The sequence below is a fragment of the Acomys minous genome (genome assembly GCF_964271855.1).
Source record: "Acomys minous genome assembly, chromosome: 12".
NCBI lineage: Eukaryota > Metazoa > Chordata > Mammalia > Rodentia > Muridae > Acomys > Acomys minous.
This window is the reverse complement of record NC_140493.1, coordinates 86139275-86427632: the sequence shown is the minus strand read 5'-3', so window position 1 is coordinate 86427632 and position 288358 is coordinate 86139275. Positions and strand designations below refer to the sequence as shown.

At 44.5% G+C, this 288358-nt stretch overlaps 6 protein-coding genes and 1 long non-coding RNA gene across 30 annotated transcripts in view; 5 read left to right on the top strand and 2 right to left on the bottom strand.

Moving 5' to 3' along the window:
• The window catches only part of SPAG9 (sperm associated antigen 9), a 133961-nt gene extending 104298 nt beyond the window's left edge, over positions 1-29663 (bottom strand). For 5 of the 6 annotated variants that reach the window (XM_084803315.1, XM_084803318.1, XM_084803317.1 and 2 more), the window contains exons 1-2: positions 29130-29663; positions 11397-11517 (exon numbers count right to left, since the gene is read on the bottom strand). In XM_084803315.1, coding sequence (XP_084659441.1) covers positions 11397-11517; positions 29130-29432 — 424 coding nt within the window. In that variant the 5' untranslated portion in view covers positions 29433-29663. The remainder of the gene's footprint in view (positions 1-11396; positions 11518-29129) is intronic. The other variant, XM_084803321.1, reaches the window with a different exon arrangement.
• A 23080-nt stretch (positions 29664-52743) lies between these two features.
• LOC311609894 (nucleoside diphosphate kinase A) lies at positions 52744-63761 on the top strand. Of its 3 annotated transcripts, none has more exons than XM_084803348.1 (5): positions 52744-52952; positions 55397-55526; positions 59439-59540; positions 62589-62701; positions 63480-63761. In XM_084803348.1, the coding sequence occupies exons 2-5, from the start codon at positions 55401-55403 to the stop codon at positions 63595-63597; spliced, it is 459 nt and encodes a 152-aa protein (XP_084659474.1). In that variant the 5' UTR covers positions 52744-52952; positions 55397-55400; the 3' UTR covers positions 63598-63761. The 3 variants fall into 3 exon arrangements, with proteins under 3 accessions (XP_084659474.1, XP_084659475.1, XP_084659476.1); XM_084803349.1 differs by lacking the exon at positions 52744-52952 and adding an exon at positions 52973-53093; XM_084803350.1 differs by lacking the exon at positions 52744-52952 and adding an exon at positions 53089-53220.
• Positions 63762-67163: 3402 nt separating this feature from the next.
• LOC311609893 (nucleoside diphosphate kinase B) lies at positions 67164-73773 on the top strand. Its single transcript, XM_084803347.1, has 5 exons — positions 67164-67310; positions 67521-67650; positions 69876-69977; positions 70996-71108; positions 73544-73773. Exons 2-5 carry the CDS (start codon positions 67525-67527, stop codon positions 73659-73661), a joined length of 459 nt encoding a protein of 152 aa, XP_084659473.1. The 5' UTR covers positions 67164-67310; positions 67521-67524; the 3' UTR covers positions 73662-73773.
• A 1251-nt stretch (positions 73774-75024) lies between these two features.
• Positions 75025-137336, bottom strand: MBTD1 (mbt domain containing 1). Of its 17 annotated transcripts, none has more exons than XM_084803326.1 (18): positions 135150-135291; positions 134125-134185; positions 118670-118869; positions 114370-114509; positions 112917-113040; positions 111710-111792; positions 100586-100703; positions 98240-98374; positions 97667-97755; positions 96665-96899; positions 95614-95669; positions 94890-94994; positions 90888-91035; positions 89248-89330; positions 88339-88573; positions 87070-87147; positions 82313-82504; positions 75025-78166 (listed from the first exon to the last, which is right to left on the bottom strand). In XM_084803326.1, exons 3-18 carry the CDS (start codon positions 118821-118823, stop codon positions 78048-78050), a joined length of 2094 nt encoding a protein of 697 aa, XP_084659452.1. In that variant the 5' UTR covers positions 118824-118869; positions 134125-134185; positions 135150-135291; the 3' UTR covers positions 75025-78047. The 17 variants fall into 17 exon arrangements, with proteins under 17 accessions (XP_084659452.1, XP_084659465.1, XP_084659467.1 ...); XM_084803339.1 differs by having other exon boundaries at positions 111710-111789; XM_084803341.1 differs by having other exon boundaries at positions 112926-113040.
• UTP18 (UTP18 small subunit processome component) lies at positions 135232-162977 on the top strand (the record flags this gene model as incomplete). The annotated part of the gene is made up of 14 exons (XM_084803344.1): positions 135232-135942; positions 137388-137500; positions 140084-140182; positions 140892-140962; positions 143551-143639; positions 145572-145697; positions 146001-146175; positions 150463-150563; positions 151145-151235; positions 152545-152668; positions 157138-157312; positions 159943-160085; positions 162178-162217; positions 162864-162977. 13 exons carry the CDS (start codon positions 135232-135234, stop codon positions 162200-162202), a joined length of 2043 nt encoding a protein of 680 aa, XP_084659470.1. The 3' UTR covers positions 162203-162217; positions 162864-162977.
• Positions 162978-166284: 3307 nt separating this feature from the next.
• On the top strand, positions 166285-167332 carry LOC311578963 (small ribosomal subunit protein eS10-like). Its single transcript, XM_084749094.1, has one exon. It carries the CDS (start codon positions 166673-166675, stop codon positions 167213-167215), a length of 543 nt encoding a protein of 180 aa, XP_084605220.1. The 5' UTR covers positions 166285-166672; the 3' UTR covers positions 167216-167332.
• A 2857-nt stretch (positions 167333-170189) lies between these two features.
• On the top strand, positions 170190-197510 carry LOC311578572. The gene is made up of 4 exons (XR_014772899.1): positions 170190-170359; positions 171823-171885; positions 178082-178154; positions 197055-197510. It is a non-coding gene; the product is annotated as an uncharacterized lncRNA (long non-coding RNA).
• Positions 197511-288358: the final 90848 nt, after the last annotated feature.

Genomic DNA, 288358 nt, shown 5'->3' with positions numbered 1-288358 from the left:
ACCACGCAGCAACATCCCTGGCCTTCTTTTCAGAATATTAACATTTACTGCAAATACCAGCGAAGGAACTGACAAAGGTTTCATCATTCTGAAGGTTCAGGCTACCTCAAACATTAACACAGGCTTGAAAACAGACCCAGTAAACTTAAAACTATGTCTCTTCCTTCTAAGGTGTGAAAATTCTCAACTTGGCTGTCCAGGACAGCCAAGCCTACACAAAGAAACCCTGTCTTTAAAAAACAAACAAACAAAAATAACAACAAAAAGACTAGTTTGTTCCATATGAGATCCTGTCTCAAAAATAGAGCTGGTTTAAGAACACTGGCCGTTCTTGTGAAGGACTCATGGCATCTCACAACCATCTTTAACTCCAGCTCCAGGAAATCTGATACTCTTTTCTAGCCTCCTGTGGCACTAGGCAGAGTGGTGCAGAGTCGTAATACAGGCAAGACATCCACCAACTCAAAGGTAAAATTAAACAAAACCAAAGGATTTTCACTCAAAGGAAGCAAGGCAAAGTTAGAGAAAAGTTTTCAAATAGCTTAAAAACCAATGCCATCTAAATCTCTGTTTTCATCATTGCACCGGACCTTCGGACAGTAATCTAAACTAGGAGCTGAGTGGAGGGCAATCAGTTCCACCAAGAGTAGCCTAAGAGGTAGTCTGTATCTGCTCTCAGTGCTACCGTGTTGTTAACAATTCCAAATTCAGAAACGAGGACGGCACATAAATATTATGAGGTACTAAACATGTTCATATTCCTTGGCCAGCTTTTTAATATATATTTTAAGAAAATCATAACAAGAGGGGAGACCTATAGATGTAAAACAGTATTTACTGTAACATGCTTCATTATATTAGAAAAAAATGGCTGTCCAACCAAGTAGTCGGGAAGCTTTCGGTCTTGTTTGTTTTGGCTTCCCTGTAAAGCTCCCCAACCACGGAACGACAATCCCTACCTGACAATCCCTACCTGGTTGACACTTTACCTTCACCTTGATTGTTGCATTTCCTTTCTCTTTTTCCTTTTCTTTCTTTTTTAAACAGGGTTTCATAGAGCCCAGATTTGAACTCATTATGTGGACCAGGCTAGTCCTGAACTCTTCCTTTTCCTGCCCCTGCTCTCCTGACTGCTAGGACTATAGGCATGCAGCATTATACCAGCCTATTTCTACCTTGATGCATACCTTCATCCAATGAAGGATTTTATGTAGTTTTCAACATTGTTATTAGATTTTTGTCTAGGATAAAAATTAAATGTGATAATCAAGTCCAAATGTTGCTACATGTTTGCCTCAAGTTTCTGAACAGCCAAGATTTAGGAAGGAAGGAAGGAAGGAAGGAAGGAAGGAAGGAAGGAAGGAAGGAAGGGAGAAGAGAGAACAAGCAAGCGGTGATAGCACTTGGGAAGCTAAGGCAGTAAAATTTCTGAGTCTGAGACCAGCCTGGACTACACACAAAACCATGTCTCAAAAAAAAGAAAAGAAAAAGAAAGAAAGAAAAGAAAAAAAAAGGGAAAAAAAAGATGGCATAGTTTCTCAGTGTTCAAAGTATTCACACATTTAAAAAATTGATTAGGAGGTTAAGTGAGATGGCTCAGTGGGTAAAGACATTTGTTTGGCCAAGCCTGATGACTTGAGTTAAATTCCTGGAACCCACAAGGTGTAAGGGAGAAGTACACATGCATGCGTGTGCCCACGCTAAATAGGTGTAACTTTAAAAGGGGGGGGGGGGCTGGAGTGATGTCTCAGAGGTTAAGACTGAGCTTCCAGAGGTCCTGAGTTCAACTCTCAGCAACCACATGGTGGCTCATAACCAACTATAATGAGATCTGATACCCTCTTCTGGCCTGCAGGTGTGCATACAGGCAGAGCACTGTATACATAATAAATAAATCCTTTTTAAAGAAAACTTTAAAATTGATCAGGGCTGCCAAAATATCTCAGAGGGTAAGGATACTTGTTTGAGCCAGACAGTGGTGATGCACACCTTTAGTCCCAGCTATTGGAGGCAGAGGCAGGCAGATCACTGTGTAGCCAAGGCTACACAGAAGAACCCTGTCTTGAAAAAAACAAAATCAAAACCAAATCCAAAACCAAGATGGCTGCTTGGTTACCTAGTCACCTGAGTTAGATCCCCAGGACCCACATAAAGTACAAGGAGAGAACTCATATAACAAGGTTGTCCTTCAGCCACTATATTATGCTGTTTGCCCAGTAACAAATAACAATTAAGTGTGTGTGATGATTATACAATGTATTTAAGATACAAAGCTGAGTGCTAAAAGTAAAAAAGGAATAACTAGACAGCTAGAACTCTAATCTCCTTCTCCTCTACCTCCTCAATACTATGATTTCTTAACTTGTTTGTTTGTTTGTTTTGGGGTTTTTTGTTGTTTTGCTTCTTTATTTTGTTTGAGATAGGGTTTTTCTGTGTACCCTTGGCTGTTGTGAACTCACTTTGTAGACCACGCTGGCCTCGAACTCACAAAGATCCACCTACTTCTGCCTCCCAGAGTGCTGGAATTACAGGCGCGTGCCTCTATGCCTGGCTCATATGTATCACACACCATATATATTTCAGATTTTTCTTAAAGAATCATGAGATGTCAATTATCAAGACTATCACTGTTACTCTTGGAAAAGATCATAAAGCATTTTTAAATGTTTTGCTTATGTTGGATAAATCCAAGATATATGTTAGTTCAAAGACTGAGAGAAGAACAAGAAATCACCAAACTCAAACATTACCACAAAATTGTGAAAAAAAATTTTCAGACTTGGATTCTCAATATAGTTAAGCCATAGCCCTATCTGACAAAGCCCACACTATCAAAAGCTAAAAGAGGGGCTGGTGATGTGGATCTGCTGGTAGATTTCAATTCCCAGGACCCCATGGTAAGATGAGAGAGCCAGTTCCACAGCTGCCCTCTTACCACCACATATGCACTGAGATAAACATGCACACCCCCTCAACCCAAATAACTGTAATAAAAAGATTTAAGCTGTGAAGAATACCCTTTAGTTCGGTTCCTATTTCTTTACCTTTTCTTGCTTTCATGTAGAAAACAACCACAGGCAAAATTTCCCCTTTTAAAACAGGAAATGGTCTTCACAGTAGAACTTGAACTTCCAACGACTACTTTAAAAAGAATACACATACTTTGAAATGCACCATCCAGGACTGATAAATTCACAATTCACAACTAGAGACTCCACTGTACAGACAAAAAAACCCAGAAATTGAAGCCAATGTGCTACCGCACATGTCTAATCTCAGCATTCAGGAGACTGAGGCTGGAGGGATGGAGAGTGTGAGGCCAGCATAGGCTATACCTCAAGAGCCTGCATAAATAAATACAGTGAAACACAGTATGACATACTCTACAGAAATTTATTTCATCTCTTAAATCGCTCTTATTCCACCAGTGGTGGCAACAAGAGGTAGAAGCAGGCAGATCTCTGTGAATTTGAGGACATCCTGGTCTACAGAGCTAGCTCCAGGACAGCCAAACCCTGTCTAGAAAACAAACAAAATCCAAAGACCTTGTCCCCCTCCAAAAACAAACAAACAAACAAACAAACAAACAAACACCAAACTAAACTAAAAACCAAGCATCACCAACAAAAATAAAACTCTTACTCCCAGAAGTTATCCCCGACTTCCACATGCATGCCATGGCACATGGGCATAGTCACATGCACACATACTTAAGTAAAATAAAATGTTGTTCAGCTAATGGATTGAATCACTGACATGGCATGGCTTGCACAGTGCTTGACACACACACCTGACACGCGAGTTTGATCTTCAGCATCTGTTGGTGGAAAATGGGAACTGACTTTCCTCTCTCTCTCTCTCTCTCCTTTTTTTAAATTAAGGAACTAAGTAAGGGCTTAAGAGACAGCTCAGTAAAGTTCTTGCCTTTCAAACTTTAACACCTGAGTTCAATTCCCAGAACTCAGGTGAAAAGGCTGGGTGAGCTCTAAGTTAATAACTATCTCTGCAGAGGAGAAGGATAGCATTTCTGAGCACGATGCCAACTGAGGTAGTCCTCCAGTCTCCAGCGACATGTGTGAGCACATTTTACAGCAACTCAGGGGAAGCTGGGCTACCTTGTAATCCCAGCACTCAGGAGGCAGAAAACTCTCTGTGAGTCCGAAGCCAGCTTGGTCTACAAAACAAGTCCAGGGCAGCCAAGGCTACACAGAAAAACCCTGTCCCAAAAACAAACAAACAAACAAATCAAAACAACAACCTGAGGGGCTTTGATTTATTCAGTAGATTTGGAGGAGGTAAAGCTAACGAAGCACTCCCAAAGGGTCAAAATATTTTTTTAAAAGAAAAAAACTAGCCTAGTGTGGTAGCCCATGCTTTTATTCCCAGCACCCAGGTGGCAGAGGCAGGAGGATCTCAGAGGGTTTGGGGCAAGCCTGGTCTACAAAGTGAGTTTTAGGACAGTCAGGGCTACACAGAGAAAGCCTGTCTCAAAAACAAACAAGCATATATGTAAAATAAATAAATGAAATAAAATATTTAATAAAAAAAAAGAGTCTCAATAAAATACTGGCAAACTAAAAAAACAAAAAAAAAAAAAACCTGGGAGCTGGGATGTAGTTCAGTTAGTAGAATACTAGTCTATCATGCCTCAGGCCCCAGAACCATACAAATTGGGGCTGGTGATCCCAGGCTAGGAGCCCAGCCCTCCAGAGGAAGTAACAGGAAAACCAAGAATGCAATGGTTTCGACCTATTCCTAGTCATCCTGGACTACACATAAGACCCTGTGCCAAAATACCAAAAGATCAAAAGGGGCGAGGTGTGGGGGGGCAGACTGATCACTTTCTATTGCTGTGATAAACAGGACAACTTGGAGAGGAAAGCGTTTATTTGGTTTAGTCATCACAGGCACAGTCTATCACAAAGGGAAGTCGGGGTAGGAACTGAAACAGAGACCATAGAGGAACGCTGCTTACTGACTTTCTCCAAGTTCACTCAGCCTGCTTTCTTATACAACAACCCAGGACAACCTGCCCAGGGCGGCACTGCCCACACCAATCATTCACCAAGAAAACGCCCTACAGACTTTGCCTACAGGCCAATTTGATAGCCGCATTTTTCTCACTTGAAGTTTCCTCTTCCCAGATGACTCCAACTTGTATCAAGTAGACAAAAAACTAGCCAACACATTTGACCCCTCATCAACTTGACATATATGTCACTATTAAATTATAACTTTTCCTTCCTTATTACCAAGATCTCATACTAATATCACAAATATAAAACATAACTTTCAAAATTCCACAGTCTTTAAAAAGTTAAAACACTTCTGCCGAGCGTGGTGGCGCACGCCTCTGATCCCAGCACTCGGGAGGCAGAGGCATGTGGATCACTGTGAGTCCGAGGGCAGCCTACTTTACAAGGCTACACAGAGAGAACCTGTTATCGAAAAACCAAAAAGGAAAAAAAAGTTGAAACATTTCTAAAAGGTCAGACTAAAATATCCAATGTCTCTTAAAACTCAAAGTCTCTCAACTGTTGGTTCCTATAAAAATAAATTACATGTAGGGCTGGAGAGACGAGTCAGCAGTTAAGGGCACCAACTGTTCTTCCAAGGACCTGGGTTCAAATCCCAGCATCCATATAGCAGCTAACAGCTGTCTGCAACCCTAAAATATGGCACCCTCACAAAGACATACATGCAGACCAACCACCAATGCACATAAAGTCAAAATAAATAACTAAAAATAAACATATAAACATGCTTCGTAATCCCTGAGGGAAGAACCAGGACACAATCAAATAAAAGTAAAATCAATATTCAGTAGTATAAATCAAATCCTGTGACTCAGTGATTGGCATCTAGGATTCACTCACAATCTTCTGGGCTCCACAGGTTTTGGGCAGATCCATTTCTCTGGCTTTGCCATCCTCAGCATACACAGCTTGTCTGGAAGGCTCAAGTTGCTCCACACTACACCTGCCACTGTCACTGATGGTTGTCCTTTGTCCTGGCATCTACGAATATGCACTAGAGCTGGCATTGCAGCTTCACTGATAGCCTCTTCTGGACTCTTTTCTGTCAGAGTGCCAAGCCTCAGCCTCTCTCTATGACCTCTGGGTTTTCACTGCAACTGAGGTGATATCTTCACCAACAGCCTCTGATAACCTCTTTTCTGCAACTCCAATACTGGCACACAGGGTCAAGTCTCAAAACCAGTACTCCGTGGAAGACTCTGACATTACCAGGTTCAGCTACCAATCAGAGATGCAGCCTTGCCCCCCATGGCTCTCGGCTCTGTGTGTTGATCCTGAGGAAATACTTCCCAGACTTCACCTCAGGGGTGCTGACTTTGTGTTAGTCACAGCAGTTTTCAATTGCTGCAGACAATTTCTTTTTCTTTTTTCCTTTTTGGTTTTTTGAGACAGGGTTCCTCCTCATTACCATTGGCTGTCCTGGACTCACTTTGTAGACCAGGCTGGCCTTGAACTCACATCAATTCTCCTGCCTCTGCCTCCAGAGTGCTGGGATTAAAGACATGCGCCACCATGCCTGGCACAGTGAAGCAGGTGTAGTGTCAGTGGCTCATCTTCTCACAGATGATTCTTTAGCCCCAGCTAATCCAAAACTATAGCTGCTGCTGCTGCTCTTCTCCTTCTCCTTCTTTTTACTGCATTAATGTTTTCCCTGGATGTATGTCTGTGTGAGGGTGTCAGATCCTGAAGTTCCAGACAGTTGTAAGTATAAGCTGGCACGTGAATGCTGGGACTTGAACCCAGATCTTCTGGAAGAAGAGCAATCAGTGCTCCTAACTACTAAGCCATCTCTTCAGCCCAAAACCAAAGATTCTTAATTCAAATATATCACAGAAGCAGCTTCCATAAGGAATATGTGGGACTTCCAAACTTTTATTGAAATATCACAAGCCAAGCCACTATTACCTGCATTGCTCTCTTATCTTCCAAATTCCCATAACAGATCATTAGGGTCTCAGCACTCACCAGTTCTCAAATTCCTATGTGCCTCCCCAACACAACATGGTAAAGTCTGCCACAGCCATACCCCACAATTCTGCTCCGAGTTTGTTTCTTATTGCTATGACAAAACATCATGATAAAAGCAACTTGGGTGGGAAAGGGCTGGTTTGAGTCACGCATTCTAATCACAGTTTACATGAAGGGAGTCAGGGCAGACACTCCAAGCAGAGGTCAGGGGAAAGTGCTGCTTCCTGGGCTGCTGTCCATGGCTTCATCAGCTCACTTTGTTATGTCAGGCAGGGATGGCAGAAATAGATGTGAACAGAAACAAGTCAGCAGCAGGCTGTAATACAGCCCTATAGTTCCAGCACCCAGGAAGCTGAAGCTAATGGTAGAACTGTTGAGTATGATGGCGGTAGCATATACCTGCATCCCAGCACTGGGGAGGGAATGAAAGGAGCAAGTAGGTTCCAAGTTCAGGGCCAGCTGGGGCTACAATAGTAAGCCCATGCCTCAAAGAAGAAACGAGTTTTCAATCCAAATTAAGCTCAAAACTATTTTCAATATTTGTAACGAATTTCCTCCTTCCTTCCATAGAGTATACTTAACACCTATTAACTTATTAACACTTAATTTCTATAAAATCTTGGAATTAAAATAAAAACATGATAATGAATACAGCTGAAGAGAGAAATGAGAATATATTCCATAAAACATGACAATTCCAAAACACTGAACGTGATTCACTAAGCTAGCAAACAAACCTAGCCCACTGAAAAGAACAAAATTAGATACTCAAAATAGTCTATACTGAAGTATGCTTTAGCTCAGCACAGTGGCACGCCTTTAATCCCTGCACTCAAAGGAGGCAGAGGCAAGTAGATCTCTGTGAGTTCAAGGCCAGCCTGGTCTACAGAATAAGTTCTAGGACAACCAGAGATACACAGAAAAACCCTGTCTTGACAAACTAAAATCAAAGTATGTTTTGTTTACATTCATTAGAGAGATGAAAAAAGTTATGTTTTGTGTTTTAGTAATAAAAATGCTAACGTACTTAGGGTAGGGGATTGGGAAAGTAATCCACTGCCTCTATCTTTTTGTGGGAAAGCAACAGAATCTCTTCTCAATGTGAGACAAATTATCAAATAAAAAATCTGACTTCAGGCTGGGCGAGGTGGCGCACGCCTTTAATCCCAGCACTTGGGAGGCAGAGGCAGGCGGATCGCTGTGAGTTTGAGGCCAGCCTGGTCTACAAAGCAAGTCCAGGACAGCCAAGGCTAACACAGAGAGACCCTGTCTCGAAAAAACAAAAACAAAAAACAAAACAAAACAAAAAAAATCTGACTTTCCAAGAAGAGACTTAATACCCTATGAGCATATAATGGGGGAAGAGATCCTCCTCATTCACAATCATAGGGGAGGGGAGGAAGGGGAAAATGGGAGGGAGTGAAGAATGGGAAGATACAAGGGATGGGATAACAATTGAGATATAATATGAATAAATTAATAAAATATATTTTTTTAAAAATCTGACTTCAGGAGCTGGAGAGACAGACAGTGCTGCTCTCACAGAGGACCAAGGCTAGTTTGCAGCATCCAGAGAGCTGCAGTTGTCTGGCAGACACCCTCTTCAGATGCCAGGAACAAAGGTGATGCACATGCATATATGCAGGCACTCACACATATACATAAAATATTTTTTAATTTAATGCAATTTTAAGTATGAAACAATTTTTGCTCTAATTTCTTTCCTACAACAGAAACAGATCATTTGATGTCTAAAAAGACTTTAGACAAGCGATTTTTTTTCAAGTCAAAAGAAAAGGTTCTACATCAAATAGTACTTTGTACAGATCAAGAAAGAGAATCATTAAAATAGTGAAAATTTTTGCCAGGAGGTTTCAAGACAGAAACCCTGTCCTGAAAAACCAAAAAATATTTTTTTGTTGGTTTTTTTTGTTGTTGTTTTTTGGTTTTTCGAGAAAAGGTTTCTTTGTGTAACAGCCCTGCTATCCTGGAACTCACTCTATAGACCAGGCTGGCCTTGAACTCACAGAGATCCATCTGCCTCTGCCTCCCGAGTGCTGAGATTAAAGGAGTATACCACCACCACTTAATCAAGTTGAAAAAAAATCTGTTTGGTTCAGCCATGTCTTTATTGTATAGCTCTAGAATACTATATAATTCCTGATACAAAGGCATAAACAATTTAGGATTAAAATATTATCTTTATAACCAAATTGTTTTGAGCATGGTTCTCACCTATATTCCCAGCACTTGGGAGGCTGAAAGGACTGCTGATGCATTCAAGGACAGCATGGACTACATGAGTTCCAGAAACCTGCACCTCAAAGAGCCAAATTTTCTTCTTTGAATATAGGATGTTCCACTCTTAAAGTGTACCAAGCCCTAGTGGCACAAACTGTTTCTCCAGATGAGTAGCACTCAGTGTTTCCAGTGTGTACTGCAGCCCATCACAAGCGCTCTGTAAATGCTCACATTTCTACAGAACCATAGAAAACACTGACTTCTTAACTAACCAAGGGAGGCTGCACAACTGCTGTGTATACTCCAGCCTGAAAACATGGGGTACCATGGGATATAGCTCATTGTTTTGCTCACCAGCTTCTGTAGCCAAATCTCTAATGGAGCTCCCTATCTGCTATACAGCTCTGTGAACTCCTGGATTCTAGTGCTGGAGCTCCACGTTCCTACTGTTTTGCTTTTAGCTCAGTCAGGCCCTTCTAGAGTTCGAGGGTGCACTAGGTCTGTTGTCACATGTACTTCACTTTCCAGTGTTGAAAGCTATCCATGATGACTGGCGGTTCCTTAACAGCAGCTACCACATCTGGGTATGGAGGCATACACCTATAATCTAGCACTATAAAGGAAGAAGTTTGAGTCCAGACTGGCTACATACATAATGAGACCCCATCTCAGAAAAACAAAATGCAACAGCAGATTGATATAAACCCCTAACACAGCGATGTGAGAACCAAAACATGACATGTTATTGTTATATATCATCATACACACACACATACACACACACACATATATATATACACACACACACACACACACACACACACACATATTGTTATGGCAATCTGGCTCACTAGTGCTTGCTACCAAGCCTGATGACCCAGGACCTGTGTGGTAGAAAAAGATAATGAATTCTTCCAAGTTGTCCTCTGACATCCACATGAACACCACACCACATGTGCCCTACCCCTCCCCAAAATAAATTTAATTTAAATTTTTAAAAAAAAAGGCACTGCCTTTTTTTTTTTTTTTTTGCTTTTGTTCTGTTTTTGCTTTTCAAGACAGGGTTTTTCTGTGTATCTTTGGCTGTCCTGGGCTGACTTTGTAGACCAGGCTGGCCTCAAACTCATAGAGATCCGCCTGCCTCTGCCTCCAGAATGCTGGGATTAAAGGTGTGCACCACCACTGCCCGGGTCTCACCATTTTTTATAAATTATATTTTCTTTAAAGTTGTCCCTTTTCATTAGCAAAAGGCAAAATTGTCCATGAGATTTGAAATAATTTTAAGTCAGAAACAACATTAAATTTTATTTAAAAATGAATCTGAGGGGTTGAAGAGACGGCTTGCATTAAGAGCACTTGTTGCTCTAGCCAGAGTTGGACTGCCGGGCCAGCACAGTAGCTACAACCTTCCCTAAGTCCAGCTCCAAGGGATCTGATGCCCTCTCCTAACCTGCAAGGGCACATGGCCTGTACACAGCACACATATATACATGTAGCAGGCAAATGCTCACACATAAAAAATAATAATAAACCTAATTTTTTTTTAATTTTTAAAAAAGTAACTTCTGTTACCTTAAATTACCTTTACTTTTTCATCAAAAGTAACAAAACAGTCACTTTTTATGCATACTTCAAGGCTAGTTGGTAAATGGCAAAGCACTACGGAAACAATGGGACTGTGTGCACTTCATCAATATTAGAACCGTACCACATGTGTGTATATGCAAACAAAGACGGCATCACTACAAACAGGCAGACAAATGAACCAGTCATTCTAAGAGTTATCTCTTAAGTCAGCCTTTTCTGCATATATGGGTGTCATGTGAAGTGAGACAAAAGGGAATTTTTGTTTGTTTTGTGTTTCGAGACAGGGTTTCTCTGTGTAGCCTTGGCTGTCCTGGACTCGCTTTGTAGACCAGGCTGGGCAGGAACTCACAGTGATCCCCCTGCCTCTGCCTCCTGAGTGCTGGGAGTAAAGGTGTGCGCCACCACGCCCAGCAAAAAGGAATTAATATTAACCGAGCACCCACATCGCACACGTGATTCTGTGATAACAATTCCAAGCACAAAATCGGAGCCTTTGTCAAATGTCAGGGCCGATCACTCCCCATAGGAGTCCACTCTTTAATGAGAGAAAAGCATTTTACTTACTCTGGTCAGCATAGTTTTTTGCTTTGAGTTCAAGTTGCCTTGTTTGAGATTCTAGAGACTCCACTCTTGTCTGTAAATCTTTTTTTTCCTGTTCTTGAGAGTCTTCAAATTCAATGAATTTCTAATGAAGAAGAAAAATATACATTTTCACTATTGAGATGAAAACTATTTTATATTTTCAACACCTGTATCTCAAAGGTAACAACCTGAGGCAGGAGAGGTGGCTCCCGGTTAAGAGCGCTGCTGTTCTTCCAGAGGACCACAGTTGTACTTCTAGTACCAACATGGCCGCTCACAGCCTTCCGTAGCTTCAGTCCCAAGGATCTGACACCCTCCTCTGGCCTCCAGAGGTACCAGGTGCAATGTGGTACACAGACATACATGCATGTAAAGTCCCAACACAAAAATAACAACAACAAACACGATCTGGCCGTACAGCTTAATAAAGGCGGCTGCCATCACGCCTGATGACCTGAATTTGATTACCTGGACTCACAAGGTAAGAAGAAAACACTAACCCCCAAAATTTGCCTTCTGAACTGTGCATGCATACCATCACACACAAAATAAATTTTTAAAAAACCAACGCATATAGAAAGTAGTATCTAAGAAATCTCAAAATCTACAGGACATGGTGGCGCACACCTTTAATGCCAGCACTCGGGAGGCAGAGGCAGGCCGATCTCTGTGAGTTCGAGGCCAGCCTGATCTACAAAGTCAGTCCAGGACAGCCAAGGATACACAGAGAAACCCTGTCTCAAACAAACAAACAACAACAACAACACACAAACAAAAGGAAATCTCAAATTGAGTTGATTTTATGCTTTTCTAATATTATTCCAAAAACCTCCAAATACAAAAGTAGAAGTGAAAAAATACCATTTACTTAGTACGGTGTTATTTCACACTCCCTAAGGGGATACCCATAAATAAGTCTTTTAGTATACAGGCATTTATTTTTTCTGTGACAGAGTTTCTCCCGAGTGTTGGGATTAAAGGTGTGCACCACAACACCTGACAAAAAAAGAAGTATTTGTTAAGTGGCTATTTAACAAGAGATACTGGGGTTTGGTGCAGTTCAATGGTATTGTGCTTGGCTAGCACATAGGAGGCAGGTGTTGTATTTCCAACACTGCAAAACAAACAAATAAGATCAGCAGTAAGTAATTTTGTGAATTTACCTAATGATGATGTAGGTTTAAATTAAAAAAAAATAATAACCTGGGCAGAAAAAAAATAACCTGGGCAGGGAATATCACTGCCAACCAAATATAATTTAAGAAAAGATTGGTTAAATGGAGTCACTAAATCTCAGACTCCACCCTAACTGCTACAGCAGCAGCATCTGGTTGCTCTTTCTTGATGCTCTTTACTAGTTACTTCTCAGTTTCTTCACAATGAAGTGTGAAGCTCCATCCTTGAACACATTTTTGGTTCCTCTTTTTTGTTTCTTTGTTAAAATTTTTAAAACTTTCTGTATAGAAGACAGGCTTGAGGAGTCAGTTCTCTCCTTCCTCCTTTAGATCTCCAGCTTGCACTGCTGGGAAACGCTGCCTTTAGCCACTTGGTATCATTCCCCCCCCTCAGCCCCCCCCACCTCTTTCTGAGACAGGGTTTCTCTGGGTAGCCTTGGCTGTCCTGGGCTTGCTTTGTAGACCAGGCTAGCCTCCAACTCAAAGCAATCCCCCTGCCTCTGCCTCCTGAGTGCTGGGATTAAAGGTGTGCACCACCACACCTGGCTCTTTTTTTTTTTTTTTTGCCCCCTAATGATTTACTTTTATTTCATGCACATTGGTGTTCTGCCTGCTTGTGTGTGGGGGCAAGAGGGGGGAGGATGTCAGATTCCCCTGGATCTGAAGTCACAGACAGTTGTGAACTGCCATGTAGGCACTGGGAATTGAACCTGTGTCCTTTTGAGGAGCAGCTGGTGCTCTTAACCACTGAATCATCTCTCCAGCACCCCACTTAGATATTTTAGTAGCACTGTACATTGTGGTTTTGTTGTTGTTGTTTTTCGAGACAGGTTTCTCTGTGTAGCCTTGGCTGTCCTAGACTCACCCTGTAGACCAGGCTGGGCTCAAACTCACATAGACCCTCCTGCCTCTGCCTCTCTGAGTGCTGGGATTACAGGTGTGCACCACCATGCCCACCTGTGTACATTAGTTTTTTGTTTTGTTTTGTTTTGTTTTTGAAGTGAGTCCTTACTATGTTACCAAAGTGGTCTAAAGCTCACAATCCCCCTGCCTCGGCCTCCCTCCCAAGCAGGTGGGATTATAGTGCCACAGCGACTGGCTTCCTCCTTGTTCATTCTGTAGGTAGGTAGGTAGGTAGGTAGGTAGGTGTGTGTGTGTGTGTGTGTGTGTGTGTGTGTGTGTGTGTGTGTGTGTGTGTGTGTCATATGTGAGGGCAGGTGCATCTGTGAAGTCAGAGGACAACTTGTGGTACTTGCTTAAGATGCTGTCTTTTTGCTGTCCACTACTGTTTGTGACAGGCTAGCTGGACCACAAGCCTCCAGGAATTCTCCTCTGTGGGAACCCATCCCACTATAGGAGAACTAGGATTACTAACCTGCACTATCTTGCCAGGATTTTATGTGGGTTGTCAGGATTCAAACTCAGGTCCTTACACTTGTATAGCAAGTTCTTTACCAGTCAGCTATCTCCCCGCCCCTCCTGGTTTACTCTTTTCTTTGGTGAGAGCATCTCAGTGACTGCATGCTGACCGCTTCCAAATTTCTATCTCTAGCCCAAACCTGAACTTCAAATGTGTATGTCCACGGCCTACTTACTGGGCAATATAATTTGTATTCTAATAAACACCTTAAACTTAGTACATTAAGTGACTGTATTCATGCCTAAAACTCAGGAGTCAGCTTTGACCCTTCCCTTTCTCTAATAGCTCTTATCAGAATCTGCCGGCAAACCTATCTTCTATCCGATCACTTTTATCTCTGTCACCACCCTGATCTGGCCACCATTATCACTTCTATGAATTACTGCTACAGCACCCACTTTCACCCTGATCCTCTACAATGCTGATACTTTAATTATTTGTCACAGCCCTTACAATGGGCCTCTTGGAACCCACACAATCCTTCCCCACCCTCCTACTTGGTATCAAGCTCTTCTGAGTGTCCCTAGTGCTCCGAGCCTTAAGGAATAAGCCTTTGCACTTGTTTCCTGCTATTTGGAATTCTCTTCTCCAGATAACCAATGACTTGCTCCCTATTGACTTGCCGTCACGCCTTTATTCATGCATTACCTTCTTAGTGAGACCTTCTTTATTTTCCTATCTCCCTGACTCTTTTTCAGAGCAATTTTTCCCATACCCCATACTGAATATATTAGTAATTTACCTTATTTACTATATGCCTGTCCTTGCCGCATTGCAGGCTTTATAAAGGCATTGTTTTATGTAACCCTAGTAAGAAAAGTGATAACAGCATATACCAGGTTCTAAAATGTTTTTAAAATGAGTAAATCAATAACAAAAGTCTCAGAATAAAAGTTCAATTTATATAAAAAAATTTTACAAATAACAAAGAGAAATCTTATGATTTACTAGCTGAAGAGTATAGTTCAATGGTAGAGCACTTTCCACAGAACTGACGAAAACAAAAGAAACAACCACAAAACTCAGGAGAAAAGAAAATGCAGTTTCACTAACTACACCTCCCTCCACCTCTCGCCTCGTCCCACTCCTGCACCTTCAAGTATTTACTTCCCTTCTGCTTTCATGCGCCTGAGTAGGTATGACGTTAAGTCCAAATTCTGCGGGAGAGAAAACCTGGTGTTCTAAGTTTCTTCTTCCCACTACCGACTCTTGTTTCCCCATCTCCTTTCCCTCTGAATCTCTTCCTCATCGCTCATAGTCCCCCTTATATATTCACATCATAGATATGTACATATAGACATACGTATACTTAAATCTACACTCTCCAAGGGAGAGAAAACATGAGATATTTGTCTCTGTGACCTAACATTATCTTCAGTTCCATACAATTTCCTGCACATGACATAATTTCATTCTTCTTTTCTTTTCTTTTTGTTTTTCGAGACAGGGTTTCTCTGTGTAGCCTTAGCTGTCCTGGATTCTCTTTGTAGACCAGGGCTGGCCTCGAACTCACAGTGATCCACCTGCCTCTGCCTCCTGATGAACCAGACTGCTCAGAGCCTTTCTGAGACATTGGCCAATTGCCAGGAAAAATACTACCTGCTTTGTTTGATTATTGTTGTTATTATTATTATTGGAGCATACCTGTGTGTATGTGTGTGTGCATACATGCATGCATATGTATATATGCATGCAAGTATGTATGATGTGTAGGAGAGGGAGCTCACATGTGTCACAGAACGCAGAGGCCAAAGAACTTTGTGGAATCAATTCTTTTCTTCTACCTTTTCTTAGATTACAGAGATCAAATTCAAGTTGCAATGTTTTTTTGTTTTTGTTTTTCAAGACAGGGTTTCTCTGTGTAGCCTTGGCTGTCCTGGAGTCTTTGTAGACTAGGCTGTCCTGGAACTCACAGAGATCTTCCTGCCTCTCTCTCCCTCCCTGAGTGCTGGGATTAAAGTGTGTGCTGCCACACCCAACTACCCTTCTCTATCTTAACAACTACCAGGCCAACAAGATATTGATACTTCAGACTGAAGTCTCCTGGGAGCAGCTAGATACTGCTTTAAAAAAAAAAAAAAGTAGTGGACAATACCAACTTATGTCAGGGTCTAAATAAGAATCAGCTTTGTGATGAAGCAAAACGCCTCTAAGTCCAGATGGCTTATAGGGACTGTTTTGCCCTACTGTTCTAGATAAAAACAAATGAATTCTTTGAAAAGGCAAGCTCCCGACGTTTAAAAAGAAAAATCCTCAGAGACTGCTGCTCTCTGGAGTAAGATGCAGGAAGGCAACAAAGATTGGAGTGCCCTTTAAATAGTACCTTGAGTACAGCGATTGTCTAAAAACTAGCACCACCAAATAACAGGCTCGCTTGCTGCCAGACATCCTGCAAGATAAACACCCCTACTTATTCTGTAGAGTAGGAAGAAGAAATTATTTCCATCATATAATCATTATTTATTTTTAGTTAAATGTGTTTATTTTTTTAATGCAATCTGTTTTATGAAATAAGAGAGGACACAGAAAAACCCTGTCTCAAAAAGCCAAAACAAGAAAAATAAATAAGAGGACTCAAAGCCCTATTAATTAACGTAAGAAGAACACTCCCAAATCTAAATGTAAAAAAATTTTAACACAGCCAAGCATGGTGGCACGCACCTTTAATCCCAGCACTAGAGAGGCAAAGGCAGGTGGATAGCTGTGAGTTTAAGGCCAGCCTGGTCTACAGAGTGAATCTAGGACAGCCAGAGCTACAAAGAAATCCTGTCTCCAAAAAACAAAACAAAACAAACAACAAAAATTTAGCACAACTTATTTTCCTCAAAAATTAATGTAAAAAAATTGAGGAGGGGACGGGGGAGAGGGTGGGGTCGCAAAAAAAAAATTGAGGTCGGGCTGGAGAAATGGCTCAGCAGTTAAGAGCACTGACTGCTCTTCTAGAGGTCCTGAGTTCAATTCCCAGCAACCACATGGTGGCTCACAACCATCTGTAATGTGACCAGATACCCTCTTCTGGTCTGAGGTGTACGTGCAGGCAAAACACTGTATACATAATAAATAAGTAAATAAATAAATCTTTTTTTAAAAAATGAGGTCTATGACTCTGACACTTCACTGCTGCACTTTCTCAAAGGTACCCTTTCCTCTCTCTTCTCTCCGCCCCCCCCCCCCCCCACTGTATCTCACACTCACAGCTCATTCAGGCCCTAACTCCGCTCCCCTTCCCTTCCTTCAAATAAATCTCAAAAAATCAGGCCTAAAGCCAGGTGTGGTGATGCACACCTTTAATCCCAGCACTTGGGAGACAGAGGCAGGTTGATCTCTGTGAGTTCAAGGCCAGCCTGGTCTACAAAGCGAGTCCAAGACAGCCAAGTCTACACAGAGAAAACCTGTCCAAAAAAAAAAAAAAAATCAGGTCTATAAAGCAGGCATGGTGGTTCGTGTCTATAATTCCTTTTGTTGTTGTTGTTGTTATTGTTGTTGTTTTGTTATGTTGTTTTTTCTAGACAAGAGTTGCTCTGTGTAGCCTTGGCTGGCCTGAACTCATTCTGTAGCCCAGGCTGGCCTTGAACACAGTGATCCGCCTGCCTCTGCCTCAGGAGTGCTGGGACTAAAGGTGTGCGCTGCCACAGCTGGCTCCATGTCTATAATTCTAACAGATTAGTCACTCTCAGCTACAAAGTCATTTCTAAGCCAAGCCATCCTATCTCTCTCTCTCTCACACACACACACACACACACACACACACACACACACTATTGAAATGGGTATGGTGCTGTACACTTGTAATCCCAGGATTTAGGAGGCAGAGATAGGAAGTAATTACCAGGCCAGGAATGTGGTCCTCTGACCTTCACATTCATGCTTGGCATATGCACACCCACACACATACACATGTAATAATAAATGCAATAGCAATTTTTTTAAAGCAGGTGGTGGTGGCATCTTTAATCCCAGAACTCAAGAGGCAGAGGCAGGTAGATTTCTGAGTTCCAGGCCAGCCTGGTCTACAGAGGAAGTTCCAGGACTGCCAGGGCTACACAGAGAAACGCTGTCTTGAAAAGCCAAAACTAAAAGAAAATTTAAAAATCTGGTGAAATTAGCCAGGCACGGTGGACATGCCTTTAATTCCAGCACTCTGGAGGCAAAGAGAAGTAGATCTCTGAGTTCAAGGACAACCTGATCTCCACAGTGAGATCTAGGACAGCTGAGACTATACAGTGAGGCTTGTCTAAAGAAAACAAACAAGGGGCTGGAGAGATGGCTCAGTGGTTAAGAGCACTGCCTGCTCTTCCAAAGGACCAGGGTTCAATTCCCAAGCACCCACACGGCAGCTCACAACTGTCTGTAACTCCAAGATCTGACACCCTCATGCCAATACACATAAATTAAAATTAAATAAAATATTTAAATTTTTAAAAAAGGAAAAAAAAAACAAAGACATAATTAATAGTTGTCAGACACTTGAAACTATAATCTGAAACAAGGAGATCAGAACCATTAGAAAGGTGTGAGGGGATCCTGAGGAAAAGACAAAGCAGGAATAAATGAAAACCATAATTAATATAGTCAGACAGAGAAAAGTCACTGCTCCCATGCAGCCAGAACAATAGGCTATTTTAAAGAGGAGGAGGGGAGGAGAAAACAAAAATAAGAACAGCTCTCAAAACTCTAAAGTATAATAGCCGGGCATGGTAGTACATGCCTTTAATGCCAGCACTTGGAAGGCAGAGGCAGAGGCAGGAGGATCTCTGTGGGTTCGAGACCAGCCTGGCCTACAAGAGTTCCAGGACAGCTAGGGCTGTTAGACAGAGAAACCTTGTCTAGAAAAAACAAAAAACAAAAAAAGAGAATCTCATTGCTGGGCAGTGGGGGTACACACCTTTAGTCCCAGGATAGTCAGGGCTACACAGGGAAACCCCATCTTGAAAAACAATCAAACAAACAACTCTAAGCTATAAAGAAGAACCAAACACCTTTTCTTTCTTAAAAACTATACTCTCAGCCAGGCATGGTAGTGCACATCTTTAATCCCAGCACTTAGGAGGCAGAGGCAGGTGGATCTCTATGAGTTTGAGGCCAGACTCATCTACAAAGCGATCCAGGACAGCCAAGGCTACACAGAGAAACCCTGTCTCAAAAAAACAAAAAACAAAGGCTGGAGAGATGGCTCAGAGGTTAAGAACACTGGTTGCTCTTTCAGAGATCCTGAGTTCAATTCCCAGCAACCACATGGTGGCTCACAACCATCTATAATGTGACCTGATGACCTCTTCTGGCCTGCAGAGCACTGTATACAAAAATAAATAAACCTTAAAATTTTTTTTAAGTTACAAAACAACAACAACAAAGAAAACAAAACGAAACAAAAAAATCTAGACTTTCCCAATTCTCAATAAAATAGAAGTATTTGGTTACTATTCAGATTTTGATGGTTATCTTATGAAAATTCTTATAGTCAGTCTTTTTAACCAGACTTTCCAATCCCTTTCACCTGAATGATGATCATAATGGACTACTATAAAGGCCATCAAAAATCTGTTCATCAAATGATGTTCACAAAGACACTCTCTGACACATATGCATGCACACAGAGAGAAGGAAAAAATAAAAGAACGTAAAAGTATATAAATGAAATAATCCTTGATTATTTGCCCACTTAAAAAAACAAGTCAGGGCTGAGCATGGTGGCACATGCCTTTAATCCCAGCACTCAGGAGGCAGAGGCAGGCAGATCACTGTGAGTTTGAGGCCAACGAGGTCTACAGAGTGATTTCCAGGACAGCCAAGGCTACACAGAGAAATCCTATCTCAAAAAACCAAAAACAAACAAAAAGGTCAGGAATGTCAGCATGCACCTTTAGTCCCAGCACTCAGAGGCAGGTGGATCTCTGTGAGTTCAAGATGATCCTGGTTTACATCACTAACTCCAAGCAAGCCTAGGCTACATAGAGAGACTGTCTCAACAGTCCCTTACCAAAAACAATCTCTGTATTTCAAACCTAGCCATGTACATTCAGGTATTGGTTGCTACCAAATAAGCATATAGAACTGAATAAGGAACGCACAGAAAAATAGAACTGATCAATAAATGTGAGAAAACATACTCAAAAAAAAAAAAAAAAGAGAAAACATACTCAACTAAACTTAGGGATTCAGAGAAAGCAAATCAATGCAAGAGGTAGCTTGCATACATCAGATTGCAACAGAAACCAAAAGTCTGATGGTGCCAAATATTGGCAAAGATGGAAGGAAATAAGAAATGTAATTAACTTCTTCTTCTTCTTCTTCTTCCTTTTTTTTTTTTTTTTTTTTTTTTTGGTTTTTCGAGACAAGGTTTCTCTGTGTAGCCCTGGCAGTCCTGTACTCACTTTGTAGACCAGGCTGGCCTTGGACTCAGTGATCCGCCTGCCTCTGCCTCCCGAGTGCGGGGATTAAAGGCGTGTGCCACCACACCCAACTTTAACTTCTTTTTCCAATCTGTATTTTATTTTATGTGTGTCAGTGTTTTTGTACCATGTGTGATGCCAGAAGGGTCTCAGAAACCCTTAGAACTGAAGTTACTGGGGGAGATAGTCAAAGACTAGGAAGAACTTTTTAGAAGTTTTAGCATAACTTGGCACCAATAGTAAGGGACAAAAAATTTGAATACACAAAGAGAACTATAACTACTTATGCTTAGCAATCTGAGCTTTAGATAGTTACCCTAACAACCACGTACTTACTAAGTGCCCACTGAATCCCCATCTGGTGGAAGAACAAAAGCAATAGGTTATCTGGTATCAATAGGCGAGGTGTGAAGAGAAGGGAGGAACACTTGGCTATGGAAAGATGCGAAACCACCATGGCCCATACCTGGGGAGTCATAAAAGGCAGCCCAGAATTGCGTCCTGAACAACAAACACACTCAGCCAGTTGAGAGGGAAACTTGGGTTGACAAGGTAACTGCTGCTAAGCTTGATGACTTGAGTTCCAGCCCAGAAGTCCATGGGGTGGAAGGAGAGAGCAGATTCCCAACAGGTGCTCTGATTGCCACACGCACACTGGTTGCATGTGCATGCCACCTCTCAACAATGAAAGGGGGCTGGAGAGATGGCTCTGAGGTTAAGAGCACTGACTATTCTTCCAGAGGTCCTGAGTTCAATTCCAACAACCATATGGTGGCTCACAACCATCTATAATGTGATCTAATGCCTTCTTCTGGCCTGCAAGTGTATATGCAGGCAGAGCACTGTATACATAAATAATAAATCTTTTTTTTTTTTAAGTTTAAAAAGGGGAGAAGACAGCTTTTATGAAGGCCAAGAGGGAATTAAAAATGTTTAGTGTGGCTCTAAATAGATGAAACTCACAAGGTAGGGACATCTAAATTCAAAGCCTTCTATTTAGGAACTTAAGTCATTTCAAGAAACTTCACTAGAAACACTAAGAGTTTTTAAGTGTGGAGATTATCTGTTCAGACTTCCTTGGCTTTCTTCTTTCAGTCCTGCAAACGAACCCAGTGTATGGCACATGACAGGCAAGTGCTCTACCTTGGAGCTACACACCAGTCCCAGACTTCCGTTTTAGAAAAATGGAAACTCTATAGGTTGCCCATACTGAAAACAAAAATCAGTCCTTCATTCAGAAATGCTCAGTACTTCCTGTGTGCCAGCTATGGACAGTAGCGGGTAACACAAAGTTTCTGTTCCGAGGAGGTAACAGCAGAGTGAGAGAGAGTGATAGCCTGTCCCATAATGGTGGAAACGGACTTGGAAAGGGAGACTCAAAACATAATGACAAAGGAAAGGCAAGCGCTGTACAAGCTTGTAGTCTCAGCTATTTGAAAGACTAAAATATGTAAATGAGCTCAAAGAATTTAAGAGCTTAGGCAATATGCCACCCCTCCGACTCCCCCCAAAAAACAGAAAAAAAAAGAACAGGGAAAAAAAGTAGAAATGCATGGAAAGTGAAGGCAGAGTTCCAGGTCTGGTACTACATGTAGACCTTGTCTGAAAAAAAGAATAATAAGCCAGATGTGGTGACGCGGACCTTTAATCCCAGCTGTTGGCAGGCAGAGGCAGGCAGATTGCTGTGAGTTTTTTGAGGCTATCCTGGTCTAGAAAGTGAGTCCAAGACATCCAGAGTGGCACAGAGAAACCCTGTCTCAAAAATCCAAAAATAAGCTGGGCGTGGTGGTGCACGCCTATAATCCCAGCACTCAGGAGGCAGAGGCAGGTGGATCGCTGTGAGTTCGAGGCCAGCCTGGTCTACAAAGCGGGTCCAGGACAGCCAAGGCTACACAGAGAAACCCTGTCTCGAAAAACAAACAAAAAAAACCAAAACAAAACAAAATCCAAAAAAAATTGATAATAATAGTAAAAATATACTAAATAATAATAATAATAATAACAACAACAACAACAATAGAAGTGAGGAAGAGTGGAAGTAAAAAATTAGCCAAGTAGCCTGGTGCAGTGGGTGGCGCACACCTGTAATCCCAGGGGCTCGGGAGGCAGAGGCCGGTGGATCTCTGAGTTCCAGGCCAGCCTGGTCTACTAAGCAAGTCCAGGACAACTAAGACTACACAGAGAGACCCTATCTTGAAAAAAACAAAAAAAAGGGGGGTGGGGTGGGGAGAAAACCAACTCCACCAAGTTGTCCTTTAACACACACACACACAAACACATACTAATAAGATATAGCAAATTGCATATATACATCAACACCATGACATTCACATAAACAGATGAATAAAAGTGCTGAATCTTCAGCACTCAGGAATTAATGTGTGTGTGTGTGTGTGTGTGTGTGTGTGTGTGTGTGTGTGTGAACTTTTTCCTAATAATAAACAATTGGGATAGTTGCCCATAACAGTTTGCTGATATGGGGCTGGAGAGATGGCTCAGCAGTTAAAGAACATGTACTGCAGCTCTTCTTCTCCCAACTTCTGTTCCCAATGGCCATGTCAGACAGCTCACAACAACTCACCTGTTCCCTCCAGCTCCAGGGGTTCAATACCTTCTTCTGGGCTCCAAGGCACCTGCACTCTCATGCACAGTCCCACATACACATACATAGTTAAAAATTAAATCTTAAAAAAAATAAAAAGTATAGGCTGGAGAGATGGTTCAATGAGTTAAGAGCACTTGCTGCTCTTGCAGAAAACCCAGGTTTTGTCCCAGAACCTACTACCCACAACTCCAGCACCAGGGGGATCACACACACTCTTCTGCCGCCTTTGGGCATCAAGCATCTAAAGTGGTACAAATACTACATGCAGACAATAAAGACATTTCAAAGAAGGTCTTTTTGAGGGAAAAGGAAATTACCAACATTGGCTTTTTTTTTTTCCCAACATTGGCTTTTAAAAATACTAATTCAGCTAGGCGTTGGTGGCGCTCACCTTTAACCTCAGCACTCAGGGAGGCAGAGGCAGGCAGATCGCTGAGTTCAAGGCCAGCTTAGTCTACAAAGTGAGTCTAAAACAGCCAGAACCTTTACAGAGAAGTTCTGTTTCGAAAAACCTAAATTAAAACAAACAAAAAAACCTCATTTAGCTAAGTATAGTGAGTGGCGCACACCTTTAGCCCCAGCACTCAGGAGGCAGAGGCAGGCAGATCGCTGTGAGTTTGAGACCAGCCTGGTCTACAAAGTTAATCCAAGACAGCCAAGGCTACACAGAGACACCCTGTCCCGGAAACACAAACAACAACAAACACAAACGACAATAGAAGTACTCATTCTAGCGATGGTGGTGGTTATGCACAGGGAGGCAGAGGCAAGTGCGTTCCTGTGGATCCAAAGACAGCCTGGTCTACAGAGCAAGACCCACCATAGCCAGGGCCACAGAGAAATACCCTGTCTCAAAAATTAAAAATTAAAAAAAGAAGATAGAGGACACCCACTACCTTCTTCTATAGCAGTCCCACATACACACACAGGTGCATGCACTCACACACACTGGCACACAAACAAACATCCATCAGTCCCTGGCACGCGCCTTTGACCCCAGCACTCAGGAGGCATGCCAGATGTATCTATGTGAGTTTGAGGCCAGCCTGGTCTACAGAGCAAGACTAGAACTGCCAAGGTAACACAGAGAAATCCTGTCTCAAAAATGGTAGCACATGTCTATAATCCTAGAATTTAAGAGGAAGGGACAGGAAGACCAGTAATTCAAGGTTATTCCTAACTACATGAGTTCCTAGGCTAGCCTGGACTACACAAAGCTGTTTTCAGAAGTGAAAGGAAGCATTCCAAAATTGCATTGACCTTTTTTCTAACAGAATAAATAAAGAAGTCAGCACCAAAGCTGGTTCTTGGAAAAGAGAGAACCCTTTGTTACACTGAAGATATAAAACATTTTATTATATGAAGCAGAACTCAGGTTTAAGAGAAAAAGAAATATCCGAGAAAGTAAGATACACCCAAGAGCACTCAGGTGTGGGCCTCTCTAAGAGCAAGTAATACATACCCAACTGTGTATACGGGCTCCTCAGGAAAGATTCACCCGGATACAGAGTTTCATATTTTTAATTTATGTATTTTATTTTTATGTGTATGTGGGTCTAAGTATATGTATGTACACCACATGCATGTATGAGCCTGAGGACATCAGAAGAGGTTGTCATACAGGCTGTTATAGGCTGTTGTAGGCTGCCTTGTGGGTGCCAGGAATCTCTCAAATCGACAGAACTTAAAATCGCCTGAGATGGGCCTCTGGGCATACCTATGTATGGGGCTTATTTAGACTACATTGTTAATTGATGTGGGAAGACCCATTTTACTGGCGGCAAGAACATCCCCTAGTCAAGGTTCCTAGAGAGGCTGGAACTTACAAGCATGTGTTCATCCTGTCTCTAGCTGTGAGTGCAATGTGACCAGCCTGCTTTCCGCTCCTACTGCCTTGACTTCCTTGCCACTGACAGACTGACTTTGAACTGTGAACTAAAATAAGCCCTTTCTCCTTTAGGTTGCTTTTTCTTTTAAAGATTTATTTTGTGTGTATGAATGTTTTGTGTGTGTGTATGTATGTATGTATGTATGTGTACTGTGGGCACCTGGTGCCCATGGAGGTGAAAAGGGGCATCAGATTACTTGGAAATGTAGTTACAGACTGCTGTAACCCCACCATGTGATGATGGGAAGCAAATTGGGGTCCCATGTGAGAGAAACAATTGCTCTTAAGTGCTAAGCTATCTTTCCAGTTCCCCTTAGGTTGTTTTTGTCAGAGTGTTTAATCACAGAAACAAGAAACATTCATGTTCATTGAAACTCTATCTCTAAATAAATAAGGTGAGAGCAATTGAAGATGACATCTGGCGTCAACCTCTGACCTCTCTGCATGCACACACATGAGTACATTCACTAATGAACATGAAAACCATACACATACAACATTTTTACAAATTAAAAACTTTTTTTTAAGTTTTGTTTTTGAAACAAGGACTTACTCTGTAGCTCTGGATGTCCTCCAGAGTGCTGGGATTACAGGTATACCCTACTCTTAACTGTTGCTGAACCATCTCTCCAGGCCCTGATAACCCGAGTTTAAACCCCAAAACCAACTTGGTAGAATGAAGGAACTGACCTCTCTGCTCGTGCGCACGCACGCACGCGCACACGCACACACACCACACACGGGATGGGAGAGAGAGAGAGAGAGAGAGAGAGAGAGAGAGAGAGAGAGAGAGAGAGAGAGAGAGAGAGAGAGAAATTTTTAGGGAATGAGCCAGGTATGGTAGCACACAAGTACAATACCAGCACCCAGAAAGCTGAGAAACAATTGTGGCCAGGAATCTGAGGCCAGTAACTTCTACTAGCCTTGGAAAGAGAATAAATCAGTCTCAGAGAGAATCATACAATACTTCAGTAAGTAACAGACAAAGTCTCATGAAAAAGTAAAATGTAAACTGAGCATAAAGTTGACAGGAACTAGCTAGGAGGACTGGTAGCGCAAGCCTGAAAGCTCCACACTTGGAAGGCTGAGGCAAGAGAATTCAAGATCAAGGCTAATGTGGGTACAGAGAAAGTTTATGTAGAAAGAAAGCACAGGCCAGGACAAAAGGACAAAGGAAGAGGGGAGGGAAGGAGGGAAGGAAAAAACAAAAGAAAAGGGAGGGAGAAAAGAAAAGGAGAGGAGCTAGCCAGGTTAAGCTCTGAGGGGAACATTGGATAGCAAGGGAGCAACATGAGCAAAGGCATCTGCCAGGCCTGGCTTAAAGAAGGAAAGACGTGCAGCAGGGCACCCAAAGGGAAGAGTGACAGGGGAAAGGGTTTATTAGCACTTGAAACTAGCCCCAATCTAAAACTCTGCCTTTCTTTACATATTTTATTTACTGTTGTTTGCTGCTGGTGGTAACTTTTTGCACGGCTGGGGTTGAACCCAGACCGAATGCTAGGCAGGCACTCTACTACTGAGCTATATTCCAGTTCCTAAGACAGTGCTAAAAGGAGTCACTAAAATAACAAACTAAACACACACACACACACACACACACACACACACACACACACACAAAGAGAGAGGGGGAGAAGAGAGACAGACAGAGACAGAGACACACAGAGACAGACAGACAGAGGCTCCACTGTGTGTGTGCACGCACACACAATTCAAATAAATGCAAGAAAAGTATAGTACATTCGAAGTAAGTACAACCATTATAATACAGATTACACTTCTGCCTCCTCCCTAGTAATTTGTGAAAGCAGAAGATTACAGCACCTCACAGGCTCTTTAACATCATCACTCCCATACCATCCTAAATGTCCACCAAGGTACCCAGAACTTACTTTAAGCTCTAGAGATGAACAATTATCATGCTTTCAAATTACTCTGGCTGTAAATGCCTCCCCTGGAGCACTTCTGCTCTAAGAGTATGCTCTTACTCTCTGGGTTAAAGGCACTGAGCATTCAGAGAGAGACAATTAAACAGAATCCACTCTGCACACTGGCCTGGAAGCCTAAACTTCCAGCTTATCGTCTTACTTGAGTGCTGATGATGCAGGAGTTTTGTTAGTGGTTTGGGAAGTGGATCACCTAGTATTTCATCAATATTCTCAATTCTCAGGTCAGGAGAAACCTGTTTCATTATGGAGATTTGACAGATGTAACTAAGAATGTTTAAACTTTTAAGAAACTCAGTGAATAGCTATTTTTAAAGTCATTTACTTAGAGCCAAGCATGGTGGCGCATGCTTTTAATCCCAGCACTCAGGGAGACTGAGGCAGCCAGATCACTGTCAGTCTGGTCTACAAATTGTGTCCCGCACACAGCCAAGGCTACACAGAGAAACCCTGTCTCAAAAAGAAGAAGAAGAAAAGAAACAAATATAAAACAGAGCCTAGCAGTTTTATTTTCTGACTCTGCAAACTGTGACAGATGGTTTCCTTGGAATGTGTGACCCTGAAGTTTAAGGCTGATGGGAGCCTGTCTCTTTAACAGAGGTGACAGGCCACACTGGGCCTGCTCCTAACCTCTGTGTATATATGGCCCACTCTCTTCCAACTGCATCCACATCATGGCAGTGGCCTGTATCAGCAGAAACAAGTGGCAAGCAGTCTCAAAGGACTTGATGTTTTATAAACAGCACCGAGAAACTAACAGAAATTGTTCTCATCTCTTTTTTTCCAAATCTTTCTCTCCATGCACATTTAAACACATACTCTTGAGATAAAGTCAGTTTTGCTTGGCAAATTCAATGCCATTCCTTTGAGACAGGTGGACTGCAAAAATCTCGGGCGGAAAGCACCACTATAATCAGGATAAAAAAAAAAAAGAATCGCCGGGTGTGGTGGCGCACGCCTTTAATCCCAGCACTCGGGAGGCAGAGGCAGGTGGATCGCTGTGAGTTCGAGGCCAGCCTGGTCTACAAAGTGAGTCCAGGATGGCCAAGGCTACACAGAGAAACCCTGTCTCGAAAAACCAAAAAAAAAAAAAAAAAGAAAAAAAAAAAAAAAAAGAATCATTTACTTGAATGCAGATGCACACATAACAAGATGCGGTGCTGCCTATTTAGTGCTAGGACATGAGTTGCCAAACAAATCTCACATTCTTCAACTATGTCGTGTATTTCTGAAAAACAACACGTGGTTCTTTCGATAATTAGTCTCTCTTAATCATCAAGTATTTAGCTAGGTGTACTAGATGTCTGGGAAGCAAAAACAAGGAGGGCATTTTGACTGCCAAAGAAGTTCTTCAGAAATAATGCCAAGGCACTCAGCCTGAAAGCTAAAATCCTTAACTCGCTCAAAAAGCCAGAGGATCATTTACAGCCCAGTGTTCCAAAAGGCTCACACGCTCAGGTGATAGTGCAAAGGTCACTGCTCAGGTGTTCGAGCTAAGAGCCAGCCAAGTGCACTTGCAAACTGCAGTATGCAAAGCAAACGCAGACAGGAAAAGTGTTGCAACACTCACCCACACCTACTCAACCCCGCCCCGCCCCCCAGTCGTCTTTATAAATAGAGGAGGCTGTAAGGGAACTGTCCAAGGTTACCACCTGATACGAAGGAATGCCTCGGTGAGGAACATTTAATAAACGAGTGTACTTTACGTACTTACTGGGCACTGATATTCGACATGTAAGTGGTTGACAACGTGTTAAAGCAAGGTATATGGGGCAGAAGACTTCCTTCTCAAAAGGATGTAAACGTCAAGAAGAAACTGACCGAAAGAGGGAGATCTCTAACTTGCCAAAGCAGCAGCAGCAGCCCCCTGGGAAGGTACCTACGCCAGCAGAACTCTTATGGGCAAGACAGTCCTGCCTCTCCCCCCGCCCCCCACTCCCGGATGCTAAAAGTTTGAACCCGCACCCGACTATCCTACGGTGGTCGGAAACTTCCCTAAACAAGAAGCAACCAGACACCCTCAAGTCTCCGCCCTCGGGCAGCCCCAGGTGCCCTCATGCCAAGGGTGTCGCTTCCTCCCGGGGCCTTCCCTCCCACTTCACCCCTCTCCTGGACACTCGCTGGGCCGGCCTAGGCTTCCAGAACCTGCCACGGTCCCGGGGTCCGGAGAGGATGTCAAGCATCGCCCGGAGCCCTGGCCTCAGGCCTGCCCTTCAGGAGGCCACCCCGGCGCGCCCAGCGTCCCCAGCCCGGCCGCGACCCCCGCCGCCCCCCCCCGCCGGTCCTCACCTCCTCGGCGTGCTTGCGCAGCGCCTTCTCCCGCTCGTACTGGGTGATGAGCTGCTCGTTGTCGTCCCGCAAGAGCTCCAGCTCCACCTGGTGCTCCTGGTCCTGCGCGAACACCGAGTCCAGGTTCTCCAGCACGGCCACCACCAGTGGCATCAGCTCCTTGACCACCTCCTCGTCGTAGCGCCCGATGAGCCGCTCGAACTCGCGGTAGATGGAGCCGGCCAGGCCGGACACCCGCTCTGACATCACGGCCCCGGAGCCTCCGGGTTCCTCCTGGTACACCACACCGTCCTCCAGCTCCATGGTGGCGGGCGGGCGGGCGGGCGAGCGGGTGGCCCCGGGTGTCTCTGGCTGAGGGGCGGCACGGGCCCGCACGGGACGTGCCCGGCAGAGGCTGGGGCTGGGACTGGGGCTGGGCCCCGCGGGGTGGGGGTCCGGGGCCCGGGCCGAGGAGGGGAGGGGTGGGGGTGAGCGCACTCGCCCCAACCGCTGCTGCACCAACTGCCGGGGCGGCCGGGCCGCGCGCGCTACGCGTCACCCGTGGGGCGGGGCCGGCGCCGCGTCGCCCCGGTGGGCGGGGTCCCCGCGGGAGGCCAGGCGCGGCCGGGGGCGGAGCCTTGCGGCTGTGTGCGCCGGCTGTGACGTCAACACTCAGCGCCGCGCGGGCTGAGAGGCGAGAGGTGGAGGAAGTGACAGCCCGAGGCTTGGGTTTGCGGTGCGATCCCAGAGGAATGGGAGGGGCTCTGGACTCTGACAGCCTTTTCCTGATGAGATAGCGAGCGTTCTCTTCGCCTTCCTACAAGCTCACGCAGCACCTTCGTGGTGCGCCAGACGTTTAGCTTCTGTTTTAACAGATTAAAAAAGAAAAACACTAGGCCCAGGGAAGTTGTCGGTTTAGTCAAGGTCACGGAGCTAGAACAGGAAAGAGACAGAGCCAAGACTTGAACCATTTCCTACAGAGAATTCATGACTCAGATTTCAATGGAAAAAAGAGGAAGAGGGAAGCAACCGTGACTCGGTGGCCTGTCTAAAGGATACGGTTGCCACGAGTGACTTAGTACTGTTTGGTGTTAAGGAAGAGTATGGAAAGCCCGAACCAGAAGAGCAAAGCATCTGGAGAAGTGAAAACGAGTGCTTCCTGCATTTTGCCAAACACTGGGTGCTCCCCGCCCACGGAAAGCATTTCTAGGATGTAGCCACCGCCCCGCCTCCCCTTTCTGATCTTAAGGGGGGGCGGGGCTGGTAAATGAGAGCCTGAGAAGCACTGGAGGATTTGGGGTGGAGTCTGTGGTGGGAATAAGTCCCATGATACGTGAGGTCACCCCGCCAGGGAGTGCGTCACCTGTGGGGAATGCCACTACACCCAAGCTCTGGGCGGCCTGAGTCAAAGATCATTTCCCTGAATTCTCATCTCCCATCTTCAAGTTTGGCGGAAGACACTCCCAAAAGCCCCTTCGCTTTGCCATGGGTGACTCACGAGTACACCGACTCCGACTCATCTAAAAATAAGAGGACTGGTTTTAAAATAGACATTTTATTAGCGAGAAAATCGGCCACCTCCTAGGGTCCTAAATAACCTGTTTAGTGCTTAGAAGTTCCAGATCGTCCTCAAAGTCCCCTACTTTTTTCTTCTCTCTGGAAGCCAAGAAAAGCACTACGAAGGTTGATCCTGTGCCAATTTATAAACGCGAAAGGACACAGATGAAAACTGTCATCAGAGCTGGGCAGTGGTGGCGCACGCCTTTAATCCCAGCACTCGGGAGGCTGAGGCAGGCACATCTCTGTGAGTTCGAGGCCAAGCCTAGTCTACAAAGTGAGTCCAGAGTAGCCAGGACTGCAAGAGAAACCCTGTCTTGAAAAACAAAACTAAACAAAAAGTTTAGAGGAAAATGCTTTGAGTATTTTGGATGATTTTGGTTTTTTATTTTAAAATGTTTATTCTTCTTCTTCTTCTCCTCCTCCTCCTCCTCCTCCTCCTCCTTCTTCGGGGAGGTTGTTCGGTTTGGTTTGGTTTGGTTTGGTTTTTCAAAGCAGGGTTTCTCTGTGTAGCCTTGGCTGTCCTGGACTCAAACTCACAGAGATCTATCTGCCTCCCCAGTGCTTGAGAATAAAGGCATGTGCCACTTACTTTTTTAGGTGTGTGTGTGTGTGTGTGTGTGTGTGTGTGTGTGTGCGTGCACGCACGTGTGCACATACGCCATAGACACACAAATGGAGGTCAGAGTCAGTTCTTTCCTTCCACCGTCTAAATCCCAAGCATTCAACCAGTCTAAGACAGGAAAATCATAAGCTCCCGGCCAACCTGGACCACAGAGCAAAACTTTGCTTCAAAACATAAAATTTAGGGGAAAAGTCAGTAAAATGGCTTAACAGGTAGGGGCGTCTGCCACCAAATCCGCCAACCTGAGTTCAATCCTGGGTCTCACATGATAGCTTACTTAGCATACACCAAGCCATAGGTGCAATTGCCAGCATTTCAAGAAATAAATGAAATAATACTATGAATTTAGGCACAAGTAGATCCAGTGGTACCACATAACCTGGTATAAGAGAGTTGAAAGAAAATGGTTTTGAAGCTGAGAACCTTGTAGTCTCATATGGACTATCATTATGATCAGCTTTGGTGCGGGGTGGGAACCAACTAATATTTACTAAGCACCTACTGGGTACAAGTTACCACAGTAAAGACTAGTGAGCCTTAAATTATTTATAGAATTTTGGGATTTGTAAAAGACTGGAGTTTTCCTTCCATTTGAGCATTCTGATGCTGGCGGCCAGCAAGATGGCTCTGTGAGTAAAGACTTTGCTGCAAAGCTTGATATTGCCCATTCAGTTCCCTGCACACACATGGAAGCAGTAAGGCTGCTCACATAAATTGTCTTCTGACCTCTGATACACACGCTGTGGCACTTTCCCACTCACATATATACACACACAACAAATGTAATTTAAAAATTATAAAACCAAGCATGGTGGTGCAGGACTTTAATCCCAGCACTCAGGAGGCAAATGCAGGTGGATCTCTGTGAGTTCCAGGACAGCCAGGGCTGTTAACATAAAGAAACCTTATTTTTTTGTTTGTCTGGTTGGTTAGTTTGGTTTGGTTTTCAAGACAGGATTTCTCTGCCTTGGCTGACCTAGACTCACTTTGTAGACCAGGCGGGCCCTGAACTCACAGAGATCCACCTGCCTCTGCCTCCCGAGTGCTGGGATTAAAGGTGTGCGCCACCACACCTGGCTGAGAAACCCTATCTTGAGAAGTGAAAAAAATCATAGTGCTGGCCAGTAGAGGAGTGTATTCCCAGCCCTTGGGAATTTGAGCCAGAAGGGTCAGAAGCTCAAGGCTAGCCTCAGGTACATAGTGAGTTCTGGGCCAGCTTGGACTACATGAAACTATACCAAAAATGAATGAATGAATAAGTGAGTGAATGAATGGTTTTCATTGGTCTGTGTTCATGTCAAAGAAGGACAAGTTTTGATGATGTGACTTTGACTATGTAGAAGAGGCTAGACGACTTGAAAAATTCTGAGGAAGAGAATCAGGAGAACATCACGACATGCCCCCTCCACTGCATACATGGCCAAATATGAGCGAGCTCATGTGCTGGGCATCCAAACACCCAGATTGTAACTTGTGTCCTTGTGATGGTGGAACTGGACCATTTCTTCATTGCCATGATAGAACCGCAGACCTGAAAGATCCCCATCACCATTTGTCAAAACCTGCCAGATGTGACCTTCATGGGCAGAGTGGATGAACCCATCATCGCCAACTGGGTGGAGCTGCTGGATTACAAAAAGTAGTTGCCCTTTTCTATGTCCACTTAATACCTGTATATATAAACTTCACCCTTTCATTTCCTCTATAGATAAGTAAGATAAATAGCTAGTTCTAGTGACACCTGTGTCAGTGCTCATGAGGCAGAGCCAGGAGGATCTTTGTCAGTTCAAGGCCAGACTGGACTATGAAGGAAAAATGAGGACACGATTGGTCCTAGGTATGATGGAGATGCTATGGATGTGAGGGAGAAAATAGCCAGAGGCATCTAGAAAAGTCCAGAGTGAGCGGGGCCATAAAAGGAGGGGGACAGGGAACAGGAGAGGACGAGAAAGGAGCAGGGGTGAGGATGGGCCAGGGGCAGGTGGACCAAGTAAGGACCAAGAGAAGAGCTGTAGACTAAGAGGCCAAGAGCAAGCCAGAACTAAAGGAGTGCAAAACCAACATGGAACTCACAGAAGCTGGGGGGAAGGGAAAAAGGGAACCGAAGCTCAGCCCTTGGATTGTAGATTTTATTAGAGAGGGAGGGGTTGAGAAGTGCTAGGAAGAGCAACAGGTGCTGAGGTTTTGGTTGTTTTTTGTTTTTGTTTTTGTTTTTTCCTTTCTTTCTTTCCTCCTTCTTCTTCTTCTTCTTCTTCTTCTTCTTCTTCTTCTTCTTCTTCTTCTTCTTCTTCTTCTTCTTTTCTTTTTTTTTTTTTAGACCTAACAGACTATTTATTGAGTACCTGGCCTGCCAGGACTACATAGTGAGAGTGTGTCTCAGAACAAACAAAATTTTTAAAATTTCAAAATAAAAATAAAATAGGCTGTTAATATGGTTCAGCACATAAAAGCTCTTGCCAAGCAAGCCTAGTGACTCCTGGAAACCATAGTGGATGGTTGACTTCAGAAAGTCGACCTCTGGAGCAAGGCGTGGTGGCACACATCTTTAATCCCAGCACTCGGGAGGCAGAGGCAGGAGGATTGCTGTGAGTTTGAGGCCAGCCTGGTCTACAAAGCGAGTCTAGGACAGCCAAGGCTACACAGAGAAACCCTGTCTCAGAAAAAAAAAAAAAGAGAAAAGGAAAAAAGTCAACCTCTGACCTCCAGATGTGCACAAGAGCACACACAAGCTGGTATTCACACATATTCACTGTACATTATATACAACACACACACACACACACACACACACACACACACACACACACATTAATAATAACTAAAGTCCTGACTCTACTTTTAGTAATAGTAACAGGAGCCTGATAGCCAGCTCCTAATTATGCAGGCAATAGAGGGCCCCTTATTCCCAGAACTCACATCTAAGGCCTAAGGCCTGAGCTTATCATGAAGACCAAGAATTATCAGGGAAAAACAGGTCACAGTGTCGACTTTGGAGTGTTTACTCTTGATTCCTAAAGGGAAGGAAATTCCATTCCAAGAGATTCCTTGCAAAACTAGTGGAGACAGTAAGGCAAGTAGTTGGGGGCGGGGAGCTGATGAAGGAAGGAAGGGAGGAGTTGCTTCCTAAACCCAAGACTTATAATCAGGGGAAGGCTGGAATTACCAGGCCAGTTGTGCAGTCAGCCTTATGGAACTGCTAGGGTTATTTCTATCTGGCTCTCTCTATATATCTATATTTTTTTTCCTTTGCTTCACACACTTGTTTTCCCACCTAGGGAGAGAGAGAAAGTTGCAGAAAGAGAAAGCGAGCTCCTAGGGCTCAGGTCTGCCAAGATGGCTGTGTGCAAAGCCAAGTGACTCATCACTCTATACCAACCTCAACATGTCTGGAGAGGCAGTTTGGTGATGGGAGGTTGGGCTCGTGAAGAATGCCAGTGTTTTTCAGAGTGCTCCATCGCTTTACCTTTGGAAAGTTTGGTTGTTGCTGTTGTTGGCAGTGCTATAACGCCAGCCCAGAGCCTTGGGTGTAAGCGCTGCCACTGAAGTGCACCTGTGTCCCCAAACAGCCTTTAAACAGACTTCATGGGATGGCCTTAGAGACCCATTCTTGTTAAGAACTTAGTTCTTGCCAGACACAGTTGCTCCCACCTGTAAGCCTAGCACTGCAGAGGCGCAGATCAAAAATTAACATAAGTAAGAGGCCAGCCTAGGCTATGCAGGGAATTCCAGACTAGCATGGGCTCAGAGGCACAGAGTAAGATCCTGCTTGGGGGAGGGGAGAAAACAAAAAACAAAAAACAGAACACTAGTAAACTAGCTAGAACCTGCCCTCATGTGGCCACATCCTGGCGGGGGGGGGGGGGGGGGGTGTGACTATATATGAAATCACTCTCAAACTGTAAAGTGCAGTTACAAAGGTTAGTGTCAACTTCTATTTCTCAAAAAAGTACAAATAAACGAATAATAATGAAATCAAAGACAAGGTTAACCTATAAGCAGAAACAGGATATGTCAGTAAACTGAGTCACAACACCTTGCTGTTGAAAACTTTCCCATTTAAGATATAGAGCTTATCTAAAAGAGAAAGAAAAACAACAGAAAAAGAGGGGCGGCTGGCTAGAACAGGGGTGGTGTCTGGTCAGAAGGGAAATAGTCCAACCGTGCCTTGGTGACCTTTGTCACTTTTCCTCCACCACAGTCATGTATGAAAGTGACTCAGCTTGTCTGACACCACTGGCTTATTTTTAGTAGGGACAACAGAGCCAGATGAAAACCTAAGTGTAGTATCCATTTGCCAGCCAAGAGCCTCACACATCAGAAGAGAGAACGAATACTCACCTATCCATTTCTCTTTAACAAGGGACAGCAGACAAGTCTCTGGCTTCCACATTTGCTCTTTTGTCTTCCCCAGAGGGCCAGACACTCCCAGCAGGACACTTGCTTCTTGCTAGCTGAGAGATTTCAGCCTTATGAGGTCTGTTTGTCAGCACCGAGTGACCCCAAACCCATCATTTTGCAATGAAGGGACCATCCACAAACGTTTATGGCCATGTTGAAACCAGTGTCCTGAATTAGTGACATCAGCTCAGGGCCTCATTACACTTCTGCCGCTTCAAGTTCCCAGTCAAAGACCAAGCCACGTGGTTCAGGGGGTAAAAGTGCTAGCCACGTCCTGCAGTGCTGGCGCATGCCTTTAATCCCAGCAGAGGGAAGCAGAGGCAAGCGGATCTCTGTGAGTTCAAGGCCAGCCTGGTCTATAGCTCGAGTTCCAGGACAGCCAGAGCGATTACACAGAGAAACCCTGTTTCAAACAAACAATCAAACAAACAAACTAAAAAAAGTGCTTGCCACACTGGGCACAATGGCAAGTATTTTGGCAGATGCCTTTAATCCCAGTACTCAGGAGGCAGAGATAGGTGATTCTCTGTGAGTTTGAGGCTAGCCTGGTCTACACAGCAACTTCCAGACCAGCAGGGTTATATAGAGAGAACTTATTCTAAATAAATAAATAAATATACTTATTGGGCAAGCCTGGCAACCTGAATTTAATATCCTCCCTCTCACAAGCACATGCATAAGCACACATGTGGGTGCACATACATCCACACACACTAACTTTCAATATCCTGTTGAACAGGAGACCATGGGTCAGAATGGGAAAGCTTCAGCCCTGCTGACATCCTTTTTTTTTCTTTTTCTTTTTTTTTTCATTTAGGTTTTTCGAGACAGGGTTTCTCTGTGTGTCTCAGCTTTGTAAACCAAACTGACCTCGAACTCACATTGATCCACCCGCCTCTGCCTCCCAAGTGCTGAGACTGAAGACATGCACCACACCACACACGGTTTGACATCCTTTCTTTTGGTTTTTTGAGACAGGGTTTCTCTGTGTAGCCTTGGCTGTCCTAGACTCACTTTGTAGACCAGGCTGGCCTCAAATTCACAGAGATCCACCTGTCTCTGCCTCCCAAGTGCTGGGATGTGTGTGTGTGTGTGTGTGTATACATACATATATATATATACACACACACACATATATACATACATACATACATGAACATGTTCGTCCTGTCATTTTAATCATGAGGGTGACTGAAGGAGGAGGATATTGACTTTGAGGTCAACTTGGACTAAGGAAGTGCATTCTAAACCAGCTCAAACTCTATAGCAAGACTGTGTCTCAAAACAATGAAGAAAAAGGAAAAAAAAAGTGGGGGGTGGTGCACACCTTTAATCCCAAGCGCTGGAGAGGCTGAAACAGGCAGACCTCTATGAATTTAAGGCCAGCCTGGTCTACACAGTGAGTGCCAAGCTAGCCAAGACTATATAATAAGACCCGGTTTCAAAAGACAAAATAAAGTCTTGAGTTTTCAATAGGTGCCAGCCACAAGCCCTGAGCTCTCTTTCAAAATACTTCAGAACGTTGAAGAACTTTCTGCACAGAGCCAGGCAAAATACTGCCAAATCCATGAAGATCAAGAAGAAGATGTGAAGTCCAAAGCCCACTGAGGCAGCTTCCGTCCCACCCTCATCAGCATAGACAAGAAGGAGGCAGAGACGCTAAGGCAGACCCTTCCCCTTCATCTGGCAATGAAGGAGCAGACTGAAAATCCTGAAAAACAAAAACAAAAACAAAAACAAAACAAAACAACAAAAATCTTATTCCATAAGTCTATTGTCTTTGAATTCTAAGGATGGTAATATTTGTTCTTCAAGCTGACCCCTTTTCTGCTATTTTCCCTAATTTTATTTATTTATATATTTTATTTTAGGGGGTGTTTGAAGACAGGGTTGCTCTGTGTAGCTCTGGCTGTCTTGAACTCACTCCGTAGACCACACATGCTTGGAACTTAAAGGCTTGCCTGCCTCTGCCTCCCAAGTGCTGGGTTTAAAGGCATGCACCACCATCACCTGGCATGCTTTTCCTAATTTTAATATTGTATTCTCATGGGCCCTTTATTCCCAAAGACTAAATGACTATTTCCTGCCATGAGAGACCACAAATCTTATATGGAGTCCCCATAAAACTGAATGTGACCTATGGGGCCCCCAACCTTGCCTCTCTGGGTACCTAATCCCAAGCTTTTAGTAATAAAAAGCAGGACTATCCACAAGCTAGTTCTTGCTATCGGCTTTATGTGTTCTCTTCTCAGGCACACACATGCTCAGAAGGAACTTCTTGTTTAGCTAATTGTATGTATGGTTACAATAATGAATCTAAAACTGATTACACGGTTACACATGCTTAAATCCCAGCGCTTTGGAGGTGGAGGCAAAAGGACTAATCTGAGTTCAAGGCTAGCCTAATCTGTATAGTAAGTTCCAGGCTAGCCTGAGCGAGATATTGAGTGTGTCAGTATGTGTGTGAGTGTGCAACACACACACACACACACACACACACACACACACACAAAGCAATTGTGGCAACACTTGCTTAAAATTCCAGCCTGGGTCATATACCAAGTACCCACCCAGCCAAGACTGTATAGAAAGATCCTGTCATGATAACCCAAACCACAAACAAACAAATAAACCCAAAAGCAAACAAACAAAAAATAATGACGGACAGCCAGGGTACCACTTAGGAAACGAAGACAAGAGGATCAGAAGCCCAGACTTAGATACACATTGAATCTGAAGTCATCCCGAGCTATATGAGACCTTATCTCAACAAAACAAAATAAAATAAATAAAAATAAAGCAAAACCCTGGAGGCTAAGGGTGTGGCGGAGTGACTGCCTAGCATCTACAGGCCCTAGGTTTCCCCAGTAATGCAAAATAATAAAAGGCACATTGCTGTTCGTTCAGATCAGAACGTATGTGTACTGTGAGTGAGCCATACCCACTTCTACCAGAGATCATGAGGTCAATTTGGGGTTTTGGGTTTTATTTGTTTGTTTGTTTTCTTTTTTTTCCCCAATAAGATATTTTTATTATTTGGGAATTTCACATAATGCACCCTGAGACACTTACTTCCCAATCTGCCCAAGTTGGCCTCCCCTTGTGTCCGCCCCTCCCCAGAGAAGAAGGAAGAGGAGGAGGAAGAGAAGTAGGAGGAGGAGGAGGAAGAGGAGGAGGAGAGAGGGAAAGAAAAGAAAAGAAAAGAAAAGAAAAGAAAAAACCCCACAAGTCCAGTTTGTGTTGCCCATATACTCACTGGTGCTGGCCTTCCTGCTCAGATGGAAGGGTATCATGGGACTCCAAAGCTTAGGAACCCCACAGCTCTGAGGTGGGACAGTGCTCCAATGGAAGAGCATCCTGAGACACAGGAGCCCAGGAACCCCACAGCTCTGAGCAGAATCCTGCTCAGCTGAGGCTGCAGCTCCCAGGGGAGGGTGTCCCCAGCTGAGCTGAGGCGCACAGGAGCTCCAGGCCCGCCTCACTCCACTTCCCATCTTCTCTTCTCATCATTGCTTCTTGGCTTCTTCTGACGAGAGAGTCCCACCAGGCAGCAAATCTCATAAGAGAGACTTATTGGGAAGGTCCAGGGTGTGGAGGGATGGATCCAGAGCAGGGCTTATATAGAATTTCTTAGCTGGGGGTGGGTGGGTGGGGAACAGAGATTTCCAGAGTGAGGATTGGTGAGATTTCAAGTCCTGAGTTTGAGGAGCTGAGTAATTGGTAGGTTTTCCTGCTCAGGTATTAGTGGCTTTTTTTTTTTCACCCTCTTTTTCCTGCAGCAAACCGATGGGAAAACCGTCCGGGCTGCAGTCCTGCTTGCTGAGAAGGGAGAGGAGATCTGTCACCCTGGATAGCTCCTATGGTGGCATCTCACAGCAGCAAACTGCTAAGGAGGTGCACTTTACAGTGGAGTAGGGTGGGACAGGAAGGAGGGGCCCCCACTTTGACAGATCTTGCAGTGTGCCACTCAGGAACTACAACTGGGAGCATGGTCAACTAAGTCCTTTTTTTTCTTCCCCCAAGACAGAATTTCTCTGTGTAGCCTTGGCTGTCCTGGACTGGCTTTGTTGATCAGGCTGGCCTTGAACTCACAGTGATCCGCCTGCCTCTGCCTCCAAGTGCTGGCATTCGTGCGCCACCATTGCCTGGTGTCAACTGAGTCCTTCCCTACCCACATCCCCACTAGAAGCCACCAATTGTAGAGAGCTACACTTCAGCATCCTTATCCTTTAAGGTTTTTCTCTGATGGCTACCTGCCTAGGCTATTGCTTTTCTGGGATGTGGGATGTGGGTATGGGTTGTCACAGAGGCTGTCTGTGAGTCTGGAGTCATTGACACCACTGCAAAAAGAAGCTTCCTTGCCCTTTACAGTCAGTGGGAGCTTAGCTCATGGATTTCCACATGGTTTCTGGCAACAGCATGAAGCCTGGACATCCACATGGCTTTCAGCATCAGCATGTGCCATGGACCTCAGCGTGGTCTCTAGAGGCAGGACAGACCACAAACATCAACATGGCCCTCTGATGCAGCATGGGCCATGGACACCAACATGGTCCCTGGTGGCATTCTGCCCACAGATATCAACATGGCCTCAGGTAGCTGCACAGGCCACTCATGCCAACATGGCTCCTGGCGGCAGCATGGCCCATGGACATCTCCATGAATTTGGGTGGTGGCAAGGGCCACAGACATCCACATGGCCTTCCATGGTAACACTGGTGACAGACATCAACATAGCCTTGGGTGGCCATACAGTCCACAAATAACCAACATGGCCTCCGGGCCAGCAAAGATCATGAAGGTCTTTTGTTTGTTTGTTTGTTTTTTGAGACAGGGTTTCTCTGTGTAGTCTTGGCTGTCCTGGACTCACTTTGTAGATCAGGCTGGCCTTGAACTCACAGTGATCCACCTGCCTCTGCCTCCTGAGTGCTGAGATTAAAGGCATGCACCACCACCTCCTGGCTTACATGAAGATCTTTTATGGAGGTCCAATTCTGAAAATGAACTATTCTTCATCTCGGACATGCTGGAATTGCTCAGTCAGAGCCAGGGTGATCATGAGGCTGGGCAGCATATTGGGGGTGGGGTTAGGTGGGCATAGGGGTGGGGGCTGAGTCTGCACAAACATCAGGCCGGCACTATTCAGCAACATGTGTGTGTCCGTCCCCCCCACCCCCCACCCCCATCCACTGCAGCCTTCTCTCACAACTGTTGCTGCCATTGTGTCTCTACTTCCACCTCTCTCCACTGTGCACACACTGATTCCTCCATTTTCCCTACCCCTCCATTGCACGCATTGGAGCATTGGAAACTGCAGTGTGTCACATAGTTTTTTGTTTGATTAGGTTTTTTTTCCCCCAAATAGCTTTACTTACAAATATTCATTGCAATGAGTTGGTGGTTTGGTTCAAAGCTCCTGGTTTCTGATGCACTGTAAATACTGGACCATCACTGAGAGTCATCTTGGATACCCTGCCAGAGTCAGGATGATCCTGGGGCTAGGCAAGGCGAGCAGGGGCAAGTTCTGTGAGAGCTCCAGGTAGCTGCACACCTCCCCACCCTTGATGCCAGTCGCCCAGGCTAGCCAGGCTCAACCCTTATGCTTAAACCCTGCAGGTGCCACCACTGCCACTTGCTTTCCACTTCCAAGCAGGGCAAACAGCCCAGGCTACAGCATGCTGGGGACTGGCTGGTGGGCCTAGTACTGGCCCTATTCAGTAATGACATCTTGTTCTGCGGGACCAGCTTCTCCAGGTGCTCTGGCAGCTCATAGAGTAGATGTTGAGATGTGTCGTCATAATGAATGAAAATCCCAAATCATCCTATGTTACTAGGCCAGACACAGCACCCAGATGGTAGGGTGAAAACCTGCTAGCTCAGAGAAGCAGGGAAAGCACCCAGCTGACCTTCCTACTCAGCTCACATCCCAAAGGAAAAAGCCAAAAACCAAACCCCCAAACCTAAAAGCTAAAACGCTAAAGAGGGTGTGGCGGCACACAGCTTTGATCCCAGCACTTGGGAAGCAGAGGCAGGCAGATCTCTGTGAGTTTTAGGCCAGCCTGGTCTACAAAGAGAGTCCAGGACAGCCAGGGCTCTGTGTAACAGTGAAACAATGTCTCAAAAAACCAACACCCAAGAAAGAAAGAAAGAAAGAAAGAAAGAAAGAAAGAAAGAAAGAAAGAAAGAAAGAAAGAAAAAGAAAAGGAAACAAGCCGGGCACTGGTGGCCCACGCCTTTCAACCCAGCACTTGGAAGGCAGAGGCAGGTGGATCACTGTGAGTTCGAGGCCAGCCTGGTCTACAAAGAGAGTCCAGGACAGCCAGGATACGCAGAGAAACCCTGTCTCAGGGAGAAAAAAAAAGAAAGAAAGAAAGAAAGAAAGAAAGAAAGAAAGAAAGAAAGAAAACAAAAAATTAGCTAAAAAGCCCAAAGCCAAAAGGCCAAAAAGCCCCTTTTCTCCTCTGTCTTAAATACCCTTCTCTCAAAGTTCCTCGTTTCAACTTACTCCCTGTCATCTGCTTACTTGCTCCACCTCCTGACCTAGGGTTAACTTTATTAGCTCTTGTGTACAGAAAGCTCTTGGATTAAAGGTGTGGGCTAGGGCTGACTACAATAAACATGAAGTTCTTGGATGAAAGGTATGTGTTAAGGCTGAACCACACCAAACAAGAAACAGTTTTTTTGTGGTTTTTTTGTTTTTGTTTTTTTTTTAGCTCACAATCTCAGGGTTCATAACGAGATCAAATATTCCAAAACAGAGGCAGACTGCCTCAAAGCGTTGGATCTGGCTCGGGATGGCACATGAGTTGGTCAGCCTGGGTCCACTTGGGCCCTCCTGGCAGCGTCTCTCCAAAAGCCTTTGTAGTTACTGTGTTTATAACTACCTCCAGAAATGTCAGAAGGACCCGACTCCCAGAGGAGTAACCTGCTTTCCTGCCTTCAGAGCTTCCCACGTCTCCCTTTCCTCGCCCTTTTCTTGAGAAAGGGTGTTGCTGGACATGGTGGTGCACGCCTGTAATCCGAGTGCTCGGGGAGGCAGAGGCAGGCAGATCTCTGTGAGTTCCAGGCCAGCCTGTGGACAGCCAGGGCTACACAGAGAAATCCTGTCTTGAGAAACCAAGAGAATGAGAGAGGGAAGTAAGGAGGGAGGGAGGGAGGGAAGGAGGGAGGGAGAGAGAGTGTGTTCTTGCTCTTACTGACTCTAATCGTAGGACGTCAGGAGTGTCTTTCCAGACCCCTCTCAGCTGAGTAGCTCCTGGAAACTGGATATAAAATGAAACATGGGGTGCGGTGGGGGGAGGGGCAAGAGGGAGAAAACAGTGCAAGCAAGAGTGAGGCATGTGAGGGGAAGAGCACTGGTCATCTGATGGGAGGCCAAGCATGGGAGACGAGGCAGGACGAAGAAAGAGGATGAAGCCGGGGCTAGTGGGTTTAGCGTTGGAAGGTTAAAGTCTGGTGTGTTCAGTGGATGGTTTGCAACTAGCCTGGGAGAGGCCAGTGTGTGACATATTCTACAGAAAACACAGATGTGTCCAGTTCCCAGAAGGCCCTGGGTCTCAATATGTAATTCTCTCAGTTTGACAGTAACGTTTGACTGGCTTTGCTTGTTGGGCTGGAAAGAACTGATAAGTGTCACCTGGAGGCCAAATCAATCAGATGTGACTTCCTCTCTCTGTGCTTCTATAGTGCACTGGGTCCTGTACCGAGCTAACACAGCCACTTATTAGAACCACCAGGCTCCCAGGGTCGCTGCGGGGAGAAAGGAGCTGGCCCCGAAGCCGGCTTGAGATGAGTGAAACAGTTTGGTTTTGTTTAGTCATAGACACTGGGGATTTCTTTTTGTTGTTGCTACATAACCTTGCCTGATATGACAAAGCAGGAGGTACTCTAGAGATTTTTCTAGAAATAATATATCACATGCCACTGAGCCCCCAAACTAGAGAGGCTAAGAGGGGGAAGACATAAATATCCTCCTCTAGAATTGTCCTTGGGGAAGATGAAAATTTTCAGAGACTCCAGTGGGCGTCCTAGGGACTTAAACCACATGAAAGCAAGGAGGACATTAATACCAAGTCACAGCCAGGAGCCTCTTCATCCCCATAATCCTTTTCCCCAGAGAGATTTAGCCTGAAAGCCAGAACCAAGGTCAAGGCATGGACAGAGACTGTCACAAGCCAAACATTTGTGGCTTTGCTAAAGGCTTTATGGAATCTAAGCTTAGAAAGTAGAAATAAACTTTGTGATGCATACCTGTAATCCCAGCACTGGGGAAACTGGGGGGTGAGGGTGGGGCAGGCAGGAATCAGAGTTCAAGGCCAGCCTGAGCTACATAATGAATTCAAAGCCAGCCAAGACTACCTGAGAGCCTGCCTCACTCATCCACCCTAGCATATCTCTGTCTCTGTCTCTCACACACACACACTCATTCTGGAGATAGAGTGAGAGAAACTCACAACCAGACTCTTGATCTAGAGAAGTTATTTAACCTTCTTACACCTTGGGTTTTTTTTCTATCTGTAAAATAGGATTAATAGTAGTGCCCTAAGCCTGGCATGGTGGCACATGCCTTTAATCCCAGCACTTAGGGAGGAAGAGGAAGGCAGATCGATGTGAGTTTGAGGCCAGCCTGGTCTGCAAACTGAGTCTAGGACAGCTAGGGCTACCCAGAGAAATCCTGTCTCCAAAAAAAAAGAGTAGATCCCAGAAGGCGGCCATTATGGGACATGTATGTAACAGCAGCACTCTGGAGCTCAGGGTGAGAGGGTTACTGTGGGATCTAGGCTGGCCAGGATTTCTTAGCAGACTATCTCAAATATCCCACACAGGCCAGATATGGTGAGCCATACCTGTATTAACACTCTAGATGCTAAGGCAGGAGGATTGCTTTGGTTTTTTATTTTTTATTTTTTTGTGCAGGGGGTGGAGGTGGTGTGGTTTTGAGCCAGGGTTTCTCTGTGTAATAGCCCTGGATATTCTGGAACTCTCTTTGTACACCAGACTGGCCTCGAGCTCACAGAGATCCAACTGCCTCTGTCTTCCAAGTGCTGGGATTAAAGCCGTTCACCACCACCTCCTGGTGTCAGGATTGTTGTGAGTTCAAGGCCAGCTTTGGTTACAAACTGAGTATCAAATCAACCAGGGGTAAGAAAGGAAAGAAGGAAGGAAGGAAGGAAGGAAGGAAGGAAGGAAGGAAGGGAGTTGTTTCAGAAGACTATGTAAACAGTCCCAGTCTTTCACATTTTTCTCCAATTGGCAAATACTGCAGAACTCCTCAAAAGCCACTTGCCTCCCTCTTTCAGGGGAGACTGTGGGTGGTGATGGTGCTGAGGGAACAAAGGCAGATGAACTCTGTGGCTCTTACGAACCTCAGGCAATCCCCTGAACTAGAAGATCTCGCTGTTTGATTTATAGTTTGCCCCTGGAGTCAAAGGTAGGCAGATTCATACTTTATTCTTGATTACTGGCAGTGAAAGTTCCCTCGGGGGCTCTCTCTCAATTAGTGTTATAAATGTCCTGTCTGTGCCCTGCCTCCCGGAGTACCATGCATGGGCATAATATATTAGTTGCTCTGATTCCTTAAATCATTAATAACCAGACCTCTGTGTCCTGGATCAATTCCATTCTGAGTACAATATTGCAGCTACTTGTCTCGTTCACCTCAAATTGCATTTTTAAAAAAAGCTATGTCATCTTCTCGTCATCTTGTTATGATTTATTTGCACACCGTGCTGGCCTTCTGCAGAAGTGAGACCCGGGAAGGACGCCTTGTTTAATTATGTAGCAGCACACACATGGTTAAGGGCCCAGGACCTGGCAGTACAGAGATTGGCTCAACACTCTGGCCTGACTCCTTCCAGGTATCTGAAAGTGACCCAGTAGTTTTCCCGTCCTGAGCCGCGTGAGGTTTTAGGCTCCCTCACTTGAAAAGTAAGGATATCAGTTGTTGGTGTTGCTCTTGTCTTTGCAGTGCTGCCGAGGAAGTTCAAGGCATCCCACAATCCTGTAGCATGTACTACTAGTGAGCCACACCCACGCTCAGTAATGATAAGTAGGTCATGAAGCCATGTGAGTCAATTAGATAACACAGGTGACACACACAGACAGGCATCATGGTGCATACAGGTAACCCCAGCACCTGGGAGGTGGGAAGATCAGGGGTTGGAGGCCAGTCTCAGCTGCACAGCAAGAACTCAAAGTAAGCTCGGGCTAGGAGCTCAGTAAGAACAAGAAAGAGGCTAGAAGCTTCCAGGACTAGGCCTAGGTTAGTTAGCAGGAAGCCTCCCAGACAACAGCTGAAACAGGCGAATACAAGTTCTTTTTACAGTTTTCGGAACTGGGTCACGGAACATTTACCTGGAGAAGGCCAGGTGTGCAGGCCAGGACTGGGGGGGGGGGGGGAAGAGTCATATAATTAGCTTGCTTCTAGGAAGCCAAGAGGCCTCCCTGTTCTTACCTCTCTTCCTTAGCATCTGCCCAGTGAGCCTCCCAACTCCTAACAAAGCTTAAATACTTCAAAAGAACCTGGCTGAAAAACAAAACAAGCCAGTGGGACTGCTCAGTAGGTACTGGCTCTTGTTGCCAAGCCTGATGACCTCAGCTTGACCCTAAAGCACATGGCCTAGAAGGGATCACATGGCTGCATCAACTTGTCCTTTGGTTACTACATATATGCCAACGTCCATGTCCGTCCACCCCACCCCAAACACATTTAAAGCTGTTTTTAAATAATTAAAAATAAAACCATATAAATTATAACAGCCACTCCAACACACACAAAGGTAAACAAAACAAGACTCACTCTGTAGACCAGGCTGGCCTCGAACTCACAGCGATCTACCTGCCTCTGCCTCCCCACAGCTGGGATTAAAGGCGTATGCCAACACCGCCTGGCCTGGTACTGGTATTTCACCTGTGCACAATCATGTAAATCCCCTTTCTAAAAATAGATAAAAAAAACACCATCTCAGCACTCAGGAGGCAGAGGCAGGTGGTGGATCTCTGTGAGTTCGAATCCAGCCTGGTCTACAAAGTGATTTCAGGACAGCCAGGGCTATTGCACAGAGAAACCCTGTCTCAAAAAACCAAAAACTAAAAACCAAAAACCAAAGCAAAGCAAAACAAACAAACAAAAAAAAAACAGAAAACCAAAATAAAACAAAAAACAAACAAACAAGGCAAACCACCATCCTTCTTCGACCATCAGAAAGACAAGGGCTCGATGTAAATGTCTACTCTGAAACTAACTACTTATATCTAGCTCTTCAATCAGCGCTGTTTGCAAACCATCTTTGTCACTTGGACTACTACTGCTTTAGTCTCAACTAAGTTTTCTTAATTCTGCCACTGGGACTCGCTGTTGGCTGGGTGGCAGCCTGAAGCATTCTCTGCTAAGATCTGGCCAGGATGTTTACTTACACCTTGGGAAATGTTTTTTTCTTTTTTCTAAAATTTTTATTTATTTTTATTTTATAGGCATTGTTGTTTGCTTGCATGTATATCTATCTGTGTGACAGTGTCAGATCCCCTGGAACTGGAGTTACAGACAGTTGTAAGCTGCCATGTGGGTGCTGGGAATTGAACTGGGGTCCTGGGGAAGAGCAGCCAATGAGTGTTCTTAACCGCTGAGTCATCTCTCCAGCCCCCGCCGCCAGGAAAGGTTTTCAAGACAAGGCACTGAAGAAAAGCTAGAGTATTTGGTTGTGCTGGTGACTGAACCTAGAGGCTTACACATGCTACACAAGTGCTTTACTACTGAGCTTACACACCTGGCAGTCTTTGTACTTTATAGTTTGAAACGGGCTCACAAAATTGCCTGCAGTGAGTGGCTTAAAGTCACCCCGTACCCCCACCCCCACCCCCCGGCAGGCCTTGAACTTGTGATCCTTTTGTCTCATCCTGCAGAGTACTTGGCACTAAAGGTCTGCTCTTTGAGACCTACCTTCCCTGCCACCCCTCCCCCCCCACCTCGAGTTTGGGCTTGCTAGGCAATGCTCTATCACTGAGCTAAATCCCCGAGAACTACCTTTTTGTTTCTGCTGTTGTGCAGCTGCTTTTGAGACCGTGGTGGTTTGAGTGAGATGGTCCTTCATAGGCTCAGACATGCTTGGTCCCCAAGTGGAACTATTTGGGAGGGACTAAGAGCTGTGGCCTTTTTGGAGGAGGTGTGTTGAAAGCAGGAAAGCACATGTCATTCCTAGTTAGCTCTCTCTCTCTCTCTTCCTTCTACTTGAAGGTCAGATGTGAGCTCTCAGGTGCTGTGCCATCACACACCTGCCTGCCCGCTGCCTTGCTGCCATCCTAACCCTCTGTACTAAGGAGCCCAAATGAACTATTTTGTTTGTTTGTTTTGTTTTGTTTTTTTGAGAGAGGGTTTCTCTGTGTAGCCTTGGCTGTCCTAGAGTCATTTTGTAGACCAGGCTGGCCTTGAACTCACAGTCGTCCACCTGCCTCTGCTTTAATCCCAGAGTGCTGGGATTAAAGGCGTGCTCCACCACCGCCCGACCTAAGTATTTTCTTCTATAAACTTTGGTCATGATGTCTTGTCTTGGCAATAGAAAGACAACTAAGACAGACAGGGTATATTCATTTTTGTTCCTGTTATTGTGATCAAATACCCTTAAAAAGCCAACTTAAAGCCAAGTGGTGGTGGCATGCCTGTAATCCCAGCACTCAGGAGGCAAAGGCAGGTAGATCTCTGAGTCCACATAGTGAGCTCCAGGCTAGCCAGGGCCTTGTGGAGAAAACCTGTCTGAAAAATCAAAAAGGAAAGGGAAAAAGAGAAGGAGGAGAAGGAGGAGGAAGAGGAGGAGGAGGAGGAGGAACATACAATTGCGTCCTTCCTTTACCCAGCTCACTTTCTCCATTTTACCTAGTGCGTGGTCCCTTTCTCTTACTTAGACCCTGCAGCATCACACAGACTAGGTGTGGGGACAAATATCTGGGAGGTGGATGTAGGAGGACTGAGGTTCAAGGCCACTTTGGTACTCTAGTGACTTTGAGGCCAACCTGGGCTACAAGAGAAACTGTCTCAAACAACAAAACCTAAGAACAGAAAATTAGGCTGAATACGATGGCTCACGCGTATAATCCCAGCACTTGGGAGGCTAAGGAAGGACTGCTGTAAATTAATTGGAGGCTAGCCTGGGCTACACACTGACTTAAACAGTACATAGAACCTCCATACAACAACAAAGAAAACCAAAACCAAAGCAAAACAAAACCAAAAACAAATCCAGAAAATTATCATTCCTGCTACCTACAAGAAATCTGCTCTCGTCAGTTTTCCCTGCCTCATTTGAGTCATGTGTTTACGATTTTTTTGTTTTCGTTTTTTTGAGACAGGATTTCTCTGTGTGTAGCCCTGGCTGTCCCAGAACTTACTTTGTAAACTAGGCTGGCCTCGAACTCACAGAGATCCGCCTACCTTTGCCTCCCAAGTGCTGGAATTAAAGGCATGCGCCACCAGCGCCTGCCCTGTGTTTATGATTTCCCTTTTTCTCTTTTGCTTTTCCAAGACAGGATTTCCCTGTGTAGCCCTGGCTGTCCTGGACTCATTTTGCTGACCAGGCTGGCCTGGAACTCACTGCGATCCACCTGCCTCTGCCTCCCACGCCCAGCTCCAGCTAGATTTCTTAAAGCTTTGTTATATGTATATAGTGAACAATTGCCATTATAGTCAAGATACAGAACTAGAGCAGTGACATAATAAATTTGAGGCCTACCTGAGCTACACAGGCCTTGTTTCCAAACAAACCATAAATAAACAAAACCAACAGTTAACTATTTAACTAACTAGCCAAAAACAAAAGCAACAACCAAAGTTTGCAGAAACAGGCTGGGCATGGTGGCTCACACTGGTTGTCCTAGCACTCAAGAGATTGTGGCAAAAGGTTAGCCTGGGCACCATAATCTCAGTCCCCTAATACAGAGTCATTTATTGCAGGATTTCCCCTATGGTACCTCTTTATGGACAATATTTGTACACTTTATCTACCCCTAACTCCTGTTAACCATTAATTCATTCTCCAGTTCTTGTTATTTATTTATTTAGTTAGTTAGTTTTTGAAGACAAGGTTTCTTGGTGTTATCTTAGCAGTCCTAGGCTCCCTTTGTAGACCAGGCTGGCTTTGAACTCACAACGATCTACTTGCCTCTGCCTTCCAAGTGCTGGGATTAAAGGCGTGCACCACCATGCCTGGTTTAGTTTTTGTTACTTACCAATGTTCTATACAGGCTGAAGATATACGTATCTCAGTGGTAACATATATGCTTAGCATTTGTGAAACCCTACATTTTATCTACCACACCAAAAGAGTATTATATAAAATGAATTCCTGAGCTATAGGCATATCCCAGCTACAGGTGAATTTTTTTTTTTTAACAGTGTAAGACTGAGCTCAGGGGCTAAGCAGTGATGGCACACACCTTTAATCCCAGCACTTGAGGCAGAGGCAGGTAGATTGCTGTGAGTTTGAGGGCAGCCTGGTCTACAAATCAGTTTGAGTCCAGGACAGCCAGGGCTATACAGAGAAACCCTGTCTGGGTGGAAAAAAAGAGGAGGGCAAGGAGGGCACATGCCTGTAATCCCAGCACTCTGGGAGGCAGAGGCAGGTGGATCTCTGTGAGTTCAAGGCCAGCCTGGTCTACAAAGTGAGTTCAAGACTGGCAAGGCTACACAGAGAATCCCTGTCTGGGGGCAGGGGCTAGGGAAATCTAGGGGCTGGAGAGATGGCTCGGAGGTTAAGAGCACAGTCTGCTCTTCCAAAGGTCCTGAGTTCAATTCCCAACAACCACATGGTGGCTCACAACCATCAATACTGAAATCTGGTGCCCTCTTCTGGTGTGCAGGTGTATATGTAGGTGAAACACTGTGTACATAATAAATAAAATCTTAAAAAAAAAGAATCTAGATCCTACTTTATCTTATCAATAATATTCTTTAGGGAATTTTTTAAAAAAAAGATAGGGTGTTGTGGAACCCAAGCTGATCTCAAATTTGATAAGTACAACAGAATGAATGCCTTGAGCTCTGATCTGCCTGCCTTATTATACCTAGCTCTAAGACAAGTTCTTGCTGTCCGGGCTGGCCTTGAACTTTCGGTCCTCTCCAGGTGGCTTTCCAAAAGCTGAGAGTAGTCACTCTATACTCTACTTCAGCATTTTTATAAATGTACTGAAATCTCATCATGGTTTTAATTATTATTTCTCTAATGGCTAATGGTTGATACAGTTGAACATCTCTCTTTCTCTCTGCTGGTCTGGAAATCTCTACATATACAAGACTGGCTTTGAATTCAAGGTTGATCCCTCTTTCCTCAGCCTTGAAGGTGCCGAGATTACAGGTATGAGCCACCGTGTCTGGTATTTGCTTTTTTTTTATTTTTTATTTTTTATTTTTAGTCAGTCTCAAGCAGTCTAGGCTGACTTCACACTCATTGTGTAGCTAAGGATGACCTTGAACTCTGATCTTCCTGCACCTACCTTAGAAGTGCTGGGATTACAGGCATGTATTCATATAGTGATCACTATACCCAGTTTAGGTGATGCTGGGAATTGAACCCAGGACCTTGTGCATGCTAAGCAAACACTCTACCTACTGAGCTATAACAGTAGCCCTTCTCTTTCCTCCCTCTCCCTCTGTACATTCGGCCGGTGAAATGTCTATTCTTGTCTTTTGCCCATTTTGTTACTGGACTCTGTGTGTGTGTGTGTGTGTGTGTGTGTGTGTGTGTTTGACTTCTTGTTTCTGTTTTTTGAGAAAAGCTTTTACTGCGTTGTGGTAAAAATAGATCAGGCTTGCCTGATATTCTGCCTGCCTTGTGCTCCCACGGGTTATTTATTGTTTGTTTTGTTTTTGTTTTTTTGAGACAGGGTTTCTCTGTGTAGCCTTGGCTGTCCTAGAGTCATTTTGTAGACCAGGCTGGTCTCGAACTCACAGACATCCACCTGCCTCTGTTTTTGTTTTTTAAGGGACACATTTTCTCTGTCACCTGGGTGGCCTGTAAGTCTTGATGCCACATTGTTCCCAGCACGGTGAATCCATCAAGGCAAGGCCTTTTTCATTGAGCAAAACCCCAGTCTCTACTTCATTAAAAAAAAAAAAAAGTATATATGTGTGTGTGTGTGTGTGTGTGTGTGTGTGTGTGTATGCACACACACATGATCTGGGCTGGAGAAATGGTCCAGTGGTTATGGAGCACATACTGTTCTTGCTGAGGACCCAAGTTGGATTCCTGGCATTCACATCAGACCATTCACAACTCTAGCTCCAGGGGATCTGACACCCCCCTGACCACCTCATACACAGAAACTGGTCTACGCATAAATATATAATAAAAATACCGGATGTGGTGGCTTATGCCATTAATTCCAGCACTCAGGAGGCAGAGGCAGGGGGAATCTCTGTGAAGTTGAGGCCAGGTGTATGCAGCTAGTTCCAGGACAGCCAGGACTACATAGTAAGACCTTGCAAACAACAACAACAACAACAACAACAACAACAAAAGTCCTCCTTGTGCGTTCCCTACTATCCAGTAATCACTATAATTCTCGGCTCTCAGGTAATAATAGGCTTGCTCCTTTATAACTAAACTTCATGTAGGTCTATTTGATTATCAGTTCTGCAGAGATTTCCCAACCGTATGCGCCTCTCCCCACTGCTGTTTTTTCTTCACAGCACTTACATAACACTGTGCATTTACTATAAATTTTCTTTCTTTTTTCTTTTTTGGTTCCAATTCTCAAACCTACATGAAGCCCCGAGTGGGCTTACTGCTTTATTCCTAGGTTCTAGGACATAATATTCAGTACACACAGTATTCAGTACGTTTGTTGCTTGACAGGACGAAGGCAGGCGGATCGGATCGACGCGGGTACTGAAGCTCTACTTGTGACTTCATGCAGTGTGAGCGCCACCTCTCGGGAAACCAAATTTTCTCGGGAACGAAGGAAGTGAGTCACACGGCGCTAGGAAAGGAACAAAAGATGGCCGCCAGCTGGAAAAAAAAAAAAAACACCCAAAACCAAAAACCAACACCCCTACCACCACACCCATCGTCGGAAGTTAAGCACTGAAAGGGTGCTCCCTAGAATAACATCCTACACACTGGAGGAAGCGGGAACGGGCGGCGTTCCGCCAAAAAGGCTCTCCTGAAACGAAACTCTACGAAAAGGTTCCGTGAGAGCAGCTGCGGGGAACCACGTGAGGCCGGGGGGCGCGTTTCCGGTGCGGGCAGCCGGAGTTAAAGACCTGGCTTCTGAAGGGGGTGAGAGGGGTTCGGGTGCTGAGGGGGGAAGGAAACAGGGTGAGGGCCTAAGGTGGGTGGAGGGGGAGGTGGGCGTTAAATAAATAAAGGGTGCAACGTTCGAGAGGTGTTGAGGAAGGTCGCAGGGTTGGCTGCGGACAGGTACGGACCTGTCAGCTTGACACGCCACGTGGGCTCGCCTTTGTCCGTGGCTGCAGTTCCTGTCAGCTTTTCTGGGCAGGGCTGTGCCATCTTCTCCTTCCAGTCCGGTGCTGGGGGCACAGAGCTGGTACACGGGCATTGCTTGCTGAATGAATGGCCGGGGTGGGGAGGGCGGGGTGGGGTTGGGGGTGGGTGTGGCGAGTGTGAGTGTGATCTGTGTGCAGGGGGCTTCATAGGGTCTGTTTGTGTCACGGTAGGCCGTTTCTGAGGGATCTATGCTTGCTCCACGTTCCTTCAGAGATTCTTCCGCCAGTCCGTGGGTTCTGTCTGTCTCCCTTTGGAAGGCGTGATTGCCGTGCGATCTTTGCTCTCACTGACTGCGGGGCTCTGTGGCTTGGTATCAAAGACAGGTGCTGGAGGAAATCAACTCTTTCTGCAGGAAAGGAGAGTAGGACACCAACAAAAATGATCATTAAAAGACTTTATTATTTGTGTGTTCTTGTGCATGCGTGCCTTGAGCACACACAGGAACCCCAGAAGACAGTTTTGTGGAGAGGGCTTAAGGGGTCAAACTCAGGTTTGTGGTACAAAAACCTCTGCCCACTGAACCGTCCAGCTGCCTCAGCCCCATTCTTAAGGTGTAAAATTAGAGGTTAAGCCAGGTTCAGAAAGGCAGAGCCAGGAGCCGGTGTTGGTGTCCTCTTAGGTATTGTCTTTCAAGGTGGAGCCTCCTTTCATCTTGTGAGACTGTGTTCCCCGGAAATGGATGCTCTCCTGGTGTCTTCCTTCCTGGATGATGGTCCACGCTGGTAGCATGCTATGGTCCTCTTATAGTCCACTTTTCACTGGTCAGTCACAATACTCACTGTATTTTCTCCCCTAGTACATTATTCTTACATAATGGACTTTTTTTTTTTTTGAGACAGGGTCTCTCTGTGTAGCCTTGGCTGACCTGGACTCACTTTGTAGATCAGGCTGGCCTCGAACTCACAGCGACCTGCTTGCCTCTGCCTTCCAGAGTGCTGGGATTAAAGGCCAGCTCGGATTTTTCAATTTTTTGTTTGTTTTGTTTTTGTTTTTCAAAACAGGGTCTTTCTGTGTTGCCCTGGCTGTCCTGAACTTGGTTTGTAGACCAGGCGGGCCTCGACTCTCAAATTTTTTATCCTTTTATTTCCTGTCAATTATATACATGTCTGTAATGTATTTAGTCATTTCACCCCTCCCTTTATACTCTCGTCTTGCTTGTTCCCACAAGCCGCCTCCTACCTATGTCTTTTATATTTTTTCCGTGTGTGTGTGTGTGTGTGTGTGTGTGTGTGTGTGTGTGTGTGTGTGTAATTAGAGTTGCTTGCTTGATGCATGGAGGAGTTAGGAGTTATTTGATGGAGCATGGACAGTTTGCCCACTGCTTAACTCTTGAAGAAACTGACACACCCACACCCACGCCCCCCACCTGTTAATTGCCAGTCTCTCCCCAGTCAGGATTAAGGCCTTGGGCCTTCCTAGTTCCTACCCCATCCATGATGGGTCAGAGTTAGTGGTTTGTTTGTTTATTTTTCTTGTTTTGGTTTTTGAGCCAGAGTCTTATATAGCTCAGTTCAGGTTGGGGTCATTGACATGTGCCCTACACTCAGCTCTGTTTTCTTGTTTATTTTATTTTGTTTTATTTTTTTCTTTTCTGTTTTGGAGTCAGACTCTTGCATTGCCCAGGCTGGCCTGCACTTCTCTGTCCTTTCGCCTTAGCCTTGCTAGTGGTGGGATTACTGGCATGCATCCTCAGGCTTGGTTTTTTTTTTTTTCTCACTAGGTCCTAAGATGGATCCCAAATTGCACAGGGCTGGGCAGCCTCATTTTTTGTAAAATGAAAATGACTGTCATGACATGTATTTTCTAAAGCTCTTGCTAGTTCTAATGTCGTAGGTCAAATTGTCTCGTACCAGATGCAGCTTTCACTAGGAAAAAAACACATCAGTGCAGTTTCCCCTAACTTGTATTACTAGAAAAAGTGGTGTCTTTTTACGTCCCCTCCCTTTGTCCCAATCACGGTATTAAGGACAGAGGCAAAGCTCAATAGGAGCTTAGTATTAAATCAAATAGAACAGACATTACAGTTTCTATGTTTGAGCCCTTCCCCACTTCAGGATGTTATTAATTCACTGGTGAGTGAGCTGGGCAGGGATTGGGATTTTACTAGAGAGACTTGGGGTAGACGTAATGGATTAAAGCCAGTTTTATGGGAGTAATCTTCCTGAGAGAAGGATGATCACAACGGTCCCTTTCATTTCCGTTTTGCCTGTCCCCAGGACCATGGCCACCAGTGAGCGTACCTTCATTGCCATCAAGCCTGATGGTGTCCAGCGGGGGCTCGTGGGGGAGATCATCAAGCGCTTCGAGCAGAAGGGGTTCCGCCTCGTTGGCTTGAAGTTTATACAGGTGAGTAGACCCTGCTCTTCCTGGTTCGAAGCTTTGGAGCTGAGTGGGACCCTGGAGAGCTTCTTCTGCTGTGTCTTGTCTCCTGTCTAGACGTCTCCATGGAGGGAAGGTGTCTTGGAGCCTAAAAACCTCTCAGTGACTAAGCATGGTGGCTGAGTCTTGGAACAAACCAAGTCATTTGGGGCTTTCAAAAATAGTCTATTTTGCCAGGCGGTGGTGGCGCACACGTTTAATCCCAGCCCTCGGGAGGCAGAGGCAGGTGGATTGCTGTGAGTTTGAGGCCAGCCTGGTCTACAAAGTGAGTCTAGGACAGCCAAGGCTACAACAGAGAAACCCTGTCTCAAAAAAAAAAAAGTTTCTCTTTCCTCCCTAACAACACGCAACCCCACGTACTACTGCAGAGCTGTAATTTCTGAGTCAGCTCTGGGTGTTGTGAGCGCTTGGTCTTTAGCCTCCTAAGCAGATAATTTTAGGGGCGATCTTCCCAAGCCCTCCACCCGACCCTTGGAACAGGTTGTCAGGAAGACCGTCTGCGCTTTAGTAATTACTACCTGATGGTGCCTCACATGAGTCAGGCGTGGTCCATGGGACTCTGCGGGAGAAAACTGCTTGTGGGGTACTCCTGACAGAACAGAGAACAGAAACAATTCTAATATACCTATAAAATAGATATTCCTATATTTGGCACAGCTGGTCTGGAACGCTCAGGATCCTCCCTTTCAATCATCCTAAGTGCTGGGATTATGTGCATGAGCCATGCACTCAAGTGACAATATTCCAATAAATACCAAGGACTGATTGGCCAAGAACCTTCTTCAGACAAATCTATGAAAGTGAATGCTAATTCCCAGTGCAACTATATTAGGGGGACAATATATTTTTTTCCATTAAAGCGATATAATTTTGGCTCCTAGTGCATTTCAAATTTAATTTGATTTGTCATTTTTTTTCTTTCTTTTTTTGGTTTTTCGAGACAGTTTTTCTGTGTAGCCTTGGCTGTCCTGGACTGACTTTGTAGACCAGGCTGGCCTCGAACTCACAGCGATCCGCCTGCCTCTGCCTCCCGAGTGCTGGGATTAAAGGTGTGCGCCACCACGCCCGGCCTAATTTTTTTTATTGTTATTATTTTGCTGTTTTTTTTGAGACAGGGTCTCACTGTGTACCCTTGGCTAGGCTGAAACCTGTGTGTGCAGGCACATGTGGAGGCAGAAGCTGGTATCAGAACCCATGGAACTGGGGTTACAAGTTGTGAGCCACCGGATATGGATGCTGGGAACCAAGCTCAGGACCTCTGCAAGGACAGTCCGCTGAGCCATCTCTTCAGTAACCAGTTTTATTATATATATGTATTTAGTATAAGGAATCAACTGTTGTTAATGCTGAGGGGAGGGCATGGTGGAATAATACGAGCCAGGCGTGGACTTGCACAGTCATTTCCACCCTAGAGATGCAATGAAATGAACCAGCCGTTCATCAAGCTCAATAGTATATGCTAAGAACATGGTTTCTTCTTTCATGACAGGTCTGAGAGATACTTAGATTTGTCCTCATAGTTGCTAGGAAAACTCAGACGTAAGGAGGTCAGATCAGGTGCCTGGTAACACATACAGTGAAGCGGCCGGCACTGTGGCTTGAGTCTCTCTGGCCCCCCGAGTACATTTTTCTCTCTTGCCCTGGCATTTCTGTTGAGGAAATAGGTTTGGTAAAGAACGGAGGAAGAGATACTGCCAAGACTCTGGAGGCCTGTTCATCTGCTATGGACTCAAGGGACAAAGGGAAGCCTAGGGCTTCCCTACCCCTGATGAAAAGCATGTGGTCGGTTTTGCAGGCTGAAGATCATTGGAACCAGTTAACAGCATTGAACGTGTGACACGGGAAGGGAGAGTGGAGTCCGCGTGTGTTAGCTGGACGTACCCGCTAACACACGCCCGGGCAGACTGCACTCTGGTTTGTCCAAGTTTGCTTTAGCAACTGACGACCAACCAGTGGCTGAAGGATAGGGTATTGTGAGTGTGCTTTTTGTTTGTTTTTGAGACAGGGTTTCTCTGTGTTTGTGTGTCCCTGGCTGTCCTGGAACTCGCTCTGTAGACCAGACTGGCCTCACAGAGATCTGCCTGCCTCTGCCTCCCTAGTGCTGGAATTAAAGGCGTGCAGCAGCCATCACCCAGATGAATGTGCTTTTTGTCAGCTAATCTTGGCCTATGCATATCCCTAAAGTGGCGGTTGTGCAGCTTTGTATGATGTAGTTGTGCGGAAGTATAAAAACCAAGGGGAAGCTGGGCGTGGTGGTGCACGCCTTTAATCCCAGCACTCGGGAGGCAGAGGCAGGCGGATCGCTGTGAGTTCGAGGCCAGCCTGGTCTACAAAGTGAGTCCAGGATGGCCAAGGCACCACAGAGAAACCGTCTCGAAAAACCAAAACCAAAACCAAACCAAACCAACCAAACAACAACAAAAAAAAACCCAAGGGGAACTGCTAGCCCCTTGCTGTGTAGATGCAGAGGCAAAGAGAGTGCCCAGCCAGGCTGAGTTGGAACTCCGAAGGTGGTTTGCTCTGTGGTTAACTCGATTTGTTCCCACACGCCAGCCTTGCAATGTGAGTGTTTAATTCTCTTCCTCTCTTTTTTTGTCCCTCCTCCTCCTTCTCCTCCAAGCCTCCTCACTGAGGTAGGACTTGATGTTGCTAAGGCTGGCCTCAAATTTTATTATGTGACTAAGATGGCTTGTGGATTTCTTGACCTTCCTGGTTCTGACTCTGAGTGCTGGGATTACAGGCCTGTGATAGCGCACCCAGCTCTCACTCATTCTTTAAAAAAGTATATATATATTTAGACATTTTTGTACTCATGAGTGTTTTGCCTGCATGTGTGTCTGTGCACCACTTTTGTGCCTGGTGCCTGTGGAGGTGGGAAGGCATTGGGTCCCTCTGAACTGCTTGCAGATGGTTGTAAAGTGTCGTGTGGATGTGCTGGGAATTGAACTTGGGTCCTCTCGATGGGCAGCTGATACTTTTAACCACTTTGGTTTTTTTTTTTTTGGTTTTTCGAGACAGGGTCTCTCTGTAGCCTTGGCTGTCCTGGACTCACTTTGTAGACCAGACTGGCCTCGAACTCACAGTGATCCGCCTGCCTCTGCCTCCCGAGTGCTGGGATTAAAGGCGTGTGCCACCACGCCCGGCTACTTTTAACCACTTGAGACATCTCTCCTGCACATCTCATCCATTCTTTAGCAATATTATTTATTGCTAGGTGTCATGTACTTTTAGGTAGTTTATAGGTAGGTACCTCTAGAAAGGACTCGGACATTGGATCTTAATCCTTTGAATAAGTCATGTTAGGTGTCCTTGGGAGATGGCCAGGTGCAGTCTACTGCTCATTTGATACGGAGACTCCCTTTGTTCCCATTTAACATTTAATTGAGGTGTTTACTGGGAACAAGAAGTCATGGTACTGTTACTTTTCCTTTCTAACCCTGGGTTGTTATTAGAGACAGGGTCTAGCTTTGTAGCCCAGGGTGGTCTTACAGTTGTGGTCTTCCTATTTTTGTCTTTCAAATGCTGGGAATTCAGGCTCAGTGTCACACTCAGATGGTTGGATTGGTTCTAAGTTTTTTATTCCGCGGCATTAGAAATTCAGAAGTAGGGAGGAATGGGAGGATACAAGGGATGGGATAACAATTGAGATGTAATATGAATAAATTAATAAAATATATTAAAAAACATTAAAAAAAAAAGAAATTCAGAAGTGCTTTGTGGCTGTCACTGCTGTCCTCTGGTGCTGTAGAGGATGAATCTGGTTATAACTGATCAGCTGGCTGTGAGCTGGGGTTTCGAGCGGCAGGAAGGATGGGGGAAGAAACTTGACTACAGGTTCTTAGGGGCCTGGGCTAGTTCTCACTGTCTGTTCTGTCCCAGGCTTCAGAGAACCTTCTCAAGGAGCACTACATTGACCTGAAGGACCGCCCCTTCTTCTCCGGCCTGGTGAAATACATGCACTCAGGACCAGTGGTTGCTATGGTGAGTGTGTCTGTGTGGGATATTGATGGGAATGACTCATTTGGGAGTTGAGCAGAGTGAATATGGCATTTCCTGTGTTGGGTGCCAGGTCTTCTTGGTTGCAGAGGAAGCAGGCTGGTGGGGTAGCCAGTTAGGAGGGGTACTGGCTCTCTGGTCCACTGAAGAAAATGCACATATGCTTGGCAAGCTGACCTGCATTGGGAGACCTGGAACACAGGGAACTTGGTTTATTGCAGTACCACATAATTCTTTGGTTCTCAACCTGTGGGATGCCCAAGATGACTAGAAAACACAGATATTTACACTATGATTCATAACCATAGAAAAATTACACTTATGAAAGAGCAATGAAGATAATTTTATGGTTGGGGGTCATGACAACATGAGGAACTGTATTAAAGGGTTGCAGCATTAGCAAGGTTGAGAACCACTGATTTATGCAAGAAGGAGCTTGCAGCCGGGCGGTGGTGGCACACGCCTTTAATCCCAGCACTTGGGAGGCAGAGGCAGGTGGATTTCCGTGAGTTCGAGGCCAGCCTGGTCTACAGAGTAAGTTTCAAGACAGCCAGAGCTGTTACACAGAGAAACCCTGTCTCTAAAACCAAACCAAAACAAACCCCTATAAAACAAAAAAAAAAAAAAAAGAAAAAAGAAAAAAGAAGGATCTTGCTATATCCATGCCAGGCTCCTTTATGAAACAAAATAGGTGTCTGTTTTCGTTCTTTTTAAAAATGGTTTATTGAGACAAGGTCTTAGTGTGTAGTAGAATTCACTGTGTTGCTCAGGCTGGCCTCAGGCAGCCTAGGCTCGCTGGAGCTTTTGACTCTTCTACTTACAGTGTATTAGGATCCCCATGCCAGACACAGAAGGCAGGTTGGGATGGATGGTGGTAAGAAGGAAGATAGGATGAGAAGTGATCAGGGACCACGTGATGTCAGGACTATGCAATTATGGCACCAGTGCTGGGAAGTTATGGGAGGTACCATATTTAGCATCTTATTTATTTTGTTTTTTTGAGACAGAGTCTGTCTTAGTTGATGTTCTATTACTATGATGAGACACCATGACCATGGCAACTCTTATGAAGAAAACATTTAATGAGGCCTTGCTTACAGTTTCAGTGGTTTAGTCCATAATCATGGCAGGCAAGCAGACACGGTGCTAGGGAAATAGCCGAGAGTTCCAGACCCAGATCTGAAGGCAACAGGGAGTCACTGGGCCTAGCTTAAGTTTTTAAACTTCAAAGCCCAGTCCCAGTGACACGTTTCCTCCTAAGGAGGCCACACCGACCCCAACAAGGTCACACTACTTTTTTTAATCAATTATTTATACAACATGGTGCCTCATTGTGTGCCTGCTTGCCAGAAGAGGGCACCAGATCTCATTATAGATGGTTGTGAACCTCCATGTGGTTGCTGGGAATTGAACTTAGGGCCTTAGGAAGAACAGCCAATGCTCTTAACCCCTGAGCCATCTCCCCAGCCCCAAGGCCACACCTCTTAATTCTTAAGAAGTGAGCCTAGGGCCTGGAGAGATGGCTCAGCGGTTAAGAGCACTGACTGCTCTTCCCGGGGTCCTGAGTTCAATTCCCAGCAACCACATGGTGGCTCACAACCATCTATAATGAGATCTGATGCATACTGTATACATAATAAATAAATCTTTAAAAAAAAAAAAGAAGTGAGCCTGTAGAGGCCATTCTTATTCAAACTACCACATTCCACTTCCTGGTCCCCATAGGCTTGTAGCCATAACATAATGCAGAAATGTATTTAGTCCAACTTTAGATATCACAGCCTCAACAGTGTTTAGAAGTCCACAGTCTCTTCTGAGACTCAAGGTAGTATCTTAACTGTCATCCCCTGCAAAATCAAAATCAAAAAGCAGATCACATACTTTCAACATACAATGACATAGCATATGTTGATGATAATTTATATTTGAGGGGGATTCTGTTCATTCACTCTAGCTCCCAAATAAAAGACACAGAGACTTAGTAGGTTTATTAATTTGCTTTAGGCTCAGTAACTGGGCAGATAGGCTTTATTCTAATCCTCTAAGCTAGTCTGGCTACTTCCCAGCCACATGCCCCCAGTTACTTGCCAATATTGGACCTGTCTTGGATGCATCTGCTCCATCAGGCCGTGCCCTTTCTCTCTCTCTCTTCCTTTCTTCTTCTCTGCCTCATGCTCCCTACCCGAGACCCCAAACCCAGGAATGGATGCTTTGCCTACCTCTCTTCTGCCCAACTACAGACTGCCCAGCTTCTTTTATTAACCAGAGATAATTGGGGAGCAAAGTTTACACAGCATTGTTCAGAGTACCTGACAATGCAACCAGGTCTTGGGGCCTAGAGTGCAGCATTTGTATATATAGAGCACCAGACCAACCCCCAAGAATATACATTACCATTCCAAAAGGAAGGAAAGGAGCCTAGTGGGGAAACACTGGACTAAAGCAAGACCTAGAACCAACAGGGCAAACTCCAAACTCTGCACCTCCGTGTCCGCTGTCAAAGTGCTCTTTAGATCTCCTGTTCCTTTTAGTTTTATTGACTGCAACACACTTCTGTTTGAGCCAGTTCCACACCCCATATGCAGCTTTCCTTGGCAGGTATCCTATGACTCTCATATCTTGGGGTCTCCAACACAGGCTCTTTCTAGGTAGCCCTGGCTGTACCTTGGAACTCTCTGTAGATCAGGGTGGCTTTGCCAGGATCCACCTGCCCGAACCTCTGGAGTGGTGAGATTACCTCAGTGGCAATATTTACCTTTTATTTTTTTATTTTTTTGGTTTTTCGAGACAGGGTAGCCTTGGCTGTGTAGCCTTGGCTGTCCTGGACTACCTTTTAAAAAGGTCGTGGCTGCCATGTGAACGGATCTGAATGGGCCTTGGGAAGATGGAAGGGGCAAGTGGTCTACATCCCTGGTACTGGAACAAGCAGGCACTGTCTGCCTCGGGAATGGGAGAGCTCTGTTCAGGAGCCTTTTCCTGTGAATCGTGAGATGCCAGGTTTTCTACTGTTGTTTTCTCCTCTTGTCGTTGGAGGTCTGGGAGGGGCTGAATGTTGTGAAGACGGGCCGGGTGATGCTGGGAGAGACCAACCCCGCAGACTCCAAGCCTGGGACCATCCGAGGAGACTTCTGCATCCAAGTTGGCAGGTGAGAACTGATGTTTTTCACCCTTTCCCCAAATCCAAGTTAGTTGCCACTAGAATTTGGGCCACTGAGGCTAGAAATACACACGATGCCATCTGCAGGTCAACTTATTTTATTTTGGCTTTTAAAGTATTTTATTTTTCACTTTTCCTTTATGTGGCTAGTTTGCCTGCATATGTGTTTGTGTACCACTTTCCTGTCTGGTGTCTCAGGAGGCTGGAACAGGGCATTGTGGAGTTACAGACACAGTGAGCCCCATGTGGGCGCTGGGAACTACACCCAGGTCCTCTGGTGGAGTAGTCAGTGTTCTTAACCACTGAGCCATCTCTTCTGCCCCAATTTAGTTGTTTTTTGAGATGATGTCTCAAGTAGGTTATGGAGCTGAGGTTATCCTTTAAAATCAACCAATCTCTCTCTCTCTCTCTCTCTCTCTCTCTCTCTCTCTCTTTCTTTCCCTCCCTCCTCTCCCTGTGCTGGCACTGTACCAGTTTCAGGTCACTTTTAAATGGGAATTCTGTCTTCCTGCCACTGAAGATGGAAGCTGACTTGGAGGGTCCCCGTGTTTGCTTGTCTTTATCTCTCTGAGGCTGACACTCTGGTGTCAGTGTTTCTGGGAGGGCCGCGCACAGGAAGTCATCCTTTCGCTGTTTCCTTTCACAGTGTCCTAAGGCACTCGGGACTCTGGCCTCTCCGCTGCCATGGTATTGACTATCAGCAGTGGGTGCTGCGGCCAGGGTCATCTTTCCCGGTTTGGTAACCATCCCGCCTCTCTCCCACCCAGGAACATCATCCACGGCAGTGATTCTGTGGAGAGTGCAGAGAAGGAGATCAGCTTGTGGTTTCAGCCGGAGGAGCTGGTGGATTACAAGAGCTGTGCTCAGAGCTGGATCTATGAGTGACAGGATGGCACCCGTTTTTCTGCCTACTTACCTCTGATCTCACAGGCCGGGGACCAGTAACTCTAGATATTTCTGGAACTTCCTTTGACCTGGAAGGAACCTCTGGGAGCAGTGACTCCCTGTGCAGTGTTAAGTGCTAGGTGGATTAAAATGTTTCACCTCCAGGGTTGGGTCACTTGACTTAGTTACTTTGTATTGCTATATTGCTTTGGACTCCTCACTTCCTCTTTTGGCTCCAGGATAACCTGAGGGACAGAATGTAAATGTTATGCAAATTACTTACTGGCTTCACATACACATATTCTTTTGGTTGTCCTCGTGGTTTGAGCTGCCACCCTGGGATACACTGGCATTTCTCTGCCTGTCTCCCTTCTCATCCCTGCGTCCTGTTCAGTCTTGGCACTGAATCAGAGAGCAACATCTATGGAGGATATGGGAGGTTGTTAAAAACTGTGCTGGGAGCCCGGCGCGGTGGCGCACACGCCTTTAATCCCAGCCCTCGGGAGGCAGAGGTAGTTGGATCGCTGTGAGTTCGAGGCCAGCCTGGTCTACAAAGTGAGTCCAGGATAGCCAAGGCTACACAGAGAAACCTTGTCTTGAAAAAAACAAAAACAACAACAACAACAACAACAAAAAACTGCTGGGAACAGAGAATTCATCAGAAATAAAGATGCCAACTCAAGCCTGTTGGCCCAGGCATGTCGTCCAACACTCAGGAGACAGAGGCAGGAGGATCATGAGTTCCAGGTCAGCCTGGGCTACATAGTGAGTGAAGCCTTGTCAAATCCAAACAGAATAGATGGGTGTGGTGTGGGGGGGCAGGCTTCCCAGCACTCAGGAGGCAGAGGTACTCAGATCTCTGAGTTCAAGTGCAGCCTAGTCTACATAGTGAGGCTCCTGTCTTAGGAAAACAAAAACAAGAAGAAAAACCCTGGCAAACTGGTGTGGTTTGCACACACCTGTAATCCCAGTACTCCGGAGGCAGATCTCTGAGTTGGAGGTCAACCTGGTCGACAAAGTGAGTCCAGGACAGCCAGGCCTATTACACAGAGAAACCCTGTCTTGAAAAACCAGCACCACCACCACCACCACCAAAAAATGAAAACAAAAAGAAAAAAAGAAAAAGAAGCATGAGAAATTGTAGCTACCCTCAGGTCAGAAAGCCTGTCTTCTGTAGGCCTGGGACCTTAGCTGGTGTGATAGGAAGGGGGCTATGTGACCTGACTGAGGGGTAAATGACTCTTCATGGGACAGATATGTCCAATGACATTCCCAGATTCTTAGGACAGTTGACATTTGGCAACTCAAAACCCAAAGCGAAATAGAGAGTGTGGTGTCACATGCCTATAACACCAGCACTTAGGAGGAGGAGGCCGGAGGGGTGCAGCAAGCTTGAGGCTGGACTGGTGCAGTCCAGTCAGGACTGTGCAGTGAGATCGACAGCCAACCAACCGGGCTTCAAACCAAGAGGGAAAGAAATGGCCCTAGAATGAGGAGGGGCGTGTGCCGTCCCTGGCCGTGTGTCCTAAGCTGATGCTCTCTGTTCTCTGAGGTTTGGCGTAATGATGAGGTATGACAGGCTGTTGCCCACCTGGTTACTTATAGGTGGCCACTTGGCCTGGAGCCACCACGGTGATAGCCTGAGTTTTGAGGTCGGCGGGCTCCTGAGGGAGACTCCCATCTCAGGCAGTGTCATCATGAAGAACAGAGAGAGCTTGGTTGGGTCCTTCAGGGTAGCCGGGAACCATTAAAGCAGGGTTTACCCTCTTGATTAAACCAGGGCTAGAGGCACTGGAAATGGAGGGGAAAAAAAAAAGGGCCAAGATGCCCAGTGTAAAGCCTGCATGAGGGAAGTGTAGAGTATAATTGCTTGTTCTGTTAGAGAGCAAAGACTTGTTCAGTCTGAGCAGGTCCTTAGCCAGGGGATGGAGTTGGAGGAGGGTTGTAGGCATTTTGACTCATCTGGGCCGGTCTCAGTGTTTTCGGCAACACCCTAAACCTCTTTAATGGGGATGTTCAGGGCCCTAGCTCAGGCTCTAAGTTACTGGGAGAAGCTGCTGCTGGTTCATAGAATGCTCAAGGCACTGTAAATGTCTTTTTTTTTTTTTATCTGAACACAACTGATAAGGACATTGGGGCAGGGACCTTTTGGGTATTGGTAGCTTGTGAAGAAGACAGGAGGTGAGGAATGTCTGTAAGGTGATAGGCCTGGCTTCTGAGAATATACAGTCTGGAATACTGGGTGCTGGACCTAACCTTGTGCATGCTACACAAGTGGGCCAACCACAGAGCTCCATCTCCAGTGCCCCTCCCCCTCACAGCCCAGGCTTGTGTCTAATTCCAAAGTAGGCAAGGATGAACCACCATACCCAGTGCTAAGGGTTAAACCCACTCCAGCCCCTCACTTTGTATATATTTCTTTTTCTTTTCTTTAAATGTAGAATTCTGCCTGTATGTGAGCCAGTAGGCCAGAAGAGGGCATCAGATCATATTATAGATGGTTGTGAGCCACCATGTGGTTGCTGGGAATTGAACTCAGTACCTCTGGGAGAACAGCTAGTGTTCTTAACCTCTGAGCCATCTCTTCAGTCTGTGTATTGTATTTATTTCTTCTTTCTTTCTTTCTTTCTTTCTTTTTTTTTTTTTCGAGATAGGGTTTCTCTTGTAGTCCTGGCTGTCTGTCCTGGACTCGCTTTGTAGACCAGGCTGGCCTTGAACTCACAGCGATCCACCTGCCTCTGCCTCCTGCTGTGTATATATTTCTTAAAGATTTATTTTTATCGTCTTAATTATGTGTGGGTTACGGTTAGCTACCTGAAGTGTGTGGGTGATGGGAACTGAACTCTGGCCTCTGGAAGAGCAGCAAGTGCTCTTAACTGCTAAGCCGAATCTTTCCAATATCTCATTTTGACCAGGCTGACTCTGAACCGTGTAGCAGTGGCTGCCCCTGAACTGCTGATCCTCCTGTCTCCCGTTAGAATCTTGCCAGGGAAGTCTTAGGTGACACCCGGAAGCGCTGTGTGGGCTTGAATTCAGTCTCTGGGTGGAAACAGGGTGGCTGGTGGAGGCTGGAAAGGTAGGTGAGGGGACAGACGGCAGGGAGCAGGTCCTGGTGTCAGAAGGCACGGCTTATTTTACGAGTTTGAAGGTCATTCTGAGACAGGTCAGAGATAAGAACAGATGGACTTCTGAGGAGGGGGCTGAGGACAGACATGGCTCCTTGGGAAGTGCAGTTTTGGATGAGGAAGGCTAAGAGGTGGAGGATGAGGAAGGCTAAGAGGTGGAGGGCTGGATTTCAGAGGTGGGAAGGATTCGGGGTACCCTAGGGTAGGGAGAGTCCAGCTGAGCGCCGGTGCCCCAGGGGAAAAGTGAACGCAGGCATCTCTTGGATTGAAGAAATCAGGACCAGGGCCCCGGTGTTGGAGCCTATAGCAGCAAAGTGCCTGAGGACTTGGGTGGGGAACAAATCACTTCCTGCCTCCCAACCCTCGGTAGCCCTGCAAGGAGAGGGCGTGCACCGCGGGTCGCTGGGCGGGGACAGAGACGACTGGCCGACCAGCAAGCTGAGCGTCCCGGGTTGGGCAGCGGGTCCTCCGGGGTGTGGCGTCCCGCGTCCCGCCCCACGTCCCTCCTTCCCTACCCGGCGCTGCTTGGTGGTCGCTCCAGTCTCTCCCGTCGCTCACCGCCGACTCCAGCCGACCTGCAGACTTTCGGTAAGGCTGGGATGCACTCTCCACCCCAACATCACCCCACCCCAGGCTCCCGCGGTCCCCTTCCTGGGTCTCCCGGGTGGGGCTGAAGCAGCTGGAAAGCCACGTGTCCTCCGCTGCGGCGGCGGCGGCGGCGGTGGAGGGAGCCCACGTGGCTTCCTGGGCCTGCTTGGGTCGCCCGGGCCTCATCGACTGGACTTCTTGCCCCCACAGGACTATGGCCAACCTCGAGCGTACCTTCATCGCCATCAAGCCAGATGGCGTGCAGCGCGGCCTGATGGGCGAGATCATCAAGCGCTTCGAGCAGAAGGGGTTCCGTCTGGTGGCCATGAAGTTCCTTCGGGTAATGTGACCCTCGCTCCCTACCCCTCTGCTGCTTGGGCCTCGGGAGTTTTGCCGTCCCGCTAGTGGTTTGTCCACGTCGCCATTTGGAGTCGGGGTCAGTCCTCTTGGTTGGTTTCGCTCCCTGGAGAAGACTCATTTTGACCTCCGCCCCTCACCAGACGTTGGTGACTTGCTGGCCCCCTTCCCAGGTCCGAGGAGGACAAACAGCCCTGGGAAGGTTAAACTGTGGTAACGTGACTGGTGCAGGTGGCCAGGCCTGGATTACCTCCGGCTGTGCTTCCTGGTCCTGGCCAGGTCCTGTCCGGCTCGCAAAGGGCCTCCACTCGACTTGTGTTTCTCCTGGGGCAGCAAGGAGTGGAGAGAGACTGGAACCCACACTGTACAGGGTTGGGGGGGGGGGGTGTCTTGCAATCCTTTTGTGCTTTAGCCGAAGCTTCTGAGATTGCCAAGAGTTAAGGCTGCATACCTCCTTGGCCACAGGATAGTAACCATTTTCCATGTTGTGCGGTAGTTCATTGTGTAAGGGTCCTGAGGGGGGGGGTCCCCAGCCCCTCATGAGCAGTAGGGTATGGTGGCACACTGTAATCTTAGCACTTGGAAGGTGGAGGTCGAGGATCACAGACGTTCAGGGTCATCACTGGCTATACCTGGAGGCCACCATGAGAGCCAGTCTAAAGAAAAAAGGTTAAAGTTAAGTATCCACTGAGTTTTAACAAAGGGCATCATTTTTGTTCTTGGGACTGGAGAGAAGGCCCAGTTACCAGTTCAATTCCCGTCACACACAAGGCAGCTCAGAACTGAAACTCCAGTCTTGGGGGATCCAATACCCTCTTCCGGCCTCTGGGCTCGAGGCGTGCACAGGATGCAGATATACATGCAGACAAAACAGCCCTAAACACAATTATTGAGGAACAACTACAAAAAACCAAAAAGCCAGGGAAGACTCAGGAGGCAGAGGCAGGCAGATCTCCCAGTTTGAGGCCAGCCTAGTCTACATAGCAAGTTCCTGGCCAACGAGGGCTACACAGACCCTGTCTCAGAATCAAAACAAAACAAAAAGATGTTCTTGGGGTTGGGGAGAGAAGTGTTTGTTGCTGAGGCTATGGGTTTGGTTCCCAGTACTCTACTGTGGCTCACCACCATCTTTAAGTTCAATCCCAACGGACTTGCTGTCTTCTGGCTTTCAGGGCACCGGGCACAAATGCAGGCAGAACACCCAGACACAAACATCCTAAAAGTTTGTTATCTGAAATGTTTAAAAGATTCAATTGACCAGGGGGACAGTTTCAGCCAACATTGCACTTTCTAAATCTTGCCTCAAATCCCTTGTTCAGTGCTAGAAATCCTTAACATCACTGACAAGAGAGCCTTGTCAGTGTAGCCCTGGCTGTCCTCTGGCTGGGACTAAAGACATGTTGTCACTACCACCCCAGCCTGACTGAGTTTTTTATTTTTTAAGATAAGGTGTCTATCCCAGGCTGGCCTTGAACTTGTGATTCCTCCGTCTCTGTCTCCTCAGTGCTGGGATTCCAGGCATGAGCTATTATGCTCAGTTATCGTGTAAACACTTGCTCTTTGTTTTGTGCTTGGCATTTATGTGAATTAGTCCTTCCACCTTGACATGGTCTCTTGTACATTACCTCATACTCCAGGCTAGCTGGCCAATGAGCTTCCAGGCCATCTGTCATCACCTCTGGGTGGGAGGTTCTGAGGGTTCGGATTCGGATCTGCATGCCCTGTACTTGATCCTGGCATGTTTCCTCAGGGAGCCATCCTCCTTTTAAAAACTGGTGCTGGAGACTGAACATAAGGCCTCTGACATGCTAGGCAAGCATTCCACCACCGAGCTACAGTCCCAGCTCAGGGGTGGTCTTCATGGGAAGTATAGGTTTTTTCTTTTTTGTTTGTTTTGGAGACAGTGTTTCTCTATGTAACCTTGGCTGGCCTAGACTCACTCTGTAGACCAGGCTGGCCTCGAACTCACAGAGATCCACCTACCTCTGCCTCCCGAGTGCTGGGATTAAAGGCATGCACCACTACGCCCAGCTATAGGTTTTTTCTTTGTCACAATGGTGTCAGTTTCATGGTGTGGATCCTTGTGAATGCCAAAGTTGGAATTAAGAATCTGCCGTGTTGGAAAACCTGAGTCCCCTTCCCGCCAGGGTGGGATCAGCCATGTTTAAGCCTTTGCAGTCTGTCCTGATGGGTTGCTCTGTCCGCCAGGCTTCTGAAGAGCACCTGAAACAGCACTACATTGACCTGAAGGACCGTCCTTTCTTCCCAGGGCTGGTGAAGTACATGAACTCAGGGCCTGTGCTGGCCATGGTGAGTGCTTATGAGGGACTAACAGGGGAATTAAGTCTGTCCTTTCTCTGTTGGAACTAGCTTTTACTCCAATCTTTCTTCCTCTTTAGAACTGGGATTATAGACAGGCAGGTGTTAGTTCAGGAGGGGAAAGGAAAGGAAATCAGTGGGCTGGAGAGAGCTCAGTAGTAAGACACAGGCTGCTTGTGAAAAGCACAGGAGTGGACTAGAGAAATGGCTCAGTGGTTAAGGGCACCGCCTGCTCTTCCAGAGGTCCTGAGTTCAATTCCTAACAACCACATGGTGGCTCCCAACCATCTATAATGTTATCTGATGCTCTTCTCTGCAGACAAAGCACTCATATACAATAACTAAATCTTAAAAAAAAAAAGAAAAGCACAGGAGTTAGGTTCTCAGCACTCACCCAAGCTGGCTCACACCACTTGCCCAGGGATCTGGTGCCTCTGGCCTCCACTGGCCCCGGTACTCTGCCATGTGCGTGTGCGTACACACACCGAGTGAAGAGCTTAAGGCAGATCTCTGTAGGACTAGTCTGCTTTCAAAGAACCACAGACCACAATGTATCCTAGGCTCAGAAAAGTATTTCTAAGTGTATAACAGGAGGTGCACAGTTCTCTGGACCTGAACCGCAGCTGTAGTTGCCATGGTGATGATGGTGGAGGGCAGGGAAAAGGCTTAGAGTGCTTGTCCTAGACTTCCCTTTTATAGTTAACCCTTGCCATCTCTTACCTTCCTAGTAGGCCCTGAGGCCCTTCCCTCTGATCCCTGATCTCTCCCTAGACTTTGTCCTCTCTCTCTCTCTCTCTCTCTCTCTCTCTTTCTCTCTCTTTGGTGAGTAGTCTTTTATATCCTACTTGTGAAGTGAATTTAAACCACGGGGGGTGGGGGGTGGGCTCCTGTGTTCTCTGCAGGGCTTATCTGACCACAATTCCATAAATGGATCTTACTGATTAATGAGTAGTTAGGAGTGATTGTCCTGACTGGGTCTGTCTCAGAAATTGTCTTTTCTCCTATCAAGGTCTGGGAGGGGCTCAATGTGGTGAAAACAGGCCGAGTGATGCTGGGAGAGACCAATCCAGCTGACTCTAAGCCAGGCACCATTCGGGGGGATTTCTGCATTCAAGTTGGCAGGTAAGTCTGTGTGTGCGTGCGTGAGTGCGTGCATAGGGGGGAGGGAGAGATGGACACACACACACACACACACACACACACACACACACAGAGACAGAGAGAGACAGACACAGGAGAGGCATAGACAGAGACAGAATAATAAACTTTTAACACTAAGTGGAGTATACAACATTTTGGATATATCCCAAGCTTAGAAAAATGTGAGCTTAATATAAGGTGGAAGTTAAAAATTGTAATTGAGTTGGGTGGTGGTGCACATGGCTTTAGTCCCAGCACTCAGGAGGCAGAGGCAGGCGGATCTCTTGAGTTTGAGGCCAGCCTGGTTGCAGAGTGAATTCTAAGACAGTCAGGGCTACACAGAGAAACCCTGTCTTAAAAGAACAAAACAAAGAAGCAAACGAACAAAAAAGGTAATTGACTACTGTACAGAGAGCTGCTGCATGTGATAGTTTGTGTGTGGGAAACAGGGTTTTAACCCCACCAGATTTGGTATTATATGTATGGATGTGATACCTAAGTCTGGATTCCCTCAGCCATAATTTGTACTCAAACTTTGTAGATTCAAATGGAATAAGGGGATTATTACTAATAAGCATAGATGGCATGGTTTGGTTTGCAAATCACTTTTAAGAGAATGCAAGCCTGGGACTGGAGAGATGGCTCAGAGGTTAAGAGGACTGATGGCTCCTCCAGAGGTACTGAGTTAATTCCCAGCAACCACATGATGGCTCACACCCATCTATAATGAGGTCTGGTGCCCTCTTCTGGTCTGCAGCTGTACTGACAGGCAGAGCACTGTATACGTAATAAATTAATCTTAAAAAAAAAAGAAAAAAGAAAAAGAAAATGCATGCCAGGCATGGTGACTCACATCCTTAATCTCAGCATTTGAAAGGCAGAGGCAGGTATGTAGTGAGTTTCTGGACAGTCAGAGCTACACAGTGAGAACTATCTTGTTTTGCTCTGTTTTGTTTCTTTGAGGCAGGGTTTTCCTATGTAGTCTTGGCTGTCCTGGACTCACTTTGTAGACCAGGCTGGCCTGGAACCCAGAGATCTGCCTGCCTCTTGACTCCCGAGTGCTGGGATTAAAGGCATGCGTCACCACACCTGGCAGAACTATCTTGAAAAACCAAACCAAAGGAAAAAATATAACAGCAACCCCTAGAAATTCTTCTAGGTGGTGGTGGTGTATGCCTTTAATCCCAGCACATCCCAGGTACCTCTGAGTTTGAGGCTAGCCTGCCTGGCCTACTTAGGGAATTACAGGACACCCAGGGGTATACAAAAACCTTGTCTCAAAAAGAAACTTGGGCTGGAGAGATGGCTCAGAGGTTAAGAGCACTGTCTGCTCTTCCAGAGGTCCTGAGTTCAATTCCCAGCAACCACATGGTGGCTCACAACCATCTATACTGGGATCTGATGCCCTCTGGCATACAGGTATACATGCAGACAGAGTACTCATCTATATTAAAATAAATCTTTAAAAAAAAAAAAAAGAGAGAAAGAGAACCTCCCTCTTCTCCCAAACAACAAACAAAACCAAACCAGACAGGGCTGCAAATACTGTTAGCCCAGCATTTGGGAAGTGGAGCAGGAGGATCAGAAAATTCTAGGTCAGTTTTAGCTACACAGGAAATTTAAAACTAGCCCTTGCACTGCAAAAGAAGCATGATTGGCTCTTGTCTGGTTTTTGGAGGCTTGCTCACTTTTGTTTTTCAAAAAATTGAGAAGGAAATTTTATTTTTTAAAAAAGTAGTAGCAATCTTGAGTCATAAATACTCTTGAAGGGAAAACTTGCAAGTTTTTCTTCTTGTTTTTTTCCCCAGATAGGGTCTCTCTGTGTAGCCTTGGCTAGTCTAGACTTGCTTTGTAGACCAGGCTGGCCTCGAACTCACAGCGACCCACCTTGCCTCTGCCTCCCGAGTGCTGAAGGCATAAGTCACCACTGCCAGGCAAAACTTACAAGTTGAGCTAAGCTCCTTTTACTCGAGCGTGTTTAGCTTTGTGCTTTTTTGGTATGGTTTTTAAAGGTTTTCAGAGTGTCTGTCTGCATGTATGGTGTGCCTGGTCTGTAGAGGTTATCAGATGCTCAGGAACTGGGGTTCTACATGGCTGGGAGCCACCACGTGGTCCCAAACCCGGGTCCTGTGCAAGAGCCACAAGCGCTCCTAACCCTTGAGCAGTCTCTCCGGTCGACCCATCTAATGGATTAAAAAAAAATTTTTTTAACTTCAATTTATGTGTTGTGCCGTGCGGTGGTGGCACGCCTGTAATTCCAGCACTTGGGGAGGCAGAGGCAGGTGGATCTCAGCGAGGTTTGAGTCCAGCCTGGTCTACACAGCGAGTTCCAGGACAGCCAGAGCTGTTATACAGAGAAAAAACCCTGTCTCGAAAAACCAAACCCAACCCCGCAATAAATGAGCTTCCTTTCTTAGGAACATCATTCATGGCAGCGATTCGGTGGAAAGCGCTGAGAAAGAGATCGGTCTGTGGTTTAAGCCTGAAGAACTGGTTGACTACAAGTCTTGTGCCCATGACTGGGTGTATGAGTAGAGGTGGGTCGACGGAGGGCCCTTCTCAGCGTTACTGGTCCCCGGACACAGCTCTTCATCCCACTGAGCGGATGGATCCTCTTTTCTAAGACAATAAAGACTTTGGAACTGGGTGCAGTGTCCTGTGCTCATCTGCTAGAACTGTCAGAAGTGTTTTGTTCCCAGGCTGTTTCTTGGGAAGAATCCCCTGATCTTCACAGAGAGGAGCTAGGAGATCAAGACACAAGGGAAGGGTAGCAGGGGGAAAGAGTCTGGATGTTTAAGGAAATAAGCATCCCAAATGGCATTAGCTAATAGAGATGGGTGCGTGAAAACTTAGTAACAAAGTCGAATTGGTCAGATTTATGTCTGTTGATTAGAAGGTCTACAGACAATTAAAAGGATGCCATTGGAATGAAGGATCAAAGAGGGAACCCTTCCTCTTTTTATCAACAGGGTTCACTAAATTGCTCGCCCTGAATTCTGGCAAGTTGCGAGCGGTCTAATGCCACCTTACAGGTGCAGCTGCCTCCCTCTTTATCCAAACTGATCTGAATTAGATCCAGATGATGTCTACTGGGGTTCTGCTTGGTGTGGGGACGACTCCACATATGTGGTGTTGAGTGTTCAAGTGGGAATGAGGACATAGCTCTAGTGTGCCTGGGGCCCCTGGCTGGAGCCATCCCCAGCACTTGACGCAAACACAGTCACCCACTGAGCATGGGCCCAAAAGTACAATGTTCTAGACAAAGTGACTATTTCTCCACAAACGCCACACACTTACCTTTGTCTCTGTTCTGCATTGTGGTCCTGTTCCTGCCTAGCCGTGAAATCTCGGCTCAAATGCGGCTTTCCCGGAGCCCCTCTGTCCCCGCTGGACAGTCTTTCCTCAGTGCCCGCTCCTGCTTTACTTCCCATTGTGACTTCCTTAAGCCGAGTAACTGCTCTCTTGGGGAGTTAAGCTGTGCCCTCTTGGAAAAGGATTATCCTAGACTGCAGCCTGCTTACACCCCTCGTGGAGGGGCGGGGAGGGGGTCACCTAAGCACCCAGCCACTCTCTACCACCTGTTGTCTAGCTGCCTTAACTGAACGTTGCCTCAGGGAGAGGTAAGAGTATATGAACGCCTGAGTAGTTAGTCCAGTTCTCCGTCCCACAGTGAAAGGAAAGAACCAGCTCCTCAAAGTTGTGTTTTTGATGAATGAATGGAATGAAGGAAAGAAAGGGCTGCTGCTGAATCTCACAACCTGAGCTCCACCCCAGGACCCCCACGGGGAAGAAAAAACTCATTTCTACAAACTGCCTGACTTCCACATACGTGCCATGTCACATCCACCTAATAAAATGCTGAAAAAAAAAATGGATAAAGTAAAGCTTAACTTTAACATTTTATTTTGTGTAAAAAAGGGCAAATTTAGTGAATTATTTTCATCTTGTACACAAAGTTATAATTTTAATGCTTTTCACATCCATGCTGAAAATTTGCATTCTGGTAAAAATGAAAGGAACATAAATTTCTCTGAAGGAATTTTTCACGCCATTATATACATTCCATGAGAAAGCTTCAAACACTTTCTCAATGATCACAAGTTACCAGAAAATAAAAGATTAAATTTGTCCAGATATTGATCTATATATCAAATGCACACAGAAATGATGTAAAAACCTTATGTACTTTACTTTGGCTTCTGTCCTTGAAAGGTCTGCCCAGGGACAGATGCATTTTTTTTTTTTTTTAATAAATGACTGTGGCTTTATTTAAAATATGAAAATCAAAGGAAGATACCCAGTTTAATCACAGTATTTTAAAAATCCCTCCCCAATATTAAAGGATCATTACCAAATATATAGCACCATAATACAAATATTGATGGGTGAGGGTATTCACATCACAAAATAATAAAAACAAACAAACACTGAAAACCCGTGTTAGTATCCGCAGATTAAGAAGTTGATAACAGCTTTAGCTTTCCTCATACACAGCAAGGAAAAGGTTAAACAGTTTAAACTACTAAAAGTTCCCAGGCTCCTAACAGGAAAACAAAAACAAACCCAAGGTCAGCAGTACACGTTGAGCTGAGTTGCATGACGTGGACAGGAAGCATGGCTAGGATGGAGGCCTCCTCTGGTTAACTGTGTTAGCAGCAGGAGTGAGGGTCTTAACAAAGAGGGCTCAGGGTTGACGTTCAGACTCTTAATGAGCCTTCACCAACCCTTCACTATTATTGAACACAAACACTACGAATGTAGGTGGGAAATCCTAAACACGCCAAGCCTGGTTTTGGTGTAAAATTGGAAGCTTGTAAAACCTGGCTACAAATGAGCATTTCACAGAACTAATTACCAGGACTGGCTGGCTTGAAATCACATCCTTCCTGGCTTACAGTTAGTTCCCCAGAGAGCTCCTACACACAAGGTGTGAGAGCACCCCCATCACAGGCTTCTTGTGCTGGTACCATGCATGGCAGCCCAGTCCTGGGCTAATCTGCAGAGCCTGAGAAGGAAGACTGCTCTGACCTTTGCGCTGGACCTCTTCTAGGCTTTAAGCTTCTGGGAAGATCCTTCAAAGTAAAGAGTTGGGAAGTGTGAGGATGCCACATTTACAGTAGGTCCCTCTCAGCAATGTTGCTTAAGATAAATATCCAGTAATCTTACAGTTGAATTCACATATATTTGACAAGAGAATCAACTTGCATTGATGTGATTTGCATTTAGCCCCCAGAGTCAGTATTAAGAAATGGTGACATGCAATTCCGTACATTTTTACATTAAAAAGTAACACATTTTACTTCCAGTAGCTACTACAAAACCTTATGTTATTAATCCCTCTTGCATAGAATGAGGTAAACCTGTGCATATTACCAATGTTATTATTCTCAAAAGTAGAGCAATATTTTAGAAAATAAACTGCTGGTTTTTAATGTTCTATGCATTTAAAAGTCAAACAAAATTCCTACCAAAAATGTCTCCTGGGGTTTTCCATTAGCTTTTTTTTTTTTCTTTTTTAAAGCATTCTGTAGGCTGAAGGGCTGCAGAGTTAATCATCTTCATTAACCTCTCACCAGCCCTGCCTACTTTCCAGAGGAGATGGGCAGTATTACCACTCTGAAGAGGCCAGGCTCAGACCCAGAAGCACTTCTAGAACAGGTGCAATGAATTCCTGAGAGTTTAGTTTATGAACCTCACTGGTAGATGCTAGAGCTCTCTCCTTCAGTCACAACTTGGGAGAAGGTTAGAAAACGCAGAGCAAACCTTTCACCAATTCACCCTTTTAAATCCTATCTCCTAAAGGAAGCTGTATGAATTTGAAAATAGGGAATGTTTAAAATGGTCCAAATCAGTTACTGTTAAAATAAATTCTGACTACAATTAAAGACAATTCATAATGTATGTACGTGTGTATATATATGGAATTTAAAGAAAACTAAGTTTACTTTCAAATCAGTTTCTAACAAATCCAGGACAGTTAAAAGTGGAGCTGGAATGATTCTGAAATCACTTATTTTCATTAGCAAAATTTTCATTTGATTTTCTTGGTAATACAGAACATCTGTTTTCAGGTGTGGTTGCTCTCTCACAGATGGAGGGAAATGGCAGAGGTCTGATACAAATTCCCTTTTGTGGGATGTTCACTAGCAAGGAAAACAGAATAAACTTAGGAAAATGAACTCATTTTCCCCAACCCCTTCTGTAGACTGAAATCCTGTCTGTCTTGTTAACCATTCCAGTTTAACACTTTAGTGTTAGAAAAACTTTAATCATTCTTACTTGAAGGAGAGCATATAAAAGTACCCAGAGTTCTCCTAGTTTCATATACAACTCCAAATACATTTTAGCAGAATGAAAACATTTCTGTACAAACATTTAAATGGGCTGCAATAAAATGTCAGCGAGCACAATTAATGACCCCTTCCGTGATCTACATGGTGATGAGCCCTCTGTGAGGGGTTCAGTTGCATATTTCCACAGCAAAAGAAGCTGGAGATGTGACTGGCCTAACTCTAAAATCCAAAAATCTCCCAACAGGTACCAAGAAGGTTCATTTGTAATGACAGTTCATTTGCATTTACAACTATATCCTTCTTAATCATCTCCTTCAGTCCTGCTACCTAAACTTTTATCTTACCAAAAAAGTTAGAATTTCAGTTCTTGTTAACAATGCACATAAATCCAAACTTGGAAAATATTACAAAATTCTTTCAAAAGCTTCAAAGACAACACAAAAATCGTCCATCTTTATAAATTGAAAAATTGCCCCCCCACCAAAATAGTTTCCCCCCACCTGAAAAATCTGGAACTGAACTTTTCTGTGTTTAGCAAAATGTCCCAGTAGAATAGCCTGCTATGCAGCCAGACGACTACAAGTCAGTCCTGTAAACAGCCCCTCCCACCCTTAGTTTCTGAGCCACCTCATGGCTCCTGTTTGATGTAGACGGTGGCAGAGCCATTGCTCTCTTGGTCAGATGCTCCTTGAAGGAAGCTATAATCCTCTCCATCTAGCAGCTCCTCCTTTAGCTGCGGCGTGGTCACTGTATGAGACAGACAGAAATGCACGGCTGTTACCAAGTCTTCTGGAATGCCCTGCTTGTTCATCTTCACGTTCTATCAACTTTACAGCTAAGACGACGTCATTTCTTCAATACCTATAAAGATGAAACCATGGAAGTCGAGGTGGAACTCAAGGGTAGAATGCTTGCCTAGCATGGGTGAGGTGATGGACCTGACCCCCAGCACTGTAAAACAGATGACAATGATAACAAAGTCCTGAAAAATATTAACTTTATTGGTGTGTGGTTCTTGGGCTTTGTGTATGCTAGGCAAGTACTTTACCACTGGGCTACACCTCTCAATCCTAATGTTAAATATTAAAGTATACTGTCAATTAAGGAATATTTAGAAAAGGAACAATGCTACAGCTCGACACCGCACAGTGGATAATCTCCAATAGAATGTTCAAATAGCAGGGTTCATGAATTCAGCTAAAACAACTGGGTTTTTTTCTTGGGATTAAATATTCACTTTTATGTCCATGCCTACAGAAATGAATTTATTTCTTGTACATTCTGAGGTATAATATTCAACACGACAGAGTCTACCTATGTAGATGGCCTTGAATTTGTGATCCTTCTACTTCTACATCCAGAGGGCTGGGAGTGTGTGTGTGTGTGTTTGTGTACATACACAGATCGTATAATATATATATGTACACACACACATACACGTAGCTTTTAGTACCATCTATGGTTTGAGGCATCCAAGGTGGGGCTTTGGAACACACAAATGTATGAAAGGGGGCTGTATGTGGAATACAAACCCCTGAAACCGTCACTTTATTTCCCTCCTTCCGTCTACCCCCAGGGCCTTGGCATACCAAGCAAATGCTCTACCCCTGAGCTATAGCTTTTTTTGTTTTGTTTTTTGTTCTTTTTTTCAAAACAGGGTTTCTCTATGTAGCCTTGGCTGTCCTGAACTCACTTGGCCTCGAACTCACAGCTATTGGCCTGCCTCTGCCTCCCGAGTGCTGGGGTTTAAGGCATACGCGACCACACCCGGCCTGAGCTATACCCTTTTAAAGTCTAAGTAAGACAGGGTCTTTCCTAGGATGCCTAGCATGTGATCTTCCTGCTTAGCCTTACAAGTAGTAAAATTACAGGTGCGTAACACCATCATGCCAGCATTATTTTTACTTTTTTTTCCATGGTGCTGAGGACCGAATTTAGTTTGCGGATGCTATGTCAGCACTCCACTGCTGGGCTACACTTCCAGTCTCTATGTACTGATTGTAGTTATGAAGATTTCTTTAAAAATCAACGACTCCTCTCCCAGTCCAAGCATGTTGGCTCACACCTATAGTCCCAGCAGTTTGGAGGCTGAAGCAAGAGGAACTTGAGTTGGAGGCCAACACAGACTACATACTATATAATAAGACTAACAAACAATAGAAAATCTAGTCTCAGGCTATCTGTTTTTGAGACAGGGTCTCAGTTTGTAGCTCTGTTGGTCCAGAGCTTGTTATTTAGATAGATTAAGCTAGCCTTGATCTCACAAAGATCTGACTCCTGAATGCTCAACCAGAACTTCCGACATCTTATTTACTAATTTCTATACCCCCTACCCTGAGACAGGGTTTCTCTGTGTAGCCTTGGCTGTCCTGGACTTGCTGTGTAGACCAGGCTGGCCTTGAACTCACAGCGATCCACCTGCCTCTGCCTCCCAAGTGCTGGGATTAAAGGCGTGTGCCACCACCGCCCGGCTATATTTACTAATTTTAATAAGTAATATTTTGAGAGATGGCAATTCATCTTACTTTGATTCATGTTTTAGCATCGATGTTGAAAACTCAATAGCCCAAAGACAAAAAAGTGAATATACTGGGTATAGTGAGAGCAGAAGAAACAACACACTGTTGAGAGGCAAAGCACATGCACTGGTATAGTTCTTCCTTGGCTTAACAAATGTCTTCTAACAAACAGCGGCAAATATGCAATAGCCATCCTTCAGATCTAACCAACATGCAGTAAGTATACTAAGGACATTTTTGCACTATCACAAGGATAAACATGGACCAAACCCCACATTTCATTAAAGGTGCAGTACCCACAATAAAAGGTTGAATGTTATCTTGTTCTACGATGATTAGATGGCTAAATGAATGGCAATCACCATGCTTCAAGATCAAAGATGTTTCACTCAAATGGATGTATTTTTATGTAAGAAAGATAAGCTGAGGTTCTAAAGCACATCCTAAAGATGTATGCAGTTGTACTCAAAACAAGTATCTAAAGAAGTCATGTTAAAATATGGAAATGATGTACTTAAAAAAAATCACTCAAGATAAAGGTGAAACATTCACTCAGGCATGAAATGTTTTAATGCAAACTTTCATTTTTCATAGAAACTAAAATATAGTCTGTCTGGTATCACCCTTTCTTCCTAGCCTTTATTCTCAACAAATAATAGATGAATGTAACAGATCAAGGCTCAATGTTACATTCTACACCAATGCACCTTCTAAGCTCTGCTTTTATAAGGAATTACTTTAGTGACACTAAGCATGAAAACTTCACAAGAGAAACAAACGGAAGTGACATCTTAGTAGGAACAAAGCCAATAATAACAAATTCTCCAAACAGTCAATCCAACCATGGCTTTCAGGCATGAAGGCAGTAGTAGAGTTCCCAAAGCATTTCACTGAGCATCTCATGCCACAGCCCACAGGACACACCCAGAGCTCAGAAGACACCACAGGCACTTGAGAAACAAGGAAGTCAGGAGTTTTTCCGTCTAGCATCTCACACGTCTAGTTCAGTTTACATGAACTAGAACCTCAAACAAAACATGAAATATACTTCCAAAATTAGTCTGTTTAAAGAAAATGCTCTGAAAACTTAATATAAATTTAAAAAGCGCAAGATGCTGTTTCATTCACAAGTAGTGCGTATGAAAAGAGAAAAGTTAGCAATGAACTGGAGTGCTCTCAGTTCTTAGAGGTTGATACATTAAAAGAGTAGCTAGTACTGTTGGTTTTCCTGACACAGGGTCTCTCAGGCGGCTGCCTGCAACTCCTGATCTTCCTGCTGGGTTTCATCACCATACCTGGCCATAGCAGCTGAAACTTGGATTTGTAGTCCTAATCTGCCTTTCGTATAAAATAAAACATGGAAATTTCCCCTTGATGTATGGTTATCAGAATGATCATAAGAAAACGGCCTGGTGGAAAGTTCAAGATGACCACACACACTGTCAGGGCTGTGAGAGCAAAGGTGCTCATCCTTAAATGGAGTTTTAAAAAAGGGCTGATGATGTCAGGTACAAACATCCTGGAAAACCGAAAAGAAGGAAACAACAAGGTACTTAAGTTCCACTTAGGTTTCCAAACTACAAAAGCACTCAGGAAATGCTGATCAGCTAGCTAGAGCAAGTCGGTTGAAAAGCAGCCCTTAAGCTGTGGTAATCAAACAGGCACGCTGTTCTGACGTGACAACATCAGGACTCTCATCTGAAGCAAGCTTCCTTCTTAGCAAGGTACAAGGGCCAACACCTTGAGCACTCTTCCTTGACTCTGCCACCCAAGTCTAACCAACTAAACACCAAGAAAAGTCACCTACACACGATGCATAATGAAACACAGAATTATGAAAATAAACTTCAATCTAATTTAACACCATGATAAATATGTAATGTGTTTTCAAATCTGTGATGATATTTGGCTAAGATTATGGCAAATGTTGTTACCAAACCCAAAATTACTTGAACTCAACACACATTTTCCACAAATGACCCATCATGGGATGCCATGAACAAAGTCTCACTTTTAGGTCTGATTATCAGATGAGTTCTTCAGCATCTCTCTCTCCCTTAAGTCAAGTCACATGGATGTCTACAATGTAATGGGCTCAGCCATTCCAATCAAAGAATATATTGCCTCATAATCCCCAAAACTAAAACGACAGCTTTCCCAGATGCTCCGTAATAACAAAACTCCTTTCCTGATGGCCCATCTTAGTGAGATGGCTGCCAAGAACCAGTGAAAATGAGTATTCTTAGTTAAAAAAAAAGAAAAAGAAAAACTTGGATGAGTCAGCACTTGTCATGCCAGACCATGCTTTGTCTCCCACCACCCTGCCCAGCACCTGACCCTCTGTAGTACCTGTGGTGCTGCTGTGACTAGTTACCTGTTTTGAGGCTGGGCCTGAACTCTCGGCTAGTGCTGGGAGGTGGGAAGGCCTCCAGTGCTGTCTGTGCTGGCAGGGTTCGATATGGAGGAGGAGTCAACTCTTCGTCCCCAGAGAAGCTCCTCCGCACCCCACCTGTCATGGGCAGGCTCGACAAACTGACAGGCTTCTTCCCAACTGGCATCTTCCTCTCTAAACATCAAGTCAGACTGAAGTAAGCTTTGACTTAAGTGTGTGGTAAGAAAAGTGCATTGTATTACTAAGGACACTGACTTGTATAGGACAATGAAAAGAACTGAGTGTGCAAGGCTTAACTTCTGCGAATATGTGTGTGCATGTGTGCGCATGCCTGTGTGCACACACGAGTGCAAGCACAGCGTATGAACATGCTGGGGGCAGATGGAGGGGAGGTTGCTTCTAGTCTCTCAGGCCTGATAATCCTGGTCTTGACTCTCAAATTTAAAATGAATTTGAGAGTAGTTAGTGTGGAGAACTGCTGGGTTAATTTACTTCAAGAAACCTGAGGTTGAATATTGGATAAAAAGCCAATAGAAGAAAGAGAAGGTCTTTAATTTCTTGACCCAGCAAACTCTCACGCACACTATGCAAAGCAATCTGCACACCTATCCCCCAAGAGAATGTCTCAGCATATTTAAGGCAGTGTTTCCCTAACAACAGAAGCCTAATCATGGCCCTTCAGAAATCAAACAAAAATACCTTCACATGTCCTAATCGGGTGGCACAATTTTGTTGTTATACAGTGTGCTCCCACAAGCTTTTGTCAGCAGTGCATTCAGACAGCAATTGTAATTCTCACCCAGAAAAGGACTCCTAGAACTCAAAGCTTATTATGTACTGCTTACAAAGTTCTTAATCTTATTAGGGCAGGGTGTCAGGTACTCCAGGCTGACTTTGAACTCACTATGTAGACAAGGCTGGAACTTGAACTCCTAATCATTCTGTCCTCATGTCCTAAGTGCTGGAATTGCAAGTGTGTGCCACTGTGCTCAGCTTTCATACTTAATTTGTTTTCAAGACAAGGTCTCACACAGACTCTTTGCTTTCAAACTCACTAGGTAGCTGAGAGTGACCTTGAAGTTTCCTCCTGTTTCTACCTCCTACGTGCTAGGATTAAAGGCACATACCACTTTTAAGTTATAGTTTCATAAGCAAAGCTAAACATCCCAGGACTCACAAAATGCCTTTTATCAAACTAAAATATACTTTGAGCTTTGCAAACATTAAACCACTAGGCATAGTGAAATAATAAGGGTGCAAGAAGAAAGATACTCACATCTTTATAAATGCACATTTTGCTTGTTTTCCTCCTACTTGTACAACAACTCAATAACCAGCTAAGCTTCTGATAATCAGAATAAAATGCATAAATCTAAGTCAACAGTATACCCATATAAACTGAATCTAAGTGGGCTCACATTCAGCTCTCAAATGCCAGGCCAACGTCATGTGTAGTGACTGCTTGACTTAGCACATTTACAAGTAAAATACCAGGCAAAACTACCAAGCCCTACATACAGTAGTTCCTGAAAGTGGTGAGATTACAAACTACTCCAGAGTTACTATGGCTTGAGAAAACAGTTGTTTGAGGCTGAGCATGTGTAAGGTCCTCCTGTTCAAACAGTACTCTTATTTTCCACCACAGCACAAACTTGGCTTATCGGCCACCATGCTACATATCGATACCAGACAACTCCCCATCCTGGTGCACAACAACAACTACCACCACCACTTGAGTACAGAGCAAACGGCAGAGCTGGGACACAACCATCTACTGGCCGACTTACAGACAAACACTACGTTTTGATGCTCATCTGCTATGGACAAAAGTACGCCTGCAATGGGTAACTTTAAGGTTTTTATTTGACTTATGAGTACGTGTGCGCGCCTGTGTGTCAGTATGCACACACACATGGGTGAGTACGTGTGCGCCTGTGTGTCAGTATGCACACACACATGGGTGAGTATGTGTGTGCGCCTGTGTGTCAGTATGCACACACACATGGGTGAGTACGTGTGTGCGCCTGTGTGTCAGTATGCACACACATGGGTGAGTACGTGTGTGCGCCTGTGTGTCAGTATGCACACACACATGGGTGAGTACGTGTGTGCGCCTGTGTGTCAGTATGCACACACATGGGTGAGTACGTGTGTGCGCCTGTGTGTCAGTATGCACACACATGGGTGAGTACGTGTGTGCGCCTGTGTGTCAGTATGCACACACACATGGGTGTCTTCAGAGGCCAAAGGCTGTTGGGTCCCCTGAGCTGGAGTTACAGGGAGTTATGAACCACCAGTGTGGGTGTTGGATTCCAACTTGGGCCCTGTTCCAGAGCAGCAAGTACTCACTCAAGCCCCCAGACAACTTACATTCTTAAACCTCAAAATCTTTAATATTTTGTAACAGGTTTTGTGGGAAGGATTTCTTTGTGTGTCTGTCTGTGTATATGTGTTTCTTAAGATTTATGTGTGGCTAGAGGTCCACTTTCACACACTTCTGGAACTTGCCAATTAGGCTAGGCTGGTTGGCTGGAGAGCCTGCAGGATCCTATCTCTGCTTTCTAGCACTGAGAGGACAAGCATGGACCACAGTGCTCTTTGATGTAGGTTCTGGGAATCAAGTTCTGGTCTTCATGACATGTACTAAGTGCTTTATAAATTGAGCTGGCTTCCCAGCACCCCTCTGCACCCTCATTTCCTCTGGAGACAGGCTGTGACTCTGGAATTTAGGTTGGCCTAGAACTCACTCTGTAGCTCAGGCCGGCCTTGAATTTGAAGCAACCATCCGGTCTCTGTCTGCTGAACAGTAGAGTTAAAGGCCTGATCTACCACACTTAGCCTCATGAGAAAGATTTGTAATAAAAGTTTGTGTAATAGGGAAAAAAGATAAAATCCTAAGCATCAGGAAGCAGACAGTACCTTACTACTGTAAAGCTACTGCTTATTACACTTCGATTTCTTCAACTCCAACACTCAAAAGGCATTTTTCTAAGATTTTGGCAATAAAACTATACTCACTTGATATACTCTCTTTACTTGGTCCACTTACTGTAAACATTCATATTTTGCTTCAGAAAATGCCTTAGAGTTTACGGAATGTTACACAGTATATGCCATAAAATTTATTTCTTTTCTGAAAAATTCCCAATTCCCAATACAAAACCATTGGGTTCCAGGAGTTTCTAGTAAGGACCCATGGATTTGTACTTCTTTTCCTTCTTATGTCCAAATAATTTCAAGGCACTAGAATGATGTCACAGTATTGTTAAGGTACACGTTCCACCTATAGTTACAGTTAATCTCTAGCTAATTCAGAAATCTGGCAATATAACGTGTATATCCCCCTCCACTCCCCTTAAGACAGGGTCTCGTGTAGCCCAGGTAAGCCTTGGAGCTGTTATGGAAGTGAGAATGACTCGGAAGTGATCTTCTCCTGACTGTTGAATGCTGGGATTAAAGCCATGTGTCTCCATGCCTGGCTAAAAACCACTGTTTGACTTCAATGTCTTAGAAACTTCTGAAACGCTGGACTTGCTCTGTAGATGAGGTTGGCCTCCAAACTACAGAGATCTGCCTGCCTCTACCTCCTGAGTGCTGGGATTACAGGAGAGTGTCACTGTGCCCAGTACCTTATTCAAATCTTTGTCCAACACAAAATGGTAAGACAGTTTAAAATGAGCTTGTTGAAGTCTCTTTAGAGAACTACAGTTACTTTAGGGACGCAAATTCACATGTGAGTTCTTCCCCTAAGCGCATGCCAATCAGCAGCCCTCACTCTGTGCATGGTTTGGCAATGCTCTCTAAACTCTTGTAGGTGAACAGTTGTACTACGAAGCTCCTGATGGGCAGAGTAATTCTGGGTCTATAGGAGGTTTTGCCCACAGAAGAAAGGGCAGGGGGCAAGCTTACTTTGTGGTGATGCCATGCAGGTCATCATTAGTTGAGGCTAGACTGGGTGGTGAAAAATATATTACTGTGGCTAATAATGACACCATTATTTAATGTTACAGGAAGCATTAGAAAATTGACTTTGCTAGTTGGATATCAACTCAGACTTTTTTCTCTTTCTTCTGGTGTGTATCTGTGATACACCCATGTACGTGGCAGTGTGTTCTTCACTGTGGAGACCTATCACTTTCTACCTTACTGGGTTTGAGACAGGGTATCATTGTGTAGCTCTGGCTGTCCTGGAATTTGCTCTGTAGATCAGGCAGCCTCAAGATTAAAAAGATGTCCTGGATATCCCTTTGAGTGCTGGGACCAAAGGTGTGCACCATCACATCAGGCCTCAACCTTTGCATTTTACCTACTGAGCTGTCTCCCTACCCCTTCCTAACAAATGTGGATTTATTAGGATTATCATTTTAGACAGAGCTGTTCTTTGTAGGAATGACAGTTACTATAAGCATCAAACAGTGCTTTTGGCTTCATTAAATAAAGTTTTAAAAGAGGGATTACCTTTGAGTAAGTTTATAATTATTTCAAGAACCATTCTAAGGGTTTATTCTTTATCAGTGAGCTTTAAACCCACAGATAAAGAATATCTGATTATTTCTCCTGTTAATTAAAAGTATCTTTTAATATCAGAAAGGTTTGCCTTTTATGTCATACTGCACCTTTAAGCATAGTACATAATGAACAAGCATCAGTTCTCACAGGGATATACTTTTCTGTGCAAGAATACTGTGACCTCAACTGCTTAACAATTAGAAAGTATATGCAAATACATGGTGACCCACTTTTCTTATGTCCTTTGTATTGCTGAGACTTAGCCTTTTTCTTCTGCTTTGATGAAGCTGACTGGCTTTCTCTTGATGCTGAAAAATAAAAGGGAAATCTGGTAATAGAGAATGGCTTATAATTCTAGACAACAAATGGATGAATTAGCTTTATGAAGATCATCATCCTTCAGAAGTGCACATTGTATTTTTATTTTTTCCTTTCTTTTTCAGTATTTTAAGACAGGATTCCTCTGTGTAACAGAGCCCTGGCTGTCCTTGAACTCACAAAGATTCACTTGTCTCAACCTCCCAATTGCTAGGATTAATGGCATGTACCACCATCCCCTTATTTGGTTTTACAAAACCATACGCTTCAGCTGGTGGTGGTGGTGCACGCCATTAATCCCAACATTTAGGAGGCAGAGGCAGGCAGACTTTTGAGTTCATGGCCAGCCTGGTCTACAGAGTGAGTTCCAGGACAGCCAGGGCCACACAGACAAACACTGTCTTGAAAAACCACAATAACAGATGGGCAGTGGTACACACCTTTAATCCCAGCACTCGGGAGGCAGAGGTAGGCGGATCACTGTGAGTTTGAGGCCAGCCTGGTCTACAAAGCAAGTCCAGGACAGCCAGGACTACACAGAGAAACCCTGTCTCCAAAAACAATATCATCATCAACAACAACAAAAATCCCACAAAAACACCAATCATAAAAACCAAAACCCACCAAAACCACGTGCCCCACTATTAGATAGAACCCATTAGAGTGATCCGCCTGACAAGAACCTAGTATCTACCACAGCGTTTGTAAGTAATGCATTTTTATTTTTAAAAATGATTTATTTATTTTTATGTACATTGGGGTTTTGCCTGCATGTGTGTCTGGGAGGATGTCATATCCCCTGGGACTAGAGTTAAAGATAGTTGTGAGCTGCTGTGTGTGTGTGTACTGGGAACTGAACCAGGGTCCTCTGAAGAGCTGCCAGTGTTCTCAACTGCTGAGCCATCTCTCCAGGCCCGAAAAATGCATTTTCAGCTTGTAATGTTCAATTAACCATAGTAGTTTAATTTGGTGACTTCTGGTTCTTTTTATTTACTATGTAACTGATATGGTGTTCACACTGCTATGGCATACATGATCCAATTTTGTAAAATTGTTGAGTCCTAGTATCTTACATTGATATATTCTTTGTCCTGTGAGCTTACAAAATAATTTACACGAGCTAGCCCTCTGGAGAATTAGCTGTTCTTATTAAAGGACGTGTGTTCTGTATAACAACTTACACTGTGATGCTGGAGGCTGTAGTTGATATCCAGTTAACTGACACCACCCTACAGGATAGAGGTCAGGGGACTCACAGTCTACCCATTGATCATACTCTTCTTCCCATCCATCAAAATGTATCCTCAAGAGACGATGAATAATTCGAGTAACTGTGGCTACACATATTAAACGTGGCTCCATGAGATCTACAGCTTCTAATTTCATTCCTACACGGAATCCATGATTTGGAACATCCTGACAGAGAGAACAAAGTATCAATACTGGTGCTCAGAAGGACAGCAAATAAAACATCTAAAATAAATTCCCAAAGCTCACAGTGGTTCTTTAATATTGCCACAGGGAGGCATTTAAGAACTAGTCAGAGCCAGCCCTGGTTTATTCCCAGCACTAGGGAGGCTGAGGCAGGTGGATCTCTCTGAGCTCAAGTCCAACCTGGTCTATAAAGTGAGTCTAGGACAGCCAGGGCTCTTATACAGAGAAACCCTATATCCAAAACAAACAAACAAACAAACAAACAAACAAGCAAGTCTAGTCAGAAACAGCACTCATTTCCCCCTGGTTAAAGATCAAATAGTTTAGGGCTGACAAAATGGCTCAGTGTGCAAAGGTGCAAGCCTGGTGATCTGAATGGATTTCAGATCCATGTAAAGGTAGAAAGAGCCCTGATTCCAAATATTTATCCTCTGACCTCCACACACGAGTCTTGGGCACAAAGCATTCTCCCTTACTCTAATTAAAAAAAGAAAAGAAAAGAACATAATGTTTATTATAAGCTTGCTTCTTTCTCTAAGAAAATACTATATTGCTTTTGTTAATTTTCATTAAGAAAATCTAATATAAGGCAAAGAACTTTTGCTCAAGAATAACTTCCATTCTTATGTCATGATCATGCCACCATTTAAACTTACCTTATTAAATAGTTTTACTGGTGCTGCAATGGAGCCGGTTTCCCTGAGGTAGTCAAACCATTTAAAAGGAAGTTTTGTGTAACCTAAAAAATACAACTAGTTTAGGTAACAGTACATTTAAAATTAGCAGAATCTTAAAATGTAGATAACTCAGTACATGAAATCTCAAATTTTAGGTGATACAAATTTCTTTTTATTTTATTTAAAAATTTTTACATTTTTATTTTTGAGATTGGGGGTCCCAAAAAGCTCAGGCTAACCTCTCAAATATGCTATGCATTAACTTTCTTCCTCCTCTTCTTTTTTTTTTTTTTGAGATAGGGTTTCTCTGGGTAGCCTTGGCTATCCTGGACTTGCTTTGTAGACCAGGGTGGCCTTGAACTCACAGTGATCCGCTTGCCCCTGACTCTAGAGTGCTGGGATTAAACGCCTGCGCCACCACACCAACTGTCTTTTACTTTTTATTTTTGGCTGCACTGGGGATCTAATCCAGGGCCTCAGGATGCTGGGCAAGGTGCTCCTACTACTAAGAGCTAAAACCCTTCCCAGCAACATCAGGCTTTAGAATAGCCTAACATTTAATACTCTGAATTATTTTTCTTTTTTGAAGGAAACTAAACTAGCAAATCTTTGTTTTGCTTTAGCCCCATCTTAGAAAAAACCCAAGGCAAAGGTACTGAAATTAGAAAGTCACTGGTTAAACCATGAGAGTTGTTAAAGACAGACTTTCTTTTAAAAGGTAGATAGCTGGGCGTGGTTGTGCACCTTTAATCCCAGTACTTAGGAGGAAGAGGTAGGAGAATGTCTTTGGTCTATATGGTAAATTCCAGACCAGCTAAGAATACAGAGACTATGTCTCAAAGAAACAAAAACAAAAGGCTTATGATAATCTGAAGAGAGAACCTTCTTTTCCTTGAGGACTTTTAATAGGCACTTAAAATGCTATTAAATATTTAAAATACTAAAGAGTAGATGCTCTTTCAGAAGACGAGGGCTCATTTCCCAGCACTTGCAGCTCCTGTCTGTCTGTCCCTAGAGTTCCCTCTTCTTGCCTCCTGAGGCACCAGGCACATGACCCATAGGTGGTGCAGGTAAAACACCCATACCAAAAACCAAACCAAACCAAAAAAGAAATATTTGAAAGGCTTATAAGTAAAAGCTTGTATGTACAGGAATATGTTGCTTTGAGATCACTATGTTAGAGGCTGTATAAATATTGACACACATTGTAATATGAACAGACTCAGGAAAAACTTCCACTGTAATTTATTAAAATAGGCTAGAATACAGAGGCTGTGTTTTAACTTTAATTAATGTATTAACCTTGGGACAGGGTGTTGTTGTACAGCTTGTGCTGGCTTGTACTCATTATGTAGAATAGGCAGGTAGATTTCCAACTTGCAGGAGATCCTCCAGCCTTTGCTCCCAAGTGCTGGGATTTCAAGCATGTACCACCAAGGCCCAGCTTCCAAATATCCCTAAGCTCTTGAATGTTTTAGTTTATCTATAAATACATACCCACACATATTGCGTATAAATACACACATAACAAGAAGATTAGGGCTGTGTTAAATGTAAGCAGATGACATACAGAAACAAAGCAAGGCTAAATACTGAGTGTTTATACCAGGCTGGAATACCTCTGGGTGGAGTCAGTTCTATCATGTTAATTTCACAGAAACCCACAGGGAAAATAGAAGGAGAGGTTGCATGGTAACAGAACCAGTCAGATCCGTCTGCTGCTTCTGAGCCATCGATCCCAATCATCAGGAATCCATCAGCCAGCACCTTTGAAATCAAGAGAATCCCAAGTACTTCAACATGTATCCCATTACTACAAAATTATTTAATGACATTCTGAAAGAAAGGGAAATCTGTTATATAAAGACGTTTTCAAATTGGATGTTAAATAAATAGATACAATAACAAGAAGCTGATGTAGACTGTTAATGTGCACCAGAAAACAGAAGTGATTTCAGACAAGCAAGTTTACACAGAAATGATATCAGATGCTTGGGAAAACCAATCTCTTTTGCTAATGACTGACTGAGAGACTCTTTTTACAGTTTAGCCATCTAGGGCCCAGTGTGTGAAATGCTTGGCTGCTAGGACTGATGACCAGCGTTCAAACCCTGGGACCCACATGGTAGAGAAATCCAACTTCCTCTAGTTGCTCTATGATTTCTACACATCAAACACAAAATGTAAATGTGATAAAAAAAAATTATGTCATGTTCTAAGTGTCAGGTTCTTAGTCCTAACATGGTAATGCTTTCTTTTTCTTCTGACTTTTAAAAAAATATTTATTTATTATGTATATGGTATTCAGCCTGCATGTACACCTGCTCAACAGAAGAGGGCACCAGATCTCATCATAGACAGTTGTGACCACCACGTGGTTGCCAGGAATTGACCTCAGGACCTTCAGAAGAACAGCCAGTGCTCTTAACCTCTGAGCCATCTCTCCAGCCCTCTCTTTTGGCTTTTTATATAGAAGACTCTTGCTAAACCTCTACCTTCTTCAAGCTTCAACTTGCCCTTTTTTCCCATGCTCTTCTAAGACACTATGGCTGCTTGGGCCCAACAAAGAATCCTTTGAACTCTATACTGTGTCTCAGAACGCAGTTAATAAATAGGTAGTGCCTTTGGATACTAGACCTTGAACTTGAGACCCTCTTGCTCCAAATTCTCAAGCCTTGTAGCACCATGTCTAGTTCCCTCCAAATTAAAAAAACAAAACACAAGTATTTACATCATGCCCAATTATTACAAGACGACCATGTGCAAACATATCATGTTTTACATTCTTAATATTTTTAATTTCCATTATACTGCAAATAATTTATACGCTGTAAAACACCCAAGAAAGAAAAAAAGCAAAAAAATTGAGACAGGTTCAAACGCAAAAAGGCTTAAGGATATTGCAGTGAGTTCATTAGATAGTACTTTGAGACCTAACTCAAGGCATATACTATGCAATTCGTTGCTGTCCCACTTCCATCTTGATCTAGCTTACAAAATTCACCAACAACTTTGTTTCCTCGTCAGAAGTCTGTTTTCCATAACACTAACCTCCCCAAATATAACCCTTATTAGTCAGACAAGGTTTTACTATGTGACCCATTGCTGGCTAGGAACTATGTAGACCAGGCTGGCTTTAAACTCAGATTTGCTGGCCTTGGCTTCCTGAAGGCTGGGATTAAAAGCATTCACCACTATTTTAAGTCTTATTTTATAGGACACTTGAATTTTACTTTTTGCTCCTCCACTCCCAGACTGTCATGTTCTGATCTAGTAATTAATATTCATCCCTCTATTATTTCTTTTATGAATCTTTTATTTTATTTCATTTTTTTGTTTTTTTTCGAGACAGGGTTTCTCTGTGTAGCCTTGGCTGTCCTAGACTCACTTTGTAGACCAGGCTGGGCTTCAACTCGGGAGATCCACCTGCCTCTGCCTCCCAAGTGCTGGGATTAGAGGCATGTGCCACCACTGCCTGGCTCTTTTATGATACTTTGTTTGGTATTTGGATTTTTACCTCTCAACCATTACATTTCTGATTTTAGTTGTTTTGTTTCAATGATCCCAGATACTATCAACTTGACGATCACTGGAGTGTGTCTCTCTTTCAGAGTCTCAGAATTTACTTTACCTCACGCTGAATATGCTCTCCGAGAGCTAGTCTGCCTCAAGCCAACACCTCCTTTTCTAGACATTCTAAAGTAATCACTTAGTTTACAACTCTTAGTGCAAACTTTCTGGTTCTGTTAAAAAAAAAAAGTTAAAGTACTTATTAACATTAAAAAAAATTAATGTATACAAGTGTTTTGCCTATATGTTTTGTCTGCGCAGCATGTGCCCCTGGTGCTCATGCCTGTCAGACAATGGCATCAAGATTGCCTGGAACTACTTACAGATGGCTGTGAGCCACTATGTGGGTGGTGGGAATGAAACTCGGGTCTTCTTGCTTGAGTATTAAGTTCTTTAACGGTGGAACCAACTCTGGAGACTGACACCCTCTTTTTGGGTACAGGATATTGGTCCTAGAGCATTGCACATGTTAAGCAGGCATTCTATCACCGAGCTACATCCATTGCCCCAACTTTTTGGATGCATACTCTCTGTATGTATGCCAAGCTCTTGCCATCATGAACGTGCTGATTAGTCTCTGTTAACTTGACTCAAACTAGAGTCACCAAGAAAAAGGGGACCTCAGCTAGGTGTGGTGGTGCACTTCCCTGAGGTGGTACCTTAATCTCAGCACTTGGGAGGCAGAGGCAGGTGGATCTTTGTGAGTTTGACTCTACAAAGCGAGTCTAGGTCAGCCAAGGCAACACAGAAAAACCTTGTCTCAAAAAATCCAAACCAAACCAAACCAAAAACAAACTAACAAAACAAAAAAGAAAACCCAAAGCCAACCAACCAATCAACAAAAAACAAAACAAAACAAAAACAAACAAACAAAAACAGAAAAGAAAAAAGAGAACTTCAATTAAAGAACTGTCTTTTATCAAATTGGCCTGTGGGCATGTCAGTAGGACATTTGCTTGATTATTAATTGGTGTAGTAAGGCCCAGCCCATTGTAGGTAGTACCAATCCTAGGGAGGTAGATCCCAGATGGCCAGGTGTGGTAGCATACACCTTTAATCCCAGCAAACAGGAGGCAGAGGCAGAGGCAGGGGCAGGTAGATCTCTATGAGTTCTTGACCAGCCAAGGCTAAATAGTGAGAATTTGGCTTAAAAAAAAAAAAAAAAAAAAAGGTAGCTGAGCAAGCCACTGAATAGCATTGCTCCGTGGTCTCTGTTCCTTCAATGATGAGGCAAGCTAAAACAAACTCTTTCTTTTCCACTTTGTGCTGTTACACGAGAAGCTTCCTGCAATCCCCTAGCTCATATCTGAATTTGAGACAACTTCTTACCTCATTCTTCAGCATGTAAATATTAAACTAGCTTATATTTGGATTGTCCTATTAGACAACAAACATACCGATTTCATTAGCATGTAAATTTGATTTTGCCTTTAATAAAGAGTAAAATTATACCTATACCAAAAATTATTAAAAAATTAAATTGTAGCCAGGCATAGTGGCACATGCCTTTAATACCAGCAGGCAGATCTCTGTAAATTCAGAGGCTAGCCTGATCTACAAAGGACAGCCAGGGCGACAAATAGAGAAACCCTGTCTTGAAAAACCAAAGGAAAAAACCATTAATTTGTGATGTATCTGTATGTGTTTGATCTGTTGTTGTTTTTTGGTTTTGAGACAGAGTTTCTGGACTCACTTTGTAGACCTGGCTGGCCTTGAACTCACAGCAATCTGCCTCCCTCTGCCTCCTGTGTGCTGAGGTTAAAGGCCTGCGCCACCATGCCTGGCTAAGTATTTGATTTGTATAAGTTTTCATAAGCCTGTATGTCATGGGCTACACTAAAGCTCTGGGTAAAAAGGGGTAAAGAAGTCCTGATCTTGACTAGAACCCACTACAGAACTCAAATTTATTTATAAAGTTCAGTAACTTTCTTCTCAATAAAGATCTAGACAAAAACATCTTTTTTTCTGAAAACATCTGCTCAAGGCCTCCTTCTGTCTTTAAATCTGGTTCCTCTAATCAGATTTCTCTAATTTAAAGCATACTCTCTTACCTTTCTAATGGTTGCAACACATATTGTAGAAAGATTTAATGGGTCTATAGCTTCCAATTTCATTCCTTCTTTGAACCACTCTCCACTCTGGTCTACTTCTTTTACCTATAGAAAGCAGACACACTATTATACATGTCCTTTACAATTAGCCATGTAGTGCATGTGGAGGCTAGAGGGTAACTTTTGGGAGTCAGTTCCTCCTTCTTCCCTTTGTGAGGCAAGGTCTCTGGGTCTGCGGCACTATGTACTGGATGCTGTACAAACTGTAAGCTTCCAGGCAGTTCTCCTTTCTCTGCCCCCCATTTTCTGTAGGAGTGCTGGGATCACACATGCACTGCATGGTATCTGCACCAGGCTTTTTACACATGTTCAGAACAACAGCTTGCTCCCTCAGACAGGGTTCCTCCTCTGCAGCACGGGCTGGCCTGAAACCTGCAGTCATCTTCTTGCTTTAGCTTCCTAAATGTTTTCACTTTTATTTCCAACTTGAAAACATTTACTAGACGCCTGTTCCTACCCAGGGTTATAACTCACATTTTCTTTAGGGAACAGGAAGATTATACAGCTCACATAGTTTAGGAATCAGTCTAATAAGGATTTATAACACCTGAGAACTACAGATTTTAATTTTAAGTGAGCATATGTGATATTCATAATTTTAGAAAACTGTACAACCCCCTTTCAATCTGACTTACAAATGAGTGCTTATATAGAGACTTCTTACCTTAGCAAATAAGTGTGGTGGTGTATCAAAATGCCCATCTTGTTTCTTTGTAATATCTACGAGGAAAAGTTATGTTATTAGTCTGTCAACATTTGTGAGATAACAAAAAACCCATACTTCTAGACTGGAAAAAACATGTTTTCTGCATTTATGATGGTAAATAAAATTAATAGCCTTTTCTGTCTTTAGAGCACATGTATGTATGATCTGTATATGTATACATGTACATAACAAAAATTAACATTTCTGTTCACTACAATGCTGTTAACTCTACAATAAGGGCATTACATTATTGGAGGCCTTTCCCCTTGGCATGGTTGAAGAGAGGGCTTCACACGTGCCAAGACTCTAACATCCAGTTACCTCGGCAGCTCTTCCCACTTTCTGTTTTGAGGCAGGGCTCACAAGCTGCTGAGGCTGTCCTTAAGTTTTACTATGATCATCGTGCCTAGCCTTCTGCACAGCTGAGGTTACAAGCCTGTACTATAGGCCTCTCTAAAATAATGCTTTTCTGTGTATTGTACCATGTCTAGTTAACTTTTTTGTTATTTAGATTACAATTAGGTGGAAGGGAGATCTCATAGCTTTCAAATGGTCTGAATAAGAAAAGAGCAGTAAGGGGGCTGGAGAGATGATGGCTCAGCAGTTACGAGCACTGTCTGCTCTTCTAGAAGTCCTGAGTTCAATTCCCAGCAACCACACGGTGGCTCACAACCCTCTATACTGGGTTCTGAGGCTCTTTCTGGCGTGCAGGTACACATGTAGATAGAGCACTCATATACATAAAATAAATCTTTAAAAAAAAGTAATAAGACAATTATACTTGTGAGAAAAAGTCATTAAATTTTTTTGGGGGGGAGGGGATGGTGCTAGAAATCAAACCCGTGGCCTCATGCATGAGTGCATATTATTTTAAATGGATAGGAAGTGGAAGGAACATACGGAATTAGTACCCTAATTAGAGTCATCAGGCTAGAATGCTATCTTGGATCTATACTTTATAGGAGAAACAACCAAGTACTTACTCAACCTCAGCGATACTTCTGCTTACCCGATCTTTTGAAGCGATGGCCTATGCTTCGAGACCATCCGATATGGTGGATTAAGGGGCTGTGCATGTGGCACCAGAAGTCATCCGTTCTGTCCTCACTCTCTTCATACACTAACCGTAGTCTTCCTCCAATTACACTTTCCACCACTGCTACTCGTGTTCGACATAAATGCCTCTTGTCAACTACTTCTACTCTCATACAAGGTTTGAAAGGATACTGCATACTCTCTGAAACCTTCAAACAAAAGCAGAAAAAAATCCTGTTGGAGACCCAAGACAAGCAGTTTTAACATGGCGCTGTCAATACATATATTTTTGAGATAGGGCAGCCCTGGCTGTCTTGGAACCTGCTATGTAGATAAGGTTGACCTTGATTTTACAGATATCCACCAACCTCTGCCTCAAAAGTGCAGGGAAGAAGTGTGCGTACTACCATGTCTGCCTCTTGTTTTGTTTTGGGGGACAGGGTTTCACTATTTAGCCTAGAAGTTAACTTCCAATTTTTGGCCAGCCTTTTACCTCAGTCTCCTGAGTCCTGATATTATAACAGTTGTAAGTCACCCTGTCTGAATATATATTTGATATATATATATATATATATATATATATATATATATCCCACCCCATAGGGTCTCTCTGCGTAGCCCTGGCTGTCCTGGACTCACTTTGTAGACCAGGTTGGCCTTCAACTCACATCGATCTACCTGCCTGTGCCTCCCTAGTACTGGGATTACAGGCGTGCACATATAGTTGATATTTAACAGTCCAGAAATTACTTTTTTTTTTTTTGAGACAGTGTTTCTCTCTGTAGCCTTGGCTGTCCTGGACTCATTTTGTAGGCCAGCCTGGCCTCAAATTCAGAGATCCACTTGCCTCTACCTCCTGAGTGCTGGGATCAAAGGTGTGTGCCACCATATCAGGCTGAAATTGTAATTTTAAAAAAGCCCTTCTAAGTAAATCTTTTAAAAGAGCTCTTCAATTCTTTAAGGATCCTAATTTTACCTTTTGTGAGAAGTCAGGAGGAAGTGTTTTGGCACCAGTAAGTCTTTTTACTAGAAAAGCTTTCCAGTTTGTGTATTTATGTTGAACAGCTGAAATAAAAGAAATAACTAGTTATCCTTTAGCAGATAGAACTGTTTCACAATTAAAACAAATAAGGTTAACAGTTTCTCTGGATGTCGTGAGTATTAAAGTGCTGAAAGGTAGTAAGATTGGAGAAAATAAGTATATGTATAAAATTTATTTATAAAAATTATTTGATAAAAACTATCATTTTAATTTCTGTATTACTTTAGGATATTAAGTATAAACATCACTTAGATATCTATTTAAAATGACTGTGGGCTGGAGAGATGGCTCAGATGTTACAGCACTTGTTGCTCCTCTTACAGGACTAGGGTTTGATTCCTAGCACCCAGATGGAGGCTCCCAACCACCTACAACTATAGCTCTGGGGCTCCAATGCCCTCCCTCTGTGGAGGCAGGCATGCATGCATACATACATACAGGTAAAACATTTATACATATAAAATAAATGAATCAGAAGTTTGAAATAAATGATCACATGCTACTCACTTCTAGGAGGAACAAGAGGTTTTCCACTGGCTGCACACCAACCAACTGGATGAATATCAGACCCACATATATTGCACCAGAAATCCAGAGAAGAATCATTTTCAAATCCTTCATATCTCAAAAGGGCATTATAACCTAAAACCAGCAAACCAATGATAACATAGTAAGAAAACAAAATCTAAATAATACAGGCGATGGCTGTGAGGCTTTGCTGTCCTCCTGTAGTAGAACACTTGCTGTTATTAGCCAGGTCTGTCCCATGCCAGGGATTGGGATTTAGACATGAGGTGGTGAGGAAAATCTATACTCCTACGTTCCTAGGTGGTACTGATCTTGTTGGACTATTGTCCAACTTTTGAGAATCTCTTGTTAATACAAACACAACTCTTCAGAGCATGCTTTTTATGCTGCGTTTCAATTTTATCTAGACTTTCTCAAATTCTTGGGAGGGGGAAGACCTCAGTGAAAATAAGTGGTACGATAGTCCCATGAGCTGTGTGGTTCTCTTTAAGATAGTCTCTCATGTAGATGAAGCTGGCATCAAGCTGGCTGTATAGCTGGAGATAACCTCCAACTTCTCACAGCTTCCTCCTCTACCTCCTAAGTGCTGGAATGGTAAGTGTAATTAACATGTTGGAAACTGGTCTTAGGAGCTCTGTTTTTGGTGTGTGTGCATGTGTGTATGTACAAATACATGCATGCAAGTCATGGGACAATCTCAGGTGTTGGTCTTCCCCTTCCAGTTTGTTTGAGACAGGGTCTCTTTTTGTTGCCTGCCATGGTGTATACCAGGCTAGCTGGTCCATGAGTTTTTGGGGGATTTTCTTGGCTTTGTCTCTTAATACTAGGCCCTGCCTCTCTGAGATTTACTACCAAAATAGTAAAGAATATACTTATAAGATATATAAGACAAAAAGAAGAAACAGAAATATAACACCAGAATCAGTAATTAGGAATAATTGTTTGCCAGGCATCACAAACCTTTAATCCCAGCATTCAGGGAGGCAGAGGCAAGCCTGATCTCTGAGTTTGAGACCAGCCTGGTATACAAAGCGCATCCAGGACAGCCAAGGCTACACAGAGAAGCCTTGTCTCAACCCCTTCTCCCCCCCCAAAAAGGAATACTTTTTGGACAATAATCACTTGCATGATCTATTTACATGCAAGTGACTTAAATCTGGGACATAACTGCTGTCTTTAATTAGAGTACAACAAACAAAAGCATTTGAAGAATAGTTACACAGACAGATGTCTCAAGGAAAAGGCATGGGTTTGAAGTGGGGAGGAGAACATGCAGAGCCTGGGACTCTTTGCACATTCATCAAAGGCACGGATGTGATGAAAAACGTTGGGTGAAAGAGAGAGACTAGCTTTATCTTAACAGATCAGTACTTTAGAGTGAAGTTCATTCACAGCTGCAAACTGTGACCACCTTAAAGGATAACGAGGCTGCTGTTGATGTTCCAGGGGAATTGTCATTAGAGGATTTTTAGGAGGTAGATACATAGCTTACTAGGAGAGGCCGTGCCCAGCACAAAAGGCATGAATTCATCTCACTCCTGCTGCACACTTTCTTGTTGTTGTTGTTTGTTTTTTTTAGGCAAAGTCTTTCTATTACAAAGGCATGGCTGATCTGAAACATACTACATAGACAAGGCTGGCCTTGAATCAGAGATTCACCTGCCTCTGCGCCTCCTGAGTGCTGGGATTAAGGTGCTGACACAATCGGCATCCAAGCCACTTTTAGTTAACTCTAGGCAGGGTACAGTAAAGCAATATTCAGTGTTACAGGGAGACGAGCTGAAGATGAATGCCTACCCCACTCAGCTGGCCTGTCTTGCTTAATTTTTTTTTCCCTTTCTTTTTTTTGAGACAGGGCTTCTCTGTGTAGCCGTGGCTGTCTTGGATGCGTTTTGTATACCAGGCTAGTCTCAAACTCAGAGATCAGGCTTGCCTCTGCCTCCCTGCGTGCTGAGATTACAGGTAAGCGCCACCATGCCCAGCTAACTTTTTTTTTTTAATGGCTAGAAAGAACTGAAAGAACAGAAAAAGATGTGACGGTTTTATGAGACTCAAATTTCATGAATTAAATTCTACAGCTATATCCATTTGTTTATATGCTACTATAGTTGTTCACATGTTAAAATGGTAGAGATGGGAATAGACTGCAAACCCTACAAATCCAAGAATATTTATTGTCTGGCTATTTATAAAAATAAAATTGCCAATGCCCACTATACATATATTATTTATTTGGTAATGCTTGCAAAATTTATACACCTTTTTAAAAAAACAAAAGTCTGTGTCACTGGCATGTTCTAGTAAATCATCATGTATGCTTTTCACCTGCTAATTTTATAATTCCAGCAATCCAGAAGACTTTGGTAGGTAGACTGCAGTCTGTATTGGGAACTTCTATCCTTACATTTTCTGAGATATCACCCCAGCAGGTCCCCATAGGTGCCTGTCATACAAAAATTATTAAATTATCATCTTAGTAACATAAGCATGAAACATCATTCAAAATTAAGAATCACCAGTAATGAAATATTCAAATAAAATTGTCATTTTAATACATTATTTTTTTTTCCTTGAACGCACAGTTTCTAGTCCTTGTTGTAAAGAACTCTATTTGGAGAAAGCCAGAGTTAGGATCAAATTCAAGATAGAAGAGTCTGTACCTCTTATATGCATGTTGACCTTAAAATTCAATAGACCAAATGCGACAGATACTTAAGTAACAATTATTCTAAAACCTGGATTCTAAACTTGGCCGACATCATAAGATCAAGCTGACTTGAGGAATTTAGTTTTTAATGTATACTATATAAAAGTTATTTAAATCTTAATTTTAAAGATCTTGTCCAAGAGTAGAAAAAAATACAATCTCTATTATAGGCTTCATTCAACATGATCTGGAGATATAGAACAGATACCTGTATTTGAGATACAAATTAAGTTCACAGAATATAAATACAGACAGGAAAAAGCAGTGGAAGAGTAATTAAAGAGGGAGTTGAAGAGATCTGGGAAAAGAAGCCCACAGTAAATATGTTAAATAACTGGTTATTTCCAATTTTCTTATGCAACAATTACTATGAAAAGAAAACCTCCAATGTTAGAGCTGCCAACTATTGGCCTCAACACCACTGGTTAAGATTGCAAATGAGAAAAGTACCTAAGAGTATAACAATTGCATTTCCCCAAAGCTAACATGTTCCCCGATCATTTCTATGAATTCCTAAACTGCAAAGCAACTACTTGGACTTTATACAATAGTAAATTAAATTAAATCAAGTACATGAGTTTATAATTATTAATGTTAATAATTCTAGTCTCCATGGCCCTGGATAATCAAGACTTTCATAAAATGTAGAACATTGGACATAAATAAAAGGATAAAGTAAAGTTCTAGAAGGCCTGATAATAGGGATAAATCAGGTGAAAATAAAGCAGTCTCAAAACTAAAAAATAAGCAAGCTAGCATGAGCTAGCAAATATGGACATTGAGAAAAGGTATTCTGTCAAAGGAAAGCAACATTTAACTCCTGCCCTCTAAAACAGTGTATAAATCTCTGAAGGAAAAAGAATGTCAAATAACAGTAAACTAAAATAGATCTAGAAGCCAAAGACATAAGCAGTTAATGGCTCTCTGAGTAGCAAGCAATGAATATTCTTCACTAACTTGGAGACCCATCCAATCTCAATTATTTGTAATTATCGAGAGGGGAAACATATATATCTTCCCAAGAGAGGAGAGAGAGAGAGAGAGAGAGAGAAAAAAAAAAAAAACTACCCTTCCCCCCTTTGACATAGGGTTTTGCTATGTAGCTCAGGCTGACCTGGAATTTGCCATGTCTATCACACTAGGCTCAAATTTGCAATCCTCCTGCCACAGCCCCCACCGAGTGCTAGGGTTATATGTGTGTGCCACCATGCCCAGTTTTCCTTTTTAAATAAGAAGAGTAGACCCTTCAGGTTCTGCTGCCTCCCCCTAAATCACTCGAGACCGTAGGGCCATCCCTATTGCCAGCAGAGATGATCAGAAAAGGAGAGGCTAGATGGAAGACAGGTAACAAACTAAGCTAACATGTATTAATGCAAAGGCCATCTATTTTTCCCTTGTGAGGATTAGCAATCAGAGTAGGTGCAGGTAAATGCATGCATAAAGCTGCATTAAACTCAAGTAGGGTAGCTAGTCTTTGCTTGACTGCAATCTGTGACTCTGGTTTTTGTTGAGAAGAGGCATGGTTATGCTGACAGGTTAGGTGGGCACATTGCTAAATTAAGTTTGCATATAGGACTCCTTTTTAGGCTGGTCTTATCAAGCTTTTGTGCTATTTTCTAAAGCTTCAGTATTATTTTTAGAGAAAATATTTTTTAGTGCTATTTATTAAAGAAAAGTGTCAATATTTACTTAAAAAAAAAGAGTAATGCTCATTTGAGAGGGAGATTTTGGTTTGGTCCCTATAGTCTGGATTGGTATAGGAGAAAGTAGCAGAAAGTGACATTTGTTCTTGCCTGTAAGGTTGTGGTTCTGCTAGGCCCTCTTAAACCAATCCATATAGTTCACTCTTTGAAAAAAAAAAAAAGAAAAGAAACATCAACAAGATAGAGCACTACAGTAATAACACAGTATGTGCTCGATGTGTTGAAACAGTGATTTCATAGATAAATCTGCCCTTTTGGTTTAAATGAATATTCTTTTAAGTGTGGAAGACGGAATGACCCAGGGCTTGACAGCCATCTTCATCCAAGTCATCTGCCTTCCCTTGCTGGCAGGAGGGACACCTCTGAAAGTCTGGATTGGCATAGCATGAACTAGCAGAACCATCATTTACAGGTAACAACAAATTTACCTTCCAGACTCAGGATGCGAGGTCTACCTCAGGCTCCTCCCAAACAAGGAAGATCTGCTCCACCACTTTCTGCTCCAGGGCCACTCGTGAGAGCTATCTGGGAGCGACTCTCCTTCCCTGCAAAGTAAGCTGTCATCAGGTCCCGTAGAGATGGCCAAATCCAAATGCTGAGGGTCCCCAACACAATGTAAGATAACCTCCACCTATCTATCTGAAAGAAAATAATCTGGCAGGAAGTCTTATCTCCTTTACTCCAAGAACATTCCCAGACAGTCCAATAGCCCAAATGACTGATACTCAGACTCTCAGAGCACAAATATGTTTGCAACAGAAACAAAGATTTCCTTCTATAGCACTGCTAACCTGTAACCTGATAAGCACACCCCACCTCCAGAGTGTTATCAGACAGAAGTTAGACCTGAAGTCACAAGTAAGAAACCAAGAATGGCTGGGCGGTGGTGGCGCACGCCTTTAATCCCAGCACTTGGGAGGCAGAGGCAGGCGGATCGCTGTGAGTTCGAGGCCTGCCTGGTCTACAAAGTGAGTCTAGGACAGCCAAGGCTACACAGAGAAACCCTGTCTCGAAAAACAGAACAAAAACCAAAAACCAAAAACCAAAAAAAAAAAAAAAAAAAAAAAAAAGAAACCAAGAATGAATTTATCCCCACAATAAAGCAAAATCCACAACTACAGTATCTCAGAACAACTACAAAAAGTATACATGATTACTAAAGTGAATCTATTAGAGAAAGATGAAATAATATTTGGTCAAAAAAGACAAGCTGGGCACAGTGGTGCACATCTGTAATAGAGTACTTGGGAGGCTGATGTAAGAACTCTTGTGGTTTGAAGCTAGTTTAGGAAACAGCAAGGCCCTCTCTCAATTTCCACCCTGACCCAAACAAAATAAAAATAAAACTTCATCATCATCCCATTCTCTCCAGAAAGTATACTCACCTTTAATCTATTGGAGGTGGGGTAAAGATGATGTTGGCATAGAGATGGTGGGTGTAAGAAAAATACAAAGGAAAACTCAATGCTTGAGAAAAATGCTACGTATATGTAAAAAAGGAAGCAGAGGCAATGAATTTAAAGGCCCTCTCCCTGCCTTTTGAGACAAGGCCTTCCTCTGTAGCCCAGGTTGGCCTGGAACTCACTAATTAGACCAGCCTTATACTTGCTGTGATTCTCCTGCCTCAGCTTACCTAACAAAGAAGCCTTCCAAGTGCTGAGATGACAGGTATGCACCACCACACTTGGGTTTAAACTACCTAACTAAAATAAGATACTGTTTATGCATTAGGAGATCTTCTCCCACCCCCTAAAACAAAAATCCACTCCGGGAAAGAGTACAAATTAAGACAATAATATAGATTTACTTAGGTTTCCTTTTAACTTAGGTTTTCCTAAAAACCCATAGCAAGTGACTTTTCAGTATGAGGACTTAATATCTTTGTAGAGAATGCATATTTCATGCTAGTGTTAGTGTGTGGGGGGGACACCAAGTACCAGAAACAACTCATTTTCTTTTCATTAGAAATAATTTTATAACCTAAGGTGACACATAGACGGTCTATCTTTAGTTATTATAACTGAGATGAAGTTATGTATTTTCCAGAGTTCTCTCTGCATGGGTCAAGGACAGAAAGGAAATGCCCTAAAAGGTAATTTTAGTTGGAAAAATATTTCTAATAAACATGTATCTGAGAAAGTGCATCATGAAAGGTACTATAAAACTAAACTATTGCAACTGCTCATAAACAAACAAGAGGGCTCCTGTTTTTCTATCATTAAAGTAAAATGATACACATTGAAAGTAAATAAAAATTTGATGAGGCCGGGCGTGGTGGCACACGCCTTTAATCCCAGCACTCGGGAGGAAGAGGCTGGTGGATTGCTGTGAGTTCGAGGCTAGCTTGGTCTACAAAGTGAGTCCAGGACAGCCAATGCTACACAAAGAGACCCTGTCTCGAACCTACCCCCCCCAAAATTGATGAGACCTCAATACCACCAAAAAGAGTCTGCAATGAAAATTGAACGTCTTTTGCATATTCTTTTTTTTTATTAAAGATTTTATTTATGTGCATATTATTTCTTACTTAATTAAATCTGACTCAGACCTCTGTCACAGTAACACATGTCTATAATCCCAGCACTCAGGGAGGCAGAGGCAGGCCTTTGAGTTTTGAGGTCAACCTTGTCCACAAAGCAAGTCCAGGACAGCCAAGGCTACACAGAGAAACCCAGTCTTGAAAAACAAACAAACAAACAAACAACAAATCCCCAAAAGCTGCACCCAGGCCAGTGACAAAAACAACATATAGATGTAAGTGATACAAGGTATACTCTTGGAGGCAGAAGGAAAAGGTCAAACAAACTCAGCTTTCAAGTTATAATATAAGCTAGGTGTGGTAGATCATGCCTCTAACACCACAAATAAGAAGTTATAATATAAGCTAGGTGTGGTAGATCATGCCTCTAACACCACACATAAGAAGTTATAATATAAGCTAGGTGTGGTAGATCATGCCTCTAACACCACACATAAGAAGTTATAATATAAGCTAGGTGTGGTAGATCATGCCTCTAACACCACACATAAGAAGTTATAATATAAGCTAGGTGTGGTAGATCATGCCTCTAACACCAACACATAAGAAGTTATAATATAAGCTAGGTGTGGTAGATCATGCCTCTAACACCACACATAAGAAGTTATAATACAAGCTAGGTGTGGTAGATCATGCCTCTAACACCACACATAAGAAGTTATAATACAAGCTAGGTGTGGTGGATCATGCCTCTAACACCACACATAAGAAGTTATAATACAAGCTAGGTGTGGTAGATCATGCCTCTAACACCACACATAAGAAGTTATAATATAACACCACACATAAGAAGTTATAATACAAGCTAGGTGTGGTGGATCATGCCTCTAACACCACACATAAGAAGTTATAATATAAGCTAGGTGTGGTGGATCATGCCTCTAACACCACACATAAGAAGTTATAATATAAGCTAGGTGTGGTGGATCATGCCTCTAACACCACACATAAGAAGTTATAATATAAGCTAGGTGTGGTGGATCATGCCTCTAACACCAACACATAAGAAGTTATAATATAAGCTAGGTGTGGTAGATCATGCCTCTAACACCACACATAAGAAGTTATAATACAAGCTAGGTGTGGTGGATCATGCCTCTAACACCACACGTAAGAAGTTATAATATAAGCTAGACACCACACATAAGAAGTTATAATATAAGCTAGGTGTGGTGGATCATGCCTCTAACACCAACACATAAGAAGTTATAATATAAGCTAGGTGTGGTAGATCATGCCTCTAGCACCACACATAAGAAGTTATAATATAAGCTAGGTGTGGTAGATCATGCCTCTAACACCACACATAAGAAGTTATAATATAAGCTAGGTGTGGTGGATCATGCCTCTAGCACCACACATAAGAAGTTATAATATAAGCTAGGTGTGGTAGATCATGCCTCTAACACCACACATAAGAAGTTATAATACAAGCTAGGTGTGGTGGATCATGCCTCTAACACCACACATAAGAAGTTATAATATAAGCTAGACACCACACATAAGAAGTTATAATATAAGCTAGGTGTGGTGGATCATGCCTCTAGCACCACACATAAGAAGTTATAATATAAGCTAGGTGTGGTGGATCATGCCTCTAACACCACACATAAGAAGTTATAATATAAGCTAGGTGTGGTAGATCATGCCTCTAACACCACACATAAGAAGTTATAATATAAGCTAGGTGTGGTGGATCATGCCTCTAGCACCACACATAAGAAGCTGGGGCAGGAGGACTGCTATGAGTTCTTGTGTCGTTTGCTTTGAAAGCCAACCCACCAACAAATAAATCCTCCCCCAACTCCTGTCACAAAACGCAGTACTACTCCCCCAATCCCAAGACATAGGGCAGCTACATACGATGGGACATCCTCATAATCCCTCTTAGGAAGCAGAGGCAAGAAGATTTTGAGTTCCAGGTCAGCCTGGGTTATGTAGTGAGACACCCCATCTCACTGCCTCACCCCCACCCCACCCTCACATAAATACCTATGAATCTGATGAACCTATACAACATACCCAAATGGTATATGGTTGTATATTAGTATTAGGTAGGTTTTTGCCTTGTTTGGATACTACTAACTCAGAATTTTAAAAGGGCTGAAGAGATGGCTCAGTGCATACTGCTCTTGCTGAGGACTTCAGTTTGTTTCTTGACACCCATGTCAGGTGGTTCACATCACCTATAATTCTTACTGCAGGGACTCTGATGTATTTGGCCTTCATGAGCATTTTCTGTAATAGGCGTATATACCCACATGCAGACATAGACGTACTTAAAAATAATAAAAACAAGTTTAAAATTACAATCCAGTTCCTCAAAAAGTAGTAAAAGCTTTATTGATGAGATGGTCTAGGTGACTTGAAGGATGGTTTTGAAGAAGCTGCCAGCTCCGTGACTACACGGTTAAAGCCCACTTCTTCCTTCTTTCCTCCTCCTCCTCCTCCAAGGTTTTTGATAGAGATCTCTGCAGCCAGGCTGGCCTAGAAGGAACCCAGCCTTAGCTTCCTGACTGCTGGGATAATAAGTATGTGCCACTATATTTGCTTTAAGTAAAACTGTCATTATCCACTTCAGTGATTTTCAACTCAGGACTGCCAAGGAAAGGGTGGCCAAGGGTTGAAGACCAAAGCCTTAACAGAATTTGCCCTGCCAAACCAATCAGTGTAGTTTCTTGCTATGACTGAGATCTACTCAGATTTAATTAGGTAAGAAACAATATGTCAAAGGACAAAAGGGGACTCAATTTTCTTTCTTTCTTTCTTTTTTTGGTTTTTTGAGATGGAGTTCCTCTGTGTTAGCCTTGGCTGTCCTGGACTTGCTTTGCACACCAGGCCGGCCTTGCCTCCTGCCGGCTGGGATTAAAGGTATGTACCACCATGCCCAGCGGGACTCAATTTTCATTGCAGACTATCTTTTTTTCTTTTTGGTGGTTTGAGGTCTCATCAAATTGCCAAGTTGGTCTTAAACTTGTGATCCTTTTGTGGCTGATATTGGTTACAGTGCCAGGATTAGTTCCAAAGATTATTTATTTATTAGTCAAAGTCATGGTATGTCACTCATTACATATCTAAGGCTGGTTGCCAACACAATAGGAGTCTAGTTGGTTTAGCCTCTTGAGTGCTAGGATTACAGTTGTTTACCACGATGCTTGACTCTAAGGTAGGTATCTTTATTTTTCTAAATTTTATTTTCATTTTAAATTATGTTTATGTATGTGTGCCTGTGGCTTTATGCATGTGTACTGATTCCCATAGAGGGCACAGGCATCAGTTCTCTATGAAGCTGGAGTTATAGGCAGTTCTGAACCACCTGACATGGGAGCTGGGAACAGAACTTGGATCCTGTCTAAGCACAGCCTATGTGTTTAACTGCTGAGCCCTATTTCTAGCCTTATAATGTAATTGGAAGAAACTTCATTTCTAGAAATTTAAAGAATTTCACACTTGAAAATGCCTGAGAATACAGCACCTGGACTCTTACTTAAGAAGAGATTGGTGAAGCTATCCTGTTTCAACCAGAACAGCTTTGCTTCTGCATCACACATTAGAGATTTGTATTTGTAATTAGGTTAAAAAAATTTATATATGAGGCAGGTGGTGGCGGTGCATGCCTTTAATCCCAGCACTCGGAGGCCGAGGCAGGTGGATTGCTGAGTTTGAGGCCAGCCTGGTCTACAAAGCAAGTCCAGGAAAGCCAAGGCTACAGAGAGAGACCCTGTCTCGAAAAACAAAAAAGAAAAACAAACAAACAAAACATATATATATACAGATACTAATGTGAAGGTTCCTATGTGGTACAGAAGTGGGCAAAAGGGCAGCTGTGGAGACTCTAAGAAAAAAAACTGCATTAGAGAACGTGTTAAGTCTTAGGAGGAAGATGGTGTGAGACAGGGTCTCCGCTTTCAACAATTCCTGGCAAGAGACTTCCTATAGTCCAAACCAGTAACTTTTCTTAGAGATAAAAGAGAAAATAACCTCAGGGGGAAGATTGGGAGAGTAATCTCTGAAGATTAAAACTGAGTTTAGCTTAAGGTCTACCTCTCATACCAAATGGCTTCAACTGAAAATATTGATTAAAGCAACAAAGCAAATTCATTGTACTAAGACAAAGTAGTAGTAAAGAAAGGTGAGTGGACCAGGAATGGCAGGCTCCACATAGCTGATAGACGCTTGCTTCTGTCAGGATAATGGGAAGGTGCCACGTTATCCTTATTAATAAGTTAACTGCTCCATTCTAGAATAGAATACCCCCCAAAGATTTATTTATTGCATAAACAATGTTCTGCCTGCATGTATTCCTGTATTTCAGAGGGCACCAGATCCCATTGTAGATGGTTGTGAGCCACTACGTGGTTGCTGGGAATTGAACTCAGGACCTCTGGAAGCATAGACAGTGCTCTTAACCTCTGAGCTACCTCTCCAGCCCAACAGAACATCCTTTATTGCTTGTCTTAAACTCACTTTGTAGCTGAGATTAGCTTTGAACTCTTTTTTTTTTTTTTTTTTTGGTCTTTAGATTTATTTATTATGTACACTGTTCTGCCTGCATGTGTGCCTGCACACAGAATAGAGTACCAGATTTCATTACAGATGGTTGTGAGCCATCATGTGGTTGCTGGGAACTGAACTCAGGACCTTTGGAAGAGCAGCCAGTGATCTTAACCTTTGAGCCATCTCTCCAGCCCCCAGCTTTGAACTCTTATCTTCCTGATTTCACCTTCCAAATGCTAAGATTACTGGTATCTGGTACCATACCCCAATCCTGAAACTACATTTTAAATTATAAAATATAGAAATATTCTTGGTTAAAAAAAAAGCAAACTGTTACAAGTCTAAAGGTCCTTTATTACCATCTCTATGTTCATCCCAACAGCTCCCCTTCACATAACTACAACTCTCAGCTCAGCACTCATTGTTCCAGTCCTTTCTGGAATCTTATTTCCAAGGTAGAATTACCTGCTCTGATACCAACCAACTGTACGAGATGTCTAACCATTCAAAGATATGGACAGGGAAAGAAATATACTTTTAGGACCTTGAAATGCTATTTAAAAGAATATCCTGGCTACTTATATAAAATGGCTTGATTTCGTTTATGACATAAACCATTAAAAAGATTTAAAGAAAGATGAAAGCCATTTAAAAAGAGAGAATAGACAAACATGCAGTGATTGGGATGAAGACTTACTATAGGATCTGGAGCACCTCAGTGCCACAGAGCAGCACCGTGGATTATGCTCTGGGTGCTGGGTGTGGGGCCTGCTGTGAGGGCCGCCTAGGTGTCCTGCCAGCAGGCGATACCCACATCTGTAGTTCTTGCTGTAGTTGTTGTACATACACAACAACAGACATTACATAGTTCCTAGTGGGACAGTACTACCAATAATATAGCATACGTCACCTACTTGACTCTGAGATAAGCACCTCAAGATTGCATTTTAGGTTTCTATAGATGGCATGTCACAAAGCAGTTAACATTTGTACATTAAAGGAAAAAACCCAACACATTAGTGTATCAGGCTTTAATATACATTTATACCAGCGAATTAAAATGCTTGAGTGTAAAAAAATCCTTTCTAAGTGACAGGTAAGTGAGACTCATTTAGACTGTACGGTAAGAAAGCATGTGCAGGTCTGTTCACATGCTATTTAATAAAGCCATTAGCAAAATGTTAAGTGTGAAAAAAACCCTTCAAACTTATTTTTTCCGGTTTACGTATGCACAGAAGCAGACAGTCTTTAAATATAAATCAATCATGTCAGGTTAAAAAGTATTAGAGCAAATTAGTTAAAAAAAAAAATAGAAATGATATCTGACAGTTTTTGTTTTTTTTAACATCAAATGCTCTGAAAAGTACATCTTCCAAGCTGTTTTTTAATGACATAATCACTTATTCCAGCTCAAACAAAACAAAACAAACCAACCAAACAAACAAACCCAAAGCATTCCTGCTGCTTCCTTGGGCTGTGATTTTACATTTGGAGGCAAAAACAGAACCAGAGGAAAGATACCTCTTTCAGAAATTACCTGCTCAAATAGCAAAGTTCTTGGGCTGCCCACATGACACTCCTAGCACCAACCATTTTTGCTACAGAAACCCCCACCTTTTCATGTCTCATATGCTTCAACATGGAAACTGTATGAGATAGTATTTTTTTTTACTGTTCAAAATCATTTCATATTGTGGCTAAGACTTTTTTTTTTTTTTGCAATGTTGGAGGCAGAACAGAGGACCTTGAATGTTCTAGGCAATTACCTTGTCACTGAGCTACTTCAAAAGCCCTCAAAAGGTCTCTTAAAAAAGATGTGAAGATTTTACTGGTAAAACACAAGAAATTATTTTTAGCTATTAAGTAAAATAATTAATAAAGGAGAAACATTTTCTTCTTTTGGTTTTGGCAAATACTTTCTAATGATAAGATGATGACATGTTGTTGTACCTTCAGATTTAAAGATCAAGCATTTCATTGTAAGGGAGAAATTCCATACTCACATGCTTAAAACAGGCTACTGGAGCGGCTATGAAGCTGTTGCTGTTGATGTAGTTACCCCAGCTGAAGCCCTCCACGGAGACTGCTGAAATAAAATAAACAGATATAATTCTCCAACATTTTATTCACAAGAAATTTTTATTCATTCATTCAATGTGTGTTAGGGAGCATGTGGGTGCAAACGCATGTGTGTGGAGGTCACAGGATAACTTCTGGGAGTTGGTTTTCTCTTTATTGCATGTGGGTCCCAGAAACTAAATTCAAGTTTCTAGGCTTGGTCTCAAGTACTCTTAACTGCTGAGCCATCTTGCTAGCCTGTACGCTGTTGTTATTATTATTTTGGTTTTTTGAGACAGGGTTTCTCTGTGTGGCCCTGGCTGTTTTGGAACTCATTCTGTAGACCAGGATGGCCTTGAACTAAGAGATTCGCCTGCCTCTGACTCTCAAGTACTGGAACTAAAGGAGTGCGCCACCATCACCTGGCTTCAAAAGTTATTCCTAAAACTTGAAAAGAAATAAAATTCATTTTTGAAAATGAAGTTTTTGGTGAAATGTGATGACACATGCCTGCACTCAAAATACTTGAGAGATGATAGCAGGGGAATCATGGTTATCTAGGGCTATATAATAAGATTCCCCCCCCAAAACTCACTTCATTCAAAGCTTTTGTTTTCCCATAAAGATTAAATAACGTTGGTAAGTAATACAAGCTTTTATTGGTTAAATCCCTGATCTAAGTACTTGCTCTCAAAAGTGTATCAGATTTCAGAGTTCCATGGATTTTCAGGCATTTACATGGACTTTACTGGTGCTTAAAACTGGCACATATCATTTCTCTTTTCTTTTCAAACAGGGTTGCCTGTTCTGGCACATATTTTGTTCTTTTTTTAATCACTTTATTTCCACATATTTCAACACAATTCCGAATGAGGTTCTATGTACTAGGTGAGCCACTAACAAGTGCCTCCCCCAGATCAAAGTCTGCATTTTCTGATTAAGAATGTCCCACTTGTATTCACAATCACACTGCCATAACCACTAGACCCACTTTGTGTGTCAACTACTCCCATCTACACTGGTTAACAACCAGGGAGCACACAGTCTTAATGTGCCAACAGAAAAGACACACAGCTCAAACACAGCCCAAGGTTAAAACGCTGCCACTTGGAACTAGTTGAATGAATAGCATTCCACTTTTATTACACTCACCAGAATTACCTGCTTTTGTCTTTGCTTGATTTTGCAAGGTAGCTTGATACTGAGCATAGGCAGCTAATTTAGCAACTAAAGGTTGTTTTTGAAGGACTTTTGCTTTCTTTGTTGGAGGCTTACCCTGAAACAAGAAAAGTTAAGTAAATAGGATTCTTTTTCATCCCCTCCACACCCCAAATGTAACATGGTTGTATACTATTCATTCTGCTTACATATTGAGAGTTTAGAAAATTATTAAAGCAGAGGAACATACAATGAATGAGTCTTAACATGAGAGGCTTTTTTTCTTTTTGAGTTCTGCTACAATGTAGTTATCTAATACGGGCAGCAGAGCTGGCGCAGACTAAAACAGAAATATGCAAATTAATATGTTAATAAAAATTATATACCATGTATGTTAAAATATAGGCGGTGGTGGCTACTCGGCTTTAGAGTAGACAGAGTCAGGGTTATCATTCATGCAGCTGCGAAGCACGGCTACTGATGTGGAAGAGAAGACAGCTCAATGTTCAGAGAGCAAGTGACTGAGGTTTATACCTTTAGTGCTAACGCAAAAGGTCAATGACATAATGATCATGGCCAAATTCAGTGTGACAAACTGCCATCCATTTGGGTACAGACCACTGCTCAGGATCTTTGGGAACTGTCTATCTGAAATATAGAAATACATCTAAGTGATGTATTTCCTTCATCTGGGGGATTTAAATAACTCAGTGCTATGTAATGATCACAATACGTTAAATGAGAGAGAAAAACTGTGACCATACAAGAGATAATTACAAAAATCAGTAGTATAATGCCTTAAGACATTTTGAGATGGTAGGGTAACAACTCAGGCAAGTAGTCAAGACTCCAGTATTTTGCAGGCACTAATATACACTTAAAATTGGATGGTTTTCTTTTTATTTCATATGTTTTTAAAAAGGTGAGTTATATTAACTAAAAATATTTGGTTAAGGTATCAAATTGGTTGTATTTAAAAGGAGTGTTAACAAGGCCGGGGGCACCCCCAGCAATAAAAACTCCAAGAACAAAGAACAAAAGCCAAAGTAGAGAGCGAAGTTGAGGGAAGAAAAAACCCCTGAAAAACCCAAAGAATAAATCATCTTCACCCACAAGGTGAGTCCACCTTGATATTAACTCAAGGAAAAATTGGGGAGGGAGCAGAAAATAGCTTTAATTTTTACATATAACAAGGTGTTTAACTGTATTTATATGGGAAAATATCCTTTAAATTCATTTAAACAGATAATTTATAGCTTATTTTGGATAGCATGTCTTCACTATGTAAGATGTTCCAGTTTATACTACTTGTGGCTCATACATTGCTAAAAGTATAGGCTGTAAATCACTGGCCCATTGGGCAGAGGTGGAGTGCAGTGAATCACAGTCAGATGACAGGTGAGTGAAAGCCATGGGAAACAGACAAAGAATAAGAAGGTTTCTGTACCGTTACCTGAAGTCTGGCCAGAATGCTTGCCTTCTTAGAGTTTGACGAGTAACTTCTTGAACAAGAAACACTGCAGAAACGTTTCGTTTTAGAGTAAAAAGCATCTCGTACACCGACCATCCCACACATCTCACAGGTAGCTAATTAATAAAGTAAAAATATTGGTATGAAGATCATATAATAAAACCAAATTTCTCTACCTGCTTAGTGGTTATTTATCTGGAAATCTGCAATGAATTTTTCCCTATCTCTTATATATGATAGAGAAAAGTTACAGACAAGACCTGTGTGATGTCACAGTGGTGGAATCTCCAAAGTCTGGCAATTTCCTGAAGTCCTAAAGGCTTTAAAAAGGTTGAGAGTGTGGTGACACATTGTTTGTAATCCTAGCACAGAGTGAGTGTGTGTAAACCCAGTTTCAACTAACATTCTGCTAATGTTTATCATGTGCTGGGAATTTTCATATATATATATATATATATATATATATATATATATATATATATATACACACACATATACATACACACGTACATATTTGATACACATTATGAATTTCAGCTTTTAAAGGGATTATGTGTAAAAAACAAAGAAGTGCAACACAATTAAAGTGTTAACAAAGTTACAGCAAAAGCCTTTAAAATACTGCAAAGGTTGAAATCAAAGAAGAAAAGTATTTTTTAAAAAACTAAGAGGAGGGGCTGGAGAGATGGCTCAGTGGTTAAGAGCACTGCCTGCTCTTCCAAAGGACCTGGGTTCAATTCCCAGCACCCACATGGCAGCTCACAACTGTCTATAACTCCAAGATCTGACACCCCTACACCAACGCATATAAATTAAAAATAAAATAAAATATTTTTAAAAAAATTAAGAGGATTCTTTAAAATGATGTCCAGGGGACATAGAAGGATGGGACAAGGTCCAAGTCTTAGGTAGAGATCTACTTGTAACTAGTCAGGGCAAGAGACAGCTCATTTGTTGGTATTACATAATGACCAATAGCATGAAAGGCAGAATTACATCAACAAATGTCACAAGAACCGAAATTCAAGAATGACAGAGAGAGCTGGGTCTGTCTATGCAGACAGGCTGGGGAAGAAGGGCTGAAAGTTCAAGGCTGCAGAGTGAATTTAAGGCCAGAGTAGGCAACAACATAGTTGAGTGGTAGAGCACTAGCATGCATGAAGCCCTAGGTTTAATCCTATGACCTGGACGGGTTGGGGGAGGGGGGAAAAGAAACTCAATAAATTAATGTCTCACTCAAATGGCTAAAGTAAAGACACCTGTAGCATAAGCAGCAATTACAAATCCACGAGAAATGGAAACATGACAGAATATCCAAAATCCAAAACATTAACAATGAATATAGTATGTCCATGAGAGAGAAAAAAACAGAACAGTTCCTTGTACAAATTCTAGATCATTAAAAGATTTCTAAGCTGGGTGTAGTGGCGCATGCCTTTAATCCCAGAAGAGGCAGGCAGTTTGCTGTGAGTTTGAGGCCAGCCTGGGCTACAAAGCAAGTCTAGGATAGCCAAGGCTACACAGAGAAGCCTTGTCTCTACCTATATTTAAAAAGAAGTCTGCCATGGTGGTACACAGTTTTAATCCTAGCACTTGAAAGGCGAGAGCAAGACTGGCATCCAGTGAGTTCCAGGACAGCCTGGTCTATACACTGAGACCCTGTCTCCAACAAACCAAAACCAGTCAAGTGGACAATGAATCCTTGACAAGAATTATACAATGTAAAACTGTAATGCTCTTTTGTGTTAAGATTTCCACACTGGCATGGCATCATCAAGCCACAGCAAGAATATGTATTGATAGGAATTAATGTTCTCTTTTTGTTTTGTTTTGAGACAGGGTCTCACTATATGTAGCCCTGGTTGGTCTAAAATTCTGGAATTTGCTATGTAGTATAGGCTGGCCTTGAACTCATAGAACTCTGCTTGCCTCTACTTTCCAGGTGCTGGGATCAAAGGTATGCACCATCACGCTAAGTTCAGTGTTTTGACAGAAGTTTTCATATAGCTTTGCCAACCAAATGTCAGTTGGAGTAGAAGACACCTAGGAAATTCTTCTTTTTCTGGTTTGTGGTGTCAGATTTAACACAGTATCTTTCCCTGCAAGGAAAAAACTCTACTGCTGAGCCACATATCTGTCTTTCCCTAGGTACATGTTTTGTTTTTGTTTGTTTTGTTTTTTTTGAGACATGGTCTCTCTATGAAGTCTTGACTGTTCTGGAACTTGCTATGTAGATTAAGGTGGACTCAAACTCAAGAGAGATCCTTCTGTCTCTGTCTCAGAAGTGCTGGGATTAAAGGAATGTGTCACCATGCCTGGTCTTAGGTGTATTTTAATTAGTTGGGCAATCTTTTTGTTTTCCTTTGTTCCCCAGACAAAGTCCCATTATATAGCCCAGGCTGGCCACAAATTCTTGATTCTGATGCTGGGATTGCTGGATACTCTACCACACGTGACTTTAGTGGGTTTTGATACATGACGTTCACATGTGTGTGAGCCGCCTGTGTGTGTGTGTGTGTGTAGGCCAAGAATCAACTTCAGCTGTTGTTCCTTAAGTGCCATCTACCTTGTTTTCTTCAGACAGTTTGCTTCAAAGCTTAGCAAGCAGGTGAGGTTGACTTGCCAGTCAGCTCCAGGGATTCCCCTGTCTCTACCACCCTAGTGTTGCCTGGGACTATGAGTGGATACTGCCATACTTGGCTTCTTATGTGCTATTTGGGGATTAAACACAGTTGACTTTTATTAAAAAACAGAAACAAAAAACAAAACTGCTTTCCTGTGCAGTCCACCCTGGCCTCCAAGTCATATCTTCCTGTTTTTGCCTCTTCAGTGTTGCCAGCACAGCCATTCTTGGCTAGTGAAACGTTTTATATACTTTACAGTACTCTGTACCAGGCTCTACCTTGTTCAGCTGCTTAGTTAAAAGGCAGTAGGACGCATAAAACAGGATTATCACGTATGTAAATGTGATATACAGCTGAAACACTAGATGACACAGCATCCAATACCAGGTAATAGAATTAAAAATTTCTAAAATCAAAAGTTTGTAAGAGGTTTCCAAGAGAGATTCAAAGCCTTACACCTTTGGCTTTAACCAAACTGCAAAGGCCCAAGATTGGTTGAGGTCAGTTTACATATGCCATAAAACCATAAACCGGCGGCTGAAGAGATGGCTCAGAGGCCAAGAGCACTGACTGCTCTTCCAGAGGTCCTGAGTTCAGTTCCCAGCAATCACATGGTGGCTCATAAAACCACAAACCAGTGATCTGGGTCTGTAATTAAAGATATTTGCTAAGAAAGTGTGACCACCTGAACTGGATCCCACAAGTAAAGTTGGAAGAAAAGAACTGAAGACACAAAATTGTCTTTCTGATGTCCCCTAGGGCACTATGGCATGTGCACCAACACATATACCCCCACTTCTTAATTTTAAAAAAAGAAAAAAAATTCTAAAAGAAGTATTTATTATTTGAAATTCAGTATTATTTTAGAAAAAGCCAGCGGCTAAGCTGCGCTGTTCTGAAGACAGCAAAGCTAAACCTACTTTGGCCAAATCACAGTGTAACCTGACATTTGCTGAAGTGTTCTGAGATGGGATGCTTTCAGTGGGAATGGCACTAGGCAAATCAGGCCCTATCAGCAAATAATATTACAAAAATGGAGAGCCAGGCAGTGGTGGTGCACACTTTTAATCCCAGCACTTGGGAGGCAGAGGCAGGTGGATCTCTGTGAGTTTGAGGCCAGCCTGGTCTACAAAGTGATTCCAGGACAGCCAAGGCTACACAGAGAATAAGAAAGAAGGAAAAAAAAAAGGGGGGGGGGGAAGGAAAAGGAGGCTGGAGAGATGGCTCAGAGGCTAAGAGAACTGACTGCTCTTCCAGAGGTCTTGAGTTTAATCCCCAGCAACCACATGGTGGCTCACAACTATCAATAATGTGATGTGATGCCCTCTTCTGGCGGGCAGGTGTACATGCAGGCAGGACACTGTATACATAATGAATAAATCTTAAAAAAGAAGAAAAAACAAAACAAAACAAACAAACAAACAAAAAACCAAAAAAACCAAAACTCTAAAGAAGAGGCCATGGTGCTACTGTTTATAATCCTAGTACTTCAGAGGCAAAGACAAGATATTTATGAATTCTAGATGCAGTCTGAGCTACAACGGCAAGACATGATCTCAGAATAAAATAAAATAAAACCAGCCCAATGGAAGTCAAATGAAAACACATCTCAAGCATAAAGTCATGCAACAGGTCAAAGTGTAGATACTCACCCATGCCAGATTTACCATCTGGGTATGTGTAGACTTGTCCATTATTTTTGATAATCGGGAGACTGGAAGGTAAAGGAGCAACTTCTTCTTCACTCTCCTCAGAGCTGGAGCTGCTACTTGTGTCCTCACTGCAGCTGTCATAGCCGTCAAACATCCCGAAAGAGTCTTCTTTTTCTTTTGGATTGTGAAGAATGTTCTGTCTTTGTAGAAGAAACCAGTGACATGTAACACAGTGCTCACATGTACCCCCTTGACAAATCTTTAACACAAATTATGCTAAGTGGGATTTGACAGGTGAGAATCTAGTGCTGAGAACTGGTAATTTTGTTTGTTTATTGGATAGGATCTCTCTTTTACAGCTCAGATTGGCTTCAAACTCAAGGGATCCTCCCACTTAAGTCTCCCAAGCTGCTAGGATTGTAGGTATAGGCTTAGCAGGCAGCATTATTATTATTATTTTTAAAAATTTTAATTTGCTCACTTTACATCCTGAAACTGTAGCCCCTTCCCTAACTGCCTCCCAATCCCACTGCCCCAGGCAGCATTTTTTTATGATACTAAACACTTGTGCAAAATGCACTTCTCTACGATGACACATGACCTAGTAGCTAACATGTTAGCTAGTTAGATTAATAATGATGACAGAACTGACTGATGTAATGAACTGTGTATTTAACTAGGAATGCACCTTCTTCCTAAGAAATTACACCAGATGTTTTATTTTAAACAATGAGATACAGATAATTTTACTAATTTCTTTTATTTCTAAAATTCTAAGTTAAAAAAATGTGTATGGGCATTTTTGCCTGCATGTATGTCAGTAGTACCACTTGTGTGCCTGGTACTCATAAAGGCCAGAAGAGGTCATCAGAGCCCCTGGAACTGGAATTATAGACAGCTGTGAGCTGCCATGTGGGTGATGGAAACTGAACCTGTATCCTCTGGAAAAGCATCAACCATTGAGGCATCTTTACAGCCCTCTTTCTTATTTTAAGACAAGGTTTATTTCTAAGGCTGGCTTCAATTCTTCTGACAGCTGAGTGGCTGAGATCCCACAGGTCTGTCCTACTGTGCCCAATTTGGTTTCTCAGAATATTGACTTAGGAGCTTTCCTTAGAACATTTTGCATTCGCCAATAATGTTGCCACAGCTCCTAGCCCCTTTCTTGTAGTTTGCATTAGGTACTATGTGGGTTCTTCTTCTACCGTTCTCCACCTCTTCAGCCCCCTAACATTAGATAAGAGAAAAAAGGATAGAGAAGAAAGGAAAGAGATTCCTGAATAAAGTCAGGGATCAGAAAGGGGGTGACATTATCGTTATACTACTTCCTGGTGATCGGGGCATCAAGCTCCTTGGGCCAAGTTTGATCTTTGCCAACAGGATATCAAATAATTTTTTTTCCTTTCTTCCTTCCTTTCTCGGTTTTTCAAGACAGGGTTTCTCTGTGTGTAGCTCTAGGCTGTCCTGGAATCGCTGTGTAGACCAGGCTGGCCTCCAACTCACAAGCGATCCACCTGCTTCTGTTTCCCAAGTGCTGGGATTAAAGGTGTGCACCGCCACTACTCAGCTGATAGCTAATTTCTTCTTCTTCCTGGTCTTTTTTTAACTTAACTACTTAACAAACTGCAACCAACAACCAACTAACAACTAACCAACAACTCCCACTCCTCTTGGGACCCTAGAATTTTTATACCCTCTGAAAAGTTCCAGAATTCCAAATATCACAACCAAAGAAATGATCTGCAGCTGGCAAAATCATGCCTCTGCTAGAGTATGAGGCACATCTGTGTGCTGCTGTGAAGCAGGCCCATATCCCCCACACATGGGATTAAAACAAAAACATATTTTTATAATATTTTTGTGCTTTTTCTGTTTTGTTTTGTTTTTCTTTTGTGTTTTGAGACAGGGTTTCTCTATGAGCCTTGGCTAGCCTCGCTTTGTAGACCAGGCCGGCCCTGAACTCACAGAGATCTGCCTGCCTCTGCCTCCCTGAGTACTGGGATTATAGGTATGCGCCACTGTGCCTAACCTTTTCTTGTCTTTTTAAAGAAACCAAAATTCCAAAAACAGTCACACCACTTTAGAATACTGAGCAACTTTTGGGTAATTTTTAATTTAAATCTACCTTTAAAGAGTTATATTTGATACTATTTGGATATTTAGAAAGAAGTAATCAGCAATTCCAAAAGAAAAGTTTTGCTATTTTACACTTAGGAGGTAGGTGGTAGAAAATGGGCTAATCTTCAATCGATACTGTGGTATTATAAATACAGAATTCTAACCAACCTGCTAATATTACCTGAGAGCTTGAGTTTTTTCTCTTAAGTCACTCAACATTTACTTATCAAATACCTGTGTACCTTACTGTAACGGAGGGCACAGAAAGAAGTCTATATAGCAGACACAGCTGTTAGTGGTATCAGGGACAGATAGACGGAGCAGTTATGGGGCAAGAGAATGACCAAGATGGGGCTGGCAGCATATTCAATGGTGAATCCACCCTCAGTGAAGTGTTGCACAATACTTTCTTCTGGAGATAAAGCCTTCCTCTTGGGATGAAGCTTGCCAAGACACAGGACATATTAAAGGGGAGGTGAAGTGTCATCTTTCAAGGAAACTCCTGAAGCTCAGGAAGCAAGCAACTCAAAGGCTACAGAATGTCCCTGAAACTGATCAGATACCTTAGCCACCTCCTCCCAAGCATCTTAAGTACTAAGGACTGCTGAGAGACACCGTCTGGAAGAGGCAGAGACCAGCTGAGCTACCTGCAGGCTGTGCAGTGAGCTTGAGGCTTTCAGCTTTTGTGAGCTGTCACCCATGCTGGGGTGGACTTTGGTAATAGAGCTGTCTTTGAGTCACTTCTACTCCTTCTAAGTAACCTTAATAAAACTTACTGACTCACCTAATTGGAATTTGGTAGTATCTTTACTTTGGTCTGACATCAGTTACCTATCTGAGGTGAACAGACACTTGTCCACGTTGCCCCAAAAATGGCATCACACACAAGGTAAGACCCTGAGGACACAAAGGGTGACCTTTGAGTACCTGCTGTTGGAACAGGCAGAGGAAGGATGAAGATGAGGAATTTTGGGCGGGGCATGGTGGCTAACGCTTTACTCTCAGCACTGGAGTAGGATAGGGTGTGCTGTGGTATGTGTGTGTGTAAGAATGGAGACACAGATGGATCTGGGAGTTTGAGGTCAGCCTTGTCTACACAGTGAGTTCCAGGGTAGCCAGGGCTACATAACAGAGAATTTATCTAAAACCAAACCCAAACCCAAAAGATACAGGATTTGGAGCTGTGATAATCTTGACCCACTGACAGAGTGGCTTATGCCTAGTCTGAGTGGAATACAGATGATATACAGGAGGATTTGTAGTCAGATCATAAGTGTTGTTTTGGGCTAACTTAGGTAAGATTTTTTAAATTTTCTGCCATAGGGTCAAGAGAAGACATATAAGACTATAGTATCTTATTTACAGTGTTAATTACACCAGCCAGACCAGGCTCTGAATCACTAATAAATTCATCCAGCCTACTTTCATGCAGAAATATCCATGGAGACACCACATGAGGGCCAGCGAGATGGACAGCTCAGTGCTGGCAGGACAAACATGACGGATTAACTTCAATCCCTGGTACCATGGTGGAGGAAAGAACCAACTATTGAAAAACTTTTCTGCAATCTCCATGTGTGCCACAGCATGTGCACACTGATGTGTACACACACACACACACATAACCCAACAATAGTAAGAGTCCATATAGCCTTTAAAACCAGCACTAGCAGAGTCCTGAGACTCTGAGGATAGCCAGGGCTACATAGAGATTCTTATCTCAAACAAACACTGTCAAAACCAAACCATAGCAATCCTCCCGAACAAAGATCAACTCTTCACCAAAAAAATAAAATAAAAATCAAAGTCCCCAAACAAAAAATTACCTCCCCAAATAAAGACTCTCAAAGTTTTCATTTAGCAAGTAATACATGCCAACTCAAGATAGCTTATTCTAACTCTACTTTCAGAAAGTATTATTTTGAAGTTTCGGAGGATTAATGACTACAAATGGCAATTTTCCAGGCATGGTAGAACACATCTTGTTTTAGTTTGCTTTATGTTGCTGTGATAAACACCACAACTAAAAGCGACTTGGAGTGGAAGGGTTTACTTCATCTTACACTTCAGGAAGCAGCCCATCACTGAGAGAAGTGAGGGTAGGAACGCAAGGCCAGAAGTGAAGCAGGGGCCAAGGAGCAATACTCCTCACTGGCTTGCTTTCTGGTGTGTTTCACTAGCTTTCTTACAGACCTTATGTATACCTGCCTATGAATGCCCATGGCTCTACTACACACAGAATAGATATTCTCTATAACATGTGGAGAATAAATGCCTAGACACACCCAGTATATACCAACCTACTGTATTGACATACTTATAACCTAAATTATTTTATTTTAGTTATTAAGTGTGAGGTTAAAGTAGGTACCCATGGAGCCCAGTAGATGGAATTACAGGTGGCTGTGACCTCAACTTGGGTCTTCTTTTCCAAGCATAGCAAGTATTCTTAATTGTTGAGCTATCTCTTTAGCCCAACATCATCATAATTTATGCCACGCTTCTTGGGAAGCTGTATTCTTAGGAAGAGCTGTTCTCTAAGTACCTTTTCCTCCATTAAAATAGCCTACTAGTAACAAACAAAACCAAACAGACATGCCAGGTACATGCCTTTAATCCCCAGCACCTGGGAGTCCAGGAAAGGGCACTGGAACCCCTGGATGCTGGGTTTGAACCTGGAGCCTGTGGAAGAGCAGCCAGTAGTCTTTAATCATTAAAAAGCCATCTCTCCACCCACAGAATTTCTGGGTTTATTTATCTACCCTCCCCCTCCCCCAGACAGAGTTTCTCTGTGTTATAGCCCTGGCTGTCCTGGACTTACTCTGTAGGCCAAGCTGGACTCTAACTCACAGAGATCCGCCTGCCTCTGCCTCCCAAGTGCTGGGATTACTGGCATATGTCACCACAACTGACTTAGAGTCCAATTATTTTTCTTTTGGATTTTTGACATGGGGGTGAGGGGAGATACCACACTTGGTAGCCTGGGAACTCATGACAATCCTCCTGCCTCCTGAGTGCTGGGACTTCAGGCAAAACCCCCATATTTTGCACTAAAATGGCAGTTCTTTCAAAACTCATGTACTGATTTAACACAATCTAATCATAATGTTACCAGACTGACAGAAACTTGACAGCCTGATTACATTATAATGTTATACTAGACAATGGGATTTTGCCCTGAACAGACTGAGAGATCAATAAATAAAATAGAATAATCTAGATAGACATGTAGTGAGTGAAAATCTATTACTTTTATCCACATTCCAAACCCAACCAAATGGTCATATAACAAATTAATCCAAAAGGCCATAGACATAAAGAGGAAGACCTTAAACTGTAAACTTCTGGGAGAAAATGCACTTCTGGTTAAATAAAAAGTATTAAGTACATACTAAAAGTATACATAAAAGAAAAATATAAAAAGACTGGATTTGATAAAAATTCACAGTATCTTCTCTTTGAAGATATTAATGGGGCTGACAAAATGGCTCAAGAGGATAAAGGCACAAGCTCAGGCCTGAAGACCTGAGCTTAATTCCTGGAACTTATAATGTTGGAAGCAGTAAACCAATTCTTGAATGCTGTGTTCATACAACATTAAAAAGGAAAAACAAAGATACTGTTAAGAGAGTAAGAGTAAGACAACACAGACTGGGAGGAAACATTTGCAAATCATGAACCTCAAAGGCCCAACAACAGCAACAAAAACGTATCAAAACCCAGAGAAGGCCTAGGCAGTAGTAACTTGACTGGTAGTGCATGTACAAGCCCTGGATCTGATTGCCCACAGTTCATGAAATCCAGATTGTCAATGTCATCCTGGGCTACAACCCAATCTAAGGCCATCCTGCACTAAATGAGACCCTATATCAAAACAAAACACCCCTGCCCACCGCCCTGGCATTTCTTCAATGATTACTTGGTGTGGTGATATAGATTTATAATGCCAAGTTACTTGAGAGACCAAGACAAAAACCAACCAATAAAAACAAGACTGATTTATAGCTAAGTGGTAGAGCACTTGCCTAGCATGTGCTAGGCCTGAGCACTGAAAAGCAAAAGAACAAATGGAAGCAGATCCCCGTATTTACGTTGGAGGCAGCAGGAGTTCAAGGTCACCTCTGCTACTTAATGTGCCCAAAATTACAAATAACCTTATCTCAATTTAAAAAAAAAAACCCACAAAAAACACACTCCCAAAACAATAAAAGAAAAAGCAAAATCACTTCAGTGATTAAAACAATTCCAATTTTTAAGATGAGGCAAAGATACTCAGATGGCAAATAAGGACATGGAAGTAGTTTAATATTTTTAGCTATTATAAAATGTAATTTAAAAATCATGAGATTGACTGGCTAGATGGTGTAAGCCTATAATCCCAGCATTTAGGCCTTTAAAACCAGTACTAAAAGAGTATATGAAGGAGGGGCCTGGAGAGATGGCCCAGTGGTTAAGAGCACCGTCTCCTCTTCCAAAGGTACTGAGTTCAATTCCCAGCAACCACATGGTGGCTCACAACCATCAATAATGAGATCTGGTGCCCTCTTCTGGTGTACAGGTGCACACGCAAGCACAACACTGTATAAACAATAAATACATCTTTAAAAAAAAAAGAGAGAGAGCATTGTCTGCTCTTTCAAAGGACTTGGGTTCAATTCCCAGCACCCACATGGCAGCTCACGCCTGTCTCTAAGTCCAACTTTAAAAAAAGAAAACGCAGAGGAAAAAATGTGTAATGCTCATCTGGACTTTACAGTGAGATTCTGTGTCAAAGCCTGGGAGATGGCCTTAGTGGTTAAGAGCACTGGCTACTCCTGAAGATGGCTTGATTCTTAACATCCAGGTTGTAGTTAATACCATTTCTAACTCCAAGAGCTTTATCTACACAGGTAGCTGTGCTGTGGCTCAGCCCCAGCACTCATCTTTGATCCAAGAGCTTTATCTACACAGGTAGCTGTGCTGTGGCTCAGCCCCAGCACTCATCTTTGATCCAAGAGCTTTATCTACACAGGTAGCTGTGCTGTGGCTCAGCCCTAGCACACATCTTTAATCCAAGAGCTTTCTGTAAAGAGGATTAAATAAAGTCAACCATAGGTTAAGAGGAAGAACAAGAAACAAACATTGGGGAGAGAGAAGTAGACAGGTGAACAGGAAGTAGAAAGCAGGGACATTCAGTTGGAGGGTTTTTAAGACAGGGCGGAGAAGGAGTGTTTTCCTTCTGGGATGTGGATGACGAGGAAGGTCAGCTGGGTGTTTTCTCTGCCACCCCAGTATCTGGCTCCTGGGTCTTTATTGGTAAAAATCAAACATTTGGAATTTTGTTTAAAAACAACAATGTTCTGTTAACAGAATGTTGCATGCATCTAGAGGCACAGGATGTGTACCTGTCCCCACTGTGACATTAGAGTTGATTTGTTGGTAAAGGTCTATTTTCTCATCCTTCTCCAGGACACTAATGTGTAGATATTGTTCTTCACAGTAATCCCACACTTAACTTGGCATGTGATAACTTTTGACAAACACAACTGTATGATGGCTGCAAAATTTATTTTCCAATTCTAGTCCATCACTAGCCAGCAATAAATCCTATCATTCTTTACCTATCATTTTTCGTTATCAATTTGAATTAATTTCCACCCTCATCTCTGTGCTCATTTTGGGGTCCACAACCTCTAATTTGCATGAAGTGGTTTCCACATCCATTTGACATGCTACCCCTAATATTTTGGGTAATTCTCTACTTTCTAGCATATTGGTATAACCCAGGCTCACTTTACACTGACACTGCACTTTTGCCCTGAAATTAATTCCTTTAGGGAGCTCCAATTCTCTTTAGTGGTCAGTATTAAAACTCAGCATCTCAGCATTGGATAGCTTCACAGTTTCTTTTTTCTTTCCCTTTTTTGAAAACAGGGTCTTTCTATGTAGCCCCGGGAACTCATTATGTAGGCTCAGGCTGGCTTTAAACTCGTCAAGATCTGCCTGTCTCAAGAGCTGCGATGGAAGGCATGCACCATCACGCCAGAACTTCAGGCTTTCTATCTTGTAGAACAGTGTTAATCCAGCAACAAGGCTACTCAGGCTGGAACACAGGCACACCTTCAATCCCAGGAGACAGAGAGAAGCAGATCTGACTTCAAGGCCAGCCTGGTGTAGAGCAAGTTTCAGGTAAAGAAAAGGTTAGGTCCAGGCATGGTGGTACACACCTTTAATTTCAGCACCTAACAGACAGGCATGAAGATCTCTGAGTTCTGGGGAGGTAGTTAGGTTGAGTCAGTGAGCTGAGAGGCAGTGCAGTGGAACTGAGTTTGTAGCAGTTCATTTTGTGAAATTTAAAAGCATTTTTACAAGGAGAGTTTTTACAGAGTCTGGTAGGAGAGAACAAGCTAGACACAGGTGAAAACAGAACGAATCAGAGTATGAGAAGCCAGGAGATTATAGAATAGATTGCTAGAGGTAGTGGGAGGCCAAGCAGAGCAATTCATTCAGAGGTCGAGAGAGAAGTCACACTGCTTGCAAAGGAGTTTGAGCCAGAAGCGCTGAACTGAACCAGCCAGCCAGAGAAAGAGCTGGGAAGGGTGACCTCCTATTTCAGCAGTAAGTCTCAGAGGCTGAAAACATTCTAGACCTACACTAGATTGTACAGAGGCTAGAAGCTTCCCAGACTAGGCCTAGCTTACCAGATGAAGGTAGTAAACCTCAGGGGCAATTGTATCAGGCAAATAAAAAGATACTTCTATATTATCTTTTGAATTTTTACTCAAAAACTTCTCTCCCCCACAGCTGTTTGTAGTTAGTATGGACCTATCTGCAAATTTGGCTTTTGCTTATGGAACTTTTTAGCATGCAATTAAAAAAAATATATCATGACTAACTCCTGCAGTCAGAAGGCAGAAGCAGGCAGATTTGTGTTAAGTTCAAGGCCAATCTGGTCTACATAGTGAGACCTTCTCTTGGTAGGTAGTATGATAAAATATACCAAGTTTTATTTTTTTAATGCTGGAGCTCAAACTTAGGGCCTTGGGAATGCTGAGCACACATTCTAGCAAACTATGTATGTACTTGCTAAGGACCAGCATTTCCTTCCATTCACCCTTATGGGTCAACATTAGAAAAGTTTCCCTAAATTGTGGTACTAAAAAAGCTCCTACATTTTTCTTCTAGTGTTTGTACAGTTATTTTCTTTAAATCTGAGCTATCTAGACTTTATTCTCATAAGTGGTGAGAAGGATCTAATGTCTACTTCTAAATGGCTACCTAATTGTTGTAATAACCATTATTAACTCCTATCTCTAAGTTCTAGGTTTCTGTCATGAACTTCCGTGCATTTCTGAACTTTACCCTGTAGCCGTCTGTCTCTAATGACATGGATAAGCTGGAAATTCCAACATAGGTGACCTTGTTGTTTACACAAACCTGGACCAGCTAACTCCTGTGTACCTCAGCCGTCTCACACAGACTGCTGGGGTGCTACATTAGTTCTTACCACTCACCTCCTTAGAGTTAACCTTAACTGTTAGTTCAACTCTGATCAAGTCCAGCCTTTTCAACATTAGAAATCTTTTTATTCAGCTTTCATCATCATGGTACCTAAGAACATGCCTTTCTGTCTCCTCTTCCACTGCAGTCACTGAGGTTGTCCACCCCTTATACCAGGTTTTCTTGAATTTGGTCTTGCTGCCTTCAATAGAAGAGATTCTTCAGCATCTTTGTTCTTGTTCCTCAAGCTTATAATACAGAACAGAACATTCCTGACTGGTGAGCTTAATACCCCACCACTCACTTTTCACTTTCATATTCCTTAATCACTTTTAATTTTATTTCCAGGTTCCAACACTCTTTTTAGAAAACAAAACAAGAGTCAGCGTCTCACTATGTTGTCTTGCTGGCTTAAAACTTGCTAAATACACCAGGATGGCCATGAACTCATACAGATCTGTTTGCTTCTCAAGTGTTAGGACTAAATTTGTGCATTGCTACACTGGGCCCAGATCCATTACTCCTCCTGGCATTATAGGCAGTGGATTCTGAATGTTTAGGGGTCATGAAAGGCAGAAAAACCCATTATTAAGTCAGATGCAGGAGAACATAACATAGCCCAAAGCTGGAGCAAACCTGCACACTCTTGAGGTTGCTGCTGCGGAACAGTGTTTTACAATAAGCTTTTACAAATAACTAGTCTAAAGTGATAACACCTCAAGAGATGCTATGTACTAATCAAAGTGACTAAAATTCCCCCACACCAATACTATACTATACTTCACATTCTATGCTCAGTGTGGGAAATGGAACTACCAATGCAATGCGCATGGGAATATAAAAGTTTCCTAAAAAGTTAAATCTATACCACATGCTATCCTCCCACTCATAGGTATTTAACACGCACAAGAAATGACATCAAATGTCCATAGAAAGACGCACAGAAATGGTCTAATAGTCCCACACTGCAAAGATTCTGGTTAGCAATCTCCAGTGTGCAAAAAGAGTACAAGCACACAAAACTGCAACCTTTAATTAACTATCAAGCACTATGTACTGTATAAACTGACATGTGCTACTTTGCTAGGACTAGCAGCATAGGTTTGTTGGTCCCAACATTACCAGAGGCACAGTATTGTGATATACTGTTTCAGCTAGTTACTAGGCAAGAGAAATTTTTCAGCGTATAGTAATCTCATGGGATTACTGTTGTACAAGTAGTTAACTGACTAATATATTATGGTACACATGGCTGTGTTTCGTGTGGCAAGGTTCTGCCTTTATAACCTTTAGAGGCTTTCTAGGGTATCTTGATATCTGGTAAGTCTAGATCTACTTTTGAGATTCTCAACATTTTGATATCCTTTTTTCTTCCCTTCACTGCCCAAGTCAGATTTATGCCAAATATTAGTGTTATTTTAACTGAGATCTCATTGAATTTATTAACTAAGGGCTGAGAATGCACAAAACCTAGGCTCTACTCCCAACACTTCAGAGACTCAGGGTGTTGACAACAGCCACTGCCATCCAGTCCTCTAGAGGAACTAGGAGGTTCAAGGCCACTGCTGGACGCCTAGCCAGTTTGAGGACAACTTGAGTTACATAAGACTCAAAAGCGACAATAAGAGTTTTTACTAACTTAGGCAGGACAGTTTGATGCTTTAAGTTTGCTTCCCATAGGTTTTACCCCATTTTTTTTCTTTCTTTAGAAACAGGGCCCCATTATTTAGATCAGGTTTAACTCAGAGACTTGCTTGTCTCTGACTCCTGAGTGCCTATGTGCCACCATCCTCAACAACAATTCTTTTTTAAAAACAGAATGTATTTTTATTACTTTTATTATGTGTAGTATGTGTGTATGTGTAGGTATGTGCATGTGAATACAGGTGCCACTGTAGCCTGGAGTCAGATCCCCTGGGAACTGGAGTTACAGGTGGTAGTGAGCCATCTGTTAGAACTGAAATTGGGTCCTCTGCAAGATTGAGCCATCTCTTCATTCTCGACAATTATTAAAACAAGTTTATTTAGTGTTTGGGAGGGAATGGGCACACACAGTACACATGCACAGGTCAATTCCTCCTTTTTAAAAGTTCTATCAGTTTTTATAAGTGTTTTATAAATACAGGCCGAGTATCCTTTATGTTTTTGTTTTTCTGAGACAGGGTTTCTCTGTGTAGCCCTGACTGTCCTGGAATTGATTCTGTAGACTAGGCTGGCCTTGAACTCAGAGATTCACCTGCCTCTGCCTCTTGAGTGCTGGGACTGAAGGCAAAGATGTGAATTACTTCATTAGATAAGAAATGTTTCAGTTCTTGAAAGGGAGTATGTTACATGGTACAGGTTAAGTATCTTTATGTAAAAGGCTTGGGAGTATAAGAATTTCAGATACAAAAGTGAGTTTTCTTGGGGCAGAGCCCCAAATTTATGTACATCCCTGTCTTAAAAAACTGGAGGGGAGGGGACTTTCTGGACACACACTAAACGTTAAACGGTTTCTTAGCAGGGCTTGGTACACACACCTAAAACTTTAGCAATTTGGAAGCTGAGGCAAACACAAGTTCAAAGCCAGCCGGGGCTTTGATACAAGACTGCCTCAAAAAACCAAAGTAGATCGGGAAGATGGTAGAGGCCCTGTTGCCTAAGCACTAGGACCAAGTTCAAATTCTCCTGCACCACATAAAAGATGGTCACAACAGCAGGTGTGTGATCCCACAGCTGCTCAGGGCAGACAGGCAGATAAATAACCTGGAGTCTCTGGTGAGAGACCCTGTCTTAGAAAGTAAGGAAGAGACAAACACCCAATGCCAACTTTTGGCTTCTATATTCATGCATGCCTGTGTAAGACACTCATGCACACAAGGGTAGGGTTGTGGGTCTACTGAATAATCACCTGCAGGAAAGGCATGTTTTAAAGTCGAGTCTTCAAGAGATGAACCTAGTGATTACATTGTTCTAATACCTGCATGTCCAATTTGGAAGAGATATGGCTGTTGAAATTGACATCAAGTAAAACCAATATAAAATATTGAACGTTTCTGTCCATTAGTTACATTTTAAGTGCTCAGTAGTCACTGTGGCAGGCGGCTCCCATACTGGCTAGTCTAGGTAACAGACATTTCCATTCCTGCAGAAAGTTCTATTAGACAACAATAACTGATTTTATACCACCCCCACCAACTATGGGCAGAGAACCAAGGCATCTGATGTCATCCAACAAGGCCATGGAGCTGGACAGTGGCCAAACTGCCGCTAAAGCCTCTTCTGACAGTGTCCCCTGACTATCACTGCACCCCTTTCTTACATCCAAGGTTTATCCAAGTGGATGTATAGCCTTTTCACCTTTCATTATGCTTTCTAGCAAATACAGAAAAGAAACAGAGAGCTAAGCCGGGTGTGGTGGCACGCGCCTTTAATCTCAGCACTCAGGAGGCAGAGGCAGGTGGATCGCTGTGAGTTCGAGGCCAGCCTGGTCTGCAAAGTGAGTCTAAGACAGCCAAGGCTACACAGAGAAATCCTGTCTCGAAAAACAAAAACAAACCAACCAACCAAACAACCTCTATTAAGACCTCTTAGAATAAATCTAAGTTTGTAACTACTCAAAATCTTTTGTCTTTATGCTTTTATCTGCCATGTATTTGAAATAAGAAGACTAAAGATGACTTACTGTCTTTGAATTTTTTGCTGTTTTTGTGGAATGGGCGTTTTTACAGCCCAAGCAAAGCTGTATATTCTGCCCCTTGGGTGGTAGGATTAGAGGCATGTACCATTATATCTGGCCTTGATAGACATGGAAACAATTTTAAAGATGAAAAGATGAGAAATAAGGAGCAATTCAAAAGAGCTGATTTCCCTAATTTTAGAATGTGGTTATTCAGATCACCTGAGCCCTCTTGGCTTTTAGTCCTTTAGTACTTTAATGGCTATGACATTAATATGCTATTTTTACTTATAAACTAATTCTGCCTTAGTTTGAATAGTGTTTTAACACAATTTAAATTAATTTGCTTTGTTTTTATTTACAAAAGTAACTAAGGTACAAGAAGGAGCACCTGAGTATCTGGGAAGACTAAGTAAGATTCATGTATAGCTAACCATAAAAAATACAGTAATACCCTCTTTAAAAACAAAACCAGTTGCTCCTGTTTAGTATGCTTAGAATACAAATGCTTCCAGAGTCAGTCAAATTATGTCATGATAGTTCACATTTAAAGTTAACAGGAAAAAACACCAACTGAAAATTTGAAGATGTGAGTAAAGAGCTCTGAAAATTGTCACAGCTACGACTCAAATCCAAGTTAAAACACTAGTGACCAGCTCTGAAAGAAAATGTATGCATAAAGTTACAAAATGCCTCACCAGAAAACACTATGAACAGACACGTATTTGAGATAGCTTTTTGCCCTATGCTGCCAGGCATCTGCAGTCTTTCAATATGGGGGTCTATGTAAATAGAAGCCACTTGTTATTCAGAGGAGGTGGTGCAAAAACCAGCTATTTTCTTTCTAAACACTCTTCAGTGTTGAGGCAAACAGGCTGAAGCACACAAGAGCAAAGCAACAGCCTCTACCATAGGGCGGGGAACAAGAAGAAGTTTGCTTTACCTGTACTGGTAGTTAGCACATCAGTGGGTGCCAACTTGTATTTGGAAGTGAATTGCTGAGAGACAAATCATGATGTATGTTAATGTAAGAAGGATTAAAAATACTGAAAATGCCAGGTATGGCAGTGCATGCTTTTAATCCCAGCAAAGGCAGGAGGATCTCTGTGAGGCCAGCCTGGTCTACAGAGTGAGTCCAGGACATTCAGGGCTACACAGAGAAACTCTGCCTCCAAAAACCCAAACCAAACAACAACAACAAAAACCAAAAACCCCACAAACACCACCATTACCATAAAAAAAGTCCCAAACAAGAAAACCAAACCCCTGAGAACTCTAAAGTAAACATTTAAGTGTTATAAACATTTCAAGTCTCATTTAAGATAGAAGTTTTAAAAGAAAGAGATTAGAGATGGCTTATTAGGTAAAGGCACCTGCTGCCAAACTTGATGGCCTGTTTTATTCCAGGGTCCCACAGGGCAGAAGGTAAGATGATTACCTCAACCTGTCCTCTGACCTACACACACACACACACACACACACACACAATGTAGCATGCCCCACCCTGTAAACAAACACACACACACTTTTTTTTTTAAACAAGGAAGGGCTTTCCCTTTCGGAGGGGGCCTGGATTTGCAAAGACCACAAGTCAAACCGATGGGAAGGCAATAGTTCAGGTCATTTTTCTTCCAGGTACTGCATTTATCAGCTTCAAGGCTCCTCCCCCCAGGCCCAGTTTTAGGCATTCTTAGAAGTGATTCAGGCGAAAGGTAAGTGCACACTGACAGCACGAAGCAGATAGTTAGAATAGAAGACATTCCTACTCTCAAAGAGGAATACTACTCAAACAGCCATGAAAGCCCCATACAGGATTTCTCTAGCTTCCCGGGGAACAGTATCAAGCATAATTAGTCGCATAAGCAGCAACACCTGCAACTGACCCAGCCAAGTTTTCAGTTGGCCTTCACTTATCTCTTAACTCTCCCCAACCCCCTTCCTCCACTTCCCTGCTGTTCTTTCCTAGCACACAAAATATAGGCCAATGAGCAGTGGGTGGGTGAGGAGGATGTGAGAACAAATTTGAGAAGTAAAAAAAAAAAAAAAAAAAAAAGGAGCAACTTAAGCAGGACGTGAATGAGACTGAGGGGTCTAATAAGGGCAGGCAAACGAGCATCAGAGAGACTGAAAAAGAGGCGTTCTCCTGGGCTGTAGCGCTTGTTTATAGTATGGAGGGTTAAGTAGAGGTCAGGCTACCTACCACTCGTCAGAAGCTGGGCAGGGGCAGCTGCTTTGGGTGACTTCTAGTGTCTCTTCCGACTCTGAAATGTTAGGATTTCTATTTCACAAAGGAGAACGTAAGGATGACGGAAGCCCACCGCCTTGGAACCCTTGGGAAGGAGCTGCCTTGGCGGGCCGACTCCCCGACACCACCGCTCCTACGTCTCCCTCCCACACGTGCCCACCCCGCCCCCTTTCAGGCTCAGCACCTCCACGTGCAAAACGCCACAGGGCATTAGCCCCCACTCGAGTGGGCTCCTTCCCCTGCAAACTCTGTGTGCCCCTGCCCCGGTCCCCCACCCCAGAGAAGCGAGGAACACCACTCTCCCACTCTGGGAAGCTAAAAAAAAAAAAAAAAAAAAAAAAGGAAAAGTCTCCGTTCTAGTCTTTCTCTTTAGCCAGAACAAGGCTGGGGAGGGACAGAGAAAAACTTTCTTCTCAATTTTTTTTTTCTCCTCCCTGAGAGTAAAGAGAACCTCAAGTCAGAGGTTGGGGGGGGGAGGGGAACCCCTGGACGTTTAACGGCCAGTAGGGGGAGGGGAGCTCCGGAGACGGAGGGGGCGTGGGATGAAGAAGCAGGCCCGCGAGCGGGGGTCCCGCAGCTGCGGGGTTCTTGGGGTCGGACAGCTGCAGGCGTCCCTCCCCTCTACCCACCCCCCGACCTGGCACACAAAGCGGCTGCTGCGCTCGGCTCTCACCAGATCCTTTGTGTTTTCCATCAGGGCCTCATGGGTAGGGGCCGGCCGTGCTCCCCAAGCCTGCGGCGCCCCCTCCCCCCCGCGAGCAAGGGGCGGGCGCCTCTCCCGGGGACTTGCGGCGACTACACGGGGGGAGGGGGTACCCCCAGCTGGGCCCCCGGGTCAGTGGCGGCAGTGGCAAGCCCCCGGATTTCCACCCCCCTTTAACTCGGGTGGCCCCAGGATATCAACAACATTAGCATAGCCCTCCTTCCCCAGCGCGCCTGCGCCGTGACCCGCGCCCCGATTGGCCCACTTCCCCACGTACCCTCCTCTCTCCCCTCCAGCGTGGGACCCTCGGCAGGCTCCGTACTCTAAGGACGGTACCAAGACCAGAAGACGATGAGGTAATGAGGGCTCGCGGCAAGGCGGCGCGGCTCAAGAGGCAGCAGGGAGAGAAGTTTCCTTCAGCCACTCTGATTTGTACTCCGGCCTTCTTGAGTCCCTTCCAATATGCTGCCTCCGAGAAGTTGTGTTGGGAAAAAAAATTTCCACTCCAGTCACGCCGCTTCCCCCTACACCCGGAAGATTGGTCTTCCCAGAGAGGAACTCCCACACGGGGAGGGGCTGCCGAACTGAGAGGGAGTGACGTAGCGCGTGAGTGTCGGTCACGTGGCTCGAGGCGGCGCAGGCTCCTTCCTGCTTCCCGGGGCAGGGCCGCGGCGCCCAGCCAGACGCTCTGGCACATGCGCAGTGGTGCTCCACGTGAACGTCTGCGTTTCTCCTCAGCCCAGAGGATGCCGCCCGAACGCAGGAGCCGGACGAAACGAGATCGGAGAGCCGACGCAGGGCCGGGGAGGAAAGCCAGACCCGGGAGCGGCGGGACGCCCCGAAATGCCGCCCGTTCATCCCAACGGACGCCGCTGGCCGGGCCGAGGGCGGCCCCTAGCGCGGTCACCGCGGCGGCGGCGGCGGCGGAGGAAGAGAGCCGGCTCCGGCAGCGGAACCGCTTGACGCTCGAGGACGACAAGCCGGCTGCCGAGCGGTGCCTGGAGCAGCTTGTCTTCGGCGACGTCGAGGACGACGAGGACGCGCTGCTGCGGCGGCTGGGGAGCTCGCGGGTGAGGGCGGCCTGCTTGCTGAGCCGGCGCACGTTCTCCGGAGCCCGGCGCGCGGCTGGTGGCGAGGCCCCGGGGGCGGAGCCTGGGGGGGGCGGGGGGGGAAAGACCTGTGGCGGCGGGCGCTATGGTGGGAGGGACCGGCGACCGCGGGCGCCGAGGGCCTCCCGGGCGCTCTCCGCCTTCGGCGCTGGGCTGCGAGCTGGCGAGGGCGGAGACGCCGCCTCTCCCCGCCCCAAAGGGGCCGGGGCGCTTCGCATCCAGCAGGCGCTCAACTGCTGGCTGGGTTTGCAGAAGGCTGTCTGCAAAGTCGGGCATCATTGGGTTTCTTGTACCCTCTGCTGGAGCCACAGGGGTGGCGGTTTGGCCACCTGTCGCGGTTCCGTTTCGTGGAGCGAACCCGCTACTTGGTCAGAAGGCGTAAAGCTCGCGTTTTAACAATACCTCCGTGTGATACGCACGCCCAACTTTAGAAAACGACTAGTTCGTTCATCTCTCAACATTGCTTTGGGGGCTTAATTTTCGTAGAAGCTGCAAATGCCTCGTGATTGTTCATTTTTGCATTGTCTTTACTTTTGTTCTATAGTTGATCCCTTGTCTTAAGGTAGAGAGACCTGCTCAGGCGTTGCTCTAGCCGGTGGAGGGAGACGCCCCTATGGGGAAAGCTTAACAAAATCCCCTGTTCTCTTGGAGCTTGTGTGGTAGTGGTGGAAAAACAAGATAGAGGAGACAGGACAATAGTTAAGTTCAAGTGTGTTGGTGGAGAGGAAAATAGCAACATTTGGGCAAGGGAATTAAACGTATGTGAAGGAAGCCTCAGTGAGAATGTCAGCATTTGCTGAATTAACCCTTTGTGTGGATGCTTCGATGGAAAACTTCAAGTCTTGCTTGGAGCAGAACAGCTACCCTCCAAGCTGTGGGACACTTCTGTATCTGAAGGAATTCTTTGGCGGGCTTTGAAAGATCAGTAGTGCAGGTGGATACGGTGGTTGACTCCTTGGGCACTGTGTGGGTTGGGGGGAAAAGCTTGGCTCATTTCAGGGGCTTTTTTGGAGGGAGGGGATTAGGTTTAGGTTTTAGTGTGCTATTAAGTTTTAAGACGGTTGACACCAAGAGGCTATGAGACACAGGTTATGTTGTGTGGGATTCTAGACGCCCTGGGTTTTGTAATTGTTGGAGTTTCGATGTTTGCTCTTCACCTGTCTGCTTACCTTTGACCCTTGTCTACTGTGGTCTGTGGCTTTCAGTGTGCGCGTTGTCACTCCTCGGCTGGTCCATCCTGCCTCTCCTGTCCCCGCTGGTGGTTCTGATCACCTTCCTTGCTTTGTGTGGTCATATTCCATGACATTATTTCATCAGCAGACCAGGAGAGCAAAGCGTTCTACCAGCCATCTAAGTGTTAGGGCTTGGTGCCTGCCTCATGACCTGAAGATGGTGTGTCTCTGTAGGGTCATCTTCATGGAAGTTCAGATGACTCAGAAGTGGAAAATGAAGCGAAAGATGCTCTTCCTCAGAAGAAGAAGCCAGTATGGGTGGATGAAGATGATGAAGATGAGGAAATGTAAGTTACCGGTTCCTTTCAGAGTCCCCTTGGACACTTTAAAAGTTAACTTGCAGAGTTGTACAGGTCACTGCCTTGGACAGTGTGAGTGTGTGGATAATGAAAACACGGGCGCACAGGAGCGTGTGGGGACTCCTCCTTACGGCGTAACCACCAGCCGCCTCATCTCCGCTCGTTCTTGTACAGTCAGATTGACCAGAAACTGTGTTTATGTTCAGTGGGAAACTATGGCCTGTTGGTCCTAGAAATTCCCCAGCTGTAGCACAGCTGGCCCAGGCGCCCTGCGCACTGTCAAGGTTAGCTAGAACTGCTTGTCTAGTTAGCAAAAGCAGCCTGAGTCCCGGCTGGCCGCCCTGTTCCACCATCCGCCCCCAGGTATGAGCTAATTGTGCTTTTTGTCTTTGTAAGTTAACTCTGAGAAACACTGTCACAGTTTGGCTCCCCAGTCCGCTGTGTCCCTGAAGTCTTGGGGTGTGCGGGTCAATAGCCCATCTCTATCTGACTGAGATCGGGGTCTGAACAGTTTGTGAGGCTTTCTTTAGACCTAGAGGTGGTTCGTGTTCTGTATCTGAGAGAAAGGTGCTGTTACGTTGCACGGGTCGTTCTCTGTCCTTCCTCCTCCCCTCTCTTTCGGCTTTTCGAGAAGGGTTTTTTCCTGTGTAGTCCTGGCTGGCCTTGAACTCACAGAGATTCCCCTGTCTCTGCCTCTGCCTCCTGAGTGTGGGGATTACAGGCGTGCGCCACTGCGCCTGGTGGTTCCCTGTATCTTCTATGCAGGATACACTGCTTAACTAATCATTGGAGTTAACTTCTTAGCTTGCTTCCTAACTGGACAGTTCCTGAGTGTCAGAATAGTAATTATAACTGAAGGCCATTGGATTAAATGATGCATATAGAATTTCTAGCATGGTGCCTGAAACTGAGTAAAGGCTTCAAATAAAACGACCATATTGTATCTAATATGAGCATATACTACATAGTTTTTCTTTTTCTATGTAGTTATATTGTAAACAAGGGAAGTTGTCTTTTATGAATCAAATTCAAATTTACTGAACAAATCAATTTTTCGTTTTAAGAATGTTGACATGAATCTTTTTAGGAAAAAACTTTATTTTTGCATTTTTTTTTAGGTAAGTTGTTTGTTTATTTTTATTTTATGTACATTGGTATTTTGCCTGCATTTGTGATAGAGTTGGATGACCTGAAACTGGAGTTACACACAGGTATCAGCTGCCATGTGAGCACTGGAAATTGAACCCAGGTTTTCTGGAAGAACAGCCAGTGCTCTTAACTTCTGAGCCATCTCTCCAGCCCACGTTTTTGCATTTCTAGTTAATTTCTTAAAGATTCTTTGGGGGGTTTTATTTATTTGACCAGAGAGTAAGAGTTTACCTTCCCCATGTAAAGTGTGGATTTCAGACTTTTAAAAATATAATCAGTAAGGGTTTTTGTTGTTTGCAGACTTTCTTTGATGATTGGAAAACAACCATTCTTAAACTGTGTTGAAGAAAATTAATAGAATTTAATATGTGCTCTTTATTATCTTTATTATCTTTGTTTATTAAAGATCTTACTGCCTCAGTTTTTTTTCCTTTCCTTTGGTTTTTCGAGACAGGGTTTCTCTGTGTAGCCTTGGCTGTCCTGGACTCACTTAGTAGACCAGGCTGGCCTTGAACTCACATCGATCTGCCTGCCTCTGCCGCCCGAGTGCTGGGATTAAAGGCGTGCGCCACCATGCCCGGCACTCAGATTTCTTACATACTAAGAATTTCAAACTTTTATTTGCTGTAGATTGAACCTAGGTCTGTATATGCCAAGCATAAACCTGTTACTGAGCTTGAAAATTCCTTCCTCTTGAACCTCCATGCCATATATATATATATATATATTTTTTTTTTTTTTTTTTTTTTTTCCTGTTTTATTTTTCAAGACAGTGTTTCTCTGGGTAGAGCAGCCTGGCTTCTAATTGCCTGCTCGTGCACTTGCCTTCCTGAGTGCTGGGGTTAAAGGCGAGCACCCCTGTACTTCTTTCAATTTACTGACTTTGTTTTTTTTTTTTTTTGAGAGAGGGTTTCACTGTGTTGCCCTGGCTATCCTAGACTCGATTTGTAGGCCAGGATAGTCTTGAATTCATAGAGACCCACCTGTCTCTGCTTCTGGGATCAAAGGAATGAGCTACCACACTCAGCTCTTTCACCTTTTTTATGCAGAGATTTTCAAGTTTTAGACAGTCAGATCTTTGAATCTTGGGATTCATTGTTTGAATTCTTGTGGGTTTTTTTTTTTAAAACAGAAAAACTGTCCTTTGTCTCAAAAATACAGGAAATATTTAATGGTTTGCTTTTTGAATATTTGATTTGCCTGTGATATTTTAGAGAAAGATTTGATAGGTGTTTAGGTAATTCTGGAAGAGGTTTCTCCACTATTTCTCCAGAATGTATGAGAGACTCTGGAGAAGGAATGGAAAATGCGTATATGAAGCACTCCACATCTTAACAGTCTTACAGATCATACAAATGTTTCTTTAGAATACTAAAGCAGCATTTTACAAATCATTTAAAATATGCTTGTTCATATTTTCAGAGTTGATATGGCGAACAATCGATTTCGGAAAGATATCATGAAAAATGCCAGTGAAAGTAAACTTTCAAAAGATAAGCTTCAGAAAAGACTTAAAGAAGAGTAAGTATCCTTTTTCCTGTAATAATACCAGGAGATAAACAGCCCAGCCATTTCTTCCTCTTTGCTTTGTTTTCGGCTGTAACAGCTTTTTGGATAGTCGTGTGTGTGTGTGTGTGTGTGTGTGTGTGTGTGTGTGTGTGTGTGTAAAGTAGGCCTTACTTGCCTGGTGGCTTCATGTAAGTATTTTGGTCAGGGAATATAGCAAAGATTATTTGGGGGGAAAAAACTTGAAATGCTACCACTGAAATATAGTCAGTACTACTGGTAACATAGTCATTTGTTTGTATATAGTCCATTAACTCTGTCAGACCCTTTGGGCCTGAGACAGACAGGCTCTCACTGTGTGACCTAGTCTCACCTCTGGATCCACCACTATGCTTGCCTTTTACCAGGACATGAAAAATTATAAAAATGTAAGTGCCCATTGTATGTGGGCTCAACTTAAAAAAGCAAAACAAGAAACATTTTACACTAGTAGCTGTATTTATTTGAGTATTTGTATTTTCACGGTTTGTGAGCGTAAGATGCGGATAATGTGACACTTAATGCCTGAATTTCTCAGTGTGCATCAGTCATCGTAAAAGTGAGATTTTCTTGCACATTCAGTGAAAGGTGTAATTTTGGAAGATGGTTTACATATATCCTAAAGTGTGTCAAAATCTATGTAGAGTCTGAACATCCACCACAACATTTTTGTTTTTCCTTTCAGATTCCAGCATGCCATGGGAGGAGTACCTGATTGGGCAGAGATTGGGAGCAAGCGGAGAACATCTTCAGATGGTGAGTATTGATGTCTTTAAGCTAGTAAGTTTCTTTCATTGTTACTGTTTTATTGGAGTTTTCCCAAGCTTTAAAACATGAAGTGTTTTAAATGAGCCTCACTCTTTTTATGTTGGCTTTAAAGTCTGACATTGCTCTGAGGGAAGTCCCTGTTTTTGATAGCCTGGGCTAATTTAACACAGGTTGGGCATCCCTAGTCTGATACTTGAAATGTTTTAGAATCTGAAACTTTTGGAGTACTGGCTTTTTGAAGCCAGGAGTGGGAAATTATGTACTATAAAACTGTTTCCTGCACAGATCTGAAGTATAATTAAAATCTTTAGGCAACATGTAATAAATAGTTATATATGAAACAAATGAGTTTCGTGTTTAGCGTTGGGTCATTCATAAGTTACCTTACGTATATACAGGTACTCAGAATCTGCTGCACCAATGCTTTTGGTCCTAAGCATTTCAGGCAATGCATAGTCATGAACCACACCTTTAATCCCAGCACTTGGGATGCAGAGGCAGGCAGATCTCAGTGAGTTCGAGGCCAGTCTGGTCTACAGAGTGATTTCAGGGCAGCCAGGGCTACACAGAGAAACCCTGTCTTGAAAAACAAACAACTGAAAAATCAGACAAGGCATAGTCAACCTGTAGTATCTTACTTATTGTAAGGAAAATAGGGGGTAAATAAATTTTGTCTTGACAGTACTGTTGTTTTATGGCACGTAAGTAAGGAAAAATGAGTGGTACTTGATTCAGAGCCCCTTCTGAAGATAGCTGCAACTAATGTAGCTGTCCATTCAAAATGGGACATGAGTCAATGGAGCAGATGTCAGACCAAGCGCAGATAATAACATAGAAACTGCAACTTTCAAGATTACCTTGTATTATCAAATATTTTTTAGTTTAAACTCTGAGTTAAGATACTATAAATAGATGTGGCTTGGGTCTGGAGAGATGGCTCAGTGGTTAAGAGCTTTGCCTATTCCTGAGGTCCTGAGTTCAATCCCAGTACCCACATGATGGCTGATCTGGTGCCCTCTGCAGGTGCAGGTGTACACGCAGGCAGAGCACTCATATACATTAAATAAATAAATTTTAAAAAATACGGGTGGCTTAGTGAAGATCTGATATGGGTGCAGTTATAAAGCTTTTCAGCTCTATTATACGTTCTCACACTTACATAGGAAGCTCTTAGCGTCTTTTTATTGGCTTCACTTGGAAGTGATGCATGATACTCACACATGCTTCAGACAGGATTCTGCCAGGAAACTGAGTGAGCTGTGTATGTCAAATGGGCCTTGAGCTTCCAGAGATCCTCCTCCCCCTGCCTCTGGAGGGCTGGGGTGGGCTCAGGCCGCCTGCGTTTCTGCCTCTGGAGTGCTGGGGTGGGCTCAGGCCGCCTGCGTTTCTGCCTCTGGAGGGCTGGGGTGGGCTCAGGCCGCCTGCGTTTCTGCCTCTGGAGGGCTGGGGTGGGCTCAGGCCGCCTGCGTTTCTGCCTCTGGAGGGCTGGGGTGGGCTCAGGCCGCCTGCGTTTCTGCCTCTGGAGGTTGGGGTGGGCTCAGGCCGCCTGCGTTTCTGCCTCTGGAGGGCTGGGGTGGGCTCAGGCCGCCTGTGTTTCTGCCTCTGGAGGGCTGGGGTGGGCTCAGGCCGCCTGCGTTTCTGCCTCTGGAGTGCTGGGGTGGGCTCAGGCCGCCTGCGTTTCTGCCTCTGGAGGGCTGGGGTGGGCTCAGGCCGCCTGCGTTTCTGCCTCTGGAGGGCTGGGGTGGGCTCAGGCCGCCTGCGTTTCTGCCTCTGGAGGGCTGGGGTGGGCTCAGGCCGCCTGCGTTTCTGCCTCTGGAGGGCTGGGGTGGGCTCAGGCCGCCTGCGTTTCTGCCTCTGGAGGGCTGGGGTGGGCTCAGGCCGCCTGTGTTTCTGCTATACTACAGTCTGGATATTTTTTGGATCTGTCAGCTAATTTTGGGACACTGTTAAAAACATTCATTGGAGACTAAATTTTAATTACTATGTTCTAGAATTTCCATTTGGCTATCTTTTTGTTTTTTTTGGCGTGGGGGGGCAGAGTCTCATGCAGCTTATGCTGGTCGTGATCTCAGATGGCTTGTGGCAGCCAGGTCTCTCCATCTGCCATGTGGGTCCTGGACATCAAAGTGGTTGTTAGGCTTGGTGGCAAGTGGCTTTCCCCACTTAGCCATCTTGTTATCCCTCTTTGAGGTGCTTATGTACTGTTGGCTGGCATTGATTCTTAAGCTATATCTCTGCCTACCCTGTTGCTAATTTTGCCATAATTATGAGTTGCTCTTTTTAAATGAAATGTTGGCTTTATTTAAACTTGATCTCTTTTCATCTTAGTAACCATCTGTGTGTGAGTCTTCCTGCCCAGTAAAGCTTTAATTTTACTATGTAAATATGTATATATATAAAATGTAGTGCCATCTCTTTCTTTTTTTAAATTATGTTTTGCTTTTACCATTTTCAACTCAAAAAGCAGGTGGAGGTTGGGAGCTAGGATGGGAGTTGGACTTGGAGAGAGAAGTTTGGGTTAGTGAAGGGGCCTCCTGACTGACTGTAAAGATCAGCCTTGGGCTTTTCTGCTTCAGATGAAAGTGAGGAGGATGAAGATGATTTGTTGCAAAGGACTGGGAATTTCATATCCACATCCACTTCTCTTCCAAGAGGAATCTTGAAGGTGAGAGTTTTGAAATTGGGACCTATCCAGTTACTGACCTGTGAAATCCAGTCTGCTTCCAACTTATCCTGTGTGGCGTGTGGGGTATGCTTGTGTGTGGGGTTAGTGTTTTGCTGTCATTTTGCTTTAATAGGTATGTTGGGTTTTTCTTTTCTTTTACAGAAATGATGGACCTACTTAAGTACTTACAGGGACCCTAGTTGGTGTCTTTTCATTTCCATCAGCTGTAGTCTCCTGCTGCTGCCTTCTCAGTCAGCCTGCTTCAGTGGTTATGTGACTGGGCTCTCCACGTCACTGTACCTCTCATCCTGGGAGCTATTTGTTGTTTTTAAACAAAATTCCAAACGGTTACTTTTTACCAGTAAGGACTCAGGAGCCAGATGCTGGGGTGAAAACCTACTAGCTCAGTGAGGCAGAGAAAGCACCCAGCTGACCTTCCTACCCAGCCGCCTTATCCCAGAAGGAAAAGGCCTGTTTTCCCACTCTGTGCTGTCTTAAAAACCCTTCAACTGAATGTCCTTCCTTTCTACTTCCTGCGCATCTCTCTCTCCATCCTCTGGACTTCCTCTCATTCTCTATGGTTTTTTCCTGTTTACTCCCTGTCAGCTGGTTGCTTGTTCTGCCTTTTGACCTATGGTTGACTTTACTTACTCTTGTTTACAGAAAGCTCTTGGATTAAAGATGTGTGCCAGGACTGAGCCACACCACAACTATCTGTTTGCAATAAATAGAAAGTTCTTTGATTAAAGGTGTGTGCTAGGGTTGAGCCACATCACAACTAGAAACAGTTTTTTCCAGTAAACAATCTTGGGGTTCATAATGTGATCAAATAATCCTGCAACAACTATTCTTAATAAAGTAATACTAGAGGGAACTTGTATTTATTTATCTGTGTATTTTGGGGAATATGCATGTGAGCAAAAAGGGGGCATTAGCCACTGAAGCTGGAGTGACAGGTGGCTCTGTGCTGTTGATAAGGGTGCTGGGAACTGAACTTGGGTCCTCTGCAAAAGTACTGTGAACTCTAAGCCACTGAGCCATTTCTCCAGGTCCCAGAGGGAGCTTTGAAAAATAGTTTCAGGTCATATCACTTTTACTTTTTGAAACCTTCTGTATCTCTGTCATAGTCTACAGGATCCTCATTGTCTTATGCCCACATTCACAGCTTCACCTCAGGCCTCTTTTTTCTTACTTGTTACTCAGGCCCACACAGTCCTTTGTGTTTCTTCAACATACTGGTTCCTTTCTTGCCTTTAAACCCTGTCTCTTGCTTTTTTCTGTCTGTGCCTTTCTTGGGCACTGCTATGGTCTGGTGTGTCCTTGCCTCCCAATAGCACTTTGGAAGGACATTGACCTCCAGTGCTTTGTTTCGCTGAGCCATGTCCAGCTATTAACTGTGTTGCCCAAGTGTTTCCCCAACACAGTGCTTGGACCAGGTGTCAAGTTAACAGACCTGTGTGAGAAACACTGTCCTTACTATAAAATGCTGTGTTTATGGAGATGGGGCAGTGGAAGTAGTCCTATGGTAACTTACAGTTAGACACGAATACCACTTGCTGCCCCTGCTCCTTCCCCATAGTCCTGCTCCTTGAAGTTGAAGCTCCTGTACTGTAAAGGCACTTATTGTGCCTTGGATGGACACACTGTGCTGTGGCACACGTGCCCATGCTAACACACCATTCACATGTACAGTAGAAATCATAAGTAAAAATGAGAAACGAATAAAGCTGCATTTTTAAAAAGCAACAATTTAACTTCAGTCATTCAGAACACAAGCAATACTTACTTTATTCCTACATCAAGTTTTAATGTGTGTGTACACCTGTAAAAATGGGAGTCAGCTGGGAATAGTCACTACCCTTAGGTTGAGAGTGCTGCTTTAAGTGATGCTAACCCACTTGACTTGATAAAATTCCAGCTCTGTTTCCACAGATGAAGAACTGCCGACCTGCCAATGCTGAACGGCCTACCAGTGCTCGGATCTCATCAGTGCAGTTCCATCCTGGTGCACAGGTGGTGATGGTCTCTGGGGTAGATAATGCTATCTCACTGTTTCAGGTACGGAAGTCTTTTTATTTTTTTAATTTTTTTTTAAAAGATTTATTTACTTTTATGTATACAGTGCTCTGCCTGCATGTACACCTGCATGCCAAAAGAGGCCGCCAAGTCTCATCATAGATGGTTATGAGCCATCATGTGGGTGCTGGGAATTGAACTCAGGACCTCTGGAAGAGCAGTCAGTTCTCTTAACCACTGAGCCATCTCTCTAACCTCCTAAATGAAGTCTTGTAGTGAAATGTTCATTACTAGAATATAGCGTCTATGGAAATAACTAAAAGAAACATTTGTGCTTTTTTACAGGTTGATGGCAAAACAAACCCTAAAATCCAGAGCATCTATTTGGAAAAGTTTCCAATCTTTAAGGCTTGCTTCAGTGCTAACGGCGAAGAAGTTTTAGCCACAAGTATGCACAGCAAGGTTCTTTATGTCTATGATATGCTAGCTGGAAAGCTAATTCCTGTACATCAAGTGAGAGGTAAGACTTCTGTGAGACACACAGTTTGTCGTCCCTATTTTATCCTTTCTCCCATCCTGAATTTATTGGTATTTATTTATAACTACTATTTTTGATCCCAGGTGTGTGTGTGGGGTGGGGGTGGGGAGGCGGGAGACAGACAGGGAGACTGACTCTCACTGTGCCTCCCAAGTCCTAAGATTAAGGCATGCGCTATCATTCCCAGCTCTCCATAGGATTCTTAAAAGTAAGAGTTTGTTTAGTTAGTTGACAGTTGTTTTGTGTTGAGGAAATATGCTTGAATGAAGCCAGCAAACTGGCTAATTAAACTTAGAATAAGGTCATAATTTATAAGTATACATTCCTTCTAGACCACTATTGGTAGGCTTTATTTGTACTTGTTAATTAATTGATTTTTTTTTTTTGCTTGTTATTTTTTAAAATAATTTATTTAATTTTAGTTTATGTGCATTGGTGTAAGGATGTCAGATCTCTTGGAACTAGAGTCACAGACAGTTGGGAGCTGCCATGTGGGTGCTGGGAATTGAACCTGGGTCCTTTGGAAGAGCAGACAGTGCTCTTAACCACCAGGCCATCTCTTTAGCCCCTTTGCTTGTTACTTTTATTTATTCTGTCTTGGAGCCCAAATCTGTTCCGTCTGTCTGTCTTTCTTTCTTTTTTTTCTTTTTCTTTCTTTCTTTCTTTCTTTTTCCCCCTTGCTTATAGTCTCGGCTTCTGCTGCTGGTGTAAGCCCTGGCCCCTGATTAAGAAACATTTTTTTAGATGACTTTATTTTATGTGTATGAGTGTTTCGTCTGCCTATATGTGTGAGCACCTTGTACATACCTGGTGCCTGCAGCGGTCAAAGATGATCTTGGATCCCCTGGAATTAGAGTGGTACAGATGGCTGTGATCTTCCCTATAGGTACTGGGAACTGGACTTGGGTCTTCTGCAAGAACAGGTGCTTCTAACAGCTGAACCTGCTCTCTAGTCCTGCCCCTCTATGTAAAATTCCTTCCTGGCCGGGCGTGGTGGCCCACGCCTTTAGTCCCAGCACTGGGAGGCAGAGGCAGGCGGATCACTGTGAGTTCCAGGATAGCCTGGTCTACAAAGCGAGTCCAGGACAGCCAAGGCTACACAGAGAAACCCTGTCTCAAGAAACCAAAGAAATAAAAGTAAGATTCCTTCCTTCCTTCCTTCTTTTCTTTCCTTCATTTCCTTCTTTCCTTCCCTCAATCTTATTTTCTTTGCCCTTCCTTCCCTCCCTCCCTCCCTCCCTCCCTTCCTTCCTTTTCAACCTTCTTTTCTCTTTCTCTCTTCCTTTCTTTGGATATTTTTTCCTTTGTACGCCACATATGTAGCCTGGTGGCTGCAGCTGCTAAAGAGAGATGTTATAGATTATTGTGGGCCTCTATGTGGGTACTGGGAACTGAACCCGGGGCCTTTGGAAGATCAGCCAGTGTTCTTAACTGCTGGGCCATCATCTCTTCAGCCCCCTGATACTTGGTCTTAAAGTTACTAGTTGAGGTGGTAGAATGAGCATTAGCTAGGGATATAGAAGAGCTGGCTTCTACCTCCTTGGACAGACAGTTCACTTTTCTGATAGGGCGTTGATTACTTTAATTCTAATGTTGTTTACTTTAAATATTGTTTTATACTTGAAATAAAGTACTGTTTTGAGAAGTACTTAGACAATACATTTTAAAGAATTGAACTAGATAAAAATCAAGTGTTTTCATCACGTGATTTATATACCATCTTGTTCATTTTTCTCTGTATTGTCATGCTCATGCTACCTGAAAATATAGGTGACACCTTCATGATTTCCTTTGGGAAACCAGAGCTATTGTAATGATGTTGGCAGGCTTAACATACATCTTGGGCCAATGTGTTAGCATCGGCCACATAGGCCACTAGCAGTCTTCCTATTGCGCTCGTGGCAGTATTACTGTTAGTGGGTGACAGTGAATAAGACCAAACTAAAGAGACATTTATGTTCATCTTCAGTGTTTTTAGTCTATTCTTTCCTCTTTCCTGACACCTTTAATCTTTCCAAGTTAGTTCTTTGTGAACTCCTAGCAGGGAGGAATCTCTTTAAGTTGTGGTTTGGATTTTATAGATGAGAAACTGCATTTCCAGCTTCATAGGTGAATTTCCTGTTAAGTGGATGCACTTTGTTGAAAAACCTAAACCAATTTATATTGAGCCAGAAAACTGTGTTCATAGCTGCTATATTTGAGTTCCCAGTATTGACAGCTCAAACCAGCTTTAAACCCAGCTTAAAGGATCCAACTCCCTTCTCTGGCCTCCAAGGGCACTGCACACACATGGTGCACAGACATACATGTAGGCAAAACACTCATACACTTAGAACAACCACAGCAAAACCCAAGCAGGCTCTGAGGAATTGCTTAACAAATACAGGTGCTGCTTGCTGCCCAAGGCTGATGACCAGAGTTCTATTTTCATAAGTCATGAGAGAGGAAAAACCAAAAGGAATCAAAACTTTTTTGCTGTGCTGATGATTTAGCCCAGGCTTCGATCCTGCCGGGCAGGTAGGTGCCTTACCACTGAGCTGTATCTCCTGCCCTTTGAAACTACTGTCTGAACAATCTCAAGACATTTAGGATATTTCAGTAAGGTGGAAGTTGCTGACTAGGGTATGTAAGCTTTTGTATGGAAACTCTAGTTGGCATTAATGCTTGTTTGAACAATGAAAACAGAATAGATTTAGATTTTATGTTCCATTAACCTGTCAGGGCTTATAACTTAAGCAGTTAAAGGTGGTCCAAAGGAGCCTCAACTTGCACTTTCTTGTAGTATAAAGATTTTTTGCCGCAATTTAAAAGATGTCCTTGTAGTCTGATCAGTAGTTGCACTTCAGCAGCTAAATTTGCTTTTTGACTAGGCAGCATGTTAGCATGGTGTAGTGGTGCGTGCCTGTACTCCCTGTACTTGAGGCAGGAAGATCCAGGAGACCGAAGTCACCCTTGGTTGCTACTGAGTTAAAGGCTGCCTTGGACTTGGGCCCCCTCCCCTAATATGTACAAATGAATGAATTATAGTGGGACGCCTAGTCTGCTCCTTCTCCCTGGCTTCCTCCTTCCTTTCCCTTGAGCCAGCCATTTGTACCTATGTTTATGTGTCCTTTCTAGTAGGCCACTTTATTTTATTTTTTGGTTTTTTGAGATAAGGTTTCTCTGTGTATCCCTGGCTGTCCTGGAATTCACTATGTAGACCAGTCTGGCCGCTAACTCAAGATCTGACTGCCTCTGTCTCCCAAGTGCTGGAATTACAGGCATGTGCACCATGCCCCTGTTCAGACTACTTTATGATGGGTAGCTTGGTTCTTAGCATTCTGATAGGGTCAATGTGAAGGGATGTGACCCTTCTTAAATTGATGAGCAGATTCTCAATTACGTTTATGCCATCACGAGAAGCTAATCAATACTTAAATACACTTAAAGTTAGGAGTTTGTGCTTTTTAAAAAAAAATTTATTATTTATACAATATTCTGCCCATATGTACACCTGCATGCCAGAAGAGGACACTAGATCTCATTATAGATGGTTGTGAGCCACCATGTGGTTGCTGGGAATTGAACTCATGACTTTTGGAAGAACAAGCAGTGTTCTTAACCTCTGAGCCATCTCTCCAGCCCAGGAGTTTGTGCTTTTAAAGTACAAAATCAAAGATTATTTTCCCATTCATCATGAGTGGCAACCAGATAGTTTGGCCATCTCTAATGACAGTGAATTTCCCTTCTGTTAATGAGCTGTGCAATAAGCAACTACAATTGTTCTTTTAAAGTATCACTGCTTATGTTTGGCAAATGAGTTGATCTGTTTACTGTTTGGAGAGCTGGCCTAAGTTGAACTGATGAATGCTAACCAAGATGAAGTTTGCCAGCCATTTTGAAATGGACTTCTGTTTTGGATCTTTTTGATGTTACATACAGTTAGATTTATGCAGAGCTTGGGTGTTGCTTAATTTGCAGCTTGTGGACATTTTAAAAGGTAAAGGAACTTAATTGTTATTAGAGGTTGACTTCTCCCCCCTCAACCCCCATTTTTCAAGACATGGTTTCTCTGTGTCGCCCTGGCTGTCTTGGAACTTGCTATGTAGACCAGGCTAGCTTCAAACTCAGAGATCCATCTGCCTCTGCTTCCCTGAGTTTTGGTGTTAAAGGCATGTGCTGCCACCCCCCCCCCCAAACCCCCACACACCCCTACCTTCCACCCCCCACCCCCTGGCTTAGGGTAGACTTCTTAAAAGTCATTAAATCTTATTTCATCTCTTTTCTTAGGGTTGAAAGAGAAAATAGTGAAGCGATTTGAAGTCTCCCCAGATGGCTCCTTCTTGCTCATAAGTGGCATTGCTGGGTTTTCTCATTTGCTGTCAATGAAGGTGAAACATTTAATTGCTTTTTTGTTCTTCCATTAGGAATTAAGGCTAGCATTAAGGACAGTCTTAACTGAGTGTGGTTTGGTTTTGTTTTTGTTATTTTTTGTTTTTTTAAAAACAGGGTTTTGCTGTAAAGCCCTGGCTGGCCTCCACCTCTTACAGATCCGCTTATCTGTGCCTCCAGAGTAATAGGACTAAAGGCTTGCGCTACAACAGCTGACATCCCATGTGTCCTCAAATCTACACCTCATGGAGAACTTTGGGAAAAGTTGTGGGCAGTTGGTGGGAAACTTTTGACAATGAGAAAAAAGAGAGATGGCTTAGTGGTTAAGAGCGCTGGCTGCTCTTCCAGAGTACCTGGGTTCAGTTTCCAGTACCCACGTGATGGTTTGCAGCCATCTGTAACTAATTCCAGAGGAGTTGTTGCCCTCTGTGGCTTCCATGGGCAACAGGCACAAATGTGCACAGACATTCGTGCAGACAAAACAGCTATACACATATAATTAATAAACAAATTAGAGTCCAATACTTTTTGGGAGATAGATAACAGCTTTCTAACATCTGGTAAATAATTACTCTTTTAGACCAAAGAACTGATTGGTAGCATGAAGATTAATGGAAGAATTTCAGCATCCACATTTTCCTCAGATAGTAAAAGGATATATACCTCTTCTGGTGAGTGCACATGCGTTTATGCTTCAAATTTTATTTTTTAAAAATGCATGGTTTTCTATTTCTTGTTTTAGTAAGAAAATCAGAGGTAGTTAGTATTCATTTTCTGTCATTGTCAGGTCAGTTAAGAACTACTAACACTGAAGGCTTAACCACCTGATATGCAGTATACATGTGCTTACATCACTGAGGGGACATTTCACTGAATTCTCTTCGGGAACATGAGGTTGGAAGGGAAAACCTTAGAACAGAATCTACAGAAAAGGAAGGAATGAGTGGGTGGGAGTGAAGCGCCATTGTGAGGTGAGTGTGAGATATTATAGGTGTAATAGAATGAGAAAGGATCGATCAGGGCTGGAGAGATGGCTCAGAGCTTAAGAGTACTGGTTGGTCTTCCACAGGTCCTGAGTTCAGTTCCCAGCAACCAGCCTGCTAGCATCTGTAATGAGATCTGGTGGATGAGAGGTGCTATGTCTCTTCTGGCGTGCAGGCATGCATTGTGTATGCATGCAGGATTATACATAATAAATGAACAGATGAAATCTTGAAACAAAATTGTTTTTCAAGACAGGGTTTCTCTGTGTAGCTTTGGCTGTTCTAGACTTAGTTTGTAGACCAGGCTGGCCTTGAACTCTCAGCGAGGCCTGCCTCTGCCTCCCACATGCTGGGATTAAAGGTGTGCACCACCACACCCAGCCCTAAAAATGTTTTTTAAAAAAGAAAAAGAATTGACTAATTTTGGGAATTAGATGTAGTATTTGTGGCCTCTTTGTATTTAATAATTTCTTTTTCCTGCTCACACTAATCCTCTAGGTTAATGTGTGCTCATTGCTTCACCTTTCATAGTCTTAATTTGTAAAGGGCTTGAAACAAGCTGTATACGACTTTGTAATTAAACTACTAATTTTTTTATGGACTGGGATAAATTTGGTTTCCCTACCATGATTATCATTAAAAGTTTGCTTATCTATATTCTGTAGCCTTATATAATAGACACTCTAATGCTTGCTGGTATTATTTTTCTTTTCATATATTTGCTCCATTAATTTATGTAAGTGGAGTATAGCACCTTTTCCTTAAAGCTCAACTCAAATTTGTCTTTTTTTTTTTTTTTTTTAAACTTTAAACCTAAGGATACTGGTTTGGTTTTTAAATGACTGATGAACTTTTGTATATATTCAAAATGTCTTTAGTTTCCTGGAAATAGAGTTCAGTTCCCTGTGCTTTTGAAGAGTGACTAAAAGTGGTAAGTTCACTTGCTTTTTGAGTTTAAAGCAAGATTAGCTGACCTTTCTTTGGCTTTTGCTTTCAGGGAGTGGAGAAGTCTATGTGTGGGATGTGAATTCAAGGAAGTGCATTAACAGATTCCTTGATGACGGCAGTTTATGTGGATTAAGCATTGCTACGTCGAAGAATGGGCAGTATGTGGCCTGTGGGTGAGTGAAGAGGATCTCACTGTGCTGATGGGAAAATGCTTGGCAGTTAAATACACTCGGTGGCACACTACAGCTTAGAAATAGGCGACCAGGACACTGAGCTGAGCCCTTTGTTTTGTGAAATTGTCGTCATGCATCATGTATGAATAATGGCAACTTGTCAGCTTTTAGCAAAGAAGAAACTGGACTGCCTTAAATCATTGTATATTTTCCTGAGTTTAGAATACTCAGTTAATCATGGCAAGGTTTCCTTCAGTGTATTTAGTTTTTTGCCATTGATGAGAAGGTACAGTAATTCAACTTTAGATTTAAGTCTCTTAAGGCCTTTAGATGTAGGATAAGTCCAAAACATACTCTTTGGAGTACCATTTGTTAGTATGGTAGGCGTCTTAGTTACTATTCTTTTGCTGTGAAGAGACACCATGATTGTGGCAACTCTTACCAAAAAAATCATAAATTGGGGCTTGCTATAGTTTGAGAAGTTTAGTCCATTATTGTGGTGGGGGGCATGGAGGCAAGGAGGCCGAGCATGGAGGCAGGCAGGTTGACGTGGTGCTGGAGAAGGAGCTGAGCGTTCCACATCCAGATCTGCAGCAAGGGGGAGCCATTGGGTCTGGCTTGGGCTTTTGGAACCTTAATGCCCACCCCCAGTGACTCACTTCCTCCAACTAAGGCCACACCTACTCCAAGAAAGCCACATCTTTTAATCTTTCTCAAGTAGTGCTACTCCCTGATGACGGGGTTTTAAAATATATGAGCCTGATATTTCCTAAAACATGATATTGGGTTATTAGTGGTTTATATTTGGAAAATGATGACTTTATCTTCCTATGTGGTTCTAAATATGTAGGTGGAAGTAGGAGGAATTGCGTAGCCGTGATATTCCAAACTAACTTACAGATCATGTTAGCATCTGGAATTTTGTTAGTTCAAGGTGTTACCTGTTTGACCTTTGACCAAACACACTGAGCTGTAAAGAAATTATAGTTAGGAATTCCCTACTCTGAAGTGGGAAGTTAAAGGGGTCTAGCTGACCATACCTTTTCATACTAACATAATTTTTCAACATGGGGAAACTGTTTGTAAATATCCCCAGCAAGTTTGGGGCCTGGGAAGGCAAGGAGAGCAGAGCTAGAGAACCTGGAGACAGACAGCTGCAGCATCGGGTGGATGGTGCTCCTTAGGTGGTAGGTGCTGACAGGCAGCTCTCCCCGTGATTGCCTGATGAAGGCTGCCTTTCCTTTGTTGCTAGTCAGCACATGCCATCCCTGTGGGGAGATGCATTTCAGCACAAGATAAGCTTTGCCAGACTAATACAAGTTACAGCAGCAGCTCCTGATTAATAGGTTGGAAAGAAAGTGCCTCCAGTGAGTGTTTTTAAGCAGAACTGCTCTTCCCCTGTGTCAGGCAAGGATAAGTGCGTAAAAATGACCTTGTTTCAAACTTGTAAAGGCAGTGCAGTTAGTATTTTCCTGGCTCTTGTCTTTTTTTTTGTTTCACTTTTTATTAGTCCCCTTTGAAGGGTCTGAGCAAAAAAATCTAATACTAGAACTTGAAACTCATTTTAATTGCTCTTTAGTGCAATTGAATTCTTATGTTGTCGGCCAAAGATCATTTTTATATTATAGCTAAATCTGTTAAGAAAAGCTGTTAGGCCCTGGTGGTAGAGTTCCTGATGCTGTCTGATAGGTGGGGCTGTAGACGCAGGGTGGAGCAGGGAGGAGCGGGAATCATGGCTGCCCGCTGTCTTTCTGGCCTCTGCTGCTGGCACTTGATTGTTTTGATCTCAGAACTGTTAGTGTCTGTCAATTCGATTTAGTTCTCGTTCTCATAAAGTTCATGCTTTCTGTTTTCAACTTTGCAGAGATAGAGTAGCTAAGAATACTGTAAAAAACTTTTACTTCACATTGTCATTTTGAATAGCTTTGGAGACAGGTGTGATATGACAGATGCCTGTAATCTCAGCATTTGGGAGGTGGAAGCAAGCGCATCTGAAGTTTAAGAGGCTCAATGTAGCAACTTTGAGGTCAGCCAGTGTCAAAACAAAAATGTAACCCCTCCCCACCTTTGGTTAATGTAGAGATTGTGTGCTCTCACTATGTATGCATGTGTATGTGTATGTATTTATGTATGTGTGTAGGTACATACATAAACATAACACAAAAGCATACATCAGATATTTTAAATTTTACTGACAGTTTTTATACAACTGTACAATGTATCTTAATCATGTCTAACCCAAATGACCTATTAGGTCCATTAGTGCTTGGGCTGGAGAGATGGCTCAGTGGTTACGAGCACTGACTGCTCTTCTAGAGGTCCTGAGTTCAATTCCCAGCAACCACATGGTGGCTCACAGCCATCTGTAATGTGATCAGAGGCTCTCTTCTCGTCTGCGGGTGTACATGCAGGCAGAACCACTATATACATAAATAAATAAATCTTTAAATCTATTAGTGCTGCCTATATGTCCATTGTATGGACAACCTATCAATGGCCACACCAATAAAGAGAAATCTCTTCCTCTATCAGCTGTCAATCAGTAACTTTAGTAAGGGTGGAGCCTCATGGGTGCTTCCCATCCGTGTTGGAATGTTGACTGGCTTGATCTTGTGCATCTGACTGTAGCTGCTCTCATGTAACAGCCATGTCATGTCTAGAAGATAACTTTCACAGCACTCCTTCCCATCCTCTGACTCTTAAATCCTTTCTGTCCTTTGCACCATGTTCCTTGAGCACTCCACAGTCACTTACTCAGTCATTAAATTGAGTGCAAAAAGCTTTTTTTCCCAAGTTGAGAGCAGATTGCTATATACTTTCAGAACACTCCCATTAATTCATTTGATACCAGTATTGGAACATACTTGCAAATCATTTCATACTTTGAATTTTATAGAGGGGCTTTGCTACTCTAGTCATTTTGTGACATCCAAAACTCTAGACAGGCTTCTCACCTTACTTTTTCTAGGTGTAGTGCACATCGTATTGGGCAGAGTCTGTAGGGCTGTACGTTAACTGTGTCTTCTGTCAAGTGTAGGATTGTGACTGGCCATGTGATCTAGAAGTAGGTCACTGGGGAATACTGAACACTCACTATACACAAAGTAGTACATGTTGAAGAATAGTAAAGAAGTGAGACTGGCGTCCTTCCCATGTGTGTGGCAGCCAGCTGTGTACATAGGCTCTTTTAAGGTTTATTTATTTATTGTATATGAATGCTCTATTTGCATGTACACCTGCACGCCAAAAGAGGGCAGTAAATCATAATTATAGATGGCTGTGAGCCACCATGTGGTTGCTGGGAATTGAACTCAGGTCCTCTGGAAGAGCAGACAGTGCTCTTAACCTCTGAGCCACCTCTCCAGCCCCCTACATAGGCTTTTAAAACCTCAGCCAGTAATACAGATTCAGGTGGCACTTGTAAAGAAAGTAACAAGAGAATCCTTGCCTGACTTTCTATGGCACAGATAGCTAGTTTTGGCTCTTGTCTTTACAAAGAGTTGGCAAACTAGAAATCACTTTGAAGTCTATATAGTTTGACAACTTTCAGGTCAAAGCCATCTTTTCATATATTTTTGTTTTGATTTGAGATAGGTTCTCAGGCATCCCAGGTTAGCCTCAGACTTGCTAGCTGAGGCTGGCCTTGAACTATTGATCCTCTTGCCTCAACCTCCTGAGTGTTGAGATTGCTGGAGTACATCACAGTTGTTTTATTTGTTCCATATGTTATGCTCAGTTTTCTATTAGTTGATTAGAGATTTGTTGACTTTAGTCACTAGCTTACAATAAATACAGAGGTTGTTTGTAGGGGACAATTGGTGTCTATAAGAGTAAAGTGGGTGAGATACTACAGGTAAGTTGGAAAAGCAACAGCTCTCAGTGGGCAATATCAGTTACCTTCCACATAGGCAATGTCCCAGGCCTGGTGTTGCTGCCTTTTAATCCCAGATACTCAGAAAGGTGAAGCAACATAGTGGGGGAAAAAAAAAAAAAAAAAAAAAAAAAATATATATATATATATATATATATATATATATATATATATATATATATATATATTAAAAGAAAGAAAGGCAAAGGGGATGGAGACGTGTTTGCTTAGCATGTATGTGAGGCCTCGGGTTCAGCCCCCAGTATTACAAAGGCAGTGAACACTGTGGGAGAGTAGTTGTCTCTGTTCCCTAGTTTACCATGTATCTCAAGAATTCAAATAGTGCCTGGCTTGGAGTGGACAGTTGACACTCTGAGCTTTCTTCAGATTCGTAGATAGACTTACAATTGCAAAGCTGCTAGAGTTGAGAGCTCAGCCAGACTGAAGCTGCACTGATAGGATGTCTTTTGTCTTGCCTTGAACTCTTCAGCCAATGTGCTCTTTGCAGCGTGTCATTTCCACAAATACCAGTTTGCATTTATCTAGGTTGCAGAGTCTTTTTGCTTTAAGTCTGTTTTATTTCATTTTCTTTTTGCAGTTCTAAGAGTGGAGTGGTAAACATATACAGTCAAGACTCTTGCCTCCAACAGACAAACCCAAAGCCAATAAAAGCCATAATGAACCTGGTCACTGGTGTTACTTCCTTGGCCTTCAATCCCACGACAGAAATCTTGGCAGTGGCTTCAAGAAAAATGAAAGAAGCTGTCAGATTGGTAATAACCCCTTTTACCCTTTTCTTTTATCTTGATAATTTAAAATTTCATGTTGAAACATTGAATGGTAACAGAAAAGTAGTATTGCTGATCTGGAGATGTGGTTTAGTTGGTAGTCCTTGCCCGGAATACATGAGGCTCTGGGTTCAGTCCCCAGTACCAAAACAGGTCGGGAAAATAAAGGTTATTCTTGGCTACATAGCAAGTTGAGAACTGGCTTGTATGCATGAAAACCCTGTCTTAAAAAGCCAAAACCAGCAGCAACAAGATGCTAGAGCTACAAAATTCAGTTTTGTAGAGAGATTATTATTGGGAGGACTGGGTTCAGGTGTCGTATTAGTGCACAGTAGCTGCCAAGTTTTGCATAGTGTCTGTTCTCTTGCAAATTCTGAGCTACCCGTGGTCAGCTTTACTTTTCTTTCTTTATTCACTTTACATCCTGGTTGTAGCCCCCTTCCTCCTCCCAGTCCCACCTCCTTACCCTATTCCCCACCCCTATTTCTTGGAAAAGGGGAGCCCCCCTCCGCACCCACCCCAGCTCATTAAGTTGCATGTCCTCTTCCCCTGTGGCCTGGCAAGGCAGCCCCATCAGGGGGAAGTGACTGAAAGGCGGGCACAGAGGCCATGTCAGAGAGCCCCCACACCCCTTAACTAGAGGACCCACATGAAGACTGAGCTGCCCATTGGCTACAGCTATGTAGAGGCCCTAGGTCTAGTCCATGTGTAGGCTTTGGTTGGTGCTTCAGACTCCACAGGCTCCTCTTGGTCCTGGTTGGTTGGCTCTGTTGGTCTTCTTGTGGAGCTCTTGTCACCTCTGTGTCCTTTTGTCCTTCCCCCCACTTTTGCACTGGAATCCTATGCTTTGCCCAATGTTTGGCTGTGAGTCTCAGCTTCTGGGTGGAGCCTCTCAGAGGACTTGTGAACATTTAAGTTGTGGTCCTCATTTCAGAGATTTCTTCAGGCATATAAATTAAGGAACATATTTAAGGCAAGCACTACATTTGCAGTTTTCTTTACACTTTCTGAAGGCCTGTAGCTGCAATGGAGTGGAGGCAATTTTTAAATTTTTGAAAGTAACTAAAGGTGCTGCAATTCAAATAGCTAGACAGGGATTGTGATTGCTTGTGTCAAGAGTGCCTTAGGCCACCCCCAGCTTTGATGATTTAGTGGAAAGATACAGGACCCAGTATTTGGCTGTATTTTTGGCTAAGGTTTATTACAGCCATAGGATACTAAGTACAGTCAGCAAAGGGAGGCCCTACACAGGTGAAATGTGGAGTAACCTGGGAGTCTCTTCCCCTATAGAGTTGCACAGGGTGCATGTCATACCTGCAGCAGTGAGGCGTGACTGTGCACACCAAGCGTTTCCTAACTGTGAGGCTCATTAGAGACTTAAAGCCCAGGGTTTTGGTTGAGGGTTCATGTGGGATCCTCTGCCCACCATTTGCTAAAGTCTAGATGTCCAGGAGTAAAGCCGGGTGTTAGGCATAAATCATTTATACAACTGATTTGGGCTACCTGGCCCAGGTGTACTATCCTTTTCATTCATAGAAAGTAGGGAACTGTTTATGTCGACATTGTCCAAGGACTGCTCATACAAGAAGGCCTTCCGGGGAATTCCGGCCTCAGGCCTCTTTGGTTCAACCTCAGTAGTCTAGTTTAAATCTCACTCTCATATCTGGAAGTCTCCTGCTCCTCAGAACCAATTTCTTCATTTAACAGCTATTTGCTCTTGGACTCAGGTGTACAGATTCTAGCTTTGAGTAGTAATTAGTGTTATGCTGCTGTAGACCAGGCTGGCCTGGAATTTAGAGATCCACCTGCCTTTGCCTCCCAGAGTGCTGGGATTATGGGTGTGTGGCACTGTGTCTGGCTGTCTCTTCCAGCTTTATTTAGGGATCTCTCAGAAGTGGAATGAGCAAGGCAAGGCCCTGATGTATATGTAGGTATTTTTTTTAATGTTTAAAAGTCAGATCTCATTGCTGGGTCTGGTGGCACACACGCTTTTAATCCCAGCACTTGGGAGGCAGAGGCAGGCGATCACTGTGAGTTCGAGGCCAGCCTGGTCTACAAAGCTACTCCAGAACAGCCAAGGCTACACAGAGAAACACTGTCAACAAAAACAAAAAGTCAGATCTCTATTAAACAGGCTATTGCTCATGACTTAAGAGTGCTGTCAAATTTTAAAAGTCAAAATAAAAAACATAAAAACAAAGATATCCCAGTGATGAAAAACTTAAGGGAACAAAGTTAAAGGTGACTCGGTGAAGACACAGAGATGACACGGTGGTAAAAGGTCTTTGCCATTCACTCAAGACTGAATTCAAATCCCCAGGTGTGAGGGGAAGTGAGTGCAGGAGAGCTGTGGGCTAAGAGACTGTCTCCAGCAAGGTGAAAGGCAAGGACGACACCTGCAACCTGCTCATCCACACTCGTACACGTGAACATGTGCGCACACAGGCACACACAGATTTAGTTAGGGACTACTTGGCCATGTTTGTGGAGCAGTGCTTCTTTGTATGCCACAGTCAAAGTGACCTCTGTTTTATATCAAGATAGAATGAAAAAAAAATGTAAGAAAGATGAGTTCCTAGTTTTTGTAATTTAAGGCTTTTTCTGATTTCCTGCAGGTTCATCTTCCTTCCTGTACAGTATTTTCTAATTTTCCAGTTTTTAAGAAGAGTGTTCTTTCTCGTGTTCAAACCATGGATTTTTCTCCCAGAAGTGGATACTTTGCCTTAGGAAACGAGCAAGGCAGGGCCCTGATGTATAGGTAGGTATTTTTTATGTTTAAAAGTAAAATCTCTGATAAACTGCTTTTGAAAATGTGAAGAGAAGCTGGGCGGTGGCGGCGCACGCTTCTAATCCCAGCACTCGGGAGGCACAGGCAGGTGGATCGCTGTGAGTTTGAGACCAGCCTGGTCTTCAAAGTGAGTCCAGAACAGTCAAGGCTACACAGAGAGACCCTGTCTCAAAAAAACAAAACAAAAAGATAAAAATAAGAAAATGTGAAGAGAATATATGCACTCCCAATTCTACAGTTACATAGTTTACTAGTTCTTTCATTATTGCTTGTTCAGCCTTACCCATCCTCATTATCTACGTGCACTTTTCTCTGATAACCATGGCACTGGCAGGAAAATTCACCCAAGGAATAGAAATTGTGTATGTGATTTGTAGTTTGTATTATAATAATTATTTTTCTCTAGTAAGCTTTGATTTTTAGAATGCCTTATCAAGGAAAAGTAGCCGCTTCCTTGGTAGTTCGAGATTGAGTTTTACTGCTTTGACAGTTTACTCCACTGGACTTAAGTGAATTTAAAAAAAAAAGAGAGAGTAGATGTTTCTGTCTGTAATCATTTAAATTGTCTAATATTCCAATAAAGACACGAGAGGCATAAACTGAGGTAAAAAACCTGCTAGCTCAACAAGGTAGCTTTATGTTTTGAACTATATGCAAAATATCTATTTAGAGACCTGGTTCTACAACTACACTACTAGCTCTTTAGAAATCTCTTTCTCTCTGTGCTATTCTGCATAGCTAGTCTGCCTTTCTCTTGACCTCATCCAAACCCAAGAGGGCTCCTGAGCTCTCTTTCCTAGAGTTCTGTTTTGCCTGTGTCCTGCCAGCTGCTTCTCTGTTGTTCCTGCAAGCCCAAAGAGAGGATCTATATCCCTCCTCTGGAGCTCCTCCAAAAAGGCTCTTCCAAGCCAAAAAAGAGAGCTCTATCAAAGGTCCAATTGCTTATCAAAGAGGTCTGCAGCTCCCCTTTATATACCGTTGGCAGGCTGAGCCATGTCACCATCGTGGGGGAGGGGCTCCAAGGCAAGTCACTAGGGCCTGGACCATTTCACACTTAAGGTGAGGTAGCGTGAGGCCACCCAGCTGTCTTTGCCTCAGGTCATAGTTGCTTATCCCAAGCAACTCTAAAATAGACAAGAGCTTTCCATTCTAATCTGTGGAGGCTTTTAGAGACACACCTAACTGCATGTGACAAACAGTACCTATTTAGGCATTTATATTTTGCTAACAATTAGGTTTTCGATGTACAATAATCAAATATCCTGTAACACTGTCCTTGAAGCTATAAGTTATAAATAAGGGTGTTAGCCACAAAGATATTTAAAAATTAGATTGTACATCTATTTTTCTTTTCTTTTTATTTATTTATTTTTTCTTCTGTATTTCTTTTCTTACCCAAATAATTGTCTTTAAAACTGGCACCAGCAAAATTTATTTGCATCATTGCTAAAAAATTCAGGTTGACAGGTGGGTCTTCAAGGAGAACTGAAACTTGGAGCAGGAGACTGCCCTAAAATGACAGTCCCTTTCCCTTGGGTTGGTTGTGAGTACTGCACAGAGCCCTAGTTTGTGTGGAATGCGCCGGGGATGCTGTGGCCTGAAGAAAAGGAGGAATGGAAACTGGTTTTAATGATAGTTGTGAATGAGAATATAGCGGACTGTGTGCCTGCTTTAAGGAAAAGGAGTTGTGTCAGGGCAGTTTTGTCAGCCTCATATCAGATTAGTTTGGGATCAAGTGCAGATTTTACTAAAAAGAGGAGCTCTTTGAGAGCTTTTTGGTTCTTTAGAACTGAAAGGTTTTTCAAGCCCCAGAAGCATATTTTTCACTTTGTGCTCTAAAATGAAACTGTCCTGGCTGTGCTTGTCATTTGGATTGAGAGCAATTCTTTTTAGAGTGGCTGAGGAGGAGCCAAACCCAGCCTGATGCCTGCAGCCGTCATAGCAGTTGCCTGTTGAGAATGACTGCAATCACCCCAGCCCCACCACGCTCTCTCCAGGTTCTGCTCTGTGATCAGATTTAACTATTCTGCGGGTAATTAAAAACTTATCTTTGCCTTTTCAGGTTGCACCATTACTCAGACTTCTAAAGATGTTTTTTTAAAGTAAGAAAATTCTCTTTTAAAATAAATACTATGGGTTTTAGGGTTGTACTGTTGATGTTGTTGGTAGAAGTTTCTCTGCCCTGGGTCAGCTTTATATCAGTTTAGGGGGGTGGGGTGCAGATAGATCAGGAGCTGCCCGTCTGACTTGAACCTTCCTTGGGAATTTCTAATCTCTAGTCACAATGGTGTGCCTCCTCTTCTGAGGTCATGGTTTTAATATTGCGTTCAGTAATTGTTACCAAAACTATAGTTCCTAAATGTGTAACCCACAAAAGAGAGAAGACTCGACAGAGCTACAGCTTTGTGAACTTAAACTTTTTGCTGGTCAGTGTTTAAAACAGTGTTTCTGGTATTGCTACATCCTTGGCCTGACAACAGGGCTGGTCCTGACACTGAGCTTTGCAATTAATCTTTTTTTCACAGCTCATTGTTTGGCCCTAGATTTATAATGTTAAAGAGGAGACTATAAAAGTTCAGATCTGATTTAAGTAGAGAGAAAGATTTTTAAAGATAGGATCTTGAGCAGTGTAACCAGAAGAAAGCATCCCAGCTGCCTTACTTCCCTAAAGTGTAAGGGCGGCACACGTTGCTTGTGATAGCTAGGAGTTATAAATGCGCTTGTATAACTTTTCCTATTCTTTTTCAGATCCAGTTGAAAAAGCCCATCTCAGTACGTCTTCCCAGAATTTTCCAAGTGTTTGTGATAACTTGTGAAGTCTACTTAAATTAGAGCAGTGTCTTAATAAATGTATGAAAATAAGTGTACATGATTCTTTCCAATCTACACACACAAACACGTGCATACATAGTCAGGCATGCAACTTGAATATAGTTTTACCTTCATTCATTATAGAAAATGGCAGAAATATATTTAGGGCTTTTTATCAGAAATTAGAAATTCTGTTCCAATCCTGAGCCAAACTTTATGTAGTTTTTAAAACCTTTTTATTGGTTTTAAAGAAACGTAAAAGCATGTTTTCATGGAATTCTTCCCCTCTCAGCTCACCGAGACCCACCCTCTTCCTTACCTACTCAGCCTTGTCAGCTTTTCTTCCTTCTCTGTAAAACAGCCCATCACGTCCCATCTGTGCTGCCCATGTTGTCCTGACCAGGGCCTACACTTGTAGTAAAACACACTCTAACAGGCTGCTCTAGGAGTGGAGCTTGGTGCCCACCTCCTCTCCATGTTGGCATTTGATTTGCCTTGAGCTTTTCCAGGTGGTGTCCATGCTCACAACTGCTGAGTTCATAATACCGGGGGGTGGGGGGGTCCCCTGGAGTCCCCTGTATCCAAGGATACATATGGCTTCTTTGTACTCATGCACTGCCTCGCCACTCTGCCCTGTCTTCTGCAACATCCCTCAAGCCCTGGAAGGAATGTATGTGGTATATATTCCTGTTGAGAGAGCACTCTGCATTCACTTGTCTGTTCCTTGTCTAGTTACTTGTAGCTTGTTCTTGTAAATTGCCATCTGCAACACATGGAAGCTTCTCTGGTGTGGGTTGGAGCATCAGTCGGTGGGTATAATGATCAGTCGTTAGGAGTCAGTTTAATGCAAAGTTCACTTAGCGTGCAGTGCGCTTACAACATAGTACACACGGCAGAAAAGAGCCCTTAATGGTGAAGGTAAAATGGATAGCTGCACATGGAACAAAATACTCTTGTCTCTCACTCTGCATTAAAATTCAACTCCAAATGAATCCAGAACTTCAGTGTAAGACAAGCCCGACGTGGTGGCGCACGCCTTTAATCCTGGCACTCGGGAGGCAGAGGCAGGCAGATCTGAGTTTGAGGACAAGTCCAGGACAGCCGGGATCACAAGAGAAACCCTGTCTCAAAAAACCAATTTTCTCAGCCTGTGGGTTGCAGGCTTTTTTTCAGGTAACCCTTTCACAGGGCTTGCATATCAGATATTTAAATCATGATTCATAACAAAGTTATAGTTAAGTGGCAAGGAAAGTAATTTTATGGTTGAGGTCACCATAACACAAGGAACTGGATTAAAGGGTCCTCGCGTTAGGAAAGCTGAGAATCACTGCCCTAGAGAATACTTTTGAATTCAGTGGCAAAAGACTTTCTGAAAAGGACCACTGTTAGCACACGCATTAAGATCAACTAGTGCACAAGCTCCAGCCAGATGAAGGACGTAAGACCTAATCCTCTAGGGAATGTATTTAGACTCAGTCAAGGAAAGGATTTTGAACAGTACCCCAGTAGTGCAGGCGTTAAGACCAACAGCGAATGGACCTCTTGAAACTAAAGCAGCCTACAGAATGGGAAAAATGCTCTAGCTATCCATCTGACAGTATTTAGAATATACAAAGAATCCAAAAACTAAATGTTAATAGGGTATGGGCCAGGTGTGGTGGTGCACGCCATTAATCCCAGCACTCGAGGTAGACAGGAGGATCTCTGAATTTGAGGCCAGCGTGGTCTGCAAAGTGAGTCCAGGACAGCCAAGGCTACACAGAGAAACCCTGTCTCAAGAAACAACAACAACAAAGGATGGAAAGCCAAAAAGCCTGTAAACCAGAAAATTAACAAAAATTCAACAGCTTTAGCCATAAGGAAAATGCAAATTGTTGAATGGTTTCCTTAGGAAATAAGTCAGCAATTTAGTTTTTAAAACACTCATTGTAAGTTGTACAATCCAAAGAGAGGAATAATTTGATTCATACTGGAAAATAATAGTTTTTTGTTTTCCCCAATTAAGCCATTGCATTTCTGTTAAGAGCAGAAAGATTTGTATATACAATAAAATCACTGAATGGATTGTGAGCCAGAATTTTGGGCAATATTACATGGAATGACACATAGTGACACTGAGCAAGGTGCACATGTGTTTGGGATTAAAACTTAAGGGAAGTTGTATTATCCAATAGAAATGAACACCAGCAGAAACACTGCCTGACTTGTTATATGTTGAATTAATACTATTTTTTGGTTGCTTTTACTCTTGCCAAATATTTTGCAACCTTAATCAGTTACATGATTCCATGTGGGGTCAGCATCCAGCTGAGATGTGTTTTAGTCCTAATTCTGCTGTGGAGTCAGCTTTTTCTTTTTTTTTAATAATTTAAATTGTTTTGACTGCATGTATGTCTATGTGAGAGTGTCAGATCCCCTAGACCGGGAGCCACTTGTGAGCCACCATGTGGGTGCTGGGATTTGAACCTGTGTCCTCTGGAAGAGCAGCCAGTGCTCTTAACTGCTGAGCCATCTCTCCTGTTCCTTTCTAGAGACTAATGCTAGGTTGTCTCATGCAGGCTAGGTAAGCAGTCAGCCTTTTCTTGCTAGCATCTTGTCTGGAATGCAGTATCCTGAATTACGTGTTCTGTGAAGAGTTGTTATCTGGTTGTGGTGAGCCTTCTTCCTACTTTTAGGGAAGAACTTCGTAGTGTGCTTGTCAATACTTTAAAAAAAATTTTTTTTTTCTTTAATACTTCAAATTCTTGAAGCCTGTGAGTGTTATCTTTTTTTTCAGCCACCAGAGGGCAGCAGTGCATTCTGTGCGCTTTGGAAGGCAAGGCGTTTTTATAGCTTTTCGCTGTCACCTTGTTCCTAGCTTTAGTTAAATTATAGTTTGTCTTAGACATGAGCACCAAACTATGTATGTGCTTATTCTGTGTGTTGTTTTCAGGTACCGGAGTTTTAAGATGTATGGGAATTTATTTTTATTGAGAAAACTATGGAAGCAGAGTTTAAATTTTAATTGTACTTCATTAAAACCTCTAGATCGATTTTATACTCTACTAGGAGAATTTTTCTAATCACTGTTTTAACCTCCAAGGCAGAGGTACTCTTTGCTCTCAGGCATACTACTGAGCCTCTTTAACAGTTTTTTTCTTCAGTGGACGTTAGGGAATTTGAGTTGGGCTCTCATTGCTTTTCCTTACCACCAGAACCAAGTTAGTTGTCCAAGGAGATTGGAGATGTAAGTAGGAATTCCTCCCCACTAGTCTCTATTTGAAGTGGCTATGCTACCGTGCATGCCACTCAGTCCCTGCTGGGGGCAACCATCTTTAGCCCTCCAGTGATGATTTGCCATGCAGAATTACTGGTCTTTTAAAGAGATGTCCTGCACTGAAATTGCAGGTGAAACTTGTGCACCTTACTAGAAATAAGTGTGAATGTTGAATGTGCTTCTGGTACATGAGGGTATGAAGCCTCTAAAAGCTGGGTAGAAGGAATGGAAGAGCTGCAGCGGCCCTGACTCGCATTTCTGTCCCTTTGTGGCTTCCGCTTGGGGCAGGGCAAGTATCAATGCTTGCACATACTTCCAAAGAACTCTCGGGCTACTTGTAAACCAACTCAAAAGCATCTCCTTATCTTCTTCAAACGAATAGAAACATTGTTACTTTAAACTGGAGGAAATGGATGCTGAGCAGATGTGGGGAAAAGGTGGAATGTGCAGGGGGAAGACTCGCTGGAGCCGTGCCAGCTGACATCAACGTATGGATTGGGTTTCATGTAAATCTCAGCAGTGTAAGAAGAGTAGCATTCTGGGCCTCGAACCCTGCAGCTGCGCGATGTTGATGCCCAAGAAGAACCAGAATGCCACTTATGAACTTTTTAAGGAAGGAATGATGGTTGCTAAGAAAGATGTCCATATGCCCAAACACGCTGAGCTGGCAGGCAAGAATGTGCCCAACCTTCAAGTAATGAAGGCCATGCAGTCTCGAGGCTCCGTGAAGGAGCAGTTTGCCTGGGGACATTTCTATTGGTACCTTACGAACGAGGGCATCCAGTATCTCCGAGATTACCTCCACCTACCTCCGGAGATCTTGCCCGCCACCCTGCGCTGCAGCCGTTGGCCCAGGGGTCCAGAAGGTGAGCGACCTGCAAGATTCACAAGAGGGGAGGCAGACAGAGACACCTACAGAAGGAGTGCAGTGCCTCCTAGTGCTGACAAGAAAGCCGAAGCCGAGGCTGGCTCAGCTACAGAATTCCAGTTTAGAGGCGGCTTCGGTTGTGGACGTGGTCAGCCACCACAGTGAAGTTGATTTTTTTTTTTTTTTTTTTTGGAGACAGGGTTTCTCTGTATCCTTGGCTGTCCTAAGCTCACTTTGGAGACCAGTCTGGCCTCGAACTGACAGCGATCTGCCTGCCTTTGCCTCCCAAGTGCTGGGATTAAAGGCGTGCGTCACCACGCCCAGATCAGCGCTCAGATTTTACAGGGTGGTTAGGAGGAGGTTTCCAGCAGTTGCATATCCAGTGCTATAGCCATCGTCTACACAGGCCAGCGAGTGGTCCTTACAGCAGGGCGTGCACACCCTGAGTGTGAGCTCCTGAAGCAGTAGAGGTTATGTGCTCTGCTAAAGTAGTTGGTTTCATAATGTGCTCATACTGCAAACTGTGTAATTTATGAACATATATGTTTGTACCGGAGTTGCGTTTAATGTGCTTTATACCTAAAAAGCAACCGTTGGTGGTGTATACCCACACCAAACACATTTCTTTGCCCTGCCCGCCTCTCTCAAACTCTCTGTATGCCTATTGTGTTAGCAGCTCTATTGCCCCAGTTGCTTCAGCTAGGTAGTAAGACTGACTCTAAACTTGAGATTTTTCTCTCTCTGTCACACCTGGTTACTGAGGTTTTTAACCCTCTTAGAATACCCTCTCTGGGCTGGAGAGATGGCTTAGAAGTTAAAAGTACTGGCTACTCTTCCAGAGGTCCTGAGTTCAATTCCCAGCAACCACATGGTGGGTCACAACCATCTTTAATGTGATCTGATGCCCTCTTCTGGCCTGGAGGTGTACATGCAGGCAGAGCACTGTATACATAATAATAAATAAATACATCTTTTAAAAAAGATAAAATACCCTCTCCAATCTATTGCCACCTTCTCAATTCTCATCTGCTCTCAAGCTGAACAGTTCCCTATTGCATCTTTTCTTATTTCACACCCTTCCATCAGCTCTCAACATTGCACCCAGAGATTTAAGAAAACGTTTATGTTAGAAAACTTGAAACGTACAAAAAAAGAAAAGGGACATGTGTATTCATTGCAGCTTCAGTAATTAACAGCTCATATCAATTGAGCTGGCAAATTTGAAGCAAAGGCAAACTTATCCGATCAGTAAATATTCAGTATGTGTAGAGATATGTTTTAAAAATATAAATCTTAAGTTGGATATGGTGGTGCATGCCTGTAATGTAACACTCAGGAGGCTGACTGAGGTAGGAGACTTGCCAATTTGGAGCCAACTTGGGCTACGTAGCCATATAGGGAGACTTTCAGGAAAATAATATTTATACTGTTATGCCCAAATCGCTAGATCCCCAAAGACCACCAGGAGCTCGAAGCCACATGCAAAAGCAAGGAGCCTTTATTCAAACTTGAGTCCAAGGGCCCTTGAACCTCACAGTATCAGTGGATCCGAGCCATCCTTAGGCAGGGCTTTTGTTTTGGTTGCAGCAAGGAATGGGAGTTTCTACTTTGGTAGTTATAGGATTGGTTGACATGTAGCAAGGCTGGGTTGGCACTAGGGGATTGGTCGAGCCTGACCATGAAATGCTTAAGCAATCTATCTGTAATATCTAAGGAATTAGGTACTTTGGCTCAGGCCTATGATGGTTCTTTTTCCTGGAACAGTTTATGGTTTTCCAGTAAAAGAAGTGAGGTTAAGGACAGGCTCAAGATGGTGCCTGCTGACAAAATGGAGTCACATTAGCTAGGGCTCTTCAATACATACATACACAGATAGATACATACATACATACATACACACACATACATACATACATACATACACACACACACATACATACATACATTACTCTAGCTCAAAATCCTTCAACAGCTCATCTCTTCCACAGCCTTTAGAAAACCATAAGCACAGTTCACAAGCTCTGCAGCGACTCTACGCTGTGTCAGCATTAGACCAGTCCCAGGAGCACAGCAAGCTCTCAGTGAGTGTTAGCCACCACCACTGTAATGACACTGGTACAAGATAACAGCCTGCTCCTTAGCTGGTGGAAGGCCATGTGACTCTGGTCCTTTCCTGTCTTGCTTTCTGTCTGGGTGCTCTGTGAGTCTTGAGCTATTTTGTAATCCCCCTGGAGAAGCCCAGCTGGGTTTCCCTCTGTGCCTTTGTTGTTGCTCACCTATTCTCACATTTTCTTTACCCGCTTAAAAAATACACATCTAGAAAGACTTAGTAAGGCTGGGTGTGGTGGCGCACGCCTTTAATCCCAGCACTTGGGAGGCAGAGGCAGGCGGATCTCTGTGAGTTCAAGGCCAGCCTGGTCTACAAAGCGAGTCCAGGACAGTCAAGGCTACACAGAGAAACCCTGTCTTGAAAAACAAAAACAAAAATGAAACAAAAGACCTAGTAGGAACGCCTCACCCACATAATTTTGTCCCAGTGATAATCTACATGGACATCTATTCTTTGTTTTATTTTTTGAGACATGGTTTCTCTGTATAGCCTTGGCTGTCCTGGACTCACTTTGTAGACCAGGCTGGCCTCGAACTCACAGCGATCTGTCTGCCTCTGTCTCCCAAGTGCTAGGATTAAAGGCGTGCGCCACCAACCCTGGCTGGGCATCTACCCTTTAGTACTCCTACCTTTTATTGTACTTATTGGTTACCACTAGATATTGTTCATAATTGAATGAGTGGGAATGATACCTAATCTTCTACTCTGAGCTGTGATTTTGATTCTTTTTGCTGAAAAAAGGACGAAAGTATGATTCATGTTTGTCTCTAAGAACTTTATACACAAGGCTGTTGGAGGATGGTCTTGTGTACTGTGTTTTCAGATGTTAATTTCTCTCTGACATCTGGTCACAGCCCTTCCACTGACATTGTTATGTATGTTGAACCATCTCCTGTACCTATGTGATGAAAGGAATGCTCCCCAATTATCCCTGATTGGTTAATAGTAAAGATTCTGAAGCCTGTGACTGGGCAGAAGAGAGGTGGGTGGGGCTGAGGTTCCTGGGCTGATTTCCTCTAGAGACCACAAGGCAGGAAGAGGAGGGAGGGAGGAGAGGATGTAGCTGGAGAGAGGCTGGGAACAAGAGGAGAGAGAAGGGAAGGAGGGAGGAGCCTGGTGGCTGGACAGGGTGGACTAGGTCAAGGGAAGTGCTCCACAAGGGCAGACTGTTGGAGCAGAAGCTGCCTGGAAGCCATCAGGTTGGCAAGTGGCTTTTATGTGGGGTTTATGGGTATTAGAATTAGAATAGCTCAGAATCTGCCCAGCATAGTGCCTACAGCTTAGTAATAAACCATAGTCTCTCTGTGTCAATCACTGGGGAACTGGCTGGTTAAAGAAACAAAAACAAAAAACAAAAACAAAAACAAAAACAAAACCAAACAACTGCTGCTGCCTGGTGTAATGCCAGCATTCAGGGAGGCAGAGGCAGGTGGATCATTGTAAGTTTGAGGCCAGATTGGTCTAAAAAATGAGTCTAGGACAGCCAAGGATACACAGAGAAACCCTGTCTCGAAAAACCAAAAGACAGAAAGCAAGCAAGAAAGCCAACAGCTGCCACAATAATTATCTGTCTTAATTAATGTATACAGAATATTTAATTCATTATACACAGAGCTGAAGAGATGGCTCAGCAATTGAGAGTATATACTGCTTTTGCAGAGGACCTAAATTCAGTTTCAACTACTGGTGGCTAGCCTCTATAATACCAGCTCCATGCATCTAACACCTGTGCCCTCCAAGGGCGCTTGCACCCAACCCCCTACCACATAATTAAAATAAAAATAAAGTTTAGGCAGATGGTGGTGGCGCACGCCTTTAATCCCAGCACTTAGGTGGCAGAGGCAGGCGGATCGCTGTGCGTTTGAGGCCAGCCTGGTCTACAAAGTGAGTCCAGGACAGTCAAAGCTACACAGAGAAACCCTCTTGAAAAAAAAAACCAAAAACAAAAAAAAATAAAGTTTATACTAGTTCCTTAGAGAAAGCAGAAACCTGTCTCCCATGTTGATATTGGGGTTTTAACTTATTTCTCTTTTGCTAGAATTTCATTTCAACCTTGCTTCTCAAACATCTAGCGCCACACTTGGTCCATGTGTTAAATGTGTAATTTTATGAGCTCAAAAATTGATTTTATTATATACAGAAGAAAAGGGCAGGCATAGGGGCACAAATGACTAAAGGGCGCATTTTCTGAACCTAGAGTCACGAATCTCGGCTCACATAGGAGCTTTGTGCTCCTTCCAGCTGTGAACGCCACCTTGGGGATGTGAGTGTGAAGCAATGAAGCTTCTGAGGTATTGTCGTGGTTTATACAGACAGCAGGATGGAGCGCTTGGAGCTGGCTAAGTGGCAGAAAGGAACTTAAGAAGGAATGCCGAGGCATGGGAAGAGATGGACCGTGTTGTAGGCAACCAGAGGCGAAACTCAAGTCAGTTTTAAAAATAGATGATAAGTTGAAAATAAACTATGAAACTCTGAGTCAGCCAGCAGCTGGCAAATGCCTTTTCTTATTGACACGCAGGCAGCAATAAAATTCCCTCATTGTTGGACCTGTCTCCTTTTCAGAAAGCTTAAGTGGGTTTGGCATAGTAAAACCAAATTCCCAGAAACTCCATCGAGGTTGTTTGCTGTTGTTTTTATTCATGCTGTGTTCTTCTTAACGCAGTACCTTCCATTCTGTGCTCTCGTGCGGATTTTCAGATCATCCATCCACCCACCCGTCCACCCAGTGAGTATCTATTGCACACCTGCTTATGTCAGGCGTTGCTTTCCTTGCACCAACCCAAGAGCTTGTAGGGGAACGGGTACAGCTGGGCAGGATATAGGCCAGACAAGCATGGCAACGAAACTTTTGACAGAAGCCTTTGAAAACGTTAAGCAAGGGAGCTTGATGGGACTCAGTGCCGCTGAAAGATTCCTCAAGCAAGATGCTTACGCCTGGCCCTCAAAAATGCCGTTTATTTCCAAAAGCATTTTTTAAAAAGATGTTGAATTATAACAAATCTCATCATTCTCTACAAAACAAAAACAAAACAAACAAAACCCACAATCACTACCACCATCAAAACCCAACCAAGTGCAACACTGGTTTCAACTGTAGCCTACGATGATGACCTACCTCATAAACAGATACGTGCCCATGTTAGACCTCACCACAAGGTTACGCCCTTGAGGGGGCCGAGGTAGTCTACGATCCTTAGCTCAACAGTCAATACATGTTTTTATGAATGAGAAAATAGAGTAACAAACATATCAAGTGAACAAAACGTTTTCTTGCACGATAGGACAAGTTTAGAAGTATGCATAGCATTGGCTTGAGGGTGGAGGGATGTGCAACCCTGTCCCTGTCACCGTTGTCCTCCCAGCAGCTTGCTCTCTGTGCTTTCGGGACTCCCCTTTGTGTAGTGTGAAACTTACCCGTGTTTATACTGTTGCCCTGTGCTCCTTGGTCTCCAAGGGACCCGTTTCATCTTTCATGGCATCCCCACCCCACCTCAGTTTGGTGACAGAGAATTCTATCTTGACTGGTTTTCTTGGATCTTGGGGATCAAGCAGAGGGGACTTGCCCACAAGCAAATGCCCTTCCACCCACCCAGCTGCATGCCCAGCCCCCTGTGCACTTTTTTTTTTTTTTTGGTTTTCCGAGACAAGGTTTCTCTGTGTAGCCCTGGCTGTCCTGGACTTGCTTTGTGGACCAGGCTGGCCTCGAACTCACAGTGATCCGCCTGCCTCTGCCTCCCGAGCGCTGAGATTAAAGGCGTGCGCCACCACGCCCGGCTTCCCCTGTGCACTCTTACACAGAGTTGTAATGAAGCTCTGAGAGGACATGGAGTAAGAATTGCTTTTTCCACCCCCAAGTTTGGAAAAACTGCTCTCATGTTAACGTTGGCACAGTTATAAGGTGGCAACCCATGAGCTCTGGGCCCAGCATCTAGTGAGCTCCTTGTGTTTGTTTTGCTATTGCTGATGATTTAGAAAGGACTCCGACGGCACATCACACATAATAGGCGCTGCACAAATGCCAGATTCCCTTCCTCCAACCCAGTGCCCTTCCTCCAGGTGGGGCAATGAAGGCGAGGTTAGAGCAGTGCGCCTAAGGACCTTGAGGGTCCTCTGGCCTGACCGCAGGAATGAACTCTTCAAGGTCACATAGCTTTTGAACACCAGGGCTATACCTGGGATCCAGGTCTTGACATTCAAACCCATGCAGGGGCCCTAGTAGAGAACCCAGCACTGCCCGTTCTCTTTGTGGGGAGCCTTGGTGTGGCCTCACTGTTTTTCATCGCCGGCCGGCAACAAATGCCCTGGGCCTGCGCTCTAAAACAGTTCCTCTTATTTCCCCTGCAAAAGTCCACTGTCTTCCCCAATCTTAGGAAGTTCTAGGACTCTCTTCTTTTTTTTAAAATATATTTTATTAATTTATTCATATTACATCTCAATTGTTAGCCCATCCCTTGTATCCTCCCATTCCTCCTTCCCTCCCATTTTCCCCTTACTCTCCTCCCCTATAACTGTGACTGAAGGGGACCTCCTCCCCCTGTGTATGCTCATAGGGTATCAAGTCTCTTCTTGGTAAGGACTCTCTTGTAAAGTCCTATTCCTGGTTGTCTCTCAGGGACTTGGGTGGGCAGAACATATGCTTCTGGCCTTTCCCAGAGTCTGTCCTGTCCTGAGGGTTTGGTCCTTGTGATGGCTAATCTTGGTTGTCAAGTTGTTTCTATCTAGAGTCAACTAAAACACAAGGTGCTGGGCACTCCTGCCTGGGGTTCTTCTCAATTGGGTCATTTAAAGCAAGAAGACCCACCGTAAACGTAGCTGGCACCTTCTGTTGGCAGCTGAGATAAAAGGACATGGGGAAAGAAACTGCTTTTGCCTGCTTGCTTTAACTCTTGCTGACAAGTTCATCTAGCCTGTTGCTGCCGTGTTCTTTCACTGATATTAGAAGCAGCTTCCAATATAGACTGAAGGACAGCAGCCTCCTGGAACTTCCAGGCCTTTAGCATCAGCATGGGATCATCCAGCTTTGCAGACTGAGCATCTACAAGATTCTTGGCCTCTCTAGACTGAGACATCCATCATTAGATTTCCAGACACATGTACTCTCTCTCTATAAACACACACACACACACACACACACACACACACACACACACACACACACACACACACACACACACATTCTGTCACTTCTGGTCCTTTAGAGAACCCTGACTAATACAGACCTATCTGTGGGTCTCCCTTCACTTCTCAGTCTTCAGAGGTGTTCTTGAAACATCGTATTTGCTTTGCCTATGGGAGAATTGTCCTCTATGTATCAGCTGGCACCCACTGCATGTGTAGTTTTTAGTACATAGATGGGCTTATTGTAGGGATGAGCTCCAGGAGGCATGCCAGAGCTGAGGACACAGAATCTGGAGACAATTGACTTGGGTTGCATATCAGCCTTAACTTGGGAAAAAAAATCATTTAACCTCTGCAAGCCCAGTTTCTCCCCCTAGAGAATGGGAGAACAATAAGGCGACTTCAACAGGTTGGTGGGGGCGTTACCAGGCAACACAGCCCACCGGTTGGCACATTTGGTGGCTGTCTGCTTTTATTATTTGTTCTTCCAATCCTTATTGCATCCTTGGGAGTAGATGCCATTAACCCTTTTATACTCCTGGGAGGTACGGATCCCACCAGTGTTAAATGACTTGATCTGAGGTCACAAAGCCGACAAATGGCTGTCAGGACCCCAGATGGCCTCCGAGTCCAGTGATTCTGCCCCACTCCCCTTCTCTGCAGCCTCTGAAATGAATGATATTTCCCTTGGGGGTCCTGCCTGTCTTTCATATTTGTGAATTCTTTCTCCTTCCAGCTGCAGCTCCTTTTGCCAGAATCCGGCCTGGTCTTAGTGTATAGGAACCCTCCACCTATGGCTGTGAGGCCAGCACTTGAACAGGCCACTCAGCTACCACAAACCTGGTGGGTCCCATCCATGCTGTGCTGAGGCTTTAGCTGGGAGTGAGCTTAGTTGTCTATTGAGCAGAACTGACTTTGAATCCCTTCAGCTTGAGTTAAAACCAGTCACATGTTTATGCATTTGAAAACTGAAGGATGATTTAATATACAATGTATATAATACTATTGAAAAGATATTAATGAGGTTTTGCACTATTGAACCCTATACAAAAGATAACTTCTCATGCATGGCCCCTGGGTTTCTTGCTTTTATATATTACCAAGAACAGTCCATTTTGTTCAGCAAAAACACTGAGCTTCATTTCTCTTTGCTGTCTAATGGACGGCAGGAAGTTGTCAGTTTCTTATTCTTTTTTTCCTCTGGAATATTAATTTCTTAAGTGAAGGGCTCTTTTGTCTGTTTGGCTGGGTGACTCTGGGTGTAATTCTGAGTCTCAGCCACTGCATCTGATATGATGCTAATTATCTCCTATGTATAAGGAGCTCACTGAGATGTGAAAGGCCTTGCATAATATGGTCCCCTGACCTTTGGTAAATGCTTTGCCAGCCTGACTTTATTTATTTCGAAGTGGTGGCAATCGAACCTTGGCCCTTGCATATGCTAAGTAAGAGTTGCTAGCTCTAGAAAAAGATTTAAATGCCACATTTCTAGAGTCTAGATTGGTAACTTCATAGTTATCCATCCATAGTCACATTTCTTATTATATCTGTTCTTTAACCTGTGTGACATATGGACCGGGTGTAACTCGAAACATAGTTAGATATGGCTAAATAGACTGGCATCAAGTCTTCCCAGTTTCTGTTCCCATCTACCCTGTGTGAAGTGTCCCTATGTGTCATAGCATTACTTATGCATTTTTCCTTCCTTCCTTCCTTCCTTCCTTCCTTCCTTCCTTCCTTCCTTCCTTTTTGTTGTTTTTTGAGGCAGGGTTTCTCTGTGTAACAAAGCCCTGGCTGTCCCGAACTTGCTCTGTAGTCCAGATTGGCCTCGATTTCACAAGGCCTGTGCCATCACACTAGGCTACAACATCTTACATTTTTAAGTTAAAAAAAATCAGATATAAAACTTCACACATGGCATGTGTATAGGTTACTGGATTGTCCTAAGATAAAAGGCTCAGCTGAGGAGCTGACTTTGCTATTCACTCCTGAAACTGGCTACATTCTCTGTCCCGGTCCAGTGCCTTTTAAAAGAGTCTCACTGGGTGTGTTTATCGTACACGGTACTCTGTTACATAAGGCCATTCTCAGACAAGTGTATGTTGTGCGTTGAGCATAGTACAATGCCTTCTCTTTCCCTGTGAGTCGTCACTCTCCAGACTCACTATAGTCTCTTTTCTGCTCATCAGAGTTTCTAAAGGCCAGGCATGCTTGCTCAGGCTTATAATCTCAGTGCTTGGGAGGTTGAGTTAGGGGAATTGCTGTAAATTCAAGGGCAGCCTGGACTACAGTGTGAGATTTTCTAAAAAACAAAACAAAACAATAAGAGAAAAACTACTCATCTATCCATCTAATCAACTAAATAAAAGCTAGTTTTTTAAAAAAATCCAAGTGGGTATCCAAAGATATAGTTTAATCTTACCAGTTTGAAAAAGAAGTTTTCTCTCTCTCTCTCTCTCTCTCTCTCTCTCTCTCTCTCTCTCTCTCTCTCTCCTCTGTGTCTGTCTGTCTGTCTTTCTCTCTGTGTGTCTCTCTCTGTTTCTGTGTCTCTGTCTGTCTGTCTGTCGGTCTCATGTAGCATGAGCTATCCTGAAATTCACTATATAGCTATTGATGACCTTGAACTTTGGATTCTCTTGTCTCTACTTCCCAAGTGCTAGGATTACAGGACCATGTTAACATTTATCTTACCTATAGGTCTCTTCTTTCAATTTGGAAGTTTCAGTATATATATTTTTAATTTCAGGGAAGTTTTTTATTTTTTGACAATTTCTTAGATGCATAGAATGTGTTGTGACCCCACTTGCCTCTATTCTGCTCTCTTACCCCCTCCTACTTGGCTGACTCCCTTCCTCCTGTGAAGTTCCCACCCTACACCCGTTTGCCCTCCCCCCCAACCCCCAGGTCTTATGGCAGGGAAATTTTCTTGACTCGCTACTGTTCTGTTCCCTTGCTTTGGTTTCTCTTTGCCGTGCTGTAGCTTGGACCGTGGTCCTTGCCTGGGCAAGGCAACCACTCCTACTCAGCCACACCCCAGCCCTGGCTTTCTTGAGGGGTTCCGTTGACCTTGTCCTCAAAGCATGCCTCTCCCTGTGTACATACGTGGGTCCCCTGTACCCCAGACTGAAAAACAGTGCTTTTCTCACCAGCTCAAACAGCAGCAGAGGTGCATCCTACTAGGACAACGTCACTAATGCCATTGGGGAAAATGTACAATTTCCTTTAATTGCGGTTTAAATTCTAGTTCCTCTTTGGTGCCAGGAATGTCTTTGAGGGTTGGAGAAGCATCTAGCACCTAGGTTTCCTCTTGAAACTTCACCAACTACAAGAACCTATCACAGAGCCATTGCTGCATGCATACTTTGCGTACATCCTTAGGCCTATCCACAACTTGTGTAGTTTGCATGCCGGCATCCATTGTAGCCATCACTCTACTGGATTCTCTTGGAGCCAGGCAGTCTGCTTTTTGTTTGTTTGGTTTGGTTTGGTTTATTGGTTTTTTGAGACAGAGTTTCTCTTTGTAGCCCTGGCTGTCCTGGAACTCGATCTGTAGACCAAGCTGGCCTCGAACTCACAGAGATCCACCTGCCTCTGCCTCCCAAGTGCTGGGATTAAAGGCGTGCGCCACCACAACTGGGCCAGACAGTCAGTTTAAAGGCCTCATTTTATCCCAGGGCCTTTCCATAATCTTCCCGGCCATGTGCATTTAATGATCATGTAAGGAAACTTTCGTTGAACACTTATTAACGCGTGTGCTAGGTTCTGTCCTGTGTTTGTCACAGATGCCATTTTGTCTCTCACAGCACAGGGAGCGGAGGAATTCTGCAGATGAGGCTCCTGAGAAGTTGAGCAGCTTTTGTCAAGGTCACAGCTGGAGTGAGTAGAAATGCTAGGACCCTCACTTAGGGGTCCTAAGTGTTAAGGATGTCCAAATGTATGTTTTTCCTTCCTTCCTTCCTGTTTATACTGGACTTTCTACCCTCCTCTGTTTCCACCAAGAGGAAGGAGTGCAGCTCTGGACTGAAGAAAAAAAGAGAGGGTGACATCTTTATCCCTAGAAGCCCAGAATATGAGTGTGTTTGGACATCAGGTCTTTTAAAAGACAGTTAAATGAGATTAAGTGTGTGGGGTACTAGTAACCAGCACTATATAAGAAGAGATTTGGACACAGACACACAGGCAGAGAGATGATCTTGTGAGACACAGCCATGAAGGCAGACCTTGGAAGAAATCAATCCCGCCATCACCTTGATTGACTTCCACCACCCAGAACTGTGAGAAAAGAAAATTCTGTTGTTTAGGCTGCTCAGTCTGGTATTTGATAGAGACAGCCGTAGCAAACTGCACACAAGTGGCCATTATTTTTTCTTTAAGTAGGTTTTAAACATGTATGTACGAGTGCTAGAAACGCCTACAGAGAACCACAAATAGCCAGAATCGGGCTGGGTTTGCAGCTCAGGGGGGGGGGGGGGCTTGCCTAGCACGTGCAGGGACCTGGGTTCAGCCCTCAGCACCGCAAAGCCCAGAACTCTTCCTGTCTTGTGAGAAACACAGCGACTGCGCAGGGGTTGTCTCATAGCGCACCTCACTGGATCCCCGCTGTTGTTCTGTGTAGGGCTCTGCGAGGGGCGGGAGCCTGGGCTTTGCCGGGTACTCTCCTGGGAAACATGGGCCCTGCGGAGCACGAAACTGCAAGTTCACGCTCTGGGTTAGAAAAGGGTGAAGTTCAGGGTCAAAGAAGCTCGGGGCTCCAAAACCTGAGTCAGGTGGCAACAAAGCCTTGTCCTGACTTGGGCAAGTTGGTGGCTGCTTCGTGAGTAGCTGGTAACGGAGGGTAGCGTGGCGCTCCAAAACTGAGAGAGGCAGAGGAGGGTAGCGTGGCGCTCCAAAACTGAGAGAGGCAGAGGAGGGTAGCTTGGAGCTCCAAAACTGAGAGAGGCAGAGGCGGGTACCCAGTTTTGGCTGGGCTGACAAAATGGCTACTTTGGGAGCAGCCATCTGCTTGCTCCCACAGATGGGCACTGCTGTGGGTGGAGCAGCTCTAGAGAGGCGGTGGTAGTGGGGTGGGGACATGGGGAGATGGGGGATTGGAGTGGGCAGTGGGAGGGGTTTTGAGGGTGAATGTGTTTGATCTGCTGGGCCTAAGGGCACCAGGGATACTTCAGTCCTATCTTAAGTAGGGGAGCACAGGGGTGGGGGAAGAACTCCAGGTAAGGTTAAAGGTTATTGATTGAAAGCTAAGACACCAAGGCATCTTATTAGCATAAGGTGGGCGTTTCCAGAAATCCCCAGGCGCTTGCTGAACCTGTTTCTTATCATAAAAGGGGTTGTGTTTGTAATTTCCCTGAGGACTATGTGACGCTCCTTAGAAGATCTGCAGTTTTCCAGATTTGGAGGAAAGGGAACTCAGCTGAGAAAGGGAGTCTGTCATCTTATACTGAGCTCAGATGCTATGCAGAAATGCCAGACTTTTTCAATTTTACAGCCAGGGTCCCACATCTCAGTACCTCTTCCCTTAGATTCAGAGGCTTGGATAATGAGGCAAGGAGAGGCAAGGTTTCACAGCAGAACAGAGAGACTTAGACGTTAGTTCCTGACTGCAAATCTCCATTGTCTCTGCTTAGTGTGTGAGCCCCTTCTGATGACATCTTCCAGCTTTGGCATCTCAGCCAATGGGAACAAATGTTTCCAGACCTTTTAAAGCTCTGACATCAAGTATTTACCACGAGAAGTCCCAGTCTTGTTCCTCAGGATGCTGTAAGTTACAGCATGCATCATCTTTAAAGTTTGAAAAAAAAAAAAAAGTAAGCAGCTTCTGGGTATTTTCAAAGTTGGAGAGAATTCATCTGAGGAGTTCTGAGGACCTCCCCTCCCTATTCCTCAGTTTCCAGGAAGCCCAGGTCTCCTCACTTCTTCTTGGGTCTCATTCTTCCCTTTTCTTCTCATGTCGAGGAGGGCAACTCAGCCAGTGGGACAGCTGAGTTTAGTGAAGGTGCTGTGATGAAGTTCGTGACTGATGAACCCTGGGGTGCTCGTGGGAGGGGGAGAGCAGGCGGCAGTTCTGAGAGAGATGCAATTTACTGACATTTACTGCCGCTCTAAATCCCCCCAAGAGATCCTGTCTCTAGTGAGACACCTTTGTGGGGAGATGGCGTCGAGCTTGGAGAATCAATTGTGGCTTCATTGCTCTCCTTGATATGTATAATTTCTGACTCCCAAGGCCTCCAGAAAGGCAGCTTAGGCTGGCTGCACTGAGAGGAGAAGGATCAGGCTTGGATGGTTCAAGCCGGAAGGGAATCAGGAGGGGAGCTGATTGTTTCTTCGGGAGCAGGTCCCTTCTCATGGGAAGAGTAAATAGGGAAAGAAGTAAGCAAGAACCCTGAGTGGTAAGGCAACTGGAAAGGAAGTGAAAGAAAGATGGTGTTGATAAAGCACTTGAATTTTTCCTGAATTTCGTCAGTCTGGAGTCTTTCAGAACTTCTTAGTGGATTCGGTGACTATCTTTCTTTTTGAGGAGTTGGCAGGGGTGGGGGTAGGGCTGTTGAGGCTAAGGATCTTGCCTGGCTCCTGGGATTAAGGGTTGTGGGAAGGGAAACTTGGTCTTTCTGCTCTTTGTTTCTATTTTATGTTCTTTCTACTCTCCTAACACCTACAAACCACATCACTCAAAAAATCGGTGAATTACGACCTACAGGCTAAGTCCACCCACGCCTGCTTCATGGCTTGCCACCTAGATTTGTGTTCCTCGCTGATTAAAGAACTACACCAACAATTAGATTGCATGGTTTGTGTCTATATGAAACTCAGACTTTGTTGTCTATCAGTAGAGTTTGATTGGGACACATGACTTGTTCATTTGCTCACTGGTTGTCTAAGGCTGATTAGTTGCAGCAAAGACACCATAGGCAAGAAAACCTAAACACTTATTTCCAGGCTGTTAGAGGAAAACTTTGCCAAGCTTATTCAAGCCAATACCTGGTTATTCTGAATGACAGGAAAAGATGGCCGAGTTCAGACATGGATGCACATTTTATCGACAAACAACTTAGTTAGATATAATTAAGTTTCCACAACTTTAGAAAAAGCAAACACTGTTCCACCACAAGTCAGAAGCAGCCCCATAGGATTCTGGCATTTATAAGCATTACTTGGTGCTGCAGGAGAGACTGCTCAGCCACATCAATGATTTGCCTCACAGGTTCTTAATATTTTCAAGAAAACACCAAGGATGGGATTTGGGGATATTCTTAGATAGCTTGCTAATTTCTTTTCTCTTGATTATCATGTGCAGAATTACCGGGGGTGGGGGTAGGGGGTGGGGAGAGAGAGAGAGAGAGAGAGAGAGAGAGAGAGAGAGAGAGAGAGAGAGAATGTTGACTATCCTTAGGGCTGCTCAGCTCAGAATTTGTGGACATGTGATTTATTGGTGCTAGAACAGATCATATTTCTTCATTCCAGGTAAACAGAGGCAAAGGAAGAAAAGAGACAGCCTGTGTAGGTAGATGGTGGCTAGGCTACTGGTCTTGTTGAAATGTGATTTTGATGGAACACACCAAACACTCGCGTGCGCGCGCTCACATGCATACACACACACACACACACACACACACACACACACACACATACACACACACACACACACACACACATGCTGCATTAATTTTCTGTGATGGAAATCCTCTGACCTCATGGGAAACTACTCAGAGAGCAGCAGAAGGGGGAGCATTTACTTCTCGGTGTTCTTCCTGATCCGGGAAAAGGCTCCTTGTCGTCAACAGCTTCTTTTGTTCGTGATCCCCGGGATGTCACGGATTCAGTGGATTTATCCCATATTCCCATCAAGCTTTGGTTTTTTTTCTCCTTCTTCTTCTGTGAACTTTGTGAACCCGTGGCTGAGTATTTCTCCTCACAGTCCTTCAGTTGAATTCGAGCACCTACCTAATCTTAAGGTGCGTGTTTTGGAAAGGGCACTTGTCTGTTTACATAGCTCTTCCCTCTGTCTATGGGTGCTCTCTTGGCGTTTAATGTCTATCTCTCCAGCATCCTCTTGCCTCACCTTTCAAGTGCTGGGATTATAAGCACTCTCACTCTTGGTTTGTATGATGCAGAAGATAAAATCCAGATCCTTATGTATGCTGGGTCGTGCCCAGCCACAAGAGGCTCTCTGTCTTGCCTTTTTCTTTCTATATCTTCAGTATTCAAAACTGCCCACACCAAAACTCATTATTTCTAAATAGTTATTGATGAATAAAGGTATGGGGCCTTTTCAAGGAAAACGCCCCTCCTCCTGAGCTAAGTGTGTCACCCCATTTCCCCCCCCCCCTCTGGTTTTTGAGACAGGGTTTTCCTGTGTAGCCTTGGCTGTCCTAGACTCACTTTATAGACCAGGCTGGCCTGGAACTCACCACAATCCCCCTGCTTATGCCTCCCAAGTGCTGGGATTAAAGGTGTGCTCCACCACCACCCGGACTTGCCCCCCTTCTCTTATGGATGCGTTAGGAGAGAGACAGTATCTTGGTGGCCCCTAGGGAAGTGGGCACAGTAAAGTGCTACACGCAGAGAAACATATTGAGAAAAGGTAAGTGTGAAAATCAGAGAGATATTTATGTATCCTACATATTTATTTTTGTTTTTCTGTGGATGGGTGTTTTGCCTGCCGGTCTGTGACTCCACCACCTGTGTGCAGTGCTGGCAGAGGCCAGAAGAAGGCATCTGACCTCCTGGAGCTGGAGTTACAGATGGTTGTGAGCTGCCGTGTGGGCGCTAAGAGTTGAACACAGGTCCTCTTTAGTGCTGAGCCGTCTTAAGTGCGGTGCCGTCTCTCCAGCCCTACTTGTATATTTTTGAGACAAGCTCTCCTTGCAGCCCAGAATGGTCTCGTGCTTGCAGTGTAGGCAAAGGCGATCTGGAACTCATGATCCTCCTGCCTCACCTTCCAAATGTTGGGATTACAAGAATATGTCGTTACCATTCATGGTTCCTACGATGCTGAAGATCAAAGCCGGTTCCCCGTGCATGGCCGGCGGGCACTCTACCAGCTGAGCGACATCCCCAGCTGCAGGGCTTGGAGCTTTAAGGGGAGTCAGAGCAGGTGGTTCATGCCTGTAACTGTAGCACTTGGAAGGCTGAGGCCAGAGAATTGCAAGTTTGAAGCCAGCCTGCCAAGAGGTGCCCACTGGTGCAGCAGTGGCATGGTTGTTACGATGGGGGTAGTTGGATGTGAGGCCCCTGCCTAGGAGAGAGCCTGGCGGAAGCCTGACCAAACTCTAATGGGTGAGAAGATCATACAGATCTTAGAGCGGAGTCCGTTACTGTCCATTTTGCTAAACGGATATGTTGTTAAACTGCCTTCTAATGCTTGTGTTGCTGCTACTGGCAGATTAGTGCTGTGCTCATCCCTTGTCAGAGAAGCTTCTTGTGGCACCTCATAAATAGTCAGTGTGCCAACAGGAAGTGATGGTTGAGTGCAAGGACCTAAACGGGATGTCTATGCTACCCTTCCCAAAGCTCAGGGAGCAACATGGAAAGGGGAGGGGGGGGAGGAGATGGGGGCTGGGCGCAGATAGGATGTAAGAGGTGGAGTTATGACGAGGAGGTGTGCTGAACGTGCTGAAGGAGGGCATCATCTGGGCTATGGACTCACGGCATCTGTGTTTACCTGTCCAAGGCCCGCACAGGACTGGGCCTGCCACCAATTCATCAGGGCCAGATAAGGACTCCACGAGGCCCCAACTCTCCCCGTGGGACTGTCAGCAGGTATAAGCTGCTGGGGAGACGGTGACATTTTCTTCAACGGTCTATAGCCCTTGCTCCAGTTAATGGCCAGTCACCTAGGCTCATATGAGCGACTAAGAAAAGCCAGTGTGCCACTCACAAAGAGATATAAAAGTAAGAGGAGGACACCTTGGGGACAAGAGTGACAGTGGAAGGAGGAGGGAAGAGAATAAAGGAACTGAGGGTACAAGTGACTGAAATTCACGACATACGCATGTGCAACTGCCAGAGAATGTAAAAAGGGGCCAGCTTGGGCTGTATGAGACCCTTTCTCAAAAAGAAAAGAAAAGAAAAGAACAGCAACAAAAGATAAAACAAACCATTTCTGCTGGGTGTGACAAGGGCTATCTCTTTATCAGGGGTCATGGAATAGTGGCTTCTGAGGAAGATGCCACTTCCATTTACACGGGTAATGAAACGCGTACAAGCTAACCTTTCTGATTCACTTGAATCAACGGCTGGGGCTTCAGACTTAGCCTTTTCTCCATCACCTTGTAAGTATTCTTCCAGGAGACAAATCTCCCGTGTTTAATGGTGGTGACTTCACAGAAATTTCAAATGCTTCCCATTCCTGTATTCTGGCAACTTCAAACTGTCCAGGAAATTATATTTTCACATACTTCGCATTCCCCCTTGGTGAAGCCAGAAACTAGTATCCTCAAGTTTTCTGCTATAGGACTTTCATTTATTTTACATTCTTATTGTTAATGTGTGTGTGTGTGTGTGTGTGTGTGTGTGTGTGTGTGTGTAAGAGAGAGCGAGTGAGCGAGAGTGCTAGTACATGTGAGGATTTATAATGTGTATGTGGAAATCAAAGGATGGCTTTGTGGAGGTGGTTTTTTCCTTCTACCTCTATGTCCATTCTGGGGACTGAACTCAAGCTGTCAGGCTTGTGTCTTTGGGCAATAAGAGCCTTTACCCACGGAGCCATCTCACTGGCTCATATTCACTTGTTTTAAAGTCTCTGTGGTGTAGGGAGTTGAACCCAGGGCCTTGCAAATACTTGAGGCACTTGGCGCTCCAATGTCAGCTCCCACTGGTCTTTCAATAGTTCTACTTACAGTCTGTAAACCACAGACTTTTCTCATGCAGGATGGAGGCAACAGAATGTTCTGACCTTGGAGTATGTAAGAGCTAAAGATGGAAGGGCCAAATCAGTTCCTTAGGTCCAGACACAAGGTGTGGCTGAGATGGGGCCATTTGTAGCACACGAGAAGCTTCTGAGATGGTGGGTGAAAGTGGACCTGTGGGTCAGGGTGGACCCTTGTTTGTGTTGGAGAGGAAGTCTGCTTTTTATATAACTGAATCTAGGATGGGGTGTGTCTAATTCTGGGTGTGGCACTCACTATCGCCAGTGTTTGGAGCACAGTCAGGGGAGCATCTATGACATCTTCGTGACGTAAAGCATTGGGTGGGGTTTTATGAGAGATTGTAGAAGGTGTGGCTTTTGTTTGACACGAACTCATAGGAAGGAGAGGAACCAGTGCTCTCTTTTGTGGCACGCCACTCACAAGATGAAACACTGCACTGGGCTGTCCATACAAGTGTCAAACATAGTGAATGACATCACCAGTCGTTTCCAGATGCAAAATCAAGAGTCAGTGCTGGCACCTGCTTCTGCTCTCTTCATGGCACCAAGGCTGTCCGTGATGCAACTGGAAGAGCTCTGCGTGTGGTTCACTCTTCGTGACCCCTACCCTGGACCAACACATCGGCCTTTTCCTGGCATCCTGTGACAGCCTCCTGTCTGCTTTGGCAAAATTCTCTGGCGTGCACACCTTCTCCCACTCCTACTGTGCCTGCCTGTTCTCCACATTGTATCCAGAGATCTTTTCAAGTGCAGACCTCCATATTTAAGGTACGTCCCCAAGCCTCAACTTCTGCCCCATCCTTTAGATCTCATCCTAAACATTTTTTCCCCCCTCAGTCATGCCAAGCCTTTCTGTTATTTGCTCTCAGAGCATCATGCACTATTCCTTCCAAGCAATTATTATGGTTTAAATCATGCGATTCTTGCATGTGATTAATAGATTAATTTCCTTCTGCTCACCAGGCTCCTCTAAATTCCATGAGGAAAAGGACAGTGTCTATTTTTTTTTTGCTCATCCATGAGCATGTCTCCTAAGCAACCAAGACTGTTTCTAACTTGGTATCTGGTAAATGAGTAAATAAATCAATCCATTTTAGTGAATGAAAGACTTAATGAGTAAATGCCAGGGAATAACAAATTACTGTTGGATATGGATTGAAAGAAATACAGAGCAAGAGAGAATACCAGGTTGAGACCTCTTGCCTCCTGTAAGAACATAAAGTTTTGAAACACAGCTCAGAAATACCTTGTAGTTGCTGGGCAGATGGCCCAGTGGGTATACTGGCTAGGTTTTGTTTTGTTTTGTTTTTTTCTCAACTTGACACAGACTAGAGTCATCTGGGAAAAAGGAACCTCAGTTGAGAAAATGTCCCCATCTGCTTGGCCTGTGGGCCAGTCTAGGGGATACATTTTCTTGATTAATGATTGATGTGGGAGGCTCAAAACCACTGTGGGAGAGGCTATCCCTGGACACGTGGTCCTGAGTTGTACAAGAAGGCAGAATGAGCAAGCCCTGACAAGAAAGCCAGTAAGTGGCCTTTCTCCATGGCTTCTGCTGTAGTTTGTGCCTCCAGGCTCCTGCCTTGAGTTCCTGCTCTGACTCGGTTTGTCATGAGCTGTGATCAGGGTATGAAATAAATCCTTTCCTCCCCACGTTGCTTCTGGTCATGGTGTTTTATTACAGCAGTGGGTAAGAGCACTTGTTCTGAAAACATGAGGACCTGGGTTCGAATTTCCAGTACACACATATAAAAGGCTAGAAATGGCTGCATCATACCTGTAACCCCAGTATCCAGTCAGGGGGAGACAGGCAGAGACAAGTGGCTCTCAAAAAGCTATCTGGCCAGTCCTCTTAGATGAAACGGTAAGAGTGTGGCTCATCTAGGGATGCTGTCTCAAGGAGACAAGGTGGAGAGTGGTTGAAGATGACATCTGGCATCTCCTCTGGCCTTCACACATGTGTGCACAGCTGTGAGAACTCTTACATGAATATGCACACACCGCACCTCACTTCCTCATGTTCTGTTAATCCCAAAATGTTTCCTTAAGCAGGTGTAGTGAACAAAAACTGGCATGCACACACCACACACACACACACACACACACACACACACACACACACACACCACGAGAGAGAGAGAGAGAGAGAGAGAGAGAGAGAGAGAGGGAGGGGCCAGGTAGCATTTGGGGAAAAGCAGGTGAATTTCTGTGACATGGCCAGCTTGGCCTACATAGCAAGTTCCAGGCCAGCAATGGCTACATAGCGAGACAACTTCTTCTAAATCCCATACCCAACAAAAGCAAACAAGAGCAACAACAAAAACGAATTGCCTCCTTTCCAGTCCCCCAAAAGAGCAAGCTAGACGTTACAACATTGATGGAGCTTTCTGAACAAAAAGGAGGAGAGCCATCCTGGGAAGAGCAAGCCTGTTGGATGGGCTGTGCTGTGGAAGGGGAGCTTCTCCGGTCTACTCAGTACTTTTGTGATTTTGAATCAAAGGTACTTGCCTCTGGGTGCTTTTTCTGGAAACTTCTCCCAGTACCTGTGAATTTGTAGGGTGTGGTACCCTCAGGGGCAGTAGAGTGGACCCTGCTTTATGGGGTGACACAAGCACACTAAGGAGGGAGAGACTGCACTCATGTCCTAGCACAGAGCCTTCTTCTACCCAGTGCACACATGTGCTCTGTATTCTGCTTTTCTTAGCTGTCACTTGAATCTGTCCTCACCCCCTTCATCACCATGGCAGGCTTAGACCAACATCAGGTCTCCTCCACACCCACTCTGTGCACTCCGTTCCTGAGCTAGCATCCCTGCCTTTGGTTCCACAGCAGGTTTGGGCAGATGAAGGGAAGGGTGTCACACTGCCCAGACCAGGTGGTGAAAGGCTTTGGAGTCAGGCATACTTGGGTTCCGACCACAGCTGACTGTAGTAATATCTTCCACTTCTCTGAGACACCATGGTCATATTTATGAGGAGGCATAGCAAGCTCTACCTGGAAGGATTGCTGTAAGGGCATGTGAGGTAGCCAGGACAGACGCTAGACATCTGTGTGGACTCATCATGAGTATTTGCTTCATTTGGTTTCCCATCTCTCCTTCAGGAAGTAGCATGGTACAGAAGAAGACAGGCATGTGATTTCCAGCCACACTGACCTGGTCAGATTCCTCTCAGTCATGGACCAGCTGCGGAGTCTCTTACAAGTAGCTTAACTTCTCAGACCTTCTTTTCTGCCAAACATACACTGGGGCTAGTGGTGGGGAAGAGCGCAGCTCAAAAGCTGGTAATCACACAGGATACTGTGGGTACAGTGAGTGCCCAGTGCAGAGTGGGGTGAATTCACCATAGGACTGATGGAGCTATTCAGTTATTTGTGTGTCAATGAGGAATTGAGTTTTACAAAGCATAGTCTCTCTCTCTCTCTCTCTCTCTCTCTCTCTCTCTCTCTCTCTCTCTCTCTCTCTCTCTCTCTCTTTCAGGAGAAAATGTGAGCCCAGGAGCAGCCCTGAAGAATATTAACTAAGACATCTGCTTTCACAGCCTGTCTGTATAGAAGGCTGCTTGGGCTCACGCCTGAGTTGGTATGCCAATGGTGTGTCAAACTGCAGCTTTGTACAAGGCAGAGTCTCTCTTGCCAAAAGACTCTCTGGCTTTGTCTGAGCCACGCAGATTCCCCAGACATCCTGCATGACAAAACACTCCCTCTGTTTTGTTAGGAAGGGGTAGCTCCTGGCACTTCATTTATATAGATGGCTACTAAAAAAACCAAGCCTCACACCCTGGGCTTCCCTGGAGGGTGTTCCTTATATTTGTCTCCATGGACAAGGTAATATGTTCTTGTTCGGCATTGTCCTTAGCACGTGGAGATATGGAAAGGGCCAAGCACACTGCCTGTGCTCTGGAAGTGCTCAGTGGACCCAACTTTCATTACCTTTATGTGAAAGGTAGAGAGAGTGGGAAGGCTCCTACCACACTCCAGCCCCCCCAAATTGAATTTAAATGAATCCCGGGCCTTGGAGTCAGACGCACATGGCTTTGACATTTACTCGCCTGGAAAAGACAACCTGTTCTTTTGAAATTTCTGTTCTAGTCATCTTCAAAGCGGGAGAGAAGTCGCTGCCCTAGAAGGTTGTTAGAACGGAGCGCTGTAGTGTTGGCTCAGCATCTGGCCTGGAACAGCTTAAGCCACTTGGCAATGTCCGTCCCTCCTTCCTGTTATTTTCTCAGAGGTCTGTTTAAAGGGCGAGTTAATTAGGCGTGGTAATGCTAAGCTGTCTCAAACGGAATCAGTGTAGATGGTCATCCGGAGTGACGACAGCAAGTCTCTAGGTCACTCGGAAGCTCCACTTGGGCAAGGACTTGGCAACTGCCTGTCTAAGCAAAGCAAAGGCATAAAGGAAGGGAGAGACTTGCAAACGTGCTGGACGTAGGTCTCAGGGTGGGCTTCCATTAGCTCGCCTGGCCACATCTTGAGACACTTCTCAGCTGTCATGTTGCAGTCAGTGACTTCTCTCCCAGTGTGTAGGTGACATCCTCTGATCTCCGAGAGCCTCCAGGCGTGGGGTTGGTGCCTTTCTGAGTGCCTGAAGCCTGAGGAATGTCAGGGGATTTTTGACTCTACTTTGCAGGTCACAGTGAGAGCAGATAAATGGGAGAAGCCTGAAGCGTGGGGTCTCGCAGATAGGCTGCAGTTTCGGGCTCAGCACTGTCCTGTGTGACTTTTCTGTTCTTTAGTGCTGGAGCTCCGAACACGGGGCCCCGTGCATGCCAGGCTAGTGCTCTACCTGTGTCATGGACTCCTTGTCTTGAAGGACTGGGAGTTGGACTGAGGGCGGTGGGCACGGTAGACAGGGGTACTGTAGAGTGAGGAGCCACACTGATGTTTGTTCTCCAACATGCCTTCTGTTGTGGGAGGCCTCACGGACGGTTACACGATGCTTGATAAGGCTAGGTAGCAGCAGGCTGGGCCAGGAGACTGGAAACTCCTGCTGGCGTGACACCAGAAGAGCTCGTCTGCGTCTTCATTTCAGTGTCTCTTAGAAGGCCTAAGAGTCCTCATCTGTAGTTTCTATCTAGCCAAGATCTGCTCTCGAGCCTACTAGAACATCAGTGTAAAGCAGCTCTCTGTGGGCCCTTGGCAGAACAGTCTTCGTTTCTGGCTAACACGGGCCTCTCCAGTGGCCCACTTTATTAAAACCAGCTGGCAAGACGGAAGGCACACTCTTCTATTCTTTTTTTTTTTTTTTTTAATTAAAAAGTTAGGTCACTTTAATCCTAGCACTCGGGAGGCAAAGGCAGGCGATTGCTGTGAGTTCGAGGCCAGCCTGGTCTACAAAGCGAGTCCAGGACAGCCAAGGCTAACACAGAGAGACCCTGTCTCGAAAAAACAAAAAAAACAAAACAAAACAAAAAGTTAGGTTATGAGTTCAATTCCCAGCAACCACATGGTGGCTCACAACCATCTATAATGTGATCCGATACCCTCCTCTGGCCTGCAGATGTACATGCAGGCAGAGCTCTGTATACATAATAATAAATAATACATCTTTTTAAAAAAGTTACACTTATGAATTCCTACTATTGGTGTCTTGTTTCTGATGTGCTATGTGCTCCTGGGCATTTCCTGGGTGTTCTCTTCACACACCCCATCTTCTTGTAGGAGGGTTGGGAATTACAGATGTGCACCTCTGCCTCTGGCCTTTTATGTGGGGGCTGACTTGAACTCGGGTCGTTAGGCTTGCTTGAAAGTACTTTTACCCGCTGAGCTCTTCTAACAGCCACGCTCTTAGGCAGCTTAATCACAGTGCGGCAAACTCTCACTTTCGTCATAGTCTACTGGCTAGAAGTGGTCACTAGGCCCAGCTCCCGCCCAAAGGGAAGAGACTATTTAGGGTGTAGCTACCAGGGCACAGGGATCAGAAGTGCTGTGGGCGTCACTTCACTTTTCTCAGCTGTAAACATTGTGATAGCACCTTATAAGGTTGTCATGAAATCAATGTACATCAAACAGTGTCTGGCAAACAGCGGGCTCCTGTTAATGCCTAGGTGAGTGTCTGGCACATAGAGACAGCACAGGAAGGACTGGCTGAGGAAACGCCCCGAGGAAAAGACTTGAGTTGCAGGGCTCTGGGAAAGCCTGCCATTCTTAGAGGTCTGGAGGACTAACATGGCTCCGAAACTTGCTGAGTTTCTGGTCAAGGTCAGTGCCCTCCCAGTTCCAGATTTGGGGATATGGGTGGAGATACGAACCCTCAGTAGGGGGGGTGGGGGTGGGAGGGGGCGCTCCATGCTCTGCTCTGTTCGTGCTCTCCCTGTCGGGGTGGGGGGTAGGGTGGGGGGAGGGGGGAAGGTGTCTCCCTTTATGCTCTCCCTGTCCCCCTTGTGCCCTTCCTCCCCCCCACCTCCCCGCCTTCCTTCTCTCCTCCACCAACAGTCATTTTCTCAGTATAATACCTGGGACGGTGCCAGGAGCCGTTAAACGCTTCATAGAGGTGCTGGATCAGGCTGGCCATGACAATTAAGTGCACTTCAGAGGCCAGAGTGACCAAGGAAATGAGGCAAATGGGGATGGGGGGGGGGGGGAAGAGGATGAAAGGGCTTGAAAGTGAAAAGCCGGACTCGGGAAGGACCACTTTGAAAAAAAACAATGATTTCCCCCCCCCCCCCTTTGTGGATCTAAGAGATTTGAGGGTGTTTTAACATCTATTCCTCACATCATTAAAAAACAAAGACTTTATGTTTATTTATATGTGTGTGGGTATGTGCCCAAGAGTGTAGATGCCCTCAAAGACCAAAAGAAGGCATCACATCTGGAGCTGGTGTTACAGGCATCTGTGAGCAGCTTTGACATAGGTGCTTGGAAGCGGACTTGGGTCCTCTACACCAGCAACAAATGCTCTTAACCACTGAGCCATCTCTCCAGCCCTGGCCACTTCCTACATCTTAAAAGCTGTCTATTTCTTCCTCCAACATAACCCCCACCCCTCTTTTTTCCCTCTCGAGACAGGTATTTATCTGTTTACAGAGTCCCAGCTGTTCTGGACTCTTTGTAGACCAGGCTGGCTTTGAACTCACAGAGATCCACCTGCCTCTGGGATTAAAGGCGTGCGCCACCACTCCCTGCTCTAACTTCTCTTTACCACCGTGTTCACAGCAGACAACCTTCCCTAGTCTGCTTCTCTGTAAATGGTTGCCTGGTGTCTTCTTTTAAGCAAATTAAAATTGATTTGCTTTTTGACTTTCATGATGCCTCTTGAGTTAATAAAAACAGCCGACAGCTGCCTGGTGCTCCGTATTTGCAAAGTGCTTTCACAGACATTCAATTTCTCATTTGAATCTTGCAAGGACTTGGTGAAGCGAGTGCTGCAGTTTTCTTCATGTTGGGAGTGGTCAAGCTCATTAGGTCCCCTGAAGTGAAGCCCAGCAGATCAGAGCCAGTGTGAGGGCTGGTCTCACTGGGCTGAGCCACTCCGCCTGTTGTCATCCTCAGATGGTGGCAGATATCAAGTGAAGCTTACTCATTAATTGGGGCACTTAGACTCAGGCGTTTGCATGTCTACACCCGGTGCTGGCTGCTACTGGAGAAACAGTAGCCGTTAATGTTGGTGAAAGAGTTCTCCTACCTGTAATCCCAGCACTCTGGGAGATAGAGGCAGGAGGATCTCTGTGAGTTCGAGGTCAGCTTGGTCTACAGAGAGAGTTCCAGGACAACTAGAGCTGTTGTACAGAGAAACCCAGTGCGGGGAGGGGGCGGGGGAAGCCAGGTGCTGGCCTGTAATCCCAGCACTCAGGGAGGCAGAGGCAGGTGGATCGCTGTGAGTTTGAGGCCAGCCTGGTCTACAAAGTGAGTTCAGGACAGCCAGGGCTGTGCAGAGAAACCCTGTCTCAAAAAACCAAACCGAAAAAATGTGGTGGTGGTGGTGGTGGGGGAAGAGTTCTCAAGCTCTCCTTCTTTGCTGGGACACTCTGAGCCTTGAATGATAGCCTCAAAATTTTACCCGCCTTTTACAAAGGACGTGGAAATGACAGGCAGGCAGTGGAAAGGGGAGTGGCTTCCTTGTTCCGGAGGAATGTTTTCTGGTGTCTACTGTCTCCAGGATCTTATGGTGGTTCCTCCACAGAGCAGTCTGGGGTGCTAGTTATGAGGTAGCTTGTCTGGGGACTCAGATAGGTTCTGATCCTGCAGTACTCTGCATATGAAAGGGCCCACACTTCTCAATACCTTCCCCTTGCTTTCTGAGAGAGGCCATTCTAAAATGGGTTTCTCTTGGAGACAGGATGGATCCGAGACCTGATGGGACCATTCCCCCACCCTCCACGTTGCTTCTGCCCAGTGGTCCTCAGGCAGGGGTGATTTCCCGCCTCCACTTCCTAGTGGCCGAGGACGTTCGGCAATGGCTGGCAACAGTTTGAATTGTTAAAACTTGGCAAGGAGGAAAGGTTTCCACTGTCATCCTGAGGGTATTAGGCAGGGTTGCTGCTAACTGTCCTGCAATGAACAGGATGTCCCTAACGACAAAGATTTGCCGGGAACATGATGTCGCTGTTGCTAAGGCTGGGCAGTCCCGCTGAGCCTTATTCTTTTAGGAGGTTCAACGGGTGCGGAGTCCAGATGGAAGAAGCCAGCTGGGTGTCGTCCCTGTTATTTCTTCGGGATACGCCTTAGCGATGGGTTTCCACTGATAAATAGGTTCTTGTCTCTGAGCACTTCATCCCTCTCCCCTGACTCCTCCCCATCTTGTCTAGCTTGTTTTAATTCTACGTTAAGTGAGTGCGGAAGCATCTTCCCCACAGGTCCTATGTCTGGCCTGCTCTTGGCCATGGGCTCATAGCTCTGGTTGGGAATTCATGTGCTACTGTTCGGAGGAAGTCATATTTTTTTTGACAGCAACATAACCCATTTTACCTTTATAGTAATTGTTTTGGAATAAGAGGTAATCATCCAGGACTGACCAACTTGCTCTACTAAGCGCCCCTTTCTCACTCCTGGCAAATTGCTTTGAGAGTTGAACAAAGCTCGGCTCAATCATGCAGGATATCCATTCCAAAGGATGCCCGGGAAGTAAATCTCTGCTAAGCCAGCCCCAGTCATGCCTCCTTCGCTTTTTTTTTCTTAGGGATCAAATGGTAAGCGTGTGCTTCATTCCACCTGCTCCTTGTCTTGGACGTGGTTGCTTTGACCCAGGGCTTAACCAGGGTGTTTGTGATGCTCATGGGACTGCAAGGAGCAAGTGTAACAATAGACTGTCATATCAGAGAGCTTTCACTGTCTGGGGTTGATGCTGGAGTTGGTGCTTGCCTCATAGACACCGAGCTTAATTTATGGGAGCCTTTCCCTGATGCATGTTCTGTCAAAGGCTAAGTAGATGCTGATTGAAAAAGTGGTTAAAAAAAAAAAGTTGGGAGACTCTTCCTGCTCTGTCCTGTAGGACTTCTCAAGGCCTTTGAGTTGTTAACTAGCTGTGTAAACTGCCAAAGGGGGGATATGGCATTCCCCGGATTTGTTTTTGTGAAGCATCTCCGAGGGTTGGTGATTTAGAGTAAAGGACATTAGAATAGTGGAAAATGGGAGAGTTGGAGCTCCCCCTCACCCCTTTCCATGCTGTCTCCTCTGTTCCTTGTCTTTCCCTCCCTCCTCTTGATTGACATGACCTATTCGTTGATGTGACCCCATAGCCTTGCTCTGTAGAGGTCCACTTTTCATGCATGAAAGGGGGTTTTGAGAGGCAGTGGGATTTGATGGAAATACTTTGGGTTCTCTCGTGTCAAGGACTTGGAAGTGTTGCTTTCTTTCCCCAAAGGGGCTTCCACTCACTCCTCTTCTCTGAACTAACTCCGTCTATTCATCTTTTTAGAGCTCAATTTCAACATCATATCCCTCAAGAGGCATTGCCCCAGCGCTTGGTCCTGAGGGACCACATGAAATGCAGTCAGGAGTGTACAGGTTACATGAACGCATTGGTTCCGTTTCCGGTCCGGCCTGGAGAGGATGATTACATGTGCCTTTGCGTGTGCTCCTGACATTTGCACCGGGAGAGGTTGACAGAACTGTTCACTCTGGCTGGAGCTGTGATCTCTGTGGAGTCCCATGCAGAACGAAGCTCCGCCTCCGTGGTCGCCTCTGCCCTATTCTATCATATGAGGAAGTGCCTCAGCATGAGGACCAGTAGCTCAGGTTACATGTCAAATATATTCCCAGGGACTGTGGTCTGTGAATATGCGGGACCGTAAGAAGCTGATCTCTTGAGTCATTTCTATTTCTATGACCTATTATAAAGGCTATTATAGAAGGTGCACCACCTTGGCTGTTAATTACGTGATTACAAGTCAAAGTGAATAAGCATAACATGAGCTAACATCCCTGACAAGTCTGGTGTTTGAGTCAAGCCTCAGAGCAGTCCTGGTACCCTGCTGTTTCAGGGTGATGCTGAGCCCCAAAGTTATCCTTGCATTCATTCAACAGATGTTGGTTGAGCCTGGCCTTGAGCTAGGCTCCCTTCTGTGCTGGGTGCCAGGGATACAAAATGAATAAGTCAGGGGCTGTATGGCAGGAAGCCATCCTCTGTTCCTCAAATAGAAACTGTGCAGGCACAGTCTATTCCCTTTCCATAGCTACAGCCGTTGCTTTCAGGGATGTCCAACTGTTTGACATTGTGGCATCATGCTGTCATCTACGGAGGTGCTGGATGTCATTCGTAGCTATCCTGGGATACACGTAGACTATGGCCACAGGACGGACTCCCCTGCTAGTTCTTCTGTGTTTCCTCTAGCTTCTTATCGAACAGGTGAAGGCCTTCAGGAGAATCCTTCTGTTCTTTTCTCCAGGGTTCCCCTTGACTTGGAGAAGGGTTGCTCTTGCTCCCATGTCTCCTGTTCAGAGAAGTGCTGTGGTACTCCCTGCCTGTCACTTGAGTCTGCTTCACCAGATGACTTGCTTAGTTGCTCTGTTCTTGTGGGATGTTGCTGTGGGTGGGATAAATGCCTCCTAGAAGGCCCACGTGTCAAAGACTTGCCACTGTTGAGAAATAGGGAAGCCTTTAGGAAGTATGGTCTAAGCAAAAGGAAGTTAGGACATTGCAGGTGTCCCCTCAAAGGAACTAATGGGACCCTGGCTTGTCTTCTTCCTCTCTCTCTCTCTCTCTCTCTCTCTCTCTCTCTCTCTCTGCATCCTGGCCATTATGAGATTAAACAGTCTCCTCTGTCATGTGTGGCCAGATGATATGCTTTGCTCTCATGGGTTCTCTATGTGTGGTCACATGGCATACTTTACTGTTATAGGTTCCAAAGGCCCAGGTCAATGGACGGTGGTTTGAAACTGTGAGCCAACATAAACAGTTCTTGTAGGTAGCTTAGGTATTTTTGTCACAACAGGAAGCTGACTACTAATACAGAAGGGTTCTTGATGCCTTGGAGGAGTTCTCTTCTCTCTCTGGAAGGTATTTACCTCATGTGCATAAACACACACCACACAGACACAGACACACACACAGACACACACATACACGTTTGTTTACTCCTGGACTCAAAGAACTGTCTTCACACCATGCTTGACCATGCAGCATTTTGTGGTCCTGTGGATGCTGGGGTTAGATTTGATGATGGTATTAGACTTTAGGGGCCTCTTTCTTTTTTTAGCCCCTGGCCAATCCTGATTTGAGAATACGTCCTTGTCAGGGTAATTGGGTATAAAACTGGCTGTTAATCAACGCCGTCTTCTAATTTCCTTGTGTTTGCCATGGGCTGGTCAGCTGGATCACAAGGGCAATGCTAGTATTCTGACTTCAAGCTTACAGTGACTTTTCAGCATCAAGGGGGAGAGGGTGAGGGGCTTGCTCCCATCATAAAGACTTGTGGGAGATGTCTCTTGCCTCTTGGTCTGGTACCTTTCTTCCTCATTGTTCTCTCTTCTTCAAGTGGGCAGAACTCACCGGTTGGAACCATGCCTGGGATGGACATAGTGATGAAGATATGGGGTTCTGCCAGAGACCAAACGGCCTGAGGCAGACCCCCACCCATTCAGCATCTGCAGCAAACATCCTGCTGGGCCACTCATTAGGCATGCAAGGCATCCGGCTTAGTCCTGAGAAGAGAGCGATCCGATCCTGAGATAACCACAGAGACATTCTGCTTTGTCTCACCTAGAAAGACCCCTCCCCTTGCAAATGTTCCCGGGGCTCAACCCCAGAAGATTTTGTACTTTTCCATTTACTCTCCCCGCTTACCCCGCCCTCCCTAAAGCAGGTTTTAAAAAGCCTGCCCCCACCCTCAATAAACGGCTCTTGACAAGCTACTGTTCGCTTGAGCCCTGCGTCTCTCTCGCCCATATCTTTAACCACAGGTTGCGACCCCCCTCGGCCCCCCAATAACTGACCAGCTGGACTGGTTGGTGGACTATTTACGTGGACTAGTTAGGGTTCTTGATCCAGGATGAAGAGAATGTCTATGTTGTGTGTGTGTGTGTGTGTGTGTGTGTGTGTGTGTGTGTGTGTTGGCGAAGTAGTGGAAGCCAGAGAACAACCTTTGGTGTTGGTTTTATTTTAACTTTTTATTGATTCTTTGTGAATTTCACATTATGCACCCCAATCCCTGTTCCTCCTGTCTCCCTGTCCCTCCATATCTTTCCTCGTCTTTGCAACTTCCCCCCAAAACAAACAAACAAATAAACAAAAGACCAAAAATATCTTGACATGAAAGCTGTAGTGTGTCACACACTATATCCTTTTGTCTACACATCTTTACTTGCAGTGTTCATTACAATGTGTCATTGGTCTGTTTCAGGGTCTCTGGCTTCTGCTACACGATCAGTCATGGATCCCCATCATGACTCCTCCAGGTTATCCCATTGTTTTCCTGTGTCATGGAGATCCTGCAGCTTTGGTTCTGCAGGACTGGCCTGTTCATGCACTCTAGAAATTAATGAATGGGGTAGATGTTGGGGTGAGCCTAGGTGGCAGCTGAGATGTTCAGCCCAACAGCTCTCTTTAACCTGCACTACTAAGGCCATCTCTACCATGCTGCCCAGATGAGGAGCCAGGCCAGCTCTCCAGCACCTATACCACCAGGCCAGCTCTCCCACACTATTCAGGTGGGATAGCGGGTGAGACCAACTTTCCTGCCCTCACACTCTTGGGGCTGGCTCACCCTTGACCACACCACCAGGGCCATCTCTATTGTGCTGCCTAAGCAAGGTTTGGAGCCTGGTTTCTCTAGCAGTGCAGCCGGTGAGGGGTGGGGCCAACTCTCCCACTCTCCTGCCCTGGGGCCAGCTCTCCTGCCTACTGCAGCAGGCCAGGGGCAGTGCTGGGGTGTTGGGGCATTTCTCCCTGGCCTTTTTAATGTTGGTTTTGGTGATTGGATTCAGGTCCCTCATGAGTGCAAGGAGAGCATTTTACTGATTGAACCATTTCCTTAGCCTCTTCCCACATTTTAAATCTCTTTCCATCTCACCCCTTTTATCTGGAACGAGGGCTGTCATGCTACTTCGTTCACTATGTCATGATCATTAAAGAAAACCATCCATGGAAAGTACACAGCCCGCTGCCCAGAACCAGGTAATTACTCACTGAATGCTACCTGCTTTCACTTCATACCAAATGAAAACAAACAAAAACAAAAGCCCCAAATGTCAAGTTAGAAGAATCTGCCCCCTAGGAGAGAACAGCAGACTCCAACTGATGCACAGCACCAGCCAAGGCCCTAATGAGCACTGCGCCAGCTTTTGAGGAGTGGCGATTCCCATCTGGAATCCACCTGGTTGTGGTAACTTTCCCCTGCTGACCACGTAGCCCAGGCCGAATGCTCTCCATCCATACGTCTACAGCTCCACAGGCGCTGATATCTGTAAATAGGAAGGAAGCCATAAATGAGAGCTCATTAAGTTCTTACTGACTGCTGAAAAGTAAATTAGAAAAAATAAACAGAGCTGAACATTTGTGTAAACCTCAATCTTTTTGATGTTTTTCAATTAGCAGAGCCATTTTTCATGTGAAAAATTAATGGCTGTCATGTGCCACCTGGCTATAGAACCAAGTGACAAATTTGTTTTAATGACCACTGTCATATCGCTGGATTCAGTTGTAAGCCATCTGGGCTGGGAGGAGGAGGAGGAGGCAAGGAGGTTGGGCTTTTTTGGGGGGTGGGGGTGGGGGATGGGGTTCTGATGTATGCCAGGCACGGTGCTAGGCTCACAGCACACGTCATCCCTTGAGATTCCCTTATGGGGATATCATTTTTGTGAGACGAGGCTCAGAGAGGTGAAGAAGCTCCCCCAGCGTCACACAAGCGATGTACGGCGAAAGTTGATTCTGTTATGACGCTCAGTCCACTAAACCATATTCTGCAGTGGGAGAAAGATTTGGCAGGAAGGCGGCGTGCGTCTGGGAACTTCTGACAGGCAGCCTACCACAGAGGTGGGGCTGGAAGGACATGGTAGGGGTTCAAAGTGGGCAGATTCCAGCAAGAGAGACCCTGGTGTAGGAGGGGGTGCTTGGAGTTAGGGGGGTATGGGGGGTCTCTCTTGAGATAACAGAACACCTGTCATCAAGGTGGGGTTTAGAGGTAGCCTCTAGTCTCTGGGAGGCAAGCCAGCAAGAGTCAGGCAGACTCAAGTTAGCAGGTACTTAGAAAATACTTAGGAAGGCTGCGGGGCTTTCTAAAAGCAAGGAATTAGCAGCAGGCACCAGGGAAAAGACCACGTGTGATGCTGGAGCAGCTCTGTTAGGGTAGGAACAGCAGCGGGGCAGGCAGATGCAAGGTCCACAAGTGCAGTTTGCAGCTGCCTCTGTTTTGGAGGGTCAAAGATGAAACGGAGCTTGCGTGCGGAGTCTAAGGTCTCAGCTGTGGGCAGAGGCAGAACAAGAACCAGGAGCCAGGAAGGGTCTGACAACCTAGAGCTAACCTTACTCTTTGCGGCCCAGACTCTTTCACGCTGGTCTTCAATCGCAAAACAGTATCTGAAGATAGGTGCGGCCATCCTTTTTAGGAGATGAGAGGGTGGGGAGTTCAAGGGCACACCTGAGCTTCTTCCTAGACGAAGGGCCGCTCTTACAGCTGTAGCTGATCTTCCTTTGGACAATGTTTAACGGGAAGTTAAAAGAATCACCAACGCCGACACCCAAATGCTAAGTTGTAGCAATTGGCCCCTAGGACCCGAGCCACGATGAGCCACCTACTTGGAAGGAGGTGGCTGTGAACAGCCCCACCTCTGGCAGGCCTGGCAGGGGCTCAGTGACCTAGGCAGGATTTGTTGCAGCCGCAGGCTCCTATCAAGAGTTTTGCTGATTGGTTTGAAGTTCACTTTGAACCTGGGAGCAGACAGAGGCGCTGAGGTTTCTCTCAGGTCTCTCTTTTCATTTTGTTTCCTGTCCTATTTCTCCTTACCGAAGCTCATAATGACTCTCTTTGCCCTTTGGTACATAGGTGACCGCTATGTTTGTCATTGCTTTTTCTTCTGGCAGCTCGAACATTCTTCACCGCACACACCCCGGGAGGCTAACAGAAGCCACGCTCTCGTCTTTAGGGCAGCGTTTGCTCAAGGGCTGACCTCACTGTTGACTGTTGAAAACCAGTCTTCGAGTCTCTGTCTATCTCTCTCCTTACAGCATTATGTGTTAACCAGTTCATCCACCCACTAGTTACCCTACTTACCTACCTACCTATACCTTCATGAGTGCCATGGCTATTAAGTGGCAAAGAGTCTGGTACTTGACTAAGAAGTGACCCCTGCAGGCCATCTGGCTTTCCTACACTAGAAACAGAAACAGAAAATGCTGGCAGTCTTAGACCTTGTCTAAGTCACTGTTTTCCTTTCTTCCTCTGAAGTGTTCTCTTCTTTGTGGGGGAGACAGAAGGAAAGTCAGGTTTATGGGATGGACTCTCTATGTGGAAGTTGGGCTTGGACCACTGAAGGAGGGAAGGTGGCTACCCAGGGTGGTGATTCCTGTGATTGACCTCTCCTGATATCAAAAAAGGAAGGTCCCTGAGTCTTGGGCTCTGGATGCCAGCAACAGGAAAAGAAACTAATTCACACTGTACTCTAGAGGTGACTTCTCAGGGAGGGAGGAATGTGTGAGCATCTTGGTGTTTTGCCTGATTCATTTTCCCAGCTCTACACCTAAGCCAGCATTTCCTACCTCTGCTGGCTGTTAGAATCATTAGGGAGTTAAAAAAAAAGCCCAATCTCCCTCCTCACCCTCCTGAATGCTAAGATTACAGGCATGTGACTTAAAAAATTGTGTGTGTGAACATGTGTGTCTGTGAGCATCTGTGTGTACACTTGATCTCCTTCCTTCCTCTCCTAGAGGATGCTAGAATTATAGGCATGTGACTTAAAAAATGTATGTGTATGTGTGCATCTGTGTGTATGTGTATCTGTGTGCACACCTGATCTCCTTCTTCACAGGCAAGTGACTTAAAAAATTGTGTGTGTGTGTGCATGCGTGCATCTGTGTGTGCATGTGCATATGTGTGTGTGCATGTGTGTGAGTGAGTGTGTGTGCATATGTGAGTGTGTGTGCATGTATGTGTGCATCTGTGTGTGTGTGTGCATCTGTATGTGTGCATATGTGTGTGTGCACGTGTGTGTGTGTGAGTGTGTGTATGTGCGTGAGCACATGTGCCTATGGAGACCAGAGGTCAACACCGGGCATCTTCCTCTATCACTTACTCCTCAGTTTGTTTTTTTGTGACAAGGTCTCTCACTGACCCTGGAGTTCACTGGTTTGGGGAAGCTGCTGGCCAGTGAGTTCCTGGGATCCTCTTATGTCTATCCCCTCTGCCTCGGTGTTTGAATTTCATATATGTGGCACTGTACTGGCTTTTAAGCAAGTGTTGGGGATTTGAACTCTGAACCTCATGCTTGTATAGCAAGCAATTGACTTACTGAGTTGTCCTCCTAGCCTTACAATTTTTTTTTGTTTTATTTTTTAATTGTGTGTGTATGTGAATGTTGTTCCCCATAGAGGCTGGGGATGAGAGTCATATCCCTTGGAGCAGGAGTGACAGGCAGCTGTGAGCCATTGACATGTATGCCAGGAACCGAACTCTCTCTCTCTCTCTTTTTTTTCTCGAACTCTCTTAACCAATGAGCCATCTTGCCAGTCCTTCCTATCCTTTTTCATTTTGTCTTGATATAGTATAGTGCCCAACTCTACACACTAAGTTGGCTTGAAACTCAGTATATAGGCCAGGTTACCCTCTAAGTTGTGGAGACTAACCTGTGTACTCCTGAAAACTGACATTACAGTGCTGGCTGTGTGTCACCTTGCCAGGCTTCTCAACAAATGCTTGGTTTAAAAAAAAAAAATGTAAAGAGATCTGGGCTGTGGCTCCATACACCTTTAATCCCAGCACTCAGGAAGCAGAGGCAGGTGGATCTCTGTGAGTTCAAGGCCAATCTGGTCTACAGAGGACAGCTAGGATTACACAGAGAAACCCTGTCTTGAAAAACACAAAACAAAGCCAGCCAATCAACCAACAACAACAACGAAAAGGAAAGGGACTTTTAGGTAGAAGGCACAGATGACCAAAGCTGTGGACTTATCCTAAGGAAGAGTGGCAGTCGCTATGTCAGGACCCTTATTCCCTCCTCTGCCACAGGGGTGCATGGGGTGGGGGGGGGAGGGGTAACCAGCCAAGGTTGGCTTTGTTTTAGAGGGGTCAGTCACTTCAAAGAAAGACTTGAGGGAAATCAAATTGAATAGAAGTTATTTGATCAAAGAACTACTCATGAATTGGACAGCACTCACAACCAGGAGCGACTCAGAGCTCTGCCCAGCAGTGTGAGCAGAGAGCTTTTACAAGCTAATTGCAGGAAGTACATTAGAGAAAGAATCTGATTGGCTACGCCAGGCCTAGTCTGATCAATTGGCTATCAGCGACTGACTAAAGCTAGCCTGTTTGTAATTGACGGAAACTTATCTATTTGTTGCAAGCAAGGTACTCCCCAGGTAGGATTCATTCTGTGTACAATTCTGACCTGCTTATTTAACTTCAGACTTTGGAGGCTGTGCTGATAACAGCACAGACGGACAGAGCCACTGTGCCCCTCTCACCGTCATGCACTTCCTGAGTGACCTGTGACAATGGTTTTGAAATATGACTCTTTGGAAAATTTGATTGCCTTTTTAGAGTCAAGGGACTAGCTGACCAATTGACTGACCCAGCAATCAACCCACCTACTGACCCCCTCAGTTTCCTGAGGATTCTAGATGGCCAAAAAGTTACTCTACTTGGTGCTTATTATAAGATGTAGACACTGTAAAGCAAACACCAGACTTCTTACTTTCTGTCTGGGACTTTTTGGCTAGAGTGAATGGGGGTTGCGGCTAGATGAGAAATTTTCTTGAAAGATTTTGGAAGTAACAAGCAGGTGACTAATTATTGCCTTGTGTTTTCTGCAAGGGCTTGAAGGAACTTTAGTTAGATTCCTGAAACTGGGATTGAAACCCTGGTTCAGATGCTTAGCAGCTAAATGCACTGAGGGAAGGCTTTGACTTTCTATGTCTCAGCTTATCTAACTGCAAAGTGGAGATGACAGCAACTGCTTAGAAGATGAGGTGCCAGGTGGTGGCGGCACGTGTCTTTAATCCCAGCACTCAGGAGGCAGAGACAGGCAGATCTCTGTGAGTTTGAGGCCAGCATAGGCTACAAAGTGACTCCAAGACAGCCAAGACTGTTACACAGAGAGTCCCTATCTTGAAAGACCAAAATACCAAACCAACCCCCCACCCCAGCAAACTCCCCAAACGACTACCACCACCACCACTACCAAAACCCAACCCAACCCAAACCAAACAAAAGCCACCCCTCCAAACCAAGAACAAAACAAAACAACCAAAAACAAAACAACAACAAAACCCACAAATAACAACAAAACAAAGCAAAACAAAAAGAAGAAGATGAGGTGCCAGGTTCATCTAAGGTGCTTCCAGTCAGCATGATCAAGGGAGCAAGTGCTTTACTGTGGGCCACATCTGTTGACACGCTTCTCAGTGTGGGCATCTGCTGGGAGTGGCTCTCTAGCTCTGGCCTTTAAACACATCCACTGTTCACTTCCTTCTTCCTCTTTCTCTTCCCTTTCTTCTTCTTCTTCTTCTTCTTCTTCTTCTTCTTCTTCTTCTTCTTCTTCTTCTTCTTCTTCTTCTTCTTTTTCTTCTTCTTCTTCTTCTTCTTCTTCTCCTCCTCCTCCTCCTCCTCCTCCTTCTTCTCCTCCATTTTCTTCTTCTTCTTCCTCTTCTGTATATGTGGTTCAGTATCTAGAGATGACAGATGAGAAAGAGGAGCTGGGGCAATGAGGTGTGAAAGCCACCGCCGTCTCTCAGAGTCATCTGTCCTCAGCAGGATGAGTTTTTTTTTTTTTTTCTGGAGCAAGAGCTGCGTTAGAACTACCACAGCTAGAGTTGGGTTCCTTGGGAGCATTCTGGTGGCAACGGGGAAACAGGGTCAGACCGTTCAGGAGACACACTACTGATCAACTGGGAATCCAGGAGGACCCACCCGCTGGATTCTGTGTCTCTACAACTATGAATTCCCTCTTCCTGTTCTTTTCACAAATACTTAAGAAAAAAAAAAACTTAACATGCGTAGTTAAATATCGGTTTTTCTAAAAATACCTATTTACCCATTCATTATCATGGTGAAATAAACATACATGGGGAGGGAACAAAGGGTTCTTATGTACTCAGCACTAGGCAGTCTTCCCCCCCTCTTCTCCCCTCCGAGACAAGGTTTCTCTGTGTAGCCTTGGCTGTCCTGGATCACTTTGTAGACCAGGCTGGCCTCGAACTCACAGTGATCCGCTTGCCTCTGCCTCCCAAATGCTGGGATTAAAGGCGTGCACCACCACGCCCGGCAGCACTAGGCAGTCTTTACAGATGATTTCTTCTTCATGACATCACAAGAGGAGGGATTTATTCTGTATTATTCTTGTCTGTATTTAGCCTGTACTATTCTTGTCTTTATCCCTGTTTCTATGATGAAAACCCCAGATACATGGAGCTGTACTGTGTCTCAGGTCAAGTAGGAAGTGCAGAGCCAGAAGACTCTTCCTAATGCCAGGCCACCAGAACCAACATTGCTTCTCAGATTGTGGGTGGCATGGAACGACTCCCCTCTACTACGGCAGTGACTTAGCACTCATGCTGGCTGGCTCAGAGTTCCTGTGTTTGAGATGATTTGTGGCTGACTTAAAGTGCTCAATGGCGTTTTAATTTTTAAACAGGTTACACGTATCATTTTTATAATGAAATAAAAGCACCACTTGCATATAATCCCCCGAAGCATATAATTTGCATCATGCAAAGCAGCAAGCAGGGACTTTTAATTACTTTGTTTTTCGGTGGGCAAAGGAAAGAGCTTTGAGAAGCAGTGGGAGGAAGCGATTAGGCTTTGACCTCCATCTTAGAGTGCGCTTCGGAGGCCGGTGGTCTCAGGTACAAGCTCTCACAGTACTTCTGATAACGTGTTGTGGAGTTCTCCAAGTGCCTATCAGACGTGCCTGATGCCTCGCACCATTTCTGCCACAAGATGGCAATCACACCACAATGATGAACCAGCCTGCACTCTCTGTGAAGGAACACTGAGCATTTGTCTCCCAGATACAGAGAGGGGTCTTCACTACTTCAGGGGAAGGGGAGGCACTTAGAGTACCCCTGAACCCACGTCCCCTTCCTGAACCAAAGCTCAGGCAGTCGCACCGTCATTTCCGGACCTTTGCATTTGGAGGACCCATGGCTCTTCGTCGAGTAGAGTGGCATTGTCCATATTTCTTTCTGAAAGGAAGATACACAGAGACAAAATGGTGTGAACGTTTCTAAGCAACGAATGAGTGTCAGAGACCTGGGATGTGGGTCGTTTGTGATCTGTGAGGTTGTTTATCCCGTGACTTGTGCCGATTTGTTTTGCTGCATGGGGAAAAAAATGAGTGTCAGCTTTCCAGGTGCAAGGCCTACAAGGCGAGTCCAGGATGGGCAACTGGTAGCATTCTTTGGGGTATTTGGGGCTGAGTTGCTGGGTAGGGAGGAAGGCCAATCAAGAGTAAGGCTTGGCCCTGGCTGTTTTGGTGAAATTGGGGAGGAACACTAGGGCTCCCTTACTGCATTTCTACCACATTCAGTGGTCAGCAGGGGACTGAGGGAGGGACTTCTGCACCACTTCTCATTGGCTGCTGTCCATCCAGAGGCTTAACGCCACAGCTCATTTGCTCCCTCTCTAGTGCTCAGACTAGGTGACCTGCTACAGCAAGAGGGAAGCTCGTTTTCATAGGGCAGCCAACTCACATAACAACACTTCAGTGTCTCCTCCATCTTTAAAATTTACAGCTCGGGAGGACTCTGAGAAAGAACACAGAAGTAGAAGCACACATGGCAATTTTGCTGAGCAAGGTCCACCCTGTCCCACTGGCCAGAGGTGAGTGGCATGGTCTCACCTCACTGCAAAGGAGGCTGGGAAATGTAGTTTAACATATGCCTAGAAGAGTAACACCTAGCTAGTCTCTCTTCCTAGACTCATCATTTAAGTGAACGATGGAACTTGTCTTAAAGAAATAATCAGATTTGCTTGTACATCTGTGCTCACTCACAAAGGTCTTCATTGCTGTTATTACAAAAGCCAATATTTAGAATAAAATGTTTAGGAATAATGGATTATGGGCTATATAGTCTATTTGCTCAAAGGCATACTATACAGCTACCAAAAATTGTGTGGTAGAAGAATATTTTGGCTCCACAGTCACTGTGGCACTTTAGTACGTCATTATGTTGCTTTATTAAGTCATCATTTGCCGGGCATGGTGGTGCACACCTTTAATCCCAGCACTCGGAAAGCAGAGGCAAGTGGATCACTGTGAGTTCGAGGCCAGCCTGGTCTACAAAGCCAGTTCATGATAGCCAGGGCTACACAGAGAAACTCTGTTTTGAAAAAAAAAAGTCATCACTGTACTTTATTGAGTCACCATGGTGTTTTATTAAGTCATCACTGTACTTTATTGAGTCACCATGGTGCTTGATTAAGTCATCACTGTGTTTTATTAATCCACCACGGTGCTTTATTAAGTCATCATGGTGCTCTATTGAGTCACCATGGTGCTTTATTGAGTCACCATGGTGCTTGATTAAGTCATCACTGTACTTTATTGAGTCATCACTGTACTTTATTGAGTCACCATGGATCTTGATTAAGTCACCACTGTGTTTTATTAAGCCACCATGGTGCTTTATTAAGTCATCATGGTGCTCTATTGAGTCATCATTATTGTCTTATTAAGTCACCATGCTTTATTAGGTCACCGTGATGCTTTAGTAAGTCACCACTGTGCTTTATTAAGTCACCATGGTGCTCTATTGAGTAGTCATGGTTGTCTTATTAAAATCACTACGCTTTATTAGATCACGGCGATGCTTTATTAAGTCACCATGGTGCTTTATTGAGTTATTGTTGTCATTTATCAAGTCACCATGGTGCTTTACTAAGTCACCATTAAGCCACCATAGTACTTTATTAAGGCATCTAGTGTTTTTTATTATTATTTATTAAAGTGCTTTATTAATTGAAATCACAGGCAGTTCCAGGGCTTATGTGAACTAAGAAAAAGAACGCACAGGCATTATCTATTTTCATTTAAACGTTCTGCCACCCAGCATCACGCACTACACACTTTCTTTAAGTAGAACCCCACAAAATAGTCTCTCTGTATTTCTAGGAACACATTTCCCCAAAAGCAAAGTCTATGATTGAATTATACTGCAGACTTTGCTGGTGACTGTTTAATTCACTTCTTATCTCCCTAGTTCAATGTCTGACTCCCACCCTGAACCACAGCATCACAGAACAGAGGCCATGTCAAGCTCTCTACTGTTCCATGTGCAGTGTGGGATCCAGAGTAGGCACTTGGTAAATATTTATTAACTCAAGTTGAATTGAGCCCAAATGGTGTCAAATGTAAAAATAAGAATGATAAAAGCAAGGGGGGGAAAACACACACACACACACACACACAGAGTCTTGGCCGCTATGTGAGAAATTCACATATGCCACTAAAATGGCAGTAAGGGAGCACCTTAGTACAATAGGCCCCTGTCATGCTCTTTTATTCAAAATTTCCTCCATTTTTCATTTCTTCTACAGTGAATCATTTGCATAATCATTTACAGCTATCCTGTGCAGTCAAGATTAAAAGAAAAAGTCATACTTAGACAAGGTTGTTGTAGAGACTAGAAAATGGTCCTGATCCTGCGCTTTGGGGAAGGAACTGGGGAAGAAGGGCAGTCCTTGGTAGTGATGGATGGGGCAGAGGGACTGCTGTACCCGACTGTGCTCAGACTATGCTGAGTATGGGGACAGACCAGATGCCGGAGGCTCAGGGGTCCATCAGGGAGGCTTTCTGACAGTGCTCATGGGATGTAAGCACGTCTCTGCTCCACGCAGATGGGCGTAGGGGTAGCCATTCCCTCTAATGGAAACGTTTCCTCTCAAGGCAGGAAGGTGGTCTCGTAAGACAGAGGAAACTGCATAGGTGTCCTGATGCACACCTTTAATCCCAGCACTAGAACGGCAAAGGTCCGGAACAACTTAGGCTATATAGTGAGATTCTGTCTACACACACACACACACACACACACACACACCCTACCACCACCCACCACCATTAACAAAGCAACAAAGAACACACAAACAAACAACACCCAAATGAACAAAAAAGATACAGGATGCTCAGAAAGTTTCTGGACTCATGAGGCCTCTCCCTAGAATATATCAGCAGTAGGCAGTGCTGGGGGAGAGAAGACTCTTTAGTGGAGCTGCCTGTGAGTTGGGCGTGGGGGATCCAGGGATGCAGATTTTTTTATTAGAAGGGTTGAGTTTTTTGATGCTACAGATGCACCAGTAATTTGTGCTCCCATAAGTATCAACCCTTTCGTCACGTTTACCAAGTGACACTTGGCTGTAATAATTTCTTTGCCTTATTCTTGCTGTCCTGTTTTGGAAGACAGGTTAGCTGTCGGCGCAGGCTGGGCAACTGGCTCTAACTCTTCTGGGAGCTTCTCCATCCTTCTAAGACTTGGCAATCCTAAATTGTAAGATGCTAGCTAAATTAAAATTTTAGACAAGCCACATGTAATAGTGTTAGGAGAAATAGGTCGCAGATACTGCACTGTATGTAATGCTAGCAAAAGGAAGGTCAGGAAGGGCTTGGCTTTGGTGAAGCACAGGGTGAGCAGTGGAAAGGTGCAGCCAGTAGGCTTGTGCCCGGACTTTGCCGTCAGCCTCTTCCCTCCGCCTCCCTCCCACCGGTCTGACCACAGAGCTCTCCTACCTGGGGCTGGTCTGCTAGTCTTAGCATTAGTTTCTCAAGGATTTTTTTCCTGCCCTGGAGAGTGGATCAGACCCTTTAAACTCATGTAAAGTGGCTTCTCAGGGTCTTTTGTTCCTGGGTAGCTTCCTCCTTTTTTTCCCTGGCTAATTCTGCTCTTACTGTGTTGTCTCTCAAGGTTTGTCCTGTCTTGTTCTGTTCACTTTCTGAGACTGGATTTCACACCGTAGCCAAGGTTGGCCCAGAACTCAGTATGTAGGCTAGGCTGCCCTAAAACTCATGATAATTCTCCTTGCCCCAGCCTCTTGAGGGCTGGTTCTACAGGCATGTGCCACCACATCTGACTTCTAGGCCTTTCTCTCCTCAGGTCCTCAACAAGGTCATTGGGCCTCTCTCTGGTACTATATTTTCTAGACATTAAAAAAAAAAAGACATATTCTGGGCTGGAGAGATGGCTCAGAGGTTAAGAGCACTGCCTGCTTTTCCAAAGGTCCTGAGTTCAATCCCCAGCAACCACATGGTGGCTCACAACTATCTATAATGAGATCTGGTGCCCTCTTCTGGTGTACATGCAGGCAAAACACTGTGTATCTATGATAAATAAATAAAAATCTTAAAAAAAAATATATATATTCTAAAGTCATTTGGCCTGGAGCGGAGGCTTAGTGGTAGCCTAGCAAGGGAGCTGGGGAGAGAAAAGGATCGTGGAACAGCAAGGAAAAAACATCTCCATCTGGGAAACTAGGGAGGGCGGGGCAGGCTGAGCCCCCAGTCTTCACGGTGGGAGGCAGAAGTGCTTCTTCAAGCCACCAGCAAACAGAAGCGGAAGTCCAGGGTCATCTTCTCAGGAGATGAGACAAACACGCTCAGAGGAGAGCACTAAGGGGTGACACAGTTCCAGCAGATGGCACCGTTGATAGTTGCAGGGTGAGCCCACCCTGCCGCAGGAGCTGCAGGAGCCCCCTGCAATCAGAGGAAGCCCCTTTCTCTCAGGCTCTGCTCTCTTCCACTTGCCGACTGATCCGAGCGCTTCTTCTGGGCAGCTTGTTGGCATTGAAAAGCACATTTTCAGCGAAGGTTGGTGAATAAATCTTTCATGAATATGGAATTTTCCAGTTTTCAAAACATTAGGTCGAATCAAATGATATGGCCAATACCTTGCTGCTTTGGGCTTAACAAAGCAGGAATATGCCCCAGCTGTAAAACTATGCACATACACTGAGAGACAAAGTTCAAGAAGGACACATGGTACTGTGCACAGACACTGTTATCAGGGCCTGGTGACCTGGCTTACTGTGGCCAGGCTTGTCACATGCACCTGCTGTGGCAGCCAAGCTGGTTGGAGAGCATTTTCTGGGATTTTCCTAAGGATTTAAAAACTGAACTGAAGAAGTTTCCACTGTCCCCTGCTTGCTCAGTCCCTTATTCTAGGGTCTTCCCTCTTCCCCATGCCTCTTTGCTCCAGAAGACTCCTCCTCACGTCTTGGTGGCACTCCAAGCATCCTTGGCACAACTCAGGAAGCCAGGGCAGAGCCCTACTGGGATCACATTCTCTCTGTTGCAAAGTGTAAATTAGTCTTGAAGACATCAGCTGCACCCTGATGTCTCTTGCATAAATATCACTATTGTCACCTCATATACTAGTTATAACCATGTGGGATACTTAAGCCTTCTGATTGTCAAGAGCCCTCTTGGGTTCAATGCTTTTAAACCACTGGTCTATGCCTATTACCCCATGTCTTAGTTTCATTACTGTTGCTGTGATAAAATACACGAACAAAAGCAACTTCAGGGAGAAGGGTTTATCTGGCTCACAGTTCTAGGTTCTAGGTTGCAGTCCATCAGTGGGGAAGTTAAGGAAGAAGGAAATCAAAGCACTTAGTCACATCAACTCCACAGCCAAAAGCAGAGAGAAAGAAATGTAAGCATGTTCCTTTACTTGGTAGTGCCCAGCTCATTTTTCTTCCTCTTATACAGTTGAGGGTCTCCTCAGCCTAGGGAATGGTGCTGCCCACAGTAGCATTCCCACCCAGACATTCTCTTAAGCCAACCCAATGCAGACAGTTTCTCTTTGGGACTCCTAGGTTTCGTCAAGTTGACAGTTAAGGTTAACCATCAAAACCACATGGTTTCCTGAGATGGGTGATAAGTAGATCAAGAGAGGCTAGTTGCCCTCAGGGGTGTGGGTTCCATGTAGAAGCTTCACCCAGGAAGGTGAAACAGAGTCAGATGTCACAACAGTTAAAACAGAAAGCACAGGGCTGGGGAGAGGGCTCAGCTGGTAAAGTGTTTGCTGTGCCAGCATGAGGGCATGACTTTAGATTCCCCCAGCACACATGCGAAAAGCTAAACCCGGAGGTGTATGCTGGTAACCCCAGAGCTCAGAAGGTAGAGACAGGAAGATCTCAGAGAATTGGTGGCTAGCCAGTCTAGCTGGGTTGCTGACTCCAGGTTCAGTGGGAGATCCTGTCTTAAAAGATAAGGTAGAGCCAGGCAGAGGTGTCGCACGCCTTTAATCCCAGCACTCAGGAGGCAGAGGCAGGGGATCTCTGTGAGTCTGAGACCAGCTTGGATTACAAAGCAATCCAGGACAGCCAGGGCTACACAGTGAGACCCTGTCTCAAAAAACCAAAATAAAAAAAAGAGATACGGTGGAGAGTGATTGAGGAAAACACCCATTGCCAACTTCTGGCCTTCACATGCATGATCTCTCTCTCTCTCTCTCTCTCTCTCTCTCTCTCTCTCTCTCTCTCTCTCTCTCTCTCTCTCTCTCCCACACACACACACCCTCTCACCAGTTCCTTCCCCCAATGGGCTACCACTACCTTAAACCTGCATCCTTTTGTTCACCTTTGATCATGTGTCCACTTTTGACCAATTAGGAGGCTGAAAACATCCCGATTGGCCTCTCAGAGGGAGGGAGTAGACTTGGCCTCCTTTCTGAACCACAGAGAGTATGGTCTTTGTCAGAAGATAGGCGCAGGTCTTGGCAAGCGGCAGCAATGGATACCCCTTGTAGTGTTTCAATGCTAGCTGTCCACTTTCAGCTTTCTAAGACAAGAACTGCCTTTCTTGTTCACCTACTAGCTTTAGCATAGTGCTTGGGACGCGTGCTTACACATGTGTATGTTCCCACGGATGAACAAGTACATTAGATAATCTAGCAAGTTAACTGGCAATTTCTGCACCTCTCTGGAGCTCTCTGGTCTTTACAGGGGTGGCAGTATTACCATTTTTAAAAATTGAGGTGAAATTCACACAACTAAAATGAGTTGTCTACAGGTACAGACTCAATAGTATTTGGTATCCACACTGTTTTGCAAATGGCACTTATTTCAATTCACAAAACAGTTTCATAATCTTCAAGATCCCCCTCCAAGCTTTCATGAAGTTGCTTTTATTTCTTTCTTCCTGATCTCCTGGCAACCATTTTCTGTCTTTGTGACTTACCTGTATTTCCTATAACCTACCAGTCCTTAATGAAAGCAATTAAATTCAGTGGATATATATATATATATATATATATATATATAGTCTTGTGCTTATCAACAAACAATAAAAACATGCAACAACCCTTTAATATTTGGTTGTAAACAGCACACACACCAGCTCCAGCTAGCTTGACAGAGAATAGAAGTGTTAGGGAACTACCTAAGTTCTTTCTAGAAGCCACGCCCAGTTACATAATTTGGTATCACGTTCTGAAGACTTAGCAGAATCCATTCAGCCTTCCGTCTCCACTTGTTTCTGCTGGCTGGCTGCTTCTTTCTCTGCTCAGATGGAGTTTTCTAGTGTTTGAGAACACATGGCCAGTGCTTTCCCTCTACCCAGTAGAGTAATGTCCTGTCTGTTCTTGCACATTCAGAGGCTGTCTGGCCCTGGGCCCCATGTCCCACCTTCTGAGAGAGTAAATCAATCAGTTCAGCTTGACGGGTGCCTGCCCCTCCACCCCCCCATGACGGCCCATACTGTGTGCTCAGGGCAGTGCTGGTGAAGGTGCTTTACAGAGAACACCAGAGGACGACATAGATCTAAGCCAGCAGGGTGTGGGACCAGCAGCAACTCCAAGCCTGGGGCTTGTCCTCTGGAGACCTGCCTGTTGCTCATAAGGCACAGGGCTGCTCCGGTCTCCCCGAGCATGGCTGTAATTGATTTTGCTTTAGAGGATTTCATGGCCCTTCTTGAGATAATAAAAAGGACTAACATAAAATTCTTCCAAACAAAATCAATTGCTTTCCTTTCTCTCAGCACACAGAGGCAATCCCCTGCGTGAGCAGTCTTCCGAAGCATTGGTGTCTGGGGTCTAGGGGAGGCAGGTGGTCTGGTTTTGGAGGGCATTTGTGCCAGTGGGAGTCACATGGATTTGAGTCTCATGCCCCTCTTAGATCTTTGCTCCATTTCCTGTCTCAGGAGTTTCCCCCTCTCACCTTCCCCACTTTCCACGCAAAAGTGTTTGAAAATGGCTGGCCTCTTAAAGGCAGAGAAAAGACGTGTAAGTATGGCAGTGACAGTTTAATGATGGAGACCTCCAGCTACACAATTTGAAAAAGGTCCCTTCTAAGAAAGGCTCAGGAGGATGCCTTTAGCATTTTAGACTGTCCATAATATCTGCTGCAGGCTCTGTTAACAGCTAAGCAGCAGAGATTTCCTGGGAGAGCATGGTCAGCCATTTTCCTCTGGGACCTCGGCATTCCTGCAGGTCTCTCGGACAATGGAATGGTTATATACTTACATGTGTGCTGAGCGACCTGCAATTACTGTTGGGTGCTAAGTGAGAAGGCTGGCAATGTGGAGAAGAGAGAACAGTGGATCTAGAGATGAGGGCTCAATCCTGGCACATCTCACTTAGAGCTGTGTGGGTTTGGACTACTTGTTTCTTTAGGGGGTGGTGGTGTTTCGAGAGAGGGTTTCTCTGTGTAGCCTTGACTATCCTGGACTCACTTTGTAGACCAGGCTGGCCTTGAACTCATAGCGATCTGCCTGTCTCTGCCTCCCGAGTGCTGGGATTAAAGGAGTGTGCCGCCACCACCCGGCTGGACTATTTGTTTTTATCCCCTCTGAGCGTCAACTTTTTGGTTTGCAACCTAGGGAAGCATCCCTGGGCTCTTTCTTTCCTACCCAAGACTACCAGGAAGAGGGTTGATACAAGTGCATTTATGCTTGTGAGCAGTGTAGCTGCCTGTCTGGATGTGAGGGTCATATGGTTATTGCCTCCATGTTTGCTAGTTGGTTATTATAGTTGATAATAAACAAGGATCAATGAAGACACACATACCATCAGTTATAGGGGGCACTAAGGGAAGGATCTTTTCTTTGTTATAAGTTTATGAAAATATTTATTAAAACATTAAGTGTGTGTGCATTTGCCTGTATGTAAGTATGTGTACCACGTGCAGGCCTGGATCCATGGCCTTGGGGATATGGGTGGTTGTGAAGCTAACGTGTAGTGCTGGGACCCGCATCTGAGTCCTCTGCAAGAGCAGTGAATATTCTAGACTGCTGAGCTGCCTCTCCAGCTCCTTGTTATACATTTTATATGTGTACATCCTCTAGAAGGTGGAGGGACAGGCTTTGACCCATCTCTACCTGTGTAAGCACATTCTCCAATGACCCTGAACTCCATTCTAAGCAACGTTAGATTGTGTGAAGTGACTACAGGGACTCAGCCGATGTCCAGTGGTTGCTATGAGGGTGCAGAGTGTATAGCTGTGGTACCCTAATTTGACAGTCTTATCCTACCTGGAGGAACTTGAATCCACCTCCACTTCTGGCTTAGTGCTGTCCTTGGTTATGCCCCCACACAAGAATCTAGAAATGTCCATAGTACCATGCCCGGGAGCAGATTCTAGGTCTCTCTCTTCTCCCTTTTGCTGACTCCGGTTGCTTGGGGAGTGTGGACGGTGCTTGTCCTTGCAAAGTTCAAGAGTAACTAACACGGTGGAGAGGAGGAGAGCAATTTGGATGTCATCATTTGGAGTTCTGCCCCTCATGACTTCCCTGTAGTTGGAGGAAATGACCCTTTAGGCTCACCATAGCATTTCCCTTTGAATAAATGACAAACATTCATCATGCGATACATCCCTTGCAACATTTCAGCCTGTCATTAATGACCTTATTGGAAAGAACATATGATTTAAGAGTAAAACCTTTCGTGTCAACCTCTTTTAGCTTGGATACATTCATTTGAAATAAAATTAATATGGTTTTAGCCTGCAGTCAAGCAGTAAATCCAAGACTTCTTTGGATTTAAGAAGCAGCAATCTCTATCCCCTGCTTTAAAAACAAGCAAATGTGCTTAGCCCAACTCCTAATAAGTCCTGGGTATATATTTGGATGCCTTCACTCATTTTTGACCAACTGATGGAATGTTCCCTGAGATGTCAGAAGAATTATTATCTTATTTTAGGGCTCAAGGTTGGAGTTGTGAGTGTCTGTTATTCTCTCTGATAGCTGTACGTCAGATTATGGACTTGTGGCAGAGGAAATGATTTAAGTCAGGAGAAAGGACAATGAATACTGCAATGACACATGACAACATGTAAAGCTTAGGCGGTGTTGCCACTGTATACCTCATCCACCTGCAGCTCTTTAGTATGCACTCATTTGACCTGGGACGGGAAGGATGCGGACCCCGACCTTCGCCTTGCCTTAGGGTGCTCAACTCTGTGTGCAGTACCCCCTACCTTGGCCTTGTTCAGGGGTATCAGACATAGGAACTGACTTCCTTTGCATTTACCCCAAGGCTTGCAGAGCCATGGAGACTGTATCTGCCTTTGAGTTCCTGCCAGTTTTTTCAATGAGGTCCCTGGCATTGGGAAACAGTGACTGGCAAAGGTGTCTTCCTTAAGAAAAGAACTTCGGTCCCTGACCCTCCGCCCCCCCCCCCCTTTAAAAAAAGAGACAGTTTCTCTTGTGACTCTGGCTGTCCTGGAACTGCAGGTCAGCCGGGACTTGAACTCCAGAGATCCGCCTTTCTCTGCTTCTCGAGTGCTGGGATTAAAGGTGTGTGCCACCACTGCTCAGCTTGAAAATAAGTTTTATTTTTATTTTTTTTAAATTTGAGATGGCTCAGGGGATAAAGACCCACAATGCCTATCCTGACCATGACTTTGATCCTTGAAACCCACATAGTGGGAGGAGAAAATTGACTCCTGACCAGAAGTTGCCTTCTGACTTCCACACACTTTCTGTGGCATGAATGTGCCTGCTACATGCAACGCCCCCACCTAAATAAAGAAAGATATGTAAATTGAAGAAAAAAAAAGAGGGCACTGTGCAGTGGAAGAGGGACAGTCTTATAAGGTGAGTATATTCCAAACTCTTTATTTTAAGTGGAAAAATTGGGGGTCGTCTTATATGCCCAGTCATCTTATACACTGGAAAATATGGTATATAGTCTACTTTTGCTTCCCAGAGGTCAAAGTCCATATGCTCTGTGAGTGATCATGGTGATTTTTCAGAATGTTTTTTTTTTTTTTTTTTTTTTTTTTTGGTTTTTCGAGTCAGGGTCTCTTTGTAGCCTTGGCTGTTCTGGACTCACTTTGTAGACCAGGCTGGCCTCGAACTCACAGCGATCCGCCCAACTCTGCCTCCCGAGTGCTGGGATTAAAGGCGTGCGCCACCACGCCCGGCTCAGAATGTTTTAAATTCTAGGGCTCCCTCAAGGGAGAACATAGCCGCCATGTTCTAAAAATAGCACCTTGAATACAGTAATCCAAGGTGGTATGAGGGAGACTCCGTTCTAGTTGGAGAGAGTATGTATACCCAAGAGACTCCACTGGTCCACTGGTTATGGGAAGAAGAAAAGGCCCATGTAACTTCATCAGAGGTTGAGGCTGGTCCCGTGGAGAGCCCAGGGCATTCTTTGGATCACAAGGGTGCCTGTGGACTGTCCGGACCTGAGAGATACAGCTGGGTGGGGATGATTATCCCAGGAGTCCCAGTCGTGCTAAACTCATTCGGGGTTCAGACGCCGAGACTATTTTGCCCATTGCAGGGAGGTTTTTAGGGATGCAATGTCTTTGTATACGTAGAACGCCCTGGCGTTATCAAGATAACCTGGACATGTTTTTGGTGTCTCTCTGCTCGGAGCTCTTCTGAGCTGTACACGTTCCACCAACTGAGGAGTCTGCCCAAGGACTCCTCCCAAGGGCTGCCGTGCCTGTGGCCTCTGCCCCATTTACTGGCACCTGGCTTTTGTTTTTTTTTAACACCGTCCTCTCTTCTGTGGACTCCAGGTTGATGGCTCTTCCTCATATAACCAGTCGTTCTCTCATGCTGGAAGCTGAGGTGGCCTCACTCTGAATTCAGCCCACTACGGGCCAGTACTTTACTCTGAGCCTCCTGCCCCATCTTGAGCATGGAGTCATTGTTTTGGAGGAAAGCACAGGACAGGCATATGCAGGAGGAAGGTGAGCTGTGAGGGGATACCATTGCTGGCTTTAAGGTATGGACCTCTGTGAAAACAGGCTGGAGTGAGGGTGGCAGCTGGGGGAGTTAGGGGAAGGGAAAGGAGGAGAGGAAGCCGCGCCTCCTGAGGTGCAGTTGTGGAGGAATGAGCTTGGAGCAGGCGCTGAGGCCCTTGAAAACCCATCAGGAGCTGAAAGAAATGAGCCCCACCTCTCTGATTCCTTCTGAGACTGGATGGAGAATGGAGCTCGGTTTTAAGAATGTGTCCCCTACAGAGGAAATCCCTAGAGGGATCAGCTCATCATCTTTCCCTATCACGTGGTCTCCTCGGCATTTGCCTTTGTTGCTTTTTAAAAAAATTATTAATATGTATATAGTTTTCTGCCTGCATGTACACCTGCCAGAAGAGGACACCAGATCTCATTATAGATGGTTATGAGCCACCATGTGGTTGCTGGGAATTGAACTCAGGACCTTTGGAAGCACAGCCAATGGTCTTAACTTCTGAGCCATCTCTCCAGCCCCTAAAGCGGCTTCTTCCTTCCTTCCTTCCTTCCTTCCTTCCTTCCTTCCTTCCTTCCTTCCTTCCTTCCCTCCTTCTTCTTCTTCTTCTTCTTCTTCTTCTTCTTCTTCTTCTTCTTCTTCTTCTTCTTCTTCTTCTTCTTCTTCTTCGTTTTATGGCTTTTTGAGACAGGGTTTCTCTGTATAGCCTTGGCTATCCTCGACTCACTTTGTAGACCAGGCTGGCCTTGAACTCACAGTGATCTACCTGCCTCTGCCTCCCAAGTGCTGGGATTCAAGGTGTGCGCCACCATGCATGCCTGCTTTTTCTATTTGCTTCCATATCCCATCCTCCACGGTGTTGTTTTGTTTTACCCAAACAACTGGGGCCCACTCACACACTCCACCTCTGGCAGCTTGGTGAGCGGTAAGCACCAGTGTCTCCTCCCCGTGTGGTAACCCCTGAAAATTTTCTCTTCACTTTGCTGCCTCTCAGTTGTCACTGCCTTGGACAGTGCAGAACATTTTGTCCATTCCAAGAAGTTATATGTGTGTGTGCATGGGCTCGCACTGTGGAGTGAGTGTGCAAATCAGAGGACAGCCTGCTGGTGGTGCTTCACTCCTCCCACCACGTGGGTCCTGGAGATCAAACCGGGCTTGTCAGGCTGGATGGCGAGCGCCTTACTCACTGTGCTCTCTCACTGGCTAATTGCAGGAAATTCCTGGCAGATGTGACTCAGGTGGTCAAGAAATACAAATTTCTTTTTTTTTAATAACATTTACCTCAAACTCATATTATTCTAGGTGAGAGATGTTTTACTGCCTCAGGGAGGGTTGGGGATGGGGACTGGGGGGGGGGTAGGGAGAAACCTCCTCTCTTCCTGTGGTGGTGCAGCTTCTAGGAGCCTTACGTTATGTGAAGGTTTTTGCCATGGGAGGACTTGGTACCATCCTTACCGTTGTTCCTGAGAGTCCTTCTCCTCATTGGAGCATTGGTCCATGAAGGACAAATAGTACTTGAAGTCTTATAGTAAAAATGAGCAACCAGGCCACCCTTCCCCCTGTTTCACTCCTTCTCCTCTCAGAACCATCTCTTTCCATTTTTAAAAAGCTCATTCCCCAGGCTCATAAATAATATGTGCACACAGCTCTCTCTCTCTCTCTCTCCCTCTCCCTCCCTCCCTCTCTCCCTCTCCCTCTCCCCCGCCCTCGACTTCTTTGCTTCAGACATTTTCTGTTTAACTCTTAGGTTGGAAGATGAAGATTTTTGCCTTTTGTTCAGCCCTTTCCACTCTCATATCTTTCCAATCTGGTTGTATCACATGTTTTGGTCAATGTAAAGTGTCTCATTATCACAGTTGTCCTACTGTTGGTCACTTTTGAATACATTATGATGTTTTTTGGACCAACTCCACCTAAAATGTTATTAGTTGTGACATTTTATTAGCTTCTCTCTCTCTCTCTCTCTCTCTCTCTCTCTCTCTCTCTCTCTCTGTCTCTCTCTCTCTCTGTCTCTCTCTGTTTTCTAAGTCTCCTCCTATCTGACAGCTGTGCTATGGTACAGATTTCCATGTAGGCAGATCTTTCTTTTCCCTGCCCTGGAGCTCTTTCGCATAGGACCCTCACTGTGGGTTCCTTTCTCCAGGAGGCTGGGCTGAGAACCTGGAGCCTCCCGGAGCCATTATATTTTTTATGGCACTGCTCTGCTTTTATAAGTAGGTGATGGCTTTTGGTAATTATCTATTCAACTATTGCTGGGGAGTGAGAACATGATTTTTCCTGATATCCAGCGGCCTGCTCTGTGTGCTCAGTTTTCACGCTGGCATCTCTGGGCATGATGTAGAGCTTGGGATTGTAGTATAAAGGCAGTAGTCACCTGTGCAGTGGGACCTCACAGATCCATCCTCTTGCCAGTGTCATGGTGGTGCTTGATTGAGTCCTCATGGTCAGTGTTCGAGCCATATTGGGTAGCATCAAAATATACCATTGGGCTGGGAAGTGGCTCAAGTGGAGAAAGTACTTACTCTGCAAGTTTGGTGACCAAGTTCAGGTCCCTAAAACCCATATAAAAGCCAGGTGGGTGTGGAGGCCTGCCTGTAATCTCAACGCTCAGGGCATGGAGACTGGGGACTCTCAAGGCAAGCTGGCTAGCTGGACTAGCTGAATTGCTAAACTCCGTCTTCAGCAAGAGATCATGACTCAGCAAATACATCAGAGAGTGACTGAAGGAGACACCTATTGCCGACTTCTGGCCTCCACACACACGTGTGCCTACACATGCCCACCATATACGTGAAACACATATTCATATACACCTATGCATGAAAAAAAGTTTCTACATACTGGAAGGCTCAACTAACACACATTAATTTTTCCCACAGTTCTGGAGGCTGGAATGAGACCAGGGCTCTGGAAAGGTTGGTGTTTACTTGACCTGCCTCATGTCATCAGAGATGGCCATCTTTCTCCCACGCTTGCATGATCTTTCCTCTCTGCGTAGGCATCCTTGATGTCTATCTGAGTGTTCACATTTCTTCTTAAAAGGATGCTTGTCAGATTCCCAATGGACCCATTTTAACTTTACACATCTTAAAGGTCCTATATCCGAGTACGATCACATTCAGCTCCAGGGAGTTAGGACTTCAGTGTATGAATTACAGAGGGACATAATTTAGCCCATAAATAATAGTGTTGGTGAGACCCTTTAAAGTATTGAGGCATTAGTCGTTTAGGAAATAGTGTTTGGCAAACAGTGGAAAAAGCTCACAGCTGTGAAGAGATACTGACTTATATCAAGGACCACAGACTATCCATCACCATGGAGTGATGTCATGCTGGAAATCCAAAGTGTATAATGAGACCCAGTCACTACGTCTCTGTCTCAGTCTTTTTCCATCTTTTCTACTTCCCTCTGTTGTAGCTTCTTCTTCTTCTTCTTCTTCTTCTTCTTCTTCTTCTTCTTCTTCTTCTTCTTCTTCTTCTTCTTTTGGTTTCATTTCCCATCAAGCTCACTGGCTTTCTTTATGACTCTCAGAGCAGGAGAGGAAAGACATATGGCTTAAGCCCACGGGCGTGCACAGCTGCTGCAGAAGGGCAGGCTGTCCTAGTATCCGTGTCTTATCTGTCCTTTTGTATGATGGTCAATCAAGTGTGGCTATGAGGGGAGCCACAGTAGAAATAGAACGCGCAGCCCACACTCTACAGGGCCACATGAGAAAACAACAGAGTGCTCAGGTAGCAGGAGAGGCAGGCAGGCAGGGAGTACCCAAATCATGCCTTTATTGGCATTTCCATAGACAGGCAAGGCAAGGTAAGGCAGTGCAGGGGATAAATCCAGGGCTTGGCTAGTTTTGAGTAATTACAAAGGTACAGGGTGGTCCCTGTCTATCTGGTACACGGCCCAGGGATGTCTAAGGTAGATCAATGTTACCTCTGGGGTCTGTGGATCAGATAGACACTAGGCACTGTTCTGGACTGGTTAATTTGGTGTCAGAGATGTGCTTAGGGTTGATCATTTTGCTATCTCTAAGAAATGACTAACACCAGGAGAAACAAGCCCCATCTAGCCAGGTGTCTTAAGATGTCAAAGAGTTATCATACACAGCAAACGAAAAGCACAAGCCACACAGGGCTCCATCAGAGACCCAGAGGCCTTGGAGCTGCCCATAAAGCTTCAGGACTCAACTTCTCATAATTGTGCAAGCGGCTTTATGATCAATGAATCAGGCTGTTTCCTTTTTGGTTTAATGTCACACGCTGGAGCTTGACGTTTTCATGGCAAGAAGTCAGGAGAGCATAAGCTTTGTGGGTGGGGACAGTAAAGGCCATCTGGAACCTGCGAGCCTGCATTAGAACTCAGGACAGATTAGACCCCATTCCAGCCCTCATAGCCTCCAACCTTGGTGACGTGGGTATCTTGTAGGAGAAGCAGGGCTCTGCCTCACACACCTAGACACATGCTGGCCAGGGGTAAAGTGATGTGCCGGGGGATCCAGGGAAAAGTGAGAGCAGTTGCAGATCCAAGAGCTGCCCCTATGCCGGGTAAGAGGCAGTTTGCTGAGATACTTAAAAATAAAACACAACCGGTGACTGCCTCAGCCTTCCAGGTGTAGAGACACACCGTTGATGGCTGCTTCCCTCATCCCAAATCATTTGTAAGAGTCTCCCCTTGACGAGAAGCATGTGGGGAGTGAGAGCTTGCAAAATCATGTTCAGCCTGGATACGTTGAAACACCACAGAGCTGACATACCAACTCCTCTTCAGCTGGGGTTCACACTGGAAGGAGCTTCTAAGAGCCAATGGCATGTGCATATGCGTGTACATGTGCATACCTATGTGGATGTGCATGTGTGTGTGCATATGCATGTACATGTGCATGTGTGTACATGTGTGTGCATGTACATCTGTGCATGTATGTGTGTGTGTGTGTGTACACTTGCACCGCAGCATCAGTTGTGGAGAGAATGTGTAGACATTGCAGACTGGGGAGCTGGGAAGCGAACCACAGGAGGCGGGGAGCTGTTCTGAGGGCTGAACTGTGGGGACTCTCATTTTCAGCTCACTTCCCCAAGAACCTCCCTGGGTGCATGGAAGCGGTGGATGCCAATGTTCTTTCCTTCTTGTTTTTTTTTTTTTTTTTTTTTTTTTTTTTAATATTTTAAGTCCTTAAAATTTCTTCCAAGGACTGAACGTTGGTGTCCTAGAGTCTAGGGCTCAGCCAGAGATACCTAGAATTGAAGGTCGTACATGGCTACTCACCAATACCTGGGTACGTTTCAATGGTAAAGTCAAGAACCCATGTTTTTAAATAGAGTTTAATGGTGCAAATGTCAACTGTATTAGTTGGTGTATTTGGATGTAGTTGCTTTAGGTGCATTTTAAAAAACTTTTTATTGATTCTCTGTGAGTTTCACATCACGTACCCCCATCCTACTCACCTCCTTGTCTGTTTGTATTTCCCTTCCTCCCTTGCAACCTCCCTCCCCAAGGAAAACAAGCCGAAACAACAACAACCCAGTTCCATAGCCGACAAGGGGCAAGGCCAGCTCTCCTGTCCTCAGGCTCACCCGCGCCCATGCCACCAGGACCAGCTCTGCTACTGTTATGAGTTGTAATGTAGATAGATATCTATACATGACCCCAACGGGGTCATAGCCCACAGGTTGAGAACCACTGCCTTATACAGGCTTGCTGGCAGCCCCATCTTTTTTAACCCTTTCTTCTTCTATATTATTTATTTATTTATATCCTGATCACAGCTTCTCTTCCCTCCTTTCCTCCCAGTCCTTCCCACTTCCCTACCCTTCTCCATCCTCCCATCCTCCCATCCTCCCTTTCTCCTCAAAATAGGGGCGGCCTCCCACGGATATCAAATCACCTTGGCACATCAAGTTGCAGTAGGACTAGTGCGTTTACTCATATTGTGGCTGGACAAAGTAGCTTGGTTAGGGCAAAGGGATCCAAAGGTAGGCAACAGGGTCAGAGACAGCCCCTGCTCCTGCTGTTAGGAGTCCCGCATGAAGACTCAGCTGCACAACTGTTACCTAAGTGCAGAGGGCCCAGGTGTAGTTCCATGCATGCTCTCTGGCGGTTGGGTCCCTGATGGCCCTATTGGCCCAGGTTAGTTGATTCTGTAGGTTTTCTTGTGGTGTCCTTGACCTCCCTGGTCCCTTTCAATCCTTCTTCCCCATCTTCCACAGGACTCTCCCAGCTCTGCCTAATGTTTGCCTGGGTATCTCTGAATCTGTTTCTATCATTTGTTGGGTGAAGCCTCTAAGATGACAGTTATGCTAGGCCCCTATCTGCAAGTATAGCAGAATATCATTCATAATGTCAGGGGTAGGCTCTCTCTCATGGCATGGGCCGTAAGATGGGCTAGTCATTGGTTGGCCCTTCCTTCAACATCTGCTTCATCTTTACCCTATGCCTGCAGCTCAATCTTTTTTGTTTGTTTGTTTGTTTATTTTTTGAGACAGGGTCTCTCTGTGTAGCCTTGGCTATTCTGGACTCCCTTTGTAGACCAGGCTGGCCTCAAACTCACAGCAATCCGCCTGCCTCTGCCTCCCAGGTGCTGGGATTAAAGGCATGCACCACCACACCCGGCTTCCTGCGGCTCAATCTTACGAAGGCATTTTCTGAGTTGACATTCTCTGCTTTCAGATGACTGACTGTAGCTTGCATCAAGTTTATATAAAGCTAGCCAACATACAGAGCAAGGAGGAGCTTGAATATATATCGTTGACACGTTAGACTTCTGGGCGTGGCTGTCAGTTTCTTTGTGTCCACTGAGATTATCCATGCAGTCCAGCGCTGCGCCCTGCTTCCCATCCCCTTTGAGAATCTACCTTTCTTAGCTTTCTCAGTCTATTTGGTCCAGCAGAATCTCCCAATGACTCTGTTTATAGCAAATCTTGTCCTTGAAGGCAAGAAAGAAAGACATCAGTGAACTTCAGAGGTGCATTTAGCATTGAGCCCGACTTAAAGTGGGAAAATGTACAAAGAGTCTGTGTGCAAATGGGACTCCTTTCTACAATTCTGTTTACATAAATGGCTCATGGCCAGATTTTTACTCCACAGGAGGGTTTTATTTATTTTTTGGTTACCAGTCCCAGAGGAAGTATAACAGATATGGGAATTGTATATTCACCCATGACATTACCAAACTGGAACTTAAAAAAAAAAAAAAAGCAGGGGCTGAGGTACGCAAAGCACCATTGGTAGAATACCTTCTTACTGTGTAGTAAGTTCTCTGTGGTTTGATCCTCAACGCCATACAAACTGGTGGCACATGCCTATAATTCCAGAAGGTTCATAAGCCCAAGATCACCCTCAGCTATATAGCGAGTTCAAGTCCAGCTTTGGGCTAGTTACCCTGCTTCAACCCTTGCAACCAACCAACCAACAACCACCGTCACTGCCGCCGCCACCACCACCACCACCACCACCACCACCACCACCACCAGCACCAGCACCAACACCAACACAAGATGCATTTTTAAGCCTCAGGCTGATGTCACAGGGACATCTCCAACAGAGCCAGGGATGGGCAAAGATAGATGGCATTGGCTTCTGTAGAATCAAGTAAAAAAAAAGTTATCTCAATTTAATTTTCTTTGTATCTGCAATTTAAACAGGATTAGATCCTCATCAGCCATTCATCCTGCACTTGTCAAATACGTACACTTATACTTGGATGAGCGTCAAGTTGGGCCTCAGGTGCTCTGGTTTACAGAAAGCCTTTGGGGTGTATAACGTGCAAGACTGCAGACCATGGCCAAAGACGTTAGGATGGGCAAAAGGAATCCCTAACTTCAAACTATCTAAAAGCAATGGCCACTCAACAAAGTTCTAGTATTTTATTTTCTGATGATCACTTTTGACTTTCATTGCAATTTTGAGACATCATAGAATGAATGTTTGGTGTCTTTTTGCCACCATGGAGGAAAAAAAAATTTTTTTTGAAAGCTAGCAATCATTTTCATGGTGGCCCAACTCCAGCGATAAAGTCCTTTCCTAACCGTCACCGGGGGCTGAGATGTCAGAGTAGATGAGCGTTTAAGAGAGGAAATGAGACTTCATCAGCTCCCCCGTGGCCCCCAGAGCTCTGTCAGATGGTCTTATTGGATGGAAATAAACATGCTTCTATTTTTTTGGCACGAGAATTTTGGCTAAGACAAGACCATCAGGACTGCTCTGCTGAGGCTGCTGGCAAAGGAGAGCGCCCAGGATAAGCATGTGTACCGAGCCCGGCTCACCAATGCCTGGAGCTAGTTCTCTGTATTCATAACCTGTGACTGCCCTTAAGGGACAGATTAAAATTCAAAGCATGCTGATCCTTGCCTGTTTGATTCCAGACACAAAATTGGAAACGGGCTGATAAACATACGCAGCACGAATCTCACTCCTCCCATCCCCCCTGCGTTCTGCTACGCTGGGCTGGGTGGTGATGTGGAACTGAACCAATTGTGGCCTAGATGGGTCTTCTCCCCCCCCCCCCGCACCCCCCCCCAATCTGGCCTAGGTAGGAGTCCCACTATCCCAGTGAAGACTCTCCTAAAGTACCCACTTTATTTATTTTTATTTTTATTTTTTTTATGAAGGGCATCCTGAGGGTTCCTGATGTGAATACGCTCACAGTCACTTGGCTCCTTTCCCCTGGGGCCCCCGGGGTATTGAAAAGGCTCACCCACACAGGGATGTCCTCATCTTTTCATGAGGACAGCCAAGATGTCACACTGTTCACGAGATCTAAGTTATAGCAATAGACCTGATAACCCTGCCCCGCCCCCATAGTTCTAGGTTGTGGCAGAAATCTTTCATTATTCAGATTCTTTTTCTGCCTGCCTTCTAAGAATTGCATTTTTGGGGATTAAAAATTTCAGTAATCTTTGAAAGCCTTAGACAACAGGGCTTGTGTCACTTGCCTTGAACAGTTGTATTTGTTTGTTTTGTTTGGTTTTTCGAGACAGTGTTTTTCTGCGTAACAGCCCTGGATGTCCTGGACCTACTCTGTAGACCAGGCTGGCCTAGAATTCACAGTGATCCACCTGCCTCTGTCTCCCTGAGTGCTGGGATTCAAGGTGCGTGCCATACCCCCAGCTCCATAGTTGTCTTAGACATTACAGTTATAAATACACCTGAAAAGTTTGACTCAAGCATTCTCACATATACTACCTGAGCCCTTATAACAGGCCCCTAGACCTTAGTACAACTGAGGCCACGCTAGAGGCACCAAGGTATCATCCTGACCTAAATTCCCAGCATGCAGCTCCCCTTGCCTGCCAAAACAAGAACAAAGACCTAATCCATCACAGTCCACAGTCACTAAGTGTGCTAACCTTGCCTTTTGGCTTCTGTAAGCTCCTCTGCTTCTTGCTAATTCAAGTGTGTCAACCAGCATCTTGCTTTTGTGTGTTAAAGCTGAGAATGGTACGGCTTGTGACTACATGATTTGGGCAAGTTCCCTGTGTAGCCCCCTGGCTGGGGAATAAAGATGTTCTATTAGCTTTAAGAGTGTGCATGTGTTCTCTGAAGGAGTTACCTTGCCATACCCTTAGAGGAAATGGTCATTTTTTTTTGCTCCTAGTCGTCCAGCAGCTGCTAACATCAGATTCTGGACCTGTCTGGTATCTTTTGCCATATGAGGTCTCTAGCTGTCGGACAAGGCAAAGGGAATTAGTGAGGTGATGTGATGGCTACTATACTTTCCAAACCAGACGAAAGTCAGAATGCATGATTATCAATGCATGGAATTCTTATTCTTAATGACCAGGTAGTTTGCTATTAATGATTGCTGGGTATTGCAAGCACCGGTGAAACTGATTATTGCTTTTGAATATCAATAGATCTCTGGGTCCTTTTAGAGATAATGGTTGGAAATTCACACAGAGTGACTGCCCACTTGCAGTTGCTTTTTTGGATATTATTCTTCCTCCCAGGTGTGGACCTAAGAGCCTAGGTCTATGCCGTGAGAGCTCAGCCCTTAAAACTCACACACGGCAGATTGAATCAGCTTGGAGACCTAGCCCAGGAGTATTTTTGATGTGCTGAATGAATTTATTCTATTTACTGATAAACTAAACTATAGGCAGACTGGCTGTCTGGGATGGGATTGGACAAGGGACAGTCATGAAATTTGAGGCTGGCAGTAGTGCAAAGGGCAGCCAGTCACGTGGCCAAGCAGAAGGTATGTGTAAACCAGAGCCTTACCCAGAAGTTGCTCTTCAAGAGAAAGAGTAGTGAGAAGCAGAGGTGAAGGAGGCATGTTGCAGTGAGAGTTGTAAGACTATACGCCATCTACGACTGGGCTTTCTACCTTCGAATGCTTTGTTGCTTCCTGTGAAATGACTCCATCTAGCCTGGAAGGGTTTCTTTGTGCTTGCAAGCATTTCTGAACACGAGGAATGGCCCATGAAACTGGAGAGGATTCACCACAGAGTCAAGAACAGGTCCAAATGAGAAGATTTTCTGAGCTAGGTTCAAATGCGTCTTCCCTGAAGCCAGAGCATGTCACTTAGGCCACAAAAGCCAAGCCACTCAAATAGTCCCTCTGGAAGCTTGAGGAACAAAGAAGAATGGAAAACCATGACCAGGAATTAGAGGCCAGGCAGCATGCCAGCTGCTCTACACGCACATCTTACTGTCATTTGGTAGCTCGTGTCGGGGGTTGGATGGTGAACCCCCAAATATGTTCATATCTATGATGGTGACAGCTTGCTGGATTTGAAATCACTAAGGAGCCACAAATCTCTCTCTCTCTCTCTCTCTCTCTCTCTCTCTCTCTCTCTGTCTCTCTGTCTGTCTCTCTCTCTGTCAGTCTGTCTCTCTCTGTCTGTCTCTGTCTGTCTGTCTGTCTGTCTGTCTGACTGTCTGTCTCTCTCTCTCTCTCTCCCTGTGCATGAGTGTGCGTGGTTTTACTGAGGAGGGAGGACTCACCCTGAGGACCTAGGGAGCTAGTTCAAGTAGATGAGATCACATTCCACTGTATACTTGTATTAAATTGCTAAAGAATAACTAAAAGATAAAAAGATCCACCCTGAAAGTGAGTGGCATCATGCCATAGAGAATTAAAAAGGCGGCGGAGGAAGCCAACAGTGCTCACTGTTCATCTCTCTCTGCTTCCTGACTTTGGACACAAGCTCACATGGCTTACCTACAGCCATGTTTCTCTGCTGTGACGCCAGGAGTCGAAACAAAGCCTTCTTCCCTTTAGTTGCTTTAATCAGATTTATTTGCTGATTTTTTTTTTTTTTGCCACAGGGACGAGAAAAGTGACTAGTATAACATCCTAATCTCTAGCATCTTATAATGTCACCTTACATGACAGAGGAGACTTTGTCTCTCTCCTTGGAAAAACTCGATCAAGAGGATCACTCAGGTTGGGCCAGGTGGAGTCACAGGGGCTCTTCTAGGAGAGCTGGATTCATGGAAAAAGCTAGCTTGACGAAGAGGAAGGTGGAGTGATGCACTTTGGGAATGGAAGCAGGGGCAAGAAGTATAGGCATCCACTAACAGCAGTGGGAAACAGGCAGATGGGCTCTTGGATTCTCCCCCTAGAACCTCCAGCAGAAAAAAAAATCCTTGATGACCTTAACTAACTCAGCGTAGCTGGCTTCAGACTACTGAGCTCCAGAACTGCAAGAGAATTAATTAATCCTGCTATGTAATATCAAGCTAGCAATTTGTAGCATTTGTTACAGCAGCCAACGGAAACTGATACGCTGTTCTCTTAGTTCCCATTTTCACAAAAGAGGAAACTCAGTGAGATTGAGTAACTTGTCCAAGGCCACAGAGATAAGAAATGGACCAAAGATTTTGCCCAGTAGCGTCAGATTCAGAACTTCTGCTTTTTTTTCCTTGACTGTGTCTGCCTTAGGCTCCTGCTTCCGAAGCTCATCTTTGAACACATCAAAGACTTGGTGTGAACGTAGAGGGTTATCTGGAGCCTCGAGGATACGTGGGATGACCTTTCAATATCCTTCCCGTCAACAGCTGTGTAGAAGTGCATGTAGAGCCCGAGGGTGGAGGCAGCTCGCCCTTCCCAGCTGGCACTGGCTTCAGGAGCATGTAGGGCCCCCTGCTTATCTCAGGATGGAGAAGTGGGCTTGATTTATTATGGAGAATTCCCCAATTTCATGCCAAAATGATTCAATTACAGTCACCCTCAGCACTCAAGAGAGGCTTCCTGCTGGCTCACAAAGATGAGATCAGGCGTGGCCTGGAGCATGTATGGAAATCTCACCTTATTATTTATTGGAGAGAGTGCGGCATTGCTCTCGCTTTAGAGGTTAGTTAATCATAATATATGGGAGAAGAGGGAGGAAAATGCTTCCTGTCTCCAAAGCAAAGTCAAGCTTTAATGAGGAAATAGGGCAATGTTTTGACTGTATTTTCCCAGGCTGCATTGTGTTGTGTTGCTGAAATGGACTGATTTTTCTACTGGCATCAAACTATAGCTTTTGTGGAATAAGGTGCTTTGTGCCAGGCACCTTACAAGTTACCTTAAGCTGAGCATGGAAAGCAAAGGCTGCTAGGCTTGCCTCACTCACAAGTCTGTTGGCTAACCCAGGCTCATGGAGACAAACACAACCCATGCCCTAGGGTTTATTTAAAGAGAGGATTTTCTGACCTTGGAGATTTTATTCCTTCTAGAAGTGGTATTAGGTCTCTCTCTCCCTCTCTCTCTCTCTCTCTCTCTCTCTCTCTCTCTCTCTCTCTCCTGCCTCTCTTCTCTCTCTCTTTCTCTTTCTCTCTTTTTTATTTATACAGCGGTCATGTATGCCTGCAGGCCAGAAGATGACACCAGATCACATTACAAATGGTTATGAACCATCTTGTGGTTGCTGGGAATTGAACTCAGGACTTTTGGAAGAGCAATCAGTGCTCTTAACCTCTAAGCCATCTCTCCAGCCCCCTATTCTTCTCTCTTTCCCCTCTTTCCCCTCGAGATGCTGAGGATTAAACCTAGAGCCTTGCACATGCTATGCAAGGCCTCTATCTCTGAGCTCTTTTATTTTTATTTTTTATGTTTAATTTTTAATTTGTTCACTTTACATCCTGATTGTAGACCTCTTCCTTCATCGACTCCCAATCCTACTCTTCCCTCCTCACCCCTCCTTCTCCCTTCCCCTAGTCCTCAGAAAGGGAGAGCCCTCCTTCCCTAACATCTGACCTCAGCCTATCAAGTCTCACCTGGACTGCTTATATCCTCTTCCTCTGGCCTGGCAAGACTGCCCAACATGTGGCCACCAGAGTCCAGGTCAGAAGTAGCCCCTACTCCCCATATCATGGGACCCACAAGGAGACTGTGCTGCCTATCTATTACTCTGAGCAGAAGGTCTAGGTCCTCACCACGTATGGTCCTTGGTTGGTGAGTCTGTCTCTGCAGCATCCCCCCACCCCGGCGCCCAGATTTGTTGGCTCCACTGGTCTCCTTGTGGAGTTCCTGTTCCCTCCAGGCCTTTCTAACCCCCCCACTCTTCCATAAGACTCCCTGCACTCCACCCGAAGTTTGGCTCTGAGTCTCAGCATCTGCTTCGATCCCCTGCTGGGTGGAGTCTTTCAGAGGACCTCTATGGTAAACTCTTGTCCTATTCCTTATTTTCAACTGCTTCTGGTGTTTATTCTATTTGCCCTTCTGAATGAGAATTAAGGATTCTCTCTAGGGTCCTCCTTGTTATTTAGCTTCTTTAGGTCTCTGTATTGTAGTGTGGTCATCCTGTGTTATGTGGCTAATATCTGCTTATAAGTGAGTACATACCATACATGTCTTACTGGGTCTGAGTTACCTCACTTAGTATGATCATCTCTAATTCCATCCATTTGTCTGCACATTTCAAGATTTCCTTGTTTTATAATAGCTGTGCAGTATTCCATTTGTAAATGTACCATAGTTTTTTTTTTTAAATTCATTCTTTGGTTGAGGGACATCTAGCTTGTTTTCATATTCTAGCTATTACAAATAAGGCTGCTATGAACATAGTTGAGCAAATGTCCTTGTTGTATGGTGGAGCATCTTTCAGGTATGTGCCCAGCAGCGGTATAGCTGGGTCTTGAGGTAGAACTGTTCCCAATTTTCTGAGAAAGTGCCAGATTAATTTCTAAAGTGGGTGTACAAGTTTGCACTACCACCAGCAATAGAGCAGTGTTCCCTTCTTTCCACATACTTGCCAGCATGTGCTGTCACTTGAGTTTTTGATCTTAGCCATTGTGATGAGAATAAGATGGAATATTGATTTGCATTTCCCTGATGACCTTGACAACGAACATTTCTTTAGGTGTTTCTTGGCCATTTGATATTCCTTTGTTAAGAATTCTCTGTTTAGTTCTGTATCCCATTTTAAAATTGGATTATTTGGTTTGGTGATGTTTAATTTCTTGAGTTCTTTATATATTTTGGACATTAGTCCTCAATCAGATGTAGGGTTGGTGAAAATCTTTTCCCAGTCTGTAGGCTGTTGTTTTGTTCCAATACCCTTCACAATAGGCACAAAAACATAAAGTATCTGACTAAACAATTAAAAGACTTGTATGAAAAAAAAACCTTCAAGTCTCTGAAGAAAGAAATTGAAGAAGATATCAGAAGATGGAAAGATCTCCCATGCTCATGGATCAGTAGGATTAATATAGTAAAAATTACCATCTTACCAAAAGCAATCTATAAATTAAATGCAATTCCCATCAAAATGCCAACACAGTTCTTTACAGACCTTGAAAAAGCAATTCTCACTTCATATGGAAAAACATAAAACCCTGAATTTCCAAGACAATCCTCTATAATAAAAGATCTCCTGGAGGTATCAGGGAGATCCATCCCTGATCTCAAGCTGTACTATAGAGCAACACTAACAAAAATGGCGTAGTAATGACATAGAAGCAGACATAGAAGCAGGTGTATCAATAGAATCAAATAAAAGACCTAGAAATAAGCCCTCACATCCATGGAGACTTCATTTTGGACAAAGAAACCAAAACTATACCATGGAAAAAAGATAGCATCTTCAACAAATGGTGCTGATCTAACTGGATATATCTACTTGTAGAAAAATGGAAATAGATCCTTATTTATCACCCTGCACAAAACTAAAGTCCAAGTGGGTTAAAGATCTCAACATAAAACCAGAGACACTAAATCTGTTAGAAGAAAAAGTGGGGAAGGGCCTGGAACACATTGGCAAAGGAGACAACTTCCTGAACAGAACACCAATAGCTCAGGCTTTAAGATCAATAATTAATAAATGGGACCATATGAAACTGAAAAGCTTCTGTAAGGCAAAGGACACTGTCAGCAGAACAGATTGACAGCCTACAGACTGGGAAAAGATATTTTTAATTTTTTATTGAGATAAAGTCTTAATATGTATGTCTAATTTGTCTCAAACTTATGATCCTCCTGCCTCTGCTTTGCCAATGCTGGGGTTATAAGTGCACCTCACCATACTTGGTGGTACCATGCACAGTAGTTAACACTGATTCTTTTTTTAAAAACTTTTTTTAAAATTGAAAAATAAAATCATTTATATTACATCTCAATTGCTATTCCGTCACGTGCATCCTCCCATTCCTCCCTCCCTTTCGCTTTCACCCCATTCCCCTCCCCTATGACTGTGACTGAGGGGGACCTCCTCCCCCTGAATATGATGCTAGGGTATCAAGTCTCTTCTTGATAGTCTGCTATTCTTCCTCTGAGTGCCACTGGGTCTCCCTATCAAGGGGACATGGTCAAATACGGGGCACCAGAGTTCGTGTGAAAGTCAGTCCCCATTCTCCACTTAACTGTGGAGAATGTCCTGTCCCTTGGCTAGATCTGGGTAGGGGCTTGATGCTGACTGCATGTATTGTCCTTGGTTGGTGCTATAGTTCGAGCAGAACCCCTGGGCCCAGATCCACCCATCATAGTGTTCTTCTTGTAGGATTCTAGGACCCTCTGGATCCTTCTATTTCCCCTACTCCTATATTTTTCTCACCTAGAGTCCCAATAGGATGTTTTCACCTCTATCCCACTTTCCTGGTAAGTGAAGACTTTCGTGGGACATGCCCCTTGGGCTAGTGTTCAGAAATAAGTGAGTATATACCATTTGAGTCTCTCTGCTTCTGGGTTAGCTTACTCATTATGATCATTTCTAGTTCAATCCATTTGTCCACAAAAGTAGGAAATTCCTTGTTTTTAATAGCTGAGTAGTATTCCATAGTGTAAATGTACCACAGTTTCTTTATCCATTCTTCTACTGAGGGACACTTAGGCTGTTTCCATGTTCTGGCTATTATGAATAAGGCCGCTATGAGCATAGGTCCCTGTTGTGTGGTGGAGCATCTTCTGGGTATATTCCAAGGAGTGGAATAGCTGGGTCTTGTTAACACTGATTCTTACCTTGACAAGACTTAAAAGCACCCAAGAGACAGACTTCTCAGAATACCTGTCTAGATTATTTAAATTAGGTTTGTTGAGGTGTGAAGACCGATCCAAATGCATTGTCTCATGGATGGGGTTGGCGGGCTGCAAAAGAACGAGAATGCTAGCACGAGCATTTATCTCTGTGTTCTGACTGTGGATGCAATTTAATCAGCGCCTCAAGCTCCTGCAGTCACGATTTCCCCACCATAACGGACTATGCCCCAAACTATGTGTTAAATTATGCCCTGTCTTCCTTAGCTTGCTTTTTTGCTGGTTATTTTTTTTTATCACAACAGTGAGAAAAATAGTCGGCTGTATTTTTTTTATTTGGGTGTTGGATCTTCATACATCCTCTAGGCATCAAGCTCTTTATGGAGTCTTTTCCTACCTCATATGTCTAGGTTTTCTCTCACACTTGGTGCTCATCCTACTCAGAGCCAAGCATATATCGCGTGATGGTATTATTGTCTGCTCCTCTGTGCCATGGCTTTTTGAGAACAAACTGCGTGATGAGTGTCCAGCACCAAGCAAGCCCTCCGTAATTGCTTACTGAGTGTGTCAGTGAACGAATGGCACACACACAAATATCGTCATGAGAATGACTATGAACTTTAGATACCACTGAGGACAGCGCTGTAATTCACAAAACATATCCAAATATCACTTACAAAATCTGTAGAACATCAGAAAACAAAGAGCCAGAGTTCAAGGTCGTTTCTGCTATGTTGCCACCATCTTTTCATCTACACCCCAAGAAACATCAAGAATGCCGTCTACTTCCAGGTGTTGGGAATTTAACCTTGGGACAGGGCAGCCAATGGTGTACACATCTGTGTGAGTCTCTGGGCGTCTGTGTGCCTGTTTGGTTGATACTGTTGACTATGGAGGGATGGAGTGGCCCCAAGCTATCACATCTAACATGTATATGTTGTGGTGTCATTTTCATGTCCTTAATCCCAAGTGGTGGGCTTAATATTTTCAATCTCACATATAAAGGTTAAATGGGAAAAATGTAGACTGCATGAAGGATGTTACAAATGATTGGTTAGGATGAGTTTATTGAGAGAAACTATTGGTATTCAGCAAAACTTCAATTAGATCCATATTTATTACCATGCACAAAACTCAAGTCCAACTGGATTAAAGACCTCAACATAAAACCAGAGACACTAAATCGGTTAGAAGATAAAGTGGGGAAGAGTCTGGAACACATTGGCACAAGAGACAACTTCCTGAACAGAACACCAACAGCCCAGACCTTAACGTCAACAATCAATAAATGGGACCTCATGAGGCTGAGAAGCTTCTGTAAGGCAGAAGACACTGTCAACAGAACAAAGTGACAACCCACAGCCTGGGAAAAGATCTTCACCAACCCTACATCTGACAAAGGTCTAATATCCAAAATATATAAAGAACTCAAGAAACTAAACACCACCAAACCCAATAACCCAATTAAGAAATGGGACTCAGAACTAAATAGATATTTCTTGACAGAGGAATATCAAATGGCTGAGAAACACTTAAAGAAATGCTCAACGGCTTTAGTCATCAAAGAAATGCAAATCAAAATGACTCTGAGATTCCATCTTACTCCCATAAGAATGGCTAAGATCAAAAACTCAAGTGACAGCACATGCTGGGGAGGATGTGGAGAAAGGGGAACACTCCTTCATTGCTGGTGGGAATGCAAACTTGTACAACCACTTTGGAAATCTATCTGGCATTATCTCAGAAAACCAGGAATAGGAATTCCTCAAGACCCAGCTATTCCACTCCTTGGAATATACCCAGAATATGCTCCAGCACCCAAGGACATATACTCAAGAAAACTTCAAAAGACTCACTTTACTATATGCAAGAAAATTCAAATTGGTTTTCTTAATGCTAACACTCCCTGCAACCTACTGAGAAGGGATGTATAATGTTGCTTTGTTTCTAGATAGTATTTGAACTTTATCTTTCAAAACATAACTATAATGGGTTTGCTTATTAACTCACTCATTTTCATGTCTAAAACTGATTCCCCTAGGTCCATTTGGATGCAGGAAGATGAAGGGGACAGAAGTGATACCTTGTCCTAAGCTATGTGCCACATATATCTGGGACAGTGTGTAGCTTTATAGGAGACTCTTGTTTAATATATGATGACCCATTGATAGGATTCTCTTATTCATCATATAGGAAGGGAGAATGGTACAGGTGGGAATGTAGGAGCCGATAACATCTAATGCTGAGGGAGTAGATTCTGCCTGCATAGTTTGTCGACCACACCCAGCATACCAGGTAAAACCATCCATATGCCATGCTCTATCATAGGAGGCATGTAGATCCGCCATGCTCTATCATAGGAGGCATGTAGATCCGCCATGCTCTATCATAGGAGACATGTAGATCTGCCATGCTCTATCATAGGAGACATGTAGATCTGCCATGCTCTATCATAGGAGACATGTAGATCTGCCATGCTCTATCATAGGAGACATGTAGATCCGCCATGCTCTATCATAGGAGGCATGTAGATCCGCCATGCTCTATCATAGAAGACATGTAGATCTGCCATGCTCTATCATAGGAGACATATAGATCCTCCATGCTCTATCATAGGAGACACGTAGATCTGCCATGCTCTATCATAGGAGACATATAGATCCTTGTACTCACAGATAAATTCTGGAAGAGCCAGGCATGTTAAACACACAGGGCTGTCTCTTCAAAGGGAGAGCTGCGTGGCCTGTTTTGTGCCCAGAAGGCTGGGAAGAGACATGATTAATAGCCTGCTGACCTTTGCACTATCTGTGTGGCCAGGTCACACCCGATCCTCCCGTAGACCTTTAACTTGAAGTTGTTTGTTTCAGTCAGTTTATAGCACTGTCTTCCCCTAGACCCTTATCTTGAGCTTGTTTTTTTTTTCTGTTAGTCTATAGAACCTACCTTAACGGAAGATGGCACTTGTACTTTACAAAGAGTTTTGGAGTAGTCATGTCCTAAACTTTGTTGTACACGTGGGATCAAGTTAATATTCACCAGAAGTTCTTTTCACCAAATTGCACTTAAATATACCTAAAATAAATGACCCAGAGTCCGATTCTTCAAGTTTGAACCAACACCAGATACTGAGTTGTGTTGAACTAAACTGCCTTCACGCCTCTTCTAGATTGGCACTCTGATGGCCGTGCTGATTTCTGAGACTCCCACACTCCATATTTTTTTAAAAAATATCCCCCAAACAGAATTGTTAAGCTGCTCAAGGGTGTTCTAGAGTTCCTTATCACTCTCTGCATTGCACCTTACATCTCCTTTTTCTCTTCTTTCCGGCCCCAGCCAAGGTCCTTGACTTGCCCACAAGCCCCCTTCCTATGCTTTAACCATGGCCATGGTCTTCCCTCAAACGCCTGGATCTGGATCCCAGTCTCATCCACATATGACTTTATGGTCTTTGGCAGATTCTTATCAGCTTCCTCATTTGCAAAATGAGGGCAAGAGCTGTGTTTGTGAGAAGACCACTGAGAAGAGTAGAAGGATCAATAGAGTCTTCAGAGCAGACTAAACACCTATGTGCCCAGTTGTGATTATGAATCCGAGTGTGACTATGCTCTCCCTGGGCTCTTGGGGCAGTGAGGGAAAGGCAGGCAATCTCAGAACAGCACAGACCCCTGCAAGGCTCATGACATTTTCAGTAGTGTGGTAACTTAGGCTACCAGGCAAGAACACCGACCTCAGCCAACCAGGAAGAGCACACAGAGGCCAGAGGGATCAAAACACGTCTCTGCTGTTTCACCTGGCCACCCCTCAGTGTGCTGTGCATCCTTCCTGTTAGGAAGACCCTGTCCAGCTCTCCTCTCCTCTGTCCATCTAGGAGCCCCTTGATCTTTCAAGGCTTTCTTTTCTCCTAGATTCATGGATCCACCCTGAAGGACTGCACAGCACGTATTTTGGGCATTCTATGTGTGCCTAGACTTTGCTATAAAAACTCTTTATGATACCCACACCTGACCTTGTTAATATTGTCAACCTCTTAAAAGATAACTTGGGATGTTTCTATCTTCAGTGCCTCTCCTTCTGTCTTCCCTAAGATCTTCACTTAGGAAAGAGTGAGTGTGGGAAGAAGGGGGCGAGGGAGCTGGTAAGGACACCACTTCCATCTTGTAGAACCCGGGACGAGCAAGCTTACTGGCAATGTGGTGGCTAGTGTGATGTCATTTGGAGCAAGCAAACAGCTTGGGAATCCAGCTGCACCCCAGAGTGCGATTTCAGAGCGTGTAGCCAGAGCCTGACTTAAAAACCACCTGCTCTCATCAGCATGCAGACCCCGATGAAAAGAGGCACTAATTTACAACAAAGGTGCCAAGTAGCAGACATGTGTCAATATGGGACTTTCAACTCGAGTGAGGAAATAAATCTCTTTTTGGAATTAACGTCGTGATTGACTGTGGAGCACATGAACTTGCTGTGCAATTGATTCCGAAGCCGAGCAAGAATGGGACGAAGAGATACAGGTTGCACATCTCACCTCCTGCTCACTGCCTTCTCTCCCTCATCTCCCCCTCCCCCACCCCTTCTCTGTTCTGCTCCCAACCTAACTCTCACCTGCTGTGCTGTGCTTAGGTTTTCTTTTGTGCATTCTCATCACTGTGAAGATGGATCACAACGGGTCTGAACCTTCTACAGGTTGTGATAGTGGCTGCCTTATGATCGATCTATCCTCGGACACATGTACCACCACCAACGCCATCGCCTCACTCCTTTTTGTATTCTCCTGTTTCCATCCTGATCCCTTTCCATCTCCTCTTGGGATTAAACCTGTGCGTGATGGTGGGATATGGAAATTTAGGCCATGTCACTCTGCCTCCGGAAAGAGGGTATATCCTGAGGTGAGAACACAAGGCTGAGTTTTAAGAGTCTGAGTGCTGTGGCTTTGAGGCTTGGTCTGATGTATTTATGGGCTGGCCTCTGTCACCCTGAGTCTAGCATTTATCAGCCAGTGTGTTGAAGGTGCCCCCAGTGGTTTATGGCTGTGATAATGGAGTTGTTATGGGCCCCGGTGAGCTGGAATTTATCACGGCTCAGGTTCCTCTTTGAGTAGATGGCACAAACAACAGGACTACTGATGATGATGATGATGATGATGATGATGATGATGAAGAAGAAGAAGAAGAAGAAAATGATGAAATAGCTTGTGCTTGCTTAACTTTTACTATGTTCCTCGCTCATATGTTAACACTTACCATACATTATTTTATGCTATTTATTAGTCTGGTAAGGTGGGTATCATTTTATCATACATTTATGGCTAGGGAAACAGGCAGGACAAAGTTAAATGGTGTTCTGGAGGCCACACACGTGGTAGGATTTGAGCTGGGAGTACAAATCTGGACAGTCAGAATCCAGAAGAAGAGGGTACCTTCATTTTGACATTGGCAGACCCAACAGACTCTGCTGTGTGTGCACATGAGTGTAAGTCCCTGTACACACGGGTGTCCAAGGCAGTTGCTATGGGGACGGGAGCACTGTGGTAGTGCAGTTGCCAGTCTGGATTCTGAGTAACCTTGGTCTTGGCTTTCCCAGCCCCACTGTTTGCTCTCTAATGTGTGTTTCTGGAGCCATTTTGGAAGGGAAGGTGAAGGATAAAAGACTGAAGGTCACTTTTCTTTTTTTTCTTTTTGTTTCATTTTGTTTGTTTGTTTGTTTGAGACAAGGTTTTTCTGTGTAGCCTTGGCTGTCCTGGACTCGCTTTGTAGACCAGGCTGGCCTCGAACTCACAGCGATCTGCCTGCCTCTGCCCCCCGAGTGCTGGGATTAAAGGCGTGCGCCACCACAATGGGTTTAAGGTCACTTTTCCGCACCACAACTCTTCCACCTTTCATCTGAGATGCTAATTTCAGGCTCTCTCTTAGGCTCTTTGACATGCAGACTACATAGGTCCTTTCTTGGGGACCGCGGTGTGCATCATAGAGACAGCTCTAATGCTCATACCTCATTTAGACTATAGAAGACGCTGTGAGGGAAGAACGGGCTCAGACAGGGGAGGCAGGGAGCATGACTAATAAAAAGAAGCCAAGGGACTAAGAGGCTCAATGGTTCCCAAGCCAAGCTGTAGTCTAATTGGTAGATGTTAATGCAGGGAAAGAAAGAATGAGTCTTACAACAGGGGAACGGGCTAAATGAATTATAGCGGCCACTTATAACAGGCCACCATGCAACCATTAATTAATGATAGAGAAGAACATCTAGTAACACGAAAAGTTAGTAGCTTATATATTATTTAGTATGACTTACCAGGTATGCACAATGTAATGCCATTCTTATAAAAGTACATAAATACATATATGCATAGTACTTATTTGTGTTGTTCATGCACTATTATGTATGTATGGATATTCATATTTCAAAATAATCATTATGCTTATCTTAGAATTGTTAATAGTTTAGATTTTTAAACCACATTTACTTTTGAAAAGTTTCCGCAGTAAATCTGAATTTGAAATCAGATAAACACATATTAAAGAAAAAAAAAACTGAACAAACTATTAAAGAGGAAGCACTTAATACCAATTCCAGGAAACTGGAGAAATAAGAGATAGATAGATAGATAGATAGAGAGAGAGAGAGAGAGAGACAGACAGACAGACAGACAGACAGACAGACAGACAGAGACAGACAGAGAACAGAAGATAGCTATTTACTGCACTGTCCACCATTAGGATTTGAATTTGGAGCCAGGGGAATTCTAGTCCTTGCTGTGTCTAGTGATGGATCCTGATCTAGGCTTCACTGTGGCTTCCTGGATGTAAGTCCATGCTTACTGAGATTTTATTTTGACCTTTATGTGTATTTACATTGGGAAAACACTTGTGCTGCTTTAGGGACAGGGATAGTCTAGTTACATAAAGGACAATAGGTACTTCTATTCTGGAACAGTCTTGGTGTAGGAGTGGCCTCATGGTGCCTTGAGACAGCAGAAGGACAAGCAGATAGATTTAGCGCTGGACAGAGTGTAGTTTGTTAGAGCACTTACTGGTGGAATTCTGGTCCTGGGCAGCAGCTATACCAGTGGCTTAGGTCAGGAAGCGAGGCATGCATAATCCTTAACCCTCGGTAGGCTTTAAACTAGTATCAAAGAATTAAGCACATGCTCAGAGCCAGGGGTTATGTACTACTCTGTTTCATACATTTATGATTTGTTGGGAAACTATGCAAGAAAACTAGCTAGGGTTGTTGTTGGGTAATCATAGTGGACCTACTCAACATGGATGCAGTTATCTCAAGGCAAAAATCCATTTGGCTACCTGTGAGAAATAGTCACGTTGGCGTTCATGTATAATGCGTTCCTTATGAACTTGGTTAATGGGAGTCGGCTCCAAAGTGACTGATGAATGACCTTACATGACAGGACCCAGGGATGTGGTGACGAGGCTGAGGGAGTCTCCAGCTTTTCCCTCCAGACAGCTGTCCTCTGGAGACAGTGTGATAGGCTGGAAAGGGTTTGCATTTGGAAGTCAGAAGATGCATCTTCAGATCCTATCTCTGGCATGTCTTAGCAAATGGGCACTGAGCTGCGCACTTAACATCCTTGAAACTCGTTGTTCTCATCTGTAAAGTGGGCACAATAGATCGTCATATAAGGCATGAAGTTGCTGCCTCGTGCATCCAATAGCAGCTCCCTCTTGCCTGTACACTATCCGAACAAAGGCAAGAATAACACAATCCAGGGAGGGAGGCTATAGTCCTTGTCTGTGGGGACACAGCAAAACTACTCTGCTCTTCTTGCCCGCTTTCTCCAATAAGCCGTTGCGTCTGTGTAGAGCAGGGCTTGAGATGCGTGACCCAGGGGACAAATCTGGCCCGCTGCCCGTAAGTTTTAAGTAAAGTTTTATTGGCAGACAGCCATATCCTTCCACTGACGTATCTATTACCTAGGGCAACAAAGCTTAGTAGTTGCGGAAGTCTGCCTGGCTTATGAAGCCTAAAGAGTGGCTCCCTGGACCTTTATAGAAAAAGCTTAGTGATCCCTGGTGTAGAACATTAATTCCCACTCAGATGGGAGGAATTCCAGAGTGGGGAATCACAGACTCATAAAAGCAAGGCAACTAACTACCAAGAGGTTAGAAGAGAGAAGTTCTGAGAGGAAACGGCGCTGTTTCAGAGAAAGGAAGGAGGGGAACTGAAGGAAGAATATAGACTTCCACAGACCTGGAAGTAGGCCCCCAAGATGAGCCAGGAAGTATTAGGAAATCGATAAATCTGCTTCCTTTAATTGTTTTGTCTCTGTGGGGGACGCAAAGCCGTTTGCAGAGATTATGAGGAAATATGTGTTGAGCAGCTGGCAAAAGGCCAGGTCTCAAGATGGTCCTTCTGAAAGCTGGCTGGCGACAAGGCTTTCACCCACTATTTGTCTTCCGTGCCTCCGGGCTCCGACTTTAAGGTCTGGAACTTGGTGTTGCTTGCAAATCTATCATCCTCTATGGCCAATTGGTCCCTAAGCTTTGCCTACTCCCGCTTCTGAAATACACTTCCAGTCTGTCTCTTTCACCTCTACTACCTTGATCCTCGTTTGTACTTTATCACCTCACTAGGATTATCATAATAATCAGTGCTCATCCACCTGTCCATGCACCCGTCCATCTGCCTACTTATCTACCCACTTACTCATCACCTCAACCACCCAGCACTCCACCCATCCATTCATCACCCACTTGAACTGTATCTCTGACATGTGTCATGTATTGGCCTAAGAGACACTAAGCTGAGCATGACATGGCCTTTGCCTCTAAGGCAAACTCACTAACTAAAGCCTTTATAACTGAATTCCACTTTGAACAGGGTTGAAATTCTTTAGTGAGAGTGTGTATACATACATACATACATACATACATACATACATACATACACACACACACACACACACACACACACACACACACACACACATATATATATATATATATATATATATATATATATATATATATATATAAATTCTTCTCTCATACCAGACACCCCAACCACAGTTCTCCCTCTCCCAGTTTCCTTCTACCTCCTCTTTTCCCCAGATTCACCCCTCCTCTGTTTCCCTTCAGAGAAGAGCAGGCCTCCCAGGACTATCAATTGAACACAGCACAAGTTACAATAAGACTAGGCACAAGCCTTCATGTCAAGGCTGGAGGAAGCAACCCTGTAGGACGAAAAGGGGCCCTAAAATCAAAGACCATCCCCCACCTCCCCACTCCCACTGTTAGGAGTCTCACAAAATATCAACCTAATGACCATAACGTATTTGCAGAGGACCTAGCACAGACCTAGCACAGCAGACTCTGTGATTGCTGCTTCAGTCTCTGTGAGCCTCAGTGAGCCCAGTTTAGTTGCTTCTATGGGTCCTGTTTAATTGATTTTGTGTGGGCCATGTTCTCCTGGTTACTAGACCCCTCTGGCTCCTACAGTTCTGACCCCTCTTCTTCCATAGGGTTCCTCAAGCTCTGTTAGTGAGAAATTTAAGTACCTTTGTAAGTTCATTTCCATTTTTCCTTCCTTGCCTTTTCCCTCACTTGTCTACATTTTAGTGAGAAAAAAAGAATCCTTGTTGTTGTTCAAGCTAAACCTGAGATTTCACACTGTGTTAGGGTAAGTGACAGTAGGCTATGCTACAGTAACATATAAACGATGAAATTTCAGGACTTCAATGCAATGACATTTTGTATCCTGTTTTTGCTCAGTCCAGTGTGATGTTTCTGGTTGGGTGCCTTTCCTGGGTATCTCTCTCTCCTCTGTGTGATGACTCAGAGAGCTCAGGTTCATCTCACCCAGTGGATGAAGGGGCAAAGGAGTCAGATCTGATGTCACTCTGGACCACTTCATTCACTCAAGTTCATTATGTGATGCAGCCAACTGGAGGGAAGGCCAGGGAATGTTTAGCTGTTTGCCCAGGAGAACAAAAATTAGGGTTGACGGACAAATGGCGTCTTTATCCCTCATACCTTTATGCTTTTGTCTTAGCTTTTTTCTCTGCATACGCTCTCTTTCCTCAGCTTTTCTGGGCATGTGAACTGTCCCTCATCATTCCAGGCTATGCCTAGGAAAGCATTTTGTAGCCACAGGCGAGCCCATGCCCCCTCCTGTGCTGCCACAGCGCTTTGTCTATTGTTAGCATCGGCCAGATTTTTCCATGCACCAGATGTGATTCTAATCTCTTCTCAGGCACTGACTCTTTATGAGGTCAGTACTCCCCAACTCAAAGATGGGGAACCCGAGGCTTCTGAGATAAAGCAAATGTCCAAGGACTTTATTATTGTGTGGCAGCCCATTGTACCGATTTTTTTTCCAGTCTGTTGTTCGATGGACCCCTGAGTTCCTCTCAGGCAGGAGCCTGGCTTGATTCATCTTCTATGACTGAAATAGGGACATATTCTCAGGGAATGTTTATTATATGGGGCTATGTAGCCATGGGATATGTTAATATGTTTATTGGTTCGGTGAATTTACTTAATATTAATTCACAATGGCATATACCCAACCAATATATTTATTCCACAGTTGGTTTAAAAACCGAGTCACCCGCTAGGGATGGATGGCTCATTCTTTCAGACCGAGTACAGGACCAGCTGGACATCCAGTGGTACTTGCTGCTGCTGCTGCAGCGGGAGCCTGTTTCTGACACAGCACTTGCCTTGCAAGCTGTTCTCTCTTGATCACTGCGAACTCTGCATGATTCCCCCCCTTAACAGCTGGGCTGCATTGTGAGCCGTCACCAGCCAAACTCGGACCCCCGAGACTGGAGACCGATCAGAAGTCACATGCCTCTAGTTTAACCTTTGGGAAAAACCTTTGAGCCATCACTTTAAGGTGTAGCCAAATAGCACACTTGTGTGTTTTGGCTCAGAGGGACCAACAGTGCAATTAGATTGATTCAAATGAACTGAGCCTGAGACATGGGAGGGGCCTAGAGCGAGGTGGGAGCAATGTGAGATGGACAAGACACAGAGGGTTTGTATACTGTAAGGGATCATAAGCTGGGGATGGAGAAATATGGGTGACCGGCGAGACTTACCTGATAGGGCTGCCGTGGGGAGTGAGAGACATATCCAGGCAAAGCATGCAATGCTGGGAGTGTTAGTGAGTGCCGGTTAGGCTTGACTGTCATGAGTACAGTGTAGCGCAATGCGTGTTGTCCTTGTGTCATGAGTCAAGTACTAGAGAGCACAGTGTCTAGGTTTGCTTGGGGGTCAGCAGACAGGCATGTTCACAGAAGCGGTGTGATTTGAGGAAGACATCAGTCTACTAGAAATGCACTAGAGAGATATGACAATGGTGAGGGTGGAAATAGGACGCCGAGGTAGAGCAAAATAAGAACATAAAAATACCTGTTACTCTGAGGGTAACAGGTATCTTTGGTGGGGATTGTAGGGCAGGTACCACGGCAGGAAGGAGATGGAAAAGATGCCGTGACAGTCAGAATATGTTCCCCACATTCCAAAATGTCCATATCCTAGTCTCTGTCACGTGTGGCTGTGTTGCCTTACATTCTAGGGGATTTTAATTGTAGAGGGGGGTGAGAGGAGGTGGAGGAAACTTGGGGGGGAGGGGAAAGTGTGGTTGGGATATATTGTATGAGAGAAGAATAAAAAAAATCCCTCACTAAAGACTTTGGACCCTGTTCTGTCAATGATGGAAGTTATTAAAGGGCTTTAGCCAGGAGACCAGCAGAATCATGTGTATGCTATTGAAAGATTACACTTGCTTACCACGTGTACATCTGCACACACACTAACACACACATACACACTAGGAGGTGTAATGTGATCACCCTGCACAAACAGGAAGGAGGAAGGTCTGGGCAGAGTGAGGCTGAAGTGGACTTCAGTTATAAAGACTTTAGTTAGTGGGTTTGCCTTGGAGGCAAAGCCTGTGTCCTGCTCAGCTTTGTGTCTCTTAGTTCAAATACGTGGCATGTGTCAGAGATACCGTTCCAGTGGGCGATGAATGGATGGGTGGAGAGGTCGGTAGATGGGTTGGTGGGTAAATGGGTAGATAGCTAGGCAGATGGATGAGTGGATGGGTGGATGAGCACAGATTGTTATAATAATCCTAGTGAGATGATAAAGTACAAGCCAGGATCAAGGTAGTAGAGGTGAAAAGAAAGAGCCAGAGCCAGGCATGGTGGCACATGCCTTTAATCCCAGCATTCAGGAGGCAGAGGGAGGAGGATCGCTGTGAGTTCAAGGCCAACCTGGTCTACAAAGTGAGTCCAGGACAGCCAGGACTACACAGAGAAACCCTGTCTCAAAAAAAAAAAAAAAAAAAAAAGAAAGAAAGAAAGAAGAGAAAAGAAAGGAAAGAGACAGACTGAAAGTATATTTAAGGAGTGGGAGTAGGCAAAGCTTAGGGACCAGTTGACCATAGAGGATGATAGATTTGCAATAACATCATGTTCCAGATTTTAAAGTTAGAGTCCAAAGGCATGGAAGAGTGAGGGATAAATTGTCAAAGAAACACCATTTCTTTGGTAAGAACCATTTAGCTTGCTTTGAATCAATTAGATTTGGAGATGGAAAAAGGAGCCAGGAGCCAAGGACTGTAGTGATGCCCAGAAACAGTATAAGACAAGGAAATAGATTCCCTACAAGATTGCCTTTTGTATGTCTAAACTCCAGAACTGAAAGGTAGACCAAGGCTGTGGTTGTTAGTGTCCAGGCCCGCCGGACAATCAACTGAGACCCTCGGACCCCTAGGGAGAGAATGGGGGACAAGAGATGCAAAGAACGGACAGCAAGTCAAGGAGTCTGATCAAGCTGACAAAATTTTATTTTCTCAGGCTGCTTATATACTTTAAAGGCAGGATGTAGGGGGGGTGTGAGGAGGTGAGAAGCGATTGATCTTGGCTGCAGCTGTGAAGGATATCAATTATATCAATTAGGGTCAAGGGGAGGCGGGTAGGGGAATTGAGCTCATGGCCAGCCACATTCTGAGAAACCACTTCAGAAACCTGGTTGACTGAGAGAGCCAGGCCAGGTGGGTGTCTAGGCGACTGTGCCTATAGATCTATATCTGGTTCATGAGAAGCCGAGAACAATAAGGTTCCAGGGTGATTGTGGAACAGTCTTTGGGAAGAAGGAGGAAGTGAAGGAAGAAGGCCTGAGAGGACCTAAGTTTGTGGAGCCAAAGTAGTTTGAGCTGAGCAGAAGTACAAAGCTGCCCCTGGCAGTTTGTTATAGGACTGTCTCAGTCTGTTTTCTGTTGCTATGACAGAATACCTGAGTCTGAGTAACTTGTAAAGATGAGAGGTTTATTATGAGTAAATAATATAGAGTCTAGAAGTCCAACCTTGGGTGGGGTATCTGTTAAACTTCTGGTGGGAGATTCATGGTTTATCAACTTGCAATGGGAAAATGGAGGACAGATGGTATCAGAAAGAAGTGGGAAGAGGAATAGACACTTTATAACCTACTCTTGTGGTAATGGTTTAGAACTAAGAGAGGGAGAACTCACTCCTGTGAGAGGAAATTAGTTCACTCATGAATTATTGCCGTTATAATTGTTGTGGTTTGGGTGTAAAATGTTGCCTCACAGGCTCATGGTTTTGAATATTTTGTCTCCAGCTGTTGGGACTATTTTAGGAAGTTGTGGAAACTCTTGAGAGGTGGGGCCCATTTGGAGGAAGTGAATCCTTTTAGGCTAACCCATGCTACATAGGTGTCTGTCTTAAACAAAAACAGAGAAAGGAATTTCTTGTGTAAACTTAAACAAAGAGGAACACTTAAAGAATATGCTTTCAGAAACCGACTCAGAAAAAGGTTTGAGATCCAAGAAGGAATGGTGAGTAAATGAATCGGTGAAGAACAGTAACAGGCTGGATAAGTCTGCGTGCATGCTGCAAAGGACTTATTAGAAATGAAGTGTTCTAAGGTCTTTGTCTTAGTCAATGATGGATGAATTTAATATTCTGAATAAAGGCTAGACTTTTTATGCTGATAAGGAAACAGGACGTGGGTCTCCCATTGACAGAGCAGAGTAGAAAGTCAGAGGCTGGTGACTCGGAACTGACTAGGGCTATGATTGGTTAGTGACCATCTTCCAGGAACAAGAGCCACACAAAGGGCCTTTAAACCAGGGGTGGGGGAAGGGCTGATTCTTTGTCTTTGGCCCTAAGTGCTGAAGCGTAGCACTCGTTTTTCAGACAGTGAGGGCTTTGTGTTGACATACCGGAGTCTGAGGATGAGGTCAGTAGATGGAGTGACAGCAAACTGGACGCATAAAGACTTCATCTAGTCAAAGACCCTTTTAATGAGGGGGCAGCTGAAATGTTTCTTTCTCTCTCAGTAGCAACAATTATTGTTTTTTTTTTAAGGGGCAAACTATTATTGCTGCTTCTACTGTCACTACTCCAAGTACTGAGCACCTTCTTCGGGGGGCGTGGGGTGGGGTGGGGAAGGAGCGAGATGATATTGACAAAGGATCAGCCTCGGTGTTGAACAGCAGCACCCTGTGGTTGAGAAAGGGCTGGGCACAACGTGTGTATCAGCACTCAGCCAACCTGTCCTTACAGCTGCCAGGAGGTGCCACCTGGAAAGCTGTCCTTTACTCTCTCACCCAGCCTCCAGCAGCACACCTGAAGGTCCCAGTGTGGTTGCCCTTGGCGTACCCGTCTCTGTGCTGTCTCCTGGGGATGGTGACGGGTGAGTCGGCCTTGCAAGGGTGTCTGTAGCAATAGCTAGAAAACCCACAGAATGAAGGAAGAGCTTTCCCTGACATGCCCTTTGCTTCCCAGAATGATGAGGCAGGGACATGGAAGGTGCAGCCTAGGAGTGGTTGGGAAGGGGGTTGGGGTTAGTGCCAGGACTGTTTCGAATAACGTGGAGGCATCGGCCCAATGAAGAAGAATGACACTGGACCAACAAGGAGGACAGTGAGCATTAGTTGAAAGCAGTGCTGAGGGGAATATAAGGGAGCAGCAAACGAGAGCCTTGCCTGTCCGTGGGGCAGGTGCCAGGGGTGGTGCCCAGTGATGGGGGTCCTGACCGCTGTGCTGAGGGACCAGGGCCACCTTTAGCCCAGGATTAGATTTGGCAAAGTTCCAACCCCCATCGTCTTTCCATCACGACTGTTGCAGTGGTGGTTGGAAGTCCAGACTGCACCTGAACTTTAGAAGGAGGCACCCAGAAACCTGCATCTTAAATAAGGCCTCCAGGGTCTTCTGCTGGTGCCTGAACCACTACAGAAGAAAACAAGAGTCATTGAAGAGTTTGAAGTGACTGAATCTGTGCTTTAGACAATTCTTCCTGCAGCGGAAAATAGGGTAGAAAAGATAAAGGCAGGAGACGGCTTGAGAGTCTCTTGAAATAATACCGATGGGTGGTTGAGGACGATCTGACCACAGAAGGAGGAGGCAGGATGCCGAGAGGCGGGTATGGGCTCGGAAGCAGCAGTCTGCGAGAGAACACTGAGGCAGCTGTCTGAGAGCCAGCCGTCAGGATGTCCGCGCACGCAGTGCACACGGTGTCTGCATATACTGTGCACACGTGCTCATATGGAGAGCAAGACACTGCTGTCAGTTGTAAAAGGAATGCTCGATTTTTGTGAAGAAGGCAAGAGACTGTTAGAGACTCTGAGTGATATGTTTATATATGGGAGAGGGTCTTAGGTTACCAGACTAGCCTTGAATGTAGTTTGAAGATGACTTTCAACTTTTGGTCCTCCTGCCTCTACTTTCCAAGTGCAGGAATTTCAGATGAGTGTGACCACTCTTGGTTTTTTTATGTGGTATTGGAGATTGAAACTGTGGCTTTGATTTTCCTTATTTATTTATTTATTTATTTATTTATTTATTTATTTATTTATTGTTTATTTATTACCCTGATTCTATCCCTCCCTCTTCTCCTTCCAGTCCCACCCTCACGCCCCTCCCCCATTCCTCTCTCTCCTTTGGAGGTCCCTAAGTGGTACCAAGCCACCCTGGCACCTCAAGTCACAGCAGGACTAAGCACATCCTCTGTCACTGAGGCCAGACAAGGCAGTCCAGCCAGGGGAGAAGGATCCAGAGGTAGGCAAAAGAGTCAGAGGCAGCCCCTACTCCCATTGTTGGGGGACTCACCTGTTGACCAAGTTGCACATCTGCTACATATGTGTTGGGGGTCTAGGTCCAGCCTGTGTATGCTCTTTGGCTGGTCAACCTGGGCCTTTGTACATGCTAGGCAAATGCTTTCCTGAGTCATGTTTCTAGCCCACCCTGAGCAATTAAAAATTATTTTAAGGAACTTTTATGGCATCCATGCATTTATTTATTTTGTGTGTGCGTGCATGCGTGGATGTGTGCAGACACATGTGCCATGGCATGAATTGGTTCTCTCTTTCTACTATGTGGGTCCCAAGGAGAGAATTCAGGTTATCATTAGCATGAACCCGATGCCCATGTTTGAGGTGGTGGGATCTGAGTTCTTTTCTCCTATATCCAAATCTAGTTTTCTCTCAGGACGTCATTGCTAACAGTTTGTGTTTAACACTCCAGACCTTCCCCCGTACACAGGACATTTCTGTGGATGCATATTTCATATGCATATATTTCATATATTCATGCATTCTTGCTTGCCTTTTGTTCATGCATGGCATACTGCTCATGAGTTATAACTGAAGCTGGGGGTGATGACTTCCATTTGTAATCAGCCTTCTGGCTTCTGGGATGAAAGGCGCATGTCGCAGTGCCTGCTCTGATTGGTGCGTGTCACAATGCTTGCTCTGATTGGTGCATGGCACAGTGCCTGCTCTGATTGGTGCACAGCACAATGCCTGCTCTGATTGGTGCACGGCACAGTGCCTGCTCTGATTGGTGCATGGCACTGTGCCTGCTCTGATTGGTGCACAGCACAGTGCCTGCTCTGATTGGGGCACAACACAGTGCCTGCTCTGATTGGTGCACGTCACAGTGCCTGCTCTGATTGGTGCGTGTCACAATGCTTGCTCTGATTGGTGCACCGCACAGTGCCTGCTCTGATTGGTGCACAGCACAGTGCCTGCTCTGATTGGTGCACGGCACAATGCCTGCTCTGGTGCATGGCACAGTGCCTGCTCTGATTCGTGCACGGCACAGTGCCTGCTCTGATTGGTGCACAGCACAGTGCTTGCTCTGATTCAGTCTTTTTAAAGGGCAGCAGTGTCCTCCCTCAGGCACTAGTTTCTTCTACCTCATAGGCAAAGGTTCTGAATCCAAATGCAGACCCATTTCTCTCTAGGCTCTCACTGATTCTCAAGCCAGCGGTTTCCCCTCTTACCAGCGCCTGCATTCCATGTAGGTTAACTTCCTCCCTTCAGCCAGCATGTTTAAAAATTTTTTTCTTTTTTTTTTTTCGAGACAGGGTTTCTCTGTGTTAGCCTTGGCTGTCCTGGACTTGCTTTGTAGACCAGGCTTGCGTTGAACTCATAGAGATTCGCCTGCCTCTTCTGGCATTAAAGGTGCACGCCACCATGCCCGGCCTTAAAAAAAAATTGAGACAGGGTCTCCTTACGTAGCCCCCACTGGCCTAGAATTTATGATTCTCTTTCTTCAACCTCCTGGATGCTGCGATTGCAGGAACCCATGTCTCATGGGAACAGACAGTTTGGAAAGGAAGCCTCCATCGGGAAGGCTTTGCGGCTCCCATCAAGGGCACATTGATATTTGGCGCCCCCCTCCACCAGCCTCTGGGACCCCGAGTGTACTTCTTACTTTGGGAACACTCCTTTAAGCTGAGCTTCCTCACTCATTTGCTGCTCAGTCTACTCGCAGAAAACACCGGAGAAGGCTCACTGGAAGGAAAAAGAAAAGTACTTGAAAAAGGATTTTGCAAAACATACTTTTCACTTCAGCATTTGAAAGAGATGTGAAGGTGACAGATTCGCCCCAACTGCATCTCTTCATGAGGACCTCGCGGAGGTGACTTGTAAACCACACCAGCCAAGGCGATGATTTATTGGCTGAAAATAATTGGAAGGTCCTTGTGAACCAAGGAACGAGGGTCGCTGTGCCACCGCCGGCTTCTCCACCCACATGCTAATGGAAGAGCCGCGTGGGCTTACTTAATTGAAACAGCCAGAGTGGAAACCGCAGAAAACCTGCTGCTTCTATTTATGCTCTGGGTTTCTATGGAGAGAGGAGCTCTGAGCGGCGATTCTTTAAAGGAGGATGCATGAAGGAAACAGCCCCCTGGTGGTCAGGGAGGTACCTGGGCTTGGTGGAGTTGGAGGCTGGGTTGAGGAGTGTCCGTCCTGTGGTTATGCGAAAGGGAGAAAAAGTAACATACATCTGCTGGGTTGAGCGAACAGTGGTTCTAGCTGTAAAATAACGAAAGCTTACACTTTTTTTTTTTGAGAGCCTGTTGTGTTCTGTTCACTGTCTTACTCCTCAGGAATCCATAGGTGGAGAGAGCACGGTTGTATTTATCCTTGGTTTACCACCGAGTCTCAGAGAGGTTAAAGGAGTTAGCTGCCTTAGGGCAGCGAGGAGCGAGGGCAGAAAGACAACAGACTGGCCAGGGGGAGGTCCTGATTTAATTCATTATGAGGTTATCAATTTTAGACACCCTGATGGAGCCGATGGAGCTAGGAGCTGGCGTCTCAAGGTCAAGGGCTTCTCTTTAGGAGTTGCAGCGCCCCCTGTATTCCCATTATGTGACATCTTGAGTAATCTGGAAAATAGCCATTGTTCTCCCGTGCCCACTTGACTTTCTTGGTGTTTCTCTTGGTGTGTGTCATGTCGTCGCCACTCCCCTTATTCTCCCCTGTACCCCACCATTTCTTTTCTCTTGCAGCCCATGCTGGCCTCAAACTCACTATGAAACCTATGCTACCCTTGAATATCTTGATTCTCCCCTGTCTACCTTGTAAGTGCTGCGATTATAGACACGTCTATCTGTGTTCCCTTTCTTTTCTTTCTTTTTCTTAAAATTTTTTTTATTTATTATGTATTCAATATCCCTCCTGCATGTGTGCCTGCCCACCAGAAGAGGGCACCAGATCTCACTATAGATGGTTATGAGGCACCATGTGGTTGCTGGGAATTGAACTCAAGATCTCTAGAAGAGCAGCCAGTGCTCTTGACCTCTGAGCCATCTCTCCAGCCCATGGTTCTTAAGGGTTGGGAGGACATAGAACTAACAGATTATTTTTATTTTTGGAATGGACTTTCACTATGTTGCCCAGGCTAGTCTTAAGACTCTGGAGCTCAAGTGATCCTCTTGACTCAGCCTTCTAAATGTGGAGATTAGACTCCCTGACTCCAAAAAAAATGCATCTTAAAAGGGAGTATTTGGCTGTCCTGAGGCAGAGGGAACTCTCTTTGAAGTGGTGTGATATGCTGAAGCCAGGGGAGTCTTGAAAACCATCCCAGCACTGAGGAGGGAGAGGCAGGTGGATCAATGAGTTTGAGGCCAGCTTGGTCTACAGAGTGTGTTCCAAGACAGCCAAGGTTACATAGAGAAGCCTTGTCTTGAAAAACAAAGAAAATGCTGCAGGATAGGAGACAAGGTCCTGACCAGAAGACTCTGGAGAGGCAACAAGAGTGCCAACACCACCAGGCCTTCTTGCAGCAGGCTTGGATGTGGTCAGTATGGAGCACGGCAGCTCTGATATTATGAGTGGAGAATAGATGTAAAACCTTGGTCTATGGTGGTACTGGCTTCGTGGCACACGGACAAAATCACATTCTTAAAGGGCCCATCACATGCCTTGAATATGTCCTCATGATGTCCTCAGTGGTCATGGTGCATCTCAGTTTATGAGGGCTTCAGAGTTCACTTATTTAGAAGGGGGGGGGAATTCCATCTATGACAGTGTCTTACTTGGAGGTTCCCACATGCCCGTGTGCACTATGGTATTCTGGAAAAATTCATTTGCTCTGCTCAAGTTTTGGATGTAATTCAGCCTTAACTTTTGGTTTAGCTTATGTCCCTTTTTTACTTTAAGAATATTCATTTTTTTCACAATTTCATATGTACATAAAATGTACTGTGATCATAATCTTCCCATTATCCTTTTTTATTCTCTTCTCTCTCTCACCAAACTCCTTCTTTATCCCAACAAGTTTCCCTCCTACTTTGTCTTTATTTTTTTTTAATCATCGGCTCACTGCATTTAACTAGGGCTGCCTGCATAAGCAGGGTGAGGGGTTATTTACTGGAGCTAGGGTAACTCACTAGCGGCTAATTCTTCCCCAACCACCATTAACTTGCCTATAGCCTCTGAGGGAAGAGGAGAGCCCCATGAGCCTGTCCCCTTTCACGGTGGAACGCTGACTCACCTAGTCCTGGGCAGGTTGCATTCAGCTGCTGTGAACTCGTAAGTGTAACCAAGCTCCGTTCCACATCTGAAAGTCCAGCAGATGGTCTTGAAACAGAATGGCGGCAGGCATTTCCTTGTAAACAGCTCTGAGAGAAGTCTACAGAGGATAACAGAGGACCATGGGCTGGGCTCTGTCGTGGTGAGCATGAATACCTGAGAATTCCCCTTGAAGTGAAAGGGGAAAACAATAATTCTCTGGGGAAGATAGCCAATGGGGAGGCAACCTGCCATGGGTGGCATCTCTCCTGTCTAACCCTATTAGCCTCTCATTTGTTTCTCTCTCTTGCAGACAGTCTGTGTTTGGAAGCCACACAGATCCGTAGCTATTTCCTTTGCTAAGAGGAAGGATGCAGGATTCCCTTTGGATTGCTATCCTCCTAGTTTGCTTGAGCTGTAAGATTTGGATGAGGAGCGGGATATGTCGTAAGTGGCCAACTAGACTCATTGACTTTAGTGCTAGCAATTGACTCATCGGTAGAATGTGCCTGGGATTTTTGTCAGGGCTCTAGAGAAAGGCCTCTCCCTCCCTTCTTCCCTCCCTCCTTCCCTCCCTTCTTCCCTCCCTCCCTCCCTCCTTCTCTCCTTCCCTTCCTCCCTCTCTCTATGTCTCTCCCTGCTTCTGGTTTTGACACTGGGACAATGAGAGGCCCTCACCAGCATGGCTCTGTTTGGGAGCCATGAGGAGGGAACTTCTTAGAGAAGGGGGCCAACAGATGTCTCACAACCAGGAGAAAGAGACTAGTTTCTGATGTCATCAATGGAGCCCTGCACCAAGCTTATGCCAGGATCCCCTTAGGAAACAGATGTGCTTTCAGACTTTCCTGGGGGAGATGTAAAAGAATACTCTATTCACTCCAAATAGGGAAGGGGATAACAGCACAAAGAAAGGTTGGGTGAAGTCTGGCTATGTGAACAAATGAGTTAATTTGGCTTATTTTTACAGGGCATGGGTGACTCGTGGCAGCCACACTGCAGAGGAGTTCTGTCTTCCCCAGTTAAGTTTTTAACCTTTATACCATTTTGGTTCCGCTTACCCAGGGCAGGAAAGAGTGCTGAACGGAGCCTCAGGGGAAGGTCTTGAGAAGGTTCTGTGACTCACTCTCTCCTTCTTCTAGAAGGAATGCTAACAGCTAGACTTAGCCCCTCCCCTCTCTAGTTATGTTTGTTTTGTTGGCGTGTGTGTGGGCAAAGGTCTCGGCTTTGGGATGATGTTGTTCATCCATTAACCTAAAGGAAACAAGACGGAATAGTCAGAAGTGCACACTCAAAGAAAGGACAGTGTGGGGACCATTCACAGAGGAGGAAGGCATGAGAGAGCCCAGGGAAGCACCTAGTGACCAACAACAGTGGGGAGCCATTTACATCCTCAGACCTGCAAGGGGAGAGAGCGGTGTTACTAGACACAGACAGGAGTCCAGCCATGGCGCGGTCTATCAGCTCTCTCAGAACGCAGGCAGCCAGGTTCAAGGCAAGGAGGAAATGGAATGGGCTTGCGGGAAGTCAGTACTCCAATCTTCCCTCTGTGTGTCTTCCCGTGTCCTGCTGGTGCCTGACATGGATGGACAAAGTCAAAGCTAGAGATGAAGGTCAGTCTGTAGTGTATGTAAACAGGTTTTTTTTTTTTTTGATCCCAAGTGTGGAGTGTGAAACAGACTCGTGAGTGGGAGCATTGATGTTTGTCTGCTAGAAAGGGAAACTGCCTCTTGCAGGGGCATGGTCTTTGCCAGTTGACAGACATCCTGTTATGAGTCTGAGAGGAGATAAATATAGCTCCCCAAAACCCAGAGGTTTGGCTTTAAAAAAAATTTATTTTTGAGGTTTGGCTTTTGCATTGCTTCACCTCGCTTCACATCTCTGTGCTTCAAGACGCTCCTAGAGAGAAACCTCCAGAGAACGTTTCAAGGTTCCCGGTTCCGGCTGCTGCTCTGGGTTCCGGCTGCTGCGGTTGCAGTCACCTTTGCTGAATTTCTGGCTTGCTGTTTAATGGGTCGGCTGGACTCCTGCTGACAAAGGGTGGGATTGGCCCAAAGAACTGAGTCTAAAAAGACCTACTTCTACTCTTCCCATTAACCTCTTTTCTCTTCTGTCAAGGGTAGGTGGGTTAGAAGGGAAATAGAGTCATTGAAGAACCCCAAGTAAAGTAGGTTTTTTTTTAAAAAGATCAAAACTTACAGTCTGTTGCATGTGAAGCAGGGTAGAGAAAGACAGAAAGTCTGAGGCGGAGTAGACAAACGGATAAGAACATCACAAAGATGCTCTTAATGTTCTGTAAGAATGGCTAGTTTAAAAAGCCAATGGTGGGGCTGGAGAGATGGCTGCTCTTCCAGAGGTCCTGAGTTCAATTCCCACCAACCACATGGTGGCTCACAACCATCTATAATGTGATCTGATCATACTGTATACATAATAAATAAAATCTTTTTTTAAAAAGCCAGTGGTGTTCCCTTTTGTTCAAGCCAGTATTGGGTTCTGTCATTCAGGCTGCACGACTCCTACAGGATCCTGGGATTAGACAGTGTGAGAGTCCTGCCATAAAGTTATGTTAAATCCTTGACAGAGACAAGGAGAGGGAATTCACATTTTTTTTCCTGCTTGCATCTTCATGTCTAGTGTTCTGCCTTAATACTGAGGCCGTGTTGAGTGAGAGGGCTTACCCCCTGGAGATCTCCATGGAGACCTGAGAACCTGTTGTGATGAGCAGATAGATCATGCATGGACTTTGGCTGTATGGTCCTGTCTTTAACTTCCCTTACTGTTTCTGAGCAACCGTTTCTCATGGGTAAAACGAGGATGTCAGTAGTGACCATCTCTCTGAAATTCTATAGAGTAAATGAGGTGACTATAAAAACACCGAGCCCAGCACCATATCTACAACAGGTGCTTCCCTTGCCTCAGTCCCTTTCCCTGCCTTCTTGGTTGTGTAAGGATCAGGCTCTGCAGATTCTCTAGAGAGAGAGTTCTTGTGGGCGGAGTTCACAGACGTCCTTCATCCCAGACTTTGGCTCTTCTTTCTTTCTTTCTTTCTTTCTTTCTTTCTTTCTTTCTTTCTTTCTTTCTTTCATATTTATTTATTTTATGTATATGAGCATACTGTCTTCATGCACACCGGAACAGGGCACCAGATCTCATTATAGATGGTTGTGAGCCACCATGTGGTTGCTGGGAATTGAACTCAGGACCTCTGGAAGAGCAGGCAGTGCTCTTAACCGCTGAGCCATCTCTCCAGCCCCTCTTTGTTTGTTTGTTTGTTTTTTTTAACCATGTCATTTGCTCTTAAAGAACCAGTTTTCTGGCTTGTGGAACCCCTTCTTTACAATCCTGTTAACACTGGTTTACATGTCCTGTATTTTCATTTTAAAGAAGCCACCGCCTCGTCTCTCTGTGTGACATCTGTGCACACATTTGTGCATGTGACAGATACACGCGCCACGGTGGCTTATCTCTGTGGGTGTTAGTTCAACCTTGTTTGAGACAAAGTCTCTTGTTGGCTTTTTTTTTGTGTGAAGATGCCAAGCCAGCTGGTTTATGAGCTTTCTGACATTCTCCTATCTCTCCGTGGGGGTGGTGGTGGTGGTGGTGCTGAGATTACAGACCCTCATGCGACCAAGCCTGGTATTTTGTGGATTGTAGAGGTTTGAATTTTGGTCCTATCTGTGGGGAAAGCACTTTGTCTATCAAAGTAGCTCTCTAACACATCTCCTTTTCTAACTCTTTGTAAATGTAGGGAAATCACCAGAAAGGAAGCGTTAGATATAGATATATCTTCAATGGAGTTTTCACAACTATCTTGTCCTCATTCCTTTGGGATCAGAAACAGCTTGGAGGAGATGGAGCAAATTGTTTTGTTTTGTTTTTGTTTGTTGGCTTGCTTGCTTTTCCTGGTTGTCCTAGAACTCACTATACAGACCAGACTTGTTTCATGCTCATGGATTCTACCCACTTCTGCTTTTCCATTGCTTAGATTAGCTATTTTGTTATTGTTGCTTATTTTTCCTTTGAGAGTTGTCTATTGGAACAGGTGAAATCTACTAACTGGATTAATACAGAGTATGGCTGGAGGGAGTATCCTAGCAACCAGCTCTCCTGGACCTCAGCATACATTTTGGTTGACCCTATCCTTGCTGCCTTGCAAAGGGTTTCCTCCAAGTTCGCTTACTCATGGAATATCTGTATCCAAATTACGATAGTTTCCCTCTCTGTTGTATCTCCCTTTCTTCCTTTCACTCTTTTAAAATTCCAACCAGCAAAGCAGGCAGGTAAGAGAGAGCTGGATTTTCTGTGAGAGAGCAAGATCTACTTGAAAGACCACGAGTTCTGCAGCCAACCAGAGCCGAGTTTCCAAACCACTCTGCCACAAAGAGCTAAGTAATTTACCTCACTTTAGAGTCCCGTTCTTCAGTCATGAGCTAGAAGACAGATCAGAGGTAGAATATGGTCACATGTTCCTGTCATTAACGTCTCGTTCCTCTAAACAAGTCATCGTCATTACTTATGACTTTGGAGCTGCAGCTTCTCTTCAGTAAAATGTACATGTTAGCAGCTACCATCCCACTGGGGGGTGGGCTCAGAAGGTTACTATGGTGTTAAAATGAAACGAGACTCAACGTGCTTGGTGTATGGTGATTCTCACTGGCATTTCTTCTCATGGACCCAATCACACATACTAACACAAAATACAAATATTATCACAGAAGAGTATGTGGTGGTGGATAATAATAATTTTATATTTTAGATTTCCTGATCCATTGATATATGCACAAGTAGCCTCACATTCCTACCACCATAGCCGTATGCCAGACTTGCTGCCATGCCTTTTCCACCATGATGGACTATGCCCTTCAACTATAAGACAAGATAAATCCCTGCTCCCTTAAGTTGCCCTTTATTAGGTCTTGGTTCATAGCAACAAGAAAGGTAACTGATAAGTAAAATTAGTATTGAGTAGTTGGGTTGTTGTTGCAACCAGCCTGATCATGTGCTTCATAGGCATTTAGAGCTGGTTTGCAGGAGGCTTGTGGAAGTATTTGGAACCGTAGGCTAGAGAAGCCCTACAATGCTCCAAGTAGAGCTTGACTAGGTATTCTTGTGGAAGTGTGGAGAGCCAGAGTGCTATTGGAAACGTGGACAGTTATTAAAGTCTATGCTCACAGGGTTCCAGAGGAGAAAGAGGGAGGGCTTCCCTGGAAATTGGAATAGAGGCTATCTGTGTTAAATTCTGGCAAAGCATCTGGCTGTGTTATTCCTGTATTATAATAAATTGAGTGAGGATGGATTCAGAGGTAATGGACTAATTCATTTGGCATGACTATTACTCATTTATGGAGAAAGAGAGAGAGTGAGAGAGAGAGAGAGTGAGAGAGAGAGAGAGAGAGAGAGAGAGAGAGAGAGAGAGAGAGAGAGGAAAAGAGAATTGGAGATGTGTGCAAGCTTGGCAAGGCAAGGAACCAGAGTTAAGTTTAAAGTTCCTGAAGTTGCGGATAGATTGGAACAAAACCTATCTAATTGTTAGAGACTAGTGTTATTAAAAAGAAACCGTGAACGTCTCACTGAAACAGTAGGAAAGGTGTGCCCAAGTCAAGACACCAACAACTGGGTGCTCTAGGATGTAACAATGCAAATTCATCTGAGAGGAGATGGTCTAAGAAAGACAGAGCGTTCACAGCACCCTACAAGGAAACTGGTAATCATTTTCCCACCGAGGCCAGTGTAAAGAACAGTCCAAGGGGACCAGATCATATCGCAGGCTGGCACCAGAATTTGGTATCGCCCACATGGGTTTGGTTTCATGGGCATGCAAGATATGAGAGTGGGTCATGGAATTTTACACCAAGGTTTCAGAAAGCGGTTGAGGTCAGGGAATGCATAGTTAGATCAGATTCCCTATATGGAACTCCTGAGTGGAGTAGACACAAAGCTGTGATGGTAACACCCAAGTGTCAATGGAGACCCCCAGGACACTGAAACTATTCAGAATGTGGGCTGCCAGCTAAACAGATGTGACCCAAAAAGAGGCACATGTGCCTCAAGCAACAGAGCTGGATGGGCCTGGAAGCCAGACACGCTCAGGACACACAGCTTCAGGGTTTGGTGATTGCTGGATCTTGGTCTTGTTTTGGTCCAGTATTTCCTTCACATCCTCCCACGCCCCCTTCCTTTTAGAAATATTTATTTGTTTATGTATATGGGTATTTTGTCTAGTGTCTGGATGTACATCAGCATACCAGAAGACAACATCAGACATTTGTGAGTTGCCATGTGGGTGCTGGGAATTGAACCCAGGACCTTCAGAAGAAAAGCAGTGAGTGTTCTTACCCACTGAACCATCTCTCCAGCGTCATCACTCTTCGTAATGGCAATCTTTACTCTGTACCCCTGTACGGTAGAATGCATTTATTTATTTATTTTTACATTGACTTATTTAAGAACGTGACATAGGTCTCAGTAGAGATTTTAGACTTCAGCCTTTTCAACAGTGTTGGAAGTATTGACTCTATAGGGACTTCTAGAGCTGCCGTAAGCACATTCTGAGCATGAGGTGGCCGTGAGCCTACAGGCCTGAGGGCAGAGTGCTGGGATTTAGACAGAATTCCCTCACAAGCTCATGTGCTTGAATGGTTGGCCTCTGCTGGTGCTGGTGGTGCAGCTTCCGGGAGGTTGTATAAACTAGGAGGTGGGGCTTAGCTGGAGGAAGTGGATTCCTCGGGGGTGGACCTTGTCCTACTTCCTATCCCCTCTCAGCTTCCTGATCCTCTGAGATGTGAGCAAGCAACCTCATGCTCCTGCCACCATGATTAACCGTCGTGACTTCATCCCTGAGACCCCCCCCCCCCCCCCCGGAACCAGTAAAATATTCTCTTAGAAGAAGTTACCAGTGTGGGCTGGAGAGATGGCTCAGTATTAAAATGCGTGCTTTGTAAGTGTAAGGATCACACGCCAGATCCCTAAAGCCCACATGCATGCTGGGTAAGGGTGGAAGGACCACAATTCCAGTGCTCAGAAGGCAGGGATGGTGATACCCGAGCAAGCTGGCGAGTTAGAGTAGCTGATTGGTGAGCTCTAGGTTCAACTGAGAAAACCTCACTCAATTAATCGTATGGATTAGCAAACTGAGCAAGCTTGGACCTCCATGTAAATGCACAAGCATGCGCTAGAGAAGGAAAACAAAAGAAAGCACCATTTAGTGTTTCGACTGGTTTTACATTTGATAATTATGTCAGTTGGACTTGCCAGTGTTTTTGGAAAGTAAGGAGTGTTTGACATTCTCAAAAAATAAAAATAAAACAAGGATGTGCACATGCACCTACACGTGTGCCCCCACACATGTGCATATGCATATACTCATTTGTGCATACCCTAAACATATGCATATAAGAATTATATTTCATTTAAACATATTGCGAACAATTTTATCCACCAGCTCTTAAAAATTAGACAAAATATATTTGCGTATTGCAGAAAATTTCTTTCTGTTTGCCGTCCTGCCATGGAAGGTGTTGTCAGGGCAGGAGTGTTTTCGTATTTAGAACTGGGAGGAAGCTGTATCGAGGCAGCTCCTCAGACGTGGTCAGGTCTTGATTTCCAGAACCTATAAATGTGTCACATTCTATGGTCATGAGGTTTGTGGATGGTAGTGTAGTCAAGAGATTTTTGTAGAGGATCATGGGAAAGGATCAAGGGAAAGGAGTCAGGAGAGGAGGCAACAAGCATAGAGACTGGAGGGCAAGGGCATTTGAAGATGTCGCATGGTTAATTCTGAGGAAAAAGTGGGTCGTGAGCAACTCAGGTGGCTGCTGGAAAGCGAGAAAGTCAAGCGGATCAGCCTTCCAGCCTCAGAAGAAAGGCAGCCCTGCCAACATCTTGATCTTCAACTAGGGAGAGCCATCTAAGCGGTGTGGTATCTCGAATCATAAAATAATAAATCGTGTCATTTTAAAGCTACGGGTCGGTGGTAATCTGTCACAGGGAACAGCTACAAATGACTTTGAGAGTTTGGAAGAGGCGCTTAAACACCTGGAAACCTGCACCCACTGTGTCCCCCGGTGTTGTTGACTAGCTGAAGCGAGTGAGTCCCTCCCTCGGAACTCATTTTTTCCATATGTTTGCTGCAGATATTGGATTAATCTAGGGTCTCTCTTGAGCCTCTTTCCTGTGAAGTGTTTGCATGGCTTTCTGCCCCAGCACTGTCTAGTGGAGACACTGGGGTGAGTAACCAAGCACTGTGACTTAACACTTCAGAGGCCCTGTGTTCATTCAACAAACTGGGGGCTTAATAGGCACCAGGTGCTGTGCTAATTGCTGGCAAGATAAGGACAAATAAGCTCTTTTTGTCCTTGCAGAAACCAGAGTCTGGTGGGAGAGGGAGGAAGGAATACCAGAGCGGAGGCAGGGGTCCTGGGAGACAGTGGAGGCAGAGCTTTGGTGGCTGACCCTTATGACCGGGAAGCAAGAATCGCAGACGAGGTTAAGACCCAGTGGTGGGTAGCAGGAGACATGAGCGAGGGCTAGTTCTATGGCAGAGCTTGTGCACAGGTGGGGAGACCGTGGCTGGCTGGGTTACAGCAAAGAGGAAATTGATCTGGAACAGTGGAGGAGGTGTGTGTGTGTGTGTGTGTGTGTGTGTGTGTGTGTGTGTGTGTGTTGGTTTAGACTATGGACAAAAAGGAACAAGCCTGGGCTGGGCAAGGTGTGTATGTGGGGTTATAAGACACATGGAGGGACGTGAGGGACACACAGTGGTCTTTCCCTGGCCCTGGCAAGGTGTCTTTCATGTGGTGCAACTATTTTTTTAACTTTAAACTAGTGAGGCCATGAACTGAAGAAGTAGTCTACTAATGACTGTTAGGTTGTGGATATTAAAGCCGACCCAGATGAGGATTTGTTGGCATATTAACTCCAGAGCTGCGCTCCTGGCATTCTGTCTTGAACCTACCACTCTAACTGTACGACCTTGGGTAAATCAGTCAACCTGTGGCTGCCTCAGTTTCCTCGTCTGTAGAATGGAAGGCAGTGGTAGACATACCTCAGAGAACTAGGCGATTGTAATATGAACACCGCATAGACTACAGCTGGCATTGTGTCTTTGCTTGCTTTTGGAGTTTTTGATAAGATCCTACACATCGGACTCTATCCAACATTGTAGTCATTGACACACATTTGTCTAAGAGAGAGTTTTTTTTTTTCAGGCTACGTTCAAGGGACCTCATTACTGCAAGAAGTCCGGTACCAGGGAGGACCTTGTTAAAACACCAACTCTGTTTGGCAGTGAAGACTCCAAGGAGACCATTAAGGTGACATTGAAGTATTTTATTTCAGGAATGTTCTATGTGTCTTAGTGTCCTGCAGTTGATGAGGTCTGGCAGGTGACCCAAGGCAAGCTTGTATCCAGGCCAAGATGATGGTTTCCTCCATCTTCTCCTGAGAGAGTCGGCCAGGCTATTTGACCTTAGGTAAGGTTCTCTATCTTTGAGGCTTAACTTTCTTACCCACGAACAGGGGATAATGATAATTTTAGCTTCATCTAACTCAAAGAATCGTGCGCTCATTGTGTTGAACCCGTGGCTGTCATTCCACCAAAGTTAGCGGCATAAAAACACAAATATTTTATTGTATACTTGTTTCTCCTGACCAGGAACCTAGGCAGGGCTTAGCCGAATGGTCTCTAAGGGGCCCTCAGCCATGTGTCAGAGATGCAGTGATCTCAAGGCTCGACAGTATAGTATGGCTTCAGCCACCTTCGAGCTCGCCACCATGCCCTCGCTCTCTCTAGTCTTGAAATCTTGAGTCTTGAGTCTTGAAAGCCTTGAGTCTTGAAATCCAAGACCAAGGTGCTAGCATGGTTGGTTCCTCCTGAGGCTGCTCTGTGTTCTGCATGGTGACCTCTTGCTATGCCTTCCCGCAGCTGCCTTCCCCATGCCTGTCTCTTTCTCTGTATACAGTCCCTGGTTTTATTGTATTACACTTGGCGTTTTCTCACATGCTCATTTAACTTTTTACCTCTTTAGAGGACCCCCCCACAAGTGCGATCACACTGCAGATAGGCTTTCGATGGATGGATTCTAGGGGGACCAGGATTTGAGCAGGGGTGGCTTCTCACCACAAGGGGGTGGGGGGTGGGGTGGGCATGTTCTCCATGCACGCTGGCTGAGTGGCCTCAGCTGGTGACCTAAGAGAGGCTTCAAGCGCTCCCAAATGTCTCTTTGGATAAACTAGTCTTGGAAGTTACATCCACCTCTTTTGCTGTGACCTATTTGTCAGCTCGCAGTCAAGGAGAGAAGCTATGTGAGGCCAGACAACCTAGGAGGAGAGAGCATAGGCAGCCTTCATACAACAAAAAACTCTTTTAATACCCTCTTAAAATTTTTAAAAAATGTGTGTGAGTGTCTTGTCTGCATGTATGCCCGTGCACCACATGCCTGACTGGTTCCCTTGAAGGGCATAATAGGGTATCAGATCTAGAACCGGGGTAACAGGTGACTGTGAGCTGCCATGTGGGTGCCTGAGGCTGAAGCCCAGGTCCTCTGGAAGAGCAGTTAAGTGCTCTTAACCACCAAGCCATTTCTCCTGCTCTAAGTGCCTTCTATATCAAACAGGACAAATAAAAACCCTGTACTTCTAGTACGTGCATTTTGACAGCGAGGCTATATCAAATACCCAGAGCTAAATTCTCTCTCTCACCCCCCTCGCTTTCTCCCCCCCCCCCGTGTGTTTATGCATTCAGTATACAAAATGGAGTCGCTCCTGTCAAACCCACTGAGATGGCTAATCTTGATTGCCAAATTGATGGATTTAGAGTTACCATAGAAACAAACTTCAGGGCATGGCTGTGAGGGTGTTTCTAGACTGAGTTAACTGAGGCGGGGGGGGGGGGGGGAGGGGGAAGATCCACCCTAAATACAGGTGACACACCACTCCAGGAGCTGAGGTCACAGACTGAGTACAAACAAAAGGCAAACTTAGCGGAGTAGCAGGTTCATCACGCCACGTTTCCTGACCGTGAAGACGTGTGACTGGCTTCCTCCTGCTGCTGTTTCAGACACGTCACCCGTCCCTCTGATGGATTGTATTTCTTGAACTGTTGGGCGAAATAAACCCCCTATTTTCTTAAGTTGCTCTTGTTAAGGCACCTTGTCACTACTTATAGGCACCACGAAAATAGCACTGTGGCCTGTGAGAAAGAAAAGGAAATATTTGTGTCGTGGATGCCTTACCTGTGCAAACAGCTACTGTCTAAGTGAGCCTATGTGCACACGAGTGCAGGTTCCCGCAGAGACCAGAAGAAAGTGTGCATTTCCTGGAGCTGGAGGGGCAGGAAGTTTTGAGCCACCAAACTTGGAAACTGAACTTGGGACCTCCACTAGAGCAGTGTGCACACTGAACCACGGAGCTTGTCTCCAGTCCCAGCCATCCTATCTTTAAGGATGTGATGACTGGATTGCTAGCTATTACCTTAAGACCAGCTTTGCACAGAAACTGCCCCTGCTTTCCAGTTAGAGATCTCTAGTTCCCACAAGTGCCAAAGTGCCAAGAAACCTTCATTCAAAATAACTTCATAGACTTCTCTGTTCTAATAAAAGCCCCGTCCTTCAAGCTTACCCTAGTCTTGAGTATAGGCATCTTTGGTTCTATCCACTTATCCTAAAATGAAAGATCACCTTTTGGAGAGTCATCTCTTTGGTTTTTTTTTTTTGACTTTGACAAAAGAAATACCTATATTTCTATATACATTTTTTTCTACAGGATACTCTTACAGAGGCAGATACGGTATATTTTCCACAGCAGTGGACATAGATGTAGGCTTGTATATATTTAGAGTTGGACAAGAATCTGTGCCCCATCCCAGGTCAGGATGGGCCTTGGTATAATGGAGAGAGAAGTGTGTTGGAGAGGGGTGGCTGGAAGTTCAAGGGGGCGGTGGCGATAAAGTGTCTGGGGTTGGGTGAGTCCGTGCCACATAGATATAAAATGTAATCAGAACCATGCGTGAACATGCTTGTAGATGGAGAGAAGGTGGCGGGATCACTACTATTGACAGTTTATGTTGCCCCTGCACTCCGACACCCTCTCCACCCCTGCCCCCATCCATTTTGCTTGGTTGAGAGATGAGCTGATAATGTCAATTGTTCACACACAAATTTTCATGGGGTGTCCTTTTCTCACTTAGAACCCAGCTTCTTAAACTGTGCCTCACAACTCCACGTGGGAACATCTAAATGAATGGAGGGTGGGTCGTGGAAAAAATAGGCTAAAGGTTTGCAAATGCGCAATGACCAACAGCTAGTTCTGAATCAGAGGTGCAGTGGGTTCGAGGTGTTTCTGGCAGGAACTGCTTGTGTTGTCCTGTGTGAATTCACTGCAGCCTTGAGTCTGAGCATATAGAGTGCCCACCTTATACTGTGCGTGCTCACACGCCCCACGGTGCCAGTGAATGCTCCCTAAAGCATCTTGGCTCAGACTTGAGACCAGTGTATGCTGCAAAAGTTGCCGTGCTCATACAGCGTTTTCTGATCCTCTAGAAACACAATTTCTTAATTAGGGAGAACAAAGACTTCCAATATTTCCCTACAATCATTGCTCAGCATGTAAGGATCAAATTACTATGGCTTTGGGTTGGATCATGCCAGGATGTTGATTTTAAAAATTGCTATTTGAAAAAAAAATTGCTGTTTGAATTGCTGATTTGAGTTTCATAAAATAACATTAAATGAATTTTGGTTTGGGATTAGGAAAGAATGACCAAAGATGTTTGAAATAACCCTAAATATACTTCTGCCATTTTATAATACATATTTTATGCAAAGGGAGGTATCAGCATTACTGGTCATAAAGTTAAAAAAATATTGACAAACTATGAAAAGTATTGAAGAATCTGCAGAAGTCTGCAGAATCAAATATTCAATGTTTAATTCTTTATGAAAAAAGCACATTCATATTTATCTCATTAGTATGCCAATTTGTTTTTGCCTTTGACAAATGGTAAAACTGTATATATATATACATACACACACATATACAAATATATGTATACATAACAAAGAGTTGTTTTAAAATAAGTTTATTTAGGATTATTGTAAGTAAATGTTTAATGTGTATAGTCCTCTTTTTTTTTTTTCCTGAGACAGGGTTTCTCTGTGTAGCCTTGACTGTCCTGGACTCACTTTGTAGACCAGGCTGGCCTCGAACTCACAGAGATGCACCTGCCCTCTGCCTCCCTGAGTCCTGGGATTACAGGCATGCGCCACCACACCTGCCTTGTATACTAGTCTTATATCCTGATATAGACTTAATTTTTTTCCCCTTAGAAGAAATTTCTGAGTCAAAAAAGTTTAAGAAGCCCTGATATAGCATATCTTTTTTTTCATTTACAGTATAAAAATATCATTTGTTTATTTGTTTGATTTTAAGACAAAGTGTCATGTAACCCAGTCTTGGCCTTATATTTGCTATATAGCCAAGGGTCATCTTGGACTCCTGGTCCCCTTGCTTGACACTTTTAGTGCTGGGATTACAGGTGTGTCCCTCTACACCGGCACTGGAATACCCTTCTTTAAAGTGTTTACATTTTTAGCCTAAATTCTGTCTTTTGTTATGTCTATTCCTACCTCTTTTTTGTTTGCATTTGTTGGATGTATGTTTGTTTGCTTATTGATTTTCAGTGCCCTGGTGTCATTTTGTGTTCTTATGAGAGGGTCCGACATTGCTTAAAGGCCCACCGGCACCAAGCTGATCCCCGCCAATCCCAGCTGGAGTCATGTAGTAGATGCTCCTGGTCCCGGAAAGATCTGAGCCTATCAGCTTACGCCCCCTGTGACCGCTCCTTAGCCCACCCAATCAAATCGGAAGAAGTCCCCTAGTTCCCTATACAAAGTCCTGCATGCCTTTGTCCAGGGTTGTCGCCATTTGGTATGAGTGAACGACCCCAGCATGCTGGAATTCTCCCCAGAATAAATGCTCCGTGTTGCTTGCATATACTACTTGAGTCTGGGGAGTTTCCTTCCAGACCCTAACACTTATTTTGCTAATAGCATACAATCAACTGTATCTTGCTTTAAAGAACCTCTTCTAAGGATCTTGGTCTTTCACGGTGGAGCTCAGTCCTCTCGTGTGTTTGAGCATCCAGGATGTTAGGGTTGTGTTTGCTGTTGTTAATTTGTGTTCTATTTAGTGCGCTGTCTCTCAGACCCCCACTTCTCTGTTGCTTATGCTTCTTAAAGTGATGAAGTTTCTCTACTCCCCTCTCCCCAACTTCCGGTAAGCTGAAAGTTCTAATAGGAATTTATATTCCACTGATGTTTATATTTAACATGCGATATTCACACTTCTAAATATTTTGTATTTCAGAAATTAAATGATGGCTATTCTGTTGAAAATTGAAATTTTAGGTTTATACTATTAATATACTTCTATTTTATTTTTTCATTTTTTATTGAAAAAAACGCATACAATATATTCTGATCAGTTATTTCTCCTTCAACTAACTCCTCAAAGATCCTCTCCACCCATACTTTTTGATGATGCCTTTTATTTTTGAAGAACCCATTAAAAATTTACACCAAAATTCCAAGACACATTTTATAATATAATTGACTTAGATTTAGTTATTGTAAAGTTTGCATCCCAGTGAATTGTATGGGGTAATTTTGATGTCTTTGAGTATAGTGACCATTTAAAAAGTAGTTTCTTGCTGGGCAGAAGTAGTATGTGCCTGTAATCCGTATATCCTAAAAGCCAAAGCTCTGAGATGAAGTTAGCTTTGACCACAACGCAAGACATCTCAACAAAATGAAACAAACCCCCCAAACCTTTCTTATATTTACCCAGAGCCTCCCACATGGCAAACCATCCACTAACAAAGAAATGGAAATGTAGGCTTACTTTTTTTTTTTTTTTAAGATTTATTGATTATATATACAATGTTCTGCCTGCATGTACACCTACACACCAGAAGAGGGCACCAGATCTCATGACAGACGGTTGTGAGCCACCATGTGGTTGCTGGGACTTGAACTCTGGACCTCTAGAAGAACAGATGGTGCTCTTAACCACTGAGCCATCTCTCCAGCTCCAGGCTTACTTTTAAAATCTATTTTTATTTTGGTTTCTTATATCTCTTTCTCCCTTCTCCACCCAATCCCTTTCAACACCCCAACACCAGGCAGGAGAGAAAGAAGGTTTGTGGGGAGAAGGGGCGTACCTCTCTTTGGCCTCTTCCTGCTGTTTAGGACCATCAGGTTCTTTGGGGACAATACCAATCTTCATTGTCAGGATAGTCAGCCATCACCACCAAACACGACTGTCTCCTTCAAGCATTCTTCTTGCAGGCCCCTGGACCCCAACACCCCCCTCTCATATTTTTTTCCAATTGCCTCCACACAAGGCAATTTCCTGTTTGTTATCAGCTGTGGACAAACTGGAGCAGCCCCCATATCCCATACCTGGGATTAAAACAAATAGATCTTTACATAACATAACTGAGTTTTTAAAGGAACCAAAACTCCACGACAGGGAGATATCACCCTGCCCTGAGGTGGGATCTGCGCGTGTACAGGCTTAACTAATGTTATTCACTCGTTACTGGCTTTCACAGCTCTGGAACAGGATGGATGTAAGCTCTTAGCTACTGCTCTGGTGCCACGCCCACCTGCCTGCTGCTACGCAACCATGATGATCATGGACTCTCATTACCTGCAACCGCAAGCCCCAAGTTCAACATATTCTGTACGTTGCCTTGGTTGGCCATAGTGTTTTGTAACAGCAATAAAAATAGTAACTAAAACACATTCTCTAACCTTGTTTACTGACTTTGAGTTTTCAAAGGCTCAGACTGACCCAGGCTCAGTCTCCCTCTGCCTCCAATTGGTGGATAAGATGTAAGCCCTCAGCTACTGGTCCAGCACCATGCCTGCCTGCCTGCTCCCAAGCTCCCCACCACGATGGTTACGGACTCACTCTCTGAAGCTGTAAGGAAGCCCACAACTGGATGGTTTTTACTAATAAGTTGCCTTGATCATGGTGTCTCGTCACATCCACGTAGCAGTGGCTAAGACGCACGGTGAGCAAACTTTGTAAGTGTGACATACCGGAGAGGCTGGAGGAAGCTTTGCCTTCATCCTGACGGGCACTGTCCCATGGTGAGATTTTAGGTGGCATTTTCTAGTTTCTGTATCTGTAAGGAGGAAAGGAGGAGGGTGCATGAGACAGTTCCAACATTTCGTTTGAAGTCTAAGAAATTCACATTTCATTCGGTAATGCAGAAAGAGACGTGTTCTAATGTTTTCTGTCTGAGGCAGGGAAGACTGGACAGATCGGCCAGCATCATACACACTGCTGAATTTATGTGCTCAAGTCTTTGAAAGTGGCACGATTCACCTCTTACCACAGGGCTCTTTCTATGGAAAGACTCATAGTAGTGGTGAGTGTGCCCTGGGCCCATCCAGCCCCCAGGTTTCCTTCCTAACCTGAGATCATTTTGGGGACCATATCTCTTCCTCAGTTGGGGCACATCTGATAATGTCCTGACCACCTATAAATAAAGAGTGGACTTGTGACCCAAACCAGCCAAGTGGCTCCTGTCTTCCTGTAATCAGAGCAAGTTAGAAAAGGCTACACGTGCCTGGTGTTGTCTCACTTACAGGTAGCCTCTTGACCCAGTTGCTGTTTCTGCAGTGAGACCTTTCGTTCCTGAGTCTTCTCCTCTTAGGAACTATTTGTGCCCCTAAGCAGGGCCTGGCCATGGGGCCCAGGCTTCCAGTTGATTCCAAGAGTACCAATCTCCTCCCATGTATGCTTCTGTTAGCGAAAATAAACTTGTACTGTGTGCAGCCAGTATTGAAATATTGAAAAATTTCCTCTTAAACTTAAGTGTGTAATTGAGATGAGAGTTTTCTTTTCTTTTCTTTTTTCCCTCTGTGATTCAGGTCTTTCTAGAAGGCCTGGGCATCCTCTGATATTTAGGCTTTGGCGTGGACATCCTTTACCCACAGCAGTTACGGTGCCATTTGATCCCTTTGCTTCAGTAACTCCCCCAAACTCCCTAAGCCTCCATAAAGTGAGGAAAATAAGACCAGCCGCAGAAAATGGCTCCAATGGCTAAAGAAAACACAGGATAAATCCTCAATAAGCATCAGTTTTGGTTGCGTTCGGGATCAGGAACGCGCAGACTATGGAGCCGTGTTGGGTTTCATCTGTCTCTAGAGGCTGCAAGTAACTAGGAGCAGAAACTGAGAAAGATAGTAATAGCAGCGTAGTATGCTTGCCCAGTGCTCACTCTAGCGCAGGAACTGTCCTAAGCGGTTTACATATTAACTTATTCCTCACACCTGTCTTACGTGGCACAGCATGAGCAACTGAGGTAGAAAGCAGCCAAAGCACTTAGTGCTGGCTCGGCTCTGACGGTTTCTGGAAGGTTGAGCAGACAGGCCCCTATCACGCAGACCCTGGGAACTTTCTCTGCTTTTCTTTGCATGCCTCTCCTGGTCTCCGGGATAGGTTTTGTTGCTGCAAGGCCGAGAAGGAGATACTTGTTTCAGCAGCGGGCATGGTTCATAGCCCGCCTGACTTCTGGACTTATACATGAAGTGAGATTTCCTTGTGTTTATCACAGATGGACAGGCGGGCCCATGTCCTGATGATTTGCCTTTCTTTCTGTTCGGAGCTGCAGGGATCTGGGAGGGCTGGTGGGATGGAGAGGCAGCAAGTTTGAAAAGAGGACTGAGGAAGTAATGCTATCCCTGGAGGCGTTTCCCACTTAGGGGGATGTAGTGAGCTGATGTGAGGGTGGGCTTCATTGTCCCGCCTTGGCTGCAGCCCTGAAGGTGACTGTCCTGGTTCGGGTCACTACTGCTATGATGAAATATGGCCAGAAGCGATCTGGGGGAGGAAAGGGTTTATTTGGCTTATACTTCCGTGATAGTCTATGATTGAAGGAAGTCAGGGCAGGAAGTCAAGCCGGGCAGTTGGTTGGAGGCAGGAGCTGATGAAGAGGCCATGGAAGGGGTATTGATTATTGGCTTGTTCATCATAGCTTGTTCGGCCTGTTTTCCTATAGAACCCAGGACCACCAGCCCAGGGATGGTACCACTGACAGTGAGCTAAGTGATGAGCACCCTCATCAATTTAAGAAAATGCTTTATAGCCGGATCTTATGGAAGCGTTTCCTCAATTGAGGATAAGTCTAGCTTGTGTCAAGTTGACATAAAACTAGCCAGCACAGTGAGAATGGGGCTCTTATGAGAAGCTTCACCACGGAGTAGGGATCTACTACTGCTGAGGGCGGAGGGCTGGGGCCTATGGCTGCAGATAGGGACGGGCAATAGAGAGGAAGCAGTCAGGTTTGAATGAAGAGGTATCTGCTTTCCCTCCCCATACCAGGGAGCCATCTAACAGGCTCTGTTGACAGTGAATTCTCTTTGGTTTTGTTTGTTTTTTTTTCTGAGACAAGGTTTCTCCGTGTAGCCTTGGCCATCCTGGACTCGCTTTGTAGACCAGGCTGCCCTCGAAATCACAGCGATCCACCTGCCTCTGCCTCCCTGAGTGCTGGGATTACAGGTGTGCCACCATGCCCTACCAGAGTGAATTTTCAGGCCAACCCCATGAAGACTTCTACCTACAGGATGTCAGGAAGAGTCAGGATTTTGAGACAGACCTCCCGGACCCCATTGCCATCCCCTTTTCTGGGCCCTGGGATATGAGTGCTATTTCTAACTGATAATTGGTAACACAAAGAACGTTAAAACCAGGGGCGGCACTGAATAGCGTTGGCGCAGCAGAGCTGGGGTGCCAGTGCGGGAAGCCTTACTGAGGGTGTCGTGCTGGCCTTACAGAAGCCGAAGCAGGTCGGAGACCCTTAGGAATCATCTGGGCTATTATGCTTTACTAGAGGCTTTTGTGGATGTCATAACAGGGTGGGGACATGCTACTGGGTGCAGCCCAGGCCACACTATACTCACCTTCCTAACACTCACCCTGATGTAAAATGGCAACAGTGCCCAGACTGAGAAAGCCTGACCATAGAAATCCTTTATCTATAGGTATGGGGATTGAGTTCCCATGAGGTAGGGTATGAGGGGGGATCCCTCCAGAAAACACAGCTTAGGTGAGGCAGAAGACCCCATCAGAGCCTGGATGTGCCTCACCCCAAATGAGTGATGTTTTCACCATTTGGAGTGGTCTTGGCCAAGGCAGAGAGTAATGGGTTCCCTGGTATATGACCTGCTGCGTGTGTGTCTTTGCTGCTCAGGCAGGTGAAGGATCTGTGGGGTCTCACTCTAGGGGAAAATGCGTCACTATATCCAAGTGGGCCAGGACCCAGGGGGAAGGGCACTATGGGTCCTCTTTGGAGCCGGCATGAATTGGGTGCTGTCGAGAAAGGCTGACTGGCCTTAATGAGTTCTGTCTTCTCTTCCGGCCCTGCTGGGACCCTCAAGCCCATCTGATGGGAAACACAGGCACTCCAGTAGCTCCTGGTTATAGAATTTTGTCTTCATGGAGGGTAAATCTTACCATGAGTTAACAAGGTGGGCAGAGTAGATTAGACTGTTTTCATTTTAGGGAGTAGGGAAGTGGGGCTCTTGGGCTTAGCTTACTCACCGCACCTCTTCCTAGGCACCCCGCTCTTTCCACCTGCTTCCGCTTGCTTCTGCGGGAGAGGGGAGCCCTTTGGTTTGAGTACCTTGCCCCTCTTCCTCTTTCCTGCACACCTGTGGTGTTCTCGGCTCCATCCTTACAGCCCGATGCACACACACAATCAGTGTGTCAGTTTCCTTTTAGTGCACGAGTGTCTGGTTGCATGGTATTTGACAGAGCTCAGGGTCCAGTAGACGAGACAGGTCGTTGATCAGAGAGCAGATGGTGCGCTGTAAGCCTTCGGCCTCACATGAATGTGTGGTCACTTGCATCGAGTAATTCCTGCAGGCGACTTTATGCTTCTCCACAGCAGAGTGTTTCTTTTCCCTTGTCCTTGCCCAGTTCTAAAAGAGTTTCTGCTCAGGAGATGACAAAGAAGAGGAATGGTTAAAAAAAAAAAACAGTTTAGGGGCTGAGGATGTGGCTGGGTTGATAGAGCATTTGCTTAGTGTGCATGAAGCCCCGAGTTCTATCCCGGTCGCTACATAAATCACCACCTTTTGTTACTTATGAGTGACAGGAAGTGCTAAGGGACACAGACTTCTACTTGGGGGTAGGAGAGAGGGCTGCGCTGAGTGCTGCTTGCCAGGGCCTCAGTTGCTCAGTTGGTATCCCCAGATCTGGAGTGCCCAGATTCCATGGCCAAGGGTGCCTGTGAGCATCTGTCAGGAGCCCCAAGTCCACAGACCCTGGGTGTTGGCAATCTTAGCTTCTCCTGGAGTCTTCCTGGTGCCTTCTCTTTGCTGAGCCTAGAGTTGATTTGTTTTTCTTCTTTCGTGGTGCACTGACCACAGCTCATTTATGCTGAAAACTCTTAGGCAGAGGTGAGGGCTGATCCTGTGTCTCTGAACTCTGAGCATCACGGGCCCAACCCCAGAGGTCTGACCATCACCTTTGAAATGACCTGGTGTAGGGCTCTCTCTGGGGCTGGCTCAGAGTTCCTTTGCTGTCACAGGATACACAGATGAAGAGATTATTTTCCATTTCTGCAGCACACAGTTAAAACCCCGGTGTCTAGATTCCAGCTTCTCGCTGCATGTTCTGCTGCGTGTGTGTGTGTGTGTGTGTGTGTGTGTGTGTGTGTGTGTGTGTGTGTGTTTGCCTCTCTGTGTCTGTCTGCTTCTCTACTGTGCTCTGTAGGTCAATTTTCTTAACCAATATATTTTATTAACAACTTAGTGACCGAGCATACATCACTTATAACCCGACTAACCCAAACAATAGGAAATGAGGATTAATGGACAGAATAACAAAACCTTAAGGATATCAGTTCTGAGGAATGATTCTCTGGGCATGAGCCGCAGGATTTCTGGAACCTAGGTTAACCAGAACCCAGAACCTCAGCAGGAGCCGCAGCCCCGAAGCCTTCCCTCGAGCGGTTCTCTCTAGGAGCGTCTTGAAGTGCAGTGATGAACAGCCAAATCTATCCCAAGTCTCCAAAAAGCCCCGCCTCCAGTTCTGGGCTCATTTATATATCTCTGCCCAGAGCCTGGTCACGGGATCGTTTCAGCTGGCAACAATTAAGCTCCTGCACGAGGTGGTTGCTCTTCTAGTGCATTAGCCTCATCTGTTTTCTCACGAGACCGTTCCGATCCCACACTTGGGATCCTAAAAAATAAGTTTATTTCTCCTTCAGTTCTCTCTCTCTCTCTCTCTCTCTCTCTCTCTCTCTCTCTCTCTCTCTCTTTCTCTCTCTTTCTCTCTCTCTCTCTCTCTCTCTCTCTCTCTCTCTCTCTCTCTCTCCTCTGTGCTGTTAGGCAGTTGGCCCTAGGGACCAAGGTATTTGATGCTTTGAGGCAGCCACTGGCTTCTAAAGCAGGCACCTGGAGATTCACTGTCAGTCTGTGTTCCTCTGCCTCCGGGCCCTGACAGTGAACAGCATTTTCAGAGCACATCTTGCATACAGTACAACGTTGCCTTTCTTGAAAGATTGTCCCCATGCTCAGTCGCTCCTACTAGGGAATTCACCATACTCTAAGTTTCCTTCTGGCTCTTATCATCCACTGTGTTCAGGCTTTTGCCTGGGCGGGAGCTAGGTAGGGACTTTTCATCAGTTTCTAAGCATCTATTATAAAGACCTTAACTTAAAAATTTTTTTTGTGTCTCTAGATGCTGTTTAAAAAAAAAAAAGATTCCCCACCACCACCATCCCTCCACCTCCCTCTCTGCATCTCAGGTGCCCTTGAATATCAGAGATGTCAGATCTTCCTGAAGCTGGAGGTTATAGGCAGTTATGAGTCGCCCATGCTGGGGACCGAACTTGTGTTCTCTTAACTGCTAAGCCATCTCTCCAGCCCCTTAGCTACTGATTTTTTTATGACCAACTCCTAGGGACCATTTTTGTTTACTCTCTGGGCTTCATGTTGTGTACCTTGGCTCTCTGACAGTGCTGACCGTGTATAACAACTTTTCATGAAGCCCAGAGCTAAATTCCTGTGCCCCTCTCATCCCCCTGGGTACCAAAATCCACAGCTGCTCAAGTCCCTTAAGTAAATTGTCATAACCGTTTGCATACAACCTATGCACATCCTCTGTGTTGGTGCTGGGGTGCCACGCTTTGTGAGAGCTCCTGACGCAAAGGATCGAGAAGCAGAGGGAAATGCACATTTGGAGTCAAAGAGAGGAAAGAGGTCTGGAGGAGAGTCCCAGGGCGGGGGAAGGGAGGCAGGAGTGGGATGCAACAGAAAGAGCCTGCGGATCCGGAGACCAGTGACAAGTACTCGGTTCCGAATGTATCTGGTTAAAGCCGTGGTGCTCACACCTGGCTCTGTGTCCCAGTCACCTGGCCTGAGAGGCAGCCTGGGCTTCAGAATTTGTGTGTGTGTATGAATTCTTTTAAAAATATTTATGCGGCAGGAGAGATGGCTCAGCAGTTAAGAACACTTTTTGCTCTTGCAGAGGACTGTCCCTAACTCCAGTTTCAGAGGGTCCAAGGCCCCATTCTGGACTCTGATGGCACTGCCTGGATGTGGCATTTATACACATAGAATAAATACATCTACATTTTGAAATTTTATTTAGCTATCAGAATTTTAAGACTCTCCCCCTGGTAATAACACTATGTGGTTATAGGGCAGAGCAGATAATTTAAGGGTTACTGAAGAGAACTTCAGGTGAGAAATGAGGCGTTTTCGCTGTTTTATAGTATTTCTGAATGCCTAATAACCACCACTATCATTTATTGGAGGCTGTGCTGGGTGAGACCGGGTACTTTACAGATATTATTTTATTGGGTGCTCACATGACTCTGTAAAGACACTTTACAGTTTTAAAATAAAAACACAATGACTATGTATTTATGAGAGACAGCATGCTATTTTGATATGTGCATATACAATGATCAAGTCAAGCGAATTCACTTTTTTGTTAGGTATATATTTAAAACCTTTTGTGCTTATGTGTGTTTGCTAAATGTATGTATGGGTGCTACTTGGTGTACCTAGTACTTATGGAGACCATAAGAGGATGTCAGATGCCCCCCCTGGGATTGGAGGTGTTGCAAGCTGACACATAGGAAACAGACAGGAATCTTCACAAGAGTAGCAAGCAATCTTAACTACTGAGCCATCTCTCTAGCCTCTGATTTACATTTCTATTACTTCAAACATTTGCCCTTCTATTTGTCACATCCAAAGTCCTCCCCTCCCAGCTATTCGCAATGTAGTTGGTGGTGTCTGTGACAGTAGTCCAAGAGTGCTGTGAAGCCTGGGCACTTCTTTCTCCTGTCTTGCTGAGTTGTGGTAAGGATCTTCCATCCTCCCTCCTTTTTCCTTTCCTTCCATCCTTTCATTCCTAGCTCCTGGTGAACCAGGACATAGATACTGATATCCTCATTTGTAGATAAAGACACTAAGGATCAGGGATGTTAAATAACATCGACACTGTGAGACCGGGAGCCATGCAACCAGGAGAACTGGCCCTGAACAAGAGTGAGGTTGAGGCCTGTCCAAACCCTGAAAACCTGAAAGAGTAGGCCTGCTCCCTCCCTGCCCTAGGCCTGCATGACCTGGTGCATGTAGCCTTATGACCCCCACCTCTGCGACCCTTGAGGTGGTCATGTAACCTGGTGGCCAGGTTTCAGGTTTAATTTTTTTTTCTCTCCTTATAAGGTCCAGCAAGCACCTGGAATTGCTCTTCATGCAAATAAGGCATTCCCAGCACCTTGGCCCCAGCCAATAATGTACACTCACCCCGAAAGTCTCTACCCACTCCCTAAAGGTTTAAATAGCCTCTGTTGCCCCCAATTAAATGAACTACCTCATTGAAGCCGTCTCCTGGGAAGGCAGCTTCTCAGACACTCACCACCACTGAGAGATCCTGCACTGCACCCTCCCACCCCAGCTAAGCTTTGCTCCCTTTAGTCCAGCCCAGCACACAATGAGCCTGGACACCCCTAGGGGAAGCAGAAATGGGGCAGCAACTGGTTCCCAACGTGGTTGTAACAGGATCTCCAGGCCCTCCAGGCCAAGCAGGGGGCAGGGGAATGACCCCAGCCTTCCCGCATTAGCCAAAAGGCCCGAAGCCTCTCTGCTCTGAGGGTATCAGTCCACCCTTTCCTTATTTGTTTTCCATTTGCACCATCATGTTTGGGTGCAGGTACACTGAGACAGCAATTGACACCTTCTGGCCAGGGGGACCCTTTGGCATTGGTAGAAGGCTCTGAAACCTCTGCCTGTACACCAAAGCCCACTTGGGTGTTGGCAAAAAGGCAAAACAAGACAAAAAACCTATCTTTTTTCTCTTAAAAAAAAAAAAAAGAAAAGAAAAAGGAAAAAGAAAGAAAGAAAGAAAGAAAGAAAGAAGGAAAGAAAGCCAGGCATGGTGGCTCACACCTTTAATCCCAGCACCCACGGAGGCAGAGGCAGGTGGATCTTTGTGAGTTCAAGGCCAGCATGGTCTACAAAGTGAGCCCAGGACAGTCAAGGCTACACAGAGAAATCTTGTCTTGAAAAGCCAAAAGGAAAAAAAAAAGTGGTTAAGCCATTTAGGGCAGTTATTGTTTTTTCTGAAATTTGTGGTCAGGCTTCCATGTGGGGACTTTGAGGGATCTCCTACAGAGTCGGTCACTCCCCTAACCCACACAAAAAACTAAGTGGAAGAGTTAGAACTTGAATTTGGCGTTGAATGTTTAAAAGAAACACTTTAAAAGTTACCCACTGTGGGGCTGGAGAGTTGGCTCAGCACTTGAGAACACCTTTTTGCTGTTTTAGAGGGTCGGGGTTTGATTCCTATCACCCACCTGGTGGCTCACAACCATTTGTGTAAGTCCAGTCTCAGGGGATCCAAAGCCCTTTCTGGCCTCTGCAGGGACTGCACACATGTGCCATCCAGACATACATGCAGGCAAAGCACTCATGCATACACAAATAAATAAATACAATAAAAAATGTTAGCCACTGTGTTTTACTGTCCACTGCCTTTCAGCCTTTATGCTTGGAGTCAAGGTGTTTGCAGTCTGAGGAGACAGAAAATTGTGCATTAATAAGGCAAGTGCTGTCACGGAAGAAGGAGTGACGTGTCTCGGCCCTGGGGAGGGAGCTCAGCAGCCTGAAAGACTCACGGTAAGCTTTGCTTCTGAGCTGCTCACAGAGGAGCATTTTCTAACTCCTTCCTGCACTCAGAAACAGGCTCTTCCCCTTGGAGGATAATGTGTGTAAAGGCAGGAAGGGAGTGCTGGCCATCTTGAAAATGAGCAGCCACAGTCTTGATCATGAGCACTGTGTGTGTGTGTGTGTGTGTGTGTGTGTGTGTGTGTATAGGCCAGATTTTGTTTTTAAGGCAGCTCCTGTCTTGATTTTTTTTGTTTGTTTCACATTTTTTATTTAATTGATTTATTCAGATTACATCTCAGTTATTGTCCCCTCAATTGTATCCTCCCATTCCTCCCTCCCTCCCTCTTTCACCCTATTCCCCTCCCCTAGGTCTGTGACTGAGGGGGATCTCCTCCCCCACCATATGCTGTCTTGATTTTTGAGACAAGGTTTCTCACAGGCCTGGAGCTTGTTGAGACCTAGGCCAGCTGGCCACTGAGCCCAGAGATGCTCCCATCTTTTCTTTTCCCTCTCAAATGCTGGGATTACAAGTGTGCATCACCGTGACTGGCATTTACATGTGGGTTCTGGGGATTGAACTCGTATCCTAATGCTTACATGTTGAACACTTTTCTGACTGAGTCATCTCTGCAGCCTGATCACAGGCATTTTTGAGGGGCTGCTCCCTCACGCCCCATAGCCTCTGGGGATGTGAAGGTGGTAAAACGCCTCCACAGACTGGCAGCTGGGGTGCTGTCTCAACTTTCTTAGAACAAGAGCTGCAATTGCTAAGAAGGGGCTGCAGGTCTGAGTAGCATGGGGCAGAGAAGGCGGCTAGGCTTGGAATGGTACCCAGTGCCCTAAAAAGAAGTGCATTGAAATGCAGCTTGACATCTTTGGGAGGGCATCTCTGAAGTCAGCGTGAATTTACTGCTTCTGGAGGGAGAAAGGGCACATTTAGGCTTTTAGAGATGAGGAGCTAAGAGTGAGCATCCGTCAGGGTGTCACCACCTTATATATCATAGCTGAGACCGTGCTGGTGCTGTCCCTGACTACACGAGTCAGTACATAATAAGCTCCCAAATTGCCAGACCGAAGGCTGCTGCTCACGCCTGTGATTTATGACAGAAATCACGGGCTGCTACATTAACTTCTGAACTTCCCGTTTGTGTTTGCATGAACTTCAGAAAGGAAGGAGAAGCTTAACTCTTTGTCTGACACGGTCACCACCACCACCACCACCACAGTCTCAGGGCACTGCGCTTGCTCTGTGCCTTTTAAGGTCCGGTCCTGGGGGTTTGCTGTCACCTGGAAAGATGCTGTTGCATCCGCCAACTCTCCCCTCTCTCTATCATCTCCATCGTTGAGCCTGCTCGTGGGAATCAGCTCATCAACAGGTTTAATTTACTCTTCCCGAGAAGTCAGGTAGCTGAGAGCTTTATTTGAATGCAACAGCCAAATCAATTTAGGACACAATTACTGGTCAAATACACAATTTCATACAAGTGCCTCTTAACCATTTGCAGGCTTTTTTTTTTTTAAATTAAAGTTAACGTTCCTGAAATAATTCAGGCTTGAGAGCCCAGACATTCAACATCAAGATGGCGGAAAATGGCAGAAAATGGCCGAAAATCGCAGAAAAAGCTGGTATTTTATCTTACTCTGTTCAGATTAGTTTACCAAAGGGCCTTAGATGGTGATTCATGAACAACGAATGCTTGTTTCTCACAGTTCTGGAGGCAGAGGTGTCAAAGATCAGGGCATTGGAAGATTTGGGGTCTGGCAAACACCTGATTTCCATAACACTTGTTTTCACTGTGGTTTGTAAGGTTTAAAGGGAGAACATGTTCGGTCAGGCCTGTACTATAAAAACAGCAATCCTACTAACAAGGCCTCTGCCTATATGATGTCATCACTCAAACTCTCCCTTATGGTATCACCTTGGGGGCTGGGATTTTAACGTAGAAAGTCGGGGAGGGAGCTCACAAACATACAGATCATAGACTAAGTTAAAATGTATCAACTGGACATACCTGGTGACAGAATGAGGGAAAAATGTAAGGGATCAATGTAAATACTAATGGATTTTTTTTCACCAGGCAATTCAAGATTTGAAAAATTGCTCTAAACACCTTTTCTTTTGGTAATAAATGACTTAATGTCAAGTGCAGGTCACACTCTTGGGGTGAATAAGGGAATAACTCCACCTTCAAGAAGTGTATGCTGGAGGAAAATGGTTCATTAATGTAGCCCCCTTGAGGGTGCAAGGTGCTGTTATTACGGAGAGCAGGGGAAACCTGCTTTGAAAATAGACCTCACTAGTCATTTCTGATGAAGAGTGAAGGTGTTGTCTGTGCTGAGGATCAAATGTTAGGTGAAACTTGTGGACAGCTCTTAAAAGGGAAAAGGGGGAGAGAGAGAGAGAGAGAGAGAGAGAGAGAGAGAGAGAGAGAGAGAGAGAGAGAGAGAGGAACCTTGAAGACCTATGAAGAACAGGATGGATAATATGAATCGAATGCTTGTGTTACCATCAATTTCATATGTTGACATAATAACCCCAGTTGAAGGCTCAACTTTGAGCAGTGATGAAGCCATGAGTGGGACTGGTGGCTTCTTACAAAGATTAGTGAGCTTGTGTGTAAGGTATAATGAAAAGATAGCCATCTGCAACCAGAAAGCGTTGAGAGCCAGCGCCACCAGTGTGACGGTGGGTTGGGAACTGTCCCTGTGAGACTGCCGGCAGACTCATCAGCGGCCACTCAGTTGATGACAGTGACTCTCTGTTTTTCAGAATCTATCAGCCCACTGGTTCACTAGGAGGATAGCAAGACCTCTTGATCTCCTTTTCCACCCATGGTTTGCTGCAGGCCCATTCCTGTGCAGGCTTGATGCAGGCAAGCACTGGGTTCACAATGGGAGTGGCTGTCACATGCTCAGATGATGGCATTCCATAACTGATTTTATTTTCTCCCTTTTCTTTGCCATTCATGTGTTCTCTCTAGAGATATAATCACTACCACAAGTTTTTAGATAATTTTGGAAAAAGCAACCTATGTGGGATTCTGTCTTTCTGTCCATTAACATGATGTATTTCATTATTCAGGTTTCTTTTGGGGGAATTTCAACTTCTCTGTAAAACTTTTTTCAATATTTTGTTTATTCATAGATAGACATAATTTTTTTGCTGTGTGTGGTACTTGTTTCGATTATAACTTCTTGCTGATAGTTTTTGGCATAAAGGATCTATTGATTTTTTTACTGTTTTTATTTTGCAATTGGCAATTAAGAATTTTTTTCTTATTATACTTTGAAGACTTCTTGGATTGTCTATGTAGGCAATCTACAGGTCACTTTTATTTCCTTTTCTTATGTTTTTCTTATTTTTTCCTCTTTTCTAAATTCATCAGTGTACTGGTTGGTTCTTATGTCAACTTGACACAAGCAAGAGTCATTTGGGAAGAGCAAATCTCAACTGAGAAAATGCCCCATCAGACCAAGTTGGCACTGTATTCACTTGACTGATGGTTGCTGGGGGGACAGCTCAGCTTACTGTGGGTAGTGTCACTGTGGGCAGGTGGTCTTAGATGAAAAAAGAAATCTGACTGAGCAAGGCAGGACAGCAAGCTAGTGATCAGCTATCCTCAATGACCTTGGCATCAGTTCCTGCTTCTAGGTGCCTGTTCTGCTAGATTTCCTGCCCTGACTTCCCTGGATGACAGACTAGTACCTGGAAATGTAAGATGAAATAATCCTTTTCCTCCTCAAGTTGCTTTTGGTCATAGTGTTTTTCAAAGCAGTAGAAACCATAAGTAAGACATCAACTGCAGCGTGGTTTCTGATGCTTAGTAGAAAAAATAAATAGTGAGTCATCCAGAGAACATCAACAATTATCCTGCAATTCAGGATGGGTACTTCTAAGGTTGTCATATTTGTTATGGATGCTTGGTTGGAAATGCTTTATTAGGGTAAAGAAGTTTCCTTTCTTTGTAGTTTGTTAGAAGATTTGATTTTGGAATGTACTAAATCTCCACTGAGTTGTCAATTTCTGTCTCTTTTGCTGATACATAGAACACTATAAACAAATTACTAGTTGAATGAATAAATGGGGTTTATACAGTACTTTATTTTTTGACATATCTATTGACATAATCTTATAGTTTTTCTTTTTCGGGTCACTGATGTGTCGTTTTGCTAGCTGACCAATTGCAGCCAAGCACATACACTTGCCTTTCATAGCTAGATCCTCTTCATCTTAGTGATACTAGAAACACTAATTACAGCCACACTTTTTTCATTCATTTGTTAATGCGGTACTGAGGTCTACCACTTGTCAACATTTTAGGAAGTCCCCTGTTGTCCTGCTGCTTCCTCAGCCTCTGTCGTCTTCCTAACCTGCTTTACCTGCCACTAACTCAGTGGTTCTCAACCTGTGGGTCCAGACCCTTCCGGGCTGCATAGCAGTGATCTCTTTACATTATGCCTCATAACAGAGCAAAATTACAGTTATAAAGTAGCAACAAAGTGAATTTATGGTTGGGGGTGGGGTCACCACAATGTGAGGTGGGTCACAGCACTAGGAAGGCTGAGAAACCACTGCAGTAGGACATTTTCTTTAATTTTTTATTATTTTATTTATTTATTTTATTTTTTAAAATATATTTTATTAATTTGTTCATATTACATCTCAATTGTTATTCCATCCCTTGTATCCTCCCAGTCCTCCCTCCCTCCTGCTTTCCCTTTACTCCCCTCCCTTATGACTGTGACTGAGGGGCACCTCCTCCCCCTGTATGTGCTCATAGGGTATCAAGGGGAAGGATAGCAGACATTTTCTTCATTAGTGATCGTTGTGGGAGGGCCCAGTCCATTGTGGGTGGGGTCACCCCTGAGTTGGTGGTTCTGGGTTCTATAAGAAAGCAGGCTGAGCATTAGGAACATTGAGCACCACTAACTCTTTAACATTTAAAAAGACTTCAGTGCTGGGAATCAAACTCAGGCCTTTACACATCGGGTAGATGCCCTACCGCTGAGCTGTACCTCATTTCTTTTTTCTTTCTTTCTTTCTTTCTTCTTCTTCTTCTTCTTCTTCTTCTTCTTCTTCTTCTTCTTCTTCTTCTTCTTCTTCTTCTTCTTCTTGTTTTTTTGAGACAGGGTTTCTCTCTGTAGACTTGGCTGTCCTGGACTCACTCTGTAGACCAGGCTGTCCTCGAACTCACAGAGATCCACCTGCCTCTGCCTCCCGAGTGCTGGGATTAAAAGTGTGCGCCACCATGCCTGGCCTGTACCCCATTTCTTATCTTGCCTCCTAACTCTAGACTTCTCTATCTTAGTTCTGGGAGGAGGAAAGGAGAATCGATTACTTTAGCTCACACATTCTTCTCTGTGATTTGTCTTGCCTGGTCTATGCGGTCCATTTTACTTCCCAGTTTGGAACTTTCCTACTTTTGGAAGGTTTGTGTAGGAATTTCTTATAAAGATATAAGTTGTTTTCTTAAATAACTGGTTGCCTACCAATGAATATATATTCATCTCCTTTGATCACATTTTGTCTTGAATGGTAGTGAAGAAGCTAGGATGTAGAAAGGTGGTGTAAGGCCGAGAAGCAGCGAGTCTGTTCCTGGCCTGATGCAGGGGGATTCTCCTAGACTGCTTTGCAAAATTTCATCTCACTGGGGAGAGGAGAGCCCCAAGGGGAGTTGCAGAATCAGCTCCCTTAAGCACCATAGCCAAAGCTGAACTCTTCCGATCCACCCAAAATGCACCTAGCTCAGTCTCTTTCCCAGAGTGCCTTTCTGCCCCAGATGCTAATTGCTTTTAACTAATCCACCAGCAAAATGTCCACACAGAATTCCATTTTAATTAGCACACCACACTCCTTGTGCAAATTTGCTCTCAGAGGAGCCCCATTGCAGCTGCGTGCAGACGCTAATGATGGTGCCCCTTGATGTTTTCCCGATAGCTTTCAGCTGCAAAAGCACTTAGGCAGAGTGCCATGAGCATCCTGCCCAACTGTATTACTGCAGGACGCCCGATTGGTTAGAAGTTGTTCCTCCGGTAAGTTTCCTGTTTCTTTACATTTCCACTTGAACCCCAGATGGACCATTTCTTATCAGGATGCCATGAAAGGTTGCAGTGTTCAGGATGAAAGAAGATTTAGGCTATGGGTTATTTTCTCCCTTCTATGTCTTGAAATTTCAGCACTGAAAGGGATTTAAAAATCATTTCATCCACCTGGTTCATTTTAGAACTGGGAAAGCTATGGCGCACACTTTTGTAGTTTGAACTGGAGCTAAAGTCTTCACCGAGGGCCTTCTTTGTGATTAAAAAAATTATCTATCTATCTATGTATCTATTGTCTATCTATCTATCTGTCTATCTATCTATCTATCTATCTATCTATCTATCTATCATCTATCTGTCTATCTATGTATCTATGTATCTATGTATCTATCTATCTATCATCTATCTATATTCACCATCTATCTGTATGAGTGTCTGCCTACATGCGTGTATGTGCACCAGCTGTGTGCCTGGTGCCCTTGGAGGCCAGAAGAGGGAACTGGGTCCTCTGGAACTGGAGATACAGATGGTTGTGAGCGGCCATGAAGGTTCTAGGTCCTCTGCAAGAGCAGGCAGTGTCCTTAACCACTGAGGCAAGCCTCCAGCTCCTCCTTAGTGGTTCCTAATGCTGAACCCACACTGGAATCACCTGCGAGCTTTTTAGCTTATTTATTTTATATGTATAGGTTTGCATGGATGGATGTACATGCCACAGCATGCATGTGTAGGTCAGAGGTCAATCTGGATGATTGGTTCTCTTCTTCCACCATGTGGGTCCTGGGTGTTGGAATTCAGATTTGGTGACAAATGCTTTTACTTCTCGATTCATTTTACTGGATCACCTGGAAGTTTTTTTTTTTTTTAAATAAATTCCAGTGCTGGACCTGTCCACATCAGGATTTTTTAAATACTTAGAATAATTCTTTTTAAAAAAGCTTTCTTTTATTATACTTCCAAATTCATATATTGAAATACTTGTCAGAATGTGAGTGTAGAAGGAAGTCGTACATGGACCTCAAACGAATGTTGTCTTCATCAGAAGATGCATTTAGCACAGGGACACAGAGCAGAGATCATGTGAAGACACTGAACAAGGACAGCCTTCACAGACCACGGAGACACAGGCCCTCAGTGGAAACGGTGAAGTCTGAGAGAAAGTGTAATGTGTGCTACCTCACCTGGGGTACTTTGCTATACAGACTGAGCTGACTACAACTGTCCTCATCTGATTCTCACGGGTAGCCAGGGTTGGCCATAGTGGGCTGGCCCTGAGCCTGAAATGTAATAGAAGCTGCAGATTTGTCTTTACAAGTAAAGGGTGGAGAATCCTTAACATTTCCAGTGTTCGCAACACCTGACTTCAAACATCCAAATCTACCCAAAAATTTTACAAGTAATAGCTATCATCTCAGACAGACAAGAGTACACCCTAATAGAGCATGTTCAAACTTAAAGACCAAGCCTATGACTTACTATTTGAATAATACTTCTTGGAATTGTCTTATGGACGTTCTCTATAAGGCTCTGTAAGGAAGGAATTTGCTTCCGTGGAGAACTTTATACACTGTTCAGGCTTTCGGATGGTTTTACTTTCAGATGGGTTTCTTTAGCTATTACAAACTGAATTGTGTCTCCCCCTTATTTCTATGTTAAAGTCTTAAGTATTTGCATCTTAGAATGTGACTTGGCCTGGAAACAGGGTCATTGCTGATGCAATTTGAGATGAGGTTATACTGGCACAGGAAGCGCCCTTAATTCAGCATATTTTGTTTTCAAGAAAGTGGGAGTTTTGGACACACGTACACACACGTACACACACACACACACACACACACACACACACACACACACACATGCACGCACACAGAGCTTTTAGATGAAAATGAAGACTCAAGTCAGGTGCTGTGACTGCAAAAGGACGCCAAGGCTCCAGGAGTCAACAGAGAGGGAGGGACACAGGTTCCCTCACAGAGTACATGAGACCCTCTTGACTGTGGACTCTGAACCTCACAGCTAAGCAGCGTTAGGGTTTTGCTTATGTCACCAGATCATACACTGCTCTTTAAGGCAGTGTAGGCAAACACACTTTGTAAATCCTAAGTACCCGAAAGCAATGCGAAGTGATATGTATCTTGTCCTGTCTTCAGGGATGTTTATTTAGTCACTTCCCCGCTGTGAACAGAGCCAGATCTGTCCTGTTTGCGCATCAGTTCAACATTCTGTATTTGTAAATGTGCCCGCTCTTTTCATTTTGTCCTTTGGACCAGTTGTAACATCTTATTTGCTCCCTGACTCGATGGTGAGTTAAGTAAAACTTTTAACATGTTCAGATATTTTTAATCCATGTACTTAGCTGGCGTTGTGTCAACTTGACACGAGGTGTCGTCATCAGAAAAGAGGGAGCCTCAATTAAGCAAATGCCTCCATAAGATCAGGTTGTAGGCAAGTCTGTAGGGCATTTTCTTAATTAGTGTTTGATGGGGGAAGACCTAGCCTATTACAGGTGCTGCCGCCCCTGGCCTGGTGATCCTGAGTTATGTTAGGAAGCAGGCTGAGCAAACCAGTAAGCAGCACCCCTCCGTGGCCTCAGGATCAGCT

Coding starts and splice junctions, on each gene's coding strand:
- LOC311578963 (XM_084749094.1), top strand. CDS start 166,673: ATGGATTGGGTTTCATGTAAATCTCAGCAGTGTAAGAAGAGTAGCATT.
- MBTD1 (XM_084803338.1), bottom strand. CDS start 118,823: ATGTTTGACGGCTATGACAGCTGCAGTGAGGACACAAGTAGCAGCTCC. Junction 87,148..88,338: donor ACAGCCTCCAGCATCACAGT/GTAAGTTGTTAT, acceptor TTTATTTTTCAG/CATCAAGAGAAAGCCAGTCA. Junction 82,505..87,069: donor ATACAAAGGACATAAGAAAA/GTGGGTCACCAT, acceptor CTTGATGTTTAG/AGAGGAAGATGCCAGTTGGG.
- LOC311609894 (XM_084803348.1), top strand. CDS start 55,401: ATGGCCACCAGTGAGCGTACCTTCATTGCCATCAAGCCTGATGGTGTC. Junction 55,527..59,438: donor TTGGCTTGAAGTTTATACAG/GTGAGTAGACCC, acceptor GTTCTGTCCCAG/GCTTCAGAGAACCTTCTCAA. Junction 59,541..62,588: donor CAGGACCAGTGGTTGCTATG/GTGAGTGTGTCT, acceptor TTGTCGTTGGAG/GTCTGGGAGGGGCTGAATGT.
- LOC311609893 (XM_084803347.1), top strand. CDS start 67,525: ATGGCCAACCTCGAGCGTACCTTCATCGCCATCAAGCCAGATGGCGTG. Junction 69,978..70,995: donor CAGGGCCTGTGCTGGCCATG/GTGAGTGCTTAT, acceptor TCTCCTATCAAG/GTCTGGGAGGGGCTCAATGT. Junction 71,109..73,543: donor TTCTGCATTCAAGTTGGCAG/GTAAGTCTGTGT, acceptor TTCCTTTCTTAG/GAACATCATTCATGGCAGCG.